Source organism: Magallana gigas, chromosome 3, assembly GCF_963853765.1.
Source record: "Magallana gigas chromosome 3, xbMagGiga1.1, whole genome shotgun sequence".
Taxonomy (NCBI): Eukaryota; Metazoa; Mollusca; class Bivalvia; order Ostreida; family Ostreidae; genus Magallana; species Magallana gigas.
Genome location: NC_088855.1, coordinates 24,740,219 through 25,005,638, shown reverse-complemented (window position 1 = coordinate 25,005,638; position 265,420 = coordinate 24,740,219). Strand labels below are relative to the sequence as shown.

The following is a 265,420-nucleotide window of genomic DNA, read 5'->3' as shown; positions in this document are numbered from 1 at the left end:
GGTTGTTTACTCTTTATTACCATGATTACACTGGATTATAAAAGCAGGCAAGAACGTTTTCCTTAATTATTGTTTATTTCTGTAAGATCCCATCTCCGTATTTTTTTATCCATTTACGTATAAATTTATATCAACAAACTTTGTCTATTTCTCGCGTAAACAATCAATATCGACAACTCGATCCATGACTTCTCCCACAAAAAATAAAACTCACAGAAATCTCACCTACCGTACTAAAATTATGATTTCTGCAGAGGTGAGCTACATGTATGAATGAAAAAATCATGTATACAAATTCGATGCATACATGAACGTATAGTTTAACAATAAGAAAGAGAAAACAGCTAATAAAGCGAGGCGGTGTCCAAAATGGCGTCCCCTCTCGTTATTTTTCTCCGATGAACTTGCGTTTTGTACACAGGCCCCTGTGCATAAACTTCTATTTTTTTTCTTTTTTAAGAAATGAATACGATTTATTTATGAAACTATAATTACAAAAATGTACCATATAATAAATAATATATGAATTGAATGTTTATTTATGAATCCTCTCGTCGACAGATAGACCCCTATTTGTCACAAGATTTCCGCATACTTTCGTAAGGGAAACTTAAAAAAAACAACAGTCCAAATCCCCATTTTCGGTGGCTAAATCACCCGCAGGAGGCACAGAACACCATCATGTTCCGTTATCGGCAATTTAATAGGTGATAATTAGTTTAATTGTCGCTTAAATCTAATCCAATTACAAAGATGGCTAACAGCACCTTCTCGCTCGAAGTCGCATATGACGTCACACATCATGGCGGGTAGATCGAGAGAGAAAATATGCATATCGCGACATTTGAATTTCATCGCTTTCAAACTCACGAATTAGGCAGAATAATTTATGAAAACGTTAATAAACTTCATTTTAAATTAAAATGCAACCTCATATGTTCAAATCTTAAACATTACATGGGTTAATTATCTTTGGTCATTTGTTTAATTCTGTTTAGTCTTGGTCATATTTTGTCAGAAAATTAATAAATAACCAAACTTGGCACAAAGCATCTTGAGGGACATAATTTCTAAATATTTTTTCAATTAATAATAAACAACTTGGGCTGGGTTTCACAAAACTATTGTAAGATTTGTTATGAGACATATCTTAAGATTTTAATAGATCTGACTTATGACAATCATAAGATATATCAGTTCCGTTTTACAAAACTATCTCAAGTGTTAGAAATCTTAGAGATCATAGAATTTTAAGATAGTTCTTACGACAAACTTCATTCTTGAATAAACTAAAAAAATGTTGTTTTTTATACCAAAAATATTGTATTTACGTGGAGGCTGTTTTCATTTTGCATATATTTTAAACATTACAGAGTTTGTTTTCGCTTTGTTAATATTTTGAGATTTCGAATTATGCACTTGTCTATTTACTTCACAGAGACAAGAGTGGATCCAGAAAATGTTTCGAGGAGGATCCGCGTGAAAATTTTGCTTTTCGGGGGGGGGGGGGGGGGGTACATGGCAAATTTTGGCAAATTTTTGTTAAAGAAACCATGAACATAAAACAAGTTTGAATTTTCCAGGGGAAATGGGGTCCGGATAACATTCCCCGCCGCCATTACACATGATCGTTCAAAAGTTTTATACTTTGAAACTATATTGCGAGGGCGGGATTTTATAATGACAAGAAAAAAATGAGGTTTTATATTTACAATTAAAACTAGCAACACAATTTCCTATATGATAATATGTATTAAGTTATTCATATCATATTTTAGAAATTAAAGCTTTGAAAGCAATTACCATGATCAGTGCGCCTAAAACTCATCTTTAGGACACCGACACTTCCTCGTCCTAGCATGGGCCTCGTTATAGGCCAGTTCATGGGAGTTGCTTGGATTCAGTACAAGTGTTAATAAATGATTTTTAGAGGGTACGCATTGTCTCCAAGTAACCAGCCTCTGTTTATATCATTTACAAAAATTCACGCAGTGTTGAAATATTTCATACAAAAGCATCATGAGATAAACCATGCCATCTACCAACCAAGTTGATAAATTTTAAACTGGCATCACAAACTGCCATAAAGTTAATTGAATAAAAAAATTCAGTTAACGAAGAGATGTTTATCATTATTCGGAGCTTTTACAAAAATATGAGTACCGTCTATCGCACTGTCCATTACAAAAATTCAGATTATTGGCAATCAAAATTTGTACATGACAATTGACAAAATTTTATTCCCAATAATCTAATTTTTGTTTTGTAAAGAACAGCACCAATGACATTTGGGACATTAGCAATGCGAGAAAATCCCAAGATGGCGTAATTTACACCTCTATCATCACGTGGGAATTTAATTTGGACTTAAATAGGTTCGCTCCTCTCTTTTGGGGTAACTATTTTATGTCACCTCTTATCTAAAATTTTGCATCATATATTAATTCTATTTGTATATTTATATTCAACAATCCCAAATAAACCATATTTAATAAAATTGTAAAAAGAAAATTATATATTTACAGAGATTAGTAAGGGTCTATATTTTGTGGCGGAAGGTTTTCAAGAAGGAAATGAACAATTTTCAAAACTCAATAGTTTTAGAGTACTGTTACTCTAGCCTCCCAGACTAAACTTCAAGATAGTTTGTGTATTACGATAAATTCATGTTGTTCTGAAAAACATTTTAGAATAAATTGTTGATAGCGCGCGCAGCTCGCCGGCGCGCAGCGCCGGAGCGAAGCGAGCTCTACCGGCAAGGCGTGTGTGAATAAAAAATTCGGACTAGTCGCACATTCATTCAACGGATTTTTTTGGCGTCAGTAAATCGGACCAGTAATGCATTGTTTTAATCGTCCCAGTAGTTCTCTGTAATCATGGCAATTTTTATCACTTCACACTCTCACGAGAATCAAAAAGACAATAAAAACAATAACGATGTATACGACATACAGTCAGTGCTACCTCTAAAGTTCACCTCAGTACACTCTCAATCAAAAACAATCGAGTGACGTCACAAAGGTTTACACATTGATCCGATAGATTTTTTCGGCGTCAGTAAATTTTGACCCACAATTCATTTTTTCGCCTATTTGACATATATACTTCTTATCCATCATGCTTTCTATCATAATCAAGTAATTTTCTGCTGATTTGAGAAACTTTTTCAAGGTGTAGTGAGGCACCTTAAGAACATCGTGCTTTTTAAGTAATTAAAACAGTATACTTCGCGTAATTTTTTTTCTCAGGGGAGTTTTGAAGAGTCAGGTGACACTTAACCAACGTCAGCTTTGACGTCACAATAAGCACTGATAAGGGGAAATTACTCTAATTGAATCGAAGTTATTGTAAATCTGCTGAAATGACCAAAATCATCTCAAAATCTTGCAAAGTCTAAGCTGAAGATTAGAGACATTTCTTCAGATACCAGTTGTAAATTGCACTCATTTGGATGAATGCTCACATTTATTTTATTCACTATAATTACAGTAATTTCCTGGAACGTACACGTACAATGTAGCATCACCCTTTTTTAAAAGGGGGTGGGTGGGTAGATGGCAGCCTCATCCAAAAAATCTTTGCAAGCAAAAAAAAAAAAAAGAAAAAAAAAATCATGAAAAGTCTAATCCTTCTGACTAGTCCTTCACTTCCATTTATTACATGCAAGGGGGGGGGGGGGGGGGGCACCATGTTCTTTTAATATGATAAGCAAATATTTTTAAGCGTAAATAAAAAAAATTAAACATTAATTATTTTTTTTTTAAAAGTGGAGGGCGCAAATACATGATAAGTCTATGTGTCAATTGAAAAAAAAAAATGAAATATTATTTTTTTAACATGGGGGGGGGGGGGGGCTCTATGATGAGTCCAGTTTTATAATTATGTAGGTTTAGGAAAAAATGTCTACTGCAAAAAAAGGGGGGGGGGGATAAACTGACCTTACAATCACTTTAAAAGAGGAGTTACAGTGCAATGAATATTTATATATTAAAATCTTTATTATTCAACAACATTGTATCTGAGATTAAACTACTGTTCTACTAATAAATAAATAAATAAATAAATTATAACAAATCTTATAAACTATGAATAATGAAAATTTACTGAAAAATAGGTATTTTTTTTTTGATTCAAATTTTACGTTGTTAATTTTTATTTTTATTGATTTATTATAATTGATTGTTTGATCACATGCCATGTGCTCGCCCCAACGGTCGCACCGTAAAACATATTATTTCTATCGATATATTTTGGCATATTTACCTTATATTTTATAGAAGTGGAGAAAACATTAACTCAAATTTTTGCCTAATTTAGCTCATTTCATGTCATATCTCAATTTTTTGAGATCTGACCCCGACTTTTTTAACTCTAGTATGAGAAATTAAATGTATGTCTATTTGTATGCAAAGTTTTGGGAAAATGACATTACTTTCATTTTATTATTTGCGTTATAATTTGATTACTCCAAAAGTTTGTAACAATCTTTACATTTGCTGTTGTATTCATATCATATTGTACTGGCATTTGAAGCCATCAGTAACGCAAGGTTTTTTAAACTTTGACTTGAATATTACTTTTATAGTCACCACATGTGATCAACTTCAAACTGTATTGAAATCATAACTAAATAATAGTTCAAATTATAAATGTTTGTTTGATTTCTTCAATTAAAAGATTTCCACGCCAAATTTAAGCAATAATATAAAAAAAAATATCATTTCTATTTGGGACCCCATATTTCCAACAATGTCATGTGATATAGGTCACACATGAAATAAATGAACATGTTAGGTCCCCATCTTTATATCCAAGTGGTTTTCGGATCATTGACATCACTAGTATTTCAGGTGCAAACCTCCTTAAAGCTACTAATGTTGATGAAACAGCATTTACTATTCTTGATACACTAGCTTTGCTTATACCGCGAAGATCACCGGCAACGGCTTGAAAATTTCCATTGGCATAAAACCTGAGTGCCACCATAATTTGCAGTGATGGGGGGAGGGGGGGGGGCATGAGGGTGTCCCAAACGAACACTGAGCCCAGCACATATCCAAAATCAAATGACATCAAAATTTATCTATGATATATTCATCATTCACATAGGGTTGTTTCTAGCTCTAAATACCCGTTCTCGCCTTAAGAGACTTCGGTGTTGAACCGAGACTTCCGTGTTGAACCAAATGATAAGCTGCCGCCATGTCAAGTTTGGACTTCAGACATGTATTTGGTTGTCATAAGATTATGACAGATCTTTTAAAAGATATTAAAATCATAAGATATGCAAATTTTGTGAAACGGCTATGATGTAAAAGTTCACAAAGTTTAGTCTTAAGATAGATCTTAGTATTTTGTGAAACAGGCCCCTAAATGAAGAAAGTGGCCAATTGGGATACAAATTCTACACAGAAATTTATTAATTTAGTAAATTTGCTCACAATGAAGAAATATAGAAAATAATTTGTGCATGTAAATTAATAAAAGTTTGTTTTTGTAATTAAATTCGTAAAGGTACTTGTGTCAGCTTGTCATTATTGTTTAAATGAGCAACGTGATCTCTTTTTAAAGGTTTTTAATTCCTTATAAATAAAATTTATTGTTCTTAAATATGATTATTTCTTGGGTACTCCAAAAAATTAAACACACGTAGATTACATTTTTGTTTGCAATTCGGTTTTCCATTTTCATCGCTGATTTTTAAATACCCTCAAGATTTATAATTTTCAGTTATATAAGAAATTTTTAAGTTCTTTGAACTTTTATACACTGATTTACTTTAATAGTTTATGTTGTTGTTCAAAGTAGCAAATTACACATTTATTTGCTGTCTTATTGGGTTCGTAGAAAAAGATGTACATTTCATTAGCAATCTCATTTACCACATCATTATCGTCTTTAAACCAATTTCATCATTATATCCCCTGTTTAGAAAAAACAAATATTGCTATAGTCATGTTTTTGTAAATGATGACATATTATTGTGTAACATTCAAAAATGTAAAAATCACTAGCATCAACGTATATTTATTTTGTTATAGCATGTAAATATTCAAATACATAAACACATGCAGTAGTTAAAGAAATGTACATTAAAATTGATAGAATACAATCCTAGTATGTCTCTCTGAATTGTTTGATGACTTTAACATTTATGTACAGTTGTACCATATTTTATCAGTTTGCTCAATTACAAGTTTCATTAAAGATCCCGCTCGCACACCACGGGAGCTAACAGCTCACATACGACGTCATTCCAGGTCCCCCCAGCCGACGTAGAAAACGTGGCGCACTTCTCTTCAAAGTCTGACGGGGAGTCCGGGGCCCAGTTGGTGTAGACGGCCGACTGCCCGCTCTCCAACCAAGTGTACGGTTGCGTGTTGAAGCTGTCATACAAATTAATCCAGATTTCCGATTTGACGTTACAATATCTTGTTGCTAGAAAATATAAACCTAGATGTCAAATGATTGACGTAACACAAAACATCCTCTCCCCCCCCCCTCTTTTTCTCCCAGAAATAGAAAAATTTTGTGCGTGAACTAGTTATACATACTGTCTATATATTTCGGAAGCGTATTAGTGCCACATATGCACTTCATATTTTTTCTATTTTCCGCGCTTTAATCTGTAAAATTCAAACTTTAAAGTGTAAAACTCACCCTTTAAACTGTAAATTTTACACTTTAATATGTAACATTTACACATTAATCTGTAAAATATACAGTTATAAGTTTAAAATGCACACGCTATCCAGTGAAATTGGCTCATATATACACATACAGAGTGTACATTGGAGAATTTTTATCATTTCCGATGATTTGATCGCAGCATTATGGACTGAAATGTTTTAATTAGTGGACATTTCAAACTACGTCTTAAATACAGTGACTTAATTACACAGTGATATTTAAAAGAAAACAAACTGTGGGTTTTTCAAATGGATATAAGTGGTTTTATGCCTCGGCCTATTTCCACACGTTCTTTGATGATTTTACAATCAAAATAACAATGTTGAATTACTGATCATTCAAAGAATAAACATCAGGTATCATTTTGTCTAAACCTCGATTCAGTATAAGTACAGTCAGTACTTTGAGTTGTGTACGTGCTACAAAACATAATTAAATAAAATTGTACTGCATACAAATGAATAAAATTGATGCTTTAAACTAGTAAAAGTTGACGTCTGATATACATTCAGCAGGCTTGAAGACTGCATTTGCATAAAAGTGAACAAAAAGTCAAAACCCCCAAAAATTGTTACGGATAATTCTACATTTTATGTTGCGGCCGCCATATAATTGTCATGTTGTGAATTTTGAATTTACCGGGTGGCAGTAAATACAAAATTCACAACATGACATAATTATGTGGTGGCCGCCAGATACATAAGTGGCGGTCGCTATGACGACTGCTACTTATAGTTATATAGCGTTCGCCAGAAAAGCAGCAACATTATTTTTATTCAAATACATATGTAATTAACTTGTGGCGACGAAGAAAAACAAAGAAAGACCCTAATAAAATACATGACAATTCATAACGTAATTTGAAATTCAGAAACAAATATGTTTTAGACAGGGTGATTTAATTTTAAGTACATAAAATTATTACTTTTAGATAAAAAAATTATAAAAAAAAAATGTTCGCCCCTGAGTAAACGTAATCCTTAAATATGTCATTGCATTGCTCAACTCTGGATCAAAAGTAAAATGCTTGCTCCGTTTAAACGTACAATCGCTATTATAATATTAGTTTTAAAAAAAATTTGTAACTCTTGTTCAAAAGGTAGCAAATATTAAACTGCTACAGCTTTTAAATTAGTACTCTCAATACTTTGATTCATCATAGGTAGCGCTTTCACGAAGCTTTCAGGTTACGTAATTATAGTTTTGGTTACATGACATAAAGCGTTTAGCGTACGTATACACTCACAGATAAAAATCAATCTACGCAATAATAATTCTGTTGGCACTTAAACTAAAAGATATTTGCTTCCATTATAAAATTGGTGGCGTACATGAAGATTGTACTTTGTATCAGGCAACGCACGATATGAAGAGAATTATGTATTGAACACCAAGATTTAAATGTTGACTATTTTTATGATAAAATGTGCAAAAATTCAATACTGTTTCGACTTTCAAACTCAAGACTTAAATTTAAAAAGTTCATGCTGTTATCAATTGCACAACGCTTTTAGAAACGGGATGGTGAAAAAAGTTTTTATAGTAAGTTCTATATTGTTATCAACCAGAAAAAAACATATTAATAAATAATATCAGCTATGCAAATCGTTACTTAATTCTCTTTTCTATGACAGTTTAGTCAACGAAATCGTTTTTTGGGGGGGTTTTTGCGAATTTGTTATTACATTCAAAGCAACGGATTTTTGACACAATAATTCACTAGTAAATGCAATTTTAAAAAATCACAAATAACAGCTTTATTTATTCTTATAAGAACATGGAACATTGATATTGACACTGACAATGATAATAATAATGTCGTTTCCCTCGAAAATTTTCTGGAAGGGAGTTTCCAAGGACTCTGTCCTGTACATAATAGAGCCTCTATGTGACTTCCGGGCACTCTTGTTTTGTCATGTAGAGACTTCTTTATTTATTTATTTTTACTAGACTTACCTAGTTCCACAATCCAGTTGTTTTCAGCGTTGGATTCAATTTCTATAACATGTGACGTGGGTAGCAGAGATGCACAAAATTTCTGAGCAAAATGAAACCAATTTAAATTGTTAAATTGTTATTCCAATGAACAAAAGCTTTAAAAATAAACTTCAACGATTTAAAATTCGATCAGATACAAATGTGATTTTTTAAAACTTTCCATAAACTATGAAATAAATTGGGTTAAATTGCTGTCCTTCATCACATCATGGTTGGCTATATATAACATAACATCAGTTATGAAACCTTATATGTTTAGGTAAAACTACGCATTAATATCAATCAAGTTAAAATTTCAGGAAATCAATAAAGTTTCATCGCAGACAAACATAAAACAAAGCATTTTAATTCGATGGATGAATGTTTCTATCTAATTAATAACTAATCCATCAAATTTATACTCCTTCAACTGTATTAGTTTTCCTTCAATCAAATCTACCAGGGTTTTTTTAGATAAAGATCTTGCTCAATCTACCAATAAAGTTCATCGTTTGTTATTTTAAACCGTTCAACAAACTATATTCATAATTTAAGGGAATATTTTATCTGTATGTTAAAAACATCTATTGACTTATGAGTTTAGTTATACTTTTATACAAAATACTTAAAAACTATACAGAAGTGGTTAATCTAGGATTTTTACATGAATGTTTTTCTTCTTTTCATTTTTCTTCACATAAAAATTGCAAGGAGAACTTCACCTACGCTACTTAAAGATTCTGTACTCTTGTCCCTTCGAGGAATTATTAACGTCAATAGACCATTTTTTAATATACGTTGATCTTGTAAAAAAGGCTATCATATGGGTAATAGATTTTCTATTGGTTTCATACCAAATACATGTATTTAAAGATATTTAACAAGTATCCCGTTTCTCGTGCTTTAGTACGGTTCCAATTTCTAAGGGCAAATATAGTTCCAGTTAACTTAACTGCTATAATTTATCTTTAGAATGACTTTCTTCGGTTGACTGAATTCAAAGTAAGCTCGCGCTTCTTCAATACTAATTTCGCAATGCGTTTGATACCGTGTTTGCGTTGTTGTGTAAATAAAGATAATGTTAGTTTTAACTTTCAAAACTAAATTGTTATAGATAGTTTTAAATTCTATGAATTAGTTTTTTAATTCTATGAATTTTAAAACTTTAATGTAACAATATCATTGTTAAATACTAGATGACCTAATCCCATGGTATAGAGAAACACATTTGGTATTAAAATGTTTAGAGACACGGATATTTAGATTTAGATAAGCACACAAGGTTGTTGCCAAATTTTCATAATCGAACCATGAAGGACTCTCCCAGAATCGGTGACAGTCTCGGCTTCAACAGATGTTTTGACTCAATTATACCACAATTTACACGACAGACATGTATTCAGCAAAAATTATAGTTGATGCATATTAATTATAAATAATCAATAAATATATGTGTATGCAATGCTAAAATTCATCATGTTTTATGCACACTGTCATGTTGTAAATTTTGAATTTACCGGGTGGCAGTAAATACAAAATTTACAACATGACAAGTTGTCATGTTGTAAATTTTGAAGTTGTCATGTTGTAAATTTTGTATTTACTGCCACCCGGTAAATTCAAAATTTACAACATAACAACACTATAACGATTCGCGGTTTTAATCGTACATTAATTGTAGTTATCAAATCAGTTATCAAATCTCACCAGATCAGAGGTCATTCGTGGTAATATATTGTAGTAAAAAAATTTACTATCAAAAAATTTCTTCAACCAACACGTTTTTTAATCCTAATCATTCGTTATCATCGTATTAGAGTTGGATCAATCTTGGAGGAGACAAACAGCGCGATGCGCTGCGTTCTGTTGCGATGTGTCATTATGATCAGTCGGGCTATATAATATGTCCGTCGAGTCCAATCGTAGATTAAATCGTGATCACCTTCCATCTTGGTCGTGAAGAAAATCGCCATCATTAACATGCCCTATCGATACAGAGCACATATATTTGTGGTGAACGTATCGTAATCGTATAAAAACGCCCCACATCGGGGACGCGTGTCGTGATATTCGGATCATATTAATCGCAAATTCTATATGAACAATCTAATCATAACGTATGGTATCGGATCTAAACGGGCAATAAGATTGTTACAGATCGCGTCTTCTGAAATATGTATGTCGTGACCTTATCATATCAAAGCTCAACAAATCCAGAAGATCATATCGACACGCATCACCTTGAACCTAAGCCTAAAATTCCTGAGACAATTCATGATCAGCTACGATAATCGTGCTGTTCTTGACAGAAGGCCCGGCCGGGGGAACCTAGCATAAAGCAACTAAGATAAGCTGCGCTCTTTTATTGCTTTTCGAAATACAATTATGAATGAAGTGAAATGTACTTCCTAATAAATTTCTTACGGATTATACAAACCGCGAGTTCAATTAATTTGTAACTGTTTAATTGTTTGAATCCCAAGATGAATGCATCAAAATAATGCTCCTGAGTACTAAGTATTACTTAGATCAGATTAAGTAAAATTTACGCGTTAAGAAGGGGGCGGAGGGAGCGAAGCGACCGAGCCCCTTCTTTATCGCGTAAATTTTACATAATATGATTTCACTTACTTAGAACATAATCCACATTTTCATTTGCTGAAATCAAAATATCATCTCTTTTTGTTTACGGCTCTCCAAACTGTCAATCGAAAATATTACGTCGCTGAAAACTTTAAGAAACTCTTAACGATTAAAAACACCACTTAATAGAATATTTAGCGACTGCTGATTGGATGAAAAAAGTGGGTTATGTTCTTAACATGATTTGTACGATGCTGCCATTGCATAGTACACAAAGAAACGCAAAGCGTCATCTGTAATCAATTAGTGATTTTTTTTCGGAAGCCTTATATGGCAATGGATGTCTTATGGAATAAATTGTGTTGTCAGAGTTGAATCTCAGCCGATATTAAACCAACCAGTCCCAACACAACTTTTCTGTCTTATTCCAACAAAGTACGGACAATACCACGTTAAGACCATAAAGAACCCTGCTTTTAGTACGTTCAGTACTTTGATTACCTGAGCCGAAGTAAAATTCCTTGTGGTGATGTCCATTTGGTATGCGTGGCCATTGAATATGTGCCAGTCGAAACATTCTACAAAGATTTACAATTGATAAAAATAGACATTCGTTACACAAAAGAAAATACAATATGTTTTACAAAAAAGAGTAAATAACATTTGTTTATTTCTCACATTTTGAACGCAATGTACAAAGTGCATTTAAAATGTCATTTCCAGGTTCCTAGAGGACCTGGTAGCATCACAAGGGTAAAGCTTTCACTCTTAGACTTAGTCTTTTTATTAACTACATTAAGACATACAAAATTCCTTACCCATGTTGCGTTCATAATATTTCCAACCACTTGAACCAGGTTCTTCTAAAACCTCCTCGTCATTTAAACGTACAGAGACTAACCGACAAAGGGAAGCCTCTGCTTGATACTGTATGGAGAGACAGGACTGTCTATTCCGGTTACAGATAGCTGCACAATGGGACAGACTTCGAACGTTCTTTGTTGCTTGTACGTTTGCCGGTGGTACAATTTTTAGGTCATATTTTTGCAGTCTTGACATGGAGTGGGTGATAAGTTCTGCACTAGAACTATAGAGGCTTGCAGTAATAAGGAAAATAAAAGTAGCACTCATCTTCGACTTAAATTAAGAGTCCAGACCATACAAAGCCTGCCAACAACCTCTCAGCCAGGAAGCGATATAAAATGTATCAAAAACGTGTTCGTGTAACCAACCAAATTCCAACATTGATTATCCAATTCATTATCTCAAATTTCCAATAAGATATTTCTAAATATCTGACAACCTTGGTTTTTATTATAAATTTCTTTATCAAATAAAAAAACAAACGCAACTCTTGAAAAAAAAAAATGATTTTTTTTATTGATATCCATCCGGTCATAGACAATAGTCCTTCGGCATCAAAATAAAATGTAAAGATGCAACATTAAGAAGCACGGTATTCGATGGTTATGTCGACAATGTGAAACACATCTATGTCAACATGCAAATATATTTTTATGCAAGTGTTCTCAAATACAAAATGCAACTAAGTTATGTCGACAAGCAACTTATCTATATCAACATGCAACATACTAGTATGTCAACATATAACTTATCTTTGTCAAAATGCAACTTCTTTGTGTCAACATGCAACTTATCTATGTCGACAGTCAGACACATTACTGCACCCTATTCAACATTATAAACGATAATTGCAATATGAATTCTAAAACTTCTTTTGTCTCATTTTTCTCTCAACCAATTTGTTTCTTACATGAAAATTATTCTAAATATCCATCATCGCTAATTCCATTGGAATTATGACTTGATTCCAAATCTACCAGGACCGTCTGATGGGTCATTTGCTGGATCATTTTGTTGGTGATGCATGTATAAACGTTAATTGTTAGTTATTCATGATGCCAGTTAGATAGTTGAGAATTAAATCGGCAACTCATTGCATATAGAGAAAAATATCTGATCAAACATACAAGAAACATTTGTAATGAAAACTGTCATATAATATTTTAAAGATAGTGTTTCGCACTTTTCATTTTCTTTTTTTTTTTTTAGATTTTTAAAAAAAAATTATATAATATATTTTTTAAATTGATACAAAGAAAGTTTTCAGAACCAATGACGGTACTAAATGTTCAGAATTAATTATATCTAAATTAAAATGGGAATTTAGTTATGCTTACGTTATAAAGTTCATTTGTTAAATATTGCTGTCACCATCATACCTAATATGGATCAGTTTGTATGACTAGGCTGATCAAATAAAAAAAATAAAATAATTAATTTGCAACTTGTTAAAGATATATACACTCTAATGTAATGATACAGCCATCATTTTACATATTTTTAAAATATGTTTAAAAAAAAGAAATCAAGACGTCCTTACGCTTTAACGGCCAATTGAGTATATTCCATTTTTAGGCACTTGCCCGACATAATACTCAAGACATGTGCATCATGATTAAAAAACAGCATGGACAGTGATTACAACAGCTTTCAAGTTATAAGACAATTAACAAAGTAAACGGATGTGGTTATTCAAAGAGTACTTGCCCAACCACGCATTTGGTGTATCTTCACAAAAGTCACAAGTGAAGATAATTCATGAATAGTTCAAAAGTTTAAAAAGTAAAGTGAAAAGGGGTCTTAATGATACGTGTATTCTAGTATTTTTTGTTCAACTTTAATGTGGATATTATTACTTAATAGGTTTGTTACTGACTGTTTAAAGAAATTTGTGGGGTCGGTAAAGTCCATAGAAGGCGAGGCGGAGCCGAGCCTTCTATGGACTTTACCGACCCCACAAATTTCTTTAAACAGTCAGTAACAAACCTAATAAGTGTTTTGTTTTGTCGAGGACCTAAAGTTTGATATGTAAACAAACGTTTGTGTTGAAAATCAGTTCAAATAACGTTACGTCCGCCATGTTGCGCTATAAATTTTGACGCTTGCCTTTTAAAGAAATTTGTAAGGCAGCCACGTGACGCGTTTCATCCAATGACGTCGCGACATTCTAGTCCGAGGCAAAACAAAATTTATTTCAATGTGACATTAACAGTCGCCACGTTAAGTTTGTTCCTAAGACATCGATTTACGTTTCTTTACCATCCTATCTCAAACAATATTATTGAAGGTGGAACACCCTTTGATGCATCACATTGATTCACAATAAATTCTATCAAAGGTATGATACTGCACACCTATAATAAATCAGGTTTCATTTTAAAGGTATACAAGTTTAGCCTCATCATAAAATAACATTTGTTCTGATGGGTCATTTTATAAAAATTGGGTTTTGCCTTGATTAACATACTTCCGCCACATAAGGTTGTTTCTAGTAAATTTTAGATTCTTTCTATCTTTTATTTGCAGTTGGAGTAATCAATATGATTGACATCTTTGTTTGGTGGAGGTTGCTTTAGGTCACCTGACTTATCATGTCTTCGTCAGTGGACCATTACGAATGTTTTTAACAGTTTTACCATATATAAGGGGTGTATTGAATAAACGAGGCCAGTATGTAGTCAGTAATAATATCGTGCGTTACTTGTACCATTCCTTTTATCATTTCTAACAAACAAATAAATTCTGTAAAATAGTGTCAAGCATTGTGTTGTAAATTTAATCGACAGGGTTTTTTTTTTGTATTATTACAATCGGGTTCGTTGTCGTGTTGGGCTGTTTAACTGTTTGGTTTGATTCGAGGTACAGAGGACGTTAAGAAATGATATTGTGCATAACAGTGCATTGTTTTCACAAATTTTTACCAGCGAATACAGAATAGACTTGGCGAAATTACAGGAGATGAAATAAAGAGTATTATTTCACCTATTTTGTATTTAATTTCTATATCAACTATATAGTTTTAATTTCCTCTGTTCTTTTATCTCTGATTAAAGCATGACATCTCGTTTACAATAGCTCTGAAATAGTTGTGTGCTTGGAAGCTTTCATAGAATAATACAAACCGGTAGGGGACATGTATTGCTGATGCAATACTCTCAGAATGCTTGTTATGAATGAAAATAATTCAGAGTAAAACAATAAGAACGCTTTATCGCATCAAAACTCAATAGAACATTAAATCTAATCTACAATGTATAAAGCCGGATATGTATGTAGCCGGATTTTGGCTCCAATTGAAGGACAAACATTCAAAACCACTATTGATCAAGAATGATGTCTAAAATTAGAAATTTAAACACATTGTTATACAAAATATTATTCAATGTAAAGAAAAAATCTAAGCATTTTTACGTTACAGCATACAAATCTTTCTGGATATATTTTTACATGTGAAACATGCCATATCTAGCTGGGTTTTTTTTTCGGCGGGGATATAATTTTGGCGATTTTGGAAGATTCGCCAAAATTAAAATCACCAAAATTAAGGACTTATTTGTGGATTTTTATGACAAACTGTAGTTTTTGGAGCTTATTTTTTCATCCATTTTTCAAAGCCTGTGAGCATGAAATAAAAGGACAATTGTTACATGTAATGTATACAGTGTTACGTACACCAGTATACATTTACTCATAATCAATACATCACTAGTGTAAATACGAAGTTAATTGTTTAAACGCTATATTTCACTTTTCTCATTCAGGGGTTAATTAACCCCAGTGACAGGGGCGTTAGCTTGTGTTGTTTTAGGAGATTGATATATTATTGACTCAGGTCCAGATTTTAAATTATCTGATTCTATCCTAACAATAGAATTAAAATTGATTGTCAACAAGGTATACTTTTTATTCAAGCATATATTAATTAGTATTTATTTATTTATTTCTGCTGAAAATATTAAAGTGTTTGTAGCCAAGATCCGACATCGAATTTTACAGCTTAGTAAATTGGGATTTTTTTTTGACATGTACTTCTCAACTGTAAAAAACAAACTGACAAGAGATTGTTAATGAAAGGAAAAGGATTCACCATATTACATCCGCCAAAATATACGGTGTACCCTGTAGGCCCAAACCCGCCTAATTTGTGTACCACAAAAAAACCAGCTATACGGAATTTATGCTCTACTATGAACGAAAACATTTCAGGGTAAAACGATTAGAATGCTCTGCGTATCAAAATCAATTAAACATCAAATCTTATTAGCTCTATGGCTGGATTTTAGTTCCAAATGAAAGAAAACCATAAATAACTATCAATCAAAAATGTTAATTAATATTAGTTATTTAAACATATTGTTATATAATAGTATTCATTAAAAAAAGTCAACAATCTAAACAGGTATGTTGATCATTACCGGGTAATAATCTTGTTGGATATATTTTCCCAATTATGCACTATATGCATTATGCTAAGTTTAACGCATTCACATCAATGTTTTATCGTATTTGCCAAAAATGGGTACTGTGCAGAAATAAATCATTTTAAATATTTTATCACATTGACGCTCTTCCCTCCCAATTCACCAACATATAAGATATTGTTTTCGTCAATACACATTCCAGTCGGACCTCTGATGTTGTCGTACACAAAATATCGTAGGAAATGGCCTTTGTCGTCCAGAACATGAAGACGATGGTGCCAATAGTCAGCCACAATGATGTGGTGGAAGGAATCTGTACAAATACCTCTAGGGTCAAACTTATTCTCCTCGTCATTTTGTTCCTTGTGCCCTTCATACTCAAACTTCTTGAAACTTGATTTGCTTACGACGACTACACTCTTTTTATTCCAGTCCGAAACGCATATATCTCCAAGTCCGTTTTCCGTAACATACATAGGGCAAGCGAAGAAAGCCCTGTGATTGTGGCTGTCGAATTCTTTTAATTCTTTCCCCATTTTACTGTATTTGATAACTTTTCCATGTGACTTTTCTTTCCGTTGTCCATTCCAAAGACAGACAAGTATGTCCCCTGACTTTGTGGTATGAACACCTTTTGGAATCCATTGCCCTGTGCCAACCACAGTTTCTTCCTTTAAATCACGTTTCTTCTCTTCTTTGTCAGCAGTACCAGGGCCATCATTCAGTTTCCCGCTTTCTTTTTCTACTTTCGGATTTTCATTGTCAACTTCCATTTTTTCGTCTTCCTTTGACTTCGCCTTCTCTTTGCTTTGTTTCTTTGCCGCTTTGCTATCCTTCTCAGATGACTTGCTACTACCAGTGATGTTAAGTTTCTTTTTAAGTTCGCTTTTTTCTTTTTTCTTAGGCACCATTTCAACATCTTTCATTTCTTCTCTAGGATTTGAAGGTGGAAATGCAGCTTTGAATACTGAATTCTCATCTAAATCGGAAAATACCATTCCTCCAGTTATCCCATCCAAGTACTGCGGAAACCTGGGCGTGATCAATGCAAACAGTTTTTTTCCAGTGATATCGTATACGGTTATTTCCTTTTTTAGATATGAACAAACGCCTAACGTATCCTTTCCCAACAAACACACATCAAGGACGCCATCTTCGCATGCTATTTTTGTCGGTGGTATTGGGTTGCTTTGGAACTCCGGGGATTTGTGATTCCCATGATGGTTGTGGGAAAAATTCTCTTGAGAATTTGAATCATGATGACCTTGATGAAAGAAATTGGCTATCTTTTCCATAACGTAAACCTACACAAGAAATGTAATAAATTAATAGACTTAAAAAGTATTATAGTTATAGAAATTTGCCATGATACATTTGTATGTTTAATTGAGATGACTTTTTATACAGTCATTTCATGCATATCTTTTACAATTTTATGCTATGCTTTTGTATGCGATTTTAATGATATGCTATAAGATTTCAATGCTATGCTATGAGATTTCAATGCTATGCTATGAGTAATTGAAATGAAGGACTTATTGATATGGTATGCTATCTTTGCTATGGTATGCTATGAGATTTGAACAAAAATGCCTCCATATACAGAAGAGTTCCACACATTTCAAAACTTAAATGATAGGAAGCCAAAGTTTACAACAAATATGCAAAGTGAACATTTTTTTTTTCAAATAAAAACATTTTAAACCGAGTTAAAATAATGTTGTATGCTATGCTATGGTATGCTATGGTACAGGTATGATATGACGAATGAGATTCTATAAGATTGTATGCTATGGTATGAGATTCCAATGCTATAGTATGAGATTCCTATGCTATGCTACGAGATTTCAATGCTATGCTATGATATGGTGTATGTTGTAAAAGATATGCCTTGAAATGACTGTACACATATCAATTCATTCATGAATCTACAAGAAATTTATTACAAAAACCATGAACGTTGCCAATGCCATTCGAAGTGATCTTCTGTGGAGGATGAAAGAAATGAAGACATTGTGATGCCATATTTGTAGCATTTACACTAAATGTGGGATATATTTTTTGTGGGCCACAAATCGGATTTAATATTTTGTTCATTGTAATTTTTACGAAGTTTACGAAGGGGAATTAAATGACAACAGAATTCTTAAAATGGTCTTTAAATTGTTTTTCGTGTGTCGCCGCATATTTGTAAACCATGGCTAATAATTTCGATTCTCGGGCCGTCATCTGACCGAGTTGGAGGGAGCTATGGGAACTTCGGACCGTGGCCTTGAGACGGCGATATGTAACCACTATATGATAAACCTCGCTAGCGCGGGAATTACTACTTTACAACTATTATGATATAATGCTTAATATGTTAAACCATATTTTTTTTGTTCATTTTTGTATATACTTTGTCCGATTATTTCCTTTATTTCGAACCAGTGAATGGGTATTTAGTGTATCTCTCTCTTAATTTAGTTTTCTAGGTCAATTTTCAATAAAATGTTTATTACTGTTTCTAATAAGAATTACAGATACATGTACATGTAAAACAATCGGGGGGGGGGGGGGGGGGGCATCCCCATTAAACTTCCCCGTTTTATGCATACATGATTTATCCATATAAACGTAGAATACAATAATCTGTTCAATAATGTTTATAAATCGATGTCTAAGGTTTACAAACCAATCTGTCGTGGTATGAAAATGTATGAAATTAAAACACGCGAGGTTATGCATTATCATCCATTTGCATGCATATTTTAAACCAACGTTGTCTGATTCAAAGTTCATCTATCTGCCCGATGGTTAACTCGCCCTACACTTTCCGCAATGATGTCAATTAGTCAACCCGTTTCTGGGCACCCCGCTCTAGTTTTTTCCATTCATACTAAAGTTGCAATAATTGTTTCATTTATATCTATTAACTTTATGTATGAATCGAAGTCCAATCTAAGGTATCTGCCCGCGATGGACGATGAACTCGTCCTACACTTTTCGTCAATTAGTCAATCCGCGTTCTTGGTTACCCCGTTCTGGAAAGTTCTACCCCATTCTCTCACGTGCTTCGCAAGCGAATGAGTATCAAAACAAGAAACGAAATGACTCATTCTATTTATTCAACATTGTCAAATCTTAACGTCTATGTATTCTCTAAATAGGCTCACAGTAAATATATATTCACTCTTTACGTATTCATTCAATATTATTTCATTGCAAGTATATATTTTGATCGAGACTATTCCTGACTTGAATCCGCCAATGCCACCACCTTACTCTTGTTTTTGCTATTTCGGGCTTGTTTATCGAAAATGAAAGTAGGTTTTTGATTAATTTCACAATAATAACTTATCAGTTAAAATTCAGTTATTCCTTACGGACACCATCACACAGGTGTTGAAATACCAAATGTGTAAGCAAGTACTCTGGTGCAGGCATAGATGATATCCGGGAATTAACTATTTATACATTTTAAAATATGACACAATGCCTCATGTACATTGCCTTTATTCTTTTTGTTGCAGCTGACTGTAAAAAAATGCAAACTTTTTAAAATGAATTTTATTTCAGCCAGGGAGTGGCTGTATATCTTTTAATTTTGTTCTTTAGGTCAGGTCTCACTATATTATTACTGTCCCAAAAAAGAATTTTAGATAAAAGACTGAAACATCATCCCCACCCAATCCAAATTCCCCACTGAATGCATATATCATCTATTCATACAGACGTACAGTTATTGACACAATTTGTTCATGGTTCACAAATAAATGTATAAGGTTTACTACCCATTTGTAGTATTATAAAAATATATGTAATTTAAAAACTTATTTAGCATTTTTAAATTACATATATTTTTATAATACTACAGATGGGTAGTAAACCTTATACATTAATTTGTGAATTATGAACAAATTGTGTTAATAACTAATTGGCAAAATGTCTTAATGTTAACTCTTAACATTGGCATTCAGATGCTTACATAGGACCCTGTTCCACTTATGAATCATATTAGTGTATTACACACGTTGAATGTGTCAAAATGCATATACACGTAATAATGTCATTTCATTAATCATTTACGTTCATGCGTGGACCCAGATTTTTTTTCGGGTGGGTGGGGTGCGGTCTTATTTGCGTGACACCCCTCCCGCCCAACATACATTCGCGCATTAACCTGAACTTTTACGTTATAATCCCGTTCGTCCAGAAATCGGTTTGTCAATTATTGATAAATCGAAAGTATAGACGTTATTATTTCTGTAATAATCAGAAGGAAAGACGCACCCAGCTTGAACCATTCACCATTAATTCACAAGACCACTCACCTTCAGCGTTTCGGTATCTTTCGGTGCAGAGCCAGAGGTGTCCTTTTTGTCGAGTCTGTTTTAGTTCGACGGAAATTGCGCATCAGTATTTACGTACGGAAAACCGTTAATGTAAGTAAAACAGAATGTATGATACCGCGTCATACTATGGTATCAAACGAAGGGCTTTTAACGAGGCTGGGCGGTCATCAAATTAATCATCAGATCTACCTTAAATTTCTAGACATGATTTGTTAAGCTATTAACTACTATTTAATAAAGAAAATTTACATCAATTAGGGAGATCATTCTTTACAACATGACGATATATTTACATCTACCAAGTATTATTCCCTCTATTTCTTACGAAAACTTATAGTTAATTCATAGCTCTATAGAAACAGCCAGACTGAAATCTACACGCCCCGTTTATCGATTGGTCGAAATCTACAGCGGCTGAAACTGAGAAGAAATTGACAGGTCTGAAAACGACACGCCCTGTTTATCGATTGGTCTAAACCTACAGCGACCTACAAAATATCCCAGGTCTGCCTTAAATTTCTAGACATGATTTGTTAAGCTATTAACTAATATCTAATAAAGAAAATTTACATGATTTAGGGAGATCATTCTTTACAACATGACGATATATATATACAATGAAAAAATGCATCAGATAATGAAAATGCAAAATTATTTAAAAACCACTAAATCGATCAAAATTACGCTTTTAAAAGGGGGAACAGATCACGTATCATGTGACTATTGTTGCAATGATGCTTTGATGTGCTAACTCTATTATGACAACATAATTGATTTGATTGTAGACTGGTCCTCTGTCTCTATCGTACGAAGGAGTGTATATATGCCAAGAAAGTTGCTATGAAAATTTTAATATGTTTTACGGTGTGACCGTTGGGGCGAGCGCAGAAGGAACCACACATCTGTCATCATTGTTAAATGCAACCCGAGGACTTGCCCTAACCAAAAAACTTTGGCTTTGTCTCGAAAACTTTTACCACCGCAAGGAACCCGATGTTATCAAACTTTTATTCCAATGGTCCCTTCCTAGGCTTTTACACTTAACAAACTACCACTGAGCATTAATACAATGTTAAACAGACTTACTAAAATATTTTGATAAACAAAAAGCCGTTTGGTTTTTTTTATGTATATACAATTATTTTTTATCATTACTTTACCTTTTAATAATGATCATTAAAATCAGTAAACAGTAAATTGTGTGTCTGTGTTATTTCTCATTCTGTTCCTTGCTGTTACCTGTGTTTTAATTATTTTCCTCAGTGACATCAATTTTTTTTTACGCTCTATATGCGTTGTAGATATGTGCCCTCACTCTTTTTTTAGTGTATGATATCCAATATTTTTGAAAGGTTTGACCACATATGCAACTATAACAAATACATGTAGATATTTTAACAGTTCAATTGTTTTCCTTTTATTTATTCATTACAAAATGACGTGGCTGCACGTAGATCTAATAATGATTGGACTTTTCTTTTTTTAATAATTTTTGTCACCTACCTAACGTATGCATATATGATTGGATCAATATGACAGTAAATTTAGCATGGAACTTGCATGTGTATTTACTAAGCAAAAAAATCATCAAAACAAAACTAATCAGCCAAAGAGTCACCGTTAACACTGATACTGAGTACTTCCTTCACGTTACATCCAATACAGATGCTTGATCCACCTCTAAATGTATCGCGGAAAATTAAAACGCGAGATCACTGTGACATCATACTTAACTTTCTTTTGCGCTCGACAGTTTTCGTAAATTTGTGGGACAAATTCGGGGAAGGAAATGACGTCATATGTCAGCAAAAGTTCAGATAGGTCCAGGGTTTTTTTAGGTAAGCATATTGGTTGCATACTTTGGTGTTTTTGAAGGACTTTTTATTGGTAAATGAAAATGATGTATGCGATTTCCAGTAATTATCCTTAGAAACGCTTCCTGTTCCGCCATGTTGCTATGCACCGCAAAGGATCACTGGGATAGTAGAACGTTTTCACGCGGGTCCACAAAATTTTCTTTGAACAATGTGCAGATTTCAATTCGAATTTCCTCCGTTCGTACACGTTGTCTATGGAGCTCGCTACGCGAGCGGCGCTTCGCGCCGCCTTGCTACGCTCGCTATAAGTTATAAATCACATGCAAAGGTTGATATATGAATTTTTTTTTTAAAAATTCATTGTCAAATTTTTACGTGCCATCACATTTTGTTCAAATATTGAATCAAAAACTTCCAAATTTGAAGTGCTGATTTCAGCAATATATTGATAAAATTAATTATGCTACGTGCCTGATAAGGGGTCGGCCTCTAAAATGTTCTTTCCCAGATATCTTTTAAACGGTTTGCAATTCCTGAACACTTGTTGAACAAAATATGTTTATATTATTTCATATCAAGAAAACGGGGCTGGTTCCTCAAATTAGGCCCAGAAAGGCTCTTAAGTCAATAGCACTTCACAGAGAAATATTTTGGAATATTTTATAGAAGCAAATACGTTCATATTGAATTTATTAACTATACATTATAAAAATATTCTCATAATCACAAGCGAACACGTTCAAGCCTCAGTTCCTTTATTAAGTATTTACTTAACAAAGGAACTGAGGCTTGAACGTGTTCGTTTGTACTTTATACTAGGCGTATAAAGTCTCTAGCTTGTCCTAAGAAACCCCGTTTCATACACAATCCCACTCTCCTACTCCCAACACTTACCAAAACAAAAACAAAACTCCAACATGCATCTCATTTATTGACAGATACATACATTTATACTATACTGTACTTCTCGTGCCATACAGTTCATGCTTTCATGAACAATTATCCTTTTATTCTCCTGATGAAAAGGGCCCTCAACCCTCATATTTAACATGCCTCTGATACTCTTCCTGAACATCCTCTGCTCCTACAATACCAGCCGATAATTTATCTGCAACTTACTCTGATTCAACAAGAGCAGGTAACCTACTGTAATATACAGCACTATTCTCACCAAACTACCCCACATGTCTCATAATCTGCCCAACAGTTTGTACAGATCCTAACAATGCTAATGCCACTGCACAGCCCGCCCTTAAACTATGTGGTATCTCCCCATCATCAATATCCAGAACCCTCAGGTACATTCTTAAACTCTCGTATACAACTGGCTGTTCAATAACTCTGGAATCCTCAGTTACTATTAAAAAAAAGAGGATGTTGCTAAAACGCGGAACTGAAAACGGAACGGAAAGCGGTACGGAACAGAAAACGGAAAAATCTTATTTCATGTTATTTACTTTAGATTATTTACTTTAGATAGATTTGTTAACACACCAAAAACGACATACTTTATGCAATTTTAATTTTTTTAACATTAGCAATATTATATTATTTATTCAAGATTACTAGTAATTAATTTCTCAAAATTAAAAGTACATGCATTGGCCACTATTATCTGCCCTAAAATATCCTCGATTCACATTTCGCTGAATAGTTCGATATTTATATAAAAAAAAAATGAAAATAAAATAGTCTACAGGGCTTTGCAATTTCAACAGAACCGGTTTATAACGTTGAAATATTGTGAAAAGTCTTCTGGGTGTCTTCCAAATGGAGAAAATATGTCAACATTTCCCATTATATATCTCCGTACGTAAGAAATTTGTTTTCGATCCTGTGAATTTTTCCGATTAGAAAATGATAATGTGTCAATGAAGTTTTCTTGGATATTTCCCGTTTCAACTATTCAATTGCATCTTTTACAGGTATGTGTATTTTTTTTAAAAATCGTCAAAATGTGCAGCATGACTATTTTGGGATCGACAGACTATAGTCCCAATTTATAATCGGAAAATCGAACCAGGCAACGTCTAGAGCTTTCTATTCGGATCATATGTATATAGTTGTAGGAATGAACAACTGCCAAGTAATGCGAACTGAAACAAAATTGCATTGCTAAAGCCCCTTTCACAATTGACGCACGACCACTTTATACACTTTGCGATCGAAAATTTTGAGCTTCGCACGAGCTCTCGCATTCGTTGCATACGTTTTACTGGTCGCATCAAGTCACCTCTGAATAGTGGACATGCCCACTATTCAGACGCGACCGAACGCGATCCAAATTATCGCAGTGCAACGCACGAACATTAGTACGAACGTTTTACAACGCTTTGTGTACTCGCAAGAGTGATACACGATTGATAAAGATCGTAAGATAAATCGCTGGTGTTTATGCGTCTGATTTGCGACCGTGAGACTGTTGCTCAACGTGTCTCATGTAATCTTGCAACGTTTTATTATCATTGCACGACTTATGAGCCTCAATATGCCATGCTTTGCTACTAGTATATATACACTGTATAAGTATCTCTGTTTCAGAACAAAATTTACAATATACATTTATTGAATGATGGTGAGGGAAATATATGTATGAAGATTTATTCCCTCAAGAAAAATCATATTTCCTGAGGGCTGTATACACGTATCTTTTAATTTTGTTCTTTAGGTCAGGTCTCACTATAACTATTATTACTGTCCCCAAAAAGAATTTTAGATGAAAGACTGAAACATCATTCCCACCCAATCCAAATTCCCCACTGAATGCATTCATCTATTTATACAGACGTACAGTTATTAACACAATTTGGTGATGGTTCACAAATTAATGTATAAGGTTTACTACCCATTTGTAGTATTATAAAAGTATATGTAATTTAAAAACTTATTTAGCGTTTTTATAAAGTACCGGGTATTTTAAAGTTTAATGTATTTTAATTTTGAATGTCGTCATTCGAACAGGTTTTTTTTTATCTTAATGATACTGTATCGTCTGTATGATTTCAGATCGTATTGAACACCGAAAATTCAAGGTTAATGTTAGTACATATATTTACATCATATTTGAAATATAAAAATATTCATAAAACACATGAACCGCTTTCACCAACTGCGTTACGCTGATATGCCAGCAAAACCATGTAAGAAAAATAAGTAAAAGTTATAGCTTATTTACTCGTTTGATATTTCACAATTCGTATACATTTGATTTTTTTTTCCGTTTCGTACTCAACTAAAGCCAATCGAATGCAATGCTATATTTGTACAGCAGTCGCATCCAGACGCAAGATAAATCCCAAGATTCAATGCGTTTACATCGCACAATGGTCATTCCGAATCGTGCGAATATTTTGTCGCGCCTGCTCGTGCGCCAGTTGAAAGGGGCTTTAAGAAGCAAGTTTTTCAATTTGTAGTAGCGCATTATGATTGACTGTATCAAAAACCATTTATCTGTGAGACAATTTAACGCAGTTTCACATGAATGACTTGGCCGAAAACCAGATTTACTTTTGTTGATTTAATTGTTCACGGATAGAATTAAAAACATGACGGTCAATAATTTGCTTAATAACAAGCAAAATAGACACAGGTCTGTAATTGTTTACCAGATGTTCAGACTTCACACCCGCTTTGTCCAATGGGACTACTCTAGCTCTTTTTCATGAATCAACAAATTTAGATGACGATACAGACTCAATATTAGATGGCCAGACACCATAGCGAACATCAGCCTATGGGAAAAGGCTAAACAAGATCCCAAAGAGGAGGAAAAGGGGTTGGATATGCCATAATCTACGTAAATCCCCCAGAAAACGTCACAATGTGCATTAAGTAAGACGGGCATCCTTTCACCCTAGTCAAGACGAATGAAATCGTGCAGCAAGAGAAAACATGGTTTCTATATAAAAAAAAAACTCCCTGACATTTTAGTTCTTCCTTGTGACTCTACAGACTGTATGTCAATCTAAACTTATGATTTTGTTTATCAATAATAAATAAAAAATTCAACATCAATCAGTAATTAACATTACACACTCTATCGTAGTACAAAATCTTGTTTTGATGAAATCCCCCGGCCATGATATATATTTTTAATCAGGATTACATACATGTACGTGCTTGCATATGGCAGAAGACAGGCTGGAACTCAATGTCAACTATCAGTTACCCGATATAATCCCTTTGAAGATGTATTTCTCCTTTCGTAAGTAGTACAAATAATTGTTCAAATTATAGAAGAAATCATGATCTGCGCATAGGATCTGCTTGATACAATATTAATTTTTTCTAACATGATAATGATAATTAAGAAAATATGCTGGGACTTCATATGGAAAATTACACATTTTCTTATCCCCCTTTTCAAATCAAACCAACAAACAAAATTGATTCCGATAATTATTATCTAAAATACCTCAAAAACACACATTCATCCTACTCCCTCAATATTGCCTTTTCGATTTTTCTAATCGTTGTACATTCACAATTTTTATTTTATTAATTTTAACGGTATTTTGTAAAATATCTCGTTAATGCTGAAATCCAAAACATGCATGCATACGCCAGGGTCCGCCGTCATAAACGTTCTCTAATAAACATTCTCATAAACATTCTCTCATAAACATTCTCATAAACATGTTCTCAAGTCTGAAAATATTCTCAACTCCCAAATTTTTAGACACAAAAATGTTGAGCACAAAAAATATTCTCAAATTCTGTTTTATTCTCAAATATTTTTGAGTTGAAGTGAGATTTTTTTGAGAGAGTGAAAGAGATTCACTTTCCTTTTTAAATTGATATCTTAGTATCGATAACTCCGTTTGCGTACAAAATCGAATACACTTTTAGTATAGTATACTAAGCTAAAAAATAAAACTACCACAAAAAAGAAAAAATCCAAAGACCACTGTTATAGTATATCAGACCGTAGGTGCTGGAAAGATATAGAACCCACTGCTGATCAATGTTTTCAGTCACGCATTTAAAGAGAAAACTTTACTGATTTTTTCTTGAATTTCTTTTGATATAGAAAAAATAAAATAAAAATTTAGTTGTTCTCAAGCTCTCTTTATGGTTGTTTGTAAGCTGTATATCTAAGCTCATTGTACATGGGTTTTTTTTGTATTTTAAAAGATTGTGATGTAAATCTTTTTTCATGCAAGTTTCGGATAAAGCAATTGTTGTATTTTGAGACCTAATATCTTATCAAATTTTATTAGAGCCTTAAATGAATTGTAAAACGATAACACTAAAAAATGACCAATTTTTCATGAAGAGAAAACCCCATTGTAAAAAATTGCCTCGTAGAAACAAAATAGATTGACACGATCAATAAGAGCCAGACAATCTCTAGCTGCAGGTTTGGAACCTGTCGGTTTGAAAAAAAAATCGATGAACGGCGATTGACTCAGTCATTGACGTCAATCAGCATTTCTTGAATATTGCCATTTCTTTTTCCAATATCGGCATTCCGATAATTTTGTAAATGATATATTTAAAAAAATTACCGAAAAAGGCTTTAGTCCTCAGCCCTCCCTGGAAAACAAAATTTTTCACCAGAACCCCCTGTTAAAAACGATTTCCGCATATAACTGTATTTTTTAATAGATTCATTGGCGCTTGCCGCGTTCGATAAAAAATGCACATAAAATGTTACGTCTTTATACCTTCATACCAGGTTCATGTATACCCATTGTGTAAATAAAGTCGTCGTCCATGTAATTGTCTATAATTAGACAATTATTATGATTTAAAAAGTTTCTCAAAACAAACAGCACAAAAAAGTCATGTGAAAACAGCAAGCGGAGAATCAAACTATAGACAATTTTAAAGATCTCTATTTGCTTATATAGTATTGTACAATTAGTAGACATGTTCTTTGCATTAATCGCCTTGACAAAGATGCATAAAAATCAGTACATTGTTGTTCAAAGAAAACTGAGGGGCCCAGAAGTTAGGCAACACATGTCTATACTATAGACACTATACTAAGAGCAAAGACTCCAATGCCCAAGACATCATTTTCATCCAATCTAAGACTAAATCTAACTTATTAGTATATGCTTTATGTATTAATAGGAATAAAACAACACAACATATCGATAGTATATCAATTAACTTTAATGTACATGTTTATGGCTCCAGAGGAATTGTATTTCATAAACAAATCATCTTGAAACAAACTTTTACGTATATCAAATCGAAAGCATTTGTCTGTTGAATTCATGGTCTATACATCTAACATTGTTTCATGGCCACGTAATCAATTTTGTATTTCGTCACAAGTATGACGCAGCTGCGACGGAAGACCTAATCGTTGCTTTGCAACAAGCTCGTTTCTAGTTGACTTTTAGTTCCAATAAATCCGTCTTTTCTCTAAATTCGAGTTCTATATACAACTTGTAAATGAGCGCAGCCATGTTGCTAAGCATTTCTTTTCCATAAACTTGTTTTGATTGGTCAAAACAAGAAGTCACCAAAGTTAAAAAATGTGTAATCTCGATAGATGGAGCAATAGTTAACCCGCACATGTATTGCCAGTTCGGTTAAGGATTAATGTAGAGCGGAGCGGATCAAAAACCGTTGACCTTGGAAAATGTCTTGTTATATACATGTTATAATATAATTACACATTGATTATTGCAATTATTTCATTTCCTGTGGTGTATTCTACATACTGTACAATAGTACTCATCACACACATTTTTTTTCCAATTACTTGTATGTGACACATTTACTAGTTTATCTTAAATGGTTCAAAACCTGTTATGGGGAACTGAGGAACACTTGATCAGGGGTCTGAATATAATGTTAGTTTTATTCAATGTCATATTTTATACAAATAATGAGTTCTTACAATATATGTGTGTAAAGAAAACAAGTTTAAAATATATTATTTTATATTATCTTATCTGATTTCAAGGAAAAACCGTCTTATATAATTATTATCAATTACTGATAATTAATGTCAGTTACATTTTTCAAACGAAAAATTGATATAACAATCCGTTAAGTAAATACATCACTGCTAGCCTATCCACCAGGCTCAATATTGACCATACATAAGAGCAATCTAATCTATATGGTCTTCGTTGGGTTTTGTTCAGGTGAGTGATGTGAGCCATGGGCCTCTTGTTTCTTGGTGTCATCATATTCGTAAGATAATCCACAGTGTCATTTAAATACTAAAGCACAGAACCATTTAAACTGTTTTCTTCATTTCACCTTCTTATGAAATTATTAGGTCTCTAAAGGTTTTAGTTTACAGTGCGTCACCTCTATTGTTAATTTATTAACATAAACATTTCACTTCATCTGTTGCAAACCATGATACAACATTTCTAGATAAAATGGTATAACTAAGAAATCGGGGGGGGGGGGGGGGGGGTGAATTAGCCTTTACGAATATCATATGTACATTTTTTCCGTTCAAATTTTTTTTTGGAACATACTTTTCTTAATGGTTGTAGTTTGAAATTCCTTATGATGATCTTAGCTTTTAGTTTTTGACATAGCGCCGTCTCTCAACTTTATGATATAACTTACTTAACTGTAAAATTTGCATTTGATTTAGTAAAATGCATTATTTTTATGTATTGGATACGTTTGTCTATGAACTATCAGAACAGTCTTCGTATTTACCGTATTTCAAGAATGCACGTGTAAAGTGACCAAAAATAAAACAGCTACTAAGATGAGAATGTACATAAACATTCCTATACACACTGATGCTCGAATAAAGTCTTTAGAAATGCTGGATTTCTCTTTGGCCAACTTAATTTCACCCCGCTTCCACGCCGTTCTGGACTAAATAAAATAATAAAAATGTAAATGTTTTCATGTTTTTTTCTCTATCTACATAAATATTGGATTTTGATGAATTCACAAATATCAAATCTTTACATTCTGCATTACCTGTAATGCATAGACGATAGCCATGATTCCAGTCGGAATGAAGCATAAAAGACATACAGGAATTGCGAATTTCAATCTGTCCTTCAATGGTTTGTGAACACGAATGAGATCATTATCATTTGAAGGTGGATATTCCTAAAAAAGAAATGGAAGGTTAAAAAACAAATTCATCATTATAATGGAACGTGTTTTATTTGGATTTTCTAGTTTACGATAAACACATTGAACGTCGTTGCGAGATTTTTAGGTTTTAGTTTTGTTTTTAGTTTTTAGCTCACCACCAACAATTTAAAATCCCTCAACTCATTCCTCAACTCAATTCCTTTATAGGAAAGTGCATAAACTTGAGGTCAATACTCAGACTTGAGGCCGAGAATTGACTTGAGGAAACTTGGTGACGGCGGGGCCTGAGCTTGAAAGCTAAAGTAAGTTGTTTTTTTATCATCTTTTGTCCGGTGTAATGAAGAATAACGACCTCCGTATAATATTGACCGGGGGTCATTTTTTGTTGTAAAATAATGGCCCCCAGTCATTATTTTACGACGAAAAATGACCCTTTTGCCTAAAGAATAAGTGTCATTTTCATAAAAAATGAGCACACTCTACCTGAAGTAAAGTGACCCATGTAGAATAATGACCCCGTTATAAATGTAAGTTTTTCTGTATCATCCTTTCTTATTATGTGTGAAATTGTCTCAACAATATTGTACTTTTTTACGGCTATAACAGAAAGTGAACCGAGATTTTAATTCATATTCAAATAAACTAAGTGTATGATGGAGTATATAAACAAGATACTGATATACTGTACCGAGGTATAGTTCTCATCACAACGGCTTACATGTATCTCATTATTACAAGTAGAAACATACTACAATTACTTCAAGATACAAGTAATTATAAAACAAAATTCTGTTTATTGGCGATGAAAAGGTAGACTCCATATTTGTCATATATTATACTTTGTAAATTTCTCTTACTACTTAACTACTGTTTGGGATTATCACTCGAATGATCTATCTATCCATCTACTAGTATATATCAAACTATTACTGTATATTTTGACATATTTATTTATACAATAAATTGCTGTCCTTGGTGATTCATGCGGAATACAATGGGTGCGATAGTGCCAAAAAGTGCATTTCATGCGTAACCCGTTAACGTGGGTTATATAACAAAATTTCTGCAATTATTGCTACCTTCATAACGTATCATATCATCAAAGAGATCATTGTATTGTTTATTTATATTTTTATTTAAAAATTTAGTTAGAGTACTTATACCAGTTATTAATTATAAATAAAAAAAATTGCCTTTAAATAGGCATTAAATATTTTCAACAAAATTCATATGTCCCATAGAAAGGGGGGGGGGGGGGGGTTCCGAGCCCCGGAATCAACCCCCCCCCCCTGGATCCGCCAATGGGTGAGAGAACCTAACACGAACTTATTATAGCAATTGGTCGCCATATTACTTTCGATTGCTTCACAGCTGTCACTGGGGTATATATACTGGTCGAGAAAGTTACGAACGGTTGATTTCCGATCGAGGCATTCAACTTCTAATTGCATTGCATGAATCACACAATAATGAAATAAAATGTTGTTTAAAAATAAAGAAAACTACAATCAATTAAACAATATATATTATTTGAAAGAAGACTGATTTGAAAAAAAAAAATTGGTGAGGGTTGGCAACCCTATCCCCCCAACCCCCATTTAACTTTCCCGTCCAATGCATACATCATTTATTCGTATAAACTAAGAACACAATTTGTTCCTTATTTACAAATTAATATCTAAGGTTTACTACCAATCAAACTGTCGTGGTGTAAAAATGTATGACATTAAAATATGCTAGTGTATGCATATTCATTTGCATTTTTTAATCTATAAACTATACATGTTGATGGTCCTTAAACCCAGATGCTTTCGAAGGTCATTTGGTCTTTATCCTGACGCAAAATGAAAGTCAAAATATGGGATCCTAGATGTTAACTGGTCCTTTAAATTGTATTCTTGTTATAACGATTAAAGTCCCTAGTTTGACCAAGTTAGCTTTACATGTAAATGGTTGTTTTGAAGGTTAACTGGCCAGTTTCAGGACACCATCCTGCCTTGAGATAGGGATAAAGGTGAACTTTGATGTTATTTAGATTCTTGTAATACGGTATGTTCGCATTAAACTATGATGAACTATTTAAAATCTCGCCAGGCTAGCTAAAATTGTCAGTGGTTTTGTTATATTCTTACCTCTTCCCTGTTTCATTAAGCCAGTTTATATCGATTTTTTATTTATATTTTATAAAATACATAATACGGTTATTAACGGTTATTAACCACAAATGCTATTCAAATAATGGGTAGCAAAATGTTTCTAGGTTCTGATTGCCATTTTTCCCCATTTACTGCAACGCCAACTTGTAAAATCAAACTTAATAACATGAAAAATGCACCTTTTGTTTTAATTCTACTTTCAACTTTTGTGCACAGATATTTAATCTTATATTTGTACTTACGGTCTTTACGACATCTAGTGGATTAAGGTGACCGTTAATGATTTGGTCCAGTGATCCGGATGTTCCGTAATTATTTTGTGTGCTACTACAGGTGTTAGTAAATTCATGTTCCTCAGTACCACTCAGCCTAGAGTACTTGACAGCAGAAAACGTGCTCATTTCTGTAAAATCAGCAACGATCATTGATCAATGCAATGCCAATAAACCATTTCTTAATATTAAAGTCCATGTAGTGCTTTAGCTGTTGCTTTAAATAAACACTTGCTTAACATTCGTGCGGTCAACAATGTTATGTCTGATGATGTAAAAATTATAAAAACATGATATATTTATTTTAAAATTTAGATATGTTTCATTCGTTATCAAAATTTCTAATATACCATTGAATGAGAGTTTTTAATATATGTTTCGTCCAACCGACATGCATCATAAAAACATATAATCGGTGCATGACTAAGCAATCAATGTGCGTTTTTTAAAATTTGTTTGTTCAATGTTTTTTCTATTTATTAGATGAATAGAGTGAAACTTCATAAAATTGCAAACATTGTACTTGGTAATAATTTAAGAGCGATAAGCTTATTTGCTTATAGCTAGAAGCGCCCATGCAGTTTGTTGCAACCATAATTTAATTTAATTTATTACGGTGTAATAAAATCTGATAAAGAGAAGGATGTATAATCAAAATGTCGCAGCGACCATGCATGTGTAACACCTCCATACACGAGCACATTAAATACTAACTAGGGGAATTTTGTGATTACCTAGTCAAGCCTTCAAATAATTTAAATACTTGTTAAATAAGTCAATGCAGTAATCTTCTAATTGTCTACGGACTTTTCCGATTTTTTTCCCCGATTACAACAAAGAGCACACGTCGGGTGTGACCAGTCAGAAGAGGATGCTTCACTCTTCCTAGGCACCTGATCCTACCTCTATCTATTTGGAGGTCCGTGTTGCTCCGCTTTGAATTTGTTTTTCGTTTAATAGATTTTTTAGATGGTTCAGATGGGTTGTTATTGTCATTTTTTCATACAGAGTCCATCTTACCTTTTGTGTGTCCTACATTGTATCTCCACCGGATGTCGTTGCAATTGAATTTCTCAATACTGCCAATAAACACGGATTACCTGTACAGGGGACATTTTATTTAGTGAGTCAGTGCACATGTCGTAAAAAGGCATTAATGCTATCAGGTATACCCCATATGTCCGTCACGGTCGGGTGAATTTCATCCAAGGTCATCAGTTTGGATATGTCAAAAAATGTTAAATTCCTTTAAAAACTTGTCTAAAATAAATTTATGAATAAAAATTATTTGTCCAAGCATTCTTTCCACAGTCACCGTGACTCTTGTAAATCAATATTGAAAGGTACACACAGAAACACACACACACCCTTTCTCTCTCTCTCTCTCTCTCTCTCTCTCTCTCTCTCTCTCTCTCTCTCTCTCTGAGTAATTATAGTAGATGATTACACAAAACTCCAACAATTTCTTTTTAAGAGTATGGTCATATATATATATATATATATATATATATATATATATATATATATATATATATATATATATATATATATATATATATATATATATATATATATATATATATATATATACACACACACACACACACACACACACACACACGCAGTGTTGAATCATTAAAAATTCGTTGTGGCTCAATTTTCGATGTATTCGTGGGTAGCCCTTCCCCACGAATTAACACCCTCGAAGAAAACAAATTTTGAAAGAGTTTGTTATCTTATTGAAACTGAAAACAGAGCCATCCCCGAAATTATCCCCATGAATAAGCAAAAAACTTACAATCCACGAAAATTGGCCCCACGAATTTGAATGATTCCACAGTGTGTTTATATATATATAGCCACATTTCTAAGTCGCATGAAAACCTCTCGTTCAATCAGTCCGTAGATGCTGATCTGTGTCTGTACGGGAACATTCGTGTTGACGGTAAGTAGAGCAAAATTTCACATTAATTAAACTTGCAAATTACAGTGCACAAAAACCCGTCGTATCCGTAGATTTGGACAGGTTAACCTCATTTCCTAACATACTGAATTATAGTACCAGAAAACTGAAAATGCAATTTTATAATATTTTCTCCTGTACTTTCACAGCATGCCAGATAAACTAAATACATTGTGATCATGTCCATAATGTCGATTCTCTTTTAAGAGGGCTCAATGATCGTGGCCAATTTTAGACTTAATTGATCTCCTATAGAAGATGAGCGCTAGTTAAATATAGGAAAATACCAAATTTTTATAAAAAGATATAATAATTTAGGTAGACCTGATGGTACATTTGTTGATCATTCAGCTTCCTTACATTGTAAAATTCGCTGCCTATGGGGCAGGTGTACAGGCTTTTTATTGGAGATGGGGAATGTAACAAATATGTCCATTAAACTCGGGTAAGCTATTGCCGTTGGTAATGCGTCGTTCGTGAGCAACTTTACATTTTTAACTTCTTCTTGAAGACTTCAAAATAAACCTAAGTCTCACTTAACAATATTAAATTATACTATAGATGGTATCCCACGAAAGCGCGGACATTTAACACTTTACACATTTATATGATACAATGCTTTTAAATATGCTGAACATATATGTTTTTTGTTCGTATTTTGCATATACTACGTCCGAAATTTTTCTCAATCGCTTTCCTAACCTATTCTTTATTAATCAAAATCAAGCAACAGCTGTATTGCTGGACATTTAGAGCTGAAATGAATGATAGAAACATGTACTTGGTTTTAAATCTTTTTGTAGCAACTGACTGGAAAAAATAACAATTAAACTTTTTTTTTTACTTCAAACCAGTGAGTGGGTGTTTAGTGCGTCGTAGCTCTAAATTTTGTTATTTGGGTCTTGTACCATAATTTTCATAACTGTTAAAAATAAGATTTTTAGATAAACGACAGCTTTGGGAAAAAACAATTTAAGAGGGAAAGGGGGGGGGGGGGTCAGCGCCCATTAAACTTTCCCGTTTTATATACATGTATGTTTAAATTAATTTATCATTTATTCATATACTGGACGCAGGACACAATTCAATCTATTTATTGTTTACAAATTAATGTATAAGATTTACTACCAACCTGTCGTGGTATGAAAATGTATCAAATTAAATAAAACCTTAGTGTATGCATATTTATTTGCTTATTTTAAACATTTCAAAAAAAAAACCCCTGTAAGAGCCAAAATATCTGGATAACTCGCCCTACATTTTCCGCCATGACGTTAATTAGTCATGCCGAGTTATTTCCATCAAAACTAAACTCGCATCAAATTGTACCATTTTATTTCTTAACCTTTTTGTTTTAACCTTAAAACCTTTTGCACCCCCCCCCCGAATGTGTTCGGAATGTTTTCTTTATCGTTGTTAAGTATGTACACGTAATAAATCCAGAGGTGCTCAAATGAAAGTTCACGAGACTTCCCCGAGATTTGTTCAGTTCTTGTGAAATTTCGAGCGGAAGTATAAGTTTTCGCATAATATTCTCAAAGTACGTAAACACTGGTCGTTTTTCATATCATATCCTACTTTGATTTATGTAAAAACATGAAAATATATTAAGATATATATCTTATTTCATCATCTAGTGGTTATTTAAAATAAATGATGATATTCAGAACAGAGTTATCCTTCGTGTTTAACCACTCTACACGTGGTTGAAAATATAAACATTGGGCTGCTTAATAACATCATAGACATGTTTGATGCTTTTGGTATGCATTACCACGATTTTTAAAAAATGAATTGGTGTCTGTTTTGAATTAAAACTTATTATATCGAGCCAATTTCAAGGACTATTCTGCATAAAATACTATTGTCTCTTTCACTGTTGATGCTATTACAAGGTCAGGCGCGGATCGGAAATTAATCCTTAGGGGGAATCGCTACTAAGCATGTTAATTGTTGCAAGAGCAGAAAAAAACTATATATTCTATTGTCATATTTATTTTAAGAACCCATTTTATCCACCAATTAATGGAAATAAAGTTTAAAATCAATAAACGTCTAGATTTTATATTTGATTACAAGTACCTAGATTCTAGGAAACACTATAAACACGAGGCAAGGTTTTTACTGCGAAAGTGAAAGGGTAAGATAAAACCACGTGGTCTAAATTTAAATGACGGTAACATTCGCAGGGGTGGTTGGAATCTTGACTTAAAGTTTCCGCATACTGAAACCTAGCGGAAACGAGCTGAAACGGATCGATATTTCCATAATAATTTACATCACCTTTCATACGTTTCAAATTTACTTCTCTTAACATTAATACATTTTAAAATTTGACTGTTTTAGCTTCCGCGCTCAAGCTTACATGCTATTAATTGATACATGTACATTCCTAAAACAAATTGAAATAACTAAGTAATTTAATTTTAAGTGATAAACATGTATGTGCATTAGATTGAAGAATTTTTTTTCTTAAATCTGCACGTTCCATTTATGAATATGATCAGCAGCAAAAATTAATAATTCATTTCTTATAAGACAGCCTAATTGATACATTCATGCTTCCATGAAATGAATTTGTTTAGTCAGGCAAGCTTTTTTGTAAATATATTTTTTGGCCACCTGATATGCCTATCATGATCATTGGTGTCTTTAATGGGCCCGAGGGAGGGGTTAATGATTTCACACTTGATGTTCCTCTTCTACTATAGATGCTTCACACCATTTTTGGTAAACTGCAATCCAAGTCAATCCAAACCCAAGTCCAGTTTCATAGTAGAAGCCGAACATTTTCAAATGGTAATGCACAATGGACGACTCACGACGCGACAAAAAGAGATATCAATATAATAGTACCCGAGTCTTTCAAAATCAAAAATTAAAACCAAATTTTTCTGTGTCATTTATTATTCATAGGAAAATTGAAAAAAAAAATATATTGAAGACTTTATTTTCTGATTACATACAGCTCCTGTTTTTTTTCACAGAGAAACATTAAAAACTTTGAAGACCTTGAGTATACAATACAAAAATTGATAAAACTACAGACAGAAAATGCAATAACGAAAACAATAGGGTCTCCGAGGAAGACCCTAAATAATGGTGATAATGTATGATGAACAGTTACAATAAAACATGCTCTTTATATACTTATAGGTGTTAAATTGTCACCAATGAATATCATGATATCTTTTTATATTTAACAATACAGTAATCCAAATCGAAGACATAACATCTTTCAGTGTAATAAAAACATGGAAGACAAGTTAGAACACATTTAAACTTGGAAGGCCACAGGCCACATCACTCACCTGAGTAACAGACGTGAATTCTTGTATCACATCTAAAAGATTTATTTTAAACGGTGAAAAAGGGAAAGGGTTAATTTTATACTTGAGGTACAAAGGTGTAAATTTCATTTCTCATTGCCATTTAATACAATTTATGATTATGTAAAATAAATCATGAAAATTATTTGCTTAAAAATAAGATTCATAATGTAATTGAGAATAAAATAATTTATGCATATTAACCATATGACAAGAGGCAAACCATAACACCAAAAACCCTGACCATGTGGCCATGAATTTCCCATATTTATTAGAGACCTCATTGATCATCGTTACAAAATACTTAGTTTATCTGAGAGATGCACTGGGAAGAAGAGGGAGATTTTAAAAGTTTGGATGAATTTTTAATGTAAAGTCTGGTGAAGAGAGGGTAATAAATTCCACAATTTACATTCACTTTCCCCTAAAAATATATTTATGGCACGCCAAATTCACAAAAATAACCAAACCATAGTTTCACGGTGGATAAGTAAGGTTTATCGACTCTTAACTATAGTTTATGAACCAAAAACTACTGTTAATGATTCGTTAACTATAGTTTTCATCTGTAAAACTATATTTAACAGTTGTAAACTATATTTTCGGAATGAAATGCAAGTTAATCTTTTTGCAAATAATGTTAAAAAAGATTTTGCTGATTAATATAGATGACTATAATTTACATTCGTTAAATAAAGTTATGAAATGTTAACCATAGTTTCACAATCTTGAAACTATCTCTATAAGATTAACTATGTTTTGCAATTGCAAATGGTTGTTTTCAGTAAATATATTTTTACACTTCTGTAACATCGATGATCGCTTTAACTGGTTCACAGATGCGAAATATAGATTAACGGTGTTAACTAAAGTTTAACAGATAATAAACTTGGCTGTTTGCGAACTCTAAACTATAGTTAACTGGTAAATATAGTTTACAAACCCTAAACTATAGTTAACGATTATAGTTAACAATTCATTTACTGTAGTTTTTATCTGTAAAACCACATCTAACGGTTGTAAACTATAGTTTACGAATGATAATCTAAGTTTACATGTCTTCAAATAGCGTTAACAAATAGATTTTGCTGATAAGTATAGATTCACATCAACTATAGTTAAGAGTTGTTAATCATAGTTTCACAATCCTGAAACTAATTTTTGAGAAAAATTATATTTTGTTTTCAGAGTTAATTCTAGTTTACACATCTGAACATAGATGATCGCATTAGCTATGGTTTACAGATGTGAAATATAGATTAACATTTCATAGTTAACTATAATTTTCTGTCTGTAAACTTAAGTTTACAACTGTTAAACCTAGACAATTAGCTGACGATTGATGAAGGACGATATCATAAGGTCTACTGCTGAGTGATTTTAAAAATTAAAAGTGGCATAAATTTACATGAAATATATATATATATATATATATATATATATATATATATATATATATATATATATATATATATATATATGAGGACGTTTGCATAAAAATATAACAAACTGTAGAATTGTTTATCACAAATTGTATAAGTGCAGTTCTTGATAAGATTTTTCAATTTTTTATTATATATTTCTATGCTGAAAATTGGTTATTCTTAAATATACCTGGAAGTTTTTTTTGTGTAAATATTGGCATTTGTAGTACATTTCTTCTAAAAAAAAAATCAACCAACCACCACCCATTCTGTTTTTATTGATTTTAAATTATATATGCTTTAAAAAGAGTGTAGCCACCTAATTAAGTTATTCAGATTTCTCTTCATATTAGGATGCTCTGCTTTAAGTTTGATTGAAATCAGACCAGATAAGGATGATTTGCATCAAGTTTAGTTAAAATTGGCTCAGTGCCTCTGAGAAGGTGAAAATGTTAAAAAGTTTACAGATGGACAGGCATACTGATGGACAGACAGACAGATAAATGGTGCATAACAAATGATCAGAAAAGCTAATTTGAGCCTTTGGAACTGGTGAGGTAAAAATTAAATATCATTAGACACAAACTGACAAAATGTTATCAACTTATTTAACATAAATTAAGTACAAGCATAATGAAAATCAATTATATTGACTAGTGTTGCTTTGAAACAAACAGAAAAAAACCCACTTTACATGAAAGTTAGATGTCATAACATATTCTTCCAAAAAACAATAAATGCGAACACTTATTACATTTTGAAATCTTTCTTCTCTACTTTTTATTTTCAGTCACTATACTTAAGGACTGGGTTTAAGTTATTTTTTAATACTATCAAAAATAACTGATGAAAATTTTAAAATAAAATATATTCACTTTCAAAAAATAAATGCTTTCACATTCAAAATTATTGTTAAAACACAAATTTATTGCTGGAGTAATAATCAGGTGAAATGTGGAGGCATAGATATTAGCAAGCTCAACATATACATATTCATCTTTATTCAGTTTGTACAATAATATTATAAACTGATTTTTTAAAAAGAATTCATATAAAACAAACACAATCATATACATTTACAACCAGGTCCATTAAGCATAACTGTCTTGCAATTTACCATATCACTTCCTTTTTGCATAAAACTTTACACAACTGACCTTTTTAGGTTGTTTAGCATCACATGAAATACACAATTTACAGTTTGTAACACTGTTTAAAAACATTTAAAAATATATTAATGTCCCTCAAGGGTTAAACATTTTGCTGCATACTTTGCTTGGCACACATGGTAAATTTAAATATGAATTCCATTCAATGAATTCCCAACAATTTTTCACGACTTGCAGTTCACACAAAAGCCTTGTCATAACAGCAAACAACAAATGGGCCTTAAAGACCAATAAATGTATTCCTAGTTGTTCTTAACACTGCTGACACACAAGTTCTATTTTCATGCCTTTTCCTTTATTTGTCCTTGGTTGCAACTTATTAAGATTTACTTTTTAATTTGGTAATATAATTGATATTCATTCATTGAAATGCAATATAATCAATAACATTTCATCGATTGAAAAATGTGTATTTATTCTATGCTGTTGTATTTGAAATCTCCTTTTTAAAACAAAAATGGCAGATAGGTAACACTGGATGCAATGTTTAGTTATTTTAAGGTTCATTGACACCGTCGTTTATTTCATGATTTACAAAGAATATTTTTTCAAATAATATTACACAAAACATGATTTTTTTTTTTTTTAAGTAAAACAGGAAAAATTGTTGACTGAAAAGGGAGTATTTTAAAGCTAAGGATGTTAAGTCGGTGCTGATTCACTTTATATCACTGAAAGACATTTGATTTGTTCATTTGGATAAATTTACCTAGCAAACGTCTTTAAATACAAGAATGTTACATTATATTGATAAGAACTAATCTAGTGAGTGATCAAATTTTTACTGAAAAGCCTAGTTCATATCACCATGAACTCAATGACATTTTTCCCTAAAAAAATTCATGCCAAATGATAGAGATTCAAGTTCATCAGCAACAAACTTTTTCAAATCATTTCCTTTCTGGTGAAAAGCAAAAAACATTATATTTCAATAACATTAAAAAATAATGAACAATATGTGATGATACTCCATCATGAAAAACGTTGAACTCCATTTATGAAAGTTAAAAATAAATTAATTTAGAAGTCATTTAAATTGACAAATTTAAAAAAAAAAAATTTATATATAAAAATAAAAATACATGAACTAATCAGCTGATGCTAAATAATCTAATTCATAGTTTTTTTGGGGGACCTGATTTGATTTTAATTGATTTACAGAGGAATGCTTTGTAAGAAGTTTTCTTAAAGGAATGCATATTGATAGTTAATGTAAATAAAATCAATCCAACATATAAAGTGCTTTTGAGCTTCATTGTATCCTGAGCTAAAGCATAGGTAAGTTCAATATAATATAATCTCATTCATAAAATCCATCTCACAATCTTTAATATACACATTTCTTCACATAATTTTCTATGACACATACAACAATTAAGGATCATACACAGAATGAACATAAGAAAATGAAAACATGAAAATATCAGAGATAGAGATATAAAGCGCTTTTCCCCATAACTATAGCATTTTGCCTACAACCATGTTTGAACGGAAAGTACCTTTTTACTAAAATAGATACAAGTATCAGTGGCGATACAATTTTCGAAACCCAGGTACTTATATTATAATAGTGTTTGTAATGGCTGATTTGTCATAAATTCAGGAAATCTGCATTGAGATATGAATATATAGAGCTCTGGGTATAAAGTCAGTTGATATTCTGAACCGTGAGTACTTCCAACGTTAACAAAATGCAATGCATCCATGTGTAAACAGAGGGTAGTGTTATTGTAGAGATTACTTTATACTGGATGTGCTTATAACCAGGATTATTCAAAAGGATTTGAAAAAAAAAAACCAGCAGATTAGATTTATGTAACTAAATTATCTTAACATGGTTTTGAGTGAGAAAAAAAATTTTTGTACTTGGTGGAATCCATCCAGCGACCACAAAATCAAACACACCTATGCGTTCTACTAGACCACACACACAACACATCTCCCTAATGTCTCATCAATATATGTGGCTACATACACAAGTCACTAACTGAAATATTAATATTTAAATAGTGTAATTTTACAAAGATCACAGTCAATTCAAATGTGTACTAAAATATCATGTAAAACACAGTTTTTTAACTAAATTTCTTTTGTTTAAATACACAAATATCTAACATTATATTGCTAACTATTTTCTTACATATCCCTCGCAGGATCTGAAAATTTTATTGATGTCTTGTAAAGTAACTAAGACTCTATTACCAGACAACTGTCCAATTTGCATTTATTAATATATATTTTAACTAAATATTGCATAATATTGAAAATGTCTGATACTTGCAGAAGTGCTATATTGTAGACAAAATTATATGTCGAGTGCATTAAACCTCTTTGCAAAAAAAAAAAAAAAAATAACAATAATAAATAATAAATTCAAATGGTGAATGATATATATATCTTAACCTTAATTCTTCTTTGGTTACCAGTTCTCACTAACAGTGAGTAGTAAAGGACTTTGATCTTCAGTCTTCTTTGATCACCTGTACATCCTGAAGGTCTTCGTTGGCTGTGTTGACGAGTCTATACTCGTTTTGTGGAGGGGGTAGCTCCACCTCCAGGTTCTGTGGATCAATCTCCTCCACCTCCTCGTTTACTTCTTCTACCTGGCCTTTTGCTTCAGCGTCAATTCTTCCTTGAATAGCCATTCGCAACTTAAATTTAAAAGAAAAAAGATGTGACATATTTCCAATTGCCATATACCACAGAAACTATGTTCTCAGCTTTGCAAAACATTTCTCTACAATTTTCAAGCCTTAGCTGCATTAAAAGATTTCCAGTGATGGGAAAGGAAAGTAAAGTTATTTTTTATATTAGAGCTCTATTTTTTTCTTTCAGATCTTTTTTTGAAATTGGAAAACCATTTCAGCAATTATCGCAAGCTTGATGAACATATTATTTTTGTTAAAAATTTATTAACTATTTATTAAGTTATTAATTTAATTTATTAATTTATTAACTATTTATTATTATTATTTATTAACTATTTATTAACTATTAACTTATTAACTATTTACATATAATAAGTAAATTTTTTTTCATGTCCTTTACTATTTACAGCATCAAGATTTACATTAATTATTTTTTTACTAATTAAGGTCTTCTGTTTCCAACGCTGGGTAAGATTATTCTTATATTTTTTTCTTCCTAGATGTGAACTTTAAGACTTCATATCTTGCTAATTTCTGAACAGTTTTTGCTCAATTTTTCGAGGCTAATAGTGATTAGACTTTACAAAACATACAAAAAAACATTCCATAAAATTTAGAATTCCTCTTCCGTTAATGAATTATTCTCCATTGAAATTTTTTTGTTGTTTATGTGTGGTTGTTTGTTTCATTGTAAAAACAAACTCATCATTGTGGCATCCCCCCCCCCCCCCTACAGTGCTGAGACTGAATTTTTTTTCAAAATTAGGCGAAAAGAATTAGAAATGTGGCAAAAATGATAATCATTAGTTAAAAGTGACCTGCAGTCCTGCCCCTTGTATATTCCAAATATACATATAGCGTCTCCTTGCAGGGGTCTACTTATGATTTTGGCTTACTCTCTGTGTCCAGTCTTAGTCTACTCTGCGTTTACTTTTGGTTTACTCATGGTTAACTCTCTGTCTGCTCTAGTAGACGTCGAGCAGACATCGAAAGTAAACCCAGGGTTTAGTTGGGGTCTACTTTCTGTTAGGTTGGGTCTGAACAATAATGTATAAAACTTTGAACATATCTCGGGGTCCAAGTATTAGTCTAGAGGTCAACATTTAAACAATTTGAAATTTACGCTATCTTAGGATACTTGCAGTAATTTCACAAATTTTAGCAGAAGAATATTTTTAAACATTTCCCCTATATTTTCTACTATGGATGTCAACGAGTACTCAAGTACTTGACTATCAGTCAGTCACACCGATCATCGATGAAAATTTTATTAGTCAGTTACTCGCAATTAAGTGAATACAATTTAAAAATATTATTTGTTTTTAATTAACGTGGCAGTTTTTTTTTTATACTACAAATGGAAAGAAACTAACTTTTGTTGCATAAGCAACAAAAAGGTCTTCCGTTCTGATATACATGTATCAATTTAACTATAAGACATTGATTCACTCATCAATAGAAAAAAAGATAATGGATATGATTATTACTGCAAATGAAATATCCAGACGTTACTTCCATATTAAATGACAATGAGAACAAAAATCCATTTTGAAGTACTTTCTGTGGCAAAAGGACGTAACGCCTAACCAAACAAAACATGTTAAAAATTTCTACAAGTGAAAAGCTGTCAATGTGACAGCAAAGCGGGTTTTCTTTTATGTGAACTGTATCCATAATCCATGTCAACCCTGAATTGATAAACACTGATTATCAGGTTAGATAAAACACCAAAGAAAGTCAGTTACACTTTGTTTGAACCCTTCTGGTGAGAACCAGAACTGACAGTTGACAAAATCAAACCCGTATGTCTATCTTTCATTAATGTTTTGTGTCTCAATTACTTAAAGTGACTAAAATATCGCAAGTATCAATTTGAAATTAGTAAAAAGGACAGCTTCCTAGAATATTTGAGATATCTCACTGGAAGTACAATTGTTTGCTTATTTAACATTGTATAGATTGCATATGAAATGAATAAAACAAGAAAAACAATTTTGAAGTGCTTCCAATGACGACCAGAAGTTACGACAAATAAAAAAAATAGTGTTGACACATGTACATACATAGGGCTATCATCCCACAAAGTTTGGCTGTTCAACTCGTTACCGTTTTTGAGATCTCATGGAGTCTAGGGTTTTTACTCGGGACAGGAAAAGACGAACGGATGTGCTCAGTGAAAATAAAAGTTGGTATTTCTTGAACATTAGACAACTCACAGTAATTTACTGCTTACTAATTGAACAAAATTATGATTATGAAAGAAAAACAGTTAAACTTTTAAATAACTTGACTTGTTTGAATTCTTCCTGTGTGGACCAGAAGTGAGGATGACATAATGAAAGCAATTAAACACATCTTCTGTTAAATGTCTATCATCCATGTAAGTTTTATGTCTCAATCATTTACAGTTTCTGAGATCTCGAAGCTAAAACATTTGTTAAAAAAGGCTACTTGAGTTATTTGAGATATATCACTGGAAGTAGAATTTTATAGTTTATTGAACATCAGATAGATGACACATGAAAAGATACATACTTATATTTCAATTCAATGTAAAAAAAATAATAAAAGGTAAAAAAAATAAAGAGAGTGTACGTATTCCGCTTCCAACATAGGGAAAAAGAGACAGTACAAAAACAATATCATAATGGTATTCCAATGAAAACAGAAGACCTTAACTAGTCACACCAATAAACTTGTTCAAGGTTTAAACAATTCAAAGAAACATACTTCTTTTAGTCCCACCACACCAACAAGTCTTCCAGTGTTGGTCACATAGGCATGATTCAATCCCAGCAAAGAAAACAGAGAGTGCACCTAAAAGTGAACAAAATGTAAAGTGCAAGTTGGAATATTTAAAATTCATAGAGATTCAAAGATGTATTCTTTTTTAATTTTTACATCGGTTTTTTAAAATTCAATATTTTGTTCTTTGGCAATGACAAAAGTCCTTGAAAATGCAAAACTACACATGCATAAAGATGTTTCTATTACACTGCTTTATTACAACTGTAAATAGCATGTGAAAATGATAATCATTTTTGGAAAAACTAGCAATGGCAATAATGAAATTTTTTGTTTATAAATTTTCATATCAGTACAATATGTACAAATTAATACAAATCAAATAATTTGAGTAATACACTTTTATCATTGAGCATTTTTAATTGAAATAAATTTCAGAGTTTTCAAAAAAATATTCAACAATTTATTTTATATTCTATTTTATTTCCAACATGGTGAAAATTTCACTAAATTCTGTGCAGCAGTTTAAGAGGAGTTGCGCTGACAAAAACCAGGATCGACAATCTGAACGACAATGGAGTTTAAAAAATAACACCTCCTCCAACTTGTTGCATGGGGTATAGAAATCGACATGACTGGACATATTTTCATAATCACATTGTTAAATTACTGCCTTAATATCTGATAGGATATCAGAAAAAGATTCATAATTGATCGTCATTTCAATTGAAATTCTACAGTCAATATCTGTTATAATGAGCATGTTAATTTAAAATTAACAGGTAATTAAGCAATTGGTGCAGCGCATACCTGTTTGAAAATCTTAACATTCTGGTACCTTAACAACCAAATTTAAAGGTAAAATTGGCAATCATACCCTTGTAAACATCAAAAAAAATTATTGGTCAAAGTAATTAATAAATGGGATAAAAAAATTATATCAATACACTACTGCCAACACGAATCCTGTATTTTCCCACGGTGCCGTAACCACAGCTCACAGCCTTATTAGCATAATCAGAACCTTTCTGTTTTTTTATCAATGAAAAACTTAACAAGAGGCCCATGGGGCCCCAGCGCTCACCTGAGCAAGAATGACTTAAAATGGGCATTCAAAAGATATTGTGCCATATGGACCCTCGGTAGAATAACAAAAAATAAATATTGTAAAGTATTCAAATTTTACACTTTTTTGCATACACGTAATCTTAGACATTGTACCTTTATGGAATACTATTTTTACAGAGAATAAGAAAATCCTACGCAAGATATAAAAGTATACATTTGGTAGGGGTACACTGTTAACTTCCCATATTTTTATTCTTGTTGTCACGTGACATGTTAAAGAGCTATATTTGCATATCCATTGTTCTTTCCCACTGAAAAATACCAACAAATTTTAAAGGACTATATATGATATGGGCCTAAAATGGCCCCCTAAAATGAACATCATCATTTTACTGTAATTCTTTGATTTTTTAGTTCAGATATATATGTGATGTGTTTACATAATATTCATTTTGATTCAAGTGCCCACAATATGGAAATATGTTTTCAAGCAGTTTTTCTTTCAGAAAACATAGAGCGCATGCTTGAACAAACAACGTATTTTAATCAGAGATGTATCTAGCTAAGACTAATAAGTGACAAAAAAATTTATCTTGTTTAAGCATGCGCTCTATGTTTCCCATTCGTAAAAAAATAAGAAAAATGTCAAATTTTGACTGATTTTGATTGAATTCTAAAAATAGCATCACTTCTGACATCATATACTGCCAGTGAATGCAAATAAATCAAATAAATATAAGAAAAATATATTTTATATCAACTCTACTAAAAAATAAGTTAACTTTTTATTGTACCTGAAACACTTAAAAAATGGCGAATTATGGGGGCCAAATTTAACTCATATCATATGTTGTTCTTTCAATAATTCTAAATTATCTCCCCTTTAAAGAGGGTGTGGCCCTTCAATTGAACAAACTTGAACCCCTCTCACCCAGTGATGCTTTGTGCCAAGTTTGGTTGAAATATGCCCAATGTGAAAAGTTTACGACAATGACAATGTCAAAATAAAATTATGACAGAGGAATTTTGGTTAGAAAAGCTCACTTGAGTTTTCACCTCAGGTGAGCTTAAAGTAAGTAAAAGTGTATGTTTATTTCATTGGCAGGCTTTTTAAATTCTTTAAAGTTGCAGAACAATTCTTTGAAAGTTTGGGGTGATTAGCCTTATTTTGTGAAGGTGGCTCGACACGCTAATGCATTATTTGATGGATAGATGAAGAATCATTTTTGAGAAATGATTATACAAAAATGACACCTACATCGGCTTCCAATTAATTCACTCATGTCAGTTGATGTTTATCAGCAATGTCAGTACATTGTCAGTTAATGTCAAATCTTTGCTGTACAAAATGACAATGTCAGCACTTTTCAAGCTTATGATATTACAGAACACTTCTCCTTCGAAACCTCTAAATGGAATTTTAAGAAACTTTGTAGTTAATTTAATGGATGAATTAAATAAATTTACGGAATATGCACTCAATTACCAAGAAATCAGTTATTTAACTGGCTGTGAAAGGGTTATTTACCTTGTGAAGGGATGTTCTCTCTACAAGCTGAAAGGGGGCAGGGTCAATCTGAACCCCCTCCCATTCAACTGACTCATTCAATTTCTGCTCCTCCCACTCTTCTTGCTAAAAAAATGAATTCAATTATTTTCAGTAGATAACTTAAATGAATATGTAAATTAATCAATAACTTGAATGAATATGTAAATTAATCAATAACTTGAATAAATATGTAAATTAATCAATAACTTAAATGAATAAGTAACTAAACGGGGATGGTCATTTCTAATGATCATTTTTTTTTACATTCAAAATATAAACAAAAACATGACCAGAGCAAAATTTGTGAGCTCTGTTTCTCAGTAGTAACTAAAAAAAATTAAATTGACTCTGAAGCATTGTAAACACTAACAAGAGGCCCATGGGCCACATCTGACCAATAGTTCTTGTATCATTCTATTTCTAAATATTTAAATATGAAACTCTTTTAAAATATTATAAAACTCTAATATATTCCAAGATTTGAAAATACATTTAACAATCCATAATCAAAGGCCTGAAGGGCCACAATGGTGTCGAGTTGATTGAAATTCGAAGAGTAAACACCTGAACAATTTTTTTTAAAAGTAAAAAATAATCTCCACTTAACAAAAATACATAGTGATCTTTTCATTTATTTTATTTATAGTTTTCTCCTTCATTGATCACACATTAAAGACCTGTGGATTAAAAAAATCCTTAAAACAAATTATGATTCTGTAACTCTAAGTAATGTATGTACATTATCATTAATAGACCAAGTTTTCTTATTGTTTTACTGTTATAGTTGAGTTCCGAAAGTCAACATGATGTGTAAATAAGAAGCCAGTGAAAAACGTTAGTGAAAAAGTATTGAATTCTACATTAATATGGATTTAATTTTTAGATGAGGAATTTACAGCCTCAAAATGGGTTGATATGAATAATTTTAGTTATTTTCAAACCAACTGTTTATGTTTATTCACTGCAACAAAATCACTAGATACTTTTATCGCTTACATTTATTTTGGAAACCGTGCCCGATAACAAATAAATTTATTATCAATTCTTTTTTCCATCGAGCACGGTCTCCAATCAAAATGTAAGCGATAAACTAAAATAATATTTAGTGAATTTTTACGCTTATTGTATTCATCCGCCATTTCTTGATTATGCAAATTTATACTTGTGCAATGAGTTGTCAATAACCAAGGAGGCACAGTTGGGTTTTTTGTACACAATTTAATTGAATAAATGGAATAAAAATCTTGTAATACTTTTTTAATACTTGAAGGAACTTATTTCTTATGCGCATTAAAAAGGCGGTGCAGAATATGAATTTGGACGATTGCCAATCCAGACAATCGCTAGAAGGCTGTCGAGCATGAGCTCCACACCTTTAAAACAATTAATTACGGAACCGAGTTTATTTTTGTCTTGTACACTCCAATAACAATGAAGCATGATAGAGATACGAAGTTTTAAAAGAAAACCTATTTAAATTAAACAGAAACAGTCGATGTATTGAACACGCAGCGTGTAAAGTGATGTCTGGTTCATCGTACACTGGTTGTTTCCAATATTAGTACAAAAGCTGTGAGTATAATGGATTAATATAAGATACGCTAGTTTACAAACACAAATGATATAAAATTATGTGAATTGTGATTTTAGATTGTTTATTTATCTATTATATTTATTTATGTTTTTATTTAATTTTTAAATCTGTATTTTTCATTTCCTGTGTGATAAATTTCTTAAATTTCAGTAGTATAAGTGCTTCTTCCTATTCAAAGTTCTGAACTGTCAAAAGTGAAGAGGATGTGAAGTTGTATTATTAACAAAATATGGATTTTATAATTTGGCTGATTTTACAAATATTGACTACATTCACAAAAAAACCCCACAAAAACTAAAAATATTTAATCAAATGGTTGATTACTTATATATGAGTAATAGAAAAGTTCAGTATATACCGGAACTAAAGCACGTCTTGATATAAGAACATCACGGAATTAGATTAGAAAGCCACTTTGGATATCTCGCACCCTTGGATATCTCGAAGTTTTGTTGAGGTCTCCACAAGTTCAAGATACCAATATTTAACTTATGTGGCCATACCCAATGCAAGAGGTTCACCTCTGACTTAGTGCCATAAACTTTGCAATCTAGTTAGAGGGCTTTTCAATATATGGCTATATTGGTCCTAAGCCAAATGTCATGAACCCCTGACCCGAGGGCCATGATTTTCACATTTTGGTAGATCGCTTCATGAACATCATAACCATGCATTCAGTTTGTCTCCGACTACTGCGGAAGTATAGAAGAAGATTTTCAAAGATTTAATATATTTTCACTATATGGCAATATTGATACCACCCAAAGGCCCCAACGCCTGACTCAGGAGCTATGCATTTCACAATTCAAGTAAAGGGTTTCATGGACATCTGATCATGCATTTAGTTTTCCTCAAATTTATTTGGGAGTAGAGAAGATGATTTTCTAAAATTTGATACATTTTTATTATATGGCCATATTTTCCCCGGCTCAGGGTCTGAACCCCTGAACAACCTAGGGGTCATGAACTTCACAATTTAGGTAAAGGACTTCATGGACATCAGAATAATGCTTTTAGATTTTCTCAAATGTATATGGAAGTAAAAAGAAGTTTTTCTAAGATGAAATACATTTTCATTATATGGCAAATGGGCCATGGATTTCACAATTTTAGTAGAGGGCTTCATGGACATTATCACAATGCATTTAGCTCTTCCCGGAGAGTTTTCTCTGAGAGTAGAGAAAATGATTTTTGGAAATTTAGCCTTTTTATGTATATTTGGCCCCGCCCATGAGGTGTGGTATGGTCATTAATTTCACAATTTTGATTCCACTTATTCTAGAGCTGCTTCAAATCAAAAATGGGATCAATTGGCCTTCTAGTTTTGAAGAAGTTCAAAATGTAAAATTGATAATGCATGACAAATGACGCATGATGGATGACAAACAAAGACCAATTGCAATATGTCACCTGAGTCAATCAAACACCTTTTTTTTAATAGAGAAAAAATACATAATTTTCATCTGGATTTCGTTAGGTACACAAAGAATATTTCATTTAGTTCCTAAAGAGGCATGGTCACAATCACAATTTTATAAAATTTACTTTACCATTTTTATGTTTATTATTTTAATAAGAGAAAAAATAAAGGTTAGGCCTTAAATTTGTTAGATTAATAAGACTACATGCATTTGTAATATAACTTCAGAAAATAATTCATAACTTGTATTTTATTAACTTGAAAAACAGTTTTCCATGATATCTTTAACAAACAAGCAGATTTAAATATGTCTTTCATTAGAACTAACCTGCTCTCTGCTGAGATTCTTTACTTTGACTGGTTCTGGAGGCTAGTGAAAATAAATGAAGATATTGTGAAAAATGAGTTACATCCACACTTTTGAAGTGTGTTCTATTTTACATGCATATTTGCTTGTATTCATAGATGACAGAAATATAGAAAAAGAAAACTAGACATCAATGAGATGGTGACTATTTCAATTTGAAAGCACCTGTTTTATAAAGAACATTGGGACAGATTTAGCTTTGACTTTAACACCTGACTTAGAAAAATTAGTTCAAAATCATTGCACATCCTTTATCCAACAAGCACTGTGTGGGTGAATTAATGGCAGATATTCAACGGGGAGAGAAAATTATGTTTAGATAAAGATTAACACAAATGACCTAAAAATTAGAGTTAAGGTCACTGCACTTCCTACACTTAAAGGCAGTCTTTTGAACAGTAATCTTGTTGGGCCATTAGAACAGAAAAATTTGGTCTGGACAAGGATTTTTCACAGATGTCTGCTATGATATGATTTGGTTAAGATCACAAAACACTGTTGCCTACATGCAGTCTTTTGATAATGTCGGAGCAATATTACGCTAAGGGAAAAGAAAATATGGTTTCAATTTGGATTTCACAGAGCTCTGCTATGACCTTTACCTTTAAATTAACCTACAAATTTGGATCAGTACAGACCCACAAGCATCTTCTATAAAAGCATGAGCCAGAGCTAGATAAGGTGTTAATTGGACTAATTAATTAATTAAATCATTACTTTTGTTGTTGAATTGGTTAAGACCGGCAAAATTATTACTTTTAAGCAATTTGAATACATTACTAACACATACACATCAATAACTTTTTCCAAATCTCGACTGAAAATTTCTTCATTTTTTGGTGCATATTATACAGTCATAGGAACAGCAATTTTTTCAGCATTTAATTCTCACTCAATTTTTATGGTGTGTATTTTACACAGGTGCGTGCTTTACATGAGACTTTACAGTAATTTAATGCATTGCGAGTTGATAGAACACTTATAAAACATATATTTAGTTTGTAAATAAGGACAAAAAATAGAGATATGCTTATATTAATACATTTAACAGTGTTTACTAACAATTAATTGAAAAAATTTGTAAGGATTACCTACCTTACTTTTCAACATCGGTTTACAATATATATGATAAGGAAAATGAAAACTGTCATAAAATCATTAAATCTTCTCCGATCTAAATAATAATTGCAGGTGGACACCTTCAGATGGTGTTCAACAAATGTACAAATTTTCAGACTATTCCATGCAGTAGTAAAAAGGCTAAAGTGGGAACAAAATTGTGTCTACAGACAGACAGGTTGATTTCAATTTACCTAAACTTTGTTTGAGGGGATATAATAAGAGCTTTGAATGTCTGACTTCAAACTTACCAGTCTGACTTTCTTTGCAAGATTGGTCAAACTACTTTTCTGTAAAAAAAAAAATTCATTATTACTTAATAATATAATTGTTTTTTAATTAGATTTTACTATTATTATTTTTCAACATAACTTACTATAACAAAAAATCAAACCTACAAAAAAATATGTCTTTTATTTTGTTGTGAGTTAATTTACAGTGTACAGATAATCATGATCGATATTTTGTTTTCTGCAAGTTGACTACGATTTGCTGCAAAATAAAAAAAAAGTGATCTTTTCCGAACATGATTTTAACCTGCTATGAATATAAAATATTAGCTCTTAACCCTTTCCTTCTTCTGATTTTCACTTACATCAATTATGTATGGAGGGTCTTCACAGATACTTTCCTTCTTAGTACTGGCCAGTTTCCTGTAGTAATTAGTTATTTCAGCTACAAAAAAACCAAAACAAACCCAAATCATCAATTTGATGTAAACAACCAGTTGACACAAAACAAGAGGGCCATTGTGAAGACACATTGCCCGCCAAAGCAACAGATTGCCTGATATTGAATATGTATTATAATTAGTGTTTATTTTCCAAATACAAATCATTTCTATATTTAGATGGGTACTCCCTGGGAACCCCATACAGGCCACATGATTAAATTAACCATTTGGGTATCATTATTCACCCAAGTTTGGTGGGCCTGCAGGGTTGTACTTTCCTTTCCAGTTCAGTAATTTTAACCTTTAAATCTATTATCTGTTTACCTGTTCTATGTGATCAATGCGTATCGTGTAGTGATATGTGAACGTTTCGTACTGTGACAGTCTTTGATGTTTTGTGAGCTTTATAACCATGAGGAGTCGTTCTTGTCAATGATTGACACCAATGCAGTGTAACTACATGTGTAGGAAACCTCGATTAAATTAGTAGCGACAAAGGAATATAGACACAGCATAATATTTGGATCCATTCTTATTAAGTGTTTTGTGAAACTGACTCATACAAACTTAAAAAAAGCTGCGAGGTGTTAAGAGAAACTTTCCACAACAACCCGAGCAACGGGAGATAAGCGATCTTAGGTCTACTTTGCCCGAATTAGAAATGAACAGCACATTGAACTGGACTGTGGCACAATTAAGAGAAAAACTTTGCAGACAATGGCGCAACCCTGTGCAGTGTTACAGTAGACAGTAAACACGATATTCGATAAGGAGAAAAGAAAAGAACTCACATATATTGAGGAGGATAAACCCTTAAGGAAAATTGCGGGTCAATACAACTCAGATGCAGATGGAAAAGTTCCGGCATGCGGCCCCTCAAGCAGAGGAAACTCCAACAGCTTGCCAACCGGTCTCAGAAGTAATGTGAAACTCAAACAAGTGGTCGAAAAGTTGATGTGCAATTCCGTGACAAAAAGACCAAGATCAACTTACAAACAGGGATTTGAAACATACAAACTTTTTCTGTCTATACATGATGTTGTTTTTGTTCATCCTCTAATCTCACAAGATATTCTGGTACATTTTGTAGCTTACTGTCAACATAATTTGTTCCTGAAATTCTCTACAATTCGTCAGTATTTATGTGGAATCAGATACATGTTTTTAGATATGGGAATACCAAATCCTTTTAAATCTAAATGTCACTCTATGAACCGTTTAAAGTTAATTTCAAATGCAATCAGAAAAGTTCAATATATAGGCAAGCATTTCTTGTCCTCAGCCTTCAGATAGGTTGCAATGAACATGTTTTCACACCGGCACATTGCCCTTGGCCTGCAAATTATTAGAGTATACTAATGGTACAGTTATGTAACTAGTAATTAGTTCTGATGCTGGAAGATTGACATTGGTTATCAATGTACAAGCTGCATGAGCCCTCAAGGAAAATCTTTGTTAGTTTTACTAGCATTGAATAAATGTGGAACTTGACTTATTTTATGTTGTGTTTGAATAAATAAACTGACTTAACTATGACCCACCTAACTTAAGGAAGGAATTTTTTCTGGTTTTCGACTTGTAAAAAGTAAATTTGATTAAATTCTCATTAAATCAAGGTGAAAGGAAATTAGAATAACATGTTTTTTTTTCTTTTTTAATAATGCACAATTTGACACAGAAATAGAAATCAGAGATTCTAACAAGGACTAATTTCAAGCAGAATATTGGCGTAGGAAAATATAACGTTTTTGCAATTCAGAATTGCCGTAGATTTGTGAGTCACAACCTCTAGTGAAAGAATGGAGTAGAACTTTACAGACAGGGTAACCAAGAACACAGTTTGACTAACAAACATCATGGCGAAAAGTGTGGGAAGGGTTCATCATGCATCACAGGTTGATATTCATACCTTGGATGGGATATCTTTGGTTAATACAAAAAAGTTGATAAATAAAATGGAATAATTTGATGCAATTTTAGTTTTTATCGAAAGAATTTTTTCCAGAACAGGATGCCCAGGAATGCGGTTTTGACTAATTTACACAATGGCAGAAAATGTAGGGCGAGATGCTTTGAATATGACAACTTTGATTTGAAAAATGCAAATTCATATGCATACAGTAGCGGTTTTTTAAAATTTCATACATTTTAATATCATGATAATCTTTTGTTCATATTAAACGGTATTATAAGATACAATGTTTATCAATACAATAGAATAAAATACGAAACTGCATCCTATTATACTTACAATATATAATTATATATCAAATAATACAATATCATATCAAATAATACAATATCATACTGTAATAATATAATATGATGCAATATAATATTGTAACATATGATATGACATTGTATTTATTAAACATTACTGAATTTGATCACATAAAACAATATCATAATGTATGATACAATATAGTATTATATGATATAATATCATATCACATAATACATCACAATATTGAAATGTAAAATATTGTATATTATAGAATGATATTGTATTGTATAATATTGTTACATATTTGATACATAATATGATATTGTAACATATGATACAATATCAAGTGATTAAAGTTATTTATTACATTATGATAATACAATATCAATTGATACAATATTATTTATTTACTTATTAGGTTAGTTACTGACTCGCTACAGAAATATATTGGGTTGATTAATCTCATACATGGCTCGGCGAAGCCGTAAAATCGAAAAAATAATTTTTGACCAAAAACGTGACCATGCCCCTTTAAGTCTAAGTTTAAGTTTAAAGGTTAAGTCTTTAAGGCTGTGGGTATAGCATAAGCTCCCCCGACTTCATCTCAGTGAGCTAAAAATCATTTTTCCCTGGATATTGAGCCCTTAATGTCACAGGATAATTTTACAGTTATTTCACATATTGACCATTACAGTTCTCAAGAAGATTTAAATCAAATGGAATATTAACCTATATCAAAATTGTGAAGCCTAAGAATTGTCCAGGGGCCAAAGTTGAAACGATTTTACAGAATCACCAATATGTCAAAATTCTCCCACATAAGTAAGACTATATATTATAATATTTGAGTTTTGGTGAATCGAAAATGTTTTCCTTTGTAAAATTGGACCCCCTAATGTGCCCCCTCCCTACTCCTGAAAAATATGATTTTGAACAAATTTGAATCTACACTATTTATTGTTGATTTCACTAGAGTTTCACCTTTTCTAACAAAATGTTTGTTTTTTTTTAAAAGATTTTTCTCTCTATATTCCTCCCTCAAAAATTTAACCCCTCCCCCCTGTGTTCCAACCCTACCTGGGAAAGTATGATTTGAACAATCTTGAATCTACCCTACCTGAGGATACTTCACACAAGTTTAAGCTTTTCTGGCCAATATGTTCTGAGTAGAAGATTTTAATAAAAAATTTCTCTTTATATTCCTAACTAAAAATTTGACCTCCCATTGCGGCCCTACCTTACCCCCTTGGGACCATAATTTGAATAAACTTGAATCTACACTATCTGAGGATGCTTCCACACAAGTTTCAGCACTTCTGGCGAAATGGTTTTTGGGCAGAAGATTTTTAAACATTTACCCTATATATTCTTATGTAAAACTTCGAACCAGTTTCAGCTTTTCTGGCTAAATGATTTTGAGAAAAAGATTTTAACAAAAAATAACAACAAATTTTCAATCAATCCTAATTATCTCTCTTAGAAAGAGGGCGTGGCCCTTCATTTTTACAAATTTGAATCCCCTTCACCAAATAATGCTTTGTTCCAAGTTTAATTGAAATTGGCCTAGTGGTTCTGGGGAAGAAGTCAAAAATGTAAAAAATTTAGAGACAGACGGACAGGTGGATGCTGGAGAAAAAGTGATCAGAAAGTTCACGAGCTTTCAGCTCAGGTGAGCTGAAAACAAGGAGAGCAAAAACTGAGAGAACTCTTGAGCAACATTTTGGTGATTTAGATTTGCAGTCCTTATACAGAGTTTAATGTCAAAGAATGTGTATTTGGCCTAATATCTTGTATAAAATATGAAACACCACGTAAGAATGGGCAGGTACCAAACCGCCAATTAAAACGCTACTTTTATAAACTGCAACCCTTATTCAACCATTTTGTTTTATATTTGAAACCCTTCCTCCTAAAACTTGAATCTACAATGCTTAAAGATTATTCACACAAGTTTCAGCTTTCTTGGTCAAATGGCAAGAAGATTTGTTTTTCTTATTTCTGTTGAAAAGGAAGATAATAATGAACTTACACTGAAGGTTTGTCTCACTGTTTGCTCTACTGGACAGAAGAGCAGATGATGAGGATGACTTCTTCAGGATTGATCTCAGTGGCAGCTGTAGAGTGTGATAGGTCTGTCGTTCTTTCTCTGACTCCAGAGAAGAAGCACTAGACTGAAATGGCAAGCAGGAAAATTTCTTTTATTTCATTTTTAATTGCAGTATCTTTTTTTATTTAAAACAATTTTAAGTACTGGTAAATTGTTGCAAATAGTTCTCAAAAGGACTATATATTGTTTGAGCCAAAAATGGCCCCCTAAAATGAACATTGTCATTTTATTATAATTCTTTGTTTTATTTGTACAAATATACATTTGAAGTTTTTTCATAATTTTCATTTTGATTTTAGCGCCCACAATTTAAAAATATGACATCATAAAGTTTACCCTTTCCCGCCATTTTTGCATTTTTAGCATAAGACGGCTTGTTTTGAGGCAGTTTTTCTTAAAGGAAACATTGAGCGACTACTTGAACAAACAAAATATTTTCACCAAAGATGTATCTTTCCAATACTTATAAGTGACAAAAAGTTTGTTCTTGTTCAAAGAGTCGCTCTATATTTCCCATTTGAAAAAAGATACGAAAAATGTCAATTTTTGTTTGATTTTGATTGAATTATAAAAATAGCGTCACTTCTGACGTCATATACTGCCAGTGAGTACATATAAATCAATTAAATAGGTGAAAAACATATTTCATGTCAACTCTTTTATAAAATAACACAACAAATTAATGTACCTGAATCATTTTTAAAAAAAGCGAATTTGGGGGGCCATATTTGACTAATATCATATATAGCTCTTTATTTACAACCTCATAATTGCCCATTTCTTAATTACACAGTTGCATGAACAGCTTTTACATTTTCTTCTAAAAATTCTGTATAAATACAAGATAAACAAAAAGGACTATATTTGGTATGATCAAATATCTGCCCCCAACTTCAATCAATTTGATTTTAGTCATCATTGCTCAGGCGTTGTTTATATATGACGTCACTAAAATAAACTAATTCCCGGAATTTTGCAAACATAGAAAAATATTGTCATATTTTCCTTATATTTTGCATTCGGAAGTATGGAGCGCAAGTCTGCTTAAAGCTGAACACCGCTCGTAAATAGGCACCGTCACACAGATACCTGGTATATAAACCCTTTGATTTTATTACACCCGACTGCACACCTGAAACTTGTGGCCAACATGTAGTATTCTTTTCAGGGTCTTTGGAATTTATGCATTTTATTCTTATTTTATGTGCATATTCTGATTGTAAATTATATTTTGACCAGTTTAATTGATGTAAGTATTCTCCGGGCTTGAAAAAAGTGTGTAAAGCTAGATATTTTCATCGCGACCAAGTAACAAGGCGAGGCAAGATGTACGTCCACACAGGTGAGACCTCTACAGCCAAACACTTTAAACTGCTAACAGGTCTCCAGCTTATAAAGGGGTTGTAGGGATAATGGTAGTGAGAGAGAAATATGGTGGACAGTGCCTATTTACAAGTGGTGTTTAGCTTTTAGTACAATGTTAACATGTTTTCAAGGTCTTCCGTTGGAATCTTTCATTTCCAACAGAAGACCTTCTAGTGAATGTAATGTTTTTTATTTAGGTCTTCCTTTTCCAGTGGAAGACCTTATAGTGATTGTTATCTTTTTTCTTGCTTCTTCTTATTTTTTTCCCTTTTTTGTCAACAGGATATCTCAGAGATGGCTAAATAGATTTTTCTGAAATTTTTAGGAAGATAGAGAATGATAATATCTTGAGGCCTGTTTTTCATTTTTTAAAAATTCATTTCCTGTCATCCGTTTCCTGTCCCACGACAAAAAGGCTTCTGACTTCAAGATCTCAAAACAACAAGGACTTGAACATTAAAACTTTGTGGGATTATAGACCTTTATGTGTTTAAATTGTTTTGTTCGTTTTAAGTTCCGGTTGTCACCAGAAGTAATTCAAAAATTATTTTTTTTACGCATTTAATATATTTCACATAGAATTGAAATATGAGTGCTTACATATGTCATCTATGCGATGTTAAATAAAAAACAAAATTCTACTTCCAGTGAGATATCTCAAATATCTCAGGTAGTCTTTTTTTAAACAAATGTTGTAACAGCGAGATCTCAGAAACTGTGAATAAGACAAAAAACTTACATGGATGACAGACATTTGACATTTGTGTTCAACTGGTTCCATTTTGTCGACCGCCACTTCCGGTCCACACCGGAAGCGTTCAAACAATTCAAGCTTTTTATAAGTTTAACTTGTTTGTCTTTGACAGTTTAAGTTAGTTTGATAAATAATTACGTACGATAATAAAATATCCAAGAAAGGCCAGCTTTTATTTTCATTGAGTACTTCCATTTGTCTGTTTCCTGTCCCATAACCAAAAGCCTTGTCTCCAAGATATCTCAAAAATGAACAACTAAACATTGTGGGCTAATAGACCTATGTATGTACATGTGTTTATACTATTTTGTTTTACATGATCCATGATACAAACTATCAAAACTCTCTATTTTCTTAATTTCATATCAAATTAATCAAATTCACATGACAAATTGTACAATTTAACATAACGGTGACGGTCAGTACCGTTATTCTCAGCAACAGAATAAGCAATCATTTCATGTTTACGCCATAAATTACGACTAACCTTGGCTAAACGTAGTTTTTTTAGCTTAACGTACTTCGGGCACAAAGTTACGCCTTTTAGTAAAATGGACCTTAGTCCAAATATTTGACTAAAGTCTGGATTTACGCCAGGCGTAAGGTTATGCCGGACATACGCCTTTTAGTGAAACAGGCCCCTAGAGAAGAAGTTGAAAATATGAACGTTTACAACAACGACGATGACAGACAATGGTGAGCTATAAATACAATCCAGAGACGCCATAGTTGTATGCACATAGAGTCCATTGAATTTTTGAAGTCTGTAAATTTTGCCCTTGAATCGAAGAAAATTGCATATGGTTTAAAATTTCACCAGCTTTCAAGAACCAGAAAAATCATAGTTACAGGAACATTAATTCAATTCTCACCAAAATAATATCTGCAGGTTTGACGATGGTCTCATCTTTCCTTTATTACAAAAACATTCCCAAGGACAAAACACTTACAGATCTTTGCATGGAGAGTCTTCTTGGGCTTGGTGTCCTTGACCTTTTGGCTTTCTCTTCCACCTTGGAGACCAGAAATCTTGACTTCTTAGCTGGTATGATGTTGATTGTAGGGGGTGGGGTTAGGGAGCGTTTGATGACTGACACATCGGTCATTGAAGAAGAGGTGCTCCTCCTGGATTCATCATCCTCTGAATCATCTTGGATGAAAATTTTTTGGTCTTTACTGAGATGGATGAATAAAATCCGCTCTAATTCAAACCTTTGTATTGAACCAAGGAGAATCATGGAGTCTAAAAAAAAAAAAGCAAAATTACTCTGTATTGTTAAAAGAACTAGACTTACCCTGTGGACACATAGTCTGATCGAGTTAGATGAACAGAAGTTTAACAAGAGGCCAAAGGGTCACATTGCTCACCAACAATACAACAATGATAGCTATAACTGATCAAATCTGCTTTATGCTATCAAATGCAAAACACAGAGACAATTTAGCTCATAGACATTTTTAGGAAGATTTTTCAAATTTCAAATCTCGTGAGAATCAAAGTAAAATATTTTAGATAAATTGTGTAATTTCAAAAACATCATGCTTTTTAAGTAAACAAAACAGTATATTTTGCGTAGTTTTTTTTTCAGGGTGTTTTCAAAGACACAGATGATACTTGACCGATGTGAACTTTGATGTCACAATAAGGGGAAATTACTCTATGTAGTTATTGTAAATCTGCTGGTATATAAATACCAAAATCCTCTCAAAATCTTGCAGAGCTAACAAATGGGGACATTTCTTCAGAGATAGGAAACAGTTGTAACTTGCACTCATTTGTATGAATGTATGAATTATCATTCAACAACATTGTATCTGAGATAAATTCTATTTATAAATAAATAGAAAATCTTATAAATTATGAATAATGAAAATTTACTGGAATAAAATAGGAATGTTTATTTTTTTTGCATTCAAATTCATTTACATTATGTTGCTACTTTTATTTTTATGATTTATCATAATTCATTATTTGATCACATGCTGCGCTCCCCCCAAAGGTCACACGTTGCTACTTTTATTGATTTATCATAATTCATTATTTGATCACATGCTGCGCTCGCCCCAATGGTCACACTGTAAAACATATTTATATATAGATTCTCATCGGCGTAAAAATTGTGACTTTCAACTTGCAAAGATGAACATATATCTAAGCAGTGAATCTGTAGTACAGGGATACAAGTTTTAAAGAAAATTCAGGAGCAACTTTTACCTGGAGAATCCACTAAAGGATAACTTTTGTAGTTAGTGGAGGTCAATAGTTCCCTCAGTTCTCCATAATTAGATGTGAACTTGATGCTGGACACCTCTTTCACCATGATATCCTCAATGAATACTTTCCAAGCACTAAAAAGGAAGAAGTAATAACATTTCAGAGGAATGTTTCGAAATGAAAAAATTCAAAATATAGATGCATATAACTGCACTGTGAGTTTTGTTTGCCTCAGTCTGAACATACACATATCAGTTGGGTAACTACACATGCACACGAGCAAGAAGGAACTCTTTTCTTTAGGATGATGGATTGTGTAAACAAGAGGCCCATGGGCCACATTGCTCACCTAAATGATCTCATTCAGCATCCAAAACCTATGGCTCAGATTTAGCATTCAAGCCTGTCAAGTGCATAAGTATCATATGACACATCATCCATGCAAGTCTGTTGACGATAGGACCAGAAGTAACTTAGTTATGGCTATCAAAGGGCACCTGCTCTAAAAGATTTCATCTTGATGAGCTAAATGATCCAAATGGTGAGCATGAGTGAAACAGAGATGGCAAATTGTGAACAATGAACACATGGTGAGCAGACAATTAACACATGCTGAATATGAAAATGCAAACAGAAAGTGAATACAAAAATAGGAAGTGGACAATTGAGAAATTGTTGCATTAGTTCTTTTTTTATGTTTTTTTTTTTTTGCTTTGCTTCATTAATGAACTTACTTGGCTTTAGCTGAAACAATGTCTGGAAGGTATGGCAACTTTTTCAGTTTGATGATACTGTCATAAAATGATGGCTGAAATTTCCCTGCTACGGCATTCGATATTAAAACAGCAACCTAACAAAATACATTTAACTCATACTCATTAAATGTACAGTCTCTTCTTGGTTAAGAGGACTGGATAGTCATGGTCATTTTTTGACCATATTGATCTCTTTATGAAGAGCTTTATGAAGAGCTAGGAGCACTGTATAGAGATAGAGAGAAATGTGCAAATTTTAATGCTTGATTGTATGAATAATTTTACCAAATAATTGTTTATAGTTTAAAAATCCATATCTAAAAATTGAAGGTTGATCTGATGGCCAATTAGTTGACCACTCAACCTCCTTAAAACACATGTGCTTACAACAGCTGGCAATACATGGCTAATTTGACCAGTAACTTCAAACACTATCACAGATGTTGATATGGTCCGTGTCACTGCCCCTGAAAATGAGGCTGCCCCTACAAGATCAAAAATAGAGTTGTCAGATACTGACTTTTGCAGCTACTGTAAAGTTAACTTAATCTTTATTGCATCATCATTCTTTCTGAAAAAGGACAATTTATTGACAAAATTTTCTGTCCTAACCTACAACTGCATAGCCCCCAGGAACTATTTTGTTGATGATATCCCCTGATGGGATTCCCTCTGGAAACCAAGCAGCCATGCATTCTCCTGTTAGTCGACCAAAAGCAGCTCCTGTGGTGCATATGTATACATAGTTATGAGACACAGTTTAGGATATTAAACTCAAACTATACAATTTGTTTTCAATATTGAATAATGTAAAAAAAATTATGTTCTTCATTAAAGCAGGATTATGACTATAGAGAAAAAAAGGAAGGAGAGAGCATATGACTAACCCACTAAGAACACAGGTACAAACACTCCAGCAGGAACAGGCATCGTGTTACAGAATGCTCCAAACATAAACTAAAATGATAATTACAGTTTCATTGAGACTTTTTCCATATTGTAAAAAGTAAAGGCCAGAACGGCCACAAAGATGTCGAGCTGACATTTCTTCTGCACAAATTGCAATATGCAATATAATATCAGAATATGAAAAAGTAAATGTATTACACTTGTGTTATTTTTGTTCATTTTACTCTGTTCATTTATATAAAATCACCATTAGAATGTCATTTTTATTTAAGTTACATAATTGAGTACAATTTTAAAATGTTTGATCTGTAATATATCTTATTCTGTCATAGGCCTAATCAAAATAGGCAATGATGCATTAATAATACAACTACTTATCATGGTTACAAAAATGATGATTTGAATTTTAATGTTCCAAGGATACTTTATATAAATATTTTTTTTTCCGTCATGGAAAGTTTTTGACATTTTTCATATGCTCATTGCTATTGATCACATTAAATTGATGCCTTTATCAAAATCTTGAAAATCGGTTATTGATTATTTATCAGTCACGTGATGTCACATGTAATTTTGCAGAAATGATAAATTTTACTGGGCACAGTCTCCGAAAAAATGTAAGCGTTAAGCTTATACTACATGTTGATATTTACGCAATTGTGTATACATATCCATTTCGTCGAGATTCAGCATATCGTTGATTAGGCTGAATTAAGCTTTTGTGATGAATTGTAAATAACCAGGAATGAATAAGTTAACTTTTTTTGTACAATTCAATTTAATAAAAAACATACTTAATTACAGATTACAAAGCTCACCTTTATCTTTATCATATTATATGAAAATCATAGTTTATGATCTGGATATTCATGGATACTGTTTTGACACATTATTGTTTATGATATGTTAAAAATTGTTTTGTTATCATAAGATGATTTCATACTGTATTGTAAGATACATTATATTGTGATTTGCGAAGGTATATGATTTTTATCCAACAAGTTGTGTGATTTCTATCCCCATGCCTTGGCATACATGCAAGTTTGGTGAAGATAGGCCAAGTAATAACTTAGATAAAAGACCTGCAACAAAAACTTTAACCAGGTCCTGAGGCCGACACTAGAGGTATAGCATAAGCTTCCCCAGACTTCGTGAGCTAAAAATCTTTTGATACTTTTACTGTTTAAAAATGGAACTCATTTCTTTCAAGCATTTAGAAGGCGGTGAAGAAAAATCTTAACGGTCGCTAAAAGTCTGTGGAGCATAGACTTTTAGGTACACATGGTCTAATTTCTCATTTTAATGTCATAACATGTACAATATGATATTTTAACAAAATCATTACCAATGGTTTTCATATAACATGATACATGACAGTCCCTGAAACGTTCTACTTTCCTATTTTTTTTTCTGCGTTCACTTTGTACTCACAGTGTGCTAAAAGTGCATTCACTTGCGCTGTCTGCTCTTCTATGTTTGCTCTCAGCTTTCACAAAGCGCTCACCGTGCATTCACAAAGAATTTACCATGCGCTCACCGTTCGCTCAGCATTCAATAACCGTTCAGTCCATTTTCATTCATTTTCATTCCTAGCTCCAAAGTGAAATGATCGGTATTTGTGAGTCACAACAAAATAAGGATAGAACATATGTGTGAAGGTAGATGGAAACTTATCACACATCAGAAACTTAATTTTTTTAAATCAGAATTTAATCCATAGTATTTAAAGTTCACATTTTTGAGCAAATGACAAACAATTCAACATATAACATGTACAGCAATTAGCTGGTAATACGCACCTTTTTTCTAGAAAATTTCTTTGAGATAATAAAAGGGGTGCTTATTCCAATGGAATTTTGATACTTTTTTAAGAGGTAAAACATTGGCTATCGTAGTTCAGCATATACCATTTGTACGGAAACGCTACTTCTGTTTGTTTACCACATTTAATCACTTGAAAATTTTTATTTAGCAGAAAATATTTTGCTCCTAATCCTTTGATAGATAAATGGAATTAAAACGGCCATTTAAAATTAATATAAACTGTTTATTCAGCAATCCGAGTTGTGCATTCACCATCTCTGTGTACGCCGCCATTACAGTTGCTATTTATAAATCTGTGCAATAGAGCCAAAATGAAAATACTCTGTGTTTTTTCTTCATTAATTTGTAACCTGGAATAACAGGCCACCTGTCTGTAGCGGCCAGTTTGTCATGGCTGCTTAAAACAGGTGCGACTGTACAATGTAAGGATAACTCCCAATGTACTCCGAATAAATTGTTCATCTTGCGTTCACAAAGTGTCACATATTGTTCACCATGCGTTCACCATTCACTTTTCACTCCGTTTGCAATTAGCGTACGCTCATTGTTCACCATTCATAAGTGTTCACCAAATTCCATTTAGTGTGTGTTCACCATCGTTCAAAGTGCACTAACCATACGCTCACCATTCAAGTGGGAAAGTAGAACATTTCAGGGACTGTAAAAGTGGTCTCATCAAGGAAACCTTGTCTCAGTGAGCTCTGTAGTCTTTGATTACCTGTGTTTACACAATTTCATATTATATATATTTATACAATATTGTATTGTGAATTATTCACACCTTCCTCTTTTAACATATTACCCTCCAATAATATTATCCTGATATGATATTTTATCACATCATATAATCATAAATTAAAATAAAACATTGTATCATACCATATAATATTGTATCCCATCATATGATACATAGAGGATATCTATATTTTGTGATTTTGCATTTGCTTTATCCAAAAAGTTGGAGCGGTGTATATATTAAAACTTATCATCATAAAATACAATATTGCATCATACCATATAATATTGTATCCCATCATAATATATATAGAGGACATCTATATTGTGTGATTTGTTTTTGCTTTACTGTAATTTCCTTATTAAACGCGAGAAGTTCCGTGCTCACAATTTTATATTCTCACGATTTGATGAAAAACAGAGGGACGAAATATTGCCCGACCCGAAGCAGAGGGCAATATTTTCGTCCCAAGGGGGCTAATATAATCAATGTTGCCCGAAAACACAGTCAACATTTGTTTTGTTATATGAAGAAACACACCAAAATTTAAGAAAGTAATTGAAAACAGATCGCCGTAATTTTCTCAGCTCAACAAAGAATTCACAAATTCAATTTTGTGCAAAGTTCATTTCCAAAATATCCTCAGCATCAAACGGTCACTGGTGATATCCAGACAACCGTAAGAATTAACATACAGATGTTCTACCTGATTTTACTTCACAGTAATTCGCAAATCCTTATATCAATTATGATAGCAAACCGTCGCATTGTGCGTCCGTTGTTTACTTGCCTTGACTGACTGTCTATTATGACGTCACTTTGTTTTGGAGTCGCAAAAAGTTATTTGAGTCATCGTTTACGAATCAACAAATCAGAGGCAATTATTTGAAAGAGAGGGAATGTTCTTTAGATATTATTCCTAGCCGGTCAATATCAAAAAAATATTGACCGGTCAATATTTTTCTCCCGAACTAATATTTCAGTTATTGACTATTCGTCTATATAGAGTTATATAGACGATAAGTGAGAATATACTACTGAATATAACAATATTTAAAAACTGCTTGTAAACAAAACATTTTATGCTAAAAATGCAAAAAATGCCAGAAAAGGTTAACATTTTGATGTTTTATTTCGAAATTGTGGGCATTTGAATCAAAATGAAAATTATGGAAAAACGTTACATGTATATCTGAACAAAGGAACTAAAAATTACAGTAAATTGATGATGTTCATTTTTGAGGGCCATATTAGGCCCATATCATAAATAGTCCTTTTACCTTCCAAAGATGGCTCAGAATTTACTGCAAATAGGTAGTGTACATAAGTAAGTAATAAATTTGAGGAATTCTCGTTGCGTTGTTTTTCAAGTAGCACATCAAAACAAAGTTATATGGTCTTCTCATATCATTAAATTTATTATATATACATAGATCCTAAAAAATATGCTAAAAGAAGTACAGTGGAGCCTCACTTATCCGGACACTTTTGTCCCCAGGCCAAATCGTCCGGATAGGTGAAGCGTCCGGATATCTGAATTGTGATATTTACATTTAATATTTATGGAAACATAACTCATAAATTAATTATACAATTAAATATTTTATTTTGATAGCCATAAGCACTACAAAAAAAGTTTAGTTTTTTTTTAAATTAACAAAACAAAATATTGTTAAAAACATTATTTAAGGTATGTTTTTTCCACATGAAACCAAGCACTACATTCTTCAAGGCAACACATGTACATGTACATGACAATCACTGTATTAAACCGATAATTTAATTACATTTGCATAACAAAGCGAAGAGAAGAGAGTCGGTGTTCCACTTTACGCTGAAAAATCTTTTTCTTCAAGCTAGCGGTCATCGCACCTCTCGCTTTCTTGGCCTGTGGTGTTGACATGTTTGAAGCTGCTCAACATTTGATGATTGAAAATGGGTGAAAATCTGTATATATTCCCTTATTGATAATTGTCCAAGCTATTTTTTCATTGACAGAACTTACCTAAGCTAATTTTACGTATCCATCTTTCTATAGAGTTAATTGCACGAAAGCGATATTTACAAGTAGCGTGAACACTCATCCACGCCATGTTTGGCATAAATTATTATTACACTGTTAATTGAACACACGCTATAAAATTAATGTCGATACCCTGAACATCCCAAGCGGTCTTAATAGTATCGTAAACAGAACTCAAATTATCAAATATTTCATTTCAATTACGTTTTAAAATGAATAGGCGTACGAACGATCTAATCACACTACGATTAATAGAATTTTAATTCAATCAATAGTTGACTTTTTTAAACACAAATTAAACAATTTTCATGACATTTTAATCAAACAATAACAGTTCATAAGTTAAATGGCGACAATTAAACATGTCGCATCCATGGTTATCGTAATATCCTCGGGCGAGTATATAGCGTGACACAGGTGACCCCGATAACCGGACGAAGGCATTGTTTAAAACCAACAACCAGTGTCAGATGTTTTTACACCAATTTGCACTTGCGCATAAAAAACTTTTGTGCCCCCGAACACTTAAATGTGACCGTCCGGTTAAATGAGGTAAAATTTAAAGGAAAATTGTATTATGTGGTAAAATTTGACCGTCCGGATCCGGAACGCGGAATTCCGGATAAACGAGACAAATTATTGTGTAAAAATTCCGTTCCCAATAAAAATCGACCGGTAAGTGAAGCGACCGGATATCTGGCGTCCGGATATCTGAGGCTCCACTGTACCTTTAATGTTTCATATACTCAATACTTACATTAAAGACAACAAAGATGCAAAGGTTGACATAGATATTGGTGCTGCCATGTTTCCAATGACTGATGATCTCTTCATCCCGTAACCCCTCAGCCTGTCCTGTCGTCCATGTGATATTACTGAACAGCTCATTTATGGCTTGTTTTGATGTGAGCTTCATTTAAAACAAAATATACACATATGTATCACATGGATCAAAATACTTTATTAAATAAACCTACACACATACCTAATGATACTTTCAAACCCCAAGTAAAAAATGTTTGGTCATAATCTCACATCGAGTTGACAAATGTTAGGTCACAAAATTTTCCTATATCTAAGATTCCGTTACTTCCATGTTTGTACTAAACGAGATTTACTGTAATGTTCATCTGACTGGCAAAGGTCCGAAGAGGTAATTACTGTGTATAAGGTTTATTCAGCGTGTATCCAATTTCCGCTTTGTTTGCGACGATTTTTGAATCGCGGAAAATAAATCAGCGTAAATTTGATACAAAGTTTTGTTTTTGTAATAGAGTTCTCTCTTTCCTGATAAAGTAAACAGGTAAGTAAAAGTACGGTGAACTGTGTATAGTTAGTTTACTTAGAGGTACAAATTGCGGGATCGGAGGACATGCGCCAGATAATAGATTTGTAAGCCTCGTTGTTTATTTAATAATCCACTGACAAGCTAATTAAAACAGTCGCTTTCCTTGCGTAAACCAGTGTCTAATTATACCTGAACTACTGGTATATGTAACGGTACATGATCTATTTTTCTATGACTGTTTGCGTCTCTGAAAAATTATCGGTAATTATTTCACATGAAGGGAATCGTGTAAATGGTTTCATTGTCTGAATTTTTCATTACAAAGAGCAAAATATGGTAGATTTTATGATGACTGACTAGATGATAGCCTTCACAAGAGCAGGCATTGTATGTTCAACCAGACATTTTTTGGTACACATTTTTTGTATATAATTTGTCCCTATTTTTTCTTCATTGTTATTTTCCAATTTTTTAATTAAAATCAAAACGCAATTGGTTGGATATTTCGAAGAGTGAGCAGAAACGATGAAAACTGAAAATATCTTTATTTTTTGCATTATCAATTGTATATTATATATTACCCCTGAAAAGGATTAAATATACATGCATAAGGATTTCAAAACGGTAATGAGGTGAAGAGCGTCATATCTCTTTTCTAAATTTTGTTCTTTAGGTCAAATTTCACTATAATTTTTAACACTGTCCCAAACATGTAAATTTTAGATAAGAGCCTGTTTTGAAACAAGAGGCCAACAGGCCTTGATGGTCACCGAAGTACTACAGCCTGTAGATGGATCCGTCAAGCAGTCTCATGTTTGCATATTTAGCTTCATTTTGAAGTCTAACCATAATTTGAGACTCCTCTGACTCTTTATTATATGACGTTTACAACATCAATTCACTGGGGTTTTTTTTGGGGGGGGGGGGGGGGGGGTTGGCCATGCGTCAAAGGAATCTCTGATTATCTACCTCAAGCTCCAGGGACCAAAAATTCTGGGAAAGAGACCTCCTGGCCTTTAAGGCCACATAAAATTAATTTTTATGTCCTCATCTTCACCGATCCCTCTGAAAGTGCCCCCCCTGATGTATTTTATTTTCAAAACATAGATAATCACAGATTACAAAGCTCACCGAGACGAGGCATCACCTTTATGAGGCAGTACCTGTATGAGACCATCTTTATCATACTATATGAAAATCATAATTAATGATCTTGGATATTCATGGATACTGTTTTGACACAATATTGTATATCATATGTTTGAAAATTGTATGATAATCATTTGTTTATTTCATATGGTTTTATAAGATACAATGTTAATCAATACAATAATATAAAAATACGATATTGCATCCTATGATGTATCGTGTTATAAATTATTGTAATTGATCATATACTACAATATCATAATATATAATATATGATACAATATAGAATTATATGATACTATATAAATAGTGCCTGTTTGGGAGGGTAACAGTTGAAATTGACACCCAAAGAAAACCATTGTCAACCGATGTGGAGTGGAGGTTGACAATGGTTTTCAAGGGGTGTCGATTTCAACTCTTATTTCCCCAAACATGCTCTATTTAACGAGGCCGAGTACAGAACGAGTATGCACGCTTTCGCGCAGCGTTTCATTTGTATTGTGACGTCATCTTTTTGCTTTGTTGACGCCATGGCGTGATAGTTTCAACTGCAGATATTCAGTGAAATTTATTGAAAATAGCTCGTTTTAATGCAAAAAATTGATTTTATATTGTGGAATAAACATTAATGTCTCGAAGTATAAGCTATATTTGGGCTCGGGTCGAAAACATGAAGAGAGTTCAGCAAGCCTAGCCCTCTCACGTTTTCTTAACCCACCTAAATATAGCTTAATTCATATATTTCAAGACAGTAACCATGTATTTTATATTAATGACCCTTAATATGTGATGTTGTATATTTATTTATTACTTAAATATGTCTGAATATTTGAATAATACTATAAAGATCACCATTTCCGTCTTTGTCAAATAAAAAATAGCCATTATCTGACAAATTGGGAAATTGGGCATACAAAAAACAACTTTGATAAGACCCCTGGAACATACCAGGAGGTAAAAGGTTTTTTTTATTTGACCATTTGATGCCTTTTAGCAATAACTTTAATATGTAGAACAAAAAAAAGAAATCCCTAGGACAGAAGTTAAAAAAAAATGTAAAAAATGGGCAAAAATGATACATTTCAAGCAAAATCCCATAGGGTCCTATGTTAAAAAATAACGAACTTTGAGATGACCCCTTAAACAAACGGTGTGGTAAATGTCTTATTTTTTTATCTTAAAATAATAATTATATCAGTAGAAATTGATGTAAAAAATTTCATTCAAAAATATAGGGCAGAAAAAATTAGACCAGGCCTCGTTAATTTATTATACTGAATGTCTTGACTCAAAGAAATTTTTACTGCTTTTACATAGAAATGGCGTGAACTTTGAGACGAACCGTACGCGCATAATTTACGCGCATGTAACAATTCGTTGTGTTACCCGTTGCCAAGTGTGATGCTAACACTGAGGGTAATAAAACGGATTGTTATACTTTCATGTTAAATACTGAAATCTGATTGGTTAAGATGCAGTTAATAATATTTTCTATTACCCTCAGCGTTAGCAACGCACTTAGCAACGGGTAACATTAAAAAATGTTACATGCGCGAAAATTATGCGCGTACGGTTCGCTGTAGAATTCACGTTATTCCTATATAAAAGCAGTAAAAGTTTCTTAAAAATTAAGACATTCAGTATAACAAAATAAATAGTGCCTGTTTGGGAGGATAACAGTTGAAATTGACACCCCTCGAAAACCATTGTCAACCTCCGCTTCGCGTCGGTTGACAATGGTTTTCTCGGGGTGTCAATTTCAACTGTTACCCTCCCAAACAGGCACTATTTATATATTATCAACTGCATCTAAACCAATCAGATATCAGTATCTAACATGAAAGTATAATAAAATGTAATATCACAAAATACATCACAATATTGTAACATATAATATTACATTACATAATACAATATCATATTATACAAAGTATTGTAACACATGATGCATCATTATATATTACAATATCATATACCACATTTTCATTTGATTTCATATATAATATATATATACCAATATCATATTATACAATATGTTATCATATGATATGGTATCAACTATTATACAATACTGTATCATATTAAAGCATTGAATCATTATTTTTTGAAAGATATAGTCTCATAACTGCAGCGGTGTGTGCATACAAATTAAATAACGCGCGCTAGTGCGTTATGAAAATTTGTATCCACACACCGCTGCAATTATGAGACTATATCTTTCAAAAAATAATGATTTAATGCTTATATTTACATTTTTAAAATTTTTTGCCTTGTCTGCAAATGTGATTTAAATATCAAAATTTCTGTTTTATCCTAAGGGTAAGTTCAAATTAATGGAAGAGCCACTGTAACAGCCACAAGCTTGAACTTTGATTCCCGCTTGTGACGTTGCATTTTACAGTGTTCAACGTTTGTGACGTCATAATAAAACTAGTCATTCTAACCTTTGAGTACCATGTGTGTGTTACGGTCTTATAACTGCAGTGTCTTTTCACACACTTTACATGCAAAAAATATTTGTAATGTAAATATGATACAATATTATACACTGCAATATCATATGAAACAATATCATGTGATAAAATAATATATAATACAGTATCATATCATACAATATTGTATCATAATATGAAATATTATACATAGCAAGAGATGTTTGTGAAACACTTTTGCCCCCCTCCCATGGAAACATCAACAAAGAAAATGTAAGGAAACTGCAAATAAAGAAATTTTTTTTAAGTCAAAGGGGCAAAACTCTGTCAAAAATTGCTCGATTGTAACCAAAATCAAACTTGACCTAGACATTATTAAGAAAAATCTGTACATCAAATTTTTTTTTCAAAATGTGCAACCTCCGCAAAGAAAATGAACGGAAACTGCAAATAAGTGGAATTTTTTCAGTCAAAGGGGCATAACTCTGTCTAAAATTGCTTAACCTCCTGCAGCATCCGAAACCTATGGCTCAGATTTAGCATTCATGCCTGGTATGCCTGCAATTAAAACTTTAACCTCCTCCAACATCCAAAACCTATGGCTCAGATTCAGCATTCAAGCCTGTCCAGTGAATCAGTATCATAAGATGCACCATCCATGCAAGTTTGGTGAAGTTAGGACCAGTAATAACAAAGAGATAATCATCAGAGGGCACCTGCTCCAAAAAACTTAAATCAGCTCTTAAAACCTTAACTCCTCCAGCATCCGAAACCTTTTGCTCAGATTCAGCATTCAAGCCTGTCAGGTGCATCAGTATCTTAAGACGCACCATCCATGCAGTTTTGGTGAAGTGAAGACCATTAGTAACTTAGAAATTGCTATCAAAGGGCACCTGAAACAAAAAATTTAACCTGCTCCAAAAACCTTAACCTCCTCCAGCATCTGAAATTCATGGCCCAGCATCCAAGTCTTCCAAGTCCATAAGTAGGTCCAGGTGCATCATCCATGCAAGTTTGGTGAAGATATGACAAGTAATAATTTAGATACAGGACCTGCAACAAAATCTGTAACCAGGTTCAGACTCTGACAATATAGCATAAGCTCCCCCTGGCTTCGTCTCAGTGAGCTAAAAATAATTGTGTGGGAAAAAAATTTCTGGGTAAAAATATTGGGTAAGGTATGCAAAAAAATCAGAACAATTTACTATGAATTATGTGTTTAAGTGTCAACCTACCAAGTTTCATCAAAATCAAAGAAGAATTGATTATTAATGGCTGCTTGACATAGGTATTATCGTTTGATTCCAGTCATGTTTGTTATCATAAAGATGCAAATATCTACACACATGAAAAGTTAAAATTGAAATAAAATGGAATTAAAAGATTGGTTTGTGTACTCATATCTAAATCAAATGTTTCATAAGACTTTTATTTGGGTAAAAATTTCCTGTTTATTTTCATCAAAGACCCTTACCTCGCCAGCAAAAAACTGACCCAAACCAAGAGGGAATGTGAGAGAGGAAATCACCAATGTAACCAGGCCAGGGTAGATAAAGCGACTACAAAAGACAATTCAAATAATAGCTTTCACTATCTTAGCCTGTTTACAACATATTCACTACACACTACATCACATTATAATAAAATCTTCACTCACTTTTTTTGCAGAAAATCAGTAACTCTGCGATGCCTTCGAGTGAATAACACAATTTTTCGATGAAACAAAATGAAAAGAGCACCAGCTAAACCACAAAGCACCCTGAAAAACAACAGAATAGCATGTTCATTCATTGAGTCAAATTGAAAAGAATTTCATAATCAGTTGTTCTGTCATTAATAATGAATACCAACCCCATCACTGCAAAAACAACAAGTTCCAAAACATCAAAAGGGAAGTCTGTTCTTAGATTTGTTTTGAATACAGCGGTTAGAGTAGCTGTAACAAAAACCAATTATTTCATATCCAAATTCAATAGAAGTAACATAAATGAAAACTATTGTTAAATTAAAAAACACTATTACTATTGATTTTCTAGAATATGCCATATGTTTATAAAATCAAAACCTAGTACATGTATAAATATTGCCTCACAATTATTATACCTTCATTTTTGAACCAGATGGCCAGCATTCGCAATGTGACTGCACCACACACAGCTGCAAAAAACCCTCTCCAATAGTTCCTAACAGCAAAATATGTTGCTGTGACTTCTATACTAAACAATACACCTACAAAACAGATTGCATTACAACATTTCTTTTAAAATGATTCTATACACTTTAAGAATACACGTTTTCAGATAAATTACTTAAGATAGTTCTATACTTGACACTACATGGGCTAAATCATTAAAAGCTTAGCTTTGAATGATAGATATACATTCTAGCAATACATATACATAAGGAAATATATATGTTTAAATGTTGTTTTTTTGTTATCACCTCTCAGAAAGGTGTACCCCTTGCAAAAATTATTAACAACTAGACACGATCTTGTTGCGAGCAACGAGTGGGTCTTCTGTTTGACTATGAATTAATGATTAGGGTTAAATTAAAATGTTGAAATTTGGTACAAGTTAACTTAAAGTTTAAATGGGCGTTCAAAAGATATTGTGCCATATGGCCCCTCGGTAGAATAACAAAAAATAAATATTGTAAAGTATTCAAATTTTACACTTTTTTGCACACACGTAATTTTTGACATTGTACCTTTATGGAATGCTATTTTTACTGAGAATAAGAAAATCCTACGCAAGATATAAAACTAAACATTTGGTAGGGATGCACTGTTAACTTCCAATTCCCTATTTTTCCAGTGTAATATTTTCTTAGGAATTGCGATAATGCCTTTATCCCCGTAACAGAGCATTTGTTAGAACTATGGAAACTGCTTTAACGGTGTCCTTTTTATTTACTCGTGTCTGAAAAAGAAAAACTAGTGCTGAAACCAATACTATAAATCAGTATTCGAATATTCGTGAGTGCTATTCAATTCGTATTCGAATATTCGTAGATGTCATCGACAAGGTATTAAGCATGTTTGATAGTTTGCAATAGTAAGTGGGTGTATGTGTAGACTGCTCAAACACGTCAGTTCGAAGTTTACACTTAATGCATGAGTATCCATTTAATTAGGTTCGCATTTTATTTTTTATGCAAATAATAATATACTTAATTTTTTTTAAATTTCCATCAACTACAATCAAAAGATTTATTACTTCTTTAATAATATGTCATAGCCATGGCTGCTTTAAACAAAGAATCTTGTTTTAGAAGTGTGGAATTAAACATGAATTATTAAGTTTCTTCTTATATAAGTCCACAAACCCGTAAAATGTTGACCCGGGTTTGCCTACCAATATTACCAACTTGGAAATCAACAATCGTCAATAAATTCCAAAATATGCATTGTTGTCTATCAAAATTTACAGCGAATACAAATTTACCTGTCCGTAACATATCCTGAAAATTTCAATGACATTGGATAATTGAAAAATATCGATCTGCCCCGGCTTTTATTTTGTTCCGGCCTGGGTTTGCCTACCCATTTTACCAAGACTTATATGAAATACCAAACCCAAAGCTTTTAACTGATTGAAACGTTCCTTTCCTTAATTATAATTTTCAAAATAACTCAGATTTGAAACAGAATTAGCCCATAATTTTTCCAATTAATATTTTCCTTTCCATAAGAATTATTTATGCTAAATTACGTTGAATTTGACTCAGTAGTTCTTGGTAAGAAGATTTTTAAAAATGCACCCCCCTTTTTCTACAGTTTCGTGGTTTTCTCCGCTTTGAATAAAGATTGGCCTTTTATTTTTATAATTTATATTTGCCTTCCCACAAGGATGCTTTGTGCCAAATTTGGTTGAAATTGGCTAAGCAGTTTTAGAGAAGAAGTTCAAAATGTAAATAGTTTACAGAAGGACAGATGGACGGACAGACGGACGATGGACAAAATGTGATCAGAATAGCTCACTTGAGCTTTCAGCTCAGGTGAGCTAAAAATGGTACATGTCTTTAATCGCTTAAAAGTTTTACCATTCCATTTTTATAAACACATTGTCACATGGTTCCATATATCACTAGTGGAAAGACAACATTGCGCAGTAAAATTGAAACCAAATTTAAATTTTAAAAAATTATTGCATTATGTCCGAGGAATGTTTTTTAAGTTTTATTATTTTATAAGAGTTGTTAGTGGAAAGTATAAAAAAGAAATATTTAATGGTCAAATTCTATCTTCAAATATGTAATCGACAATTATCAATACAGTAGGCTGACACCGGCTGAGATCTATACGGTGTGTTCACTGCCTGTGCAAATCATAGTTTATAGTAATTGCTAATCTTTCTGCACTTGAGATCCCCCTTTGAAGTACGACACAGACAATTGCATGCTTCTGACACAGGAAATTGTTAAACAAACATTGACCACGCGCCGAGTCAACAGGTGGCTATTTACGTAATGGCAAATACATTGGCATGGTCGGAGTGGATAATTATTTTAATACATAGGAATAGAATATTTTTGACAAAGTAAGTTTAGTTTACTCTCATACAACTTGCGTAACAATGTATTGTTTACAATGCAAGCGACTTTCTAGATGTTACCGGTGTTTGAAAATATGATGCGTATATGATATAAAGCGTAATTGTTTAAATGTTAATCATAAATAGTACATGTAATTGGTAGCAATATCGGGGACATCATGGCATCATACACTGATGTTACTGCAGTTTTATACGCCATTTTGAAGTGATAAGATCGTTGTATCGTCTGAATCAACATATTGCAGGAATTTGTTAAAATTTGGGCTAAAAATCAGCAATTCGACTAGTTGTCTGCATTGACGATTCGTCCAAAAAATATGGTATTTGGAAACACATTACCTCCGATAGGAGCTGCAAATGTTGCTGCAACTCCAACAGCACAGGCTGCTGCCAACATTTCTGTCCTACGAGATTCATTCTGTAAAGAGGTGAAAGTTTTGTTAATGTTGCTACATTGATATCCATTACACAGGTCAGGTACACTACCTTATATGGATAGCATAATTTAACATGTGACAATATTTATGTCAAACAGGTTCTCCAATCCATTGAATGAGTCGCAAAGCATGACAGTCTACAACGTGTTTACTTTTCAACACATACACATGGTTTTTGGCTGTTTTACACACAATATTTAATTGCTTGCCGGAAAATTCGTACTACTTGATTTTTATTTTAGAAGGAATAAAGGAAAGATTATGTACCGAAGACTTTGTTCCATACTCACATTGAAAAATACTGTTGTTTTAATTTATCAATTGTTGCTTTAAAAATAGATCAGTATCAATAGACTGGCATACACATGCATACAAGTACAAGCAAATTTTGATAAGGGGTGGAAGAGCCGTGAATTTCACATTTTTGATTTTTCTTACTATAGAGATGCTTCATACCAAAAATGGTAACAATTGGCCTTGTAGTTTTAAGAAGAAGTCAAAAATGTAAATTGTTAACGCACAACGACAGACGAAGACCAATTGCTTTAGGTCACCTGAGTGACTCAGGTGACCTAAAAAGTCTATTGGGGGAACAAAATTGCATCTACAGACAGACAGGGTAATTCGAATACACCCCTAAAATTTGTTTGCGGGGATATAAAAATTAGAAAAGTTTAGAGATGAACAAACAACAGGTGATAAAAAAATCTAACTAAAAGCTAAAGAGGCAATTTGGACTTACTTCATATATTCCTTTGAAAGTTGTTAATTTCCCAAGTAATGTTGCAACAATACTTGCAATGTGTACAAAAGGACCCTGAAACATACAAAGAGTGAGTATAGCATGATTTTTATTTAACATAAAAAAAAGTTGATTCCTTGATGGGTACAGTACAGTCAATACTGATCCATTATTTCCCACTCCCAGGCTCAGTAATAAGAGGCCCATGGGCAGTTGAAATTGACACCCCGAGAAAACCATTGTCAACCGACTCGAAGGGGTGTTAATTTCAACTCTTACCCTCCCAAACAGGCACTATTTATTTTATTATACTGAATGTCTTAATTTCAAAGAAAACTTTACTGCTTTTATATAGGAATGACGTGAGTTCTATGGCGAACCGTACGCGCATAATTTACGTGCATGTAACAATTCGTTGTGTTTCCCGTTGCCAAGTGTTTTTTTGAAGAATATCAACAAATTTTCAATAAATCCTAATTATCTCTCTTTGAAAGAGAGCATGGCCTTTCATATTAACAAACTTATATCCCCTTTACCCATTGATGCTTTGTGTACAGTTTGGTTGAAATTGGCCCAGTGGTTCTGGCTACTAAACTATTACTAGTTAAATAGTTTAGAAGATAGTTAAAAGAAATTTTATTCACTACTAACTTGACTTTGGCATCTACTCTCCACCAATTTTATAACTTACAGAGACATTCCAGACCAAAATGAGTTTTCTAGAGCAGCATTATCTCAGGAAGACACTTAGTGGTTACAGAAGCTTTGATGATGGACAGCAATGTGAACCAGGATTTAATTTTCATTTTGGGGAATAATCTGTCTTGATCCTTAAAACTATTGTATTATAATCTAAACTTATGATTTTTATCTATTCAATGCTAATTTAAATATTTTGGACATTAACTGAGAAGCTTTAAATAATTCATTGTCAACTTGAGAATACCAGAAGGCATATCAAATAGAATGCCACTCTTATCTAAGTATCTCTGATGTGCAGGTTGAAGGGTCAGCCTAATGGCTTAAAGAGTTGACCCCCTAATCTTTATTTTTCATGTTAATATAGATATGTTTGTTTATATAATATGTTTTCTCATCATTTCACTATCCTAGATTATCTCTCAATTCATGTTAAAAATAATGCTGTAAAAAAGAGAACTTGTTTAAAACAGCTGAGGTTTTTATGTGAGGCAAGACAATGGCAAAGTCAATTTCTTTAGAAAATCGCAAGACTGTGAAAAAGGCTTTGTCATGGTTAACAAAGAACACAAATTCAATGTCAACTCTTGAAGCCATCAGGCTTCCTTATGACCCCCCCGCCCCTTCATCCTGCACATTGTATAGATGCTTGGATAAGGGTAACATTTGGTTTCGCCTTAGAGGCAAAACCCCTACATCGGGGGACATGAAATTAATAATTCTAGTATAGGGCTTCATTATTTATATATATATGCAGTCAGCTTATATTCAGTATCTTCAGTAGTAGAGAAGAAGATTTTTAAACATCATATACATTAACAATATATGACCGGTCAAAAACCGTACCCTAAAGGACATTTTGGTATTGGCTTTTTGGTCTTTCTAAACATGCAGTCAGTTTCTATTCAGAGCAGAAGAAGATTTTTAACATCATATACATTTACACTACATCACCATTTTGGCCCCCCATCCCTAGAGTCAAAACTTCCGCCAAGGAGAACATGAAATTTAAAATTCTAGTAGAGGTGTTTATGGTTTATGTAACTAAGAATTCAGTTTTTCTTTGATATGTGCAGAAGAAGATTTTTGAGAAATGGTAAAATTTTGGAAATTTTTGCCCTGCCCCTAGTACCCATGTTGAGCAAAAGTCATGGAATTTACAATTAACATTTCTTTTACCCTAAAGATGCATCATACCGTATTTGAAAAGTATTGGCCATTTAGTTTCAAGAAGAAAATAAAAATTGTACAATTGTTAATGCACAATCAAAGTCACATGCAACAAAAGACAACTGACCAGAACCAATTGAATAGGTCACATGTCGTGAGTGACTCAAGTGATCATTTCAGAAAAGCTAAAAAAGATTTAAAAGATTTTAGCACACATTCTTTAAAAAGATTGCAAGATATTTAAAATCTGACCTCTTTTCCAATAGGGAGGGTACTTCCTAAAGAGGAGCATAGTCCTACTACTTTGGAGATCAGTGTCCTGAATGTTAGAAATTCTTTTAACACAACACCTCTTAATATGGTCTTCATTTCTGGAATACCAGACCCTGAATGTTGAAAAGAAGAAAATGGAAAGTTATTAGTTTATCTACAGTATATTCAACTTAATAAAAGTGGGGTGATATTCATAAGGCCACATAAAATGAGCAGTTGTTATTTCTAGAACATGAACAGTGAAACAGGTGGGTTTTTTTTTAAATTAAAAATAAAATCAGCCCACTCGCCCCATATTTGTTGCAAATTAGGATGAGAATCTAAATATTAATTTTATATGGCCTTACATACATGATTTGATACGGACTGTGTTGCTACTCATTGCTTTAACAAAACTACTATCTCCTCTACAGTTTTTTTATTTCTTAAAAATACTTTTTCCATTCCCTGATAACTATTGCTTTGTAAACACTTGTAGGTAAGAATAAGGCTAAATCAAAAACAAGGTTTTACCAAAATGCATATCTTTAGAACGTATGTTATAAAACATTTGAAGTTCTAAACTGCTTTATAACAAAAATATTAGACCAAATTTTTATTTTTATCCTTATGGAATAAGTAGGGTTTTTAATGAGGCAATAATGAGATCTTACCACAAGCTTGAGGTGAAACCAAATGAGAAAAACCAACAGCAAATAAAATGAATAGCAATGTGTAAGACACCCATGCAAAATACTGTAGTGGTGGAGAGAACGCCAGTTCCTGATAAAGCCAGAACTTAGCTGCAAAGATAAAGAAACAAGCAACAATCAATAACATTATTCTGGCACATCATTTATTTAACCAAATCTTGGTTTCCGCGCATATGTTGTAGTATACTTCAAATGTTAGTTTATATTGATTGCTACAATTATATTAATCATTCAAAATTCATTTTTTTTTTCATCAGGAATCATAAGTTTCTTTATTTAGCTATCTTAAAGTAAAGGTTATAAGATGAGAATCTTAATTTAGACTGTTTTCTGTACTGACCTGCTTGGCACTTTTCAATGATAAAGTCCATTGTAAAACTGAGGATGGCCATAACAACACCCAATAAGGCCAAAAAGATCCAGTCTTCTCCAATCTTTTGAAAGATGACATCTCGGATATAGATAAATCTTTCTACATAATTAGACAACAATAATGGATTGAGTACTCATCTTCAGCATTCTGTTTGCTGGGTAAGCCGAGTTACATAGTTATATTTTGTCCATTTTTTCAAAATTTCAGGTATACAAAACTCATTACCTCAATTTCATTTTTCTTTTTTATCAAAAGCCATAGTTGCTATGTTTGCACTTTGAAATTATGATTTATATCATCAAAATTTCAATTATTTTCAAAGAATATAATCAAAAGACACATGAGACCAAAGGCATGAACAAAATATACAGAGTAAACTGAAAAGCAGAAAAAAGTAGATAATAATCTAATATCTAAGGTCAGTAGAGTATCAAGACTTAATTGGCCACATCCTCCCATGAACATTGGTTCTAAAGTGAATTCTTTTAATTTTTTGAAATTATAAATCTCTCTTTTTTGGGGGGAGTGAAGGGGTTGGGGGGTTGGGGGGTGTTAAAGGGTACCTGCAATGGATTATCCCAGTCAATCATTAATATTATGGAGATCTTAAAAAAAAAAAGACCATCCTAAGGCCAAAATAAAAAAATACCTGTTTCCCCTAATGCAACCAATCCAATTAAATCCTGCTGACTGAAATGGTTTTCTTTACCACATTAAATAGAGATTTTTTTTAAAGAAACCTAATTTTACCAAATTTGTTTTTGGGAGACCCACATCTTTTTCGTTTTACAATCATTTTGTTAGTCCTGATCAACTTAAGTTATTGTTTTATTATACTTTAAGACGTACATTTTATAAACCAAATTTTGAAGAAGAGAAAAGCTGTCAATGTGACAGCAAACCAGGGCTGCATTTTACAAAAGTACTTACGACAAAATATTTACAGTCTCGTTAAATGATCTTTAGAGAACAAAACTGACATAAAACCATTTGTTTACAAATATTTCAATTCCCATAGTTATATCTTCTAGCCATAAGAATATTTCATTGATTAAATGGTGATTAATTAGCATTCATTTATTTGGTCGTAAGTTGTAAGTTCTTTTGTAAAACGCAGCCCAGGTTTTCTTTTGTGTAAACAGTATTTATCATCCATTCTACTACAGTTATCGCCGAGATCAAAGAGATGCCGCGGACATTATTCTCCAATATACCACGAACGTCATCAGTAAATTATCAGATCAGATATACCTATTTGTCTCGCACTGATCATGAAAGTACAACTTCAAACCGTCAAAATTTTTAAAACCATGTCAATTTCACGTGTTAGTTCCAGTCAAAACGATGTGTATTGCCTCAACTGTTTATTTTAAAGAGATCAATGCGGCTGTTCCTAGGACCTCCCCACCACATTTTCACTGCGTGTTTTACATAAAATATATAAAGTGTAGTAGTAATAATCGTATTAAATTGCCCTTAAAATATTAGGAACATGATTCAAAGATATTTTATAAATAAGTGAAGAGTATTAAAAATCCAAACAAAAATCTGTCGTCTGCATGTGATTCCTTTGATCGATACACATGTAAACATTACTAACAAAACCGTTGGGGTTACACGGAACAGCCGTCAAAATGACCTAGATCGTCTCTCTATAGGAGAAACGATCTGTAGAAATACTCGGCTTTTAGTAGAATAGAAATAAAGTTCTTGTTATCGTGAATGTTGCAGGATAACCTCCTCGGTCTCGAAATGTTGTTTGAAATATAAAAGCCTCGGCTAACGCCTCGGCTTTTATATTTCAAAACAACATTTCTCGACCTCGGAGGTTATTCTGCAACATTCACGAAAACTCGTACTTTATTTCTTAATTTAACAACCCTGAATTGATGAACACTATTTATCCAAGAAATACCTTAACAGTTGAAATGAAATGACCAAGTTCAACAGCTGGTATTTTTTTTCATAATTTATCAAAAATCAAAACCTTTGCAATATGCACACCTCTGATAAAAAATATCAAATTGTGATTTCAATACTAAATTTGTTTTACATTCCATTAGTAGAAGTATAACAATTTGTTTTACAACTGGTCATATTTTTTTTAGCTTTGTAATTAATTAAAGAATTGATTGATTTTTTTCATTTTCAATTTATAATGTTATTTTAATTATATATTAATGCCCTGGCAGAAAAAAAATGATTTACCTACCGGCAGGCTTGGGGCGAATTACATTGTAAAGTAATGCATTACATTACCATTACTTCATGAATTTGGGCATTAAATTACCATTACCATTACTTGATTTTCTTGAAGTAATGCATTACATTACCATTACATGAGTAAAGTAATGCATTACCATTACCATTACTTTTTTTTAAAAGTAAAGCTAATAAAGAGTTTTTGCAAATGTTTCAAATATACAACACTCTTTAACATATCTACAGCTTCATGCTCAATATCAGGTTCAAATTCAATGAATAAACAAGAGCCATTCTTTATTTGCTCAATATATAATCATATTGTGGCAATATGAACAACATGTTACATAAGTAAAATGATATTTATAGACATTTGGCATGATACAATATCAGATATGAAATAGAGACACGGGATAACATGCGTAACAAAAAACAATTTATGAAATAATGTTGCGGTTTTTAAAAGCTAAATATAGATATATCCCCAGATTACACAAATCTTTATAATTTTGGACACTTAATTTTATTGATTTATAAACAGATGATTTTTCCCAGTTATATATCTTAATATTATTTATTCATATTTCTTTTTACGGAGGACACTTTAAGACAAAAGATTGCTGTTGCACTTTATGATCGAAGTTTCAAAGGGTTCATCTTTTAAATGCATCCATCTTCCGGGCTATATACTAAATAAATGTTTTTCAGGAGCAGACAAAGCTTGGACTGGAAAATACTGTTTGACGATCTTTATCTTAGGATATATTAAGTGCAATAATAGATTAAATACATAAATCTTGTATTTTCTATCAGTCCAAACTAATGTACAGTGTAATTAATTTACAAGAGAGAGAGACAGAGAGAAAGAGAGAGAAAATAAGTAAGATTATTTTCAAATAGGTTATAATATTGGAAGTGATATTGATTTTCATCATGGATGGACAGTGCATTCATTTAGCTTTTAAAGGTGCATGTCTGTCTCCTATTCTATTGTGACTTGGCGAAGGGAGGGGGATTGGGGTGTTTAGCACTTCATATAACAATAGATTGTTTTGATACTTAGATTATCCTGGGGGCATAGTGTGTTGTTGACACATTTCTTATTGAAGTGCAAACTAATTGGAGTAAATTGTTTAAATGATTAAAAACTCTTAATAACAACACTCTTAAAAATGTTATGAAATTGTGCTTTAGTAATATAAACAATTCAAAAATGAATTTTAAAAAACCTTTTTTAATAAAACATGTACAATTAAAACATTTTTTTCTCAATAAGAATTATTTCTTTCTTCTTTAAAAATAAATATAATCAAATTCAATTTCAACTATTCATTTATTCATCACATTTTTTTAGTGAACATGCATAAATATGCATAGTAATGCAAAGTAATGCCATGTAATGCCAGCATTACACTAGATTTTGGAAAGTAATGCATTACATTATCATTACTTGTAATGCTAATTTTGAGGCATTACACATTACTAGCATTACTTTGAAAACATGTAATGCATTGCAATGCATTACCATTACATTTAGCATTACCCCAAGCCTGCCTACCGGGAAGTCGTGTGTATAACACACACTTTTTTCAGCCAAAATTTTATCAAAAGTTGGGGGGGGGGGGGGTGCGTAATGTACAAAGGACCAAATTTTACCCCATTTTTTCAAGCCCTGGTTCTTGATACTCCAGGAGTAGTGACTGCCGATAAAGCATGTTATGCAAGTCGTATGAGTGTATACTAAACAAATATGTATGATATGAGTCAATTTTTAAGTTTTTTGGGTAATAACTTAATAAAATGTTATGTTATATTTTAGAAGAGTTGATGTAAAATATATTTTTCAATGTTTTCAATGTTTGTTTAACAATTTCCTGTGTCAGAAGCATGCACCTGTTTGTGTCGGACTTCACAGGGTGTTTTCAAGTGCGTGAAGATTAGCAATTATTATGATTTTATTTAACTTGATTACTTTGTGTCAATTTATGCTGTTAAATGTTATTGCTTTACATAGACACTGCTGAAAATATATCGATCATTTATACGACTTGATAATGTTGATATACGACATACATTTACATACGTTTAACAACAATCAAGGGTTTGACTGTAATCAATCAATTAATTCATTTCTCTTGATGTTGGTTTATATCTGCAAACATTATTACTTTTAAGCACTAAGCTCAGTTGCCTTTCTTTTCTACGTATGATATCTTCATGATATCTTCAACTTCTCAGCTGTTGTATAAGAAACTCTTTCTTTACGAAGTGTCAAATAATATTTGATACTGCCTTTGTAAATCATACCATTCTTTTAAAGTAAAATTTTTAAAACTTTGACTCTAATATTGCTTGGGCCATGTTCCGATCACGAAATTACAGTAATTGCGCTTGGGTTATAAAATTACCATATAGCATCAATAGTTATTTGGAAAACATGAAGTCGTCGATTTTCATCGTCTAATAGCGAATGGATTATAAAATTATCATAAAACATCGATAGTTCTGGGGGAAATGGAGGTCCTTAATTTCGCCATTTTTAGGGTGCGTATTATACATATACGCATAGGTTAGAGGAAACAAAGATATTTTTAATGATGGCCTAAAAATAAAATTTTTACTGTGATCGCATAAGTACTTTTAAATATGTTTCGGGAAAACCTGATTTCACATCTGAAATTTTTTTTAATCAAGCCGATTTTGCGCGAGATGAAATGTGAGTCACAAGGTCAACGCTACTGTTAGAGAAACAAGAAAACTGTATGAAAACTGTTTGTTTTCTTGCGTTCTTTCTTAATAAATTAAAGGTTGTTTCTGTACTTTTAGTTCCTTATCAACTCTATGTAACTACATATAATATTGTTCGTGGTTACATCCATATTTTATCATACAAAAATGCTGAATTTGGAAAATTGTTTGCATATAAATTCACCAAAAATATCAAATCAAATATGCATGCTAAAAATATCATTCCATGCAAAAGATGTGTGAAGTTGGTGCTTTAGATGATACATTGTAGTTAAAATTAAGAAAACACAATGATTTCCTGAGGCAAAATTGAAAGAAAACACAAAATAAGTAGGCAACTTAAGAAAATCATATGAGGTATTAGTAAGCCAATTTACTTGCAAAAAGAAACTCATTTTTTAGAGAATTAAATATTCAAACAACAAAAATCAATATTTAATTATTCAGTGACTTACTGTATTTTGAAGACTGTTTTAAGGCTTTAAATCTGACTCCTGTAAAAGGAGAGCTAGTCCAATTCTAATATCAGTAATTTCTCAAGCTTAGAGTCAATCAAATATATAATTGTAATTGTTTATATCATTTGACAGCTTTTATCCTTCTCTTTTTCTGGCACATGAATTAAAAACTATGTAGGTAATAAATAGCCAATTTATTTTATATGATGTCACTCATTACACAACAATTCATGTACAGGGAAAAACTGTATTTATAATTAAAGACAAGAGGCCCATGAGCTACATAACTCACCTGTACAACAGTTATTGTATCATCTCTTTCGAAATTTCTTAAACTTACAAAAAATCTCATTATTCCAAGATCTGACAACATTAAAAACAATACATAAAAAGGAAGCCTTTTTGTTTGTTTGGACATCATAATCTTAGATCTAAGATGCATCAACTGACCAATATCATTATTCTAGGCTTCAAGTTATAAATAACAAGACAACATCGAGATAGTGGCCATCTAAAAGGGCCCAGCTTAAACAATGGACAATAGGATGAAAAGAATTTCAGAGAATATTGCTTTGACCTTGACCTATAACTTCGAAATTTTCCGGCTGGCATAGAACTTCTAATTTAATATCATTACCCCTTAAAATACAGGGTTTTTTTTATCAATCTGAGTAAGATTGAGCAAATGGGAACATAATCTATGGTCCAAACTGATAACAGAGGATCCACTATGACCTTCACATTGGCTTGGTTCAAGGTCACTGCCCGCAATTAACCAAAAAGTTCTGTTTAAGTAAAATCTTAGCCGAATAGGGTAAGTGAAGAGTGTATACAAACAAGAGGCCTATGGGCCACATCATTCACCTGAGCAACAATAGTTATGATAAAATCACCTAACGGAGTCATAATAGAAACTATCTGGACTATGTAGTATAAAACAAATATAAAGTCCATTTTTTTTCACCCTGGATATTCTTGTGTTTAAAATCAAGTCCCTTTTCTAACAGGAGGATGCTATAGTCATATCATATGTTGAGCACATTGCAGTTCTCAAAAAGATCCTAAACAATTGTTCATATATGGGATATTAACTTACTCTGAACCCCTTTTGAGGCCCAAGAATCATCCAAGGGGATCTAAACAATTTTCAATAAATCCTAATTATCTCCCCTTAAAAAAAAGCATGGCCCTTCATTTTAACAAACTTGAATCACATTCACCCATTGATGTTTTGTGCCAAAGAAGTCAAAAATGTTTATAGACAGACAGACGGATGGATGGACAGACGGACGCCTGACAAAAAGTGATCAGAAAAGCTTACTTAAGCTTCAGCTCAGGTGAGCTAAAAAGTTTACAGACAGACGGATGGACAGACAGATGGTTAGACGCCGGACAAAAAGTGATCAGAAAAGCTCACTTGAGTTTTCAGCTCAGGTGAGCTAAAATGGCCTTTAATGCGATTCCATATGACCTTGACACACAAAAATACTCTCTATAGGGTCTTTCCTTAGCGCTGTAGTTTATAAGGGCACCTTGTACAAATCTTTTAAACTGCTTCAAATACTGCAACTTTCTCCCCTGCATCTGAAACTTATGGCTCAGATTAAAAATTGGAGCCTGTCTGGTGCACAAGTATAAGATGCACAATCCAAGCAAGTTTTGTGAAGACAAGATCAGGTATATGCTGGAAAAAGGCCATCATAGGGCACCAAAAACTTTAACCTACTCCAAAAACTTTTATCTCCTTCACCATCTTAGGGCTTAGATTCAGTATCCAAGCTTTTTAGTCATAAGTATGCACAGATGCATCATTAAAGTTTGATGACCAATAATAACTTAGATATGAGACCTCCTCCAAAAACTAACATCAAACACCAATGCCACCGCCAGGGGTATAGCCTAAATGTTCCCCTCTACTTTGTCTCAGAAAGCTAAAATCCAATATTCTCAAGTATTGATATGGATTTCAGGCATGGGGTAAACGTCATAGAGAAATCGTAATCGTTTGCAATGATTACTCTTTTTTAAGTAATCGACAGTATTCTGTAATCGAAGAGATTTTGGATTTCTTGTTATCATAATTTAATCGATTACAGCCAAACAGTTCAGTGTAATTATAATAACTTTTTCGATAACTCTTTACATCTACCTTTAATTATTCTTTTTTACCATTCCTTTCAGTTTGAGTTGTTTTTTTTACCATTGCGACTTATTCTCTGGCGGATTACATATGTACTTAATTTGTGGCTTTGTTAGAAATATTTGGCGCAGACAAAAAAATTCATAAACATATTGTGATGCACATAATGTATAGTATTAAAAAAATACTCTTCAAGTGCTGTTTATAATACAATTCATAGAATGAAATTGTTTATATTCATTTTTTATGATTTTCCACTTTCACTTATAATATAAATATTGGTTCACATGTCATTGAGTATATAATCAGATAATCAGTTATATTTGTGTCTATTTTGCCAGTGAAAGAAACGAAGGGTAGGTAATTGTCAGGTCCACAAAGCAGTTAATGAGGTGTGACCACCCTAATCATGTAGATAACAATTGAATAAGCCCCAACATGGATCTATTACAATTAGCTCCAAACACAATTCATTTTTTTGTTTTTGAGTAATCTTGCCCATGCCGGATGTTTCACATATTCATAATCTAGCTATTTATTTCTGTTTCTCTAATTTTATGTATGGAACATAATTTTTCAAGCTCGATAGCAGTTACTTAGATAGTGCTATCAAAGGGCACCTGCAACAAAAATTGTAACCTGCTCCAAAAATCTTAACCTCCTCCAGCATCTGAAATTTAGGACCCAGATTCAGCATCCAAGTCTTTCAAGTCCATAAGTAGGTCCAGATGCATCATCCATGCAAGTTTGGTAAAGATAGGACAAGTAATAACTTAGATACAGGACCTGCAACAAAAACTTTAACCAGGTCCGGAAGCCGACGTTATAGCATAAGCTCCCCTTGACTTCGTCTCGGTGAGCTAAAAACCAGAGTCCAATGGAAAAAATCAAGGTGGAAAAGTTTCACAAGTGTGTAAAAAGAGGGCAATCTGTGAATTATTTTGTGTAAACTATTTATCATTTCCTACTAATCGTTTACCAAATGTATGGTGTAGTGGCACGCTTCTTGGTCTGTTCATAAAATCTCCTACTATTTAATTACCATTTGCAACTATCTTGAAAGGTTTGTATAACATTTTTTAAATGGATTATAAGACAGCCAATGTACTAGGGACACTGACAGTGACTAAGGCTCTTTGCAATTCCTGGTAGGGGTTCATTTACCTATGTATGCTCCGATTCCTGTGTTAGGTTTGACTTCAGTGTGTCCAATGTCCCTCTTTTCCTTTTTGATTGTTCTTGCCTGGAATTTGGCCCATTTTCCCAAATCTCGCTTGTAATTTCCATAAATCTAAACAAGTAAACAAAGCCTATTAATTGACTTTCCTTGTTTTGCTAAGTTTTCCACATGACTTTTAGAAGAAGTGTTCATAAAACTAAAGAACATGCAGGTAAATAAATCTGTACATTCCTTTTTGTCAAAAAAGAAAATGTGCAACTCAATATGCAACCCTTGAACATAATGAAATCATCATTTCAATACAATATCTTATTAACATATTTTTTTCCTAATTGTACATTTGGATTTTGTTGATACAGTCGTTTGACCAGTTCCGAATAGGGTACAGATTTGGCGGTACTGTAAATGTTTCCGGATGTTATTTTAAGATCTGATTGTTTGGCTGATATACACGATATCCTTGCTGATATTAATGCAATATTGCTGCATTCAATTTTTTGAAAATAAAATTCTATTTAAACAAATTACGCAGGAAGTCATTTTACCAGTTGCGAATAAGCCGATGAGTTCCGAATAGCATAACTGTTTCTATACTTATCGAATGTAGATAAAAAAGTTTTGGCCCTAAAACCATCGATTGAACCTGTTGAATAACAGGTTTAATGCAAACCACTCAGTAATTGTATTTTCTTAACCTATACAGTTTGATTTGCACGGAAATGACAGACAAAATAACCATAACAATAATTTAAATTGGTTTCTAACATCTTGTCGGAATACAGTCGCAGCGCCTCCACTTATCATTATTGTGGTACAATATTATTTATTTAAGACTGAGAAAGACATTTAATGAATTCCAGAAGTATTTGTTTTAATCCATCCCTTAAAATTCATTCAATCCTAAAACAGAGGGAAACAAATTGGGTATTCGGAACTCGTAAATTGACGGCTCAATAAAATTCTGCATCCACTTGCGATTTTATTTTATTTTTTATCCTGTATGCTTTCGGGTATGTAAAATACATACTTAACCTACGTTTAATAAAAGAAATCTTGTTACAAGTGAAAATTTAAGGCACCGACAGACGATTTTATGCACATATTGGCGTTGCAATGACCTGGATTTATTACAAAGCGATAGTAGGTCGACTAATCTAAGACCGATATCAAATATATTTATGACCGCTAAAAATGAAACTACTGCAGGATTCAAACAAGCATTAATACATGTTTATATTAAAGGTATTGATTTTTTTCTCCATTTCTTATTTCTTAATTATTTGCTACTTATAACTTCTGAACTATTTGGAACTGGTCAAAATTCGGAACTGGTCAAACGACTGTACATTATAACTAATTATCTACTAAATGTGTGTCAATAACAAACTTATTTTTATAGTTAGGCTAAATTGTTCTCCGATTTTCGTTTTTTCTGCCTTGCACTTCTGACAACTCATGTCACCTTTTTAATTTGTAAACAATCTTGCAAATGTCAAAAAAATCCACACACGGATAGAATATTCATTTCTGTATTATAATAACCTAGCTAGGATATTTTAAAACATTAACTTCGTTTTATCTAAATCCTTTTTCTAAAAATTATTTGATACTGGCAAATATTCGTTACCAGTAAAACGACTGCATTTTGGCATGTGGTTTCCTCAAACTGCATATGCTGCGCTCGCTCCAACGGTCGCACCGTATAACATATCATGAATGATTGTCTATCAATTTAATGCATGCATCTTACCAATGTTTGCTCGTAATCAAATTTCTTAGATCCTTCTTCTTCTTTCTCCGCCATATTTATACGCCATATGTTGACAGGAATGTACTCTTTTACGATTGGTTAATACACATCTGACATTTTTTACCTCATGGGACTGGAGAACAAGTATGGAATTATGTTAGTGATAAAACAAACAAATAAACGATATTTGTACGGAAAAAAGACTATAACTGTCTGAGAATTTATATTTCAAGGATAACACGTGATTTTGTCTTTGAGAAAGATTTGCATCAAAGTTAAGGCTAACAATAATAAACAATAAAATCTATAGTACACAATAAAATGTTATATAATTAATATGTTGATAAACAGATAAAAGACAAAGTGCTAATGACAAATAGTGATTTGAGAAAAAGGAGTTTTTCATTTATTTTAAATGTGATAACAGATGTAAGCACATGTAGATAGTTATTTAAGCAATAATTAAAATTCTTTCTTTGGTTATTCATGCGGGATATGAAAGTGGCGACATTGCAGAAAAATACATAACCGAGGGCTGGGGTGGTTTGTTTGTTTGTTTTGTTGGGTTTTTTTTGTTTATACCGGTAGGTATCTTTCTTTTAACAAATTAACAAATTAATTGTAAAAAGTAAGTAACATTTACTTAATTAGTTAATGTACACCAGTACGTTATGTAAAAAACCCCAAAAAATCAGCCAGATCGTCTCCTTTGAGAATTTTGGTCTGACATCATCATGATTTTTTTGTGCAGTCCGTGATTTTTCTTTGGTCGCTGTAGGTTTCGACCATTCGATAAACGGGACATGTTTAATTTAGTCTTGTCAGTTTCAGTCATTGTAGGTTCGAATTAACTGTAAGTTTCCGTAAGAAATAGGGAATCACGAATATTCAGGAGGTTGTGATGCAAAGCCTTCATGTTGGTAAAAGATTAACCAGAATCAATACAGATAACATTTTTAAAATCATATTTTTATACCCGTGAAATGAAATATGAGGGAATCGTGCAAGAGTTTTTACTCTGGCAGACAGTTTTTATTACCATGCCACATTAAAACACGACTCACATTTCTTTTGTTCATATTTTTTCACTGTATCAGGCAAATAAATATATTTTGAGATTTTTTAGTTGAGAAAAAGCAGTATATATTGTTAGTGATAAGTGATATGCATTTTTCTGTGTTAGAATTTTGCACACATATGCATTTGACAACTATGTAAAAGGATGTGCAAGGCCGATTAAAAAACTACTAATTAAAAAATAATGTAAATCTTATAGAAATTACAAAAAATATAAATCAATAAATCCAGTTGAACTGTGTTAAATTGGAGTCAAGAACACATAAACGATTTTGAACAACCTATATACATACCTCATGTTAATCATTTATACCTAAAGCTATTTTAAAAGAACCAATGAGATGATCATAGTTGCTAAGAATGAAAAGCTTCAATATCTGTAATAGTGAATACAGTTTGCTTTTTCATTTATTGAAGCATATAATTTTTTGTCAGGAGAACAATGCTGTCCAATTCAGCAGTTTTCTGCTATAAACATTTGTTTGCGTGGAAGTCGCAAAGTAGATATTTTGTTGTGTCGCAGAATATTGAAAGATAAGTTGAAATAATGACGCGGGTCATAGGTCAAAAACATTAGATTAGATTCATATTGAGGTTGATCAAAGATTCAGTGTGAGACACAGACACGTAGCAAGGGGGAGGCCCCTTATTAAGTAACTTTTTTCTTACACCCAAAAATAGAAAATTCGGAGTCCCACCCGTAATTCCTGCCCCCCCCTTTTTTTTGGGGGGGGGGGGGGGGCGATGCTATACTAACTTATGATAAAAAAAAGATTTCACTTGATTTCACGTAGAATCACTCTCCCCTTCAAGGGATTATTGTAAAAAAAATATTAATCCATAAATAACTTACTTTTTGTAACATTGAAAATACATGAAAATTATATTCCTTTATTATTCATTATCTACATGTAAAATACCATATCACAATAATCAAGAACGTAGACTCCCATGCTAAGTATAAATTGTTTACATCAGTATCATAACCTGCCAGGTGTAAGGATTCACCCCAAAACATATATAGTAGATGAAAACCATTTCTGAATTTACCCTTGAAAGGAAGAGTGGTTCTGAAATTACTCAACTTAGTTCTGAATGAAAGATGAGTGCATAAATCTGAGGTAGTCTAGATCTCTAATTAGATGAGGAAAGTTGGCGACGGCGATTCTGAATTCCTAACTTTTGTAATAAAACAGGAAAATATGAATAATTACTGGATATGCTTGATTCTGAAAAGGGGGTTATAATTTTAAACACAAACACAAACCATTTTAATACTGTTCGTAGTGCAACCTGCAGTATTCTGGATGCAGGCTACATCATGTAGCTAGCATGCCCCAACAACAAATGATCACAGGCTTCTAAATTTACTCACTACCCCCTTTACCCCCTTTGATTTTCTGAATTTTTGGGGTTTTTTTGCTGTGATTATTTAGTTAATCTACTTATTTTTGGGGGGAAAATCGCAACAACAGTATTTATTTTTCATTGTTGAAATATTATTTGAAAGAGTCCATGCATACAATGGTCATTCTGTTAAGTAAACTTACCATCCAAAACCAATGCTTAATCACAGAACTATGCGTACAGTAAAACTCTAATTCTTTTGCGCTACGTGCACAGTATGAAAAAATGACAGTTCATGATATTCTGAGGAATTTTTCTACTTTTATTTGCAACGACTTTTAACGCCATGTCAGATTATTCTCTTTGGGTATATATGAACTTCTACATGTCCTCTATTCAGTCATAATGTTTGTATTTTGTACATACATGTAATAATCATTTCAGTTTTGGAATGTTACCTTGGATATTGATAGTTAAAATGTTCACTTAAAAATAATGTTACAAAAATACGTACACCTTTTTCACTTCTGCCAATTTATTACCGTAACGTATTGAATTGTTCCGGAAGCTTTTTTAATCCATTGATCAATGGATTTGATTAAAACCACACTGATAAGTTTTCTTCAACGATACGCAGAGCTACATGTTCGATTTGTTTACTCGCCTCGACAAAGAGCGCTACCCAAAACTGTACACTTCCGTTGCTATCCTGTGTAGAGTACTTTGGGATATAAAAGCACTATATACTATACATACTAGTATAAATGCATAAGTTTTATTTGACTTAAAACTGATACAAGCAATTTACGTGTGCTTACCAAGGCTGATCCGAAAATTGTTACCGGGGTGGGGGTACGAGGGATACTATTCTATAATATTTAAATGCTTCCAGGGGGCGGGGGGGGGGGGGCTATTTTCTATAACCTTACTATGTGATTTATTCAAATATAAGTTTTAATTTCAAACACCAGAATGTAGAATTGATGAAGTCATAATAAATATTATGACGTGCTTGAAATAGTATAATTTCAACATATCAGATTTACGTGAAAGACCAAAAGTCTCCACTGCGCAGAGACGGTTTCTCTTTCTTTGTTTTGAAAATCTCCACCCCCTCCCACCCCCAACCCGGAGTTAGGAGAATTTCGATTCTAAGTAACCATGGCTCACTGATATTTAATTTGGGTGATGAATTTTTTTTGAAAAATATCTTAAGGCACGCACATTTACACTTATTTACTGAACATGTGAATGGTGGTACGAAAATGAACAAACGTTATTGGTTGATCATATACCACATTAGTAACACTGTCTCTAAAAATGAAATTGCTTATTCAAGTATATTCAAGATAAACATTAACAATATTACATACATGTATTGTACTGTTACATTATATTTTGTTGATATCGTATTTTAATATTTTTAGAAATGAAATTTAGTCAATGTAAGACATCTTGACTTAAAGTTACGTCTAAGAATCTTAACATATGTCTTAGAGTGGTCATAAGATATGGCTTAAGATATATGATAAGATAGTTTTAAATTTGTGTTAAGATGTGCAGTACAATAACCGTAATAAACGCAAACTCTTACTGATCAGCATCTGCTCAATTTCTCCCCGAAACATTTATTTGGAAATAATGTATCTATCTACTACATGTAGTAATCATAATAAGTGTGTTTTAGAAAGTTTGATAATATTGTGCAACAGTTTTAATATTTCGTTAATAGATCATTAATATATGGCATACTGTTCGGGGTTCATATCAAAATTCGATTTTTGTTTTGAATCCTTGTAGATATGGAACTTTGATTAGATTGAATGCTAGCTGCAAGTCAGTAACTCTTGGATTGAAAACAAAATTCGGATGGAAGACCTTGGAACTACTAACGTGGTGAAAAGTTGTTTTACGGCGCACAATAAGGATCACTTGTATATAAAAGAAAGAATTAACCTATAAGGCCGGTGTAATGAAGAATAATGACCCCCGTAGAATAATGACCGGGGGTCATTTTTCTACGTAGAATAATGACCCCCTAGCTGAAGAATAATTGGATTTTTCTGAAGAAAAAAGACCCAGGGGTTATTTTTCTTCATGTTAAACATGAAGAAAAATGACCCCCATAGAAAAATGACGCCCCCCCCCCCCCGTAAACATGAATAGAAATTGGTTACCCCGTATCCAAGATATGACTTTGAAATTACTTAATTTTTCACTCTGTTCAACTGATTTTGAAGTTATACACCGAACTTGTAAATAAATCGCTGTATATAGTTTTTCATATCCGTAGCAAGCACACACAAAACACTCTTACATTGCCACAAATTGATTGTTAACAATTACGTTACTTCTCTCGTCGACATACGGCGGGAAATGAAGCAAATAAAGAAAAATTCATATACAATGAAGATATTGTTATTGATTATAAATGAAACGCAGAGGTTGCTTTAGATGCAGAGCCTGATCTCCATTATTAAGGATGCTAGAGGAATCTCCTCCCTCACTCAAACCTGCTTGAAAGATAGATGTGGTTGATGTTAAATGATGTAACATGATTCCTATGATATAGTATTGTATGATTTGAAGCACTATTGTTTAATAGGATACAATATGATACCATATGTACGAAAGCCGAGAAGGATCATTCGAGATTCGAGATTCGAAATACGAGATTCGAAATACGAGATTCGAGATTCGAAATTCGAGATTCAATATCTAAATTCACCAATCAAATCAAGGATCTGAAAATATGTATCCTAGCGACATCAAACTGTTCTAAATAAAAATCATACGTACATGCTCTTATATACAAATAAATGCTATGTTCACTTCTCCCTACCTAACTAAATAATTATTAAGGTCTTCCGTTGGAAACGGAAGACCTTATTGTTTTTGCTTTGTTTCTTTTCCTCTATTATTATTATTATTATTATTATTTTTTTTTTCTGTCACGTTTACTCAAAAACGCTTCAGCCGATTTTCATGAAACTTTCAGATCTTATTCATGACTAAATTTGTAAGAAAATTACACGAGATTTTTTTAGTCGTCACTTCCGGTACCGAGATATTAAAAATTTTATGTTTTTGTTTGTTCACGATTTTTCTCAAAAAGTATTCAAGATAGGACTTTGAAATTTTCAGAGAAGGTAGAGAGTAAACGGCCGCAGTGCCCTTCGCATATCCGAACGTCCGCCGTCACTTCCGGTTGTCACCGGAAGGAAATGAAAAACCTTAATTTTTTAATTTTTTGGATTTGAATTTTTTTTATTTTTTCATTCGATAGAAACGCTCTCAAAACTTCTGAATATGAAATTCGTTTTAAAATCGATCCACGCATTCTTGAGATTTTGGACTCCAAAGTTCTGAAGCGAGGGTCCGCGTAGCTCAGTCGTTAGAGTGGTGGACTTGTGCCAAGGCGACCCGGGTTCAGTCCCTGAGTGCCGAATCTTTTTTCTCTCTTATTTGAGTTTTGATTAATGGTTTTATCTTTAAAATGATGAATTTGAATGTTTTCCGTTTTATTTTTGTCATAAATAAAAAAAAAAACAGCGGCATTGTTATCAGGACAAATATCTAGCTCTTTTCTGTCAGCAGCTCTCTAAATTCCGACGCTCTTTGCATCGCCGACATCAAAGACATGCCGCCGAATTGCCCATGCAGATCGACCGCATTAGAGTTCGCTGGGTCGCTTTGCCGGCATCAAAGAAATGCCGCCATCTCAATGACTGAATGCTCACAACATTTAGCAATGCACCCACGTTATTCTACTCGGCTTAAAAAGGAGGACTGCTTAGTATTTAATCCCATATATAGATACACACATGCATGAATACATGCGTTTATTGACCTAGGTTGCTTATATATTGATTTCCTGAACATTATAAAACACTGTAATCTCTCTCTCTCTCTCTCTCTCTCTTTCTCTCTCTCTCTCTCTCTCTCTCTCTCTCTCTCTCTCTCTCTCTCTCTCTCTCTCTAAAGTACAAATGTTTTAGCCTTTGAATAAGAACTAGTACAGGTAACACGGAGTAAAGTGGATAGAAGCTAAATGTACATTGGCGTCCAAAAAAATGACATATTTTATATCAAGTTACGGGATAATGTCTATGGATTCAAATAATTTTGAATGCATTGTTCAATGATTGTCTTCTTACTGATTGGAATTCAACGCTAAAAAGTCATTGTTATGAAAGATGGTATACTTTTTTTCTTATTTTTGTGCATGTCTATATACTGATACAAATCTGTTGCCTGTCGGGATTAAGAAAAACCTCCGAAGTTTATACACGTAATACATGGGTAAAATGCATCATTCATTGTTTTAGGACTTCCCCTAATTGTTGTTAACCGAATCCGAGATCCACACCTCAAAATTTTATTTTCGAATTTATTTAAGACGAAAATCAAGCTTGGGTCTTTTCACCCCCCTCCAGACACAAACACGCATCAATATTTTAAATGACCTCGCACTGTTACCAAACCTGAATAGTCAGACATCTTACACGTTGTTTTTCATCTTATACAAAAATTCAGCCCCTCTTCCGGGCGGAAACGTCCCAAATTCAAAGACAAATACGGGAATTAGTTTGCGTCAGCCATGTTTTGAGACACCTGCAAAGGCTGTGTGTTCTAATCTCCCCGGAGCCAAGATTTGTTCTTTCTCTCTATTTCTTTCTCTCCTTTTTATTTAATTTTCTAACTAAAATATTCAACATAAAAGGGTTGTTGGACTGTAGTACAAGTTGAAAAACACTCTTCAATTAAGATTTAGACAAAAACAGTCTTTTATTATTAGGGTCTTCCGTCTTAAGCGGACGACCTTTCTATTCTTATTGTTATTAGGGTCTTCCGTTTACAAAGGCAGACCCTCTTTTTTTTCTTCGGTTTCTTTTTATTACAGGTCATAAGACCTGTTATTAGGTCAAAAGACCTAATTTGATATGAAATAAAATGGGGCTGGTCCTTTAAATTAGGGATCCAACGGGGTGTATAATCCTTCATCCATCGCTCTTTTAGATCACATCTGCATTTCCTGATATGTTTCGTTGATGAAGATAAAAGGCAAGGTCATTTCCTCTTCTAAAAATCGGACGGAAGACCTCCTCGTTGCTCGCAACGAGATCGTGTCTAGTTTGTATTTACTTTTACACAGAATATCTAAGTAGACTAGTAATAATGCAGTGTGCTTCGCGGATCTAAGTGATTTTGTTTGCCCTGGTGCATTTCCACCTGATGCGTTTGAACCCTAAGGTATTTCACCACCAGTAATAGTTTAAAACCCGGGTTTATTCACCCCTTTTGTGTAAAAATGCGGTTATGGTAGAGAACTTCATAAGCGTAGCTAATTTTTTCTGTAGGGGGTCCTAGGCCAATTTTTAAAAAAATTTAGTATGTAAATTTAATAAGCTCCAATTTTCCCGAGGAGGGGGTCCAGATCCCCTGACCACCTCCTTTCTAGATCCCCGCATGAAGATTAGTACATGTATCTAAATAATCTAAATATAAATAATCTGTCCTGTTTCACTAATAAATATAAGCATTACTTATCGTTTTTATGTATGCATACAGTGATACACTAGTACTATGATTATAAACAAATCATTGAGATATTATCACATCATATGCATACGGAATTATTAATAAATACATTTTTGCGTGGACCCTGAGGTCCACGCAGAAAATATATAAGCGAGGTTAAACCGGATGCTATGGAGAAAATTAAGCCTGCGCATGAGCTAGCCTGGTTTCTGTGCGTAATGGGTAGCTCAGGGAACCAGGCTAGCACACGTTTATCTGAATCGGGATCGGAATTCCGTGTCATGTGCACATATAATAAAGTTTAAAGGCGCTGTAATTGTAAAGTTGTCGGTAAACAGTACAAAAACAAAGTATTCCTTTTAAAGAAATGATTGGCATGTGATATGAACTATCAGTGTTATGAAATAAGTTAATGTTATGCCGAAATTACAACATCATTACATGCATCAAATAACATAATTTTCAATGTTTTGTTGTTTTCCGAATACACAAGTGACTTAACTTTACTTTTATTGTAGGCGAGACTAGAGAACTTCCCGATTAAATTTTTGTAAGCATTTAAGTATGATTGAATAATTATGTCACTGTATTAAAGTTTAAATCTCAAGAAAAATGCATCAAAATATGAAATTTTTAATTTACACAAAGCTGTCACTGCATAGTAAAGTATTGCGAATCGTAATGTGTGCGCAAATAGTAGAATTCACCGAATGCCCGTTACTATACATGCAAACTTCATTCATTGCGTGGACCCTGAGGTCCACGCAGAAAATATATAAGCGAGGTTAAACCGGATGCTATGGAGAAAATTAAGCCTGCGCATGAGCTAGCCTGGTTCCTGTGCGTAATGGGTAGCTCAGGGAACCAGGCTAGTAGATAGATCATAATTATTTTAGAAGTATGAACCCTTTAAATTCTGAGATAAAACGTCAGGGCTATACATACATGTATACGTAATACAACGTACAAATTTAGTGCTTAAAAGCAGAGAGCTAGAGTCGGTGGAATATCTGATAATCTTAAGGCTTTCACGCTTTCGTTGGAAACACATGCAAATGGTCCACGTATTGTAGTCCTTTTTTAAAGGACAGCAACTTGTCTTTCCTTTTCCTCAGTAAGCAACTTATTATGAGTCTTACTTTTGGAATTGTTTTCAATATAGAAGGATACCTACTCTCTACAATTAAAGGTAGGGATGATAGGGCGCAAATTTGTTCACATTGCCGATTTCTTGTGCAGAGAACAGTAAAACCCTTTATTTGATTGTGCATGAATATTTCAAAATTAATTGTTGTACATATATTTTATTATAATTCATTCATTGATATATCAACAAGAAAGAATAAAAGCATATGTTTCACAGCCAAGTTAAGTTTCTCTGTAGTTTCCTACCCCCCTATCCCCCACCGCACCAAAATTGACAATAATTACATATAAGTCATACAAATGTTTACTTTTTTTGTAAGTAAATCTCTAAAGATGTAAATAAGCACTGCAAACAAAGATGTGTGTATTTAATATACTACTACATTACACTTAGCCAGATAAAATGTAATCAGGATGAAGCTACAAGGGGTGAGTGGTGCAAATTTACCAATTTGTCGCCATACACACAGAACACCAAATAAAGAAACTGTGAGTGGTGTGTGGAATGCATAAAAGATGGCGGCAAATTATCTCAAATAATCAGTGCAAAAACCCACAAATAGGCTGTTATTTGTCACATATCCTGCAAAAACATTGATAAAAAATGTTATCGTCCCATAACATAGCCGATTAAGTTAATGTGTACATATGGTCAACGTACATGTAATTCTAATATACAAGAAGGCGGACGTATGGCGGGGATCCAGAAAATTAAATTTCAAAAATGATCGGTTGAATTACAATAAATGCTTTGAAAATTGTTTTAAACTATCGCACGGGTCAAAATGCGTGATAGAAGCTATGTACAGTGTAATTGGAAACTTTCATTTTATATCAATATGTAGTATTACCTATTATAACAAATGAGAGTATAGCACAACTGCCACAAGCAATACATGTCCTTTACCGGCACCACCTCCCTCCCCATAAAAAATGAAACAATTGTCGTTTTATTTGCTAAAATGTGTGTGGTTCAAGATTTTTCTAAAGGACATACCCGATTAGAATTGAAAAAAAGAGTCGTACGTTTATAACAAATTTTGTCAAAACTTTTAGATTCATTTGGTTATATTTTGGTCCATTTGGGTAAATATATGCACCAGCGCAGCTCTAATTTATATATAATCAGGCCATAAATTCAAAATATTTTCAAAAATTAATAGCTTTAAATCCAGTGGATGAAAGAAAAGGAAAGCAAGTCGGAACTCGATGAGTGCTAATACCTGTGTTGAATGAATGGTACAGTAGGATATGCGCAAAAAAGTCCCGTCTACTCTTTCCTACCCTATAATTATTGGAATATTAAATCCGATTAAAAGAGTCAAATTAAAAATCAAGTACGGATATGTACCTGTTTATCAAAAGTAAAACTACTCATAATTTATCTACAGTGCATCGTTATGGAGCTACACAGAAAGTTTTATATTAATTTGCCGAGCCAAATGAAAAAAACCTGGAAAACGAAGAGAAAACAAAGTGGGGACAGAATAACTGACAAATTAATTAGGACTATATAGCCGCCCCCCCCCCCCCCCCTCTTGAAATGTATATACATTTGTATGTACTGAAAACAGATTATTGGCGTATACGATCCGCACACAATTTAAAGAAAATTTCATGTGTTTTTTATCATTATCGCTAGCTAATGTAAGACATCACAAATACCCCAAGCCCCCTCACGGAAAAGGAAATGCTAGGTGATGAGAGAGAGAGAGAGAGAGAGAGAGAGAGAGAGAGAGAGAGAGAGAGAGAGAGAGAGAGAGAGAGTCAGAGTCGATGTAAATCACAGGTGCGCTAACACCGTTAAAATTAAAGCTTGCTAGTTGGTCTGCCCTACCCTAGCTACCTCCTCTCTTTTCTCGTTTAAGAGGCTTAATTATTGTCTATATATGCTTGTAACAAATCAAATCAATTTCAAATTCTAAATCAAACTGAATTTGACACTACAAAACTCTCTCTGTGTCTGTCTGTCTGTCTGTCTGTCTGTCTCTCTCTCTCTCTCTCTCTCTCTCTCTCTCTCTCTCTCTCTCTCTCTCTCTCTCTCTCTCTCTCTCTCATATCGACAATGGCATTGCCATACCCTACAATACACTATTCTTATCTGGATTTTTGTCTTTGAGGATGTAAATCATTATATCTTCTATGGTTTAAAACTTTATCATAACCTATATTTTGACATGTCGATTATTTTTTTGAGTTTCGTTTCATAGCTAAAACATTTAGATTAAACAGATCTTTCTTCGCGAGCCGATTTTTACACAGTTGGGGCGAATACACTTTGGGTTGAAATTGTTCGGGGGGAAATACATACAGGGCAAACAAAACCACTTAGATTCGCAAAGCCAACAGTGTTATTTCTACTTTAATTGTTTATACTGTGTGGGGTTAATTCATCAATGTTAATTTAACCATCAACCACTATTTAAGAGCTTTTAAGACATTAATTTGTAGGAAAGAGCATGTACGAATGATCTTTATTTAGAACAGTTTGATGTTGCTAGGATACAGGTTTCAGATCCATGATTTGATTGGTTAATTTAGATATTGAATCTCGAATTTCGAATCTCGAATCTCGTATTTCGAATCTCGTATTTCGAATCTCGAATCTCGAATGATCCTTCTCGGCTTTCGTACATATGTTATATTGTAAAACGTTATATGATACGATAAAATATTGTATCAATTTTTATGACCCCCTTCAAAGAAGGGAGGGCATATTGCTTTGCTGCTGTCGGTCTGTCGGTCGGTCCACTAACAGTTTCCGTTCATTTTCTTCGCAGAGGATGAACATATTGAAATGAAATTTGGTATACGTTTTATCATGATAATATCTAGGTCAAGTTCGATATTGGGTACGATCGAGGAATTTTCGAGAGAGCTATGGCCCTTGGACGTAGAAAAATTCCAATTATTTGCAGTTTCCGCTCATTTTCTTCGCAGAGGATGAACATATTGGAATGAAATTTTATATACAGGTTTATCATGATAGTATCTAGATCACGTTCGATTGAGCAATTTTTAACAGAGTTATACCCCTTGGACATAGAAAAATTCCAGTTATTTGCAGTTCCTTTTCTTTGTGAATGTTTCCAAGGGAGGGGGGCATAAGTGTTTTACAAACATATCTTGTTTTTATATTTTATGATATGATATTGTATCATGCTATTGTTATGTATAGTTTTGATTAATATGATACAATATTGTATAATATAATATTGTATTATTTATTTATTATTTAATCACATGATACTATTACATATGATATTGCAATATATAATATTGCATCCTATGATATTATATTGTATATTCTATGATATTGTATCATACAGTATTGTGTTATGATATTGGTTTCTGTAATATAGAATTATATAACATGAAATTGTATATATGATATTGTAATATTATAAAATATCGTATCATACGATATTGTTTAATATGATATTGGTTTATATGATATATTATCATATCACATGAAATTGTATTTTATGATATTTTAATATATGTTATTGTATCATATAAACAATGTGTATAATATGATTTTATTATATAATACTTTTCTTTATCCAATGATATTGTATCATTAGATATGATACAATGTTGTATCAAATTTTAGTGTATTATATAAAACAATATCATATTATGTATCAAATATGATACAGTGTCAAACAATACAATATCATACTATATTATACAATATAATATTTACATTATCTTTCTTTCCCTCTATTAAATTACATTGGTTCATTTGAGTGATATTTACGCACAACACAGAAGACCCAATCACCAAATCTGGTGCGTATGAATAATTCAGTATTCCTTCAGTATTTCTCGAAGAACAAGAACTGACTCTTCTCGCGACTTCAAACCGGATAATGACCTGATATTATACTTATGCTGATAAATATTTCATTGATGTAAATATATTTTGAGAATTAAATGAATTCAATTGATTAATTTCTTAGTTTACCAAGAGTAATTTCATTAAATTACAGAAAGAAAAATAAAATTTGGTTATTAGAATTTAAAACGCTGTGCACTATTTTTGTCAGCATATTTCGGCTGTTCCAGTGGCCATTTCGTTAATTTCGCATTACTCATTGAATAAGACAGAGCTTTAAAAAAAAAATCATACATATGTATTTGCGGGAAGGAAATACATGTTTAAAAACGTAAATATAAGCAGCGATTCATTATTTTTTTTAAAATGAGGTCTTATAACTGCAACGATGAGTGAAAACAGATTTTCATAACGCGCTAGCGCGCGTTATACAATTTGTATGCGCACCGCTGCAGTTATGTGACTACATCTTTCAGAAAATAATGTTTGAATGCCTAATCATGCAATATAATATTATATGTTTCAATGTTACGATGTATTATTGCAATATGATATTGTTTCATATAATACTATATTGCATTATGTTTTATGATATTCTATTATTTGATCAAATACAATTATAATGTATAACACAATACAATGTCATATCATACGCTATTATATCATATCTCACATTTTTTTACGGTATTGTATGGTAGTATATGATATATATTGTAAGTATGATAGGATGGAATTTTAATTATATATTATTGTATTGATTAACATATGAACATATGATTATCATACAATTTTTTAACAGATGATATACGATATTGTGTCAAAACAGAATCCATGAATATCCAAGATCATAAAGGATGGTTTTCATATGATGCCTCGTCTCGGTGAACTTTGTAGTCTGTGATTACCTATGTTTCATAATTGCGGAGCTCTCTATCGTTTAAAAGGTTCCGAGGCATATTTTGGAATTTTTTTAATAAAATTAATAAAATTATCCAGGGGGATAGGGTCCTGACTCCCTCTCCCGTTTTACTGCGTAAAATTATTAATATTGAATTTTCCGGGGGGCGGACCCCCTCTCCCCCTCTAGATCCATGCATGAGCAAGGTGTGTCGCATAATGAAATTAGAATGTTACTGTGTTTGGACCAAGGTAAACACACGGCTGGTAAGTGACAGGAGTTTAGAAGTGCATATGTACACATTATGGCGGACATTAAATTTGGTGTGGAGTAGATAATGATTAGGCATAGCTATTACTGATAAACATATATGTTACATGTACACATTATAATATTTATAAACATTCATATTTAGCGCGATGGCCTAGCGCATTCGTACCAATAAAATAAAGATGCGAAGGCCAGAGTGCAAAGTTGGGAAGGACCGATAGTAGTATCGCTCCTTCGCCTTCGCACCTTCGCACTTTAGGCATCACATCTTCGCGCTTCGTCGTCGCATCTTCGCACTTTTGCTCCTTCGCCTTCGCACTATCGCCTTTTCAACTTAGGTCGAAGAGGCCCTATCGGAACACAATAGATATATGTAAATGTAATTGTTAAGGTGACAACCATACCCCGATGAAATACATTCAATATCTTGTTATAACGGAAGGATTTTTATTTTCTAAGATATACCCCTTCTTTCACTTTAAGTTTATATGAATATGAATTATAATTTCCGTTACTTTCTGTAAACTGCAGCGGTAAAAATTACAATAGTGTAAAGACTATTTCACAAATAATAAAAAAAAATATACTGAACAACTTTAATCTACAAGGGGGTCATTATTCTACAGGGGTCACTTTTCTTCATGTGGAGTGTGCTCATTTTTATGAAAATGACACTTATTCTTCAGGCAAAGGGGTCATTTTTCTACGTAGAATAATGACCGGGGGGTCATTTTTCTGCGTAGAATAATGACCGGGGGGTCATTATTCTACGTAGAAAAATGACCCCCGGTCATTATTCTACGGGGGTCATTATTCTTCATTACACCGGTATTGGTTTCTGTCTTTACAAAAAGCATATCGATTTACATTTCAGGCCACGCACAGTAAACTCTTGGGTTCTATTTCTCATAATGAATAGCAACTGAAATAAAGTTCCGCAGTTGTTGTCCGAGCAGTATGAGTTATGGAAGCTATTTTTATTTATTATCTTTAAATTTTATTTTCAGTTTACTTTCCATAAGACAATATATGTTCTTACATGCGTTTATTTAAACCAGGGACGTTTGTTCAGTGCATGTAAAAATGGCGACTCTTGATCTGGCAAGCATGTTATAGAGAAAGTCTGAGGCAGGTAAAGCAAAGTAAATAGTCTGATGAATTTAATAGCCCTAAAACATCCTTAGATAGCTCCAAACTGTGACCCTTGCACCTACATGTATATTAGTACTGGTTCTCAAGAAGGGTTCAAAGTTCAACATAGAAATATATATAGGAAAAATGTTTTAAAAAATTCTCTTCAAGAACTACAATGCTACATTTTGTGATTTTACTATCCAATTATCCTTATAGCTTCATGTCCTCATTTTAAGGTCAGAGTTACCTCCTTTTGATACTTTATTATTACATATTTACATCTATCGAGTATTTAAGGTCTTCCGTTTCACAAAAGACCTTCTACCGATGAGCTGGAAAAAAAGAAAATTTTGATTCCTTTTTTTCCTAGACGCAAACTTTGAGGCTTCATATCTTGCTCATTTATGAAATTTTGCTGACATTTTCAGAGCTAATAGACTTTACATTTCACATTCTAAAACATTTCATAAATTAAAAAATTCCTTTTACGTTAACGAGTTACCGTTAATCTGGAATTGTTTAACGTAGATATATTTCTGCATTCGCAAAAAAAAATTTCCCTAAAAATTAATCAACAATAACAAACAAGAGGGCCATGGATATTCTAATGTTTATAATTAAGCCCCTTTTCTAACAGGATAATTTTATAGTCATATCACATGTTAAGCATTGCAGTTCTAAAAAGATCCTAAACAATTGTTTGTATGCGTGATATAAACCTACATCAAACTCTGAACCCCTTGTGAGGCATATAAAGAAAACCATACATAATAACATTTCAGTTTTTGTAAAGAATTAAATGTTTTCCTTTATACAATTGTATCCCAAATATGGCCCAACCCTACTCCTCAAGATTTCGATTTTAACGAATTTGAATATACACTATCTGATGTTGCTTCCACTGAAGTTACAGCTTTTCTAAGCAAATGATTTTTGATAAGAAGATTTAAAAAAAAAAAATTTATCTATATATTCCTATGTAAAAATTCGACCCCCCCCCCCATTGTGGCCCCATCCTACCCCCGGGGGTCATGATTTTCACAACTTTAAAACAACAGTACACGAGGATGCTTAAAAATAAGTTTCAGCTTTCCTGGCTGAATGGTTTTTTAGAAGATTATTGAAAATTTCACGAAAATACTCAATAATTTCAAATTATCTCCCCTTGTAAAAGGACGTGGTAATATTCAATAATTTTTCAATCATTTCCCCTTTTAAATGGGCGTGATTCTTATATTTGAATCACCTTTGTTTAAGGATGCTTTGTGCCAAGTTTGGTTGAAATTGGCCCTGTGGTGTTTTTTTTTCCTCGCTATATGAACAGGGGCTCGTTTCATAATGGGTCGTACGTCCAGACTTAGCGCTGCGCCGGTGTAAATACGAGACTAGTTCGAATTAAATAAATATTTGCGTTTCATTAAAGAGCGCAACTTTACGTCCGACTAAAGCCAAGCCAAAATTTTACGTCCACTTATAGGTAGGAGTAAGTTCGGACGTGAACACACAAGTAAGCATATATATTTTGAAAAGACGGTTGTATTTTATCTAATTAAGGAATGAATTCAATATTTATTTGTTTTATACGATATAAAATGGTCTGGGGTAGTTTACACTTTATAAACCGTAAAAAAAAGCGTAAACTGTTTCAAACCATTTTATATCGTATAAAACTAATAAATATTTAATTCATTGCTTATAATTTATTTTTTTATCTTCAAAACATCGCGAAATGATTGAAAACAAAAATGCATTAATTTTGTTTTATAACCCCTAAAAATAATTTCAATTGAAATGCGCAATGACAAAGAGCGACGAATGTCAGAAAATTGGATGTAAACATCAATATGACAACTTGTAAATTTACACCGACCCAGTAAATTCAAAATTTTCAAAATGATAAAAGTCATAAAATAACATATATTTTGGACTACCTAATTACTTAAAATGATTTGTTATACCCCTGTAAAACAGTTACTATATAACTTTGTTATACCCCTGTAAAACAGTTACTATATAACTTTGTTATACCCCTGTAAAACAGTTACTATATAACTCTATACGAAAAAAGTCCAGCATTTTGACTGTTGGACTGGAATTGTTGACCGGTGACGTCACATTCCGCGAAAACGTGTTATTGATTAGAAGGGATTTAACAAAACAGTTGTTGACTGTGTCTCGGGCAACAGTTGATCTGTCGGACAGAGTCGTAAACTATTGCCCGCGGCCTTCGGCAACAGTTTGCGAGCCGGTCCGACAGATCAACTGTTGCCCTCGACCCCAGTCAACAACTGTATACTATACAAAAAAAAGTCCAGCATTTTGACTGTTGGACTGGAACTGTTAAAACCGACTGTTAAAAAAGACTGTTGACCGGTGACGTCACATTCCGCGAAAACGTGTTATTGATTAGAAGGGGTATAACAAAACAGTTGTTGACTGTGTCTCGGGCAACAGCTGATCTGTCGGACCGGCTCTCAAACTGTTGCCCGCGGCCTGAAAAAAACATGACATTCCTCCCGAGTTAATATACAACTGGGACCATACCGGTATCAATTATGTACCTGTCAGCTCATGGACAATGGAGGTGGAGGGCACCCAGCGATTCCCCATAATTGGTCTTGATGACAAAAGACAAGTCACCGTTGTTTTCGCAGGTAATGTAGATAATTATCAATCTTATTATTTTGCTTGTAGTATCAATTAAGGGGAAAAAAAACAGAACAAAATTAACTGTACTGATATCTTCTAATTAATTTTTTAATCATTTTAGGCACATTGAGTGGGGATTTTCTAGCTCCACAAGTCATATACCAGGGGAAAACTTCTGCTTGCCATCCTGAGCATGATTTTCCACTGGCTTGGAACATAACTCACAGTCCTAATCATTGGACAGATGGAATACACATCGCGAGCAGAGGCGGATCCAGCAATTTGGAAAAGGGGGGGGGGGGTTCCAATTGATGAAAATCAATACGTGCAAAATTCATTATTTGTCAATAAACAAGGCCTTCTGAACGTTTTCCGTGCGTAATAAACATTTATCTCGTCAATATCTATTTCATATCTATTTTGATATCAGAGTGCACTGCATTATTGAGCGTTTTGGTTTAGGTAAGGAAGATTTGCATAATTTCTAGCCTTAAAAAACCCCCAAGTCTCTAGCAATGAAAATGCGTGTCTATGCTTAATAGAAATAAACACTAAGAAACAAAAGATAATTCAGAATAATTACGGCAAGCTATTATAAAAATGATTTTTTTATGTCTTTGATGTTTAAATTCTGAACTATTTATCGATTTTGATTTCTATCAATTACCTTCTTAAATAAAGGTTTAAATGATAGGATATGACAAAAAATGGGGATAGTTTATCTGCTGAATATGGAACATCTGTTATACAATTATACAAGCAATAGTCGTCCCAGGGAACTTGACGTGACCTCTGTAATGGGTGCGGCACATCATCCGGCACTAACAGATGCGATCAAATTGAGGAAAGTTTTATAAAGAAGCCATTTTCATAATGGGTTACATATAAACCCCCTACACGGTATTTTTGCAACATAATTTCCGATTTTTTGAAACAAAACAAAAAAGGCTTTCTTTTGTGTTTCATATGGGTACGAATGTACATGTAGCTAGCATTCCAGAAAAATAGAATAAGCGGGTCATGTAATTTTCCTTGTATTTTTCGAAAGGAAGTTAAACTTTCTATCATAATTAAGTTAATTAACTAAACAATACATTTGAAAGCATGCACTCGTACTTGAACGTCGTTTTACTCGATGGCTTGTCAGTTCAAAACTGTATGAACTATAATCGATTTAAAAAAATAAAAAAGAGCTGAAAATACATTTTAGATGTTATTATAAATCTTTATTTTTATTAGCGATACTGCGTAAGTTTATATATATATATATTTTATTTTCCACATGTTTACTCATGGAAGTGAACACCAGATGCTGACGGGGAGTACTTTTTTCGATAAAAAGATCGTTAGGGTTTTTTCATATAAGAAATAAATGTAAATTACGATACATTTGTACGTTGTAAGAGCAATTTTAAAAGATTTATTTGAGATAATTACAGTATTTATATTATAAATGGAATGGGGAAAATGCCTTTAAATGGTCATTACAAGTTTTCAAAAAAAAATTTTTATATGTCCCAGAGAAAAGGGGGGGGGGGGGGGGTTCCGACCCCCGGAACCCCCCCCCCCCCCCTGGATCCGCCAATGGCGAGTTCTAGTTCTAGTACCTCACTAAAACCAAGAAAAAGCTTGGTCTACCTTACACTCAAAAGTTACTGTGTATTTTCGATGTCTTCCGAGCGCAGATGTCGAGAGAGTTCGTGGATGATTTGAAAACGAAGAATATTGAAATTGTGTATATACATGTACCACCAAGCACGACGGACAAGTTACAGCCCATGGATCTTTCCATTCAAAAAGTCGTGAAAGACAAAATGAAACAGCGGTTTTAGCGATGGTATGCATCCTGTATTTCAAAGCAACTTGACAAAGGTGTCGACACAGAAACACTGAAACCTGTTGACTTCCGTCTATCTATTCTAAAACTGCTTGGTGCTAAATGGCTGGTAGAAACTTACATAGACATATGAAGCCAACCAGAGATGGTGATTAAGGGGTTCGAAAAAGCAGGCATTGCTGCAATGTGCAGAAAATCGTAACTCAAAAGCTACTCTCCAACAGATTGTGAATGTGATTTAACATCGTGATTGTGTTATAGTTTTAATGTATTTTTATGGAAATATTTTAATGAAATTTTTCTAAAATGTATTTTAATAATTTTAACCATTTAAAAAATGTGTTTTATGTATTTTAATGTGAATATTTTTATGACATGTAATATTTTAAATTGCTTTGGTGTGTTCAATAAAAAATAAAAATAGACTTTATTGTTTAAATGTCTAGTAATAAAATTCAATAAAAATAGACTTTAGTGTCAAAGTGAAATCGCAAAAATTAAAATCGCAAAAAAATAACTATACCTATTTCAGGATCAAATCGCAAAAATTTGCACCCGCATCAAAAACCAGTTATAATATCTGGATCACCTTTTTAATTTGTAAACAATACGGTAAATAATCGTGCAAATGTCAAACAACTCCACACACGGATAGAATATTTATAATTACCTAGCTAGGATTTTTTAAAACCTTAACTTTGCTTTTCTCCAATATTTTTTCTAAAAATTATTCGATACTGGAAAATATTAATAAAACAAACTAGTAAAAAAAATACATCAAGTTAGTTGAATAATTCAGGTAAAATATATCATCAGTTAAACAATATTTAATCTATTCAAAACGTTATTCACTTTTTTGCACATATACCGTTGCAGTTATCAAAACAATGATTCAATGCTTATATTTACAATTAACGGAAGAGCCACTGGAACAGCCGAGTTTTGCTGACAAAAATAGTGCACAACGCTATTAATTCTAATTACACAATTTTATTTTTCATTTTAATTTAAACACATTTTATTGAGAAATCATATGGATTGGGTAGCAGGCAAAGTCTTTGCACTTCATTTGATATATTAATAAATTGGATTCATATAAGTGTTGAAAAATAACGTGAGGTCGTGATCCGGTTTGAAGTCGCAAGGAGAGTCAGTCATGTTCTTCGAGAAATACTGAAGGAAAGTTGTATTCATACGCACCAGTTTTATGTGTTAATAATAATTATCACTCAAATTAATCAATGCAATTTAATAGGGGAAAGAGATTGAATGTATATGTTGATAATATGAACGTCACAGATTTCCATGAATACAAGGAAAGTGCACTCTGAAAACTGAATGGAATTATATAATAGTCTTAATGGTTTCCCAATTATCTTTCCTTACGGAGAATTTCGAATTCGTGTGTGTGGTTTAGGTCAAAAATAGTTTTAAAAGTATGAATGTGTCAAGATAACTGATTCATCATCCTGACACATTTTCACGACCTTCACTCACACAAATGTGACTCAGTACAGCCCTACATGTATATATTCACACCTGTGAAAGTACGAAATATTGCTGGGGTAGTTTTATGTTGAAACAAAAGGTTACAACTCTTCTATTTCATTCATTATACACTAAACTTCACTAATATGCTGTAACTCCGAACTAATTAGAACACAACTGGACACTTAATAAATCTTTGAAGACCAGTTGGGCAAATTAAAGCTCCTACAAACTTCAATGTACAATTTAAATTGCGTGAATATTCACAACGATTAAAATTTTGGAATCAAGAGAACCTTATTAACGTCGTATTTTATTTTTGATGTTTAACTTTATTTGGAGGGGGGGCATGTACACACAGACACGTTACTATTAAAACTTTAAAAAAATTATATTATCATGGATTTCCGTTTGACCACCATCTTACCTTTTAAGAATGTTCTATTTCCCAAAAATATATATCAAGAAATGGAAAAACAGAGGGCGTCAATATTACCGGTGTCGTCTGCATTAATAAATCACTCAACGTGTCAGTCGGGCCGTCAGCGCGCGCAGAGTTCCGTGTTCATTCTCAACTTTCATGGATATTAAAAGGGACAAAGAAACAAGATTTTCTTTCTGTGGGTTAAGTTGTCAACATTGTGAACTTATTTTTAGAGTGAAGCCGTCCCGACCCTCAAGAAAAATCTGCATGTATATTGTATGCTCTGAGGGATATGAAAGTCAAGTAATTATCCATTATGTAAGAGTATGAAAATGAATAAAGTTATTGTAATTAATACATCTAAACAGTATACATATATTGTACTAATGTTATACTTTGATATAAATTTTATCATTGTTTAATGATCTTTCAGGGCTTATATACACTACGAATTAAATTAATTGATGAAACGAACCATACAGAAATTTTTGTTCTCGATTATTGAACAAAGATGTAACAATTACATGCACACTTTACTTACCAATATGAGCAAGACAAACTCACATGTGTGTTGTGTGTTTCCCTTTCTTTAACATATACTCTACTTAGGTGCAAAAGGGTCACAAAGTCCATGAATAATTAAGAAAACCAGCTGTAGCTGGATTAAGCTTCCAAAAATACACATTATCAAAATTGTGTATTCTCTTTACAATATGAAATTCGTTATGTCAGTAGAAAATATACAAATAATTTGGTTTTTTGGTATTTATTTTATATAATTATATTGTAAAACAAAATTTATAAAAACCTTCATCATACATAATTTGAAACATATGTTAAGATATCAAAGTAAGCTCCACAAAATTTTCAAGGTATGTACATTCAACAATCCATAAAAAAGTTCAATAAATTTTTCACAATATTCCATTAAAATGTGAACCACACGGCACAGTTCACAAAATGAAACTATTTCATCTACCACTTCATTTGAAATTTGATATAAGGAAGTATATCTTTGTTATTCCAAAGTCTTTACAATACTAAAATATCAACAAGAATGTGTGTGTGTTTATATATATATATATGCCCCGTTTATCGATTGGTCGAAATCTACATCGGCAAAACTGATAAGTAACTGACAGGACTGAAATTGACACGCCCTTTTTATCGATTGGTCGAAACCTACATCGACCTAAGAAAAATCACGGACTGCACGAAATAATCATGACGTGGGAGTAGCGATCATTGCAGAAAAAAAATTACATAACCCGGGTTATATATTTTTCTGCAATGTCGCTACCTTCATATCTCGAATAAATCACGAAAGAAAGCATTTCAAATATATATATATACACACACTTTGGTTAATATACGGATCAGACAGTATACGAAATGAGAACACTAGCTTAAATGTCGTACAAGTGTATTAAAAGAGACAGTTCCACCATTGTTTCCTTTTACAAGTATATAACAACAGCACTATATCCTACTCAACCTTCGGGAGACAAGTTATGAGGATTGTTGTGCATCTTACTGGCAGTTTTAATTGCCTGATATTGTTATCTACAGGTAAATGTCAGACCCTGTGACGGGCAGCACCAGAAACGGTCTGCTAAGGTGGTTGTAATCAATTTGTAAACACTTCCTGAGGCACAGTGTCAACAACTGCACACAGCTCGACACCTACTACCTTCAGCTTCAAGATATTGATTTAATAAACAAAAAAATAATTAGGTTTACACTGACAACCTGTTAAGAAAATGAATAATCCTAGATTATTCCTCTGAAAGGCAGTGCTCTTAAAATAAGGATAATGACAATAAAATTTGGATTCTGTAGAAATTTTGCACAGTTGTAAACATAGGTTATTATACTTTTAATTATTACAGGTGACACATTGAAAATTTAAGCTTCATATTACAAATTATATCCACTATGATTTTTGCGAATATAAAAGCAAGCAAATATTGGTTATTTTAAAACGAATAACAAAACAAAAGGCCCATCGGGCCACAATGCTCACCCGAGCAATATAAACCATAATACACAGGGTTCACAAATTTCACAATTTTGGTAGAGGAATTTTGCTTCATAAACATCAGAGTCATGCATTTAGTTTATCTCCCCCTGCCAAGGATAGTGAGAAGAAGTTTTTCTAAGATTTAATACATTTTTACTATTATTACTTATTACACGTAGGTTTGTTACTGATTGACTCAAGAAATATATTGGTTGATTCATCTCAAAGATGGCAAGGTGAAGCGTTTTGTTTACCCGAGGACTATCAAGTGACACATCTTGTCACAAAAAGATATGATCTACGCAAACCCATGGATACAAGTTGGCTAACATATTGTCTAATTTAACTCATTTAAACTCTTCAAAATTATCAATCACCTTTCAAATACTCTTTGAAAATCTTCGCTTCACCCAGGTTCACTTAGACTGCTTTATTGCTATTCAACTTTAAACATTTTCTCCCTTTTCAAGTGCAGAGATCTGAACAAATCTTGACGCTGCTATTAAGTTCTGCTCCAGACACAACGTGACGTCATTATTCAAAGGGCAGCTACTCCAAATATTTTCAATTTTAAGTAATATGAAATGTTGAACTGAGTAGGGGAAGCATTGGCCAATGACAGCCATATTGCCGAATATTAATTCTCACCTAACATGGCCACATCCTATGACCTGAAACCCTGACTCTGGGGCCATGAATTTTATAAAATGTGTAGAAGGCTTCATGTACAGCATAACCATGAATCTAGTTTTTCTCAAATATTAATTAGAGTAGAGAAGGTTTTTGAAAATTTGGTTCTTTTTGCTTCTTTGGCCCAGCAAATGAGGCCCCAGTGGTGATTTGATCATAAATTTCACAATTTGAATTTCTGTCTTCAAACCAAAATGAGTAATAATTTGCTTTGTAGTTTTCAAGAAGTTAAAATATATAATTGTTAACAGACGATTCATGACGACATAGACCAATTACAATAGGTCACCTATGTGACTCAGGTGATCAGAACTTTAGCAAATTTACAAAAATTCTTTATCATCTCTACTGAAAAGATGGCCTGGCCCTTTATTTTAACAACGTTGAATTCTCTTAAGCTAAGGATGCTTTGTGCAAACTTTGGTTGAAATTGGCCAAGAAGTTCCGGCGAAGAAGTGGAAAATGTAAAAAGTTTACAGACAGAGGGATAGACAGACAGACGCCATACATAAAGTGATCAAAATAGCTCAGTTGAGCTTTCAGCTCAGGTGAGCTGGAAAAAAGAGAGGTAATAATTTATAATAATGATATATGCATACATTAACACACACATTAAATATTTTTTTCACAGCAAATGCAAATGACATGTTCACATAAAACATAATTTATTGAACATTGTGCTACATTATGGATTTAGTTTTCTTTCAGAAATTAACATATAACTTAAAAAAGAAACTGGACGGAGAGTTTCTTGACTTGCTTCTGGTATGTCATGAAATTGGCAGAATGATCAATGAACCTTGAAATGAACCATGATAAGAAAAATATTAGTGAGCTTCAATGAACCTTGAAATGAACAATGTTAAGAAAAATATTAGTGAATTATCTTTAACACTTCAGAACCTTGGGTTTTTCTATTGTTAAAAAATAACATGACAAGTTCTGAAAAGTATTGAAAAAAATGGAAATTAACAAACCATTTTTAAAAATTCTCTTCAATTAAAAAAGGGATAATGAAATGAAATACTTGATTGCACCATTGAAATTTCACTGTGATATGATAATGAAAGTTTGCATGTACATACTATAATAAAGGTAATTGCATCACTGAACACAGAAGTAGTTTGTTCCCAACAAACTCTGAACACCATACAATTTTTGTCAAGCAATATTTTCTTTACACTAACATTTTAAAAACGAAGACAAAACTACTTATAATTCTAAAAAAAAAGAAGCAAAAACAAAAAAACACAACAAAAACCAGAAAGGAAATTCAGACTTCTTGAAGTCAATACTCTTGTTCACAAAATAATTCTACTCAAAATAGGAAAATATCAACAATCATTAGTTAAAACATTGTGTTCTTTGACTGGTGATTGTTGATATTTGTAAGTCCCAGCAGTAACCCCCCCCCCCCCCCAAAAAAAAAAACAAGTCCAGAACATAGATTTCTATACCTCTACATAAGAATATAGAATAAACAACAACCTGTTTGAAATCTGTAACAGCTGTCTTTTGCATAAGTAAGCATCAATATACCAACCAAACCTAATTTTTATGCAGCATAGATCGTTGTTTAAAATTTCCAATCATTCATCAGTCCTTGGTCTCTTAGCCTCTCGTGTAAGAGATATTGTGTGTTTAAAAGTGTATCGTGTCACTTCATAGTAACCTGGACAGTATGTGGAGGTCTGGGAAATGGAGCTCTGTGAATTGAGGGTGGTGGCACTGTTGGAGTCTCTCTGTAAGACCTCCTCTATTAAGCTGTTTTTGTAATCAGTCAGACCCTTCCAAATTTTGTTGCGATGTGAAGTTCCAATTTTCATCTTCTGCAGATCCTAAAATACATCAACAACTGCATGAATAATACTGCCATCAAAATGATTTTCAGTCAAATTCTTATGACAGATATCCCAAAGTCATTTTCTTATTGATGAAAGAGGCCAAAAGGCCTTGCCATCACCTGAGAACCATAGCCTGTAGATAGACATGTCAGGGAGTCTCATGTGTGCATTTTAAGCTTCAATGGTGTCTATGCCCTAACTCAAGATTCCCCTAACTGTTACCCCTGCTTTTATTATTTGATTCTCTGCCCAATGGGCAGTGACTTTCACAATTTAAGAATAGTACAATATGGACATAATAACAATGCATTCAGTTTATATCCCAAGTCAGAAGAAAATATTATACAAGAGTCCAACAGGCCAGGAGTTGATGGTCACCTGTGTACTATAGCCTGTAGATGGACCTGTCAGGGAGTCTCATAATTTAAGGTAACTCACTACACCTTGACTTATCTTTTAAAAACGCTACATTACAAGATGGCAATTTAAAGGTTTTGCTAAATTGTTTGTATTAATCTATTTAGTTGTTTATTGTGATAGCTCTGTGGTTGTGAACCGCAGACAAGTTTGAAACTTCTTGGGACTTTTGTTTCCATTTACTGAATTAAACTTTTAAAAATATATAAGAAGATGGGTGGATAAGGCATGTAAGATGCCCATACGAGGAATGATTAAATATTACAAAATTAACATATCATTAAATCTGATAATTAAAAAAAAAAAATAATAATTAAAAACAGTGTATATTTAACGTTAAATAATGAGTTTTTGACTCTTGAAAAATTAAAATGTCATCCAATCATTTCGATAAAAACGTCATCAGACGCAGAATTGCAAGAGCACCAGAAGTTATAAAATGATTGACCACCATTCTTTCTTTATTATTATTTTCGTAAATTACTCCAGTTTGAAACAGAATTAGTCCATAATTTTTGCAATTTATATTTTCCTTTCCATAAGGATTATTTATGCTGCATTACGTTGATTTGAATCAGTAGTTCTTGAGCAGAAGATTTTTAAAAATGCACCGCCTTTTTCTACAGTTTGAATGTTTTCTCCGCTTTGAATAAGGATCGGTCTTTCATTTCTGCAATTTATATTTATCTTACCATAAGAATGCTTTGTGCAAATTAAACTGAAATTGGCCAGGTGGTTCAAAATGTGAAAGTTAACAAATGGACGGACGACGGACAAAATGTGATCAGAAAAGCTCACTTGAGCTTTTAGGTCAGGTGAACTTAAAAAAGAAGAAGGCTAGACTGAAATCCAATCTAACCAACTACAAACATTTTGTTGCATCAATACAACAACCTGGATCATTAGACCTTTAAAACATCTTATCAAAGTCATATAAAAATCTATGGAATCATTAGATCATACCTCCAATGTGTAGTCCTCCAACTGGCTCATAGTCACCAAATTCTGCTGGTGAAAATTATCAATGTATGCTGAAAGCCCTAAGCTGGTCAACCAACTAAAGAAAAAAAAAGATCTTCTTTGTAAATAAATTTTCAATCTGTATAATGCCAAAAATACTCTGGTAGAATTGATTCTAACAAAGATGTAGTGTACCCTGCAATGCTGCTGTTGCTGCCATTCAACAACTCCTCCTTCACCTGAGCATCCCCATTCTCAATTGGGATCACCTGAACAGAACCATTCTGTGAGGAAGAAACTTGGACATGATTGGCCACCTCAGGGGTGAATGGGAGGGTAGCCTGTCTGGTCTCTGTCTGCAACACTACATCAGCATCTTGACTGTGGACTGTCATCGTGGCCCTGAAATATATAAAAAGCCATTAAGTTTTCTTGTGCTGTATTTATAATTACAATATCTATTTAAATGTTTTAACAATTGCAAAATGGTGCAAACAACATGTTTCAATTGTACAGTGCTTTCAAAAGAAACCTCATGCCCTTGACAATCATTATAATGCCAATGATGCTGATAAGCATAATTTCATGGCTCAAAATTATCTCTTCGTCTGACTTTACTTCTTATTTTCACTGCATCTCCAAATTATCGTAAAACGGTCAGTGTTAATTATAGATTAGGTATCGATATGGTCAATCATCAAACAATTATCACCATGCAGGACAAGTGTCGCATAAATAAACAACCCATGACACAGGTCCCGCGCCTAACACCTGGGACTGCAGTTTGACTTCGAGAGGTCAAGGGTTTCAAGAGATCAAGAGTAAAGTTGCTTAGTTACATGTATATAAGGGAAAAAATCGGGACCCTAGACTCACTTCGAGTGATGGAAGTTCGAGCCATTGAGAGTTACCTGTATAACATCAAATATACAGTTAAATGTATTATATACAAACAGAAAATGCACATACATGTACTAAAAATTCACTTCCATGCTAAACAACAACAAAATTTTAAATCAAATTTTGGAGCAATTCCTGTGATGCCCGGAAGTTATGACGAATCAAATGAAATATGGTAAACACATGTACATTTATAGGTCTATCATTCCATAAATGTTGGTTGCTCAAATAAATACCGTTTTTGAGATTGCGTTGAGACAAGGTTTTTTGTTTGGGACAGGAAACGAACAAACAGAAGTGCTCAATAAAAATTGACATTTCAATTTTTTGTGTATTTTCCTATTGTACATTATTTTTCATCAATTTAACTAAAACTGTCAAAGAAAAACAGTTCAACTTATAAAGAACTTAATTTGTTTGAACCCTTACAATGAGGACCGGAAGTAACGGTTGACAAAATAAAACCTGCTAAACACATCATTATTCAAATGTCTATCATTCATGCAAGTTTTGTGTCTTGATCACATACATTTTTTGAGATCTCAAGGGTATGAAATTTGTATAAAAAAAGCCATCCGAGATATTGGAGATATCTCACTTGAAATAAAATGGTTTTGTTTACTTGACATCACATAGATAACATATGTAAGGATCTATACTAATCTATTCATTCTATGCAAAATAAATTAATTTGAATTACTTCCGGTGACGACCGCAAGTTACGATGAACAAAACAATATAGTTTAATTGCATATACAAATATAGATTAATCATCCTACAAAGTTTGGATGTTCAACTCTCTATCATTTGTGAGATCTTGAGGTGACAAGCTTTTTGTTGCCGTTGGAAATGGAAGACCTTAATACCGCAATTAAATTCAGATCTATTTCGATTAAAAGAATGTTGTGTTCATTTTGAGTATCTACTTCTCTTACTTTTCACATCAATGCAGTTCTCAAAATTGTTATTTAGTCAGTCTTTTTTTTTTTTTTTTGGTGAACACAGATTTCATTTTATAGAAAACACATTGATTTTAATCAGAAAGATAACTTAGTTTGTGGGGGCATAATTATTTTTTTTAATTTGGTTCATTTAAGAAAATAGGGCATGCTTTTTATTCCAAATCTCGCTTGAAAGAATACACTAAGGCCGACATAGCAATGCAATGAGTGACAACACTATTTGATGCAAGAGTTTAACAGGTTGAATCATGAGTTGAGTTATGACACTGTTTGATGTTCAGTTTAACAGGTTGAATGACAAGTTGCAGTTTATAGAAGAAGCGTTTTAATTGGCCAATTTGGTACCCCCCACTCTTACGCAGTATTAATATTTCATTTACCAGCTGTCAGGCCAAATACATGTTCTGTGACATTGAACCCTGTATCGCAAAACTAAATCACTACAAAGAGTTCTCTCAATAATTGCCCTTCTTGTTTTGTTTTCGGTGTAAGCCACACTGTCTTGTACATAGACGTTTTAAACCATAATAAAGGTTCCCAATTTCAATTTTTTTTAGAGAAGTGCTTCATTGATTAATTCCACCATTTTTAATATCAATTTAATTTGAGGCAATATTTATTTTGTTGAAGTTTATTCCAAAGAATTTCCAACAATACTGACAATAAATATTACAAAAATTACATTTTATTCAACTTCAATTGATCAATGCCACACTTACTTTTACAAGTGTGCATTTAAAGCATTTTATTGTTTATATCAACATCTTTCTTTTAGCTAATTGATAAATTAATTATGAAAAGTAAGTAAAATTTACTAAATTACTGTTTATGTACATAAGTACGTAAGCTAAAAGAAACATCTAAATCGTCTCCTGTGAGACTGATTCTGACTTCGTCATGATTATTTCGTGCAGTCCGTGATTTTTCCTAGGTCGTTGTAGTTTTGGACCAATCGATAAACAGGGCGTGTCAATATCTGTCCTGTCATTTTCTTGTCAGTTTCAAGCCGCTGTAGATTTCGACCAATCGATAAACGGGGCGTGTTGATTTCAGTCTGGCTGTTTCTATAGAGCTATGAATCAACTATACCGTAAGAAAAAAAAGGAATAATACTTGGTGGATGTAAATATATGCCTATAAACACAAAACTTGCAATTTACAGCACAAATTTGTTCAATTTTGGATGGATCAGTGATTAACCTTTTTTGTAACTAAACCCAGTCGGTAGGAATAACAAGTTTCCCCCCAGAGCACTTCTTTCTGAAAATTCAATAATCTATTTACTAGAATTAGTAAAAAGAAAAAACTCAATGAAAAGCTTCCTCATAAGGAACAGAATGAAGAAAGAACAATCAATTCTTAAGAATTTTATTTCATATACAAATATAGTTTTCCATGCAGTGATCATTTATTCCTGACTTAATATGATATTTTTCAAAGAAATTGCAATATTCTAGCACAATAAATCTCTGAAGTATCTTGAAGGTAGAAACAAAATAATTACAATGCTGAAAAACTTTAAATAAAATATTTACAAGTGAATAACTAAATAATAAGTATTCAGCACTAATAAAAAGGACGGATGTAGTTACCATAAATACTTATGTTATGACAACAACAAATATATGAATAAAAAATAATAATTCTGAATTGCAACTATAGAGTCCCAGATCCTTTTACGAAGCAAAAAAAAAAAAGGAGCTCTTTACAGAAGATTCACATATCCAAATAAGTTATGCATAATAATATTCAAACATCAATAGATAAAGCAATTCAGTAATTGCATAAATATGAACACATTGTAAACAGAGAAATAATATCTCTATCAAAATCAATTTTTGAATATGATTGGATATTTGGCTTCATAAACTGAAATGCCACACTTTCGCAAAATGACATTATCTGAGCACGAAAGAAGTCCTACAGAAGCGTGCCAATAATCTGTCATAAAAACCGAACTGGTTCCACATCAGGTCTGCTCCCAAACACAAGGGCACCACAAGATCTATATCAAGCAGGCCGTTTAATAACTTTGCCAGGCTTGGTTTTTCTCTTCATCAGTTTATTTTTGCTTTCACGGGCCAGAACTACAGACAGCCACCTACAACAAGTCAGGCAAGATCAGCGCTAAAGTCTAAGTAATAGTATCTTCTATGTTTCAACTTCAGAGAACATAAATTGGCTTGTGAAGCTGAACTCCTGCTTTAGGTTGAGGTGGCTGCCATTGAATACTGAGGGAAAGTCTATTTCAGGTTCCAAGCAATTCACGATAAAGTCACTATTTTCATATTCTATAGCTGATGCACAATTATCTTGCTCTACTGAAGGCCTGCAAAAACATTAATTTACAGCTCACAGGGTATACAATAAATCAAAGTCCTGGTCAAGACTCAGTAATGAACAGGTCTTTTAGGTCAGAAAGAAAGAAGTGCTCATGCAATGTCCTTTGATTAGTGATAATGTGAATGGGAAATGTCTCCTTTCCATGCAAGTTTCTGGATACCAGAAAATTTGAAGGAAAGGAGGATTTGTGGACAGAACTAGTAAAAAGATTTACAAAGTGTTTTTTCTATACTTTGTGCATCTTTTCTCATCTTAATCCCTCTTGTTCATTTAGCGGCCACCCACACCTCTTTCACTCAATTTACAAATGTGAACCAGAACTTGTATATCTAATTCTTTAAGTATTACAATGGAATTTAACTCATTGTTTATAATGAGGTTTAGTTTTGACTTAACATACAACACAGCTAATAAAATGCTTTCATTAATCATCAATTTTCTTTCAAGTAATCTTTATCAACATTTTAAGAAAATTTAGGAGATTGAATGGAAAACTTCAAGAAAGGTGAAAGAAAAGTGTTGTTTGATGAAAGCAATCAATAGAAAACTTAACAAATAGAGATCAAACAGCTATCACACCTCAACCAAGATTTCCTGTTACATGATTTCCAAAGTTATGACCGTTCGATAAAAGTAAAGACACTTACTGTCTATTAACCTCCACCTGCTGCTGCTTGTAGCGATCCACCTGATTCTGTGGAACCATTGAGGAAAGCTCAAGGGAGTCACGCAGTTTACATAGAATTTCAAAGTTTTCCTTTCCACGTACCTAAAATCAAGATATCAATTTATGAAGTCTTCATTTGAAAAACTATGATTATACATTCTGTCCTGGAAACCAAAATAAAGGTTGTAACACTTACTGTGAGTGTGTAAGAGTCTTCATCGTCATCTAACTTGCGCTTCTTTCCAGGGACAATTGTAGTAATCTCAGTTCCATAAGAAACTTTGCTACCAACTAAAATACAAAATAAAATAGATTTTAGTCAGTTATATATACAACAAACATTCTGAGAGTATTGCATAAGCAATACACATCCCCTATCGGTTTGTATCATTTTATGAAAGCTTTGAAGCATACAACTATTTCAGAACTTTAATAAACGAGATGTCATGCTTTAATAAGATAAAGAAAATCGGAGGAAATTCCAACAATACAGTTGATATCCAAACTAAATACAAAGTAAGTAAAATAATACTCTTCATTAAATTTCCTGTAATTTTGCCAAGTCCATGTGCTGGTAGAAATTTGTGAAAACAGTGCACTGTTATGCAAAATATCATTTTTTACAGTCTTCTGTATCCCAAATCAAATCAAACAATTCAACAGCCCAACCCCATAATGAACCAACAAAAAACAATTAAAAAACCCTGCTGATATTATTACTGTTCAACAAGTTTCATATTATTCCTTAAATGCATAGAGAACTAGCTGTGTCGTAACGCCACAAATCCCCCCGCAGGTGACCAAAATCCACGAAAATTACTACTTGTTTTTTTAATTAAAGAGGCATACACCCGACCTGTATATTAATAAGATACATCCATATATCAAATTTGAGTTGAATGCATGAAAGGGATGGTCGAGATAATGATCGGAAAGTGAATGATGATAGAATGACAGAAGGATGGAATGGGGTAACACTATATGCCCCAGCCATTTCATGGCAGGAGCATAAAAAAGTGTGGAAAACTGAAGTGGGACAGACAGATAGACACACGGATGCAGAGGAAAGCTATAGTATACTCTGGTGAAACCGGTAGGGGACTAATTAGGAAAACTGCGATAAACATCACATAAAAAGGACCCCTTATACTTACTCTTTTTTGGGGACTGCTTTGAGGGTGGCAGGGCTGCCTTTTCGTCTGCTTTCCTGTCCCTTCCAGGACATGCACAGATCCTTACTTCCACAGCTCGTCTTCCGAGCACCTGATTACTGATACAGAAAATTAAAAATTAAATTTTTTTTGTTACATCAATATATCTATAGCTCATAACAACTAACTGCCTTAATGTTATCAATTTTCTATCAAGGATTTCTCCAAGACTTACTCTCGTTCTAAAGTAAAGACAATCTGAATTGGTCGTCTGTTTGGTCCACCAACACAGGATCCCAGACACATGAACTGAAAGAGGTTGGTGACCCATTCAGACCCAGCCTGAGGCTGTTCATGGGGGATGATGACACTCTGTCGAGATGTGTAGGAATCTTCTGTGTACTTGGCTAGTTTATGTTCGCACCTCACCAAATGAGTCGGAGCTGGGTGATCTAAAAAGAAAATCAACTGTTAACTTTACATCAAAAGAGAGGCCCATGCACCACATTGCTCACCTAAGCAACAATATCAAAATAAAATCAGCTTTATAAAGTCAAAATATAGGGACAATGTGGTAAAAAAGACTATGTATAAAAAGATTTCGAATTTTTCTCCAGATATTTTTATGTTAAATATAAAGCCCCTTTTGTAATATATCATATTACATATATATAAATCAGATTTTACTTTGGATGATGACAGCAACTATTAGACCATTTATGATTTCTCCTAGCATGGAGACACATCCATCCATTTTAAGATTAAAAGTTTGAGTTACACTGATTTGAAAAGAAAAACTGCAAGAAGTGTTTTTGTGACCAATATTTCTAGTGATTTATTTCTAAACTGGGCAAAAAATGGATATTGACAATTTTCAGTAAAAAATCCTTTTAAAATACTTTCAAGTTTGCGGTTTTAGCTAGGGTCCATCGAGAAAGCAGAAACAAAGCATTTTATGGTAAGGCCTTATCAGAAAAGCTCATTTGAGTTTTTAGCTCAAGTGAACTAAAAATCATCAGCTAAACACTTCCTGCAAGTATGAACATCTTTTCCTTTGTCTTTAACAACTAAAACAAATTTCAAAAGGTTTGAATTTCCAAAAAAATAAAGGAATCAGAATGATATGCACATCTAAAGATTGTGTCTATAAAATGCCTACAAAGTTTAACTATATTTCATAGAGGTTCATCAGAGGTTTAAGAGTTGTGCTTACAAACTGTTAATTATTCAATCTATCTTTAATTGTTTTTTTACTCCAAAGGCAGACTCAGAATACCTCATTCTTCGGTGGATTACACCACAACAAAAGGATTACAGACTATATATAGTTAAAGTCCACACAGTACTTGAAAGCAAATATTACATAACCCATCTAATCTTTAAAGTACTCTTCAAGGCATGCCATCAGATGGCCTCCAACCCAATATACAAAATAATCACTTACTCTCATTATTTTCTTTTGATGTGGCATGGTTTGGGCATCTTTTAACTGGCTCTTGCACATGTTCAGGTTTCATAAAAATGGGCATTGCTCTAATTATGCAGCCTGCGGGTGGTTGGCGTTGACTCTTAAACCTCACAGGGCAAGTTGTAGCCATTCTGACATAGAGCTTCTTCAATGATTCCGAGTACTGTAGTTCCAAATAAGGTTTATTATTGCTACATCTTTTTTACATGGTCATTTTGTATCCATACAATGTTTTTTTTATAATAGTTAATTTCTAAAAATTACACTTTATACGTATAAAAATCATTAGGACAAAGTTTTATAATATGTATCAAAATCAGTAAGACAAAGTATTCCAAATTAATTTAATAAAATAATCTATAGATATCTATACATACTGTCCATGTAGTTGATTTTGTTTCTTTTGATGGCTGTGAAAATGATATTTGGAATCCATAATCTCCTGCATAGTCAGTGCTAAATAAATCATAATCAAATAAAATCTGTTATTTCATGCATTTACAGGTAATGGAAAAAATCAAAGTTCACTGTAAATCAAATAAAGTTTGAAATAAATTCAAAAGTTAAAATTCCAAGAAATGCTTGCTTATCAATTTTCTTTAGTGTTTGGACAATGGATTTCTTGTGTACATAGTAAGAAACGTTTAGAATTTAAAATCAATATTCTCTTCAAGAGTGCAAGATAAAATGAAATCCACCTTCATTTTTTCGCAAATAATATTGACCTTATATTCACAACAACTCCATTATTTCAATCATGAATAATCATGATAACTCTGCTTTTAAAACCCATTAAAGTTTTAACATCTTTCTGCCATTTAAGGGATAAAATTCATTGATTTGAGGAGTAAAAACTTTCAACTGGAACATGATTGATTTTTCTTTTTTTTCATGAATTTTTCAACTGTTCCATTTTTTTTAAAATGAATAGCTGCCCCAATACAACATTAAACCAATTTCTTTAAAAGCTACAATGGAGTTTAAAATGCGACACACTTTATTGACCAAGCACAATGTTGACATTAGATATTTTGAAGTGCTTTCAAGTTTGTTCATGTCGCTAAGGATTTAAACGAGGGCTTTCAATAAAGAGCTGTAACGGTTCAATTCACAGACCAGATCAAATATCCTGTCAGTTAAAATTTTAAACCTAGGCCTATTCTAAACTTCTCTCTGTGAGATTCTCAAAATAATGAACTACATGACAATATTGTTTTGTGATTTTCAGGTGGTTTCGAGCAAAAATAGTTTTAAAGATTATTTACTCACTTGGATGGTACGGTGGGAATGGGTGATGTCATACTGGTGTGTGGGGAGTAGGGGGGAGGCGATGTGATGGTCTGAAAAAATAATAACACTAAATTTACATACCTGAATTCATAGAAGCAACTAAGCACGTTAAAAAAAATAATCAATATAAATTTACCTCAATTTCATCATAGTATGAATTCAATTCTTCAGCATAAATATCCATATCTATCATTCTAAGTCTCATGTTTTTACCACAGACTACACTGACAAATTGACAATGAATATTGTGTGTATGGAACTACATATATATATACACCATTGCATGGTGTCAAATCATAGTAATTATCTAATCATGTTTGGATAGCATCGATTGAAAAGTATCAAGTTCACACTTTCTCTTTGTCAATCAAGGCATAAATTGAGAGGTGATGGTTTAGCTTGGCATGATGAGTGAACTGTTTTTATTACTTATTCACTGTTAAAGAGAAGGATAGTTAAACATGGCATTTTAACACTAAATAATATATATTCTCCAAAATTTTTATATTCATCTTTCTTTTGTTTAACTTTGAATTTGAATATATTTTATTATGCAAATATATATTTACATAAATGGATTAGGCAGCAGGCAATGCCTTCTCCATTTTGTTTAACTTGATATTGAGGGTGCTTTTGTTCCAGACATGGATTGGCTTTTATACTTTAAACTTTATTAATCATGGGCCGAGAGTAGACTTATCCAGTGTGTAACGTATCCTTTGTGGATTCAGCTGTTTACACTGTATGTGAGTTCAGTGGAATGCAGTGTATACTTACATCATTGTATGGAGATGATGCGGTACTGCTGCCTATAATCCCAGTCTGTGAGTCAGGGCTCATGGAGGATGCTGTGGACTGGGGAATGATTGGGTTCAGCTAAAAAAAAAAAAAAAAAAGGGCAATCATTTTACTGAGAAAAAAACTTGCTCATCACTTCTTTGTAAGGCAGTGCAATCAATCTTTCAAAAGCATTACACTTGGATTGACAATCACCTAATCATTCCTATAGCACTACTCCACTAGGCTTTCTCCCTCAAAAAACTATTGATTGGATTTGAGATTCAAATATGTATTCTTTTCACCAAGTGTTTTTAAATCCATGAAACAACTCGGTGATGAAAAACAGCAAAATATATATCAGGTGCAGTTTTAACAAAAAAGCATTTACACATAATTGTTTTGACAATGTAGCTGATTGCTCAATCTAATGGGATGATCAATAGATGATGGGACCAGTCATTAACAGATAAGCCTAGTTATTTGTGGTGACCAGTCTCCTGACAAATCAATACTTATCAGGACGGCAATAATCTATCCTCCAATGAGAAAGCCTTTGAATTAACATAAAACCTTTTGTGGGGAAATTTATGGAAAAAAGAAACCAAATTTTTCTCCTTATTATGTGCCACATGCCCCATCTCTTATCAGCCTGGTCCAAAATTTTAGGCTATTGAATATGTAAACATATACATTTATCAACAAGTAAACCTACCCAGGATGACAACCCATTCATGGGACAGCTATTTATAGCTCAATTTATTGACAGACATTAAACAAGAGGATATTCGATTCTTTTGAGAAAAAAAAATGTTCAATCATCCAATCCAGAAATCTGCTAATTAAAAATTTTTCAATTTAGAGTTTAATAGTGAGTAAAATACAAGTTGAATTAAAATATCCAGAGGTTTAATTATTTTTTTTTTTACACAACACCTCCCCATTTTTTTAAAGACAATACCATAACTAAATGTTACAATTTTCCTGAACAATTGTAAACAAAATATCCGAACTTACCCTGTATGTAGTAAATCCAGTTCTTTCGAACTTAATCATGTTGGACGGATAATTAAATAATATTTAAGTCACAAGAAGAACAGTATTTTGAGTGGAATACAAAATAACAGAACATATATCACAGAAATTCAAAGTAAGAATACTCCTCACAAAAGCATTTCAAAGTGTAAACTAGCTAATATGAAATAAAACATTTGCCTGGGTGCAGGTATAAACTTGTATGAAGTCCAAGCGACAATCTACCTGTCTAAACACGTAGATATTGGCAGAGTTCAATACCAGGTGATCAATAAGTATTTATAATATGATAATGTCGCTAGTTTTCAGTGACGCAAAGAGGGAACAAAAGGTAGATTTAAATGGATATTGGTCATGCATGGCCTCTTTAGAAATACCCAGTTCTACATTATTAATGATTCCAGGACCTGCAGTCAATTTTTGGTGGAGCCAAGTTTTAATAAAATTGGTATTCCGTTGTCATGGTTATTGGGGTTATTTCTATATATTATCAGGATAGTGTGGCTTTGTTTAGATCAGACCAATAGGCTGTGCAAACAAAGGTTTTTATTCCTTCGCTCAATGTCTTAAATACCTGGATATGCTTAACCCAGTTTAATCTAATAGATCTGCCAAAGCATAGCAAACTTATGCAATACAAACTCTGAACAACAAAGCTCTTTCAGCACATACAGGTAATGTTTTTTCCAACACCTAATTAAAAATTCACAAAGGATGTCAGCAGGCAGGGAAAAATAAAGGCCAACAGCACTAACTGACATGGACAACAAGATGATCAGATTTAAAATTTCATTTATATTGAATGACTGTTGCCAGGCTATTTCACCAATGAACAAAGGGAAGAGATACTCATTTTAATAATTTGGTAGATCTCATCAAACAAATGAAAATAAAAATCTTGTGTATCTCTGGGACAAAATATTCATATGCAATGGATAACAGACACTGCCAAATATGGTGAATGTTGAAATCAAACACAATGAAAATAACTAAATAAATACTGGATCAGTATATTGTGAGTGGAACTCTAAACAATCAGTTTAAATTTTAGTGTCATTGGAGATTTGTTTATTTTACTTTTCTCAAGAAATATATGTTTTATGAATTATCAATGAAACAATATCATTAAAAGTAACATAAAATTCAAAAGAAAGGCAAATTAAATATGACCATAAACTGAACAGCATTATTTAGTTATATGATAATGGAAATGCCTACCAGATCTGAAATTGAGTCCTGCTGAGACTTAATTTGAAATCGTTCAATTTGAAGGCTTGTCGTCTCTTCATTTTCGTTTTCAAACGAATAATCCAAATCTCTCTGTTGTATGTGGGTATAATTCCTAGAGCATGGAAAAATAAATTTCATCACATGTGAATTGTATCATCAAACATCCTCTTATTCTGATTGGAATGATAAATTTAAAACTTCACACAACAGCAATACATGAATAATTTCATTGGCATTATAAAGTTAAGAATCCGCACATTCACTTTCATAGCAAATTTACACTAAATACAAATATTTCATCTCTGAAAAATAATATTTCTTTGTCTTACCCATGATCAGTGCACGCATCAAGACTGTGCCATAAATAGTCAAAGGCCTCCTGTGATAATGGGGGTCCAGTAACAGAACTACTAGGGGAAAGGGTTTGTGACATAGTGGGTGGGACTTTGGATGTATACTTTCCAAATCTAAAATGGAAATTGAAAAAAAAAACCTTCTTTGAAATCTAAAGTCATTTGCATGTGACAAAATATATTTGTTCAGATGTATCATGTATGTTGCGTTTTCATGTATCAAGTAATATTTCTTAAAATTTCAATATCTTGGATAATATATATATATTCCTTGCTCTGTCAAGCACATCCCTACAGTGTGCAAGTAAGCATGGAAACAAATTCTATAGAAATTTATCTTAGCTTTAATTGACAAATATTTCCCATAAACAAAATTTGGCAGTAGAATTTTCCATTTCATTCTTTTCTGAAAATAAATCTTTATAAAATACTTTTGATTAGGGGAGAAAGAGAGAATACAACTGTCATCAAAAGTGAATATCTTTTGCACGTGGGATTTTCAATAAATATCACACAACCAACTTCAGACCAAGAAACCTTAAGTTTAATCCATTTTGCAAACAAACTTGACACATCAAATTCTACATAGCATGTCCGAGTTATTTATAAACTTTCGTATAATTGATGTTTCTTGACATTCAAGACTTTCGTAAAATTGACATCCCAGATATTTGAAAAAAAAACAATGAAATTTAGTACTAAAAATTCACATATAATGTGTTTGAAATACAGTAATTTGGGTTCCTGCAAAAAATTAACTTGGGCTAATCTCTCTCTCTTCTTTAGAATATTCAACTTAAGAAATAATAAATTTGATTTAATTAGAGGATGAAATATAACAACTTTCAGTAAACAATTTTTTCCCCCAAACCCTATACTATTTGGAACTGAGGGTCTTCCCTTGGTAAAACCAAAGCTTCTTGGGGATCTTAAAATTGGGAGAACTATAGTTAACTGACTGTTGTAGTATTTATAATGTGTGTGTCACTGTGTGTGTGTTGTGCATTAGATTAAAATTCTTGTAAAAAAAAATTCAATTTTTTTTGGCAATTTAAATCTAAATTGGTCACAAACTGCCCTACACACAGATCTATAAAGTTAAAATGAAACCATATAAGTATTAGATAAAATTTAACCTCTTAACTCTTGCCTCATTACCTACATGTAATACCTACGCATCTTGTTATCTAAAACTGAACTTACAAAAAACAACAATATTATTGTTACGAAGACCAGAGACATAAATAATGTTATGTATGTCTCTGCGAAGACTAAACAATTGTATATCAATAATATAAAATAAAAACATTCGTCAACAAAAAAGTTCTATGAAAGCTACGGACCCTATACCATGCTATAGAAGTTTGTATGTACATGCATATACATATACAAGTTTATATCTAACTTACAGTGACCGTGATGATAAACAAACAGGGTGACTAAAGCAAGTTATTATTTATATATAACAATACTTACGATACTGCCGCTAGAACGGCTAAATGTAAGGAATTTACGACATAAAAAATGGAGTGAACACAAACGGTGATCTATCCAACCACTCTCCTACACTGTCAATTTCGATCTACCTATACCACGTGGTTTTACTGTTATTATGGCGGTGCATATATCGCGGGAAACAGGTTATGACAAAAATTTTGTTCTATTATTGCACCAAATTTAATACAAGCAAACAATCTACACTTACCTGCTTTTGTAATTAAGTTTAGCCATTAGATATATTTTTAAATTAAATAAGACATCACTTTACCTCTTTTATACCCGTGGCCTACAGGGATTAACTGTGACTATTGGCCAATCAGAGCAAAGCACGGTCGGGAGTCCATGATTAAAGTGAAGCGTTGTTGCTTATGAAAACAGTCGTGAATAGTTTAGACTACCTGTGATGCAATTAACGGGATACTATTCAACAATACGGTACATTTCTTCGATGGATCAAAGTGAGAGAGACATTATCCGCCGCGATTGCAAGAAATTTAATGCAAATATTTTTTAGAAATTCATATGAACATGATAAAGATAACGTACACAGCGTGTTGACGCTTGCGGATGAACGAGTAGTGTATTTTTAGTGTGTATAAGAATAAACTGTTCATTATAATACAATTAACATTGGAAAAACTGAAATGAATTTTTCCGAGTTGTTCCGTCAAAGTAGTCAAACTTGCAAGTTTTCCCCAGATGGAAAGTACTTGGTAAGAAAATTATGGTGCTCCTGTTATAAATTAGTGAAACAGGTTTTATAGTCGCCCAGGCTTCAGGACCATGAAGCATTTTTAGACTTAAGTCTAAATTGCAATCTTTTATAAAATTATGATATGACATAAAATTACACTTAAACTTTGTAACTATCAACATAATATAGCGACACTTTCAAATAGAATTTCATTTTTTTCAATGTTGTCAATCGCATAATTTTATAAAAGATTGCAAAATCTCTGTAGACTTTCTATTTTGGGATGTGTATTGAAACCTGAAGCGGCCGGTAGACAGATATTTTGAACTATTAGTACCCTGATTCAACTTTAATATTTGGCATATATGTTATCATTGGGCTTTGCCTGTCTCTTGCTTTGCTCTGTATGATATTTCCTATTTGGGATATAATGCATTATTATGATTCAATTTGATTAATTCCTACATCTCTGATTGGCTCATATCCAACTATCTAGAAAATATAAAACGTTATATTATTGTATATTAATATCCCAATCTGGCTGTTATAAATCATTTGGTGATTTGTTCCAATCTGTTTAAAAGAACTCAATAATTTGAAAAATATTTATAGGTCTATCTTATTATATACTACATGTATGTATAGATATATATTCCGTACCTAATTAAGCTTATGAGTCAATGAGATTATAAATGAAAATTGAAGAGTACGGTACATTAAATTTGAAACTATTTGCTCATTATTTGATTTTTTGTATAAAATAGTTTCACTTTTGTTAAACCAGTATGTTTAAGAAATCTTTACTGTGTTAGTGATTTGATATACTGTAAATGTTACATTGAGGAGAGTAGTTGTATAATATTATGAATTGTTGCATGATGGGTTGTGCCTCTTTCATAAGTGCTTAAAAGTGTCAGAATTAGGGTGAAATTCCAGAGAAACTTCAAGAATCAAATGAATAATCAACAATGTGGATTAAAGATATGAATGACACAATGCTGTAAAATGTTGAATGGGAACTTAACACTTTATATCCTATTATATTTGATGCTAGTCAGCTTAAGCTGATTACACCATAAAAACACACACCCCTTAATCTTAAGAAATATAATTTTGTTTTCATGACTACGAGGTGTTTTAGAGATTATGAAGTATGATTAGTTGTGTTGTTATTGCACAGGAACTACACCACAAATAGTGTCAAGTTTTGATATTTTAAAATATATTTTTAGAATGATGTCATGTTGGAATAGTAGCCATTTATCCATGCACAAAGCAAAAGCTGTTTGCTTAACATCCAGTGTCATAGTTTAGAATCAATAAGATACAGTTTCCAATATTGTTAGACTGTTTTCTTGTTAAATCTTCACCTTATAGGTCATTTAGATATGCACTCACACACACAACTATACCTTCTATAGTGTATTGATGATATTGATATCAAATAATTAGGATGTTGAAAATATCCTCATGCACATAATTTGAATAAATGCCTTATAATAAATAAAATGCATCGTGAAACTTTTTGGGTGAGCGCTTTGAAATGTTAAATTGTACATTCTGTAGGCCTCTGTGGTTGAATTTCGTCTGGTGATAAGGGACGTGGATACACTGCAAATACAGAACCTGTATACATGTTTAGATACCATCCAACAAATAGAGGTCAGTGCCTGCACCGTATCAGTTAACGCAATTTACACATGTTGCTTTAGTAATTGAATTTAAAATTCAGTAAATTATTAAGCATGCAACTGTACCTAAAAGTTAATTTGGTTGCAATACTAATAACTACGGTAACAGAGTGTGATAGTCAGTTTCTTATTTTTACTGATGAATGAATCTGTATATAACTAGTTGCATGCCTATTGTACTTTTTAGATTTGATGAAATAATTTAAATGACTTATTTTGCACATGTACTAAATAATATATAGGTATTGCATGAATGTTCGGGAAATATGAAGATTTCTTTCCCCCAAGAAAAATCATATTTCCTGAGTGGCTTTGCCCTAGGGAAATATGGTTTTTCTTGGGGAATAAATCTTCATATTTCCCAAACATTCGTTCAAAGTTTAATTATACCGAACAACATATGATTATACAAAATTCGTAGAATGCTAATAATTTGTCGCAATAACATTGTTTGTCTCTCTTTTCTTTTATAAATTCAAATCAAATGTAGTAAAATTAGTTTTTGTGGCATAAAGAGAAATTAAATGATTATATAATTTTGATTTAATCGTATTTGTCGACATTGTATGCTCATATTGGCTTTTTTATTCCTTTTGAATCAAAAATCCTGATATTTCGGAAGAGGTGAGACATGATATTTATTTCCCGGGAGACAGGAGGTTTTGTTTGCCCTGTCACGTGACTCTTTAATCCAATCAGATGACATGTTATATAGAATAATCATATTGAGGTATAATAATATTATTTGTGTAATAGTATTTTATAGGTGCAATTGGTTGACTGTTTAATTTATTATAAGAATATGTGAAGACGCTTGATTTAAATGTCTAAACATGTCATTGTAATAAATGATTTACATACCTTACCTAAAAGAAATGAATTCAGTCATTTAACTATGATTTGATTTCTGATTGTAGTGGTCCTCAGACTCTCAGTTTATCTTGTGTGGACTGTTTAAAAGAGGTATTGTGCAGGTAAGATTTGCAAACAAATGTGGGACCTCAAAAATTGACAGTAAAGGAAAAGAAGCTGTAGATTTTGAGAATGGGATTTTTTTGGGTAAAATATTAAATGTTTTTAACATGCTTGATGTATGTATTATATACATTGATCAATTTTCTTTATAAATGCACAAGTACAAGTTTATGCCATAAACTTGTACAACTATAATGTAGATAAATATTCTGAAATAAACTAATGGTCAAACCATGAAAATCAAGATATGTAGTACATGTAATCAGGTGTAAAAATTGGACAATTAAGTGATATTACATACAAGGTTATTTTTAATCCTATCTTGTAATCTGTAAAGAGAGCAATATTGTCAACAGCTCCTTATCAATCATTTACACCTATAGAGACCTGCTGTGATGGCTGTGCTGCAGTCACTTTGAAGTTTATCTAAATTTACACCTTTTGTAAAATAGCCCCAAGATGAATCAGTTAATACATGTATTCAAAAATTATTGTGATTTACATCTTAATTTCTGATTTTAATTCCCTTCAACCTTATCAGAGTTATCCTTCTTATCCATTTATAATCCTTCATACATTTTAATTCATTTTTAGCATTTTCAATTTGCAAAATATTGTTTTATTGTTAAAGTGGATTTATAAAGACACTGTCAAATATCTATCTCTGAAATGAAATATTTCTCAGGTTTCATTATTTCATAATCTGATTTTACAAGGAGTTATCAAGTTTGATTTTACAACCATTGGTTCTGCAGCTTGACTCTGAAGTAATGCATTTTGTTGACAGTTCAGTTATCTTAATAAGGGTGTTTGCATTCAAGAGTCATCTGTAGAAAGCTGTGTGAATTGCTATCCAAAATCAACAATCTAAGATATGAGAATGCAAAATTGCACACCCAGGTTCTCCTGTTTATGTTTTTTCTTGAAGGGAATGACTGTTAAAAAAGGTTTGGTCATATTACAGGTTTGGTCCATAGAGCAGCCTGAGTGGACCTGTAAGATAGATGAGGGTTCTGCTGGACTTTGTGCTGTCCGCTGGAGCCCAGATGGAAGACACATACTGACTACAGCTGACTTTAATGTAGGTCACACAAAAAAAAAATTAAAAAAAATTCATTTACTTCACCACTTTCTTTATACATTCAATATATAATTAGATGAACAATTATAAAAACCAACTTTTAAGATCTAGCTATGTAAATTATAAACACCATGATTATGATAAACTGTAGAATGATTTATTTAATTTTTAAGGTGATTTTGAGCAATTAAACCAAACCTTCTTTTTAGATCATATATTAAAGTAGGTAAAAAAATCTATTATCATTAAAGGTAATAAAAGAAACATTCAGATAAAAGATGGAAAGAAATAGTCAAATTTGTTACATTTTGATGCATAGTTACTCTTTTTCCATGTATCATTCACAAGAATTGAAGATTTCATTGATGTTGTTTACTTAAAATAGGAACCTTAAAACCAGATAAATAAAATGGTATTAATCAGTCCAAAACAAGCGCAAGTTTTTTGCACCATAAATTGCAACTTTTTAACATATAAATATATACCGGTAGCTCCCAGGTTGTCCACTCATTATTTTCATACAGGGAGCTACAAACCTGCAGCTATAGCTTCTACACAGACGCTGACTTTTTTATTTTCAAATGATAAATCAATGAACATTTTAGAAATGAAAGCCAATAATTTCTCACTTGGTTAAAGGCTTTATTATGAAATTCTCTTTTTTTCTGTATTATTTTATTGCTCTGCCAAATGTTCAGATAGAACAACTACATGATTATTTTTTGCCTTACTCGGGTTTTATTTCTCCCACCCCGTTACACGTATATACCCCTTGTCTGCTTTTATCCCAATAAGTGATATTTGTTGCTTTGAAATATGATCTTCGAAGTAGATCAAAATTGCATAAATTGAGTCACTATTGTTATGTTTTGTGATTTTTATACAAATACATTCGAAGGGTGGCTTTATGATAGAATTGATCCCACCCCGACCATAAATATCACCTTAAAATATTCAAAAAGTGATTCCTTAATACTTATTTTTATATAATTTTCAGCAATATTATACCATTAAATTATTTACACTTTTACGTTACTTTTTTTTTCTTCATAATTATTGATTCAAACCCCCCTCGACCCCAACAACACATCAATTGCGTCATTGATGAAATGTTTTGAACTATATGTTGCAAATTTGATTTATAATGTTATCATAGACAGCGACACTGGAAATTGTAAATACTTCAATATTATAGCGATATAATGCTTTCGTAAGTGATTCATGCGGATATGAAGGCAGCAAGCATTGCATCTTTCTCTTAAGATGTTTTTTAAATTAATCATCAAGAGTAGGTACAATTAATTGTTAAAAAAGTTATTTTTAATGTACATCAAGACGTTTGATAGAAGAAATGGCCAATTATTCTTATATGGGAAATTTAGTCTGAAATCCTCATGAATATTTCATGCAGTCCATGATTTTTATTAAATTTGCTGAAAGTTTTGATAATTGATAAATTAGTCAGAACTGGATCATGTGGATTTCAGCCCTTTTATTGTCTATAAAGCTATTAATTATAATCGGTTTGCCTTAAAGAAATAAAGAAAAAAACACTCTGTGAATGTATATAATATACATATGATTTGACATGATTCTGGGGGTTTTTTTTTTTCATGACAGCTGAGAATAACAGTTTGGTCACTGGTGACAAAGTCTGTTTCCTACATACGCTACCCCAAACAATGCCAAAAACGTGAGTTCATACTTAAATTAACAATACAATAAATATGCGATATCACATAGTTACTGATAATCATACAACAATTAGAATCAAAGAAAAGCATTCTAAACATCATATTTCAATCATGATAAATTATCTTAATTCTCCAGCATTGGACTACAGTAATGGAGGAAAGTACATGGCCCTAGCTGAGAGGAGAGACTGCAAAGACTTTGTCACTATTTTTGCTTGTGATTCTTGGGAACTTGTGAAAGTAATTTAAATGTTTTTTAGAATCTTAATATTCAAAGCAGACTCCTTAGACCCTAATTTTTCCCTAACAAGGGTATTTAAATGCAGTAATATATAAGAATTTTATAGAAAAGGAGAAATTTTACCTAAATTTGAATTTTTTTTATTACCATATTTAATTTGCAGCATTTTGAAACCGAGACGGATGACTTGATGGGTATTGAATGGTCTCCTGATGGGAGAGTTTTAGCTGTTTGGGAATCCCCAATCAAAGTAAGTTCGGAGACTATTATGAATAAGTTTAAATTTGTCACAAAACATTAAACACCTGCACAATAGCCCTATATATCATATCGTTGGCATCTGTATGTATATTGAATAGATATAACCTCATTTTAAAGCAGAATGTGAGGAAATCACACATCTATTCCCTAAAATTTAAGAATGTATTTAAAGAAGAACACTTTATTGGAAATAAAGTGTTACACGGCCATTTTACCTTAACTCTCCACCTGACCTCAATGTATTCTAATTATAGAGCACTGGATGAATTGTGCATGATGATAAAAATTTGCAGTTTAGTCAATTTGATGATCTGGCTCATTGAACATACATATCTTTTTAAAACACTTGTTATGGTAAATGACTTTCTTTGATAAAGAGGCAAAGACTGTGTGGAAGAGAACATGTCTTTTAAAGGTTGGATAAATTTACCATGACATAATTCAGATCAGGTTTATTCCTTTATGTTGCAACCCTTCTTCAGAAGGAGAAGACAATAAATTCAGAGTGATCTCCTATAAGATTCACAGTCTGTTTATTGAAAATTGACCTGTTATTATTCATCGATGAACAGGATAGGAAAAGTTGACATTAGTGTTTTGGGGAGTGTTGATACTCTTTTTAGTGCTAAACGTCATATCTGTATGTCATAAAAGAGACAGACCTTTATCAAGGATAGTTTTTATTTACCTGTTATAAGACTTGTCAAATTTTGAAGAGAAGTTAATAATGTACCCCAAAAATACAATTGTATAGCTTTCGTTTTTATCACTTATATATTAATGATGTTGGTGGCTTTTTTGTCGGGCACTTTTAAATAAATAGCAGCTAATCCTATTGGGGGGGGGGGGGGGGGGGAGTTTTTGGTATGTTATCTAAATAATATAACTAAGATAGGACATTAATGATTGATGCTTTCTATATAGTTTTGATTTCATGTAACATATAATCACTTTAAACTGAAGACAAAATATGTAATTGGAAATCTATTCACATACTGTTCTGCAAATTGATATGTCACTTGATAGAAATCTCTTGTCTTCAAGTAAATATGCACAAAGAGATACTTTTATCTCTAGTAATCTTCAAAGAAATACCTTAAACCAAAACCTTCCAACCATATCTCAATTACAAATTCTTCAGTTTGACTTGGGGGTATAATTTTAGCCACACTGTACACCAACTACTTTGTTTATTTAAAGAATCAAGTTCTCCCTAAAAAAAACTACTGGTAATTAAAACAGCAGAGCTATTAAAAAAAAACCTAGAGAACTTGGTTGAAATCTCTTTGATGTCTATGAGGCATTTAGAGTATTGTCTTTTATCATTCCCAAGTTGTTGATAGGCAAATCAATGACTATCCGATAGATAAATAAACTGCTGTTTCATTCACAGTGATTTCCATGTATTATCCTAGCAGGTGATAAACTAACTGCTTTTAGTCTAAGTCACATTGAGGTGATAGGTAAACAAGAGGAATACAATAAGGTTCAACCAAAGAAATTGCAATTACCATGTAACCTTAGGTATGGTCTATTTTTTTTCTTTTGTAATTTTCAGAGAGATAATGTTTTAGGTAAACTAGTAAATAGGTGACTCTATCTAAAAGATCAGTATTGATCGGCGGAGAACACTATTGATTATTGAATTGAATCAATCAGAAACACCATTTCGATTCATAATCAAAATTAATTGAAATTTTCAACTAACTGATTTTAGTTATTACATATACATGTAGTACTACTTATTATATTCAAGCAAATAAAACTAACATAGGCATTTGCAAAATAAACCTTTATAATTTAATAAATTTTGGTCAGAAATGTGTAAAGTTAAAAAAAACATTTTAATGCATAAAGAATATTTAAACGGGAAGGGACAATAATCAATATGCTCTTGAATTTGATTCTGCGATAGAATTTCCTCTGAGAATGCCTAAAAAGACTCTAACTCAGCTTTCAATTGCTTTGTTTTCAAATTCCCATCAGCTCTGTGACTTCCGCCAAGCTTCAAAGATATTTTTGAGCTGCAAAGGCATGGACCTTAGTTTTTTCGATGTTAATAAAGAACTTTCTTAAGTAATACAGAACTGAAGCCCTTTTCACTAAAAAGTGTACGCTGGTGTAACCTTACGCTTCGCATGAATCGGAACTTAAGGCAAAATTTGAACTAAGGTCCATTTCACTCAAAGGTGTAACTTTGTGCCCGAACTAGGTTAAGCCAAAAAATCTACGCCTGGCCATGGTTAGTCGTAACTTTTGGCGTATCATATATACTTGCCTATAAGTCAGATTTGGGGGAGTAGAAAAATTGGGGGTCCTACTTATAGATGAGATCTAGTAAAAATAATTTTGCACAAGAGATAAATAATGAACAATCCTTATAAATGCATTGAGACTGTATTCCTTAAAGAAAACAATATTCATTTGATTGTTATTCCTAGACATAATTTTAGCAGTCAATCATTTATATCTGAGGTGATAATAACTATAGGTGTCATATTTCACCTAAAACAACACAATTCAACACCCCAGTTTAAGGGGCTAATTACCAACCTAATCAGTCAGTTGGGGATTAAATCACCATCTTCAAAATTTCAAAAGCATTTTAAATACCCATAAGTTTTGAAACTATTACCAGCTTGTAATGTGTGTTTTTTATCCCCTCTCGCAATTTGTTGAGTAGGGGATATAGCATCACTGCTGTGCGTGTGTGTGTTCAACTTGGAAGCAAGTTTAAAAGAAAACCCTTGCACGGATATTTATCAAACTTCGTACACTTATTTGGCATGGTAAAAGGACAAAGCCTGGTAATTTTCAAGTCAATTAGTTGAGTACTTTTTAATCTGTACTACTATATTAAAATAATAGACTCAAATTTTTGGGCTTTTATGTCAATAAATCAGGAGAGTGCTGTCTTTTGTTTTATATATATTTTAAACATCATTGGTACTTGAAGATTACCAATTTCTTTTTATTTTTTCTCAATCAAGCTTTGCTTATTAATAATTAACGAAAATTCCTCAAATAATTCCAGAAATCATTTGGATTTTTTGGATTTTAGAATTTTGCGCATGCACATTACATTTACACTAAATCCCGGGATGCTCTGTATAAAGTTTATATTTTCACAATACCACATTTGCATGGATAAAATCAGAAACTATAATACAAATACAAGTAAATTTTCATTGGAAATTTGTTATATGTATATACAAATGTATTCTGTTCATAAAAAAAAAAAATACAGGAGATAACTCTAACACAGTGCATTTACTAGGAAAAATCCCAAGAGTTCCGAACGTCAACTTGAATCGAGTAAAAAACGTTGCTGAAAAAGTGTTGAATTCTTCAAAAATATGAATTAAATTTTTAGATGATCGGTATTTACAGCCTCAAAATGGTTTGTTATGGATAATTTGACTGTTATTTTCAATGAAAGTTTAGTAATTTTCTCCAATATCGCTACGGAGCGATTCTGCAATTATCTGCTACAATACACGTATATCAGCTGTATATGGGTGGCATTTTAACTGTGGTGAATTAAGACCTGTCACGAGATATTTCTCTCGGAAAATATATTTAACGAAAATTATTTATGTATCTATTTTGTAAATGTCTGATATAAGCAATTAACCCCTTCACGGTAACTGCGGTACTGCTCTTTTGCAGGGCAAAATGGCATAATTTAGTGAAAAATAATGTATCATCAATTGTTTCAATTGATAATAATAATTTCGGCAAAGTATATCAATTTGCCTTGCAAGAGAGCAGTACCGCAGTTACCGTGAAGGGGTCTACAGTTAGACAGTTAGTATCAGTTAGAACTGATAAACTTTATTATTATCAAGAGTTTGACCATCACACTGTCAAAGAAATAGCAATATAGGCATCATAAAATAAAAATGAAGTCATATATGCCATCATTATACACTGTTAACACAAAAGCATAAGACGGATGTTGGGCATTTAAATGTGAATAAGTGAAAATGCGCACTCCAACTTAAATAATTTGAAAAAACTATTTTCTGAAACCAAATTGTGATGAAAACTATGTCTTGGAAAATTCCATCAGTTAATTCCTGGGCCATATTTGCTCCACATATTTCAGTGACACAAATCTAAAAATATATTTATCTAAACCTCTAATATTTTTGCATGAAATTTGAAAATTTCGTAATTTTAATATCTGTATGGTTGTTCATTGATTGCTTAATATTGTCCAATCTATGGTTATATAGCTCATAACTGCATTAATTTGTTTTATTTTTTATGTTAAAACAAATTCACTAATTTTCTCCCAATGATTAAGTAAGAGAAAACGAAAATTTGTCAAAATCTTAGTCTTCAGGAATAGGGACTGGTCAATACATGCAGATGTATTAACCATCTATAAACAATTGTCTGATCATCTTCTCAAGAACTGCAATGCAATATGTGATATGATTGTAAAATCATCTTGTTACAAAGGCTCAATGATAAACATAAGAATATGCAGAGGATTTTTTTTTATGACAGGATCTATTATATGACATTGTTAAGATATTTTGTAAATGAATCCACAAAGCTGATTTTATTATGTCTGTTGTTGCTCAGGTAAGCAATGTAGCCCATGGGCCTCTTGTTAGCTTTGTTTTTCTGATCTTATTTTGTCATTGTCCAACAATTTTTTTACATAAGAATTCATTAAAAAAACTTTAAAAATCTTCTGAAAACCTAGAAATGCTATAACTTTAGTTAAAGCAACCTCAGATAGACATGTAGATTCAAATTCATTAAAATCAAAATCTTGAGGAGTAGGGTGGGGCCAAATTGGGTATCCAATTTTACAAGGGAAAACATATTACATTTTAATTATTCACAAAAACTGAAATGTTATAATGTATGGGTTTACATATATGCAAGCATTTTGACATATTGCTGATTCTTTAAAGTTGTTAAGACTTTGGCCCCTGGATGATTCTTGGGCCTCACAACGGAAGGGGTTCAGAGTTTGATGTAAGTTTATATCCCACATATAAACAATTGTTTAGGATCTCTTTTATAACTGCTATGCTCAATAGGTGATATGACTATAAAATCACCCTGTTAGAAAAGGGACTTGATTATAAACAGATGAATGTCCAGGTTGAAAAAATGGATTTTTGTTTATACAGGATCTATGTGTATTACACTACATTGTCCAGATATTTTGCATCATGACTCCATTAAGCTGATTATCACTACATTCTGTTTACACTTGGATGCATTGCATTTTGCTTGAAGTAATCATGGTTTAGGATATCAGCTGAGTTCGTCACATTCATTTCTCAAAGCAGTTTTCTTGAACTTATGACAAAACAGTGGATACAGACACCATTATAAGATCATTACTTGGGTTTCAAAATCTATATATTGCAAAAGTATCTGTATTTTTTTTTAGTAAAAGGTACTTTTTGTTTAAACATGGGTGTAGGCAAAATAATGGGAAAAGGCGCTATACCTCTTAACATATCAAGCGGTACTTAGAAACAGTTAAGTTTCATTTTGCAATGTCATCTTTAAATTTTTAAAATTCATTTTTGATAAAAATGGTGAAGATGAGAAGCCTTCTGTGACTATATCTATGTGAATTATGAAATATCACTGTATGAGTGCAGAATGTGTGAAATTAAAAAAAATCATTTTAGGATATAGGGTTGTTTTTTTTTTTTACCTGTGGACAGATATTCATTAGGTTGATGACAAAATACATACATATCCTTTGATAATTAGTAAACTGTATTAAATAGAACTCATATTTCTGATGAAATTATGACTTTCTGACACTTTCCTGTGATGAAAAAATAGTTAATTTGAGCATTTTTTGAAGTCAGCTAAACATTTGAACTGAATCACTGTGCAGAGGAAGATATCATTAAAACATGTGTCTGGGGTGGTAAAATATTATTTCAAAGGTTTCACAGGTACATCACATGTTTATACATTGTGTGCTAGATAATTTATGGAGATAGATTATCCATTTAACTTCCTGGGGGTAGCATTTTTAGTGTGTATATACCAATAATGATCAGAGATATTATTTCAGAGGATGTTATTTTGAACAGGAATTGTGCTTTATTTTTATGCCCCCCCCCCCCCCCCCTTCAAAGAAGGGAGAGCATATTGCTTTGCTGCTATTTGTCTGTCGGTCGGTCGGTCCACCATAGTTTCCGTGCATTTTCTTTGCAGAGGTTGCACGTATGAAAATGAATTTTGGTATACAGATTTTTCATAATAATAACTAGGTGAGGTTTAATTTTGGGTACAATCGAGCAATTTTCGATAGCCCCTTGGACTTAGAAAAATTCCAATTATTTGCAGTTTCTGTTCATTTTCCTTGCTGAGGTTGCTTATGTTGCAATGAAATTTGGTATACTGATTTATCATAATGATATCTAGAGCAAGTTTGATTTTGGGTATGATCGTGCAATTTTAGACAGAGTTATGTCCCTTGGACTTAGAAAAATTTCAATTATTTGCAGGTTACGTTCATTTTCTTTGTGGATGTTTCCACAGGAGGGGGGCATAAGTGTTTCACATACATCTCTGATTTTATAGGAATTGTCTCAAAATTTGTGATTTATTTATTTGTTTTGGACCATTTCCAGCTCATTTGTGCATTTTTTTGGTATTTCAGACATGCCTAAATTCCTACTTATTCCTACTTTTTATAAGCTCACCTGAGCTGAAAGCATTAAGCATTAAGAATTTTGTTGCATTCTACTGATTTTTAAATAGTTGATTAGAAATTAAAAAAAAATGAATCATGATTTAAATGGTGAGATTATTTTCGAACATTTTAAGCATAAATAACCCCCCATAATAGTCATATTTTCACAAAATTATTTATATTTCATCAAATAAAAATTGAAAATCATGAACTTTGACCTTTTGAAGTTATTAAACGAAACAGGCAAAATCATTTGAATTTCATTAGAAAAAAGATTTTAATATAGTGAACAAAATGGTATGTAACTTTGATACATTAATTCCTAAAGAATGCAAGCCGCTGAATGACCCTAAAGATGTAGTTCTCTGATCAGCATATGCTTCTGGTGTGAAGTGTTATCAGTTTGGAGGTGTGGCCTGCTTCCTTTTATGCTTGATTGCCGTCCTTGTGGATGTTTAACTAGGCCAACCCCAGTCTTTATATCAAAGCATCCTTTGGTAAGGTGATCCAAGTTTGGTTAATGAAAGCCACACCCTCTTTCAAGGGGAGATAATTAAGAATTGTTGAATATTTGTTGACATCTTAAACAATTTTATTCTCAAAAACCATTGGGCCGGAAAAGCTGAAAGTTGTGTAGAAGCAGTTTGGGTAGTGCAGATTCATATTTGGTCAAATAATGATCCCCAGGGTTAGGTTGGGGCCACAATAGGGGTCCAACTTTTAACTAAAAATATATAGAGAACAATCTTTGAAAATCTTCTTCTCATAAAACATCTGACTAGAAAAGTTGAAACTTTTGTGGAAGCATCCTCAATTGGAGTATACCTGGTATTCAAAATTGTTCAAGTCATGTGCCCTTTAGGAGGTATTTTCATAAGAATAAATTTATAGAAACAATAGAAACAACAGAACGGAAAGACTGTTCTCATTTTGGCATGACTTATCTTTTGGTCACCTGAGTAACTCGGGTGACCTATTGCAACCTTTTTTCATCTGTTGTTTTGCGTCATTCGTTGTGCATTAATAATTGAAAAATTTCGGCTTCTTCTATAAAACTACTAGGGTCATCTGGACCAAATATGGTCTTTACAGGGGAGGAGAACATAAATTGTGATGAAATTCATGACTCCAACCTGCAGGGACCATAAATTTTAGGTGAAACTAAAAAAATTGGTTCAAATTTTAATTAAAATCTTCTTCTCAACTTCTGGACATTCAGCACATGGTTATGATGACAGGGATACCTCTATCAAAATTGTCTAATTCATGGTCCCTGAGCCAGGTCTTCAGGCCCTATGGTAAAGCCAATATGACCATATATATGGAAAATGTATTGAATCTAAGAAAATCTTTTCCTCTACTCCCATATATATTTGAGAAAAATCAAATGCATGATCATGATGTCCATGGTGCCCTTTACCAAAATTGTGAAATTCATGGCCCCTGAGCCATGGGTTCAGGTCCCGAAGCACGTTCAATATAGCCATTTAGTGAAAACGTAGTGTCTTTAAAAATCTTTACTCTACTTTAATATATATTTTAGAAAAACTAAATGCATGGTTATGATGTCCATAAAGCCATCTTCTTAAATTGTGAAATTCATGGCCCCTGGATCAGGCGTTCAAGGCCCTAAGGCAGGGTCAATAGGCAATATAGTGGAAAGTGTATTTAATTATAGAAAATCTTCTTCTCTACTTCCACAGCAGTGTAAGATAAGTAGAATGCATGACGATGATGTCCATTAGTCTTTCTATCTAAATTGTAAAATTCATGACCTCCTGGATCAAGGGTTCAGGCCATAGGGCGGGGTCATTATATAGTAAATATGTATTGAATCTTAGAAAATTTTCTTCCACGATGGACCAAAGATGATTGTTAATTATCCTTATATATTTTGGGGCATTTATATTGCCATCTACAACACAAAGTGTGCTGACTCCATTGTAAGTAATGCACCCCTAGATCATTAAATCCAAATGTCGCCCGGCAGTTGGTGCATTACAAGGTGGGTCCCATTCCTCACCGTTTTTTCTCCATACATATACACTTCAATTGCCATTGATCATAACCTTACAGTCATCTGTAAGTCAAGGAGTCAATCACAGTTCTCTTCTTTGCACCATTTCACATGCTTTGTTTCATTCACTTCACACACACGCATTTTCTTCATTACAAGTCTCCTACTGTATCCATCTTGATTTAAAAAAATTTCATGGTGCTTTCTTGGACAGTTCCAGGACCAATATCATTTCTAACATTCCGTTAAACTTTGCCTGTGATTCATTTTAACAATCCGAAAAATTTGTCACTCATCCTGTGCACTGCACTTTTTGGGTCGGCCACTTTTTTGTTTGTTTTCAACATCTTTAGTTGTTCCACGACGCTTCAAAAACGTGTGCACTGTAGATAACGGCCTTCCGATAATATCTGATATTTCTTGTAGTGTCAAACTTGCTTTTCTAAGAGATAAAATGGACTGCTTCTCTTCCAAACATAATTCCTTCCCCTTTCTACCCATGGTTGTTAACAGACCAAAGTAGCTAATGCAGATGATAAAATACGTCATCAACCAATCTGGTAAAATTAATTGTCCTACCGAAGTTATAGAGTAAGAGAGATAACTTCTTTCGTTACTGAAAACGATGTCTAAAACAAGCGTTACCAAATTTTAACCTGAGCGAAGCCATATTTTTTCTAATTTTTTTTTACATGAGACTGTATATAAATTTTGTAGTATTTTTTTCTGTGTTTTCACAGTAGAGAGAGATAAACTACCGGGTAAGTACGTTTGTTATGATGTCAATTATGTCCTATTCTTAAATTGTGAAAAACACTGCACATGGGGCAGGAGTTCAGGCGTTCTTGGGGGGGGGGGGGTCAAATATGGCCATATAGTGAACATGTATGTTTTAGGGCACAGGGCTCAACATTAACGCTTGTCTGGTACCAGTGAAAAAAATATCAAGAAGTGAATATTGCTGGCCACTATTCAGACTGGAATGTGTATATTTAAGGTCATCTGAGTAAACTGAGGTGACCTATTGCTATCTGTTTTCGTCCCTCATCGTGCGTTGCGCATTACCCATTGACTTCTTCTTGAAAACTACAAGGGCAATTTTAACCATTTTTGGTGTGAAGCATCTTTATGGTAAGAGGAATCAAAATTGTGAAATTTATGACTCTACTATCCCCGGGTGCCACAGGCAGGGCCAAATATGCCCAAAAAAAACACCCAAATTTTCAAAAATCTTCCTCTACTCCCAATGTGAGGAAAAAACGCGTGGGTATGATGTCCATGAAGTCTTTTAACAAAATTGTGAAATACATGGCCCTTGTCTCAGGTGTTCAGTCTTTAATAATATTTAATGTCACCTACATGTAAGGACGGACTATGGCTGGGAGGGGGGTGGTATATATTTGTCTTATTGATTTATTCTGTTCAGGAATTTCAATGAGAGAAATGATTTAATTCACATAAGCTGTCAATCAAAGTTAAGAAATTGTAAAAGCATGTGGAAAGAGTTTTTTTTTTTTTTTTTTGGGGGGGGGGGGGGGGGGCAGTTAATGGATTAATGGAGTTATCTTCCCTTGCTTCTTCATGATGGAGTAATCTTCTTTTGCTTTTTCATAAGCTTGAGAGTCTGCCATTTTGAAACATCACATTTTAGCATGCAAGACTATGTAAAAATAAAAGGTAGTTAGCAGAATTGGATTTAAGGGCAGATTGATTTATATTGTTCTAGGGTTCATTTACAATGATTCAGAGTTCTGCTAAGCCTTTTTAGGCAAAGTCATACATTAAACAAAAGACCTTTTCTTTTTATTTGCTTGTCAAGTTTTTAGATAAGTGTCTAGCCTGCCTCCCCCCTTTTAATTTGCTTCTAACGCCGCTGGCTGTACACTACATGCATGAGAGTCCCTCCTCAATATTGCCTTTCTCTCATCTTATACCATGTATACATTTCACGTTACAGGTTTCCATGCATGTAGCAATAACAATACAAAAATTGAACTCAACCACCCTCTTTTCCCCTTTACCTCTGTAGTTGACAAACTGGTGATTGACATCGTTTACAAAAGCAATTTTTGTGGTAAATCAAAAGATAATGGTAGGAATTTAAACCAGCCACCAATTTCTGGAAGAATAAAGCATTCAACATATTTCTTTCACAGGAAAGGTGTTGCGGTGCTGCAGGGGTTAATTACAGGTAAACTATTTACCTGCTGGACAATTTCCTTGTCCAGCTTTATTCATTTCATTCATTCATCTAGAGCAATTTCAATTGATATGTCAGTAATACTCAACACTTGTTTTTAAAATGAAGGCTGCATGCATGTGTGCTTTTCTGTTATGGTTGAAGGAAGTTTTTTTTTTCTTTAAAATAACCATTTGATACATTTTCAGTGGTTTGATGTCTTCATTTACTGGTACACAAAGCATAAATTTATGCAAATTGTTTTCTTTTGTAAGAAAAGTAAGTAAAATTGGACCTTTGCCTTTTATTGTGGGGCTAAAATTTTAACTTGCAATAACGATTTGAAAAGGTATAAAGTACACATCTTCTTGAATGTATTATTTAATAAAACCAAGTTAAAAAATGTGCAGTGTTTATATTTGAAAAGTTAATAGAAGCAATTAATGGAATGCTAGCAAGCCAAAAATGAATTAACAGTTGAATAAAGCAAATGGATATAGTTGTATGTTTTAAGCAAATTCAAATTGACAGAAGATGCTTACCGGCATCCAGGGTTGTATGTTTGCCTGGCTGCTGCATCCATTTGGGTTATAGGCATAGGTGGCATCATCCTATGGTGTGGGGGCAAATTTGGCTGGCGAGCACTCCAGATTGGTACTTGGGGGATGTTGGGTATTTCTTGAATATGGGACGGCATCATATGAGTAAAAAGGACGGAATGGTTGCTGGTTCTATCTCAAATGTCACAAGTCATGCAGCTGTTCTGAGTACCAGTTGGGATGACTTGTGTTTATATAGCTTTGCTGTATTCTACTTCCTTTAAATCCCAGTAACTACTGCAAATAATAAAAATGTGCTTGTTATTTAGAAATAGAATTTTTTGATACAGATGAGTGACGAGAAGTAATTGTCATATCAAGAGGTGGTGTAAGATAGAACGATTTAAATTTCCTCAAGTCACTCAAGATTTAGTTCTTAAAGGGATAGATTTCAACAGTGCCGCTTCAGTAGTGTTCACAAGAAATTGCAAGAAAAAAGTAGATACAGCAAAATGATGACCATTGTTTGTGAACCTCCTGAAAAGAATGATATTTAAAACTGACAACAATTAGATCTTGACAATTGTCAAGGGGAAAATATCCATTCTTTCACACTTTCATACCATTTATCATCTTTTACGATCCACCATGCTTCTCTACAACCCTTGGCAGATTTAGCCAATGATTTCAGAAGTAGCACAGCACTGTCTAGCCATTGAAAGAAATTTGAGCAGCTAAATTACATATTTTTTATCTAACAGGTATTAGAGGAAATTGTGTGAGAAAATAAAAAATGAGAATAATTAGATAAAAACATATATTTGTAATTGTATATCATATGTTAAAAGTTGTACTGGCACTGTACCAGTTATCGGCTAAATTTTAACGTTTTCTTTTCGTAATTCCTTATTTCTCGATATTTTTGGATAAAACTTGACATACTTTAAAAAGTGAACTCCTTATTTATCAATCTGTTAGTTTATATCATTATTTAGAACCCAAAACATCTTTTTTTGTGCTTTTTAGCACGCCCCGAATTTGCCGAGTTTTCACGATTTACTGTACCAGTTATCGGCTTCGTGATAATAACATAGTAAAATCCGTGTTCATGTCGATTTTAAACTCTGCTAAATGTAGTTTGAATTATGCCCCTTGTGGGGTCAGACGAAAGTCGGGGTCATGATATTATAAACAAATCTCTAAAATTAGTCGTTTATTATCAGACGGTAATACACCAAATCGTAGACTATTCAAAGCATAATTATGCAATCAGGCGTTCAATTGCGCTACGAATCTGTCGAAAATTTGTGAATTCCTTTTGTTTATACATGTTAAATGTATTGATTTTAATTGTGAAATCAAAGAAGGGATATAATAACGTATCACAAAGAGGTAATATTCTATTTTTAACTTATTACGTCACTTTCCCCACTGCTGAAAGAGCAAAGATGTAAACTCAGCGGTAAACAATGATCGTTTAAGCTCATGTATAAAACATATTCAAGAAAATTTTCAAGCAAACTTACTTTTCTTTATTCGAAAAAGACGACTGAATTAAAAAATCTTGGATTGTTGCGTGCTTTAAACCCGAACTCTCAGTTTAGCCGATAACTGGTCTTAGCCGATAACTGGTACAGTACCAGTAATTATGATTGTGTTAAAATTTTGTATGAAAACACAACAAACTACACCGCCAATTAGTAGATTCCCTGTCATCGCCTGTTTTCACAGCAAATCAGATTCCGTTGTACATTAAGTTTCATTTTGTTGGCTTTATCTGCCAAGGGTTGTAGAGGAGCAGAGTGGATCTTAAACCCTTTGTTAGCAAAGATGACCCTTAATAAAAAGTGACAAAAAGGTTTTCACAAAACTGTTCATTGTAGTCTTGCAATTTTTTTGTTTTATGTGTTTTATGATTATTTTAGCAGTTATTTGGCAGTATTATTAACTAATTACAAGTTCCAAACTATAATTGTAATATCAGCATGAAAAGTAATAAACATTGGTAGTAATTTTCAATACACAGTTTTTATCACCCATGCATGAAGATAAGACAGTCGCAAGTTACTAATCACAAAGGGGTTAACTGAGCCCGTGAAAAAGTCTTATGAATTTGATAATTATCATTTTATTGCCTTTGGGTTTAATTAACATGATTGTAAACTCAGCATACAGGGCAACTTCAACTTCTCTTTCGGAGGAAATTCCGGCAAAGTTACCGATCACAAAGCAAGTGACCCCCCCCTAGGTTGGTCACTGTATAATAATACTTTAGTCGTTTTATGTATATTGCTATGCAATAAAAGGTTATTTGTCACGTGACTGACTTTTAGCGACTATCGATGATAAAAACTTACTATCGATTGTTGCCAACCTGCTGCCTTCAGTGACGATTTTTCGATAGTCTGCGACTATCGTAACAACATTAATTATAATAGCTCTTTAACATTACAAATTTTTTATTCGATTGCATTCATCGATCAAGTGAGTAAGGTTAAAAAACGTCACAAGAGTTCATGCCAGGTAAACAACAGTCGTTTATGATGGGAAAGACCAATTAAATTTTTGAATGTTTTAAATTTGAGGAATCAAGTGCATTGAGGTACAAATTTCTTTTTTCACATATAGGATATTTTTTAATTGAATACAATAACTATTATAAAATTTTTTTTTTTTAAATAGATAACTAGTAAGTAGTTGAGGAAGAAAATTAATTTATAATTGCTCTCATATATTTTGATCGCTTTATAAAGTGAAAGAAGGGGGCAAAACGAATTCAAAGGGCATTCAAGGAAGTTAACGGTGTACCCCAACCAAAAGTTTAGTTTTATATCTAGCATAGGATCTTATTTTCGGTAAAAATGGTATTCCATAAAGGTAATATGTTAAAGATAAAGTGTTTGCAAAAATAAGTGTAAAATTTTGATACTTTACGGTATTTATTTTTTGTTATTTTACTGAGGGACCATGTGGCACAATATTCTTTGAACGCCCATATAATGTCATTGTTGCTCAGGTGAGCGATGTGGCCCCATGGGCCTCTTGTTATAATTGCTATCAAATTTATCACTCACATGTGGAATGTGAAAAAAAAGATTAAAATCAACAAAGGCCGGTTTATTTGTGACTTAAATTGGAAATAAATGTTTGAAATGAATTATTTATATTGTGATTCATTCATTTTTAGCCGAGCTTTGCTGAAAGCAAACGTTCAGGCTGTTGGCAGGCAAATCGGCAATGTTACTACTAGTACAAGTATACAAAAACCTGATACAGCGTCAAAGTAGAAGCTTCCGCTATACCAAATAGTTACACAAAGAGCCATACTTTGTAAAATCTATCATATTTTTTTTTTGCAATTAAATTAAGTGATAAATTTTTTTGGTTTTCTAATTCGATATATTTGTTTAAAATTTTGTGCAATTCTTGGGAACATAACTTTGAGAGAGAGAGAGAGAGAGAGAGAGAGAGAGAGAGAGAGAGAGAGAGAGAGAGAGGGGGGGGGGTTTGCCAGTCTTGTTCCTACACAGTATGCACAACTACATCAAAAGAGCCCAATACATGTATTTTTCACTGTGTAATTAAATTCTTAATTATATTATAGGTATGAACCCTATTAATTCTGAGGTAAAAAGGTCATAGCTATGTGTGATGCAGTGTACAAATTTACAGGTTAAAGGCAATATCCAGACTTGCTTCTATTGTTCATCATTACACTTTGAATTTGAATTGGAAGTCTGCCCCCCCCCCCCCCCCCCCCCCCAAAAGGGAGTCAGATAACCTTTAGGCTCTCATATTTCCTTCAGAAAAACATGCATATGGTCCACGTAGTGCACTCTTTTTTTAAAAGAACAGCAACTTGTTGCTTTGTTATTATTTGTAGGTTATTGCCATGAATGTGATATATGTACATCGTTTTGTGGTTTTGTATGGAGTCTACTGGGGAGTGTTTGATATACTGATAGACTGCAGGCATCCCTCTGCACATGGTACTTGTAATGAGACAAACTTGAATATCGCAGTAATAATCTACAAGTAGACCTGACTATTTCTTTGTTTTAAACAAGCATCCAAAGTTGTTTTATAGACGAAGAGTCAGATATCTGATGCCAATGCATTATTCAGAGGACGATGCCGTTTTTTTTTTTGTCAAGTTACAAGGTGTATTAAAATTTGGAGGACAAACCAGACATCTTCTAGACTTTTTCAATTTGTTACAGGATAACTTATTTACATAGACACAAAAGGTGCTTTTTAGGCTTGTGATCTTTAATCTTTAGAGTAATTTACCCTCCTTTATGGATAAGGTAATGAGAAATTAAGTATCAATTCTTCAAATGCTCCACCTTGCATCCTCTCACAAAGAGAATTTCTATCATTCCTTGTGTATCAGATTTATGGCCAAAACCCCCATAAATTATACATGTATATTCTATAATCTGCAAAAATTTAGAATTAAAATGTTTTATTTTTTTTTTTGGTTACAGAATCATGTACATGTACCTGGTAGCTTAATTCAGATAGTAGTGTCTTAATTTTTTCAGCTGCTGAGCTATGCAAATTTTAACACAATAAACAACTTGAGTTACGTAGCAAATTGCTATAAAAGTGGAATTAATGATGCCGAGTAGAGTTTACCGTAATGTTGCGTGTATAACACACACTTTTTTTCAGCCAGAATTTGATCAAAAGTGGGGAGTGCGTGTTGTACATAGGGCTAAAATTTTACCCCATTTTTTCAAGCTGTGATTCTTGATACCATGGGAGTAGTAACTGCTGATATAGCGTGTTATGCAAGTTGTATGAGTGTATACTAAATTTACTGCATCAGAAATACCTTATTCTGGGTTTTATTTCCATGTATTGAAATATTTACCCTCACTAAAAACTATTCCTTGCATCAAACAAGTTTAAATAACGTCAGTGTATTTGCCATTACGTAAGCAGCCACCTGTTGACTCGGCACGGCACGTGGTCAATGTTTAACAATTTCTGGTGTCAGAAGCATGCAGCTGTCTTGTGTCAGACTTCACAGGGTGATTTCAATTGCATGAAGATTAGCAATTATTCTGATATTATTAAACTTGATTACTTCATGCCCAGTTATGCATTTAAACGGTATTGCTTTACATAGAACTGCTAAAAATACATCAATCATTTGTACGACTTGATAATGACAATATATGACATACGTTTCTTCACAATGTTTATTTAACAACAATCAAAGGGTTTGACTATAATTAATCAATTAAATCATTTCTATTGATGTTGTTTTGGTTTATATTTGCAAAAATTGTTACTTTTAAGCACTAAGCTCGGTCGCCTTTCTTTTCTACGTAGGATGATCATCAATTTCTCCGCTGTTGTATAAACTCTTTACGAAGTGTCAAATGATATTTGATACCGCCCATGTAAATTATGCCATCCTTTTTAAGTAAAATTGTAAGATCAGTGCTGGATCACAAAATTAAAGAAATTGCGCAGGGATTATAAAATTATCATGGAACATCGATAGTTTGGGGGGAAATAGCGACCGTTGATTTCGCCATTTTTTGGTTGCATATTATACAAAGGACCTGCTGTTTTTCGGCATTTTTTCGTCAACTTTGGGGGGTGCGTATTATACACGAGTGTGTATTATTTCACACAGAGATTTCCTCTGTTTGTGAATATGATTAAGTTGGGGAATAGCTTGGTAGGATGCCACTCGGCTTTCTACTGGTTGCTAATGGAAAAGAAAAACAATTCCGTAAAATTAAAACAAGTTCTTTATTCTTAAAGCGTCGGATGGAAAGTGCGTTAAAACAAAAACATATATCGAAACACCCTGTAGTAAAACACAGCAATGTGAGAAGACGAGATTGTTTATACGCTTATAATCTAAGGACCGATAATTCCGCATAAGTATTGAAAATGTATAACGCTTATAAAATGTAAGAAAACTAGAAAGCAAAATATAAACTGTTGTCATTATATAACTAAAGAGAAAATAACTTACAAATACAATGCCTGTCAAAAAAAAAAGTGTAAGAGAGAATTTAAGATTAGGAAGAGAACGGTTGGACTAACCGTGCTGGAACCCACCACGGTAGCATAGAGGGTTATGTGGGTTAACTGTGCTAGAACTCTGCATGTTAGTGAAGTGTGTGTGATATCGGACTAACTGTGCTGGATTTCCACATGTTAGTGTTGATTTTGTGCACAGAATGGTAACGGACTGTCCGTGCTGGAATCTCCGCACGTTATTTAGTTGTTCTCTCAGAACTCTGAGAATCGGTTTTCATTGGAATACCATTTACCGTTATTTCATCAATTTAAGTACAACTTGTTGTACTTTTGTTTCATTTTGGAGTTTTTATTCAGCGTAAACTTGAGCGAGTGTAACGAATTGAGCTTTCCCCTGAATTCACCATATGGATTTAAAAAAATTTCATCAAAAAATCTTTTTCTCCACAACTCCCACACATGTGGGAAAAAAATAAATGAATGGTTCTTACAAGAAAATTAGAACTACAGTAAAACTCAGTTACAGTGAAGTCCCTGGGGCCAATGGATTTACTTTGTTATATCCATAATTGATATATCCGTATAATGAATTCATTATAATAACTATAGCTAATTCACTATATACATATTTTCTTTTACAAGACAACAATTTTTGCTAATTGAGGCATAGAATAAAAATACATTCTTATATATGTATAATCGTATGATAGATAGAGAAAAATCTTTAAATCTTTTTCTAAAAAACAATTGCTTAGAAAAGCTGTAACTTTAGTGAAAGCAACTTAAGATAGTGTAGATTCAAATTTGTTAAAATCAAAATCTTTAGGAGTAAGGTGGGGTCACATCCAGTCGTACAACGCTGGTTTAATAAGGCAACTCTCAGTGACCGATTGAGTAAAAATTCCTCTGATGGATATGACGTCACAATAAGCAGTATGATGTCATAATTTAATCAGAAACATGTCAATTTTTACTTTAACTCTGATCTTAATTATAAAAACTACAGGTGTAAAATGTCACTAGAAACTCTTCGAACTGAATACATCTTCGAACTCTCTGTATTACGCATAATTATCATTGAAGACATCACATGCATGTTTGATAGAGAAGATCAATGTTGGGAGACAAATCATCAGAATGCAGTGTAAACAATGCTGAAATAAAACTTATTTCATACTGATACATAAGATTTAAATGAATGTCAGTTTGGATATAATCAGGATAATACGGGCATGGGCATGGATATTTTGTTTTATTAGCAAGTGTTATTAGGTAAGCAGAAAGACATTTATGTGGCTTGACCGGCCTTCCCTCTGTCAGTGTGTACAAAAAAGGCCAAAGTGTAACACTACCCTGAATATTATGAAAGTTGAATTTGGCATTTATCAAAAGCATAATTATGACCTAAACTACTTGAAAAGTGCTGCTAGAATCCCGTGCTTCGTTGTTATAAAAAAAAAAATATGCATAGTTTTTTCAATGTAATTGAAGAATCAGGGGGTTTCCGATAAATAATGACAATTACTTATTTTATGTGATTCCTAAAAAGATTCTAGCAGTAATACTAATAAACACAAACTAATTGCAGATCAAATTATTGTAAGATACATACTAATGAACTTGGGGGTAGTGTTACACTTTTTGATTTTTTGTTAAGGTAAAAAAGTTTTCTTTTTTTAACTGTCACCCGATGCCATGGCACGACAGCTTCAAAGATCATCTCGATTCCGAAGAAAAAAAATAATATCATGGCAAACACAATCACTTGATATTAATATTCAACACTGGTTTTATAAAAGTTGACAATTTTTTAAATTGATCATAATATCGACGGTCATTAAACTCTGAGTTGCCTTAACCTACCCGCGAAAGGAAAACTTTTTAATTAGGGCCCCGCAAGGATTTGCGGGTGCCCTATAGTAATCACTCTGTCCGTCCGTCCTTCTGTCTGTCCGTCTGTCACTCTTCCGTCCACAAATTTTCTGTTTTTTTCTAATAACTTTTTTTATGGTTGCCCAATCAAGTTCAAATTTGGTATGGTAGTTCAGTAGGTAGAAATACATATTTTGATGCTAAGTTTGGTTCTCTATGTCTTCTGGTTTGGAGCTGGGGTGGTGGGGTAGATTCCTTAACTATGCATAAGAATGAATGGGCTAAGAGAGATAACTTCTGAGAATGTTACCATTGTATACTTTGAAGGATGTGCAATATTTGTCTTTTGGGATTAATTAACCTTCCACAGGAAGAAAATCCTAAGCTTTATCTTTATCTGTCACATTAAGATTAATTACTGCACTGCCTGTGTCTGCAAATGAACTTTGTTTTGAAGTTAAGGTCAATTTTGAATGATGTGTAGTATTGTGTACATTCTTTGAAATATGGATTTAAAATATAATATTCATACTATATTTTGGTTAAAATACTGTACACAATGATTTATGATAATTTTATCAAATTCTAAAATCAAGATATATATTGAGATATCCTTTTTCACTATTTTATTTTTTAATTATTTATTTTATTTATTTTATTTTTTTCTGCCTTAATGCTGTTAATTTTAACAGGTAATCAGATAATAACCCCATTCTGTCATTTCTGAGAAAAAAAAATCTTACTGTAAATTTAGAAGAAAAGGATGAGAGAGCAGAACAATTAATCCCCTGGGATTAATTATCTTGCCTGCTGCAGAAAATTTAGAGGCTTATCTCTATCTGTCATATGAATTAAGATTGATGAACACCTTTGTATGCAACTGATGTTTGTTTTGAAGTTGAGGTCAACCCTGGGTGATACAATGTATTTGCATTCACTGAAGGATTGCATTTTATAAAACACCTGTTAAAATCTTTTTTAAATACACATTTAATTTAGTTCTTTTTTTATAAGACATGAGGTTATCCCTGTTTTATGCAGATACATGGTTACTATTAAGAGTTTTTGGACATTTAAGAATTATCTTGAAATTTTAAAAATACAGTTGTTACTTATAATTTTCATTTTTTTTTTTTTACCACCTTATATATATTGCAGTTCTTTACATCTTAACATCTTATGCCGGGCATTTATTTTTCATCATTGTTGATATAAAGAGGATGGAATTCAAAGTTTTTTTTCATTCTCTATATTAATTGTCATAGCGGGGCCCTTCCTGACTGGTCAGTTTTCTAGTAATTAACAAAAACTGAAATGTTATTATGTATGCAAGCATTTTTACATATTTGCTGATTCTTTAAAATTGTTGAAAGTTTGGCCCCTGGATGATTATTGGGCCTCACAAGGGGTTCAGAGTTTGATGTAGGTTTATATCCTGTATATAAACAATTGTTTAGGATCTTTTTGAGAACTGCAATGCTGAATGATAAAATGACAATAACAAACTGTCAACCATCTCAAAAATCTGTAAAACGAAATACAAATTCAAAGCAGAAAAACACGGACCTCCAGAAAGATAGAGGTAGGATCAGGTACCTAGGAGGAGTTTTCCTCATGGTCATATCATATATTTATGGTCATATTGAAATGTGATGTGCCCATAAAATCATCCTGTTAGAAAAGGGACTTGATTTTTAATATAAGAATATCCAGGGAGAAACAGATTTTTCTTTATACAGGATCTACATGTATTATACCACATTGCCCATATTATTTATATTATTACTCCATGAAGCTGATTTTATCATACCTATTGTTTCTCAGGTGAGCGATGTGGCCCATGGGCCTCTTGTTATTAAATGTTATAAAAATTGTACCCAATCTAGTTATGCCAATTGGGATGATATATGTAATAATATTGTTTCTTGTTTTTTTTTCTTCCTCTAGTACAAGGTGTTACTCTATACACTGGATGGAAGGTGTGTTTCTAAGTTCAGTGCCTATGACAGTGCATTAGGCATCAAATCTTTGGCCTGGTCCCCTACTGGTCAGTTCCTAGCACTGGGAAGCTACGATGAAAAGGTAAGCATGCCCTTTTAAAATTTGCCTAGTGCATGAAAGAACCTGAAGTATAATTTTTGTTATTTTCAAGATTTGTGGTTATCTTTTAAAGTTAACAAACCAACCACGTCTAGATCAAATCTTGAACTTCTAACAGAAAAATGAACAAATACCAGAGTAATTATACAACTAAATTAATTATGTACTAAGTGTTTCTAAGCATACATATTAACTCTACCGCATTACACGGAAGTCTACTGCTTTTTGAATGTCTCCCGCCTACTGCTTTTATTAGAAATTCTACCTCTTTTCTCCAAAATATGTTCATTGTTTTGATAGATATCCACTTTGGAAGCCATTGTGGTCCAAAGATCTCCTTGAGTTTGCAATTAGCATGACTTAAATTTGGGCATACAAACATTAATGATAAATAATTGAAATTAAGCTATGTGTAAAAATTGACATTGCTATTTAAGGTACATGTACTTCACTACAACGAGACTTATACTTTTTAAGACACTACATCACAAGATGGCGATTTTAATGTTTTGTTAAACTGTTTGTATCAATTGATTCGGATGTATATCGTCATAGCTCAGTGGTTAAAGTATCAGGCTTGTGAACCGCAGTTCCTGAGTTCGAATCCACCAGGGGATTTTGTTTATGTTTACTGAATGAAATTTTTGAAAATATCATTTTTTATCTAAAATTGCACATTTTTTGCCTATTTGACATACATACTTCTTATCCATCATGCTTTCTATCATAATCAAGTAATTTCTGCTGATTTGAGAAACTATTTCAAGATGTAGTGAGGCACCTTAATGAGTATCATATTTATGAATCAAATATAAATTGTTAGATAACACTAGCTTTCATCAAATATAGCAATGTAATTGCACTAAAATGCTGTACATATGGTAAACATTTCAGAATATTTGCATATCCATTGTTCTTCCCCTCTGTAAGTCCATACGGAGGAACTGCAATTATTTTTCTATAATCGCAATTGCTCTGTCTGTATACTATGACGTCATAAAGGTGTGACGTCGTATACTTTTCCATGAGGTTATAGATTTAAACCACTATACAATACACCATGTGTTTTCTCCAACTCCATAAAATTGATGTATTTATAATTAAAACATGTCTTATAATAACATTTTAAAGGAATTACTGTTATAACATATCATTGATTCTGTTAACAAATCTATGTGAATTAAAAAGATACATTTCAGTCTGAATGTTTATTTTTGATGCAATAGCTAAATGTCAAGGTCTAGGCTAATACATGGTATTTGCGAGTGGTAAAATGCAAATATAAGTAATAAACAACGGTTATTTCGTAAACATGGCGTTATGAATAGCAACTGCTCTGCTGGCATATTTTCCAACAGAGCAATTGCTATTCATAACGCCATGTTCACTAACGTTGTTTATTTCTTGACTATACTAGGTTATACAGTATAAGATTTTTTCTAGGGTAAATCCTTCCATGACAAAGCAAAATATAAAAAATTAAACTACTTTCACAGGTTTAGAATTTTCAAATTTTACAATATTTAACAAAAAAATAGCTTTTAAAAATATTTGGAGAGGAAAAAATTGTAAAAACCCTAGCGGGATTCGAACTCATGATGTACAGATTCGTAGTAAACCCTCTAACCCACTGCGCTTCGCTGTAAGGTGAAAACATTGGGAAAGAAACTACTTATGATTATAGTTAAACTTGGTTTTATTGTTTATTTTGATAAACAATACGTCAAACATGGAAGTGTCCCAAACCACCTTAATAAATGAAACACCACAGATTATTGTGAAAAAGAAAAGCAAAATGCCAACAATAAATTTTTTTTTCATATATGCAGCATAGAATTAAAGTGAAATTGAAGATTCAGCTGTAGACTATGATATATCGTATTTTGCGAGGCATATGTTGAAATGCTCATTTTCAGACAAAATTCAGAAAAAATCCTTAAACTAACCGATCTGGGGGATAAGCCGATTTTCAATCGATGATTACTAAGTGAAAGTATGACAGCTGATTAAGGAAGTCATTGTATTAAGTATATACTTTCAGAATATCAATGTAGAAATTTTAAAGAGTAATTAAAATTATTTAATTTGCAAAACATATGTATTGCATATGTAACATATGTTAAGCAATTTTTAAAAATATATCTGTGTTTTGTGGATGCATGATTGATCTCTTCCGTATTCGTCAGTATATAACGTTACGTATTGTACGTAATTTTACATAGGGTAAATTTTATTGTATCACCAACCTCGGTTGTTCTGTCTGATAGACTAAGTATAATATTTTACCAAACATTTGACAATTATATATTTTTACATAAAAAAAAAGAGTTTTATGCTGATATCTGCACATTAAATTGCATGGTGCTTAATATTTACATATAAAGCCAAGTATCTGGCCTTATGATACATTTGATCATGCCCGACCATATTTGATCACCTCATGATAATAAAAGAATGATTCCTTATTCCTTCAAAAAAAAAACATTTCAAGTATTATTTTGATTAGAGGAGAAATTTTGGAAAAAGCATAACTTTAATTGCTGTGGTAGTAGAATAAAGGCTCTTCCCTAAATAAACTTTCTACAGAGGCCTACCTTTTCATCCATCCTGCTTTGTTAACTATTTATACAATCCTTCTTGAGTGTAAATAATGCATTTGAGTTTTAACCCCTGGACCCAAACTTCACTGATAACCCCATAATTTAGCGAAAAGCTGTCTTTATCAGTTCAAGACGGGACTTACAACAGAGATGTTACTACCTGAGGAGTCCATAATATTAGGATGGGAATGTACTGCATGCCTTAATCAAACAGTAGATATGTGGTCCTCAGCTCTTGGTACATATGTAGCTAGACCACAGTGCTATATCAGTGATCAAATATTGCAAAAAACACATTGAACATTAAGGGTGTGTGTGTGCATGTGTGTGTGTGTGTATGTGGTAACACATGAAACTCATTTCACTTGACTTTTCACCAAAAGGTCACTACATTATTTTCCAAGGGTTGTTAAGAAAAATTTTTGTAAGAGACTGTTTGCTCTAATGAGCCTATGGGGTTTGTAATTTGAAATTTCATCAAACTCCACTACATATCAGACCAGTGGCTCACTAATTAGACCCACACATGATCCTCACTCGCTACATCATCAGTTTTAAAGTACACACATGAAACTGACTACTTACATTAAATTTTGATATTAATTTATCCCATCTCATCAAATTCTTGATACACAATACATTCTTTGAGTTTCTAAAGAATCATAACGCACAAGTAGTGTGATTAATTGGTATTTCAATAACATACAAATCTTTTGAACAAATTCTATACAACGTACATTATAGCTGTTTTTGAGGTCAATATGATGATTTAGCTACCATCGAAGTACAATATCTACCTCGCCCCCTTTTCGGTGAATATTGTACTTCTCGTGCAACTAAATGATCATATTGATAAAAAAAAAACCCAACAAGAATTATTTTTTTATATGATTCTGTGACAAATTGATACAGGCATATCAAATTGAGTGCAATCAAGCAAAGACTGTAGTTTGAACCGATAGCCAAACAAATTGAGAGACGCAATATTTCATTGGACGATTTATTTTTGAGGCGCATCGCTACCAGCGATGTAGCCTCATTGCTGTCGGCTCACTTCTCTCGGCTTATATACAAGCGGCGTCATAGAACTCGAGTATCAATGCGCCAATAAATATATAGTGCCGTTCTGATTGTTACGAATTTTCAATCAGGAACACATATTCAGTATTCGTTTTAAAAATATCAACAAATCATTACAACAGATATCTCCTTTACACATTGAAAAAACATCAACATCAATGAAAGAACAAAACAAAGATGAATATGCAGATGAGATACGTACGATAGAGACAAAGGACCAGTCAACCGATGAGATAATTTGCATAACAACAGTTCGTACTTCAATTTAAAAGTGGTGACGTTAATTGTTCGAATATCGGAGATAAGAAAAATGTGATAAAATATTTATATTAAAATGAGAGTAAGTGGCTGTCTTCCTATAGCTAGGAACAGATTTCGTAATTTATCACTTGATTAAACGAATAAGACGATGTCCAACTGAATGAGGAAAAGCGCAGGGCTACGTTTTACAAAAGAACTTACGACTAAATTAATGAATGCTAATTAATCACAAACTAATCAATGTTTTATCTTCATGGCTGTAGAATATTTTATGGGCATCAGAGTAGTTGTATAAATAAAGTTCTGTCTAAGTTTTGTTTTTTATATATCATTCCATGAGACTGAAAATATTTATGACTTTGTCGTAAGTTCTTTTGTAAAACACAGCCCTGGTCTTTTTGCACACGACCAGTGACCCTTGGTCAGTGGATACAGTGCACAGCCCAAGTTACATAATCTTATTTCACATTTTTGCACACGGGATAGAGACTGACTGCTCGGTGCCAGTTCACGCACATCAGAGACAATTTTTAACGTTTTATTGGTGAATATTTATGCAAAGTAAAAATATTTAAATTGTGCGTGAATTTTTGTTAAGATTAAAATATCAGGAATAAATTAAAAATTTCTGGAGAATTAAAACGAAAACTTATGGAATCTTTAATTATTTATTTTATTTTTTTCTGCCTTAATGCTGTTAATTTTAACAGGTAATCAGATAACATTTCTGAAAAAAAAAATCTTATTGTAAATTAAGAAGAAAAGGATGAGAGAGCAGAACAATTAACCCCCTGGGATTAATTATCTTGCCTGCTGCAGAAAATTTAGAGGCTTATCTCTATCTGTCATATGAAGATTAATGAACACCTTTGTCTGCAACTGATGTTTGTTTTGAAGTTGAGGTCAACCCTGGGTGATACAATGTATTTGCATTCACTGAAGGATTGCGTTTTATAAAACACCTGTTTAAATTTTTTTTAAATACACATTTAATTTACTTTTTTTTATAAGACATGAGGTTATCCCTGTTTTATGCAGAAACAAGGTTACTATTTAGAGTTTTTGGACATTCAGGAATTATCTTGAAATTTTAAAAATACAGTTGTTATTTATAATTTTCATATTTTTTTTTTAAATGTAATCAAATTAAACTCTCATTCCATGAGCTGCACCCTTATATTTTTACCCCTCAGTTTAACACTTTAATTGTTGGATGAAAATCATATCCAACTACAAATCATGAGATCCTATATATTGCAGTTCTTTACATCTTATGCCGGGCATTTATTTTTCATCATTGTTAATATAAAGAGGATGGAATTCAAAGTTTTTTTCACTTCTCTATATTAATTGTCATAGCGGGGCCCTTCCTGACTGGTCAGTTTTCTAGTTTATTGAAAGAATGATTAATTATCAGACAATACTGAAGTATGTTCAAAAACCCCAGCCACATTCGAACTTTGCATTTATGGTTTACAAGCCTAATACTTTAACCACTGGTCTGTTGTCTCATGCCGCCATAAAAATGCTTGTAATGATGCTTTAAGCTACCTTAAATGCGATGCACCTCTCAGGCCGTCAGGCCTTTGATGAGTCCAATGTAGAGAAAATCAAATGTTCTATTGACCTCCTAGATCATGTGCAGGTGAATATATATAACGCTCTGTTTTTTCTATGATAATATTATTCATCAATTATTTAGGACCAAAAAAATTTAAAAGAAAGATGGGGGAATAAGATGGCATAAATGCCCATTCGGTTTTTTATTTATTTTTTCCCAATTAAATTTATTCAAATATATTATAATACTAGTTTGCAAAAGCATTATTTCTTTTTATATTCAGTTTTTAATATATTTAACAAAAGATAAGAAAAAAAATATTGTCTGTAATTTTGTTTGTATAGAATCCATCACATAAAAACCCTAGATATATAAGGTTAGCTTATGTCAGTTAATCTAACCACTGAGCCATTTCAGATACAACAAAGTAGGTTGTTTAAATATTATGTGTGACTTTGGCCACGAATTAACGGACTTGTATTATTTTTTCAAAATGTTCAATTGTTGGGATACAAAATGATATTTTTAATGTACAGTGGGTCATCTCTCCACGTTTTTGTTGATTGAAATCGGTTGTATTCAGACTATGAGAAAAGTATGGAGCACAGACCCACTCTTTAAAAGAAAATGCCTTGAAGTTCGAAAAAAAGACAGTATTTGCAGGTTTTGATATGTATACGCCTGTTTGAGTCAACATATTCCAAGTATTGAACATATCTATAGGTAAAAAATAAATTATTTGTTAAATATATATTGTTTTATAAATGATTTATTAAAACAAATATCAGATTTATTGACACTTTAATTTTTCAGTAGCTTGTCCGACCATGTATTGGCATTTTACACGCCTTATCCACCCATCTTCTTTCTCAAAATGTTAAGGAGGCAGGCAGGGGTTTTTTTTAATTATGCCCCCCTTCAAAGAAGAGAGGTCATATTGCTTTGCTGCTGCTGTCGGTTGGTTGGTTTTGGGTACTATCGAGCAATTTTCAACGGAGTTATGCCCCTAGGATGTAGAAAAATTCTAATTATTTGAAGTTTCCATTCATTTGCTTTGCAAATGCTGAACATATTGAAATGAAATTTTGTATACAGGTTCATCGTAATAATATCTAGGTCATGTTTAATTTTGGGTGAGATCGAGCAATTTTTCGAAAAAGTTGTGCCCTTCGGATGTAGAATTTTTTTTTTAAATTTCAGTTGCCGTTCATTTTCTTCACATAAGATGCATACATTGAAATGAAATTTGATATACAGCTTTATCATAATAATATCTAGGTCAAGTATGGGTACGATCAAGCATTTTTTGAGCCATGTGCCTTGGACTTACATAAATTTCAATTATTTGTATAGTTTCCATTCATTTTCTTCTCAGATGTTTCCAATGGAGGGGGGCATAAGTGTTTTACAAACATCTCTTGTTATTTTTAAGACGCAAATTTACAATTTATTAATCTTAGTGTATTCTTCAGCAGATATTCATCAAACTGACACATTGGCAAATGTTAAATATTATTTTTTGTTCCTTTAGTTTAAACTGTTTCCTTCTCAAATGAAGTTTTGCAGATGAACAAAAATGATAAATTAGATATGCCTCTACTTCATAAAAAACTTCCTTGGAATTCTATGGTTATTCCATGAAAATCCATGAAAAAAGTGTTCATGGAAAAAGCCTGGAGTTCATGTTTTCGGAGGCTTTTCCATGGAATTTCTATTACTAGATATGTTATTCAAATTGATATTACTAGTTATATGATAAAAGTACACATGATATTGTTTTTCACACTCTAGTGTTGTTCTAGAATCTTAGTGAATACATGTCAACACTGTGCAAACTTTTGAACTTTCCAGCTGAGGATTTTGAATCACATCACTTGGAAAGCAGTAGCAACCCACAGTCACCCTGCCATTGTAAAGGAAGAGGATGTGGTATGTTCAACCAACTGATAAAAAGAGATAACATTACATTCTCTTCTTTTTATTATTTTCCAATAACTAGAAATTAATTGTACAAGATATCATACATGGAAAAAAAGTAATTTATGAAGGTTGTATATTTGCTGGGCTTCATTTTTTTTTTAACTCATCTGAGCTGAAAGCTCAAGTGAGCTTTTCTGATCACAGTTTGTTCATTGTCTGTCTGTCCATCTGTCTGTCCGTCTGTAAACTTTTCACATTTTAGACTTCTTCTCTAAAACCACTCGGCCAATTTCAACCAACTTTGGAACAAAGCATCCCTATGGAAAGGTGATTATAAATTGCAGAAATGAAAGACCGATCTTTATTCAAAATGGAGAAAAACCTCGAAACTTTAGAAAAAGGGGGGTGCATTTTAAAAAATCTTCTCAACAAGGTCAAATTTTATTTTTCTATTTTTATTGTTTACAATGCTTTAGAAATGCATTTCTAATGATCAACCAAAAGCTATAAGCAAAGGTACAGAGCTCACAATTTTTAGCTCACGGAGACGAAGTCGGGGGGAGCTTGTGCTATACCCCCGGCTTCGGCGTTTGCATCGGGACCTGGTTAAAAATTTTGTGGCAGGTCCTGTATCTAAGTTACTATAGGTACTTGTCCTATCTTCACCAAACTTGATTTCTAAGTAACTACTGGTCCCAACTTCACCAAACTTGCATTGATGGTGCGTCTTAGGATACTGATGCACCTGACAGGCTTGAATGCTGAATCTGAGCCATAGGTTTTGGATGCTGGATGAGGTTAAGGTTTTTAGAGCATGTTAAAGTTTTTGTTGCAGGTGCCCTTTGATAGCAAGATATTAGTTACTACTGGTCCTACTTTCACCAAACTTGCATGGATGATGCGTCTTAGGATACTGATGCACCTGACAGCCTTGAATGCTGAATCTGACCCATAGGTTTCGGATGTTGGATGAGGTTAAGGTTTTTAGAGCAGGTGCCCTCTGATGATTATATGTTAGTTATTACTGGTCATAACTTAACCAAACTTACATGGATGGTGTTTTTTTTTATACTGATGCACCAGACAGGCATGAATGCTGAATCTGACCATAGGTTTTGGATGCCGGAGGAGTTTAAGGTTTTAAGAGCTGGTTAAAGTTTTTTGGAGCAGGTGGCTTTAATTATATCTAAGTTAATTCTGGTCCTAACTTCAGCAAAGTTGCATGGATGATGCGTCTTATAAAACTGATGCACCTAACAGGCTTGAATGATGAATCTTAGCCATAAGTTTCGGATGCTGGTTCAGGTTTAGTTTTTTTGAAACAGCTAGGTCACATGTTTAATAGATAATAGTACTATTTCAAACTTGAATAGGTGATTTAACAGTAATATAAATGAATGGCAGAGGTAGCTTCAGATGCAGAGCCTGATCTTCATTATCAAAGATGCTAAAAAGTATACCTTAATTATTGCTAGTCCTAACTTCACCAAACTTCTGTTGATGATGTGTTTTATGATACTGATGCATCTGACAGGCATGAATGCTGAATCTGACCCATAGGTTTCGGATGCTGGAGGGCGTTAAGGTTTTAAGAGCTGGTTAAAGTATTTGGAGCAGGTGCCCTCTGATGATTATATCTTACTTCACCAAATTTGCATAGATGAAAAAATTGTGTCTTATGATACTGATGCATGGTACTACCTGACAGGCTTGAATGAGCCCCCTCCCTTTTTTTTTTGCAAAGTTATACATAACCATAACCAAAGATCTTTTTTTGCTTGTCAAGATTTTTGATAAGTTTAGACCCCCCTCTCAATTTGCTTCCGAAGTTTATAAAACTGCAAATCATGTTAGCTATCAAGGAGTTCATTCTGACAACGCGTTGGCTCTGGTTGTGTTCATGTACAAAAACTTACTGAAATAACAATGCTTCTTATAAGACTTTTATTCCACCATCAGTAAGCATCCATATTCTTTTTAATTTTGAATCATTAAGCTGGTGTTTGTTTTATAAGACATCAACAACTGTTCCTCGTTCGAGTCAATTCAAACTAACGAGCATTGGCAAATTTGTGTATTTCAACAAATTTTTATCAGTATTTCCATTTAATCAGGTGATTAAGCTCTAAGAAAAATTATTTAGAGCTAAAAAATTATTTCAAGGTTCTTTTAAATGAAAATTTACATTAAATCAGTTAGATTTATCTCTGAAATGACGAACTAAATTGTATTGCGCAAGGTCACAAAAACCGCATAACTCAACGTTGCACCATCGTTTTTAATCTTTGAAAAAAAATCTAATTGGGTAATATAAGGGACTGTCTCAAAATCTTTATAATATAAATCAAATTGTATGAGATAAATAGATCATCATTTTTAATTGTGTGATTTTATATTTGCTTTTATATTGTGTTATATATTATTTGATCGAATAATATTGTTTCATATTATGTTTCATTATATGATATTTGATCATATGATACAATATTTACATATTATGATATTGGTTTATATAATATATTATTTCACATTAAATTGTATTTTATGATATTGTAATAAAAAATATTGTATCATAACATAAAACAATGTCATATTATATGTAACAATATCATATTGCATCATTATTTATTACAGTATTATATTGTATTGAATGATATTTATTGTAAGTATCATAGGATGCAATATCATATTTTATATAATTGTATTAATAAACATTGTATCTTATAATACTGTATGAAATGAACAAATGATTATCATACAATTTTTTAACATATTGCTAATTATCCCCTCGCGCAACTTGTTGCGAAGGGGATATAGCATCGCTACCGTGCGTTTGTGTGTTCGTATGTGTGTATGTGTGTATGTATGTATGTGTGTGTGTGCACTCCATTTCAATTTTATAGTAAATTAATAAAAAACCTTCCAATAGAATTTCCTCAACCTTTGAACAAATATGCCTCATTGTAAAAGATTAAAACAAATGCAATGTCATATTAATTGGTCAAATTTTTATGCAAAAACTTACATAAAATAACACCATTGTAGAGGGGGGGGGGGGGGGGGGGCATACATTACGACAAAATTCGTTCAAAACTAAAAAATATTTATCATAGATTGCACACTTCTGTACAATGCATGTGCCTTTTCAAACCATTAATAAATTATTATTTCATTAAATCAATGCATAATCAATTTTGTATACGAGTTATCAATCGAAATTTCTGAGTAAGAGTTATCAATCTTCCGCTTCACTTCTTTGAAACCAAAGTGAAAGTAAGCAGTTCAAATCAACAACTTGATATTTTTTTGGATTTAGATCTAGTACAGGTAAAGAAAATGTAGTTTTTGCAGTAATGGAGGGTTTGTAGAATGTGGTCTTCTCATTAACATAACTATATATTGCTAAATAATGCATCCCTACACACAATAACTCATGTCGCGAGGGGATGCTCCGCTTAGCGGTGCCCTTGTTGAAACTTAAAATAAAATATATTACTTTGATACCTTTAATAATCGGATTGTGAATTGAAAAATTTATATGAAAATAAATTCATTTAAACTTTTAATTGTTAATTGGTAGTGCAAACTCTTTAAACTGTAAAGACATTCGTTATAAAAGTGTTAAATTTCATTATTATTCACCATCCAAGATTCTAAATCAGTTCACTATATCTGTAAATTCGTTATATCGGAGTTCATTAAAACCGTAAAATTTTGCAAAGGTTTGTTAATAATTTTACCGGGTACTTAAAAAACCTTCACTACATCAAAGAATTCACCATATCCGTGTTTGTACTAAACGAGTTTTACTGTACCAGTTCAAATCTTTTTCAAGCTGAGTTATCCATCTTCTAATTTGTTTTAAGCATAGATTAAGAGTTTCTAATGCTCATCACATCATTTTAGGTAAACAAAAACATGATGTAAAGTTTGTTAACATAGAAAAGAATTATAAGCTCTGTATCGCTGTATCTTGCTTATAGCTCAACAACTGACACTCAAAGTTTGGTTGACTATTAGAAATTCCTTAAGGTCTTTCGATTGTCGTGTGACGTCATTGTGAGCATTCCGGAATATTTTACCGTTATCGGTTATAATAATAGTGTTATGTGGTGCATAGTTTTGCCAATATTTCTTGATTTATACTTGTGTTTAACACATTTTAAGCTATGTAAACTGAAATGACACCAATGTTTAACAATTCATAGAGAGTAGTTTGAGTTGAAATCGCTGAATTCAATGAAAAACTGATAAAACCGTATATAGGCAAACTTGACAGAGACCACAATTCATATTTTTTACCAGGCAAGGTAAACATTTCTTTGCAGATTTCGATAGGATATATAATGAATTACAAATGTACCAATTTTCAGTGAGTTTGAACCATTATTTCAAAAGTTATAGACGTTTTATGTTGCTAAACTGTACTTATTCATGGTTGAAAAATCGTATCAAAATGCACTGTAAATGTGATAGCTTTCATACTGGCAATTTTTAAATGGCCTTAAAATGTTAAAATACTTAAAATAAAGGATTGCGATTAATTTCTTTTAAAAATTGCTTTATTATATCGAAATTAGTTAAAATAAATGTGATGTTTGATAAGAGAGCAGTCGTTGCAATAAGTGTCCTGATAGTGTACCTGTGTTAGCTCCTACAGCATGAACAAAATATTTGCAACATACCAATATTTAACTTCAATTTGATTGTTTGCATATTAATCATCAAATTTAAACAAAAATTACACAGATTAAACCATAAAAACATCGAGGGTGGAGAAACCTTAATTGTTTCTCCTGTGAGACTTTGAGTCTGACATCATCATGATAATTTCGTAATTTATTTCCAAATATAAAATTTTTAAATCACAACTGCAATACATTTATGTTAAAACATTGTACATGTATGTAATTGGCCCACATGATGCATTGAACTTGAACTTAATCTGCATTATGTTAAAAATCATAAGAATGTGTATGAAGCTTATGTTTCATATACTTTTTAAATACTTTTGTCAGGTGGTGTATAAGGAGATAGAGACAAGGACACCCCTACCCCCAGGGAATGACATTGATGCCCCAACAGCAGCCCTCTTTACTCCACAGAGTAAATGTAAGTTTACCATATTACAATCACATGTAGTACTTTTGATATTAGATTAATTTTGCTTCAAAATTAAAATACTAGCCTACTTATACACCCGCACATGTAGTTTAGGGTGGTTTATTGGAAGCACCCTGTCCATATATCCCTTTGCCTGTCTGTCTGCAGATAATTTTGTCCCCCCCCCCCCCCCCCCCCCCCATAAATTTGGAAACGTCTACATTGAACAGTCTATTAGAATAGTGTACATATGTTGAACACTATTTGAAGATTTGTACCTGCAACTTCTGAGTCTTTTGCCATCCGTCTTTGTGCATCTACATCAACTGTTAACAATTTTACATTTTTAACATTCTTAAATTGAACTACAAGGCCAATTGTTACAATATTTGGTATGAAGCATCTCTAAGTTAAGAGGAATCTACCTGTAAATTGTGAAATTTATTACCTAGTACCTTTTCCAGGGCCTCTTACGGGGCAGGGCCAAATATGCAAAGAAAAAAGGCCAAATTTTTTTTGCTCTCCCGATTATTTTTTTTGGGGGGGGGGGGGGGGGGGGGGGGGGAGAGGGCTACAACTCCATAGGATCTCCGTAATGGTGCAAGTGCGGGAGTGATTCACTCCTGCAATGATTTTGGCTGAAATCGTATATAAATGACAATAAGATTTGCATTTCTTACCTGAACCTGAACATTGTGTACGGCATAAATTAATCCAAAAATATCAATCCATATATAGTCCATATATCAGTTATTTTTCGTGTATGTCAACAACGCAAGTTTAAATTTGTCCGCCATGTTTACTTACCTTAGTTTTATTTTGGAACAGCCAATGAGAATTCAGGAGCGGATCTTGAACTGAATATTGGAATTCACCAATTTAAACATAATTAACGCGGTAAATATGTTTTAGTGATAGAACGAGATTGATTATTTACACTGACATTCACGTTATCAAGCTCATCAAAGCTCCAAGCATCAAATCCCATAAAATCAAGCGATAACTGTCATGGCTGCTGAAAGAGACGACTGGTAAACATGCTGATGTGTTTTATCTGGTTTTGATTTATGTACAGTTAGTTTGTTTAACCTGAATTAAAAAATCATTTTATCCAAAGGAAGTCAAATATAAAAACAATTTTTCAGACCGAAGTCAGCTGCATGAAAAAATTAATTTTGCACCATTACAGAGATCCTGTGGAATTGTAGCCCTCTCCAGTAAGAATCAGATATAAAAAAGCGGAGAGGGCTACATTAATGCAGCAAGGGTATCACTAGTGAGCATTGGCTCACAGATGTTTTTTTGATTAAGAATTTCAAAAGAAGGAAAGACCTTTCTTATTACATGAAATGTAGCCAGTAGTCTAGTTGAAAATTTTGATTTGTTTTTCATTTACTTTCTTAAATTAGATGAGGTTGATCAACCTCCAGTGGATATTCCTGTTGTCAAACCAGACACAAAGCGAGCCAATCCCAAACTAGGAGTGGGCATACTGGCCTTTAGTTTTGATTGCAAATACATCTACACAAGAAACGGTGAGCAGAAATTATTACAAATGATTATTGAAGATTTGCCACACAATAGGTGTGTTTCCTATTACATGATTACATGGAATTCTAAAATAGGGTAGGAAGGTGGGATTTTTATGGGTTTTTTTTTCTTCATCTGATTTAGCCTTATTGTTTAAGGTCTTTCGATTGTTGCATGATGTCATTGTGAGCATTCCGGAATATTTTACTGTTATCGGTTATAATATTTATAAAAATTAATTATTATTATTATGAAATTTAAATAGCGCTAAATAAAATTAAAATTACTTTAAACCGCTTTACATAAAATAGTGATGCACAAATAAAATACATGACATAAAATTAGACAATTAATAGGCATAAAACATGATTGAAATAGATTAAGCAGTGATAAGAATTACATTACTTTAAAATTTGAAATCAGGAGTCATGTACACAAATATCAATAAAATGGATTACAGTGTCAATTATAAAAAGCTAATTTGAACAGATGAGCCTTAAGTGATTTTTCAAAACTGCACAGATGTAGTTCTTGCCTTAGTTCAGCTGTGAGACCGTTCCACAGTACAGCAGCACTAACGTCAAACTGCCTATCACCATATTGTTTTGTGTGGACACGAGGCTGGACAAGAAATCTTGAATTTTCAGACTGCAGTGTCCACATAGGAACATTTTGCAAGGTCCTGTATGTATGATGGTGACGTCACATGAAGCCCCTTAAAAGCAGTCACAAGTAACTTATACTGGATTCGAAATTCCACTGTCAGCCAATGAAGAGTCATAAGCACAAGGGTTATATGATCATGCTTCTTGGACGGTCCTTGTTATAATCCTGGCCGCTGTATTTTGAATTCTCTGCAGTCTTGACAGGAAGCTCGAGCTCAACCCATACAGCAATGTATTTTCGTTATCCAGTCTAGAGGTATCGATTGAACACACTAAGGTCTTGCAGGCATTTTCAGTGATAAGTTTTCGAATACGACCAACACTATGAAGTTGATAAAAACATTGTTTTGAATTTAAACTTATCTGGTCTTCCATTCCAAGATTTTTAACAGGATGATGCCTCAATGATCTGACCATCAAAAATAATAGTGCAGTTTGGAAATACACCTAAATTGTTTTTAGGAGGGAAGATAATGAGTTCTGTTTAATCCTGATTTATTTTAAGCATATAGGTTTTCTTCCAATCACTGATATCAGACAAGCATGCCTCCAGCCTAGCTACTAATGTGGCCCATGGCTTGATGACCATATAAACTTGGGTATCGTCAGCATAGGTATGGTAAGACAGTCTAACATGTCTTCAACAGATCTCACATATGGGTTTCGAAAACATGCAACAGAGCTTTGGTTCAAGGTACTCCATAACTCAGTTGAAAATCAACTGACATGGATGGACCGCAACTCTCTGATATCTGTTATTGAGATAGGATTCTATCCAACATAAAGCATCACCACATATGCCATATGAAAGTTTAACGTAGCTCGCGGGTTTGCTGACATCACAATAGGATTCGACGTAAAGAGTTGACCGTCATAACAAACTCATACAATTCTTTTAGAAATAACAAATGATCTTTAGAAACATAAAATGAAATATCTTAAAAAGCTAAATTGCAGTTTATAGAAAACATTTATAATTATCAAGTGCTAAAAATTTAAAGATGACATACATTGTCGCATTGAGTTCTATAAGGTATGAGTGTGCGTTGGAACTCTTTAATTTGTTGTTTAGACAAGTACATTGTAAATAAATTGAACCGTATGCATTAACTTCGCTCGTTTCACAATTATGAATTCTGTATTTTCAAATACCGATCTAACTATTAAAATCATTTTGGCTTTAGCTAGTTATCGTAATTATGCGATTACAAACTTTTTTATATGTCAATACGTTTATGGTAATTATTTTTGCATTGAATGCATGACTGATTCATTGAAAAGATAAGTAGCCATGTTTCTTCTCTTCACAACCTTACATTAATTTCCTTTATGCATTCGAAAACATTCATAATAATGTTAATTAGATTTGCATGTTCTAATATGTGTAATTCAGCTAGTCTGGTCAACCAGCGCATTTTCATATTTGGTTCTCAGACGAAAGAAATTGATAACGTCGGGCTAACGTCGTGATAAGAATATAGGATTTTGTGAAATCTTTTAAATCTTTAAAGTTGTTTTACGAAAAATTGGCCGAGAACACATATTGATTTTTTTCTATGAATTGATTCAAAATAATCTCTTCTGTTATTGTGTTGAGTAAAATTAAGTTCGTCTAGGTCGTTTAAAAGTTTGAAGCATAGTTTTGAAATGCGGTTTTCGACTAAGATATGCATTTTACTATATATTTCATTGAAATGGCATTGCTTGATTTTATCAGCGACACTGTGTTTGAATCACGATAAAATTATTACTACGCAGACGAATCTCAAATAAATTTTAGCAATAAATCATTGAAACCTATCGATCACGCGGACAAATTTTCAGGGTAGGTTTTCTCGCAAGCAGTAAACCCGCGAGCTACCTTAAGGCGCTTAACAAGGATAGAATGGTCAATCACATCAAAGGCTGCTGAAAGAATGATGTACGCAGTATGCAGATTGGTAAGAATCTTGCAAATTGTTTGATATAAGATGATGCTCAATGCATGCACTGACCACTTTTTCCAGAAATTTTGAAATGAAGGGAAGGTTCAAAACTGGGCAATTGTTCTTAAAGACTTCTGTGTCAAGTCCTTACTTCTTCAGTAGTGGACGGACTATAGACTGTTTAAAAGATGATGGCACTGATGATTCTGCCAAAGATTTGTTGATTATTGTTTTAACAACAGGCAGAAGAATGTCAATGACTAACTTGAGAACATTGGCAGGGATGGGATCTAATTCTCATGACTTAAAAGCCGAGCTCATGATAAGTTTACGAACTTCAGTTTCTGTTGTTGATGAGAAACAGTCCAAAGGAGATCCACAAAGTTCTATGTCTGTATTTAAAGCATCAATTCCTAAATCCTCTTTTGAAATAGCAAGTTGGTCTCGGAAGGTTGATATTTTCCCAGTGAGAAATCTCCCAATGATGTTTGCAAGTTCCTCCTTGTTCTCATGAGTGGTGAAAAAAAGGTGTTGCTATTGCCAAAAAGATTTTTTGTTATATAAAGTTGTTTCTGATCATTTCAGATCTCCATGATCTCTCCGGAGAAGCTTTCCTTTTTTGATGACGGTAGTAATCTAAATGACTGTATTGACTTGGAGTTGAAGATTTCCTTATGGACTGTTAGTCCTGTTTTTGGCATACGTCTTTCAGCTTGACGTTTTTCACGTTTTGCTATTCTAAGTTTGTCAGTATACCAAGGAGTGTTTGGATGTTATGTTATAGGTCTAGTACGCTCAGGGGCATATTTTGATCCAAAAGAGTGCGCATTTCCTAATTATAGCAACTGACTAGTTCTTCCAAAGACCTGCTGAAATCAGTGTGTCTGTTGAACTCAGGTCCAATATAAAATTTTATAAAATCCACGAAGTTTGCGAAAGGTTTTGGTTTTTTGTCATTTGCAGCTGTTACGGCAAAATGGTCACCTTCAGCATTGCCATTGTTTTCACAAAGAACAGGGTCCTGTATTGTAGGTAAATTACTAAGGATGTGGCTGTCGTTCCTAGTGAATTTTTTAGTCTCTCTACCTTAATCACATCTTTCTCTAAAATCTGTTCTTTCCTCTTCTGTCCACATTTCTCATCTCTCTGCCATATGCATTTCTTCCCCCTTAAAAAGGTCTGTTTGATCCTCTACCTTTACCATGATTATAATTGTCATGGAAATTCTTTCTTCCTCTTGTGCTAGTATAAAAAAGAGTTGTTCCTTGACCTGTCTCTCTTGTATTTATCAAAATAATATTGCCCTCAAACAATAGCTCTGACATGGGCTGAGATGTATTACATATGTCTTGGAATCTACTGGGTAAAACCCTTCTCATCTCTTTTGAGAAATTTGATAGATTGAATTACAAAATACGATAATTGAATGTTTTAACAGATTCCTTGTCTCTTTGAACTTATTATTTGTCTCCATCATTTCAGCAATTCTGAGTATAGGCGTAATAACAGCAACAATGTTTTTATGCACTGCTTGAAAACCAGAATCACGACTCTGGGCAAATTTTGGTAAAATGTTCAAAATGTTTGTATTGACTCTAGGTGCTACTAATTTAGTGCAATTAGCTGGCCTTGGATTATCTTCAATTATTTTTGATGTCTCACCTTCTTTAATACACTAAGTATTGACCATTTCTGCCAGTTTAAAATCAATGTCTTGCCCTTTCTTATCTGAACTAAACCAATCTGGTATTGCCCAATCACTTAATTCTATGTCTTCTCTGATTCATTATCAGCAAAGAAATCAAACTTGTTTTTATTTTCATTTCTCACTAGAAAGTTTTCACTGGAAGTTCTGAATAAGTCACACAAAGATTGTTTATCACCTGTGCCTGTGTCATGACCTTGACCCAAGGTCATTCTGGTAAGGTGAAGGTCACTGGCAGGAAAAGTGCAAAATTCATGTCCTTTTCTTATCTTTCTTATGGAGAAACATTTGAAGTTCCTACTTCACACAAAGATTGCTTATGACCTGTGCCATGACCTTGACCCAAGGTCATTTTAGACAAGGTCAAGGTCAATGGCTTTAAAAGCGCAAAATTCGTGTCCGGTCCATATCTTTTTGATGGATAACCATTGGAAGCTCTTACTTCACACAAAGATTGCTTATGACCTTAAGGTGTGTCTTTTATCTTTTTGATGGATAATCATTGGAAGTTCTTACTTCACACAAAGATTGCTTATGACCTTAAGGTGTGTCTTGACCTTGACCCAAGGTCATTTGGCAAGTTCAAGGTCATTGTTTATCAAAATGCATAATTCCTGTCCGTGTCATATCTTGTATTAATCGTTTGAGTCCAATCATATTTGTAATCATAAGGATGTAAATGTCTTCATTAACAGTTAAGTTGAGATAGAATGGAATTTAAAGAATAGAAATTGGTTTGTTTACTCATATTAGCATAAACAAAAAAAGAAAAAGAAAAAAAAAGGCAGTTATTATCGATAGAACATGGACGGTTAAATAGATAGCATCCATCATTTTCTATTATATAGAAAATATTTAAGGTATGAATTTTTTCTTAGCAGGGGGGGGGGGTATCATTTGTGAGCTTGCTCACAGTACCTCTAGTTTTTATTGCCATTTACTTTCTTTTGAACTCGCTACCGGCCTCGCTTCACTCAGGTCATTGTCATTATTGTTTAAGTCTTTGCTCACCTGCTTTAACTTCATTCAATTTTTTAGCAAGTCTTTTTTCTGCTTCTCAAAAAGCGTCACTAATAAAACCCTGAAACATATCATTATCAGAGTCTGCCATTATAGAGAGGACTTTGTCCCCAGATTCGTTACAAGATGACTTGTAAATTTGTCAACAAAGAAATTCACACGTGAAATATCCACCTTCGTAAAATTCAAGCAGTTAAGTCATTAAATACGAACAAATGTGTGAACCACGTGTTAACAAAGACAACGTCTTAGTTTTGATATATCAATCCGTAAATTGAGCTGAGGCCGCACGTCGTGTGCCAAGAAAAATATGAGTGAAAGATGCTTGGCGGTGCTATAGATAATACTGATGCACATGGTTTGAATTCTTTGAAGAGCGAGCCCGAGTATAATTAGTCAAGAATTATGCTATTGATACTACGGTATGCCGAAGGCTGTATGAAAAGAATGTACCTATATGCTCTCAGAAATTTTGATCGCCTTATAAAGTGGGGGGGGGGGGGGGGGGGCAGAATGAAAATATAGGGAATTGGAAGTAAATAACAGTGTACCCCTACTAAAAGTTTAGTTTTATATCTTGCACAAAGGATTTTCTTATATTCGGTACAAAAGGTTTTCCATAAAGGTAGAATGTCAAAGATTAAGTGTATGTAAAAAAAAAAGTGTAAAACTCAAATACTTTACAATACATGTATTTATTTTGTTTTTTCTACCGAGAGACAATATGGCACAATATCCTTTGAGCGCCCATATAAAGTCTGCTCAGGTGAGCAATGTGGCCCCATGGGCCTCTTGTTTCTTTTTATAACTCAAAAGCGGTAAGAATTTTGATATGGCTGTTGCTGGAAAAATTGTTCATTAGGATCTTGTCAGTGTTGTTACAATATTACATTTTTAAAGGTTTTGCATAATTTGAGTGTAAACAACTTCATTTGTTAACATGGACCTGTTTTCATTTGGTAAGTTAACAAAAGTCTTTGTGCATACATTTGACGTAAAGTTACTACAGAAAGTGTACTGGTTTATATGTGATGTTTTAATTCATTAGAAAGAGGTGTTTATACATGCTTTTATATTTACTTTGATCAACGTTATACAGTAAAACTCGTTTAGTACGAACATGGATACAGCGAATTCTCGGATATAGCGTAGTTTTTTTATGTCCCCAGTAAAATTCTGAACAAATCTTTGCCAAAATTTACTGTTATAATGAATTCAGATATAACGAATTAATGGATATAGCAAACTGATTTTGTGTCCCCTATAGGTGAATAATAACGAAATTTCACAATTTTATAATGAATTTCTCTACAGTTTAAAAAGTTTGCACTACCATTTAACAAAATTGTTTGAATGAATTTATTTTCATACAGATTTTTCAAAACATGCATATATAGTAAATTCGGTATCATAGTTATTATTACGAATTCATTATAAGGATATGACAAATTACTGTTAAAACAAAGTAAATCCATTGGTCCCTAGAACTTTACTATAACTGAGTTTTACTGTATGTTTATATGCCATGATTTTCCACAAAAAAATTTGGTGTTCTCAAATACCTACATACTTAAATAATGTCTCCCCCCCACCCCCACCCCCACCCCACCCCCACAATGTTTTATGTTCCAAGGGAATGCTCCGCTTAGTGGTGCCCTTGTTTTTAAAACTATTCAATTTTGAAGAATTTAATTAAGGGCCATTTTACAATATATTATTTATTATTATACTGCATCATTGTGTAAAAAAAATCCTTTTGTTTGATTACAGACAATATGCCATGTACGTTATGGATATGGGATGTTCAGAAACTGAAACTGTCTGCTGTCATCACTCAAGGGACTGCAATCAAATGTCAGGAAAGCTTAATTTTATAGTTCTAAAATGTATTTTAGTATGCTTAGAATCTAAAACTTTGTGCTGTTATCACTTTAGGGGTTGCAATCAATTGTTAAGAAAGTTTCATGTTATAGAGCTAAAATGTATTTTAGAATTTATATGAAACTTTGTTTAGTCTTAAAGATTATTGCACCATGTTTGCATCATTATAATTTTTTAAGCTCAACTGAATGAAAGGTTTATTAAAGCTTTTTTGATCTCCTGTTCTATCCATGATCTGTTTATCTACTTGATCAAAGAAATCAAAGTTTTTAATTTTTCTTTTTTTTGATTAAAATGTATCACATTATTGCATGATTTTTCTATGCAAAAAAACCCCACCAGATTCTCACAGATTATTACATGTTTATTAGGTCACATCAATTTGTGAAATAGTTCTTCAAATTTTCAATAAATAAATAGGAGCAAGATTTTCTTTTTTCAAAAGATTTCATCCATTTAAAGTTGGAAAAAATGTACAAAAGATGATTTTTATTTTCATAAATTATTTGTCATTTAAAAAAAGTAAAACCTTTTATTGACATTACTGGAATTGATTTTAATTAATAGATATTGATATCATGCATTTATTCACACCAAGTTTTGAACTCAGTACAGTGTTTTTACTTGCAGCCAAAACAGATTTTTCACTTTCTCATAAAAAAATTCAAAAAAATTTGTTAAAAAAAAAATAAAGGCCATGTATCCTTCTTTGAACAGCAAAATCATGTTTTAGAAATGATAATTTTGGATCTTTAAAATAAAATATTAGTGTAGCATTCCACCTTAACCTATTCAGATGATTTGTGTCTCCACTGTATATGTATATATTTGCCATTATTTACCAACTGTTGAATATCAAATAAAAGATGTTCTTATGTTAATTTTAGATGTTGAGTGGGACCCTCATCAGTCCCGCCTAGCCCTGTGTACTGGCACCAATAGACTGTACATGTGGTCTCCTGCTGGTAGTCTGTCTGTGGAGGTACCAGTGGAAGGTCAGTATCTGACTGATGATGCACTGTAAATGATGTTTTGATAAAAATCACATTACATTTTCAGGATGCTGTAAACAATTTCGTGGAGAATCAATTTTTTTTTATATAATCATGTCATTGATTTAAACAAATATATTTCTTATGAGTTTTAAAAAAAATTGCATCATGCCACATAAATAAAATTTTTAGATTCTCATCCCCGCCAAAAAAAAACTGGCTTGATATACAAATCAATGTACTGAAACAATGACGGGAGTTGATATTATCGATCATTAAATTCTCCCTCACTATGTTCGTCCGAATATAAAACAATAAAGTGCTAAATGAATAAAAAAACCAGTATTACATGTGCATACTGCTCACTAGCGTTTAGAGATTCAAAGAAATACGTGTTTAACGTTTGGCTGACAGATATACAAGCAATACAGTTTTATAACCCAATAAACAACAATCCACATGTATAATATACATGCATTCTAACGAATATTTTCAATTTTTTTTCATTCGGCACTTCTAATATTCCATCTCTCAAATTGCGCAAAAATCATATAACCAAATAACCCTATCCACCTGTACGAATTGTGACTTTTTTATATTTACTTGAAAACTACATGTAGCTGCAGGTGTGAAGCTCCCAGCCTGAAAAATTTCGGATAGATGACCTGGGAGGTACAGTGCCACCCATTGAAAAAATTGTTTATTTATTGCACACACGCAAATGTGCGGTAATTTTGGACTTTAAGCGCAAATTCTGTGAAAACTATTGTTACTATTAAATTCTTTATGAAATTTACTACTGATATTGTCTCTTTACTTGAAAACCTTAACATTCTAAAGTTTTGCGCAAAAAACTAGCTTTCTCTGTGAATGAATAATAGTCAGAACAAACCCAACCATCGTCTAGATATACAACAACCGGAAAACAATGAGATCTGCAATACTTCACTAATACTCTTACAAAGATCTATTGCGAATAACAATTGAATTGACTGATAGGGGAGATGAATTTCATGGAAAAAATCACATTTGAAAATGAAAGTTTTTTTTGTTATTTTCTATCGTACATATTTCTAAATTCTTTGAATTTGCATTTTCTACCTATCATATTGCTCTTGCAATTTTGTTATTAATCCCAAAAGGTTGTATATATAGTGAAGATTCTAAATTGTTAAAATCGTGACCCCCGAACAAAAAGTGGGGCCCCAGGAGGGGTTTAGATTTTAACATATATAGCAAAATGTTTTAAATCTTCTTCTCAAGAACTATAATGCAACTCTTTGGGATATTACTATGCATACATGTACATCCTTAAATAATGTAGATTCTAATTTGTAAAAATCGTAACTCCCGGACAATTGATGGGCACCAAGAGGGGTTCAAAATTTAAACATTTTAAAAAACATAAAGGAAAAGTTTAAAAATTTTCTTCTCAAGAACTACAATGTTATAGTTTGTGGAATTTCTATGCATGCATCCTTCGCTTATGTAGATTCCTAATTGGTAAAATTGTGACCCCCGGACCAATACTGGGGTCCCAAGAGGGGGTCAAAGTTTATTATAGAAATTTAAAGGTAACTTGTTAAAAAATCTTGTTCTCGAGAACTACTATGCTTCAATTTGTGAGATTACTATCATGCATACAACCTTGGATAATGAAGGTTCCACAGTTTTAAAATAGTGACCCCTGGACTAATACTGGGGACCCAAGATGGGTTTAAAGTTAAATGTAGAAGTATATATGGAAAATGTTTAAAAATCTTCTTTTCGAGAACTACAATGCATCAATTTGTCAGATAACTATGTAAGCATCCTCAAATAGTGTAGATTCGAAATTATAAAAGCTGTGACCTCAATCTAATACTGGGGCCCCAAGAGGTGTTCAAAGTTTAGCATAGAAATTTAGTGTTGAAAATGTTGTAAAATCTTTTTCTAGGGAACTATAATGCTTCAGCTTGTGAGATTACTATGCAAGCATCCTTAAATAATGTAGATTCCAAATAATTAAAACTTTAGCACTGGACTAATACTGTGGCCCCAAGAGGGGTTCAAAGTTTAACATAGAAAGATATATTGAAAATGTTTTTAAAAAGTTTTTCTCGAGAACTATAATGCTACAGTTTGTGAGATTACTGTGCAAGGATCCTCAAATTGTGTAAACTCTAATGTAGTGGAACCAAGAGTTATCTTTCTTGATGTTCTGTACAGTCTGAGAGTTATTCCTCTTGAAGTGGAACTCTTTTTACGTTCAGTTTTTCAGGCTGTGTACGTGCGGTCCCACCGCAGTGTTACACATTTTCATTCCTATGTTACTATTTACGTTGTTCAAGCCAACCATAAACCTCTGACCAGGTCCCCAGAAAGGGGTTCAATGTTTAAAATAGAAAAAGCATATGCTACGAAATGTAATGTTACAAGGAACTGCTGTTCAGGTGAGCGATGTGGCCCATGGGCCTCTTGTTTCCAAAGGAAGAGATCGAGATAGAATTTTTTTAAGGGCACCCTGGCTCTGGGGTCGAATTTTGCCCCAAAAAACGACAAAAAACTGATTTCTATCATAGTGGTCTATATTTACACCCAAGAGTGTAAGTTCTGGATAGCTCGGTAACTCAAACCGCTAGCTATGTAACACATGATGTTTTTTGTGCCTTGGTTCGATTCCATCTGTGGGCATACTTTTTTTTTTAATTAACGGCAGTTATAAACACCTTTCCTTTTTTATGCTGAGTTGTGCAGTTTGTATATTTAAATTCGATCTTCTTCTTAAATGCACATTTGCTCTTTAAATAAAGATATTGATTGAAAAGGTACATGTATAAACCTAACTTCATGTAAAAGCAATCAACCTGAACTATTCCTAAGTGTAAGCATGCTTTGTTTGAGGACAAGAATCATTCACTCTCTGTTACTGGAGACAGATGCCACTTAAAAAAAATCATGCCGAGCAGAAACTGTTGCGTTTGCTTTTCCAGAACATCTATACGAAACTGTACAATTGCGATAGAAGTACTGCAAAGTAGATGCAGTTCATTCTTTGCAAAGAATGTGTGCATTGGTGACAGTTTATGCTAAAAATGCAGGAGGAAGGTTTATTGATGAGAAAAAATGGAAGTATGTCAGTTAGAGTTTGAAATCCATCCCCTTGTCATCCAAGCATCATGTACGTCCCTTTATACAAAGGATGCAGCTGTTAATACGGAAAAGAGTTCAGTTGAATGTAAGGTTAATTATGATAGTATTCGAATGCCTCGTAAGAATCCTTCTACATTTACAGAAATCATTCTTCCTGTTATTTCTGTTGAAAAAACTATGGCGACGTGCATTGTTTGTAGCAAAGAGTCAAAGGGTTTGCGACCTTTGAAATCACGTCATGCAAGAATTTTGATCGTTGCTAATAAGTTGTAAATAAGTGCATGTAAAGAACATGTATTGTATTATAGAAATTAAACTGAAAATAAAAGGTAATTAAGTATAAAAAAAGGCTAGTGTAACTCATACTGCTTGAACAACGACTGTTTAATTTTGATTTCAATCAAGATACATAATGAGAACTAGAACCTAAGAGTTTACTGTGTATGGCCTAAAGTGGAATGCAAATCGAGACAGAAACCAATATTGGTCCTTTAGGTGGATTCAATCGTTATTCGCAATAGATCCTTTGTGTAAAAATGTAACCAGCTAAAGAAAGCACGAAAGACAAAACAGTGAATTCAAAATATTTATTTTTACCTTTAAATTCCCAACTAAAAGCTAAATATTTCTGAAATACCAGATTTTAAATCAAACTTGTCCATAAAATTTTCCTTTCTTGCATAGTACATAGCTTTTTAATACCTTCAAATTTATTTTTCAATGAACTGATTTACTGTCGAATTTGACAGAGGCCTGCTCATTGCTCACAACGAGATCACATCATACTTTTCAACTTATTAAATTTACCCCATGTAACAAACCAGCTTTGAAAGGGAGACATGTTTTAAAACAAACAAAAACAACACCAACTAGTTGTATTTGTATGTTCATTTTAATTCTTTTCTTTCCAGGTGTATTTAATGTTCATTCCTTGAAGTGGCATCCTGATGGCAATACTATTCTGTTGCTTGGCAAGGACCAAATGTGCGTTTGCTATCTTTCTGACCTTGGAGCAGAGAACACCTAACCAAGATAGATAACTTGTGAAGCTTTTAGACAGTTACAGAAGAATGGATAATAACGATACATACGTGGAGTTAGGATTGTGACTTGTAGAAGTAGACATGTCCATCCTTGAAACAAAAAAGGCAGCATTATCTGCAAATAATTAGTATATTGTGTGCCTTATTAACAAGATGATGTTTATCATTAAAGACATTGTATTACCTCAATCATCATGTTTAAAATTTTGACTGCAAAAATGTACATAATCATATATAAATTTAATCATTATATTAAGGTGGAATGCTACACCAACATTTTATTTTATGGATCGTTTCTGAAACATGATTTTCTTGTTAAAAGAAAGATACATGCTCTCAACTAAGCCGAGCCTAGTATGAAGTTTATACTAACCAGGTATCGTCCTGTATCCGGTCAATACATGATTTTGTAACGATTATATCAAAGGTATGTCAAAAGTAAGATAATAAATTATGATATAGTTAGGGAGAGTTATCTTTCCTTGTACATTGAATTTTGTACAAATAAATATAAAAATCAAACGCCTTTGTTTTATTTGGGTACATTTTTTATACAATAATAAAAAACGGTTGTAATTTATTAAAAAAAATGTGAATAAAACAAAAATACTTTGTATTGTATTTTAAACTTTAGATAACTTATATAAATACTACATATTGTTGTTATTAGTCACAAGAAGTATTCACTTCATATACAAATAACATTCATTTGGTGTCTTGTTGGGAATTCGTTATCTGAAAGTTTGAGCCCTTATCACAAAAAAGTATAATTAAGGTGGAATAAAACACCTGGAAAAAGTCACACAATTTAACAGTATATGAATCATTTGACTATGAAATGTATAATGATAAAAAGACGGTATCATAGGCGTCGGAACCGGGGGGGCTAGGGTTATTTTTTGCAAAGTTATACCTAACCATTCGAAATATAGCATGATAGAGGGTCCCGCCCCCCCCCCCCCCCCCCCCCCCCCCCGACTTTTTATCGCAGGATAAAAACGGATAAGGAATTTCATGATTTTGGAAAAAAAAGAAATTTGGGAAAGTAAGTTTTTTTTTCTTTTGGAAGTATAGGTATCCCCCCCCCCCCCCCCCCCCCGGATTAGGATTTGCATGATTTTGGGAATTACTTTTTTCTCAATATTTCTGAGGATTAGTCTAGCCCCCACCCCCCACTGTATATACTGTAATGTATTATATATGATACATAATATGATTTGTATCATATGATACAAAATACTTTAAAACCACATTGTTTCATATGATACAATATCATTTGATATAGTAATATGTAATATAATCCAATATTTTATCATACAACATCGTATCATCTGACACAATGATACGATATAACAATATCATATGTTACAATTTCATGTAATATAATATTGAATTTATAATATCATATCATAGGATACAATATTATTTATTATACCTCAATATGATTATTCTACATAACGCGACATCTGATTGGTTGTAGACAATCACGTTTCAGGGCAATAAAACTTCATATTTCCCTGTCATCGTAATATTCTTAATCATATTTCACCCTTTCGAAATTTCATTACATGCTTATAAAATATCCGAGGATAAGCATACGATGCAATTAAATGATTAATTCTATTAAATCCTTTTTATTTCAGAAACTGTTATAGAGAAAGAAACCGGTAAACATTAACTACGTTATTGCGTTACTAGAATTGAAAAATGATTAGAAAATGATGTATTATATAAAAAGTGCCTGTTTGGGATGGTAACTGTTGAAATTGACACCCCGAGAAAACTATTGTCAACCGACGCGAAGCATAGGGGCCTATATATACAAAGTATAATAATTTAAATTGTTATACTTTCATGTTAAATTCTGAAACTGATTGGTTAAGACGCAGTTCATAATTCTTTCTATTACCCTCAGCGTTAGCAACGCACTTAGCAATGGGTAACATTAAAAAATGTTACATGCGCGAAAATTATGCGCGTACGGTTCGCTGTAGAATTCACGTTATTCCTATATAAAAGTGAAATTTTCTTAAAGATTAAGACATTCGCGTCGGTTGACAATGGTTTTCTCGGGATGTCAATTTGATGTTATATCATTTAAAACCAAACATATCTATCAAGCAAGTTTGAGTGAGGTAGGAGTTTTTAGCATCCTTGATAATGGAGATCAAGCTCTGCATCTGAAGATATCTCTGCGATTCATTTATATATGTATTTATTAAAGGTCCAAATAACACGTGTTCGTGTTTATTTACACCTGTAATCTATTGGTTAGTTGTTGGTCACCTTGTCAGGTGACATTTAAATATTCATTGCACGGGTTTTAACTGTCTATCACATGATTATTATTTAAGTTTTATATCCATATTTGAACAATGCCCCAAACCTTTCCCTTGCTCTCTCCCCTTTATTTACTCTCTATCTCTCTCTCTCTTTCTCTCTCTCTCTCTCTCTCTCTCAAAAATTTACTTTCACTACATAAGAACTGTATAATATAGAATAAGCATATACTTAAAAGCTTTTCAAGATGATTATATAAATACATGTTCAAGATAAGTCTTGTATGTATGTATATATGTTGTGAAAGTGAAAAACTCAATAAAAAAAACCACACGAGAAATCATGGGAAAATGGGAATTTGAATATACATGTAAGCTGAAGTGGACTTATATGCCAGTGCTACACATTTAGACAAGCAGAGTGCCCATTAGATACACAAATGAATAATTACGGGGGCAAAACTACAAAATTCAAAGTACTGAAATACTTAAAGCCGGGCTCTTTTGGTGTGTAATTTTACATATTGTTTACCAATCTCTCCTCCCCCTCTCCCTCTCTCTCTCTCTCTCTCTCTCTCTCTCTCTGCATGTATTATGTATTGATCTTTTCATTTTTTATACTTGAACTAGTGATTTTTTAAATCAGGAAGTAGGACCAAATTTCAAAGCCCCCCCCCCCCCCAAAAAAAAGAAGAAAAAAACAAACAAAAAAACCCCCCAAAACAAGCAAACAAACAAAAACAAAAAACAAAAGGATCACCTCCATGAAAAAAAAAATGATTAAACATATCTTTGTTGAATTTAACAGAATATTTTTAAAAATGTGGAAGTGGTGTGGTATCAATTGCCAATGAATGTCCATCACATTAAATGATCATAGAATAAGGTAGATTTGGTAATTATTTTTGTCCGACAGTATAAAGGATTGAACTTTTATTGTTTGAGGGGTAGAGGGACCCGATATCAAGCCTGAAAAAAATGTTAATAAAAAATATGATGCATCATAAATTACGCTTAAAATTAGTAAATATCAGCAGAATATCAGCGTAATATAATATAGAGACACATTTTATTAGCATTTCATTTTTTCAATTTTTTTAATCACAAGACAATAAGAGTGTAAAAATTTTGACTTTTTTATGAGACTGCTTCATAACTCTGGGACCAGGTCTTCTTATGATGGGTTGTAATTAAATAACATCCCAAATAACAATCCCACAAAAACAAGTTATGATGTCTATTTAATATTTGGGATAACTTTTTTATACCGGTAGTTTATGTTTATATTCATATGTGGTTTTCGCAGGTTGAGATCCCCGGGGGAAAGGGTAACCTAACACCTCATTTTTTCCTTTTCAACTATATTTTAATTTTAAGAAAAGGTACAAACTTTAATTTTTTCCAAGAGGAGATAAACTGCTAAAAGAGAGGTAGGGAGTAGACCTCTCTATTAATTTCAGATGTACTTACTGTGTTACATTCTCAAGAACCTAAAAAACCCTGGCCCCCTCCCCGTCATTTCAAGATTCCATGAAGTCTAAGCTCAACATCTAAAGGGTAGTTTACAGATGGTCAGTGAAATGTACACGTATAGAAATGTGATGTCTATTGCAACAGACTCCGGTGATAACGATGAAAAATTGTACGAGGCATTCCTAGTGAATCCCGAATTATTTCAATATAGAAAGAATAATCTTAGCGTGACCAGGCTACGCTCAGGTCATACCCCATTATAAATTTAATCTTTGTAAGAAATCAGTTCTCGTTTTTGTGGATTTTTTCGAGTAAAATATGATAATCTGTGAATGAGATTATCTTGGAAAATTTCCCCTTCATCTATTTTAATTGTACTTCTATCACAAGTTTGTATATTTTGATTAAAATTTCGTCCAAATGTGCTGCTTAATTATATCGGGACAGAAAATAGCAGTTTATAGACTAGATACAAGTCTCCATCAATGTTTGATGGAGACTTGTATCTAGTCTATAAAGTTTGATTCAAACTTCAATATGTGATATAGTGAATATCACTAACAAGATGGGGCAATTTTTGTGCAATTAAAATCATTCAATATCATAACATATATTAACAACACTCACAGCATTTCTCAATACTTACACATGTAGCCTGAACTTGAACTTGTATTGCTTTGTCAACATTCTGACTAGTTTACCTTCTCTACAGAAGAGCGCAACAGGGGAGACAATTCTAACAGTAGTAATGAAATGCAAATGTAATGAATAATATTTCTATGAGAAACAATGATATCCACTAATTTTTATTAATTCAAAGCAAAATAGGGTGGGGTTTTTAATGTTTAAATACAAATATTGACTTAAGTGGATTAAAATCGCTTGTAAAATAAAATTTCAAAAACCAACAAATTTTTATTTTATTTGAAAATGGGATGTTTTTGTTAATTTATTACTTTTTAGTCCTTGAGAGTCCAAAGATGGATTTTATATATTTGTAACAATACATTAAACAGTTTCTTAATAACACAAAATTTCAAAAAATAATGTGCCATTTTCTGAGAAATTCTTTCTGAAAAATTGACAAAAATGTATAATTATCATTTCTTGGCATACTGCCAACATTTACACCCTTGGGACTTCATGGTGTAAATAGATATATGAAAAAAAAATATGCAACGATTAAAGGTTTAAACTTCCTCTTTAAGAATATAGTCTTATTTTTTTCAAACATTGTTTATACATTTTGTAATTAATTACTGAATTTGACAATTTTTCTCTTAACTTTTCTGGATTTTAGAGGCTAATTAACCAGAATGCAATACTGGCCGTTACTATAAATAGAAACATCCAGTGATAAAACAAACATCATATATCTGACTCTAGATGGGTATCCTTTAAATCTATGATAAAATTCTGTTCATTCTTGAGACTTGCTGCCGCAGCTTTTTTCCATATTTGCATGGTTTTCTCGTAGACATGCTCTTAAAACCAAACATATCTATCAAGCAAGTTTGAGTGAGGTAGGAGTTTTTAGCATCCTTGATAATGGAGATCAAGCTCTGCATCTGAAGATATCTCTGCGATTCATTTATATATGTATTTATTAAAGGTCCAAATAACACGTGTTCGTGTTTATTTACACCTGTAATCTATTGGTTAGTTGTTGGTCACCTTGTCAGGTGACATTTAAATATTCATTGCACGGGTTTTAACTGACCGATGTTAGCGCGGAAAGTTATATAGCCATTCGAAGCTCTTTTCAGTGCAGATAACTTAATTCCCACCCACCCGCCCTTGCTTTTGATGTTTATTGGAATATTATGTCAAAATATTGTTCTATTTTGTAGAAATGAAGATAAAGAAGAAAACCATGTATTTAGATTTGTGTAATAAGTAAACTGCACTTCAGAGCGCTTCACATCCTAATATACGTGTTTGTGTTTTATTTTATAAATTATTTATGTTCGTTTGAGTGGAACGAATAAGAACATAATATAGTAAAATCCACTATGCAAGTTTGAAATAGTACTATTTTGTATTTAACATGTGACCTGTTCCAAAAAACTAAACCTCATCCAGCATCCGAAACTTATGACCCAGATTCAGGATTCAAGCCTGTCAGGTGCATCAGTGTCATAAGACACGCCAATCGTGCAAGTTTAGTGAAGTTAGGACCAGTAGTAACTAAGATATAATCATCAGAGGGCACCTGCTCCAAAAACTTTAACCTGCTCTAAAAACCTTAACCTCGTCCAGCATATGATACCTATTGCTCAGATTCAGCATTCAAGCCTGTCAGGAGCATCAGTATCATGCAAGTTTAGGGAAGTTAGGAGCAGAAATAACTTAGAAATGGTCATCAAAATGCAACTGTTCCAAAAAACTTTAACTTTGCAATGAAGAATTTTGACCCGAGTTAAAAATTGACCCGGGGGTCATTTTTCAACGTTGAATATTGAGACCAAAGTTGTTGAATTAAGACCCAATCCGTGAAAATTGACCTGCATAGTGGAATTTTGATCATGAAACCGGTTCAATAAGCACAAATTAACAAATCAATGTCTATAACTTCGATTTATTTAGCAATTTTTTTTTTCAAATCAATTCTTTATATTTACATGTTTACACGTTTTAGCAGTCGAACGAAAAAATGAAACATTTCAAACTTAGGATTATTTTACGAATTGACATATTATCCCTCCAAATATGTATAACTTTCCGAAAAATAATACTTTCTAAGTAAAGTTGTTATCCAGAGATAATATGATTAAAGACCTACCTTATTTTTTTTTTTTATTTATTCCGCCCCCATTCCGGCAATTACGGCATGCCTTTACCTGCAGCTAGCCTTTTTCTATCGGTGACGTCACTGTTTTCATACATGGTCATGTCAAAATTCGACAAACTTGTAGACTTTACATTTGTTGATTTGCAACATGTCAGCCATTATATTTCAGAAAACGGAAATACAAATGCAGAAACTGCAGATGGAAAGTTTGTATTACAGTGGCAGGTTACATGTAAATAACAAACTGCAATTAGCATCTGTAGGAAAGGCCTGCAGGGTCAACTCTAAAGTGTTTATCCCTGAGTTTTATAGGTTACACGATCAGAATTAAACATATTCATACTCAGACTCACACACCAACACGATTACATATTCGGATTTACAAGTTTACATGTCTGGATTTTTGAACACCCAGTACATCTGTAAATTGAAATTGTGATATTGTTCATTGTAAATTTTCTTGTCGGGTGTTACAATATGACATATTGTTAATTTCGTTCTTCCACTCTCTCAGTATGTTAAAACTTTGATTATCTAAATTTTGTATATACACTCGCTCAGTAAATAACAAATTCATATATGACGATACGCTAAAAACAGTATTATCCTTATAGAAGTTTCTTTAAGAGAAAGAAACCCAGCAATTATCTTTTTGTTTAAAAATTAATTCCCTAACACCCATGTATATAATTTTAGTATTTCGGAAATGTTCATGCATACACTTTCCTAAAAGATGCTGTATTAACTATATATAAGGAATAAGGAATCATTCTTTCAGTATTATGAGGTGATAAGTTTGGTCGGGGCGTGATCAAATCCAATAATGTCCTTCGGGCTTTATCATAGATTTGATCACGCCCCGACCGAAATTATCACCTCATAATATTCAAAGAATGATTCCTTATTACTTATATTTATAAAATTTTAAACCATCGTACGATTAAATGTTTGAATATAAATAAGCAAACCCCGCTGGCGCCTCAATTTGGCTTTATGAGTTATAAAGTACTAAATCGATACGTAGTGTTATCACAGGCAAAGGCACTGGAAAATGTAAATATATATGATTGATATGATTGAAACAAATCTTTATTTTGTTTAGGCATAAACAATTTTGCTAATTGGAGTGTATAGCGAGTTAGCACCCTCATGTTTTGTACAGAATGACAATAATGTAATGTTGCTTCTATAGCTTTGATTACAAACACTTAACAGAAGTGTAAAAAGGTCAAGATCCAGTAAATGAAAGGTGCCTACAGGTTTATAAAATTTAAGATATAAATTCTTTCCATGTTGCTTCATAACAATAGCTTTGTTTGATAGGGTGTACCGGGGCTAAAATATTTTGTAAACACAATGAAAAATCATGTTTTAAATTGTCATTTTCAATGAAATACGAAAGAAATAAGGAAGACATTTCGGAGTTTTGTCCATTTTTGACTAATAAAATATATCTAGAATGCCTACAGTCTCTCCAAAAACGGAATGAAACAAGCTCTTGATGTCCTCTTTAAAATGATGTTAAATTGAATATAGGTATCGGGATTATTTTCCATGATTTAACATAAAATGTCAACAAAACATAATTTTCTTCATAGTTCCTTTAGAGTTGTAAAGTACGGAAAAGGGATTCTTCAAATCAATTATGACGTCATAATGGTTCTAGCACCAAAAAGACAGTCTGTAAAAAAGCGTAAACTGTTCCAAACCATTTTATATCGTATAAAACCAATAGATATTGAATTCGTTCCTCGTAATTTAATTTTTTTGCTATCAATTGTTGATAAAAACAGTCATTTGATCTATAAAATGACATCAAATTGTACAAAAATCAAACATAACGTCAGGCGGATTGGTACGTTTTTGACGTTAATAGTCTTACTATGACGTAGGCAACATTCTTTATACGATATAAAATAAATTTTTCAACCAAACAGAAACCGTTTTACAACCAGAATTAAATTATAAAGGAATGAATTCAATATTTATTTGTTTTATACGATATAAAATGGTTTGGGACAGTTTACGCCTTATAAACCGCGAAGCGATTAACAAAACACCCAAATTGAATTAAACTTGTGAAATGCCATAAGAAGTCATATATTCAGTTCAGACGTGTTATTACTGTGGATGGGAACGATTGGCTGCAAAATGAAGCAGGGGCATAAACCATTTGTCATGTTTGTTCATCTGCAAAAACCCTTCCTTTGAAAAGGGAACAGACACAGTTTGAACTAAAAAGAACAAAAATTAATATTTAATGTTGCCATTGTATCAGCTTGATGGATATCTGCCGATGAGTACACAAATAAAAATAACTAAAAGATGGGATCGTTATAAAGTGTCTTAAAAAGCCCTGCCTTCCTCATCAACATTTCAAAATTTTGGCCCGAGATACTTATGACTATTTTTTGGCCTTAGTTACAGTTTTTATTGACTTCTTGGTTGTAGATGGACAGAGTATCCTCTGTAGGATCTTTGGCTGCCTTTTGCTGGTAATAAATTTTTATAAAACACAGGCCATATCTGCATCTGTTTTGAGAATTCCGTTGAGATGACTAACAACAGGGGCTATATTCGGGTTCCTGAGGTTAATTATGAGTAGTAACGAGTAGTAATATTTTTGTTTCCTTCTTGTTCCGTGAAATTGGATTAATTAGATCCTGCCTATCTATAGTCTTTTGCCTTCCTGATGCCTTCATCGATAAGATTAATAGTAATGTTGATCAGTCAAGACGTTGATTTCTTGTTTCCTCATCACTGACTAGAGTACATATTTTTTCTCCTGGCAAGGTTGTAAAGAATGTCCCTCTTTATATGTCGTGGATGGGATGATCAAAATTGCAAGTATTGACGAGTATCTGTGATCTTGTAGAAAATATCTGTAGCAATTTCGTCGCATTCCTTTATTACTATAAAGACCATCTAAAAACGTTATTGTCTTACGTGATTTTGATATCTGGATCCAGATCATCAAGAATGTTATTCAACATGTGTAATTCAGAGTCTCCGATATTCCATATAATGAACATTCTGACTAAATTCTTAACCGAATTCTTCTCTTGTCTTTTTATACAGTGTTTCTTCTAAAAATCCCCAGATTAAGGTGGCGTATGTAAGCTGGAAAAGCTATTCAGATTTTTTTGTTTCATCATATGGAATAAAGGAGACTGTGAAATTCATTCAGAATTGATTCTACTTTGTCATGCAGTACACTTTTCCTAGATTTTATCCTAAGCTTCACAAGACATCAGATCTCTTCAACTTAGTCGGTACATGTACCGTCATTGGCCTTGAAATGCTTTCTACGATTTACTGTATAATGTTGGAATCCTTCGTCGTTTAGTGTTCGGCCTGTCAACCCATCGACTTGTCTAACTGTTGACAATTCAACCCGTCGATCTGTTAAATCGCAACCCGTCGACCTGTAAGCTGTCGTTAAATATCCCATCTATTTTATTTTCATCTAATATTTGTCGAAAAATGAAAAATTACTTTTCTACCCTTTTTATAATTAAACATTAATTTTATAACAATAATTGAATTTTGAATTTAAAGAAGCATTTACTGTCAACACTCCACTCTACTGCCTAACCTGATTAATTGTATAGATAATGATTTTGTATCACTACGCAAAAATTATTTAACATAAAAAAAAATGTTAATATTATAAACAGAATGCGACAGTCCAAAAATAAAAAATAAAAGGTTTACTGTTAGCGCCATATATATATATATATATATATATATATATATATATATATATATATATATATATATATATATATATATATATATATATATATATATATCGGGAAGGTTAACTCTTATAGTGTGAAAGTAGTTTGTCATCAACATGAATTATTGAGAGTTGTTTCCCTTCTAACATCCCCCGGGTCCATGCGTTTAGTTTTCTCCAGAGTCTGAGTCTGTGACGACTTGTATCTGCCTTTTGTATTCTAAAATGTAAAATTGCCTCAATTAACATCTATGGCCAAGAGAAAACAAAGATTTTGGCTTTGTAACTACATACATGTATAGCAGATAGAACGATAAATAATAAATTCATATGTTGATTCAACACTATGATTCGTCTCATGTTTTTTACTAAAACACAGGGGAACAAATATTAACGCCATATGTACATTCATGTAGGTTGTAGAACCCCCCGTCTCTCTCTCTCTCTCTCTCTCTCTCTCTCTCTCTCTCTCTCTCTCTCTCTCTCTCTCTCTAAATTACAATCCAAATCAGTGATCTAGACTTCGGTCAGTTTTTAACGCCGCAAATGACAAGATTTTATTGCAATAAAACTCCAACACCCCAATTTAAATGGCGACTTCTATTATATGTTAGAAAGAAAGGGCTATATACGGATCCTATATCTACAGAGTAATATCAGGCACGTAGCATCGTTTTTGAAAGTGGGGAGGGGCATACTCATCTAAAAAATCTTGACAAGCAAAAAAAAAAAAAAGAAGAATAAAAGGGTGACTTTCCAAAATCCTGAAAATTCTAATACGTGTGTGTGTGTGTGGGGGGGGGGGGGGGGGGGGCTTTTACTTCAATTTCACTGTCAGTTTATTTCCTTATTTTCAATTCATTTTACATGGTCCCATAAAAGGGGGGGGGGGGGCAAACTCCATGTTAATTCAATTATTTGTATGTAAATTTAAGAAAAATCTTTGCTGCACAAAACGTGGGGGGGGAGGGGGGGGCAGGGCAGCCCCCCCCCCCCCATGCTTCGTGCCTGAATATAAACGAGTTATATTTTTTCCACTTCATGGGCAAGTTCGGCTGCTTTTTACTTAAACGATACCTCTGAATATTTTATCTTTATAATGCATAAACTGACCTTTAATCCTTGTTAATTAATATCACACATGTTCTTCTTCATCTCTATCTTCTTCCTCTAAATCTCTCTACTAGTCAGCAACAAACCAAAATGTCACCATCAAGGGGACTGAGGAAAAAGCTCTTATTATTGGCGATTAGGCTACGTCTTGAACAATACATGTATATTGCACGTTTAACTATAACTATACCCCACTAGGAAGAATGAACTCATTACTGTATAATCATTTATTTCCCTAAAACTCTTGTGTTTATAATGTGTTTCTCGTAATTCGTGATCCACTAGCTCTTCTGTCTCTTTTTCGGAGAAATTTCATCGATTTTTATCTGTAAAATTTTGCCGGGTTGTAATCGGCAGAAACTACCCATCGTGTGATCCGCATGCAAGCCAATAACATAGGGGTTTAGTGGTGAAGATAGTTGTCATGGAAACAGATTTTCGACATAATAAAAGGGTTTATACTTGTATGCAAGGACACAAATTTAAGATAATGAAAAATAGTTAAAGATGTTTTCATTACTGAATACAACCGATATACCTCCGTTTGAATATATTATATGATATATAAAGAGTGAGCATCGAGCTGCCGAGAACTATGAAAAATTCACTACACATTGTATAATCTATTATGATTATCAGATTTACATGTAATGGTGATTACAAATCAATTTGAAAAAATTGTTCGGAAGCTAACTCAGTCACATTTAGACCCCGAGCTTGCCCCTCATTGGGCCTCAACCGCATACCCTTGCATGTACTCAGCGCGCTGCGTTATCACGCGAAATTTGAACACATTCACTCCCCATCAGCAGGGTGTAGATGTGGTTGATGAGAGTGAACGTGTTGTAAAATAATGTTCTGTACATACTTACATATTCTACCGTGCATCGAATGAGCAAATAAAAGATTCTTTTTAAAAAATCACTTCAACATTTAATAATGTAGAAGTTTCATTAAATTTAATCATGCATTATACATGTGTGTATATATATAAGAATTAGGAATTCTAACAAACACAGTGTTTCTGTTTCTACTTTCTGTTTTACCATATTCATGAACCGAAGGTACTTGAATTGTTATGGGGTTGTGTGTAGTTGTCGCGCACCTTGATCTACCTATGCGATAAGGAAATACACGGCATATATATCTTTGTCATCACCATTACCTCTAGCGATGTAATAAAATTAAAGTCTTAACAACTATTTACCCATCAATCACATTGTATTAAATTTAAAAATTACCCCTGATTTATTGGGTATGCCTCTCACCCAACCCGCACTTAGTCACGTGACGGAAATGAAGTACACCGAAGATTAAACGAAAACATGGCAGCACCCGAGACAGACGTGCCGAACTTACTCGGCGAAAAATCGACACCCGCTAAGATTGAGGAGTTGTCCAGGGAGGTAGGACACACATTTTTAAGAAAAATATTTTACTGAACTTAAGAGTCATGAACGATTTAAGAGGACAATAACTAAGACCTTATTAATGGATAGGGAATTGGAGAATGGGTAGAGAATTTGACCAGCTGTTTATCTAATGCATGGCTCTCAATCTACATACCCTGGTGAATATTACACGTAGCAATAAGTTATTGGCTTCGCATGCTGTAGATTGCATTGTTTAATGTCCGTTTTGTTACTAATCTATCGTATCTTTATGTAGATTTTTATCTTGTATTGTCGACACCGATTACGGGGTTATGGCTCGGGTGTTCCGTTATAGCGAAACCATTCGTCCGTGACTTTCCTTTTTCGCAGCCATTATCGGGGTCATTGAAGTGTGACGTCAAGGGGGCGGAGTTTTATCCACATACTAATTGCGAATATACATTCGACGAAAACAGGCACAATACATCATTTGTCAACTTTAAAGGATCAAAAGTAAAAAAAAAAAAACACACAGAGCAGACATTGCTCTTGTTTTTATACCAAAGGGAAGAAATAGCCAGTGTCTATTTTTAGTGTTTGATGAGCTTTTTGGAAATAATACAAAATAATAGACCTCCTTGATTCTCAATAATTTAATCAAGACTTAAGTAAGGTTTGTTTATGTGACCCTACAAAAATATATGTCACGATTTCTAAAGGCTGATACAGCCATATAGCGACATTGTTTATACAAGTTAATTGGACAAGAATTTTGCACTCTGAGTACCCCCTCTGGCTTACATGTGTTGGTAACAGGAGATTTTAACATATTAATAATGTCATACACATTTGTATCTAATATATCATAAAGTCATTTTGTCAATCACATTACATAACCTCCCCAGCTGATACCCGGCCCTGTGGTCATGAAACACAGTAAGGGACAGGATTGATTTATTTGTCAAAGTTATCTGTCGTGTGTAAAAAAAAAAAAGAAAAAAAAAAATCCCAAACCCCCAAAAAACAAATCTACAGCCCCATACATCCATGCATAAGAAATGTTTAGTGTAAAACTATTGATTACTGATGAAAGTATAGATCTATGTGAAATGGTGTACAGTATGTGATTTTACTGGAAAGGTTTCAGTTTTAATTTTATGTTTATGTAAAATGTATGTCCGGATCCTATGAAATTGCAGTAGTTAAATCAGATTGAAAAAATTCATTTATTAAAACTGCAAACTATGAAGAAATCACTACAAATAAGGATTGTTTCTAATGCAGCTCAATATATTCAATGTGAATGGTTAGATTTTTTTCCAGTCGTTTTATTTATTTAATCCTCATGAAATACTGCATCTCTGTTTACTTCATCAAGAGCAGGATCGAATTCTATCATATCGCTGTATCTGGTTGAGGCAAGATATGTAGTGGTTAATATTCTGGAGAAAAAAAATTGAAATATATTTTATTCTCCTAAATGAAAATCAAGTTTGACACTTCTGTATTTTATCATATATAAAACAAAAATCTTCGAAGAGATGTTATAAAACATGCATTTACCGAAAAACTAGGAAATTTTGTTTATTAAAATAAATTTTCAGATTTTTGTGTTTTCATTTTTTTTCTTCTACAAATTTTGATTTATATTGTAAAAAGATAATTTATTTAAATGTTATGTAATTTATTATCAAATTTCATAAAATCATATGTATTACTGTAAAGTCTCCTGTATAGTATGCCTTTTTTCAACCAAATTTAATCAAAAGTGGGGGTGCCTACTATACATTTGGTACAAAAATTTAATCATTTTTTTTCAGAATGTGCTTCTGAATACCATAATATTATACCTGTCAATATTGTGTGTTATGCGTCTACATTTAATTTATTTTGTCAAAAATGCCTGATTCTTAATTCAATGTCCATGTATTGGAATATTTATTCACTGTTTCTTGCATCAAACAAGTTCTTGCCTGTGTATTTGCCATATCATAACTAGCCACCTGTTGACTCGTTGTGTTTTGTGTTGAGTGGTTGATATCTGTTTAACAATTGCCGTTGAAGCATGCATCACTCATGCTGGACTTCACAGTTTAATCAAGTGCAATAAAATATTAAAGTTACAATGATTGAATTAAAAACTGTTTTATTTCCTTGACCTTCGCGTCCCATTATGCAGTTGTTGTTATAACGTAGACATTGTTAAAATAGCTTGATCTTTTGTAAGACTTGACAATGACAATGTTCAATATTCAAATTTATTTTTTGAATGTTAATTTTATAACAATAATCTAAGAATTGGACTAATTATAAATGAAGACATGATTACTTTTGTTCTTGTTTTGGATTAGATCTACAAATGGCTGCCATCATTTTACCACCTCACTTTTTTGTATTTGGATTAGCTTATTAGGTTTTTGGCAGAAAAAATAAATTACCGGTAGATGCATTTCAGGGTTAGGAAGAGGTTTGATATTTGATTGGTTTTTAAATGTTCTTAATTATCTCCTCATTTTTTTTCATTTTTTATTAATGACATGCGGATTCTCTGAAAGTGTCTCTTGATATTCAAAATGTTTTGTTCTTTTTTTATCATATTGTTAGGCATGTACAATTATAAAAAGTAGTGAATTGATTTTCATCAAAGAGTTAAAGACAATTAAGGATTTTAGGAAGCAATGAAAAATTAAAATAAAACAAAATTTGTTGTTTGTGACGTCCTGACATTTTCGACATGCTGCGTCAAAGTATAGTGTTGACAAGTCTAACTAAAATTGACATAAAATGCTTCAAGAATGCAAGATCTTGGTTATCTTACTATATTTGTACTCAGAAAGAGAAACTGAGAAGTCTGGCACGGGACAGGTGCATGCTTCACCAGAAATTGTTAAAGGTGGCTGATTACATTATGGCGAATACAATGGCGAGATCTGTCTTAATTCAAGGAATGATGAATATAAAATATTCAAATATATGGGAATTTAATAAAGAATCAAGCAATTTTAGGGAATAAGATGCAAATCTGTAAGCGAATACCTATACAACGTGCATTCAATGCGATTTCGGCTGAATTACTCCATTTTAATATAGGATAGTAATTATGATTTAAAACAAATAAAGTCTGATGATATGTGTAAGTATTTTTGAGTTGCAGTAAGTTGTATACAAGTCAGTGTTAATTACAAACAACAGCTGTTAGAGAGTTTTTCCACACTAATGAACCTTTCAATTTCCACGCTATTATCATAGTAAATGGATTTTACTACACAAATCGGAACTGTACAGAAATCCAGAAAAACAGAACCAAAACTTAACAGAACAAATTGTTTTACTGTTTTTCTGTTATTTCGGTGACCTGTGACAGCCCTGTTGGAAATGATGTTGGCTAGTGCTACAAAGATAACACCCATATATATATTTGCTTTAAAATTTTAGTATTTTCCTATAGCCTTATATAGAGCTCTTCTCCGAAAGGAGATCAATATAGTCTTAAAATGGCCATAATGAAAGCCGCTTTTAAGTGCCATAACTCAATTTTGATGCAGTATTTGCAACAAGTTGACATAGATGAAATCGAAAAAAAAAAAATTCACATCAGATGAACTCCATCATAAGATAATTCTTCCGTATGGATAAAAAATAAAAGGGCAATAGATGCAAAAACTATATCAAGAATTTACAAATACGGTGTAGAAATATCTTGTCAAGAGGCCTGAGAGATTGGCCATCCACCTTATGGGTAACAGGGACCATTAACAAGGGCTTTGCATTTTACGAGTCATAAGTGACAGAACAATGGTGAAGAGTGACTTGCATGGTCTTTTTGCATGGGTTATGTCCTGTTATGCATGGGTAAGCATAGAAATTATCACGATGCTCTTTTTTTATGGTAATACATTGTTTATTTTTCCATCTTTGATTTTCTTGGTTTCCTATTCTAGGTGGTCAGAAATAAAAGATATTGGGTTCGGGAAAAGAAACAACATTTATTGCATGAGGAATGCTCCTTTATATTTGCTGTTTGCCTCTTTCATGTTTGAGATATAGCTTTCACCTGTCTGTGCTACTACCTACGTCTGGAGGTGTTTGTCCCTTCCTCTGCTCTCTCCAGTGCTGAGGATCATGTGATAAGGTTTGGTGATGGGTGATGTCATGGAGGCCGGGTGTGAGGAAGAGAAAATTAATGCAAGAAAATTTGTGAATAAACTGCATGGTATGAATGTCAGTAAACCCAAAACCTCAGTTTGAGACAAAGATATCATAAGCAATTATGCCTACAGTTTAAAGGCAATATATTTATTTTAAATTATTCTCTCTTAGTGTTATTTACAAAGATTTCATTTTTCGTTTTTTATTCAACTTCATGAAAATGAGAAAAACACAGGGTTTTATATGTGAAATTATCTTTCAGGAAAAATACATTGTTTGTTTCAAAATGAGGTTGATTTACAGATAATTTTAAGAGGTGGGGATGAAATAACATTTATTGATTTAAGCTTTCATTCTCTATGACAATTTTGTGATAATTTTCATCAATTCTGTATGCACATTTTACATTTCTAAGCCAACTATCAGCATTTTCACTTTAAATTTATAGGATAATCTTTTTCAAAATATTAATGTTGCAAAATATATCAAAATATATATATCTGCTTTTAGTGATTTTTCATATTTTTCTATAGCCTTAAATTAGATTTGTTGAATGACTGTTTTGAAACATAATTTAATTTGATTCTGAATTGTAGTTTTGGCATGCTCTTCAATTTTTTTTATTATACATTTAATATTGATTTAAAGTATTGTCCTTGTGCCTTGAAAATGCCTGTTAGTTTTAGAAAAGTGTACTGTCTTAATCTGAAGTCATTATTTTGGAATTCATGTAAGCTAGTATCTTAATTGACATGTAGAAAACTTGGAATTGTTTTATTGTTAAACATATAGAAAAACTAGTATTTAGAACTTATCAATGAATGGGATGGGTTTCTGGCATGGAAATAAGCAAGAGATGGACATCTGCTTATCTTTTTACTTTTCTAGAAGACAATTTAGAATCGCAGAATTGTAAGGGTTTTGAAAAGCATATTATTTGTGGGTGCATCAAAGGGATCAAGAACTTTTGGATATATTTTTTATCATGTTTATATGAACGTACATTGATTATGAAATACTAAGGTGAAGTGATTCTTTTTTATGCATGTTTTACTCATTTTGACCTTGTACGGCTGTAGGCAAGTCCATCTTCCAACTTCTCAAACCAGGATAATGAAAACTTGGCTGAGAAATGTACAGAACTTCTGCAAGGATCTGAAAGTGACAAATCTCAAGCTGCTATCCCCTCTCTGCTCACATCCAAGCTTCTTCCTGACCCCAGCATTATGCCTGAGGAGAGACAGTCCATTGTTAAAGGGAACATCTCCGAGAAACTTCTTCCAGATCAATGTGTGCTTCCAGAGGAGCCCCGTCCACCGTGGAAGGGGACGCTGGTGCAGTGTGCCAAACTTTGGTCATATCTCTCAGGCATCTCCACCTTTGAAAGAGCCAACATGTTGAGGAAAGGAAGAGAAGTACATAAGATATATGTTGACGTTATCAAAGGAAAGACATTCCTGGACGACCAGTTCTCCTACACCGAGTTTGGTCGAATGGTGCTACAGAATGGGACTATCAGGGCAGGGCGAGCTAAAAATGCCAAACAGATTGTAGTAGCCAGGGAGACTCTGTACTGTAGTGGGTCCGGGGCTTGTAAGCGGGCCTGTGGGGGATATGGAGAGTGTATTGCAGGTTTGTACTCCCTTTAATGCCTGCATACTTTTGATATATACTGTCACCTTAAAATATTTAAAATGTGCTGCACTTTTTCATTCAGATAGATATTGAATGCTATTAGGTATATTTACATGCAAAATATTTACTTAAGTTACAATATTTATACCCCCGCAAACAAAGTTTGGGGGGGTATATAGGAATCACCTTGTCCGTCGTCCATCTGTCAGTCATTGTGATCAGAATCATTAAACCGAAAAAAAAAATGTTTAAACAAGGATTTCTTATATAAAGAATTAAGTTTAAGATGTCAGCAGCCTTTGCAGTCATCCCAAAGAGTCAAATTGAATTCAAAACTTTTAAATGAGGTAATCTGATGCATAATTGTATTTAAATCAACAAGAATTTTAAGTCTTAAACCACATTCTGCATGCAAATGGATGATCATCAATTTTAATTGTTTATATTGCCATGTACAGTTGAAAATACTGCAGTACTGTATACAGGGAAATATTCGCCCCCATTCTATTTTCGCCCCTTTCGCTTGTTGTTAGCGGGCGAATTTAAGACTGGGCAAATTCCGATGTCTTCAATTATTTTTTTTAAACACAACTGTGTCTGGGCGAATTCAAGACGGGGCGAAACTGTTTGCAAGTGTAGAAGGGCAAAAATTACACGGGGCAAAAATAACCCTGTATACAGTATATTGCAAAGCAAAATTTCCAGCCAAAGCCCAGCTCTACTTGCATTTCATGTGGTTGCATGAGAAGTTTGACAGTCATGAAAGTCAACATGTTAAAATGATCATTCCATATTATCAATTCAGTATTGTAGAGGCAAGATGGGGGTTGAGCAGTTAAGAGTTCCAGAGAAACTGTATATAGTAATGACTTTATTTGATGAATATTGATTTTTTGGTGTTTGCGTGCAGTGTCTTTTGAATACTAAATGGAAGTAGATGAATTTGAGACATAATAACTTTAATATAAAGTTATAGGAAAAGGTTTTTCTAGCAGAAGATTCCCCAATTTTTATAAAATATTAGATTAGAATTGTCCACATGTAAGATTTTCATATGTGATGTATAAAAATAAGACCAGATAACTTAAAGCTTCTTGTCTTGATTTTAGGTTGTGAAAAAACCAAAATGAGAGGACACAAGTGCAGTTACCGAGTGAAACTCACCATGCGCTTGGGATATGTCAACCATTGGTTTGTGGAAGTGCTTGGAGATCATGATCAGTTTGGGTCCATAAATGATTCTGTCCCCACACCTTCAAGTTTATCTCCCAGCATTCAGAAAGGAGAGAATGGTGATGGCTCCCTAAACAGTGATCTCAATAAGATGCATACCAAAACATCCTCTGCTAATACTTCACATCGTCTGAACAGCCCAGCTGATTCTTATGTGACCATGGTACCCCAAGGTACCATTGCCATGCCTAATTCCTTGCCAAATAATTTTCACAGTGTTTTACCAAATACTATTTACACAACCCCATCTATGAATTTGCCAGTAAACTTGCCGGTTCTTACCCAACAAGCCATTATTCCTTCACAAAATTTGCCATTATTCATGACTGCAGGGACAAATATTCAAAGAGATTCTGCTTATATGGGAATGGTAATGTCAGAATTCAGCCAACAAGATGTGCCACTTCCATTGGTGAAAATGAAGAAAGAACCCATGGACAATGGTTATGATAAAACAAGTCCTACAGACTCTTCTGAGTCCAATTCTTTAGATAGCTTTCATTCAAACACACAAAGAATGTCTGTTTCAAGCAGGGCCAAAGCAAGAAAAAAATTTACTCCCTATCAGTTGATTAACACATCACTCAAAGAGAACCAAACCAAACAGGATCTTGCTGATTCCACAACATTATGTAATAGTGACCACCAGAGTGTTCACCGCAATGGAAACCAAAGAGGAACATCCGAGACCAGGGTAAGACGTGAGCTTAGGGACTTGGTCGCCAAGCGTGAGCTGGACCGCTGTCTGGGAGTTCAGACCAACCAAAACGATGAGGAAATAAGTGACAGCTTACGACAGCTGATTTCAGAGGGGGAGATTGAGAATGGATACACCTACATTTGGGATGAGGATCTGACAATGGAAAATGGAAAAGCTGATAAGGTAGAAAGCAACCCTGAGGTCCAGATACAGGACAAGCCACGTTTTGCATGCTGTGCTTATTGTCTTGTTTATGTGCCTTAAAATTAATATCCACTTGGGCTATGGTTTACCTTGAAAGAGAGATTCTTGCAATTGGCTAAACCTTGCATGCATTGGATATGAAGACTTGGAAATGTAGACATTGGTCTGTCTAGGACAGAGGAAAAATTGGTGGAGGTTTGCTAGGTTCCAAAAAAAAATAAAAAAGCAATTCCCTTTGCTTGATATTTAACTTGCCTATAATAGGGTGTCTACTAAGAGCCAAAAAAATGTTCTCATGTTTGGTAGCATCAAATGTCATTCCAGAGGGTATTAAAAACACTGATATATTTTATGCATTCAACTGAATAGAGAATTAACACAAATACAAATGCCAAATACTTTTTTCTTTATATAAAAATAAGAAACATGCACAAGAAAAAAAATTGCTGTAATCTTTAAAATCTTCCCACAAGTGCTACCAATGTTATATTAGACAATTGAAACACACTAGTGTGCATTTCCTGTTAAAACTTTTACAGTAGCTTTATGTATTATACTCAAATTACACATACTTGTATTGGGAAGCTTAGGTCACTGAAGGCAACTTCAAAATGCTAGCTACAAGTGAGGAAAAAAAAGCATATAATCAGATGGTATTTGTTTAGCATACATGGATAATGATGTGAGAAGTTTTTTAAAGTATTAAATTAATTGTTTTTGAAGAACTTCATACCTATTCAACAAAAGTACTGGTACTTGATAGATTTTCTCAGAATCAAAACTTTGCAAGATGTGATACATGACAAATCATTTATTCCAGTGACACAATTGAACTTTGTTTCGCATGAGGTATATACTTCATCTCATCTTGTGATTGAGAGGGAAACATTAGTCATAAAAGAAATGCAGTACTCATTTGTGGGTGATCAAAATGAGGTTAGGTTAAAGCCATAAAAAAATTATACACCACAACAAGATGTGTACTTATGATAGAATAGGTACAAACACCCTTAAACCATTGTGTCATTGGCCTATATGTGGATGCATAGAGAAAAATTGATCCAATCACAAAGGAAATATTCTAATAAGATGCTGCACAGTTGGGGTATTATTTCTAATTCCATTTCTCAGACAAGATGTTTCGTTACTCGAGCAGAGTGAAAAAGAGAGCTTAAGCCAGCATTTAAGAAAATATCAATATCTTGGTTTTACTTGGTTTATTGATTTGGGAGGACGAAGGGGTTAGATGGAAAAGAGATGGAGTAAGTGAGAGAGGGAGTCAAGACAAAAGAAAAGAAAAGTTTCTTCATGCATTAAATGCAATGTTATTTGTTAAGAGTGACCCTTTTAACAGCTTATTTTGAATATTTGAATCTTGTGAAGTACCTTTCTTTTTAAAATTTTTAGAATGTACATGTTGTTTTCTATGTAGATCAGAGAAAAAAAACGTAAATATTTGGGAAAACTGAATGAATCAAACACCCTTATCTGCCCTAAAAAATAATTTATGTAGACAAAGATGTCCTTGTGTGGGTTTTTTTGTTCTACCTGGGATGGCCAATGGAACTTGGCATTTAAAATAGATGTAGAACCCTTGCCTAAACACAACAGAGAATATTAATGGTGTGTGCTTAGCATAGCTGCATATTGAAGTTTGTCCAAATACAAGCCATCCCCAATAGCTGCAAGCCATCAAATTTTTTCACCCTTAATTTCATTGCCATGGTTACTCTATCGAATTTTCTGGAGGTCAATAATAGTTTTTGGGGAATCTTTACAGCTAGCGGGTGAGATGGGTTTATATGGCACAATTGGTTTGGAGACAGGATGGGAGAATTAGACTTCAAATATTGATGAAGTGGTGCTTGAGAATTCAGAGAGGGGGAGAAAGAGGGTACAAGGAAATATAAAAGTTTAGTCACTTTCAATAATATAAAAGAAATGGTATTCTCTAAATCAGGGGAACAGCTTAATTTTAATTGGCATTTCTCTTCATATTGAGCGCAGTGAAAACTGTGAAAAATGAAAGCTGAATCAGAGGTATACTAACAGCAAAAATAAATTCATCAAGCTCCTGGATGCTGCCATATTTGCCTGGCATTTTGTTTGACAAAGTTAACTCAATCGTTGAATGACTGATGCTTATCAATCTCACTTTATCTTTCATTTTCTTTTTCAAGAATTTTAAACAAGCTTTATTTATATCCATATTATAATTGATGCATGATTTATAAAAAGAAAAACTTAAGGGTGTCTGATGCATGGTGAAATCACCTTAATTCAGTTTCACACTTGAATGAGGCTTACCTGTGTACTGTACACTGGGTTACATGATCTACAAGTTCTGTTTCTGATTCTTCATACCCCAAACCAATTCAACCTTCCTTTTACAAAGTTTTATTATTGGGGGGAAAAGTTGATCAGGATGTTACCAGTGTGCCCTCTGAATAAAATTAGCATATCAGACATAATAGGTTATGGATGATTCATTTGTAGCATAACCTGGAGGACTGCATATGTTTTCTATGGATACCCAAAACTAAGAGGTCCTCAAAGGAAAACAAAATTAAACTTAAGGGAATACTGAACAGACTTTTGACTTTCTATTTCTCAGAAATACACATCTGATTGTATTGAAATGCAGTTGCATTAAAGTGCGTGAGAGACTTTAAGCAATGATGCACCCTTAAATTTCTTATCCTCTTTCTTTTTTATATGATACCAGTATATCAATTTAAAATATATATCATTTGTATTTTTAAGGAAGGAGGATGATCGTTTGATATTAATCTGTTTCTGCTCTAAGTAACAGGATTCACGGTATATTGTCATGCTTGCTAGGTGAAGCTTTGTTGTGTACCCTGATTATAATTTCAGATATAAAAAATGTTCTTTGGTTGGAAGGCATTTAGATAATACTTGAGTATGAATATTGATGAGGGATACAGATTAGAATTCTATTGCCTCGCTTAATCTGATTAGATAACTAATATATATGTTTTTTTGGAAATGTAGGAAAATTTTGATTTGATTTTATGCATTGAGGAAATGATATTGTCAGCTCAACCAATTTTGTAAAGTAAATGGTTGCATAGTAAATTAGCTATAAGACAAATGTGATCTTTTGTGTATAATAACAAGTTGATGGATAGGTATTTAAGAACAGGTACTTGTGGCAGTCATGGGTAGAATTTAATTCTCCCTCTGTCAAGTATGAAGAGTTACCACAAAACCCTAGCCTGCAGGCTTGCTTTTATGTTTTGTTTCGGATCTGAGGTTGCATGATACCGTAGTTGTATTGTCATGTTTTAATTACCCATTTCCTTGATTTCTAGAACTGTTTTTCAGTAACAAGAATTTACATTATGTTACTGGGATAAAATATGCCTTTCTGTTAAACTGTTTTCCTTCCCTTTGATTTTGACTGAAGGCCTTTCTCTTATGTAATCTTGATCACCACATAATGAATTTACTCATTCTAAGTGGTATAAATATGAGTTAAAAATTTGTTGCTTAGTTCTCAAAATTATATGATAAGATAGAAGTACTGTACTGTTTGTAATTTACATCCATTTCAGAATACTGGTTTATACCATGTATTCTGTGTTTCAAATCAATGGATGTAAAATAATATTGCAACACTAACACCCTGTTATATTGTAAAAGTTGAGATTTAGTTGCAAATGTGTGGCAGTTAATATTTGCATTCATTATGGATGACTGGTTCATCATTGACACTTTTAAGTGTATGGGGGTAGAATCACCCCTAAGCTGACTAATCATGATGGATGGACTGACATAATCGGTTTGTCAGACCCTATAACTTGCCAAAATTTGATAACTTAATCAATATAGTAACACATTTGTTGTCAGGAGAGAGAGAGAGAGAGAGAGAGAGAGAGAGAGTTTTCTGATTAATAGATTTAATAATTCAGTCTTTTTTTTTCAATGACTTGAAATGAATTTTTTGTGCCTTGAATCAATTGGTTTAAAATATCTTCATCTAGTCTATAGGAAGTTGTAAAGGTATAGTCAGCAATTCATGAAAATATTATATTTAATTGAATATAAATGAGACTTATTTGCATTAGCTTCCAATTACTCAGGTATAAGGAATAAAATGTGTCTTAATTTTAGTGATTAATGGCTAGGTGTTTTTATACCCACTTCAGGTGAAAAAGATTGCTTTTTAACTGTAGAACAATGGCGCCTGAGATAAACTGACATTGCACATGTGCACACAGGTACATACATTTACATTTTTTACTCAAAAACATTTCTGATGGGTATGTTTTCCTTTAGGCTATTTTGTTTCTTTTTTTTGTCAAACAATTGAAGACAGCAGATACTGAATTAATCGCCATTACTGGTGATGTACAGATAGTTGTCTGATAAAACTACGTATTAATGAAACATCAGATTTACAACCATCACTCTCACTCTCTATCTCTCTCTCTCTCTCTGGGTATGCATGCCTATGAGGTATATGATGAAAAAATATTAAATGAATTACCGGTATATACTTTTATGAATGTTATCTTTGTCAGAGAAATATCTACCGTATTTTCCCGACGACTCGTCGATGCGGACGACTCGTCAAATTGCCCGTTTTTCGCCAAAATTTTAACAAAATCTATCGATACGTCGATCTCAGACCATACGTCGATCTTATCACTTCAAAATGGCCTATAAAACTGCAGTAACATTATCAGTGTATGATGCCACGATGTCACCGATATTGCTACCATAATTATTAATGATTAGCATTTAAACAATTACGCTTTATACTTATGCATCAAATTTTCAAATACCGGCAACTTCTACAAAGTCGCTTGCATTTTAAACAAATCCCGATATCACGTGTTATGCAAAACTAAACTTACTTTGTCAGAAATATTTTATTCCCAAGCATTAAAATAAGTATCCACTCTGACTATCGCCAGTGTATTCGCCATTACGTAACCAGCCACCTGTTGACTCGGCGCGTGGTCAGTGTTTGTTTAACAATTTCCGGTGTCACAGGCATGCACCTGTCTCGTGTCGGACTTCAAAGGGGGATCTCAAGTGCAGAAAGCTTAGCAATTACTATGATTTGATGAAACTTGTTTACTTTGTATCCAGTAATGCAGTTACACGCTATTGTTTTACATAGACACTGTTAGAAATAGAACGATCATTTGTACGACTTGATAATGACGATATACGACATACATACGTTTCCTAAAAAAATTATCTAACAATAATCAAAGAATTGGACAATAATTAATCAATGAACTATAATCACTCTTATAACGGTACTCTTTATATACACAGGGAGTGAAATTGCCGTAAAGTTATCAGCCTTAGGGCAAGATTATTAACACAACCGGTGTCAGCCTATTGTATAAACAGTAGTATTGATAATTGCCGATTACGTATTTTAAGATTGAATTTGACCATTAAAAATTTCTGATTTATACTTTCCACTAACAACTCTTTACAAATAAAATAATTAAATTTAAAAAAAAACATCCCCCGGACCTACTGCAATATTTTCTTCCATTCAAACTTGGTTTCAATTTTACTGCGCAATGTTATCTTCCTACTAGTGATACATAGAACCATGTGACGATGTGTTTATAAAAACGGAACGGTAAAACTTTTAATTGATTAAAGACAATGTAACATTTTTTTAATAACTGTTGTTATTATTATGTATTAATGTGTTGACAGATGAGTGAAAATGATAATTATTAAAGATGAACAGTGAATTCAACAACATAATTTTTAATCACACAGCCAACTCAAGATGATTAAAACCAAGATTTTTAATGCTATTTTTAAAAAATTTCTGACATCGAGCCTACGACAAGTCGAACAAGACGATAAGTCGGGTGCTCTGCTTCAGAGGAAAAAAATACCGACTAATCGTCGGGAAAATACGGTAATCTATATAGAGACACGCACACATTTGTTCCCCGCCAATACGTGTACCTCTCGGGGACCCTTGGAATGCAGTAATGAATAATTGTTCACATTAGTTGACAGCCCAGTGGTTACACTGTTAGGTGTTTGTGTGTGATGTAACAGTCATACGTGGACAGTAATGAAATGTACATCAATGTGCAGGTGACGGGTCAGAGGGCAGGCTAGCTGTCAGTAGTTAAAAGACAGCAGTTATCTCCCAGCCAATTCTAGCGGGGCCATAAACATGTACTAGTATTTCGTTAATTGAGTGGGATTTTCATTCTTATTGTAATTGCATTGATTTATCAGACCCCGTTAAAATCTTAGTTTTTTGACAAAGAGAAATTAAATATTTCAATTTCAAACTGTGTTTTGGGGCAACATTGATTATATGAACTAGCTTTCTTCGGACAAATATATTAATTGCCCTCTGTTTTGCTTTAAGCAATATTTCGTCCCTGGGGGGCTAACATAATCAAAGTTGGCAATGTTGCCCCAATCAATATTTGTATGATATATATGTATTACAGGTATGAGGAAGAACTAAAATTTTTGATTTTTGAATTCCAGGATTTGATGACCAGAGTGCGTCAGCTAGAGTCTCACGTGAAACAGTTAAGAAATGTGGTGCTCAAGGGTCAGGGCGAAGGGCAGGTCAAGAAAAAAGCCAAAGGCAGAGAGTTTGATTTTAAGAAGTAAGGGTTTGATTAAGAATTATGCTGCATGTACTGTAGAAAAGGATATTAGCTAACCTGATCATGTTTTACACCTTTTTGTTAATTTTTTTGTCAGAGAGTTATGTACTTTTTGATGAAAATTCAATGATTTTACATACATGATATATCATAGCGATGTGCGGAAATGGCAAGATAAAGGATTATGGAAAGAAATATGATTTTTTGGGGCATCATTGATAGACTATGATGACTTTCCATGTTTATATAGTTTAAAAATTAGCTAAGAATGCAATATCAGATGACAAGCAGTTAAACCTGATGCTTAATTGTTGTGTAAAATTCATAGAACTAATGCATTTAGGAAAGACACTTTAAGTTCCCAAGGGAAAAGTCAGTTATTTATTATAACAAGAATATTTAATGATAAAAGGACTTTATCTTAGTAGTACAGAACTGTAATTTTTCAGGTTGACAATATTTGATCTTCAATATTGAAAATTTTTGGAGTTTTGGACAAGTGAAGTTGAAGTTCGAACAACTAAATGTCTTGGTCACTTGTCAGAATGGACAAGTTGGAAAAAAAAGTTAATGTAGAGCCCAGAATATGCACCTTTGAAAGAGATCTCGTTAGACTAACATGGTTTGTAGTTTCTGAGCAATTCTTCACAGATACAACACTCGACACATTGCCCTGAAGATCCTGTACTTAGGCTGGGACTATCAAGGCTTCGCAGCTCAAGAAGACACAGACAAAACCATAGAAACAGCACTGTTTGAAGCCCTCCTCAAAACCAAGCTGATCGAGTCTAGGGAAACCTCCAACTATCATCGCTGTGGGCGAACAGACAAAGGTGTCAGTGCCTTTGGACAGGTGGATAACATTTCACTTTCATTGAAATACATACTGTAATACTGCAATTAAATACAAATTCAATTTTTCCAAATTAACATTTTTGCTATTCAATACTGAGTTGGTTTGAATTATTTCCACACAACCATTGTATTGTGAATAATAATTGATTGAATTAAAATGTTAAGAGTGATTTAATTTTTACTAATGGCCAAAAAGTGAATATAAAAAATTGAATAAGCAAAGACATAGGTATGAATGATAACATTGTATTTTTAAATACACATGTACAAATTGCTGAACGTCATTATCAAATATTTTAGGTAATCTCAATTGATGTCCGCTCCAATCTCCTGGAGGGAACAGGAGTCAAAGTCAGGGAAGATGGCACAGCACATGAACGTCCAGGTAATTCCATTTAAATGTTACAAAACTGCAATAATGTTGTTAGTAGATTAGTCGGATTGGATGTTAAAAAAATGATTGACATTCATTTACTCATCCTGTGTATGCCTTGTCTGGTGCTTGCAACAACTGTATAATGGAGAAGGCGCACATAGGCATTGCCTGTTGCCTTATCCCTTTATGTAATATATTAACATAATAAAATGTGTTCCAATCAAATCAATCAGGTAATTGACTTCAGTATTTTAAAGCATACTGTGATGACAAAACACCATATCTATTAGCACTTTAATCAAAAGAAACCAATGTCAACCAAGAAACAATTTTCCATTCTATAAATTAATACTTTACAAATACATGTACATAGTTTATGTACACCATCGACATTGCTTGCATTCTTTATAAGATTCGTCTGCCATGCTTACCGATTACCACTGTACACATGTTCGCGGTACTAACTACAGTAATAAGCAGTGAAATAAAGAACAAACACAAACTAAACCACGGCTCAAAAAGCTAAATAGTGATCAAAAAATTTATAATCAACCAACAATTTGAATGATTTAAGCAATTTCAAGTTTAAGATTTCATGAGAGAAAAACGCCATATGAAACCAAAATGGCTGCCTGAACATAAACAAAGTACCCCCTTGTAAGGGATTAGAAAGATGGTTAAGGGAAGATAACTCATTCTAAAATTATTTTGGGCATAGTAGTAGAGTCTGTGACATATTGCTAAATGTTTGATTCAGGTAAATATAGATATTTTATATCAGGAGTTTTACCTTAAAAAACCCTGAGTAGTTTTACCTTAAAAAACCCTGAGTTTGTCCATCATTACTGGGTTTTTTTAGCTCACTGGAGCTTAAAGTTTATAATAAGTGAGCTTTTCTGAACACGTTTTTCCGGCATCCGTGTGTCTTTCCATAAACTTTTTTACATTTTATACTTCTTCTCCAGAACCAATCGGCTGATTTCAAGTAAACTTCGCACAAAGAATTAATTGGTGAAGGGGATTCAAATTTGTTAAAGTAAAGGGTCACACTCTCTTTAAAGGGGAGTTATTAAGAAAAGCTGAAACTTATAAAGAACCTCTTCCCTTGGGGATACACACCATTACCAATTAGATTCCACCCTTCACCTGAACTTACTTGAGGTAAGCCAACTGGTAAACTTTGCCTTTAAGTGCACAAGTTGTTTTTTTAGGTGACAAGACATCAGAATTGCGGTATTGTTTTCTACTGAATAAAGTCCTTCCCCCAGAAATCAGGTGCCTAGCTTGGGCTGCTGTTGATCCGAAATTTAGTGCTAGGTAAGTTTTTGGATATGAGACGTAAAGGCCGAACATTTTACAAACGCCCCCTTTTATTCCTATACAAACTTCAAAACGATGCCGCTTGTCAATCAAGTTTGAAACAATAGCACCCAGTTTGATTGATGTGATCGTGAGATCGTAATATGGCCAGGTCCATGGAATTCTGTTGACTAGCAATTAACACCATTATCTTTGATATCTTCCATCACGTTTTTAAAATTAATCTGTTTGTCATTAAAATTACACAATTTATATTTGAATTTTCATAACCTAAAATATTTCACAAAGATGACCAGCTAAAAAGCATATTAATTTTCTGTTTAAAACAAAATTATGAGCAACTAAAGATTTATTTACTGGTACATGTAATACAGAAAATTGGACTTTGATGCACGAGTTAGGAAACAAACTCCATCATCATTGTATGTAACATCATGATTGCCTTTACATTCAATATACATTCTTACTGATCTCAGATTGTTTTCTTAAACAGTTATTTGTTAAGATTGACAAGTGCTACACACAATTACTTAGCTATATTTTTAAAGCAGAATTAATTTACTGCATTTATTCATTTGTGCTTTCCATGTGTGTTTTTTTAAAGAAAATTCGGACTATAAAATTAAGCCCCGCCCTCACCCGAGATTTACCACCTGCTAAAAATGTTCAGCCTTTAAGGAATGAGGAAACTTTGTTTGATTTGAGTAATATGCTCTAAATGCTGAGTAAACCAGTGTTGATATCTATTTAATTATCTCTTTGCTTTTGATCATTAGATTTGACTGTAAGAAGAGGACATACAAATATTTCTTTCCCAAAGGAAACTTGAATATACAGGTACAGAGAGATTTGTATAAATTATGATTTTTTAAGGTATCCGATCCATAAAAGGACTTAATTTTATAACCTTGAATGTCCGTCATGTAATAAATGCTCTGATAATAATTTGAAGCATTTAAGAGTAGAAAAGGATTTACCCAACAAAATTTTCAAAAATGTTATTACCTAAGCAGTAATTAATTTAGCTGCAGGACTGTAGCTCCCGGTCTGAAAAAATTCGGATGGACGACCTGGGAGCTACAGTGCCTCCCATAGTAAAAAACTGCAATTTACGGCGCACAAAAAATTGCGCTAAGTTTGGACTTATTAACCTTATTTTCACACAAATTCTGTAAAAATAATTAGAACCATAAAATTCTTCAGCAAATTTACTACTGATATCATCACTTTACTTGCCTCAGACCTTCTCTTAAACATGATAACCGACCTCGGAAAATGAAGTATGTTAATTTACGTCGAGATCAAGAGTCGCCATTTTTAAATGTAAACAAACATGCACCACTTTAATTGACAGGGCTGGGGATGGTGTTTAAAAGAATATCAGAGGCAAGTGAAGTGACAATATCTGTAGTAAAATGTCCGAGGAATTTTTAAGGATTAAATATTTGTACAGAATGTGATCGTAGATGAGATTAATCAGTCAAAACCTAGCGCATTTTTTTGTGCGCCGTAAATTGCAGTTTTTTACTATGGGAGGCACTGTAGCTCCCAGGTCGTCCATCCGAATTTTTTCAGACCGGGAGCTACAGTCCTGCAGCTATAATTAATTATGAAGATTGCGATAAGGCTATGGGGACAATCAATTTTTTGAAAATGAAAAAGTATCAAAAAAAGTAAGAATATTAATGAATGCTTTGGTGAAAAGATGTCTTTAATCAATAGGAATAGAAAAACTATTGAAAACAAATTTTATACCAGATAGATTTTTTTAAAATTGATTTTTGTAGATTAAAAGCAAGGGGGGGGGGCAACTCTCCAAAACAGGAAAAGGTTATATATTAGGACACATTCTGCTCTTACATACTGATACTTAAACAGGAAAATTATGTCACTAAGTTTACTAAGAATTAAGCCCATACATATCTGTTGTGCATCCAGATTCATTAAATCTGGGGCTATTTTTGATTTGACACCTTAACATATTTACTTTGAACTTGTAATTGTCAGGAGCTGAAATTAATTCAATATGAGATTATTCCTCTCTGCCTGAATCAGTAAAGCTGTTCCATTGATTTTGTAGATGATGCAAGAAGCAGTGGATAAGCTGATTGGTGAACATGACTATAGAAACTTTTGTAAAATGGATGTTGGTAATGGAGTTGTAAACTACACCAGGAAAATTGTCTCGGCTGAAATTTCCGCTGTGGATGAAGGGTGAATATTAACACCATATTAATTAATTTGGTTTTGTTATGTTTTATTTATTTTGTTTGCTCAAGGATCCTAAGTGCATTTATGAATCCTGCACATGCAATATTTAACTTGATGACTAAAATCCACTATTTTTGTACAGAGAAGAGGGCTACCAACTGTGTGAGTTGACCATCGTAGGCCTAGCATTCCTGTGGCATCAGATCCGCTGTATTGTTGCTTTGTTGTTCATGATAGGGCAGGGGAAAGAAAGACCTGAGGTAAAAGCCAAAAACGTTGCTGTAAATTGGTCATTAGTTTATACGACCTGATAATTGAAGTACTTAATGTTGCATAGGAGAAATAATTCTCAGCACTCTGTTTTTGCTTTATTGTTATAGATCATTGATGATTTGCTGGATGTGGAAAAGAACCCTAGAAAACCTCAGTACAACATGGCCTCTGGTAAGTTTGTTTATGAGGGGGATTTTAGAATATACATGTAATCACAGTTTTATTCATAATAGAGCTAAAATAGAAAAGAAACACACCCTCTATGAAAAAAACACCATCATGGCAACACGTTGTTTTAATTCCCACCTGAAAAATTAAATCTTGGTTCAGCTTGGAGATTTTCGTGAGGAATTTCATACTGTAAAAGCGGTTAATTATGTGTAGGGAAAATTACACTAGTTATGCAGTACATTTAAAACAGTGTAAAATACCCCTGCACATAAGGGAAAATAAATCCAAACTTTAGTGTAGTAAATCACGCATCCGTGTATTTAATACCAGTGTGTTTTGTTTGACTATTGAAAATGCACATTTAATCACCAGCGTAAATAACTGCTTTTTCAGCCTTTTATTTAAGGACGACGGACCCAATTCAAGATTTCGCACCTCTGCGCAGAAATCCACGCATATGCTATGAATACGACTGTTTTAATTACATACATCAGAATACAGAAAATAATTAAATTTTCATTCTACTAATTAGAATATGTGATGCCGAAATATTTTTAGTGGAGAAAAATTAAGGAAAAAAAATTAGTCGAAATTTTCTTTATTTGCGACAAGTCTGTTGTATTTCTACGGTTTATCAATCCTTAAACGCCCAAAGGCAATTTATAGTGTTATTATCTGGTAGATATTGAATTTTTATCTTAATCTAACAATATTTACGTATATAGTAATGTAACATCAGGCAATGATTAATTTTCAATGAAGAAAAATGAACCATGCAGTGAACTTTGACACAACCCCATAAAAATTTAGGTCTATGACCTACATTTTTTTTCTGGTCATTGGTAAGCTAATTGACTTCTTAATATTACTGTATAATTAGAGTAAAAAATCTATTGCTGAAATTTTAAAATATCAGTTTTTATACCACACCCCAGAAAATTCCCATTACTTTCTATTATATCTGAGGATTTTCGTACTCAAATTTTGAGACGCCCCAAGTAAAATAAGGAAGTTGATGATTCTGTAATTTTTTCATTGATTTTCACTCGCCATTAACTAATTAACATTGTATAAAAATTGGAACAAAAAATCTATTGTGGAAATGAATTGGGTCCGCCGTCCTTAAGCCGAAATTTCAAACCACTGTGATGATTACGACTCTTTTCCAGTTGTTTTTTCACCTCGATAGTTAATTCCGGACCCCATGATGTTAAAAAAGAAAGTCTTGCCATTCTGGTGTATTTTTAGTAGCTCTCGGACTCCTGTGTACATATTAAGTGTTGGAAAGGTACATATAGTTATGCATTTCCCTTTCTTTTATTCAGAGTTGCCATTAAATCTTTTTGATGCTGAATTTGCAGCAGATGTGGAATGGACTTATGAAGCAGGTAATGAAAGTTAACTTATATAATTATCAAGAATATTAAACTTTAAAATCCTTGTATAATCACTAAACACAGCTTTGTTTAGGCCCCCCCAAAAATCAATGATTTGTTTCTCAGGCATGGCCGCATCAGTAAAATCACCGCATCAGTCTTTTTTATCATAATTGTTTTTCCTTATTAGCTCACTTGTGCTTAAGGCTCAAGTGAGCTTTTCTGATTTGTCTGTTGTCTGTCATTTGGATTGTTTTCTTTGTTGTCATTGTAAACTGTTCACATTTTATCTTCTCCAGAACCGTTGGGCCAAACTCAATGAAACTTAGCACAAAACATTTCTGGGGGAAGGGCTTTCAAGATTGTTCAAATAAAGGGTTAAATCCTCTTTAAAGGATTTTTTCAAAATCTTCTAAAAAATCAACCAGTCAGAAATGCTGTAACTGTGTGGAAGCATCCTCAGATAATGTAGATTCAAGTTTGTTCAAATCTTCATTACCAGGGGTAGGGTGGGGCCACACTGGGGCGAGCTTTGAATAGGAAAATTGAGATCCCTGATTCCTTCTCTATTTAGACAATCATAAAAAACTAACGGTTCATGTGGATATAATTTAATGGGAAATTTTCTGGTAAGAACACATACTTTAATGTATGCAAAAGTTAATACATTTACCAATTAGTGGCAATGTAATGTAGTTATTGAGCGAGCATTTTACCACAGTAACTGCTTGAGACACAGATTAATATTGCTGCTACAATGAGGGATGTGGCCCATTGACCTCTAGTTTCTTTTTCAACAGATTGGCATGAAGAGAACATTAAGCATTTGCAGCAGATCTGGGCACAGCACATTATCAGGTAGATGATTGAAATATTTTGTTTCCTGGGTGTATATATAAATCGTGTAAAGTGGAGAATTTTGGTTTCAGCTCATCTGAACTGAAGGCTCAAGTGAGCTTTAATGATCCATATTTATCCATTAAATTGTCTGGGCCAATTTCAACCAAACTGGATGTCGTCTTCCTGTTAAATGTCGACTTTACTTATTTTTCTCTCGATTAAAAATTTCTTTGTTTCTAAAAATAATACGCACTCACCACTTTTGATCCAAATTTGGCTGAAAAAACAGTGGGTGTTATACACAAGACGTTTTGGTAATATGGTGTCAAAATGCTTTTATGTATTTATGTCAGCCTTAAATATTGGTTTAATAATATAACGCAAGTTTCCTTCTATTATTTGAATTAATAATAATTGGTTGTCTGATATTGGATGCATGAGGCATAGAAAAGATAATGGTTTGTTTCCGCTTTCATGTTGAAAAAAAAAAGGGTTGGAAAAAAAAATTTCAAATGATTTTTAAACAAATTTATTGCAGTATGTATACAAGCCTGTTTGATACTGAGGGATATAAAATGAGAAATAGTTTTAATCTTTAATGATGAGTTGAACAATACCTTAATGATATCTACTTGAGTGGAGACATACTTCAATTTTAAAAGAAAACGTTCTTTAAGTTACACTGATTTTGAAAAGAAAAACTGCTGCAAGAGTTTTGGTGACCAAAACTTTGAGAATTTTTTTTCCTAATCAGACATACGGAAATTGACGATCTTCACTCAAAAATCTTTTTTAAAAAGTTTCGACTTGGCGGTTTAGGCTAGCGGAAACAAACCATTTTTGTCTTGGACCTGATTTAAATATGTCTTGACCTTTAACATTGTTCATTTTCAGGGCATCAATGATCAGAAAAATGTTAGAAGACATGGATAAGGCAAAGGTTGAAACAGGTATATATATATTAGCTTTACACCCAAAATAAATGTCCATTGTACGGTTATTATTAACATTTCTTTGTGTTGATAACTTAATGTTTTGTAATTATTTTTGTGATGTTGTGGTGAATCTCGATCACTTGAACTTCAAGGGACCTCGAGAGGTCAAAAGTTTTAAAAAATCCAGAATTTTTTGTTCCAATTCTTTTTGTTAAAAAATTATAGTAGACAGAAGTTTACATTCACAACATAGAAGGATAGTGACGGGTTTGTTTGTTTTTAAAAACAATTTCCATTAAGTCAATGTGGACAGGTAACATTGAACATAGAATTAACTTTGGACAACCTGACTGAATACACAAATACTGCTTGCCAAATATTTTAAATTACCCCCATGCAGAAATTTCATAGCTTCCTTTTTCCTTGTATAGGCATGTCTAATAACTTTTAATATTATGTTTTTTACAGACAGTGATATTGCACCTTGGGCTGACTTAAGTGGTCCTGTCTGTAGCCAAGCTGATTGGATTGTTCCTTCAAAGGGCAAAATTCACAAACCTCTCCTTGAAAGACAGCTATGTGGTAAGATTTCCACTTCTTTTGTAAACAGATACATTTGAAGCACCTCAACTGCCTTATGTGGATGATATTCATGTTACGATGATGATACTTCAACATTACATGCTGATACTTTATCATTATATGCTGATACTTCAAAATTACATGCTAATACTTTGCTTTATATGCTGTTATTTTGAGGAATCAAGCTACTGTAAAATCATGTTTATGGACAGGATCTGTCTATAATACATACCACCAAAGTTGGGTGTAAAATGCTGAAAAAAACCTGCTGTTCCTATGTTAAATACGCACCCAAAAAATTAAGAAATTTTCAATTAAAATTTTTTTAAAAATCACCCATGGTATGTATTGATATTGTTTTCCAAGCGTTTAAAAGTTAATATTTCTGCAGATCAAACCCCAAATAACGTCAAAAGCAATGACTTAATTGGTAATTAGTAAAATTCTTCAATAATTGTTAATTTAACATTGTGAAGAAATGCTGGTTATGTAATGGTGAATACACTGGCCAGAATTTGTTTGTTGCAAGGGACAGTAGACAGGGTGGATAAATATTCTAATAGATGGAAATTAAATTAAGAATAAGGTGTTTCTGACAAAAGAAAATTAGTCTGTACTCATACAACTTGCATAACACGTGATATCTGCAGTCACACCTCCGCGGTATCCAGAAACATGCTCTGAAAAAATGGGGTAAAAATTTTTTTTATATATAATATGCACCCCCAACTTTTGATCCAATTTTGGCTGAAAAAAGTGTGTGTTGCACATGAAGCTTTAGGGTACAAATGCTTAAATTATATGGATCATTAGGACGTGCAAAAATGCCTCTACTGAAGTTATGAAATCATGAAGCAAAGGTTTGGTAATTCTGCAAACACATGTACTTGTAATTATACCTTAGGTAAAAAAGCTGTTACTCCTCAGTTAAAATCTCTTATAATTTTGTATGATTTCAGACAGTTTAGAGGATAGAATGGAGCATTATGCCAAGAGAAGAAAAATTTCTACAACACCCAGCACAGAGGAGACTTGATAAGCATATCAAGACATGGACTATGAATGTTAAAAATACAGGTCTGCTTTGGCTCAACTTAGTGGGTCAAAAATAAATGTTGAGTTGTACAGGATGTTTATTCCAAGAGATGAAGAATTCATTTCATGACAGGGCACAATGTGACTTATTGTTTGTGGTTATGTATTGGAAAATATAAGAAATTGATTTGTTTATTTTGTTTGTTATTTAGAATTAGTTGAAGGATTAACATTTCCCAATTGACAATATTTGGGACATGGTTGAGTGTTATTTAGTAGTCATTTTCATTCAGTGAAATTTCATTTGTTTGTCAGAAGGTTTCAATGTTTATCAAAGATCCTGTTAAGATGTAGTTGTTCGTTTTTTTTCTTTTCAGGAAATTTCCTTTTATAAATATTTCTGTAAATTTTCAAAAAAAAATTTTCTATGTTTACGCAAGAAACTATGGCATGGTTTTATGTGTTTATGATAGATAGTGGTCAATGTCTGAAGAAATAAACTTTTTGAAAGATAAACACATGTTGACGTCGGTGGAAGCAGAAATGGTGCTGTACTGTGAATTTGCTTTAGATGGGCTTATAATGATTTATGTATGTTTACTTTCATTCTTTTACAACCTTCAAAAGTGGGTGCCATATTGAATTACAGTATTTTAGTTACTTACATACTGTTAATTTAGAAATGGGGATGTGTTCAATGTATTGTCACAGCCAATTAAAAGGGAAATTACATATGATGATATTTACTAAAATATTTTAAATGTATATGTAATGTGGAAAGGAATTTGGGTTTTGTTTTCATAACTATTTTTTTCAATGCCATAATGCTGCCACAGATTTGATTTTCTAGTCATTGGATTTTGTCTCCAAGATAAAAGGTTGCACTTCAATTATATGACTTTACACACACACACACACACACACACATAAATAGTTGACATTTTTAAAACAGTCCAATTTTATAACAGTGTTATTTGATAGAAATTATTTTATGAGTATAGAATAGATTTTTTTTTTAAATTTATAATAATTTTTTATTTTATTTTTGAAAGAAAATTGATGGTGTTGAATACTCTATGAGCACTGGAAATATTAGATAAGGTTTGTGGAACATACTGATACAATTTACTTGGCAATAACAATATTCTCAACATCAATGTTCATTGAAATATTTTGTTCAGTATAGCATGTGTATGATTTTTATTTTATTTTTTCATAGTTTAAAAGAAAATTTTAATGTTGGTCTACAGGAATACTCATATTCACTCAAGGTGCATATTATCTATAGTTTTATATATATACACAGTTTATATGTATTAGTGTTATTTGATGTTACATACTGTAATTGAAAGAGCTTCCATGTCATGTTGTTTGTGGTAGCTGTCATTACTTGGGTAAGTTTAGTATTCTCTCTCAACAGTATAATTCTATTGAATTTGGGGTTTGAGTCAAGGTCTGATGTTGTATCTTTTGTTCCAGATAGATTTCAATGAGGAAATGGAGATCTGGTTAATATTACTTACTCTCTTATCAGTTAAATTCTATTCTTTATCTGATTTATCTTAAAATCTGGTTAATGTCTATATCCAGTTGAAATACCCACAAAATGTTTACAAACAATTGTAAGTTTTAGAAAAAGGTTTATAATTTGTCTCAACACAATTTTTTGAAATAGGAGAGTGATTAATATTTAATACCTATATAGAATGAGTTGTTCAACTTACTTATAGCATTAAAATAAGAATAGAATTTAGATCATTGTGCCAAACATTAAATTATATTTGTTGATGTAATGTACTGTAATTATGTGTTTATATTCATATATTTACATTGTGTACATGTGTATTGAGTGTCCTAGTCGAGGTTTTGGGGTTTTTTCTATCTGTATTTTTTTTTTTTTTGGATGACTTGGATTGCTATGAATTTTGTTAAAATATTTATGTATTGTAGAGGTGTATAATGCCACTCGTCATTTAAAGGCTCATAACAAAGCATTTAATGTAAGTGAAGCAGGCCACTATGAGTAGCAAATGTACCGAAGTACTGGGTTTATTTAATGAATTAAACCTAAAAATGAATTCTGATCCCAGGAAATTTTTATAGATTCATAGTGTCTTGCATGAATTAAAAATTTCTATGGTCATTATGAAGGATAGCTTTATCAGATGCCTAAGCGATAACCAAAATGATTTTCATTGATAGTAAAAAAAAATTCCAAAGAAAATTATGTTATTATACGTTATACGTTTCATTTGTTTACATAATCATGTTTAATGAAAGAAAATCGTTAATCTGATAAATTTAGAAACTTGAAACCAAATGAATTTGTTATTTTATTAAAATGTTCTCTTTTGAAAGAGAATGTAGCTTTAAATAGGAATGTAATCATTTCAAATGAAGATGGAAAAGAAAGTATATAAGGGTATCACTAACTGATTGTTAATATTAATAGTGAATTATGAGAAAACTCTGGTTCTAGTAATATTTTTTTTGTTCAAATGTCACATCTATACTTATAAAAAAAATCTTTATAAGTACTTTCAATAACAATATGACGATGTTTTAACTTTTTGTTGTTCATATATTTCCTGATATATTGTGATCTTCCACTTAGAATCATTTATATAGGTTAAGGCTTCCATGATGATTCACTTAAGAGCTGATGTTGCCATGCAGACATTTATACATAAAATTGAAACTCATTCAATAAATTGATGTAAAATTGTTATTATGCATATATTCAATGGAATAAACGTTATTTGTACATGTTGTGATATTTCATTTTTACCACTGAAGTACAGTATTTCTATTTAAATATCAATAGGGAATTACTGTTACATTTCACAAAGTGCGTGTGCGCATGGCTTTTTAGGTCAACTTAGTCACTCAGGTGACCTAATGCAATTGTTTTTCGTCCGTCGTCATGCGATGTGCGGTAACAATTTCATATTTTTAACTTCTTCTTGAAAATTACATGGCCAATTGTTACCAATTTTTGTTAGGAAGCTTCTCTATGGTGAGATGATTCTAAATGGTGAAATTCATGGCCCTAACACCCCCGGGGCACCACGGGTGGGACCAAATATGCAAAAAAGCAAATTTTTCAAAAATCTTCTTCTCGACAAAGTTAACATGTGGGAAAATTATTTTCTATCAGAGCCTTGTACCTTTTCAATATCAGATCATGCACTCTACTTTGATCTTTAGTTTTTTCTCTCGAAAATTATAGGTTTCATAGTCCTTTTTGAATGATTTCAGGCAAGAAGGTGGTCGTCATTACAATATCATAATTTTTCTACTCCAGAATGAAAATTAAATGCATATATGAGACTCCTCAACAAGTTTGTGTATAGGCTATGGTACTCGGGTGACCGTTTAGGCCTATTGGCCTCTTGTATTTTCATGCAGTCGTAGGTGCAATGTTATAACTTTCATGTTGTGGTTTTATTTTCTTCAAAATTAGCTGCAGGTCAGTGGCTCCCGGTCTGAAAAAATTCAGATGGACGACCTGGGAGATCCAGTTCCGTATGTGTTAAAAAGTTGAATTTACGGCGCACATGTTTTGGACTGATTAAGTGGGATGTATGGCCATCTTGTACACTTGAGGATAAGAATGTAAACTTTTCTTGAACTGGCTTGTTTTTGCACGAAACTGACCAAACTATTGTCAAAAGATACATAAGCAATAAATATGAGATTCTACATGTTGTTTTGTATGCAAATCATGCATACATGTACAAGTAGTATATAACTTCAATTTCACTCCTCATTTCCTTATTTTCATATCAATTTTTTACATACTCCCAAAAAAGTTGGGGGGCCAACTCCATGATCATTCAATTTTTCATATGTAAATTAAAAAAATTTGTTGCTGCGAGAAAAAGACGGGGGGGGGGGGGGGGGGGGAGCCTGCCTCTATAGACACAGACAAGTATATCTTGTGGGAATTGATAATTTTTGACGCCCATTTCAAAAATAGGATACCCTACTTCGAGATAAAGATACAACTTAAATAAGCGGGCTTAGACCTTTTTCTCAAGAACTGGTTGAAGAGCGGACATCAATAAATCCCCTTCATATTTTTTTAAGATTTTTAAATCTTTAAAAAAAGTCTGTAGCTGCGCAGTTTAACAACTGTTTTGAGTGATTAAACATAGGTAATCACAGATTTCAAAGCTCGCCGAGACGAGGCATCACCCTTATGAAGCATCACCTTTGATATGAGACCACTTTAATTATATTGTATGAAAATCATAGTTAATGATCGTGGATATACATGGATACTGTTTTGACACAATATCGTATTACTACATCATTTGTTAACAAATTGTATAATAATCAAATGTTCATTTCATATGGTATCATAAGATACACTGTTTTTCAATACAATAATAGAAAATACGATATTGCATCCTTGGATACTTACAATATCAGATCATATAATACAATAAAGCGCTGTAATAAATTATGATGCAATATGAAATTGTAACATATGATATGACGTTGTATTTTGTTATACATTATTGTATTTAATGATATAATACAATATCTTATATGATACAATATAATTTTATACAACATTGAATCATATATGATACAATATCAGGTGATATAGTTATATATTGTGTAAAACACTATCATATTATACAATGTCGTATCATATGATACAATATCATATTTTATATAATATCATTTCATATGATACAATATTATAATGCAATATCATATGAAACAATAGCATGTGATAAAATAGTATTAACAATATCATATACAATATTGTATCATAATATACAATACTATACATAATAATATGATACAATATCATATCATAATGTACAAAAAAATTCATACAATTCGTATCATATAACTTGTTACAATATAAAATATGATATAACAATAATTATTGTATCATACAAAACAATAGTGTAGAAAATCATACCATACGATATTATAGGAATCGTGTTATATCATTTAACAAAACACATTTATTAAGCAGGTTTAAGTGAGGTAGGAGATTTTTTTCAGCTTCCTTGATAATGGCTCTGCATCTGAAGTTACCTCTGCGATTCATTTACATTATAGTATTATCAATTATCTATAGTACTGCCAGGTGCATCAGTAAAATAAGGCGGATCACCAAAGCAAGTTTGGTGAAGTTCGGACCAGTAATAATTAAGATATAATCATTAAAGGGACCTGCACCAAAAACTTTTACCAGCTCTAAAAACCTTAACCTCATCCAGCATCCGAATCCTATGGCTCAGATTCAGCATTCAACCCTGTCAGGTGCATAAGTATCATAAGACGGTGCAATCCATGCAAGTTTGGTGAAGGTAGGAGCAGTAGTAACTTAAAAATTGCTATAAAAGGGCACCTGCTCCAAACACCTTAACCTCCTCCATCATCTGAAATTTATGGCCCAGATTTAGCATCCAAGTCTTTCAAGTCCATAAGTAGGTCCACATGCATCACCCATGCAAGTCTGGTGAAGTTAGGACAAGTAATAACTTAGATACATGACCTGCAACAAATACTAGTACTTGAACCAGGTCCGGACGCCGATGCCAGGGGAATAGCATAAGCTCCCCCCCCCCCCCCCCGACTTCGTCTCGGTGAGCTAAAAAGGCATTGTCCTGTTCTTGTATGCACACATTTCAAACAAAATGACATATATCTTTAGGCAACGGTTTTTGCCAGTTTCGGGCCAATGTTTACATTCTTATCCTCAAATGTACAAGATGGCAGCACATCACCCTGTACATTTGATGATAAGAATGTAAACACTTTATGAACTGGCTTGTTTCTGTTCGGAACAGACCAAAATTGTTGCCAACAGGTAAAAAAGCAATAAATATGAGGTTATACATGTTGTTTTGTATGCAAATTATGCAACCAAGAACAAAACAATGCATTTTTAATCATTTAGAACTGCGCAGCGACAGACCTAAATTCAAGATCACAAATCTGACAAAAATATGAAAGGAGGTTGGTGCTGTCCACTCTACAACCATTGTTGAGGAAAATGTCTAAGTTTGCTTATATTTTTGACTGTGTCTATGGAGGCACACTGAACTTATATTTTCATTGAAAAATATATGAATATGTTCTATTTAAATCAAACACGAAAAGGTCTATAACACACAATAGAGGATTTTTCATTATCATCATTGGACATTTTTTTTCATTCTGAGTAAACGCAATTCTTTAAAGTAAATCAGGCTTAATTAATCCATTCAAGATCAATTTTGCACACTTTTTGAGTGTTATAATATCGGTGTAAAGAAGAACGTAGAAAGACACACACGCGCGCGCACGCACGCACGCACGCACACACACACACACACACACACACACTCTCTCTCTCTCTCTCTCTCTCTCTCTCTCTCTCTTTTTGAAGTTTGAAGACTTTGTATAACCCATGTGGCAAAACACTTTGAAAAAATTACGCACTTTGAAACTTTTTTTCAAAGTGCGTTAGATTTGGGACCAAATCAATGCACTTTGAACATTTTTTTCAAGAAGTTATGAAGATACATCAACATTTTTTAGCATCGAGGTAATATGTGAGACACTTAACGCACTTTGAAAAACATGTACAAATCACAAATTCTGGAATTGAATTTCTAATTTGTTTATAGTATGAAGAGTTGTTAGCACTGGTAAATCTAATTTACCGTCTTTAAGTCTTTAAGAACGGGGATTGGGACGGGTGGGAGTGAACCAAAGATACAGATCAATTACCAGTACATCATTTTATTGATTACAGGAAGAAGGTCCACTACCCATAACTTTTCCTTTCAAAACCTATGATATTCAGAAACTTGAAGTAAACGTTAATATAAACATTTTCCTTGTCTAGACTATGGACATGCGTTGTCATCATTATAATTTTCTATTATTGTACAATTGACTGATTTTCTTTATGTATTGTAACTTATAGCACGATATCTCCGCAAGGGGGAAATAAAGATTGAATGAATGAAAAGTGTGCCAAAAATGCATTGGGTTCTTTTTTTTATTTATTTATCCAATTAAGCTAAACAAGGTTAAAACAAACCATTTATTGTATATAAAAGTATCAATTATTTCAACTAAACCCCGAACAATTCTTTATTCAAAGAGCGTTGATATCGACGATATAAACAAACATAGACTTTTTTCAAAGTGCGTTGACTTGGTCCCAAAATTAACGCACTTTAAAAAGAATTTACAAAGTGCGTAAATTTTCCAAGAGCGTTGTAACAAACCCAAAAGAAGAATACTTTTTACACTATTTTTAGTGTTAGCCAAATTAATTCTTTCAGCCTATACACACGACATATAATGATCAGGCAAGATGTGAAGTTCCTTTACATGTTCTAAAGGCTGCCGTGTGAATGCATTAAAGTCTGAGCAGTAAGTAACACAAATAAACACAAAAATATAATTATGACCAAATAATAAATATTAATCTAAAGCGGAAACTCGTCGAGTTTCCATAAAAGTACAATTTACATGTACATGCCAAGATGGCGTTAATTAGACATTGAACAACTACGTATTTAATTATTTGAAAATAAGAGGCCTATGGGCCACATCGCTCAACTGAGCAAGGCATAATATAATCAACTTTATTGAGTCACATACAAAATATCTGGACAATGTAGTATAAAACATGTAGATCCTGTATAAATGAAAATCGATTTTCCCCTGGATATTCTTGTGTTATAATTTAGACCCTTATAGTCATATAACATTGCAGTTCTCAAAAAGATCCTAATCAATTCTTTATATATGGGATATATTCCGATATAATCTTTGAACCCTTTGTGAGGCACAAGAATCGTCCAGGGGCCAAAGTCTCAACAATATGAAGAATCAAGAATCAACAATATGTCAACATACTTGCATATAAGTAAAAAGATATATTATAACATTTCAATTTTTGTGAATATATAAATTGTCTTCCCTCGTAAAATTGGGTCCCCAGTGTGACCCCACCCTACCCCCGGGGATCATGACATCAACAAACTTGAATCAACTCTACCTGAGGATGCTTCCACACAAGTTTCAGCTTTTCTAGCCGATCAGTTCAGCTCAGGTGAGCTAATAAACTACATAATTAAGCTTAAATGCACGTTTGAAGTTAGAGAAACCGTATTCACTTGAGGCTGGCGTGATGTAGAACTCTTTTGCATTAAAAAAAAGAAGAAGATTATTTTGACCTCACAGCATCTATTATGGTTTTGTTTACATATACAATGTACACAGTGCTCTGAATGAAGCGCTGATTTATGCCTTTCTGTTACTCAAGTAATTGTTAATGTTTAAGTTCGCCTGTCAATCTACCGACTAAATACATGTATGCATTTATTCTGTATTAAAATAAGGCGAACGGAATTTAAGGCGAACGGACCTAGAGCGAACGAAAACGAACAGCGTCAAGGGCGAACGCACATACATTTGTTTTGTACATATACTTCATCTTCATTTTGTAGAAATCTTTTTAAAAATATAGGAAAATATTGATAATTTTGAGATTATGTGATGCCCCTTACTGTTTTTTCCCATAATGTACAATAACATTTTTTAGTTAGCAATATTACATTTAGGCAAAAAGTCTTTGTAGTACTTCTATACTGTTTGATTTTTTTCTGTGCCAAAAACGTTACTATCGTTTATATTTCAAGACCCCCCCTTCCTCCCCCAAAGAAATAAACCATCAAGATAAAGAACTATATCTGATATTAGTCAAATGTGGCCCCCATAATTCGCCATTTTTAAAAGTGTTTCGGGTACATTATTTGTTTGTGTTATTTTTTAAAAGAGTGGACATAAAATATGTTTTTCACCCATTTGTTTTATTTATATGCACCCACTGGCAGTATAAGATGCAAGAAGTGACGCTAATTTTAGAATTCAATCAAAATCAGTCAAAATTTGACATTTTCCTTATCGTTTTTCGAATGGGAAATATAGAGCGACTCTTTGAACAAGAACGAAATTTTTGTCACTAATACATGTAAGTACTGGAGAGATACATCTTTGGTGAAAATATTTTGATTCTTCAAGCAATCGCTCAATGATTTTTTTAAAAGAAAAACTGCTTGAAAACAAGCCGTTTTATGCTAAAAAATGTGAAAATGGCGGGAAAATGTTAACTTAATGATGACCTATTCTTAAATGAAAAAACTTCAAATGTATATCTGTACAAACAAAACAAACAATTACAGTGAAATTACGATGTTCAATTAAAGGGGCCATTTAAGGCTCAAACCATATATAGTCCTTTTCTTCATTAATTTTGGCAGGAATTCTAAAGTTACCGCGTATCAGGCATGGTATAAAGAAAAAAAATTCTTTTTGAAGATTTCTTTTCTGTTTGAAATTAAAAGAAAGCTCAATTTCACTCCTTTACTAAGTGGAAAAGAAAGTATGGCATAAATGCGTTCGTGTGCTTTAATTTATACACATTTATATTAATTATACCACTGGTAATTAACTACACAGGATGCATTTTTTAAAATTATTCACCTGGAATACAATACACACTCTAAATATAAATCCAGATTACAATACATGTATTATAAACACTATCAAGTAAGCAAAACATGTTGAAATTTGTTTATTTTCAATGATGTATACATATATTGGTAATTAAAATAAGAACAAGATAAACAAATATATGTGAGCTAATGCTCACTTGTGAAACTCCCTCTGTGTTGTGAATATTCAAATTAAACAAAGTCGACACTAACCTAGAGGTACTTTGAGGAAGCTCACAAACGATACCCCCCGCTAAGAAAAAGTCATAACTCGGGCATTTTTCTATTAATTATTAATGACAAAGACAGGAAGTAAGCATTTTTTTAACAATGACCTTAAACTTGCCCAAATGACCTTGGGTTAAGGTCATGACACAACATCAGGTCATAGGCAACCTTTGGATGAATTAAGAACTTCTATAGTTTCTACGTAAAAAGTTATAAACCAGAGACAAATTTTGCACTGTCAGTGACCTTCACCTTACCAAAATGACCTTTGTTCAAGGCCACGACACACCCTCAGGTCATATGATTCTTTGTGTGAAGTAAGAACTTCCAATGTTTCTCCATAAGTAAGATATGGTCTGGACACAAGTTTTGCACTTTTCCTACCCGCGACCTTTACCTTGCCCAAATGACCTTTGGTCAAGATCATGACAAGTCCCAAGGTCATAAGCAATCTTTGCGTAAAGTAAGAACTTCCAATGTGTCTTCATAAGAAAGATATGGACCGGACACAAACTTTGCACTTCGTTTGCAGGGGGTATAACAAGAAGTTGACAACATATTTGTTAAAATATATTCCCTTTCATATGGCATACCTAAACAACGAGTGTAAAAAAGATTTCCAGTTTCTACGATGAATAGATGCTGAGAAATCTTTGACAAAAATGTGTTTGTTAAATTTTGGCAAAAAATAACTAAAGTCATCATTTAACAGGATTGTTACAAAAATGAATCCAACTATATGGCACACCTTAAAAAATGAGTTTAAATTTCCACCATCTGTGTTGAATATTTGCTGAGAAATCTTTGTTCGAAAATTTGGGATAATAATATTATAAGTCGTAATTTAACAGGAAGTTGACGTCTAAATGGAACAAAAATGAATCCCTTCTTATGGCATATCTAAACAAAGAGTGTTAAAATTTCAAGCATCTGTAATTCACGGTTGCTGAGTAAAATGCAGAAATTAATTATGAACAGACAGACACACAAGGGTAAAACAGTATACCCCCTTCTTCTTTGGAGCAGAGGAATAAAAACCCAAAATGAGATCTAATTATCTATATATGTAGTTCATACATACATGTAACTAATTTCATGTAAAAGAAATAGTACCACGTACACCCATGCATCATGTTTATAAAGCAGATAGTCTTAGTAGAATATGTTTTGTACATAGAATTAGCATAATTTAACGTTATATTAAATTGAACAGTTAGGAAGAATGCATTTTTTTTTTACATGTAATTTAAACATGTACATTTTTTATGTAATTTAAACATGTACATGCATAATGTCTTGCAGATTTAACTCACCTAAACCGAAGGTTCAGTTGAGCTTTTCTGAGCACCTGTTGTCCGTCGTTCGTCCGTCTGTGGGTCAGTCTGCGAACATTTTTTTACTTTTCCCTTAATACCATTAGACCAGATTTAACCAATCTTCTTACAAAGCATCCTTGTGGGAAAGGGATTATTAATTGTAAAATATTAATGTCGAAACCCTCTTTTAAAGGGAGATAATTACGACAAAGTATAAATAGGGTGTCTTAAAAAATCTTCTCAAAAAAAGTCACTTCACCGGAAATGCAATATTTACACCATAGCTTGTATACACGATTCTAAATTGTTAAAATTGTGATACGGCGCAATTCTGGGGCCCAAAAGCTTAACATAGAAATATATAGGGAAATTGTTTACAAATCAACTTTTCAAGAACTACAACTTGTGATATCACTGTATGCAAGCATCGTAAGAGAGTTTAAATTATACATTGTTTAAATAATGATCATCGGACTAATACTGGGGCCCCAACAGAGGTCCAATGTATAACATACAAATATATAGGGAAAATGTTTAAAAAATCTTCTTCTCAACAACTACAATGCTACACTTTGTGAGATTACTATGCAATTATCCTCAGATAGTGCAGGTTTTTGATTGTACAATCCATGACCCCCGGACTAATACTGGGGTGCAAAGGGGAGTTTAAAGTTAAGCATAAAAATATACAGTGAAAATGTTTAAACATCTTTCTTGACGAGAACTACAATTCTTCAATTTGTGAGATTACTGTGCAATTATCCCCAAATAGTGTAGATTCCAAATCCTTCAAACTGTGAACCCTGGACCAACACTGGGCCCCAAGAGGGGTTTAAAGTTTAACATACAAGTATATCACAATGTTTAAAAATCTTCTGAAGAAAATACAATTCTATGTTTAAATATTTTGCTGTGTAAGCATCCTCATATCTTCATAACCTCATATTAAGTTCCCTGTATCCTTCTTTCACTTTTAATATTAATAGCTCGTTTACAATTCTGTTACCTTTATGATGTATTTTAGATCTTTTTTTGGGTATGATGCTAAAAAAGAAGACTACTTTTAATATATTGTTAATGTTTTGTAAAATCTTGAAATGTATGAGAGTTTTACAAAAATTTTAGAATTTTATATATTTAAAAAATTCAAAATAACGATGTGGCCCATGGGCCTCTTGTTTCAACAACATGTACATAACTGAACCATTACCTTAGCACTATATATAAGTACATCTTTATACAATGACATGTATCAATACATATAAAGAGTACAAAAAAGTAACGTTTAAATTCGCAGAATCTTTTCTCAAAGCCGAAAAATTATTTTAAGGTTTTTAATACATAACAATAACATTTTATATGCATTGTAGTGAATACCTATACTTCACATTTGTATATGAATTGTACTTAAACTTACCATAAAGTGTATGATCTGAACTGATAATAGGTATAAGTTAAGGTTAAGTGCACATGCACATATCTTGCATTTAAATTTAAAACACTACAAATAATATATCTATATTTTAACTAAGGCATAGAAAATTGCAATGTGATAACTACAGTGATGACTGTTAAATTTGACAGTTACATAATGTACGTCATCAAACTGACCATTTCCACATTATATACATGTATACCAAAGTCTTTCTTAGTTTTTAACAAATGATTACCACCACACTTTTAACAAACTTCAAATTTATCACTTTAAGATTCTTTTTTTCATGCAATAATTTATTCCACTACTAAGATTAAATGTATGTATAAATGTACCTTCATACCTTATCATAAATGAATTTTAAGCTCACCTGAGCTGACAGGTCAAGTCAGCTTTTCTGATCAAAATTTGTCGGTAGTCTGTCGTTGTTGTCATTATAAACTTTCACACATTTTCATCTTCTTCAGAACCACTGAGCGATTTTCAACCAAACTTGGCACAAAGCATCCTTTGAAGAAGAGCTTTCAAGTTTCTTCAAATAAAGGACCAGGTCCCTTATCAAAGGGGACATAATGAGAAAGAGGAAAAAATGAGGTTTGGTGTTTTAACAAGAGGCCACAGGCCTTAATGGTCACCTGAGTACCAAAGCCCATACAAAGGGAGTCTCAAACATGCTTTTAATTAGGCTTCATACTGAACCTTAACCAAACGAAAAAAAAACCCATTTTAAAAAACCCAAACAAACAAAACCCAGAAACAAAAACTAAAAATATGGTTATGACCCTCCCCTTCTGAAATCTTGCCACAACTAATTAATCTTGAAAGATGCCTGCTCTCTTGCCAGATTCATCTTGAATCAAGTTCAGTCTAAACAAAGAAATATGATGAAATTTTTTGACGTCCAAACTGTATAATCAAACACAGTATCCAGTTACAGTTATGAGAATTTGTTGAGTAAAAATTTACATTATTCAAATTCATGAAAATGCATTTATGTTAAATAATGTTAAATATTATAATCAAAAGTTATTCAAAGAGAAAAAAAAGTATCATATATTACATGCATATTATGGGACTAAAAAACTTGGTTCAAAGAGTGCAGCCTTATTTTGTGGAGTCGGGTGGAAGGGGGGAGGGGGGGGGGAAGGCATAAGGTAAATTAGGTTTGACAATGTGATGATTTTTCAATGTTATTATCTATTTCAAATACATAAATTAATAGATAAAAAAACACACATTTTTTTAAAAACTGAAGTCAAATTAAAGATGGATTAAGATCATTAAACAACAGATTGATTCACTGTCATTGATTTTGAATGCAATCATCTCTATATTGTTGCAGTCATTTACATTATTAAATTGCCAGTTGTATTTTCTCTGATTAATTGTTCCTTTCCGTTAGGTGCACAAATAAAATAGTTAAACTGAATTAAACAATAATGTGTAAGCTGGAATTACTCTATTATAAAAATGCTGATGACTTGTAATCAGCAGATATAAATAAATGGACACTGTAAAGGGCTTCTGGCTGTACATGCTACTAATCCATTGTTTGAATTAGACTGGGTAACCTGTTCTTGATTCCAAACACTGCAGCTGATTAGAGTTATGTTCAATGTTACTCAAGTGAGTAATATGGCACCTGGGCTTCTTGTATTTAAGAGTCATTAATAATTGGGAAATGAATTTCCCTTCTTTTATAACTATCCAAAATGTGTTTAGTGGTTAGTTCATTTCTTCTAAATAAAGAACAGTCCTATCCTGGAGCCCAGATTCGCCTATAAGTTGTGTCAGATCAGCAAATACTGTCCTTGGGGCATTGCAAGCTAATCTAAACTCTGACAAGTCCATTCCACTCACATTTTCAGCAAATTTTAGCACCAAATCCATTGTTTCATCTAACCTGAAAAACCTCTGATGTCTGCAGCCATCAGGTAGTCGTAAGGCTAACAAGATCCTTTGTTCAGATTCATCAGGCTCTGGAGGTAGCTCATGAAGAGTATGTCCATTTTTGTTAAGAATATCTATTACCTGTCTGTCACAATCCCTGTGCTCATAATTTTGTTGTTTTCTGTCTGAGTATTGCTTATCAATGCTTTCCCTTCTGTCTGGTTTCATCTGATCCACACTGTCTGGGTTATCACTTCCTCTTGACGTACCATTTTCAGAGGGGCTTGCACTGTCATTTTTGTGAATGTCTATAGAATACCGTGTAAGAGTTCTTTCACCAAGTCCAAGAGACATACTCTGTGTCTTTCTAGAAATTTCATCTGAATCTTCAGTGTTTGGTGATGTAGTCCCAATAGCAGGGAGAGGTTTGTATTTCGAGAGAGATGAGGGAGGCCTGAGTATTGGTGTATCTAAAAATAACAATATATGACTCATTCCTCTGCATCAAGTATAACAGTATTCTGATGTTTTCTCATTCATAAAATATCTTACTTAATGCCACAATTTTCAGAACTAAAAACCTTTCTTTTCTTTAGTATGTTATGTTAATACATTCATGTAAGCAGTGGAAACAAATTTAATCTGTGTGTGTGTGTGTGTTTGCATGTGCATGTGTGTAAAATGGGAAGAGGGGGTTGTCTGTCCCGTCTCTGAAAAGGTTCCAATGTCTTTGACATTGAAAATACGATGGAAACATACCAACAGCTGAATATGACTGCTGAAGGTCATGCTCCTCTCTTTTCTTTCGACTGCTTTTAAGTCGCTTTCTGCTGGACTTTGGTCGAGCTGTTGGAGGTTTTTCTCGAGGAGTTGAAGGCCAGGATTCATCAATATTTAATATCTTATCTTCAATCTCATGAGATTTTCTCCTATGATGTAAATCTGCAGAAGAAAAAATATCAGAAAAGGTAGGAAAAATTCAACAGTAAAGTGAGTAACATCTTGCTAATAAAAACAATCAACTTTTATGTAGTCTAATACTTCTAGGTTCTAATTACTACCACCACCCTACAAGAAAACAGAATACAAAAAACCCAGTTTGAATTCATGACATTTCATATACCCAATTTTTGTCCATCATTAAAGTGGGTATTTTGATCCTGGTATCTATTGTCATCATGTTCATAATTTGGTGAAGAGCCATAACATATTTCAGCAGGAGAGGAGCCATAGTGATAATCTTCCTGTTGAGGAGAAGAGGAGCTATAGCGTCTTCCATTGTCTTTCATGTCCCCTCTCCTTCTTGATGAAGGTCGACCAGAATGTTGTGGGGGTTCCTGATGTGTTGGACTGTAAACTAAGGGACTGTCTCTGGGGGGTCTGTAGCCCCTTTGTGAGTGTGGACTGTCTCTGAAGGCTGGGGAGTTTCTGTGTTGCTGAGGAGACATATGACCTGACATAAGACCAAGTGGTGTTCCATACTCAGGGGTCATCTGCCGTTCCAGAACAAAGTTTTGTCTAGAAAATTCATCGTAATCCTCCCTGTAATATACCGTTCAATAGCAATGGTTATATATAACATGAATATCTGTAGGCTGTGTATCATTATCAACTACAAAGGAGGCTGATAACTATCATGCAAATCATAATATATTAAAGGGTATTATTACCTTATACATGTACTAGCTCTAGATAATATGTTTTGTGCATATATTGTACATTTATTTGTGCAAATGAAAAAACATGGCATTGAAGTCTGGTCTTATTTTGTAGATGAAAATGTAGTTTGGAACAATCAAGTTAGGACTTGTGCATATACATTTATTTTGGTAGACATATATCAGTGCTTTATTTGATTTTTTTCTTTTGATGTTAAATATCAGTTCATGGTTGTATTAGACATTTGTACAAAATTTTAATTATACTCCTAATTATCTCAAAGTACTTGTTATTATACAAAGTAAACTGTACCTGTTGACCAGCCATGAGTCAATAATTTAGCTAAGTGGAACAAGACACATTTCAGTCATTCAGATAATTAAAATGTTTAGGCCACACCAATAAAAATGGACAAAATTTTACAAAACAATGTGATTGAACCAAGTGAGAGCCCAATGTGGCGAGGGCCAGTCTGTTTGGTAACTAAAAAAGATGGTACACCGAGGTTCTGTTGAGGCTTCAGAAAATTAAACAAGAAAGACGTGTATCCACAACCAAGAATCAATGACATGTTAAATAAATGAGCAGGAAATAAATGGTTTTCAACGTTAGATTTAGCCAGTGGCTACTGGCCAATCAAAATGGATGAAACAGGCACAATAAAAACTGATTTTACAACTCATAGGAGTTTGTTTCAATTTAAAATCCTGGCATTTAGGCTTTGTAATGCCCCCGCGACCTTTCAAAAGTTAATGGAAAAAGTTCTGGGGAATCTCTCATTTGACAAGTGCTTGTGTTACCTTGACGACATTATTGTCTTTGGTAAAGATTTTGAAAATGCTCTGGGAAAAGACTATGTGCGGTATGTGCAGATATGCATTTTTTGCCTCCAAAATCAAAGTTTTATAAAGAGCTTTAAAAATAAGGTGAAAGATAGTTAAAATCATATTAAAAATAAGGGTGTAAAATGTTATCAACACAGTGACGTCATAATGTAGAAATGACGTCATGAAGATTGCCTTATTTTGATAAATTGGTGTTTTGTAGCAAAATATGGGTGTTTTCCGATGGTTTTTCGACTGGAAAACATCGAGCGCAGGCTTGCTCAAGTACCATATATTAGTCAATGTGTATAACTATCTGAACAAAAACATATGTTAAAATTGTACTCGAGCAGACGTGCTCTCTATACTTCCGAATGCAAAATATAAAGCAAAAATGAGAATATTTTCATTTGTTTGCAAATTTGCTGGAATTAGGTCATTAAGGTGACGTCATAGATAAACAGCGAATGAGCAATGATGATTAAAATCAAGATTAAAGTGATAGGCATCCTCTGTACAATGATTTATGAAGATTTGATTTTTATACTTATTAAGAATTGGTTGAAATCGGGGGCAGATATTTGACCATACCGCACATAGTCCTTTGCATTTTGTTTTTGGTAAACTTTGCAATGCAGGTTTAAAACTAAAACCAAAGAAATGCTCCTTATTTCAAGAAGTTACTTATACTTATGCCATTTGTAAAAGGGCATACAGTATGACCCTGAAAAAACTTGCGCTGATGAAAATTGGTCTCCACCAGAAAGTAAAAGAGATATCAGAACTTTTCCTGGTTTTGTAAGGTACTAAAGAAGATTTATTCAAAATTTTTCTGAAATCGTGATGCCCTTATCCAGACTGACTGCAAAGAAAGTAAATTTTCAATGGGGTGAAAAATTTGAACAGTCCTTTCAAACTTTGAAACGAATGTTAATTACTTCACCTATTTTAGCATTTCCAGATTCAGATGAAGAGTTTATATTAGAGGTAGATGCTAGCGCTTATGGACTGGGTGGTGTCATATCTCAGTTACAAAATGGTGACGAGCGCTTGATAGCATACGGTAGTAATTAACGTTGAGTCATACTCAGCAACATTACTGTACGACCAAAAGAGAGTTTTTGCTTTAGTTCATTTTCAGAGACATTTTCGCTACTATCTCTTACTTAGAAAGTTTACCATGCAAACTGACCACGCTCCCCTTAAATGGCTAAGAAATTTCAAAGACGCAGACAGGATGCTTGCACGATGGTCGATCGAGTGTCATGAATGCTATGATTACGTGATTGAACATAGACCGCAGGCACCAAACACAGAAAATGTTGACTTGTAAGCGTTCAGATTGTCCAGACTGTGCTGATTCGAAGCAAATGAATAATATTAAAAAAAAATTTATGACATCACCTTTCTTTTAGTAATATAATAAATGACAACTTCATCATAGTGGTGTGTAAACGCATAAGACTGACTGATGAGTTCACCTTAATTTCACAAAATATCAGGTACATGCATGTTCTTTACGGCACTCACACCTGCATCCTTAATGTGAGTGAATCTTCCAGGACCGATCTTACTTTCATCTATTATGAAACATAAATTCTTTTTGGTTAATTTTGTTAAAAGTGTTCACTATTGTTTAACAAGTATCGGGGCTTCCTCACTGAGCCTTAATTGCACCAAGGTACAAAGACGCCCCCTTTCTTATTTCTAAGTTGACTCAAATTCTTTATGTCTTATTTTGGGAGATTTTTGTTCTTTAATTTTTCATTATTTATTTTGGCCACTAGGTACACTATAGCTCCTCATTGTAATTAATAATTGTTATTTAATTACAAATGAATTTATTTTCAACTTATCAACTTCTTCTGTTTTTTTTCTTCTTGATAAAAGCCTTTTTACAGGTCAAAATCATCTGGGTGAAATCAGGTAAAAACACAATGGGAAGTAAAAATACATCATATACAGTCAGGGTTGTCTCTAAAAATTGAAATAGAAGGAAAAAATGAAAAAGTAGAAGGGGATAAGGGGGTCTTGCTTATAGCTACATTGCATTTGAAATGCAATAATAGCCGGGTAATTAAGGCATTATAGGCGGGTGAATTCCCCGCCCCACAGTTCTTAGAGACAACCCTGTACAGCAGTGAAAAAGAACAAACTACTATAATTTCATTGTTTTTTTTATGGTATTAATGACCTGTTATCTTCGTCATATCACACACTAATCACTTATATTATTTTCAGCTGCTTTACCTTTCATATGTCTCTGGTGTAAACCCTCGCCTAGATGCAGGTCTTCCATTTTCCTCTTCATCACTTATCAGTTGTTCAATTTGTCTTCCACCTCTTGATGGGGGGCGTCTTAAGCGGGATCGAAGACCCCTACCTGTTTTTGGACGACCGACTGCTTCCATCTATATCTGCATAAATATTACAAACCAGTCAATAAAAATCTGCATCGTCCAATATCCATCATATTTTAATGTGTGAGCAAAAGCCTTTTTGCTGTAGACAGTTAAACATTCCTTCAATTTATCCAAAGATCGATACTGTCTTTGACTCTAAGCTTAAAAATACTGTAGATTGGCAAATAATCACGATGGTTTTAATTTCACTAGATTCGCGATTTATTGTTTTTCTGCTTAATTGAACCCATTGTAAATATTTACATAATTGTTTTTAAAACTTGTTAATGCTTATATTTTGAACAACTTGTTTTTCTGGAGCGTGAAATTAAAACTATCGCGACTGCAGGTGCATTTTGATAAATCGTGAAATTTTAACACCGTGGAATTAAAACAACTTACGGTATACAATAGTATATACGTCCCTGTCTTTGTTTTATGACATGCGATGGTCAGAGTGGTTCAAATACTTAATTGAGCTATATAGCTCTGTTGGTAGAGCACCCGACTATAGAATTTCAGGGAGCCTGGGTGCGAATACAAGTCTGGTCGGTCATTATTTCTCCCAACCCACATTATATGAGGTGCTGTGACAAACACATCTTCACAAGTCAAGGGTTTCTGATCCAGATCCGCTCAACATAAACCCTTGACCGAATAGTCAAAGTTTGACGAGGTTAGAAACCTCGCATGCTGGTTGGTGTCATACAAGTTTACAAGATCCAATAAGAAACGTTGTTTCAATAATTGCTAATTGTGCATTGATCAATGTTGAACTGTTGTCAAATAAATTTGAGACGGACTAGTAAGTATTTGACTTACTGCTATCAGATTTTAGTCTACGTGAATCCAACTTTTCTACAAATTTCATTTCGTTCATGGGAGCAGCCATTTGCTATAATGTTTCTGTTTATAACACATTCTCTCATGATTGGCTAGAACAAGAGGGCACAAAAGTTCTAAAATGAGTACACTCATTAGATGGCGTAATTGTTAACCAGCATAGGTATTGTCTTTTTGGTCAAGGGTTTATGTAGAGTGGAGTAGATCAGAAACCCTCGACTTGGAAAGATGTGCCAAACCCTGCAAATCTGATTAAATCAGCTGTTCTGATGTGCTACCGCTCTTGAGCATCTGAAACTACCATCTTAATTAGAGGTCATATCAGTCGTCTTAAAGATCTTTTGATAAACCAATCAAATTGTGGCTGGCGAAACTCATAGCAAATTCATTCAAAGATGCTGCTTCGTTGAGAAAAGTACCAACTTTTAGGAAAACGTATAGTTATGCAATATGTGCATAGCATGTGACTTTTCTCCTCTGCAAACATTAAAAACTTCCTAAAAAAGGCATTTATTGACACTGGCATTTATATGTTTTTGTTACTTCTGACAGTGTTTAAGAAGTGTGAATTTTGATTGGTCAAAAAAGTTATGATTTTAATATATTTAGATTCCTGGTCATCAAAATTAGATGTGACCTCTACGTGGGTTGTTTCAGATGTTTGGGAGTGATAGTGAATCAGAACAGATGATTTTTTTCAGATTACAATCCTTGGAACTGACAGGTTACATTGTACCTTCTGCTAGGGGACAGAGCTCGAGCCTTAATTGGGAGGGCGAATTATATTTAAGATCATTCAAAGGGTGTGATGTTACGGTCAGACCGGTCCAAATACCGGCATCAGAGAGGTCAGTTGGTAGCACACCTGATTAGAGATTCAACGGGCCCGGTTTCAAATCTCGGTCTGGTCCGTCATTTTTTCTTTTAACCCTTTAAAACAGCAAAGGAATGTCAAAAGGACTTTTGTTTTGTTTAACATTTGATTTTAGTGTTTCGTTGTATTTTATTTTTCTTATCTTGAACTATCAACGTCTCTTTATTTTCAAGTTTATTGTGCTGAAAACGACACTACTTTTACTTCAAATTGTGATATTTACCATGTCCATGGCGACTGTTCTTTACCTTATCCGCCATTCATTGTTTACATTTGCGTTACGAATAAGTCGCTCCACGATTGGATAATATTTGATTTTGTATAACGGTAGATGACTTAAAAACTGAAATAGGCCTATTTATAAGCTTTATTTGAAATCACAATATTCTTAAGAATTGAATGTTTCTTTAAATATTGTAGTTTAATTTTAAAAGTGAGTTGAGATCGGGTTCGGGATCCCGGGAATTTTTTATTTAAAAATAGTTGCAGACAGTGAGGGGTATAAAAAGAAAAAGAAAACTGCCCCCTGCCACGGAAGCACTAGTCTGGTACCAGACTATTGATGCACGCGAACCAGTCTGGTTTAACAAAGGAGAAATTTGGAGGAACTGGTTCGCATGCACGTATGTACATTGGGATTTTTTTTTGGCTCACCGAGCTCTTGTTGAAATTGATATGCAATATGTAGGCCCCTAAGTACATGAAAATCAGCAGTAAAATGCCAAACTTGCTTCTCTGACTGCTGTGTTGACTATACACACTGAAATCGCAAGTTACAGACGGGAGGTAAAATAACACGAAAAATAGATGAATGGGACATAGTAATTTTTAAGTATTCACCAGAAAGTTTTCGACATATGATGTTGTTTACATGCACATGGTGCAGGAGGTTGAATTAGCTGGGGGAGGTCTTAAAAGCTGAAAAATCATGAGAAATGGGCAAAATATGAAATGGTCGAAATTTCCGAAAAACCACTGTGTAGAAAATTTTACACATTCAGATGATAGTACTGATAGTGCTGAAACGAATGTTCGAATATTCGCGAATGAATGGTAAATTTCTAATATTCGAATGGATATTTAGTATTCGAATATTCAGCCACATGTTTAATGCAGCATTGTAAACTATACAGCATCGTGTTATTTTGTTATGATTGAAAAGAGAAGTTGGGTTTGGGAACATTTGACTTTAAACGAAAGTAAAGACAATGCCATCTAGTTGGTACAAGAAGCATTATATAGAAAGGCACACTTGACCTAATCAATCATCTAAAAGGCAAACACCCATTAGCCTCATGATATTTGTTATTTTATCATAAATTCAAAATTTTAGCTGATCTATGACTGCCATACTTGTTTACATTGAATGTAAAAGCAGGGTTTACATCGGATGGAGACAAACATTCCGGATATTTATATGAATAATGTATATTATTAGCAGAAATAACCTTGGAATGAAATAATTTGTGAAATATGTTTGAGAAAGTGCATGTGAGTTATGGAGTGATAATGTCAAAAGGTACCTTACATTGAATGGATTTTTTAAAGATACAACTTTAAAAAAAAATTTCCAACAAGACATTTCCGTATTCAAGGTCGTTATTGGTTTTATCAAATACATGTAGTATAATCAAACATGGCGGAAAGCATTGGATTGATTATCGGTCTCAGGAGTCATAAAGAAGTAATAAATCTTTTGATTGTAGTTGATTTAGATGTTATTTTGTTTTTTAAAATATCATTTGCATAAAAATAAAATGTGCCCATAATTCAGTGGATACTGAATGTTAAGTCAAGCTGACGTGTTTATGCAGTCTGCACATGCATGCAATTGCATAGTCATATAAGCTGTCAAACATAAATCCTACTTTGTAGATGACGTCTATGAATACTCGAATACGAATAGAATAGCAGTTATGAATATTCAAATATTGATTTAAGGTACTCGTTTCAGCTCTACATTCTGACCAGTAATTTACTTCAGAAATTGGTGATTAGCCTATAAGGAGTGAATTAAATGTATTTGTGCTGAAGGAAATTCTAGCTACAGAGTTCTGAAGAAAATCATCCCTTGGCTACAGTGAATTGTATAAAAAAAAAAGCTGCCACCTTGAATAGAAATTTTTTGTTTTGATATGTTTAACATTGCAACTGTTGGGGCATGCACAACAGGCATTATTTCCTGTATATGTGGATTGTAAGGTGAGATCTGATTGATAATTAACAAGTTGGGTGTTAATTTTCGTACACCCTGCTGAAGATGGGTGTAAATAAAATGTGACATCGGAAATTAAGACGTCACACCATGGACATTGAAAAATTTCAATTATTTGCAGTTTCCGTTCATTTTCTTCGCAGAGGTAGCAAGTACCGGTATTGAAATGAAAATTAGTTATTCAGATTTATCCAGATTTATCGTAATAATATCTAAGATGGATTTTGGGTATAATAAAGCCGTTTTTGAGAGAGTTATGCACCTTGGATGTTGAAAAATACTAATTATTTGCAGTTTCCTTTCATTTTCTTTGCAGAGGTTGCTCATATTTGAATTTTAGTATACAGATTTATCATAATAATACCTAGGTGAACTTTGATTATGAGTTAGATCAAGTTATGTTCAACAAAAATTCCAATTGTTTGCAGCTTCCATTCATTTTCTTCAAGGAGGTTGCACAAATTGAAATGAAATTTGGTATACAAATTTATCATAGTAATATCTAGGTCAAGTTTTATTTTGGGTATGTGCGAGTAATTTTTGATTGACTTATGTGCCTTGGACTTAGAAAAATTCAATTATTTTAAATAAATAATAAATTCTTCATGCAATTTACTACTGATATCATTTCTTATTTGCCTCAGACTTTTTCCAGAACAAGCTACATGTACTGACCTCGGAAAGTTAGATTTACATCAAGATTGAGAGTTGCCTTTTTTACATATCAATAAACTAGACCACTTCCCTTTATGGGGCTGGTGAAGGTGTTTAAAAAACTATCTTTTCTTGTAATTTCTAGATCATTTCTCATAATAACGAGAAAATTAACTCATAATAATGAAATAATTAACTCGTGATAATGAGATCTTTTTTCGTAATAACGAGATTTTTTCTCGTAATAACAAAATAACTAACTCGTAATAAAGAGATCATTTTATTAAGTACATGTAAACTAATATAAGAATATTTTTTTGTGTGACCCTATTTGTCTTGCATACAGATCCCAGTTATTTTATTTAAAAATTAGAGAAATGCCAAAACATCATATATTGTCAAATGCAGAACAATTGGTGCCTAAACATTGGGGTTCCTAAAAGTCTGTATAAGTCTGTAATTTGTATTTCCATCCAGTGGCAATAATAAAAATTATAAAAGATTTCAAAAAAATATTTTCTGATTTGCAAAAATTTATGTTGGTGGTTTTGAAAAACAACTTAAAAAAAAAAATCTTACCAAAAACAATCTACTCAAAAGATATTTAACCTTTAAATTCAAACTTCAGGTTTTTTGGATAGAAGTAAAAAAAACCCCAAGATACTGAGAGTATTAAAATCTGAATGATGGAATGTATGGAAAATGAAAAGGATTCAACTTCAAGCAGTACAACAGGTGTCACCAACGTGTCATCAACTGAAGAATTCTCTCCTACAATAACAAAGCAGGTATATATATACTGTAAAAACAAATAATGCATTTACCAGTATGGTTTTAGTCAAAACACTCTACACTTCCATAATAACTAATTTATTAAAAGCTTATTCAGTGGTTAGAGTGTCGGGTCCTAGTAAATTCTAAACATGCTTGGTTGATTGATGTACTTTTGAAAATAAACAGTTGCAGACAATACCCCTTATATGGTTTATATAGTGCAACAATATGTAATTTTATGTAGTAACATTTGTTTAATTGTTTATATATAGGTTACAAAAAGTGATAAAAAATGCACACAAGGCAAAAAAAGCCATCCTAAACATAGAAAAAGGAAGTCAATTTTAAGGTCTTCCTCCTCAGCAGAATATTCGGCATCAAGTGCTACAGAAGGTGAGGATGATAACTCTGACAAAGATTATTCTGAAGGAAGACTTACAAATGGGAAAATGGGAAATGTGAAAATGGGAGTTTTCCCATCTAGTCAATGGAAGTATGCTGATTTAAAGGCCCTCAACATTTTCTACAATGAAACTTCTCTTTCCCTGAAGGAATTCATGCAGGATGTTAAAACTGTCCTTTTAAAGAACCATCCACATATTCCAGATGTCGAAAAATATGCTGAAATGTTTAGCAGTTTAACTAAAGATAATTTGTCATTTTCTTTTTGCTTGGATACCTTAGAAAATAGCATATACAGTAAATTTACAGCAAGTTGCGTGCAGACAATATTAAAAGAAGACTTTGCAAGGGCAAAAGAAACAGACAAAAATTTGGATCTTCGTAATTCGTAAGTAAGTTTTATATATCTAGAAGAAAAGTTATAAAATTTCAGATTGAACACGGTACATGTATTGTTTTATTTTGGATGTTAAGTTTCCCTAGTTTTTTTTTTAGGTCACTTGAATCTCACCATATCAACCCTCCACTAATATCAGCCCTCTGGCATTTGGGCTGATATTGGAGTCGCGGGTTGATATGGGATGTGATACGACTCTGCCATGTATTATTCTCTATTTATACAACTAACATTGTGTTGTATCATACAGTGTTTTTAGCTCATTTGAGCCAGAGGATCAAGTGAACTTTTGTGGTCAAAGTTTGTTGTCATTTTCGCAGTTGTCATTGTCATCTTGAACTTTTTTACATTTTCAACTCTAGCTTTCTCCAGAACCAAAGGCCAATTTCAACCAAACTTGGCACGAAGTGTCCTTGGGTGAAGGAATTCAAGTTTGTTTAAATCATGACCCCTTGGGGTAGGGTGGGGCCACAATGGGGGTCAAAATTTTACATAGTAATATATACATGCAAAATCTTTAAAAATCTTCTTCTGAAACCACGAAGTTGACCTTAAAATGGTGTTTTGAAAAATCTTTAATATCTTTGGTTGAGATCCCCAACCCTAGACCATCTATACATATACATGTATTCTTGTTCTTTGTCCAAGGCGCATCTTGTGGTATGTGAGTCATGGCCCCCAGGAGTCCCTGACCCTCAAGAAATCAGAAATGATCAATTATCTTAAAAATGCTGGTGATTTCAGATAGATTTGAACTCTTCTGAGCAGAAGGCTGAAAGAGCTAATGCAATGGCCTGGCATGCGGTGTGCGTAAACTTTTTGGAATGTGGACCATATATCTCAAGAACCCCTTGGCCAATTTTAGTAAAATATAGCACAAAGCATCCTTGGCTCAAGGGCTTTCCTTCGTACTAAATAAAGGACGTGGCTTTAAAACAAGGGGAGATAATACCAAAAATATAAACAAAAGTAGTGTTTGCTAACAAATCTTTTTCTCAAGAACCACTTTGTAGATTATCACCAAACTTACACATTAGTATGAGTATATGTTGTAGATGTAAGATTATTCAAACCATGACCCTAGGGCAAAGAGCGTGGTTGCAAGGTTGAGATCCCCACCCCTAAACCATATATATTCTTAATCCCGGTGTCAAGGGGCATCTAATGATAAGTACATTGTATGTCATATCCCTTGGGGGTCATCCTCATCATTATGACCCCCAGTATAAAATTTTTGAAACCTTATTGCAGATCTATAGGATAGCTTTAATTATATTCCAAGAGATAATATAGCTTCTTCTTAAACCTTAAGAGGAGTTGTTGGAGGTAGAGTTTTTGGGGAGAGAAAACGTCAATTTTTAGCCACTTACTGACCCTCGGGATGAAATTAAAAAAATTCTGAAACCCTTTTGCATATCTATGGCGTCAGTCATATCCCAAGTGATGATTTGTCTACTGCATAAATTGTAAGGGAGTTCTTTTTTTTTTTTTTTCAAAAATCATCTGTTTTTGTTGGCTACCAGCCCCGTGATAAAAAAAATTCTGAAACCTGATTACATATCAACATGACACCCCTAAACATGTTCTAGTAAATCATTTGGCTACTTCAAAAAGTGTTGACATTTTTGAAACCCGATTTATATTAGAAAAACATTTTTCAGCTGTAAAATGACCCCCAGGACAAAATTGAGTATTACCTGATTACGTTATTAATTTGCTCACAGTAATTTTTGTTTGGTGAAAGATATTTTCTGCAGGAAAGAGCACAAGGCTTCCAAAAGGGGGAAAATGACACGGAAATGTGAAGTTTTTTTGCTCTGTCAGTTTTCACCCTCTTGAAGCAATTAGATGACCGGTTATATAGAATTATTATAATGAGGTATAATTATTAATATATCATATGATACAATATTGTATTGAATTGTATTGTATCATAATTGTTTTGTATCATATGATACAGTATTGTCTAGTATCATAAGATACAATATGGTACTGAACAATATATATAATAGATATTGCATTATATGATACAATTTTGTATGAAATTTTTATGCCCCCTATACAGATTATGCAAAATAATATCAAGGTCAAGTTTAATTTTGGGTACAATCAAGCATTTTTTGATAGAGTTACATGTATGTGCCTTGGGCTTAGAAAAATTTCAGTTTCCGTTCATTTTCTTTACAGAGGTATCAATTATTTGCAGTTTAGGTTCATTTTCTTTGCAGATGTTTCCAAGGGAGGGGGGCCATAAGTGTTTTACAAACATCTCTTGTTAATATTGTATCATGTTATAAAGTATTATTTTGTATACTATGGTATTTTGTTGTATAATACAATATTAAACGTACAACATCAAAAATTATATCAGAAGGTGTCATTTGATGTTCGGTCATAGAAGGCTTAATATTCTACAACAGAGTATTATATTATCGCAAATCCAACATAGGTATACACGCTGCGACTGATGGACTGATGGTTTGAGTGATAACACTATTAGGATCACGAGTTGCAGTTTAAAAAACATGCATTTTCATTGGCTGTTTAGTACGCGCCCACTTTTTCCTGTACCTTGGTATTGATAATTTATTCACCAACTGCCAACTGTATCGTTTATTCTATATCAGGACTGCAAAAACAATATCACTACAATAATTGACCAAGAGTTCTCACTGTAATCGCTTCTTGTTTTTTATGGTGTAAACAATTGTCAAACTGTTTAAACAGGTTTCCCATTACATTTTTCAGCACAATGCTTCATCGATAAATTCAATCATTTTTAACGCCTCAATTTAAGTTGAGGCAGTATTTATTTTGCTGTATCTTATTTTTAAAGAATTCACAACAGATGCTAACAATAAATGTTACATAAGCAATAATCTTTTACCGGTATTGAAATTCAAAACCAATCAATGACACACTTCTACAAGTGTGCATGTGTTTTCAAACATGTATGAAAACTTAAAATTTACGGCACTGATCTGTGATTAACCTTATTTTGTAACTCACTCAGTCTTTAGAAACATTAATTTTATTACATGTACCTCAATATTCATCAGACAATATTTACTATTGATGTTGATGCTTTTTACTTGCCGCTGACTTTCTTTCAAACATGCTAATCGACCTCGGATTGTAAAAATATCGTGCAGGTCAATTTTCTTTTCAAATTTATATATATAAGTAAACCACACTTCTTCATTTTACGGAGCTGGTGATGATGATTCAAAGATTTTCAGTACAGATTTATTGTAAGCAAATAAGTGAAGACATATGCTGTTAAACGTTTAATTGATTACACGGCATGTCAACCCGAATTTTCCTGTGGATCTACATTTTGCAGTGAGGCTTTTTGTGAGAAAAACAGTCTGTTTAACTCATGCAATTTTCCACATATGGTATATTATGAATGGTAACATAAACTAGATCGTTCTCGTTGCGAGCAATGAATGGGTCTTCCGTCCGATTTTTGAATAAATGAGATAAAATCCTTCACTTTTAAGACTAAATTGTTAATCAACGCAAAAAAAATTAGGAAAAAAAATTTCGGCACCCAAAGATTGAACCCGGGTCGCTTGGGCACATGTTCACGACTCTAACGACCGAGCTACTCAGACTCTCGCTTCAGGACTTTGATGCTTAGTATCTCGGGAACACATCAATCGATTTCAAAACAAATTACATATTCTGAATCAGTAAAAGAGTCTCTATCAACCCATTAGAAAAATATATTAAAAGCAAAAAGTTGAAAAAATTGTGTTTTTATCTTTCCTTCCGGTGACGACCGGAAGTGACTGCTGATGTTTTTCTGTCCATGTTGTAACAGGTAAAACTGATGTCTATCTTCACTGAAAATTTCAGCCCTATATCTTTATTCGTTTTTTAGATCTCTAGCCGACAAAATTGACTTTTAAAAATCGTAAACGGACGATAACTTCCGACCGGAAGTGACTATCAAAAAATTGAAAAGGCGGTACAAACTTCAGATGCCGACACATCAACCCTTAAAATTTGAAGAAAATTGAATGAGCCATTTTCGAGAAATCGCCTGCACAAAATTTGTAAGACAAAAAAAGAATAAAAATAATAAGAAGAAAAGTGAAAAAGAAACAATAGAATAATAGTACCACATGTCCATAATAAAATTGTACTTGCAAGTTAAAAGTTACGTGTATTTATATAAAAATATATATTATAAAATATATTTGTTTACCAAACAGTTTCTGCTAAATTTCTTCACAATAAGCTGAATAATGTATGATATTCGATGAGCGAAGTCCAATCTGTGATTTTAATCTATATGCGCCCATCCCTGCTTTTGGAGAACTTTTTCTTTGTTTTTTTACTAACATTATATACACATGTACGTTAACATTGCCCCGTTTGTTCTCAAATACATGTAACTTTTAACTTGCAAGTACAATTTTATTAGAAGTTTCTCAGACATTTGTTTCCACGTGTTAACATCATGTTCTCAACATGCATTGGGTCTATATTAATGCACCAATCAGAATCTTTGTTCCGAATTGCAATTGCAATACAGTACACCATCACTCATTGCAATGCAACATCGACCGTAGCGTGCACACCTATGTTGGATTTGCGATAAACAGTATTACATTGGATTAGAAGATGATTCAAAATTGTATTATGCTATACAGTATTTTTATTGAATATATGACAATGCACATTTTGTCAGATGATATTATTTTGTTCAGTACACTACAATGAGAAATAACACTTATAACAAACTGTTATTAGTCTCAAAAGTCCATATTATCCAAAGCAGAGCAAGCACGGACCTCTAAAGTGTTAGAGGTGGGATTGCGGAAACCATGGAGGAGTAAGCGTCCCCTGGGGACCGGTTGCCCCTGTTGTTTGGTCTTTCATAATTGGGGGGAAAAACGGAAGAAACCGTTGTCAGTTCAGTGTGTAAAAAATGGCCTAACATTGAGTTAGAAAAACAGTAGTCAGCATTTGACTTAACTTTTTTCAACAACTTGTTTGTCAGTAGCTTGCCTCGTTTAAGAAATTGTTCGTATGTAGAGCATATGCTCTTGCATATTGAAGAAGCTGAGACACATAGACCCTATCAGCAGGTGATGATGGTGTATAAAGTGCTACATGAATAAGGAATGTTGACGATGGAGAAATTAATATCACCTTGTTTATCATAAAGTTTGGTTGTTAGGTAACCATTGGCATCTTTTTCTAATAAAATATCCAAATATGAAACAGATGAGTCAGATTTTAATAGATAATATGTCATCAATATATCTAAATGTCGAGTTAACGGCCCCAACAAGTGTTTTATTCTTCTCACATACAAGTTTTTTAATAAATTCTGCCTCATATAATTATAAAAATCAAGTCTGCTAATAGAGGAGCACAATTAGTGCCCATGGGAATTCCAACTGTTTGTTGGAAGACCTGGTCTCCAAAGACTACATAGATATTGTCTATCAAAAATCCAAGCACCTTCTTAATAATGTCAACTTCAGAGAACTTGTGAGTGCAATCAGAATTTTGCAGATTTCCAATAACAATGTAAGAAAATTTACGAGATCCATTTTTATTGAAAAAACACAACTGTCTATGATATCAGAAAGCTTAGATTTTTATTTATAATGGTGTAATTGATAAAAAGTGTTGAAAAGTCATACATTTTGATGTTATTAATTTTGGTAAAATTTTGTGACTTCAAATTTTCTAACAATTCTTTTGAGTTTTCAAGTATATATCCACATCTGATTCACACTGCCTCTGGAGTATATTGTTAAAATTTTAGTAAAGAGTAAGGAAAGGGGCTTGGTAGAACATTTAATGGAACGAATGTGATATTGTATTATATGTTAAATGTAGATCATTGACTATGATTTTCATATGATAATTAATGGGTGGTCTTATTGAGGTGATTCCCCATCTATGTGAACTTTTTAATCTTTAACTACTTTATATGTTAAAGCGAATTTGAACATGTTGACATTCCTGAAAGTTTGTTTTTTGTTTTTTTAATGAAAAATCAAAGTCATAAGAACTCTTTAATAATTATATTCTTATAATGATTACCCATATAAATTGTTTGTATTTTAATTATAATTTTTATTTATTGTTGTAGGAGGTTGGAAAGATATTGGTTATTTGGTGTTCAGAACTTCTTGACAGAGACATTGCTATTATTTCATACACTTTTGTTTCCAATGAAAGAGGATGAATCTCTTACACGAAAAGAAGAGTTCATCAAAGTGAACACGAGAAAAAGGAAGCACAGAGAAATGAAACATGAAGAGAGTAGAGAGAAAAGACAACCGTCTGAAATACAACATTCTGAAAGTGTTTACCAACATTATTGTGAAGCATTTGGAAGGCTTTTCTTTCTGGAAAAAAAGTATGTATAAATGAATGTGACCATTTAATATATCCTGGATTTTCTTGTATAATTTTAAGCAACTGGGTCCATGAGATTTTCATCACTGCTATTCCAAAATCATATATGTTAATCTCCAGTGATGAAAATTAAGTAGATTTTGAACCTTAATTTTCATCACTGGAGATTAACATATATGATTTTGGAATAGAAGTGATGAGTGGTAGCATTACACTCATGCAGCCTTTTTTGCGTATTTTTCAAAGCATAGATTTTTATGTAAGTAAGGGCTTCTGATAAGCAATTAAAGATATCAACTAAACTGTAAGACTTTTGAAAATCATATTTTATAATATTAACACATACAATAAAAATGTTTGCATGCATTTACCATCATACTGATTACTGGTATTAAATATTTGAGTGGAGAGATTTAACAATAGCCTTTGTTAAAAAAAAGGTTAAGTTCCCAAAATTTGATAATATTGACAATATGTAACTAATATAATCATGAGAAGTGGCTTTTTACATCGTTCAATGTAAAACACATGCTTGAAAACTTGTCATTCACCCGACTTAAAAAAGCGTTTGTGTGCTTCCGATTCAAAGTCACGTGCTAATTTCAAACCTGACGAGATTTTTTGACCACAATGACTTCCAAAATGGCTAGTTATCTAAACAAGGAACATATTTTAATTGAAGAAAAGTGGTAGATTTTTTAATAAAACCGGTAAGCAGGAGACAAAGCGAAAAAGTGGTAGACTTTCGAGTAAATCGGTCGAGTTAACATGTATGCCAAAATATAAAAGATAATTTGGTTAATTTATTTAAATAAGAATTGTGCTGTAATAATATTTCAAATTATTTTTATTTTAATCAGTAATATTCCTGACACATTCCTGGCGATACACAGACAGGGGCCAGGGTACTCAAAGGTTAAATTATGAGTTTTAATTAACTGTTTGACTTTCTTTATTGCAGGGAACTTCTATGGCCTTGATTATAATTGCATCTTGTTATCTATGCTTTTTTTTCAATTTTCAGAGCAGCAGTCAAAAGAAATACTGTTATTGGTGATAAAATAGTGAATACTATTCCAGATATAACATACCCATTTACACCACTCAGAATTGATCAAGATGTTCTGGACACCATGCAGAAGGACAGCACACTGCTGTTTGTGGTTGAGGTATTTACCTTTTTGATCATCAAGTTTACCTATATTGCAGTTCAAGCAGCTGCTGCATATGTTAATTCTAATTTAACATTGAAATCCCCATATGTAATTTTCAACGACACATAAAAATGGAAGTCCTCATTATTATTCAATAAAAGAACTATATATGATATTAGTCAAATTCGACCCCCATAATTTGCCATTTTTATAGTGTTTCAGGTACAGTATTTTGTTGTGTTATTTTTTTAGAAGAGTTGACAAAGTATATGTTCTTCACCTATTTATTTTATTTATATGCACTCACTGGCAGTATATGACGTCAGAACTGACAGTATTTTTAAAATTTAATCAAAATCAGTCAAAAATTGACATTTTTTTTTTATCTTTTTTCGAAAGGGAAATATAGAGCAATTCTTTGAACAAGAACAAACTTTTTGTCACTTAATATAAGTGCTGGAGAGATACATCTTTGGTGAAAATATTTTGTTTAAGGAATCGCTCAATGTTTTCTTAAAGAAAACTGCTTGAAAACAAGCCGTTTTATGCTAAAAATGTGATTTTGGCGGGAAAAGGTAGACTTTATGTCATATTTTTATATTGTGGACACTTAAAAGAAAATGAATATAATGAAAAAACTTCCAATGTATATCTGTACAAATAAAACAAAGAATTACAGTAAAATGACGATGTTCATTTAATGGGGCCATTTTAGGCTCAAACCATATATAGTCCTTTGAAATATATGCTAAAGACATGTATCTCAACTGGATCAATGCTTTGGTTGAAAGTTTTACATTTTTTTCAATACAGTAAAACTTGTTTAGTACAAATACGAATAGAGCGAATTCTCAGATATAGCTAAGTTTTTTGAATCCCCGGTAAAATTCTAGATCTTAACAAATCTTTGCAAAATTTTACGTTTATAACTAATTCGGATACAATGAATTTATGGATGTAGCGAACTGATTTCAAGTCCTGTGGAGGTGAAAAATAACCAAAGAAGATGGGGGAATAAGATGGCGCAAATGCCCATTCGGTTTAGTAGTGAAATACAATTTTGAATTTATTTTTCCCCAATTAAATCTATTCAAATATATTATAATACAACTTTGCAAAAGCAAAATTTCTAACTATAGTCAGTTTTTAATATATTTAACAAAAAATAAGAAAAAGATATTGTTGGAAATTTTGGTGGTATCGAACCCTTAACATAAAAACCCAAGATATATAAGGTTAGCTTATGCCAGGTACTCTAACCACTGAGCCATTTCAGACACAACAAAGTGGGCTTTTTAAATATTATGTGACTAAGGCCACGAACTACCAGACTTGTATTACTTTTTCAAAACGTTCAATTGTTGGGATACAAAATGATACTTTATAAGTATAGTGGGTCATCTCTCCACGTTTTTGTTGATTGAAATCGGTTAGTTTTCCAATAGACCTTAATTAGACTATAAGAAATATATGGAGCACAGACCCACTCTATAAAAGAAAATGCCTTAAAGTTCTAAAAAATGAAAGTATTTGCAGGTTTTGATACGTATACACCTGTTTGAGTCAACCTATTCCAAGTATTGAACATACCTTTAGGTTAAAAATCAATGATTCGTTAAATATATATTGTTTTAAATGATTTAAAAAAACCCCATCAGATTTATTGATACTTTAATTTTTCAGTAGCCTGTCCGACCACGTATGGGCATTTTACACGCCTTATCCACCCATCTTCTTTAACACTTTTATAACAAATTTGTTGCAGTTAAAAAAAAATTGTCAATGTTTGTACTGTTTGAATTCAAATGTAAATAAATTATCATATTTGTAGGTGAAGGGGAAATCATTGAAAAATGCATCATCTAATTGTTTGGAAGAACAACTAGGCTCCTATGTTCTTGGGCGGGTTGGATCCGAGCTCTTTGCAGAAGCACCAGACTCAGCAATGTTCCCATGTTCCCTGGGAATGATATTAATGGAAACTACAGTAAGTGTCAATGTTAATGTTTTATGGGGGAATATAGGTTACAACTATCACAAGCATTTCTTTAACAGATTTAGACTACTTGCAATGAATAACATGGCTAAAAGATTATGTTATGGATGTAATAGCACTTTTTAAAACAATGAAAAATTTATCCATTTATTTTTAGCAATTTGTGTTAGAAATGCTTATTATTGCTAGTCTTTTGAGACCATCCTAAGACAAAGTTAAAGGTTGAACTTTATGTGGAAGTATACTCATCTTTTTAAAATTAGCAGAAATGTTGAAAATTATGAGAAAACATTCTCAGATTTTGTAATTTAAAGTTAATTAAAATCATGATTCCATGGGTTGGATAGGGCCATAAAGGTATCTCATAGGGACGTATCATGGTTTTGGTCAACATTTATTTATCCATTTTTAGCTCACCGAAATGAATGCTAGAGGAGTTTATGCTATACCATCAGCATTGGTGTCAGTGTCTAAGCTTGGTTAATTTTTTTTTTTTTTTTTTTTGGGGGGGGGGGGGGGGCTATCCTATATCTAAGTTATTAGTGGTTCTAACCTCACCAAACTTGCATGGATGATGCATCTAGGGATACTAATGGACTATAGTTACATACTGAGCCATATGTTTGGGATGCTTGATGAGATTAAGGTATTTTTAGCAAGTTAATTAAAGTTTTTTGGCCTGTCCTACCAGCATATCTAAGGTATTATTAGTCCAAACTTTATCAAACTTGCATAGATTGTTCATCTTGAGAAACTTGACAGAATTTTGAATCAATTCATGTTGTTTAGAATAAAGTGTGTTCAAATCATGACTCCAGTGGTATGTTGGGGGCACAATAAAGGATTAAATAATTTTACATAGGAATATATAGGGGTGAATCATTAAACAGTCTCCTTCTCAAAAATATTTCACAAGAAAAGTTTTAACTTTTGTGGAAGCATCTTCTGGTAATGTAAATTGATGTGGTATGTGATCTCTAAAGATAGGGGGGGGGGGGCCACAATGAGTGGTTGAATTTTTTTCAATTATCATATTTTAATGCATTTATGTACCCCCAAAAAAAGAAAGAAACTTTGTTATGTTGTATAAATATATTTTATATTGGACTTGTGAATTAAAGTTGTCTGGGTGATTATTACGTCATTTGGGCAATTTGACTTATGAATTAAAGTTTGTTGGGTGAAAATAAAAATATGTCGGTCAGGCTTTGTTGCTCAGGTGGGGGATGTGGTCACTGGGCCATTTGTTGTAAAGAGTTGCTTAATACCGGTAATTAAAAGAATAATGGTGCTTCCTTATGTTTTACTGTTATCACATGTGATTCATCACATTAAAAGCTTCTTTTTTTTTTTTTTTTGCAGATCGTATTTGTCTTTTTAAAAATGAAAATAGAGAGTGCAGAACTTCCACTCCAAGATAAAGGAATTATTCATTATACTAGACCTTTTGACATACTGAAAAAGGAGGATAGGGGAGAGATTTTTGAATTTATGTACTGGCTTGGTTGCATTCAAAACCGTTTCGACTAGCGTTTGTTTGAGATACAGCATCATAGAAAGTAAGTATAGTTTACTTTTAACCATATCAAATTATCTCCTGTGTTGTTAAGCTTTTTCAAATTGTCTAAACTGACATATTTTGGACAAGGTGAGGCATATGAAAAAAAAGAAGAGAAATGCTAGTTAAATTGATCTGGCAAGGAAAAATATCCAAAAGTCATTTGAGCCATCTTCTTGAATTTGTTTCCAAAAGATTTACCTTACAAGTGTATATGGTTTTTGAGAGGAAAATTTTTATAAAGATTTTCCCTATATATTTCCAGGAAACCAAGGAATGTATTTTTTCACTAAATATTAGAGTTTTCTTGTCATGTGATTTTTACCACTTTGTGAAATATTATTCCGTATTTTTTTCATTTTTCATGTGAAAAGTCCCTGATGATAGAGATCTTGGGCCTGTGAGGATTGAAGATATTGTTAATTGTGAATGAACCTGTATCTTGGTGGGAAAGAAGAATATTCATAATGTCTCTAGTGGATTGTTCTCCATCCATGCTGAGGAAAGTAAAACCAAACATGGCAAGATAATTGACTGCTTTCCAAAAAACTAAGTATAACTAGGAGGCTGATGCATAAGTGGATGCAAAACAGGTGAAATGGAAGCGAAAATTGGTATTACCCAGATAAGAAATTGCAGAACATGTGTTGATGGATATATTTCTTTTCTGTGGTACATTGGTACATCCATAGCAAGAGACTCGTCAGCATTGAACATTTTTAAATCCTATCATTTTGAATCCCCCTCCCCCTTTTTAGAGAACTGTTTATCTTCTTTAATGCTCATCTCATCAACTTGTAGACTTCCTTTGTAAACTTATAGTGACATTTTTTTTTTTGCTTCATTCAACATCCAGTTCAACATGGTTAAATTCTAAAATTAATATCAAAGAAAAGAATAGATTCATATTATGCTGATAAGTGACTAAATAGATATAAAATTGTTTGTTAGCACTGTAGTACCATTTCATTGTGACAAGAAGTCAAGTAGAAGATTTTGCATATGCATGTATTTCTTTTTCCAAATCAATTGACATTGCTCCAGATGTATGTATAATCTTTTAGAAAAAGAAGTAATGTTTAAAATGATTTTGTGCAATTCCAAATTCAGTCAGTGTCATTTTATGTTTCAAAATCACAGCATCATTTGCATTAATTTTTTGGGAAAATCAAAATAAGTGATTGGAGGACTGAGAAAGGGGTTCTTTCACTAACATGAAAGCATTTATGTGTTTGTTTTAGTTAACTCATGTATGGATGGTTCATTAAAAAGGGGCATTGTTATAATAAAAGTACAATGACTCAATTCCATTGGCTACACCATGCTATGTCCCAGGACTTGCTCAATCCGCTGGCTACACATACTTAGTACCAGGACATCCTTAATTCCATTGGCAACACCATGTTATGTTCCAGGACTTAATTTACTACAAGCAATTTTATTTACAACCGGGTACATAAAGTATCACTCCTCAGATCCAATTACCGTGGAAATGTATGTATCAAGACTTTTAAAAATGATGTATCAAATTAAATTAAAAAGATTCTGTAAACATTAACTTTTTTTATATTTCAACAACAGTATATCAACATTGACCAGCATCAAATCTTACGGCCAACACAGGATTACAACAACTGAAGGATCCAAATGTAGAGTTTTTGTTTAATCCTTGCCGACAAACATTTTTCGGGTTTTTAAATTTTGATTAGTTCTTGTACATAATCACGATAGCTTAGATATTTTCCACAAATGAAAATCCAAAAAGGGAAAGAACTCCACTTTGGAACAATAAGAGTACACTTGGCCTTACAGCTCACAAGGTATTTGATCGTCTTAATAATCAGAAAAACAGGTGACACAAGCCAGGTTTTATTTCATTACACTAGTTCTGACAAAAGCAATTGACATTTTCTGAACCTGGATTCCAAAACAAGTAGTTAAATCTCTCTAACTTTTTATTATACGAACTTGCAGGGCGATATATTGTATGCGGATCCCACAATTCATCCATGAATCGGAAAAATTCCTTAGTCACACCCCAATCTTCATAGTCTATGATGTTGCTAATATAATCAGCTCCGATATTTTTTTTTGTCTCGGAATCCATTGAATATCAATATAAGCAGAGAAAATATTCATTGCTCTTCTAATTAACTCTTTTAACTCCCCCCCCCCCCCCCCCCCCGAGTAATTAACTCGTGTAATTCCAATTTCATACTCCCACATTGCAATTTTTTTTTACACAAGCTTGATTATCTGTGAACCACTTAATAGTCTTTGATGCAAATCTGTCTTGAAAAATTTCAAAGTTGTTTAATAGCTCTTAATTCACACGAAGAACTTTTCTTGGTCTCTCGCACTTTCCACATTTAATGAAAAACCTCTTGATTTACATCAACAGTGTAAGACCAAGCTGCAACATGCTTGCATCAGAATAAACAATACCTTTCTC

At 32.9% G+C, this 265,420-nt stretch overlaps 7 protein-coding genes and 1 non-coding gene across 15 annotated transcripts; 3 read left to right on the top strand and 5 right to left on the bottom strand.

The window, feature by feature from the left end:
- Positions 1 to 6,007: 6,007 nt before the first annotated feature.
- Positions 6,008 to 12,441, bottom strand: LOC105340376 (C-type lectin BpLec). The gene is made up of 4 exons (XM_034482438.2): positions 12,069 to 12,441; positions 11,752 to 11,828; positions 8,647 to 8,728; positions 6,008 to 6,438 (listed from the first exon to the last, which is right to left on the bottom strand). The coding sequence occupies exons 1-4, from the start codon at positions 12,379 to 12,381 to the stop codon at positions 6,203 to 6,205; spliced, it is 708 nt and encodes a 235-aa protein (XP_034338329.2). The 5' UTR covers positions 12,382 to 12,441; the 3' UTR covers positions 6,008 to 6,202.
- A 16,343-nt stretch (positions 12,442 to 28,784) lies between these two features.
- On the bottom strand, positions 28,785 to 34,331 carry LOC105340392 (uncharacterized). The gene is made up of 4 exons (XR_004604200.2): positions 34,172 to 34,331; positions 33,122 to 33,282; positions 30,601 to 30,735; positions 28,785 to 30,492 (listed from the first exon to the last, which is right to left on the bottom strand). It is a non-coding gene; the product is annotated as an uncharacterized protein (transcript).
- A 6,679-nt stretch (positions 34,332 to 41,010) lies between these two features.
- On the bottom strand, positions 41,011 to 115,233 carry LOC105340403 (chloride channel protein 2). Of its 2 annotated transcripts, XM_034482434.2 has the most exons (27): positions 115,073 to 115,233; positions 93,421 to 93,553; positions 91,655 to 91,781; positions 88,348 to 88,386; positions 82,910 to 83,041; positions 82,531 to 82,659; positions 81,857 to 81,990; positions 79,736 to 79,810; positions 78,896 to 78,974; positions 76,104 to 76,229; positions 75,852 to 75,936; positions 75,658 to 75,759; positions 75,475 to 75,559; positions 69,889 to 70,041; positions 64,527 to 64,596; positions 64,252 to 64,362; positions 64,027 to 64,124; positions 63,619 to 63,734; positions 62,885 to 63,018; positions 61,620 to 61,912; positions 58,473 to 58,614; positions 54,142 to 54,221; positions 53,798 to 53,836; positions 52,389 to 52,430; positions 49,026 to 49,130; positions 46,415 to 46,501; positions 41,011 to 43,687 (listed from the first exon to the last, which is right to left on the bottom strand). In XM_034482434.2, exons 2-27 carry the CDS (start codon positions 93,472 to 93,474, stop codon positions 43,499 to 43,501), a joined length of 2,826 nt encoding a protein of 941 aa, XP_034338325.1. In that variant the 5' UTR covers positions 93,475 to 93,553; positions 115,073 to 115,233; the 3' UTR covers positions 41,011 to 43,498. The 2 variants fall into 2 exon arrangements, with proteins under 2 accessions (XP_034338325.1, XP_065935134.1); XM_066079062.1 differs by lacking the exon at positions 88,348 to 88,386 and having other exon boundaries at positions 115,073 to 115,232.
- Positions 115,234 to 118,158: 2,925 nt separating this feature from the next.
- LOC105340434 (cellular tumor antigen p53) lies at positions 118,159 to 153,002 on the bottom strand. 4 transcript variants are annotated; one of them, XM_011446475.4, is made up of 14 exons: positions 152,740 to 153,002; positions 133,153 to 133,290; positions 132,812 to 132,935; positions 130,559 to 130,657; positions 129,761 to 129,831; positions 128,869 to 128,947; positions 128,468 to 128,654; positions 127,259 to 127,475; positions 127,027 to 127,142; positions 126,069 to 126,163; positions 125,853 to 125,974; positions 121,196 to 121,402; positions 121,004 to 121,097; positions 118,159 to 119,617 (listed from the first exon to the last, which is right to left on the bottom strand). In XM_011446475.4, the coding sequence occupies exons 1-14, from the start codon at positions 152,895 to 152,897 to the stop codon at positions 119,369 to 119,371; spliced, it is 1,956 nt and encodes a 651-aa protein (XP_011444777.1). In that variant the 5' UTR covers positions 152,898 to 153,002; the 3' UTR covers positions 118,159 to 119,368. The 4 variants fall into 4 exon arrangements, with proteins under 4 accessions (XP_011444777.1, XP_011444791.1, XP_011444808.1 ...); XM_011446489.4 differs by lacking the exon at positions 152,740 to 153,002 and adding an exon at positions 134,653 to 134,811; XM_011446506.4 differs by lacking the exons at positions 132,812 to 132,935; positions 133,153 to 133,290; positions 152,740 to 153,002 and adding an exon at positions 131,576 to 131,837.
- LOC105340426 (WD repeat-containing protein WRAP73) lies at positions 134,991 to 189,654 on the top strand. The gene is made up of 14 exons (XM_011446463.4): positions 134,991 to 135,389; positions 136,937 to 137,032; positions 137,979 to 138,035; positions 139,001 to 139,117; positions 140,738 to 140,810; positions 140,948 to 141,051; positions 141,216 to 141,302; positions 162,562 to 162,696; positions 170,068 to 170,145; positions 175,155 to 175,248; positions 176,649 to 176,774; positions 183,855 to 183,938; positions 184,853 to 184,960; positions 189,001 to 189,654. The coding sequence occupies exons 1-14, from the start codon at positions 135,321 to 135,323 to the stop codon at positions 189,114 to 189,116; spliced, it is 1,344 nt and encodes a 447-aa protein (XP_011444765.2). The 5' UTR covers positions 134,991 to 135,320; the 3' UTR covers positions 189,117 to 189,654.
- A 12,122-nt stretch (positions 189,655 to 201,776) lies between these two features.
- Positions 201,777 to 229,205, top strand: LOC105340467 (uncharacterized). Of its 2 annotated transcripts, none has more exons than XM_011446516.4 (16): positions 201,777 to 201,933; positions 207,129 to 207,681; positions 208,794 to 209,800; positions 216,338 to 216,462; positions 217,114 to 217,315; positions 217,618 to 217,702; positions 218,905 to 219,010; positions 219,790 to 219,850; positions 221,094 to 221,227; positions 221,367 to 221,484; positions 221,605 to 221,668; positions 222,994 to 223,056; positions 223,845 to 223,902; positions 224,779 to 224,834; positions 225,288 to 225,401; positions 226,361 to 229,205. In XM_011446516.4, the coding sequence occupies exons 1-16, from the start codon at positions 201,853 to 201,855 to the stop codon at positions 226,435 to 226,437; spliced, it is 2,904 nt and encodes a 967-aa protein (XP_011444818.2). In that variant the 5' UTR covers positions 201,777 to 201,852; the 3' UTR covers positions 226,438 to 229,205. The 2 variants fall into 2 exon arrangements, with proteins under 2 accessions (XP_011444818.2, XP_065935130.1); XM_066079058.1 differs by lacking the exon at positions 201,777 to 201,933 and adding an exon at positions 205,974 to 206,113.
- A 6,820-nt stretch (positions 229,206 to 236,025) lies between these two features.
- Positions 236,026 to 247,751, bottom strand: LOC105340484 (uncharacterized). 3 transcript variants are annotated; one of them, XM_011446562.4, is made up of 6 exons: positions 247,655 to 247,702; positions 247,294 to 247,487; positions 245,563 to 245,729; positions 241,953 to 242,371; positions 241,589 to 241,771; positions 236,026 to 241,299 (listed from the first exon to the last, which is right to left on the bottom strand). In XM_011446562.4, the coding sequence occupies exons 3-6, from the start codon at positions 245,721 to 245,723 to the stop codon at positions 240,665 to 240,667; spliced, it is 1,398 nt and encodes a 465-aa protein (XP_011444864.2). In that variant the 5' UTR covers positions 245,724 to 245,729; positions 247,294 to 247,487; positions 247,655 to 247,702; the 3' UTR covers positions 236,026 to 240,664. The 3 variants fall into 3 exon arrangements, with proteins under 3 accessions (XP_011444864.2, XP_011444847.2, XP_065935129.1); XM_011446545.4 differs by lacking the exon at positions 247,294 to 247,487 and having other exon boundaries at positions 247,655 to 247,751; XM_066079057.1 differs by lacking the exons at positions 247,294 to 247,487; positions 247,655 to 247,702 and adding an exon at positions 246,117 to 246,430.
- Positions 247,752 to 247,873: 122 nt separating this feature from the next.
- On the top strand, positions 247,874 to 264,522 carry LOC105324349 (uncharacterized). Its single transcript, XM_034482431.2, has 8 exons — positions 247,874 to 248,054; positions 250,929 to 251,088; positions 251,347 to 251,864; positions 257,992 to 258,261; positions 259,285 to 259,429; positions 261,246 to 261,401; positions 262,773 to 262,969; positions 263,343 to 264,522. The coding sequence occupies exons 2-7, from the start codon at positions 250,984 to 250,986 to the stop codon at positions 262,938 to 262,940; spliced, it is 1,362 nt and encodes a 453-aa protein (XP_034338322.1). The 5' UTR covers positions 247,874 to 248,054; positions 250,929 to 250,983; the 3' UTR covers positions 262,941 to 262,969; positions 263,343 to 264,522.
- Positions 264,523 to 265,420: the final 898 nt, after the last annotated feature.

What these genes read in the sequence shown, in the direction of transcription:
- LOC105340376 (XM_034482438.2), bottom strand. Translation starts at nt 12,381, where the DNA reads ATGAGTGCTACTTTTATTTTCCTTATTACTGCAAGCCTCTATAGTTCT. An exon ending in ATATTATGAACGCAACATGG is followed by an intron (nt 11,829 to 12,068) that starts GTAAGGAATTTT and finishes AAATCTTTGTAG; the next exon opens with AATGTTTCGACTGGCACATA. An exon ending in GGAATTTTACTTCGGCTCAG is followed by an intron (nt 8,729 to 11,751) that starts GTAATCAAAGTA and finishes CATTTTGCTCAG; the next exon opens with AAATTTTGTGCATCTCTGCT.
- LOC105340403 (XM_034482434.2), bottom strand. Translation starts at nt 93,474, where the DNA reads ATGGCGGAGAAAGAAGAAGAAGGATCTAAGAAATTTGATTACGAGCAA. An exon ending in TTGATTACGAGCAAACATTG is followed by an intron (nt 91,782 to 93,420) that starts GTAAGATGCATG and finishes TTACTTGTTTAG; the next exon opens with ATTTATGGAAATTACAAGCG. An exon ending in AAAACAGTCTTCAAAATACA is followed by an intron (nt 83,042 to 88,347) that starts GTAAGTCACTGA and finishes CTAATTATGTAG; the next exon opens with AAAGATTTATCTATATCCGA.
- LOC105340426 (XM_011446463.4), top strand. Translation starts at nt 135,321, where the DNA reads ATGAATTTTTCCGAGTTGTTCCGTCAAAGTAGTCAAACTTGCAAGTTT. An exon ending in TTAAAAGAGGTATTGTGCAG is followed by an intron (nt 138,036 to 139,000) that starts GTAAGATTTGCA and finishes GTCATATTACAG; the next exon opens with GTTTGGTCCATAGAGCAGCC. An exon ending in TTGTAAAGGAAGAGGATGTG is followed by an intron (nt 170,146 to 175,154) that starts GTATGTTCAACC and finishes TACTTTTGTCAG; the next exon opens with GTGGTGTATAAGGAGATAGA.
- LOC105340434 (XM_011446475.4), bottom strand. Translation starts at nt 152,897, where the DNA reads ATGATGCCGTCCCATATTCAAGAAATACCCAACATCCCCCAAGTACCA. An exon ending in AAAGCAGTCCCCAAAAAAGA is followed by an intron (nt 126,164 to 127,026) that starts GTAAGTATAAGG and finishes TTTGTATTTTAG; the next exon opens with TTGGTAGCAAAGTTTCTTAT. An exon ending in AGCAACAGCAGCATTGCAGG is followed by an intron (nt 121,098 to 121,195) that starts GTACACTACATC and finishes TTTTTTCTTTAG; the next exon opens with TTGGTTGACCAGCTTAGGGC.
- LOC105340467 (XM_011446516.4), top strand. Translation starts at nt 201,853, where the DNA reads ATGGCAGCACCCGAGACAGACGTGCCGAACTTACTCGGCGAAAAATCG. An exon ending in TTGAGGAGTTGTCCAGGGAG is followed by an intron (nt 201,934 to 207,128) that starts GTAGGACACACA and finishes GTACGGCTGTAG; the next exon opens with GCAAGTCCATCTTCCAACTT. An exon ending in TCAGTACAACATGGCCTCTG is followed by an intron (nt 221,669 to 222,993) that starts GTAAGTTTGTTT and finishes TCTTTTATTCAG; the next exon opens with AGTTGCCATTAAATCTTTTT.
- LOC105340484 (XM_011446545.4), bottom strand. Translation starts at nt 245,723, where the DNA reads ATGGAAGCAGTCGGTCGTCCAAAAACAGGTAGGGGTCTTCGATCCCGC. An exon ending in TAATGATGGACAAAAATTGG is followed by an intron (nt 241,772 to 241,952) that starts GTATATGAAATG and finishes TTTCTTCTGCAG; the next exon opens with ATTTACATCATAGGAGAAAA. An exon ending in GCAGTCATATTCAGCTGTTG is followed by an intron (nt 241,300 to 241,588) that starts GTATGTTTCCAT and finishes TGTTATTTTTAG; the next exon opens with ATACACCAATACTCAGGCCT.
- LOC105324349 (XM_034482431.2), top strand. Translation starts at nt 250,984, where the DNA reads ATGATGGAATGTATGGAAAATGAAAAGGATTCAACTTCAAGCAGTACA. An exon ending in CTCCTACAATAACAAAGCAG is followed by an intron (nt 251,089 to 251,346) that starts GTATATATATAC and finishes GTTTATATATAG; the next exon opens with GTTACAAAAAGTGATAAAAA. An exon ending in AATTTGGATCTTCGTAATTC is followed by an intron (nt 251,865 to 257,991) that starts GTAAGTAAGTTT and finishes TTATTGTTGTAG; the next exon opens with GAGGTTGGAAAGATATTGGT.